The 284,193-nt window shown below is 26.1% G+C and overlaps 9 protein-coding genes across 26 annotated transcripts in view; 4 read left to right on the top strand and 5 right to left on the bottom strand.

Moving 5' to 3' along the window:
• Nucleotides 1–74,879, top strand: part of LOC112600982 (cAMP-specific 3',5'-cyclic phosphodiesterase-like) — a 79,310-nt gene extending 4,431 nt beyond the window's left edge. Inside the window, exons 2-14 of the mRNA XM_025348356.1 lie at nucleotides 36,781–36,882; nucleotides 42,241–42,305; nucleotides 68,192–68,304; nucleotides 70,921–71,014; nucleotides 71,204–71,478; nucleotides 72,633–72,731; nucleotides 72,896–73,060; nucleotides 73,210–73,309; nucleotides 73,383–73,537; nucleotides 73,636–73,758; nucleotides 73,912–74,094; nucleotides 74,182–74,296; nucleotides 74,467–74,879. Of these exons, the coding sequence (XP_025204141.1) occupies nucleotides 68,209–68,304; nucleotides 70,921–71,014; nucleotides 71,204–71,478; nucleotides 72,633–72,731; nucleotides 72,896–73,060; nucleotides 73,210–73,309; nucleotides 73,383–73,537; nucleotides 73,636–73,758; nucleotides 73,912–74,094; nucleotides 74,182–74,296; nucleotides 74,467–74,621 (1,560 nt within the window). The 5' untranslated portion in view covers nucleotides 36,781–36,882; nucleotides 42,241–42,305; nucleotides 68,192–68,208 and the 3' untranslated portion in view covers nucleotides 74,622–74,879. The remainder of the gene's footprint in view (nucleotides 1–36,780; nucleotides 36,883–42,240; nucleotides 42,306–68,191; nucleotides 68,305–70,920; nucleotides 71,015–71,203; nucleotides 71,479–72,632; nucleotides 72,732–72,895; nucleotides 73,061–73,209; nucleotides 73,310–73,382; nucleotides 73,538–73,635; nucleotides 73,759–73,911; nucleotides 74,095–74,181; nucleotides 74,297–74,466) is intronic.
• Nucleotides 74,880–77,017: 2,138 nt separating this feature from the next.
• On the bottom strand, nucleotides 77,018–83,315 carry LOC112600948 (macrophage migration inhibitory factor-like). The gene is made up of 3 exons (XM_025348308.1): nucleotides 83,037–83,315; nucleotides 80,759–80,946; nucleotides 77,018–77,208 (listed from the first exon to the last, which is right to left on the bottom strand). The coding sequence occupies exons 1-3, from the start codon at nucleotides 83,139–83,141 to the stop codon at nucleotides 77,106–77,108; spliced, it is 396 nt and encodes a 131-aa protein (XP_025204093.1). The 5' UTR covers nucleotides 83,142–83,315; the 3' UTR covers nucleotides 77,018–77,105.
• Nucleotides 83,316–107,039: 23,724 nt separating this feature from the next.
• LOC112600881 lies at nucleotides 107,040–152,456 on the top strand. Its single transcript, XM_025348200.1, has 12 exons — nucleotides 107,040–107,422; nucleotides 108,700–108,824; nucleotides 130,902–131,043; nucleotides 135,086–135,188; nucleotides 135,284–135,493; nucleotides 139,624–140,083; nucleotides 144,652–144,897; nucleotides 147,201–147,321; nucleotides 147,888–148,067; nucleotides 148,420–148,525; nucleotides 149,880–150,670; nucleotides 151,622–152,456. The coding sequence occupies exons 2-12, from the start codon at nucleotides 108,746–108,748 to the stop codon at nucleotides 151,848–151,850; spliced, it is 2,667 nt and encodes an 888-aa protein (XP_025203985.1). The 5' UTR covers nucleotides 107,040–107,422; nucleotides 108,700–108,745; the 3' UTR covers nucleotides 151,851–152,456.
• A 3,101-nt stretch (nucleotides 152,457–155,557) lies between these two features.
• Nucleotides 155,558–163,990, bottom strand: LOC112600933 (probable cyclin-dependent serine/threonine-protein kinase DDB_G0292550). Of its 4 annotated transcripts, XM_025348287.1 has the most exons (10): nucleotides 163,903–163,990; nucleotides 163,317–163,600; nucleotides 162,856–162,934; nucleotides 161,299–161,488; nucleotides 158,021–158,183; nucleotides 157,666–157,927; nucleotides 157,353–157,471; nucleotides 157,145–157,276; nucleotides 156,482–156,613; nucleotides 155,631–155,855 (listed from the first exon to the last, which is right to left on the bottom strand). In XM_025348287.1, the coding sequence occupies exons 2-10, from the start codon at nucleotides 163,533–163,535 to the stop codon at nucleotides 155,631–155,633; spliced, it is 1,521 nt and encodes a 506-aa protein (XP_025204072.1). In that variant the 5' UTR covers nucleotides 163,536–163,600; nucleotides 163,903–163,990. The 4 variants fall into 4 exon arrangements, with proteins under 4 accessions (XP_025204073.1, XP_025204074.1, XP_025204072.1 ...); XM_025348288.1 differs by having other exon boundaries at nucleotides 155,558–155,855; nucleotides 163,317–163,969; XM_025348289.1 differs by having other exon boundaries at nucleotides 155,558–155,855; nucleotides 161,299–161,443; nucleotides 163,317–163,969.
• A 4,049-nt stretch (nucleotides 163,991–168,039) lies between these two features.
• LOC112600878 (probable glutamine-dependent NAD(+) synthetase) lies at nucleotides 168,040–171,446 on the bottom strand. The gene is made up of 3 exons (XM_025348197.1): nucleotides 171,177–171,446; nucleotides 170,083–170,339; nucleotides 168,040–169,999 (listed from the first exon to the last, which is right to left on the bottom strand). Exons 2-3 carry the CDS (start codon nucleotides 170,329–170,331, stop codon nucleotides 168,092–168,094), a joined length of 2,157 nt encoding a protein of 718 aa, XP_025203982.1. The 5' UTR covers nucleotides 170,332–170,339; nucleotides 171,177–171,446; the 3' UTR covers nucleotides 168,040–168,091.
• A 775-nt stretch (nucleotides 171,447–172,221) lies between these two features.
• On the bottom strand, nucleotides 172,222–175,838 carry LOC112600879 (NADH-ubiquinone oxidoreductase 49 kDa subunit). The gene is made up of 11 exons (XM_025348198.1): nucleotides 175,653–175,838; nucleotides 175,361–175,586; nucleotides 175,101–175,302; nucleotides 174,854–175,041; nucleotides 174,631–174,794; nucleotides 174,450–174,569; nucleotides 173,546–173,675; nucleotides 173,387–173,483; nucleotides 173,185–173,325; nucleotides 173,031–173,090; nucleotides 172,222–172,411 (listed from the first exon to the last, which is right to left on the bottom strand). Exons 1-10 carry the CDS (start codon nucleotides 175,733–175,735, stop codon nucleotides 173,053–173,055), a joined length of 1,389 nt encoding a protein of 462 aa, XP_025203983.1. The 5' UTR covers nucleotides 175,736–175,838; the 3' UTR covers nucleotides 172,222–172,411; nucleotides 173,031–173,052.
• Nucleotides 175,839–176,006: 168 nt separating this feature from the next.
• On the top strand, nucleotides 176,007–176,809 carry LOC112600880 (39S ribosomal protein L27, mitochondrial). The gene is made up of 3 exons (XM_025348199.1): nucleotides 176,007–176,190; nucleotides 176,298–176,467; nucleotides 176,528–176,809. The coding sequence occupies exons 1-3, from the start codon at nucleotides 176,133–176,135 to the stop codon at nucleotides 176,729–176,731; spliced, it is 432 nt and encodes a 143-aa protein (XP_025203984.1). The 5' UTR covers nucleotides 176,007–176,132; the 3' UTR covers nucleotides 176,732–176,809.
• An 11,172-nt stretch (nucleotides 176,810–187,981) lies between these two features.
• LOC112600904 (peripheral plasma membrane protein CASK) lies at nucleotides 187,982–270,062 on the bottom strand. Of its 11 annotated transcripts, none has more exons than XM_025348240.1 (24): nucleotides 269,046–270,062; nucleotides 263,370–263,482; nucleotides 263,201–263,306; nucleotides 261,759–261,836; nucleotides 261,507–261,682; nucleotides 261,326–261,400; nucleotides 257,426–257,601; nucleotides 257,231–257,353; nucleotides 256,953–257,154; nucleotides 256,746–256,864; nucleotides 256,370–256,552; nucleotides 197,112–197,312; nucleotides 196,179–196,343; nucleotides 194,426–194,500; nucleotides 194,074–194,103; nucleotides 193,296–193,394; nucleotides 193,080–193,218; nucleotides 192,909–192,950; nucleotides 192,544–192,660; nucleotides 192,360–192,470; nucleotides 192,135–192,242; nucleotides 190,947–191,125; nucleotides 190,004–190,192; nucleotides 187,982–188,402 (listed from the first exon to the last, which is right to left on the bottom strand). In XM_025348240.1, exons 1-23 carry the CDS (start codon nucleotides 269,102–269,104, stop codon nucleotides 190,013–190,015), a joined length of 2,856 nt encoding a protein of 951 aa, XP_025204025.1. In that variant the 5' UTR covers nucleotides 269,105–270,062; the 3' UTR covers nucleotides 187,982–188,402; nucleotides 190,004–190,012. The 11 variants fall into 11 exon arrangements, with proteins under 11 accessions (XP_025204025.1, XP_025204027.1, XP_025204026.1 ...); XM_025348242.1 differs by having other exon boundaries at nucleotides 194,432–194,500; nucleotides 269,046–270,052; XM_025348241.1 differs by having other exon boundaries at nucleotides 190,947–191,122; nucleotides 269,046–270,051.
• A 1,486-nt stretch (nucleotides 270,063–271,548) lies between these two features.
• On the top strand, nucleotides 271,549–283,950 carry LOC112600903 (copper-transporting ATPase 1). 5 transcript variants are annotated; one of them, XM_025348236.1, is made up of 23 exons: nucleotides 271,549–271,785; nucleotides 272,137–272,220; nucleotides 277,254–277,389; nucleotides 277,625–277,846; nucleotides 277,914–278,085; nucleotides 278,152–278,445; nucleotides 278,506–278,669; nucleotides 278,823–279,052; nucleotides 279,125–279,314; nucleotides 279,862–280,101; nucleotides 280,157–280,297; nucleotides 280,941–281,049; nucleotides 281,108–281,361; nucleotides 281,426–281,623; nucleotides 281,692–281,851; nucleotides 281,929–282,097; nucleotides 282,164–282,311; nucleotides 282,400–282,520; nucleotides 282,591–282,937; nucleotides 283,023–283,172; nucleotides 283,242–283,312; nucleotides 283,384–283,533; nucleotides 283,668–283,788. In XM_025348236.1, the coding sequence occupies exons 2-23, from the start codon at nucleotides 272,159–272,161 to the stop codon at nucleotides 283,786–283,788; spliced, it is 3,849 nt and encodes a 1,282-aa protein (XP_025204021.1). In that variant the 5' UTR covers nucleotides 271,549–271,785; nucleotides 272,137–272,158. The 5 variants fall into 5 exon arrangements, with proteins under 5 accessions (XP_025204021.1, XP_025204019.1, XP_025204020.1 ...); XM_025348234.1 differs by having other exon boundaries at nucleotides 271,550–271,687; nucleotides 283,668–283,950; XM_025348235.1 differs by lacking the exon at nucleotides 271,549–271,785 and adding an exon at nucleotides 271,799–271,932.
• The last annotated feature ends 243 nt before the right edge of the window (nucleotides 283,951–284,193 follow it).

Raw genomic sequence — 284,193 nt, 5'->3', positions numbered from 1 at the left:
AAAAAAAAAAAATAAATAAATAATATTAATAATAATAATAAATAAAAAGGATAACTTATTATATTAGTTTTTTGGACCTTTTTAGGCTAATGAACACTTGGGTTTTACGATATTTTCTTCGTTATAATTAAGCTCAGCACAAACCATTATAATGCATTGCATTATATGACGAAGACATTTAATAAAAATTGTACAACAATCATATCCCAACACGATTTGATATTCATTCAAATATCAATAACTTAACTAAAAATAATAACTTTTAAATAATGGCCATAAAGGCGCGTGAAACTGAATATTCTAAAGAAGATCCTATAAATAACATAGATTAATGTTGCGTACCCTAATTTGACAAATGACTGCCGATAAATCCTTTGAAAATGGGCGGTACTTATCGTTGGACCAAAATTAATCAAAACTCGTTTTTCGTCGTACTACGCAAATCTATTATATTATACATAAGTACACTCATCCACGGACTCTAAAAACTAAAACATAAATATAAAAATAATGCTCAGATTTAAATTAAGGAGAAAGCATTAATTTTTTTCTCGTCGGCTAATTCATGATTATCTTTATTGTTATTCACTTAATACTCATCAATGATAGCGTTATTATGACGTTTTTCCATGAGGTGATTGATGAAATTATAGTCTTGTTTAGGCTTTTATAAAATCATTACCGGTCAGATTTTACACTTCACTGTTTCTCGAGGTGATATTTGTAATGATCAGTCCCCTTAGCATAAGTTTAGTATGGAAATATTTATCATATCATACACCACAGACGTTTTTTGAATTTATTGAACTTATGCATAACATGTATAAATGTTTTATAAGTTTGAGAAATCCGATTGTAAATTTTTACGGATAAAAATGAAAACAAAATCATTTAAATATATTATATAACAAGTTTAAGCATGATAGTTCATGTAGTCATGTTTATAAATAATATCTTTTTAAACAAATTAAATATTTATGTAATTAATAACTATTATATATTTTGCATAATTTGCATAATATTACTTTTAATAATTTTTTAATATAGTTTTCGACAAGTTAACTGCAAAGTGGATATTTCCTTCCTATTATTAGTATATATCTATGCGTATTTTGATCGAAAAATGGAATAAAATATTTGTATTATTACTTGAATTATGTGCATCGTTACAAATCCCCGCGGAAAATAAAATAAAAATAAGCTCTCGGGGATATCTGACTTGATGACTGTCTCCATTTCAGTAGTTATAGCCCCGTGGTTTTAGATATGATATGCTAATTTTATGTTGTATTTTTCTGAAATATTATGCATGGATGAATTGATGAATATAGACGTCACTACTACCGAGGTGTTTTTTTATTGAGATCCAGTCACACAAGAAATTAATTCACAATATAGATGAATTGTAATTATAATTACTTTTACCGTGATAAAAATAATCGATATTGCTATCCAAACCAGACCCTCTTGAAAAACATTTATAAAGGTTTACATAGCTCTGAAGCGAGTTACAGTCGTATCTAGTATATATTTTTATAACTACGTATAAAAAAGTTCAATCGGTGGAGATAATAATTAATTTTCGTTCGTCGTATTAAACAATAATGTAATATAGTATCTATTCTATATATTATACGGGTTAGAACATCCGATACGACGAGGGATTGGGTAGCGGTAAAATTGCAACAGTGTAATGATAATCGTATAATATTCCTACGTAGTAATTCCATAATGAAAAAATTAATAGGATCTGCCTACACCTAATACACGGATAATCCCTTGCCTGAAGCATAGACATATAAATATATATTATGTATATTGTTTATGGCCAGAATGAAAAGTAATAAATAGTAGATACCCAAGTGGTAAGTTATGATTATTGTATGGTTACTATCGGTTTAGTTAAAAATTTTACTACTAACATTGAAAATATATTTTGTTGTTGACACAGTTTAAAATATATTATAAACTTAGGTTGTTGATGTTAATTATTATTCATAGGCAGGTAATCATTAGGGAACGGACTTAGATGCAAAATACATTTTTTAGTGGTTATTGGCATAGAGAAATGCTTTCCAAGTGCCTAATTTGTTTCATACATCAGATAATTTAAAAATGAAACTTTTATTTTGTATTTTTTGATATTTTTAGACCATTTTATCATTTTTAGGTTATTTGTTATGTATATTTGTTGCTTAGAATTATAAAAGTTTTAAAAATATAACTTAAATATAACATTTTTTAAATGTTTTGTTTTGTCTCGTAAATTAGTTATTTTTACGAAAACCGGCTGATACTTATACATAGATCTAATTGAAGGCCCGTGATTGTATCTTTAGTGTGAAACAGTCTTAATCTTAAATAAGCTTGTTAACGGCAAATAAATAATACCTTACATATTTTTTTATTTTTTTTTTCATCAAATAAACTTTTATAATGATGTGTTTTCTAAAAGTTTTAAGTTATAACAATATTAAACCTACACGAAACTGTTCAAAATTGTGTTTTTATTGAATTTAAAATTTTTTTAAAAGTTTTTTGGCCATTTTTTTTCGTATTTTTTTTAGGACATTTTTCTTATTTTGTATGGTATTAAAGTCCGTTCCCTAGTAATCACATTACAATAACCACTGTTATTATAGATATATCTTTTAACAAAAGTCATGCTTACTGGGCCATTATTTTCAATATTGAAATGTATGTGCAAAACGTATTACTATTATTGTTCTGATAAATAAATAAATACTAAAATATTAAATAATATTATCTATGCGCGTACACCGCCGATTACTGTCTTACTAATAATACCGTAGGTATATATCATGTGGTTATCAATGTTTATGGCCGAGACAAACGCCGACTACCGTATTACGTGTGTATGCATTATAATATATTATAATAGGGTCAGGTCATCAGGTATATTATTTATTGTTATTATAATATACGCGTACCTACAGTTAAAAAGGTCGGTGCTTGGGCTATATAATTATTATGACGGTAATATGCTAGTTATGTGCGATAATAATAATATGATGGTTATCGAAACGTGAAGGTAATATCAAATTATATTCATGATGTATGCGTTCACGGTGACGATGGTCTTTCGCGTATATTTTCAAAATCAATACGGTTGTGTGTTATTAATTAATAATAATTATTATTTTTCGTCGTTATATTATTAATCTGCATAGTCGAGGGTGGTGCGTGTGACGTTATTTTCATGGTATATGATTTACTCGTATGTGTTCGTATATAGCATTTGGTATAATATGTATATATTTTAATAGTATGTTTATACGTCACCTAGCTTATTTATTGATTTTTCGGTCCGAGTCGGTTGAATTATGAGTCAAAGTATAACTCTCTCACTCAGTCTTACACACTATCCCTCACCATCTCTGTTTTTCTTGCTACAAATATTATTATATCGAATTTTGTTTCTATTTTCGACATCGCTAATAACGACGCGAACAATGAATAATTGGAGTACAATGCCGGTATCCCCGGGAAACCGGGCTCGATCGGTGAGTCCCTATGAAGACTTCCATTAACTGCCGCCCCCATACAACAGGTCCCGATTCTATTCAACGGTTTAAACCCCCGTGCGTCATAAACCGTATGAGTATCACGATAATATGTATATATGAATTTATGCAGCATTTCGATTATTTTATTTTGATATTTATAATATATACTATGTATATATATTTACACGTGTATTTCATACGTGTTTAAATATGTTTACATCTTATGAGGAATTGTAAAGAACGGTTGTATACAAATGTAAACACTACCTGTAGTGGGATTTAGACTGTTTTCTTATTTTACACTGTTATATTTTATTTTATATCGTGTAAATAATAATATAAGCTGTTATTGATGCGATTGAACCGTTGGATTTTCGATACGACAAATACGAAATTGATTGTGACGATCGACTGTAATACACGAACAACTATTTAAATACCTAATATAAGTAAATACATTTTGCGTGATCATTTTCAAACTATAAATTAAAAAAAATATCAATATAAAAATAAGATAAATAAATTTGAATATTGAAATTATTGTTTAAATAAAATTTAATAATTTAATTAAACAAATTGTTTTATATAAACATTACAAGCCAATTATCTGGTAAATACACTTATTCGTCAAGTGAAGAAATGATTTAGTAACTATTTTATGTAAATCGTAAAAACGTGAAACCACGTATATTAACATCGAAAAACGGTTCAATTTTATAATTAGTCAAAAAAATAATCGAGAAAATTATTCCCTTCGATGACATTGAAACACAATAAATACAATACTATGATGATTACAGTAGTTTTGAACAATTATAATACATGCGTAATAGGATATACTATATTATAACAATATTAATTAAATAGGTAAAATTTAAATAGATATCCATCACGATGAGAATTCAATGAATTAAAATCATATTAGGTATATTTTTTTACGTCTGATTTGATGTGTAATTACAGGTTATTCACAATACGTATTAAATATATTGGTATAATATAATATAATGTGTACATTAATTTATTAAATCGATCGTCTTATGTAGTATATTATATTATTTTCTATATCATAGATAGAAGAAAAACAATATAATAATAATTAATTATAGAAAAAATCGTTTTATAAATTGTTTTCTTGACCATTGATTGCTATTCACTGTTATTATTTATTATTGACAAAACGCTATTCTTACAGTTCCACCAACATACACGTATACACATATGCATCGTATAATACGCAACTCCCCATGGTGGAAGTAACGTTACCTACACCTTAAAAACGGTTCTCTAATTTTTAATATGTATGTGGGTATTATGCGTAAATATAATAATAATAATAATAATAAATGAAAAATATCGTAACAAAAACTCTTCTTTGGTCGTAATTTCGAGGACGTGACACATGTCGTTTTATCATGTTTCTTCCTTCAATTTTTTATACGAGATCACCTACATGTCAAAAACACAGTTCCTAAAATTCGGCATAATGTATTGAGTATATTGAAACGTGATTTAAAATCTATAATTTTTTTTATTATAATATTATAAACATTTAAGAAAGTATGTGACATTTACAAATAAAAACAATTTTAATTAAAATAACCACTGATTGAAAATCAAGTATCTAAAAACAATTTTTTACTACGTATGTGTAATTTTTAATAAAATTAACTAATATTAAAAGTTATTAAGATGTTTTCAAAAATATTATTTTTTGTAAATAATTGTTTTGAAATTTATATCACTTAAAATCCTCTCGAAGTTAAGTATTTTGAAATACGATCATTTTCATGATAAAATATATCGTATATATTTATGAATTCACGTTTAGATAAGGATTATACACTTGGAAACTATTGAACTAATTGGCCCCAAATTATGCAAACATATGCCTTAAAATTGGTGTAGTATTTATTGCTTCGTTTTCCAACCCCTGTAGATTGCTTTAAGGTGACTCACGCATGAATAGACTCATGCTCACGAAAATAGAATGTTATTTTATTTGTTTATTAGATTGCCATTGTTTTATATCTATATTCTATATATGTGTGGCTTAAAGACTTCACAAATACTAAAAAGATTTTGACTGCAATTTTAAAAATATTACAGGTATATAAATATATCAGGAAATTTTAAAGTATAGTTAAAACCTAGTTCAAACTTATACTAAGTATTGTGTATAATCCAAAACGGGTAGGTTATAACTATCTCAGTCATAAAGCAAGTTACATTAAAACCAAGGTACGTCGATAAACGACGTATTTTATATTTATTAATTTCTTCTCAGGGGTATTCAAGTTAAACGTGTAGTAAAATGTAAATTAATAATAAATACAAGCGATTTTTACTATATTACTTAACATGTTGCGTCTATTTGGTTAAAAAAAATTACATTTTTAACTACAAAAACCATAACGCCAATGATTTTATTTTGTTGTACTCGTAATATCATTAATTATGAACATTGTATATCTTGTTTATAATTTCTTCGAGCAACTCAATATATAAAAATTGTCTGTATATTGTAATATATACGCATATTTTACAAATATAATTGAGAAGTAATTTATTGGATTCTCTAGTAGTTTTTGAGGAAATTACGCTTTTCTAACTAATAAAATTTATTTATTTTTTTCATAGTTACATTTTTAATAAACTCAATTTACATAGATAGTTTTCGTAATCATTTAACTGAATAATAATAAATATTAAATGAAAAACACACACACACACACATATATATATATATATATATATATATAATTTTATTGTTGCGCCAAATTGAATTGAACAAATGATCAAAACAAATCATGTTCCCTACGACACCGACTTACACGACAAGTTTATCGATTATTTATTTTTAACTGTACATTATGGTACCTAGTAATAAAATATATCATACTAATATTGTACACTCACGATAACGTGTAGGTTATTAGATATTAACTGCAAGTATTTTATTTTATTTTTCACCTTCCTACTTTTAGGAAATTTTTTTCTGTTTAATGACGACACTTTATATAATTATATCGTTTGAACGTGTTTAGATGATTAGGTATATGGAAATTTCGGATAGATCCTACACCCGTGTAAGCTTGTGAAAATTGTGCAATAATAAAATAATTGTTTCATCTTCCGTTTACTAGTACAATTTATTTTTACAATATATTCAGTAATGATATCTTTCAAAAAATTGTAATTTATTTTATGTTATCATATCATAATATACTACACTCAACGTGTACATATTATATATCAGTAATTACAACAATAGCCTATTATACGAGTATGTAATATATTACTTGTATACAATATGTTTTATCGTATATAAATATAAATATATGGCATTCATACATACACATTCTATGTATATCATCTACCCTTAGGGTTCTAATTAGACTTCATTTTTATAATGGCTGCACGAATGTGGTCTACTGCGACTTTTTTTTCATAAATTCTATTTTTTTTTCGTCGAAAGATTCGTGTAATATGAAGAAAAATATCAAAACCATCGACGATAATACAATCCATGTCACGTTCAAATTATAATAGAATATAAACATGTATACATGATTATTTTGAATAAGTTAAATGTTCATTGGAATAATATTTAATGGAGTTTTTCATCCAGATAGTCTCTGACACAATGAATGTTCTATATTAATCTAAATAATAATCGGCATGATCAAGTAAAATCATAAAAAAGGTTAAAATTATAATTATTACGTTCTAAAAAAAAAAAAAAAGAAATATTTATTTATTTTATCCCATTTCCGGACTATATTTTAAACCGTTATTTAATCGGTTAATTTTCAAATGATATATAATATTATATTTTGCATTATATTTATATTCTAAAAAAACCATTATTTAAATAAGGGATGAGTAACTATATATACGAATATCATAGTATTTTGTTTTGATCAAAAGTTTCGCTAATATTTATTTCTTCAGTTTTTTTTTCAAATATTAATCGTTCATTCAATTTTTATCTATAAAATTAAAAACGTTATGACATACGGCCACTCTATATAAAGACTAATCGCTATCCATTTACTTTATTTGAGTTATTATTTTATTACTCACTTCGGGATATATTTTAGAGTATTTTAGATCACTCTTTTAAGTTTCAACGATTGAGCATTTTGTTTGTTCCGATAAAAACTTGATTGCGATTTTACGAGGTTACTTAAACTTAAATGTAATAAGAATTATATTAATAATAATAATAATAATAATAATAATAATAATACGAATTTACAAAAAAAAAAAAAAATAAAAAATGTAACCACGTAATCGTTCTAAACATTAATAGTATAGTAGTTACTTGTTACTTGATGATACGAGTTTACATAAATAATAATAAAACGTCTTTTTTTCGTAATAATTTACTGATTTAATGTTATAAATCTACTACAAGAAACTCTTACAAATAGTATTTCATACTTTTTAAAAATTATTTATAAAATCTATATATATATATATATTATAATTATATTAACTATAAGATATTAAATTAAAATTTAATATTCATACCTCGTAATTTTTTCGTAATATCAGTTAATTTAATTTTTATTTTCATTCTTAAATACTTAAGTATAAATCTTATTAACAATTTAAATTTGCAGTCATAAAAATGTTAATTTATGCAGCACTAATATTCAAGTCATCAAAGTGAAATAAAGATAAATTAAAAGAAATAACAATATATAAATAACAAATTATTTTGGTTACCAATAATTATATCATGTGTATAATTCTACATATTATTATGTAAAACATGCAAAAGTTTAATCCTAAATATAAATATACTTAATATACTTGTCATACATATAATTATGGTTTTAAGTAAACTAAACAAATGTATTATAATATATAATAAAGACATATTTTTTTTTTTTTTATTAATTTAAAGACTTCAACAACAATGGTTATTAGCCTACCTTAATTAGTTAATTAGTTACAATAAAAAGTTTATATATCAGTTAAATTTTAAATATGTACAGTTACAAATAATATATTACAATTTATTAAATAATTCATTTTTGCGAAAGAAGTTACATATGTTCTTTGTATTGTCTTCGTTGAGGGCTTGTTAGATTGTAGTAGGGTTGTTGAGTGTCTTACGAGATATTGAGAAATTTGGGCATTCGATCATGATGTGGAGTATTGATAAGTTTTTAGTATTGACATAATATTATTATCTTTTTTATATAATTTAATTACTGAAATAAATAAAAAATATATATTTCTTGATTAATTATATAAGTACATACATTGAACAAGTATACTAATATATTATAATATTTTTGAACATAATTACAACGCATTATTGTAAGTTATAAATTAAATATTATATTAAATAACAATTAAATATTTATAATAGTAAAAACTAGCCCCACACTCATTTGACTATAAGGTTTATTGTGCATATTTTACAATATTATGTTATATTGCACATAACTACTATTTTTTCTTAAACACTGCAGCATACATAATAAACTTTAAAAAAAAACCATACGTTTGAAAGGAAAGCATAAAAACATAAACTACGTTTATATCTTTATTTCATTTTTTTTTTTTTTTTTTTTTGATTGTTTTAGGATATTATCGTTACTACACATATCATTTTATTTAGTCATATAAACAAATGAAACTACAGTATACTCTAAAAATAAAACGTCCAACTAAAAATCGTACTGTATAATAAGTATCTACACTACTTATATTGTGCTTACTGTCCATGCTGTGAGATGTCTAAAATTTTCGTTCTGCTTTTAAATTATCTACAAAAACTATAAAATTCAACATATTATGATGTATAAACATAAATTTAAAATGTAGTTTTAACGATAGCTTAAATGGTTTTTTGGTTAGGTTATTTGACTAAAAATTAACTGCATTAAAGTTTTGAAAATCATTTTTTTTTTTTTTAATCATCCAAGTAGTGTATTTCTTGCTCAATTTTCTTTTATTTTTTTGTAAATGATATCGTTGAAATATAATTAATTTGCTACTGACAATCCATCTACCAATAATAACCTATCTGTTCGTATAATATTATGAAAGTAACATAAAAAAGATCTATATTAAAAACTACATTTTGTGTTAAAGTATTTATCCATTGATGTTTCAACTTAACATTTGCTAAACCTAAAGCTAGTTTTTCAATGCTGATACCTATATTTATTTAAACTGTATTAAATCATTGTTTAATTATTTATAAACTCAAATCTGAAACATGAATGATTGCATTTTATTTAACTCTTCATTAAAATCTATTAATAATTTTACAAATGTAACTTATTGTAACTATTTCAGTTACGTGGTTTATATGTTTAAAAAATGATGTATTCATTTAAAGTATATAGCTCTGTGTTAGATAACTGTATATTGCTTATTTGTAAATTTTATGTTGAAGAAGGTTATTGTGTTATGACTTTATGAATTTCAAAGACAAAACCGACTACTCTATATTCTTATGTTAGTAATTGATAGCTTTACGTACTATTATTGAACTTTAAATTGCCTAAAAATATAAAAATTTAAATTACTAGAAAAACATTTAATATTATATTTGTAATAATTTTTTTATGTAATAGCAAAATATTCATAAAGTGATTTATACCTATTTCTTTTTATCAATAGTTAAAAGCATTTTTAAATTTATAATTGTAATATTCAACATATCTATCTAAAGTAATACGACTTGAATTTATATTTTCAACAAAAACCTAATTACTTATTCTTTAAAGTTTTTTTTTTTTTTTTTTTTTTTTTAATCCGTTAAACAAATAGCTGATCTGATTTGATCTGTGTTCAATGACATATAAAATAATGATAGCAATTATTTTTAAACTAGATAATAAAAAAATCCATTATTAAACAGAAAAAATAAACTAATATTATAAAATATAAAATATAAACATGCTAACAAAATGGAAATGTTCAGAATATTCAATCTCGGGTAATAGTTTTTATATATAAAACGAGAATTAATATACCTTACTCGTGGAAAAGTAGGTACTCATAATTTCAATAATTAAAAATATTTAGACGTAATCATTAAGTCTTCGGGGAAAATAATAATTTATGAAGTGATTAATGTTAAACTTTTAGGACTTAATATAGTAGTGGACACACAGAGGTATAGTATATGGCTCCATTAGGTATATTGTTATCTAGCTTTGTGCAAATTATAATCAAATTTCATTCATATGTAATTAAAAGTAATATTTTATAGTTTTGAGCAGTGAATATATGATCATTAATAGCTATAGGAGTTAGTGCAACAGATGTATAATATAATATTACGACTATAAAGTACAATAACACATACATTGTTTTTGTTGATAAATTTTAATGTCTCTGACAATATTAATCGCATAGTATTATAACCAATGCTATATGTTGAATGTCCATTTATTAGCATAATGTTTATAGTGCTTTTAAAAAAAAACAAAAAAAATATATATCAAGTAAAAAAATCACAATATTTTTTATTATTCATTAAAGATGTATATAATAATGGTCTATAGAAGAATGAAATAGAAATATAATACAATATTATTTTTAATTGGCTTATTTTAATTATTACTCAAACTTAATTTTCGTTTAATAAAAACAAATCAATTTTCCTTTTAACATAAAATATTTAATTTGTGAATAAGCTATAAGATACTTACTGTCAATAATTTCACAGTTTTTAATACTACACATTTTTATTAATTCTAAAATTTATTTCAAAACAAAATATATTTAATTCACTCTCGAAAAATAATTAATTTTACTCTCCAAATATTTTATTTATTTTGAGTTAATTACTACTCTGTGGTTTATTATATAAAACATTTACCTAGTATATCTCTGTACAAGAAATGTTGATATTCGATATCAGAGAATGATTTACTATTATTTACTGTCTTGATTTATTCTATACACATTTCACACTTTATTTTACTTACCGAGTATCAACCCAACATTTTCGTATTTCTCATAAATATCCATCACATTTGGCTTTAGTAAAAAAAAAAATATCTATAAACGAATGAGGACAATATTTTTAGAGTATAACCTTTGAGCTATTGAAATAAAAATATGAGCAAGTGCTGCTTTTTTCAAGTTTATCTTCTCTGTCTCGTAAGTAAATAATTATAGATAATAATAATAATAGTATAAGGAATACAGATATTGTAAAAATTAGATGTCAAACAGTTATAATGATTTTTCACGTAAATTATGTTTACCTAAAATGATAATATTTGTTGTCTACTATAGTATCAGACTAAATTTTTTAAATGCATTATTCCACGAACATGTGAGTCTTGCAAAGGTAATGCGAGTAATTTTACTCATGCTATATTATACTGTTTAGGTAATAAATATAATAAACTCGTAGGCGTTACGCACACTCTTCTAACAACAAAGTGACAAATAAATAATATAATCGTTTCGTATCTTTTCTAAAATAATATTATGTTAGTTGACATTTCACCTACAAATTATGACATACCTTATCTACTCACATAACTCCCCAAATCGTCAATTATGTTGTTCTGTATATATTTAAAGCGAGTTGATCGATAAATGTTATATAGTTTGTATTGTAATACGTACACGTCACAATGTGACTAAATATAATTCAAAACCATATACGAAAACACGAAAGATAAACGTTCAGGTATTATCTGCCTACCTGCAGAAATAATAATGGAATTAATCACATTTCCGGCAACAATATATATATTATATGCGATATGTTATAATACGTATTATGTTACCAGTGGTCTCGATCATCTGAAGATGATTAGCTGTGCATCACAATAATAATCTTTCTTAGATTATCAGCTACGCTACTGTTTATGCGTGCTTATATTATTTTATGTGCCTATATGCATGGTTGTTTAATTATATATTATTGTTATTATCATCACTAACATAAAATGAAGATGATCATGATCATCATCGTCATTATAATCTCAGTGACCGCTATAATGTTGCAACCTCGGAATAATAAGAATCCGGGTCAATGGCAAGTCAGTCCGACGCACTTATAATATAATGCACTATATAGTTTACCAATATAAATATCATACATATGCATTCTATGGGTACAAAGACTACATTATATTATTATATGGAATTTTGTCTGAGTAAGACGTGCTTAAGCGTATTGTCAATCGATTTCTTTCACTCTCAATTAAACTTCACATATATCATATTATATTGCACATTATTGATATGTTTGTTACACCATACTAAGAGAAAACGCGTGCTGCTCGTATTTCTCGCCCACAAATAGTTATTAATCGTCTTTTACTCCGTAGCATTTGACACCAGATGATAAATGGAGGGGTCGTCTGTACGATATTTGTTTTAATTCTAAAACTATCAATATACATCGTTATTACAGCTCTGTAGTGGGATGTAGGCAATTACTTTCATGATATAATATTATAATATTCAATCGATATGACGTAATGATATGAAAAATTAATGTTGATAACGATATAATTTAATCAACTGCAGAGATAAACAATACTATCAATTAATAATAATCCACTCACAAAATTATAAAACTAAAAGTACTGATTCGATTTCGTTTATTGAATACAATAGTATTACTTCGTACTTCAAATACTAACTGTTTAAGTTCAAACTAATACTTTCCTGCTTATAGTCAAGTTAAAGTGTGCATACAATTATAAACTGCATCGTGTAAATAATATTTGATGCACATTATATAACTACAATATATTTATTATTTATATACCTTATATATTAATTTAAATCTCAATGGCATTCATAATTTTTTAAACTAAAATTAAATTTAACATGTAATATTATATAATTATTGTATCAAAAAAAAAAAAAAAACTATCTGATTTTCGTATATAGTTTTGTTAACACTCAGTTTTTTATTATATATTTATGTCAGTTATTTATTTAAGACTGAAGTGTAATAATATGATATTTAAAGGTTATTGAACACTTGAGCATTAATATACAAAAATAAAATAAAACCTCTTGGTATAATTGTTTTACTTTTTTCTGATATTTTATTTTTTAACCACCTACTGTAGGATAATTTAAAAAACAACCATTGCACAGTCTGCTGTAATCAATATCTAATCTATGGAGTTATGTAAAACTTCTTGTGGTGTTTTGACTAGTAAAAAGTATTATGACTTAGTGAAAATGAGAGGAAAACCCAGTATAATAAAATAGTGAAACAATAGAGATTCAAGGAAAAGTACAATACTTTTTTGAATTTATAACAAAATTATATACATTCAAATTGAATTCCGTTAAATTATCGGATAAACAGTGTCTTGTGTGAATAAATTATATTAATAAATTTAATGTTTTATTAAGCAAATTGTCGTTTCAAATTTGTTCTAAGTGACAGTACATTTTGAAAGCGAGTTTTCAAAAAAGGTCAGTATGGTTAAAGATATTAAAAGGTCGATCAGTAAATATGACTATGATGTATTGAGAACGATGATAGCCATTGTATATTTATTTTTATAGTTTATACGTAGGTACATAATATAGCAGTTCATATTAAAGGTATACATTTTAATACTATTTTTATATACTTTATCGTTTATATAAGTATTTTGTGATGCTATGTTACAAAATATTATTATTATTAGACCTCAAATAAATTATATTTAAAATCTAATAATATGGAATAAGGTCATGGATTTTTTTCTCAGATAAAGTCAAAAATATTTTTTTTTTATCGTATAAAATATTACTCAAGTTTCTATACCATTTAAAAGTTACCTTGCGTATCTACGTATAGTTGAATATTTTTTTCCCTATGAACTCCTTTACAAAGGACATACGCAATTATTGCTCCACCACAAACTTTGATAATTTATCGTTATAATATAAAAGCAATAGCTGTTTTTTGTTTACGTTTCCTACATTACGCAAATTGTTCACATACTAGCACATTTAATATTACTATTTCACAATAACGCCATATTATAAAGGGCATAATTTATTTAATCATGACCAGTGAAGATTTTTCGGAATATTTCGCTACGTAAAAATTTAAATTCGGACAAGTAGCTATTATGAGTTAAAATATTCAAAGCTTTGATGAGCAGAGTAATGAGGTACGGGGATACCCCGAAAAATGTTGATCTCCTACTTCACTTACCCAAACTTCAAATACTTAAAACAAACATAACTTATAAACTATTTATCCGAATTTTGATTTGCATGTATCGTAATACTTTGAAAAATATTTTATTTCACTGAAATAATTTCAGAAAAGAAAATTAAAAATGTATAGCTGTTATTCGAAAAAGTAAAAATCTTAAACAATTAAAATGATAAAATATAATTTTCTGAAAATAATATTATTTTTATTCGAATTTTGTAGAAAAAAAATATTTCCAAAAATATTAATAATATTTGAAACAATGAGTGTTGTTTGATAAAAGAATCACGCAGTTTATAAATATATACATTTTGTTCCAACTAATGGCGTACATACAATAATAATATTTATCATAATATTGTAAACAAACAACTAAAACGTAGCAATATTATATTTGTTGTTTATATTTTACAAACTTATATTATATTATTATTGATTTTTACTTAACCATAATGCGTAACAAAAACATACTATATCATATATGTTGGGGAATGATGTCAAAAAAAAAAAATAAATAAATAAATAAATAAAAATAAAATAATTATAAAAAATAATGTATTTATTAGAAAATTATATAAACTTTTAATGTTCATCGAATAGATATAGAAGTACAGGTAGCTTATGTGTTCGTAATGGAATTTTTGGACACGGGCGCTGCCAGTATACTATAACAAAAACAAGTTTTATATTATACATTCATATTTTATTTTGTACATTGATAATTAATCGAACACGACGTAAACGTCGATCCAGTCTCGTATAGTATAAAAACATTAATTCAGTAGACTCCGTAATTATGATTTTTTTATAGCATTATTATAACAAAATAATATTGAGTAAAGTGATTACGCAGATTTCTTAGTTTATTTACAAAATATAACTATAAATTTAAAACTCAACAATTTATTTTTAATTTTCTTATCAAAAATTAACCGTAAAAAACATAATATTTAAAATCAATCGTAAAATAAAAAAATAAAATAAAACATTCATGCCTCGGACGGACTTAGATAATTTTTCAAAAATAAAATTTTATGATATAATAGTCTTACATGCCTTTGGTTTTAACATTTTGAAGAAAATTATTGTAATAATTATTTGTTTATTGTAATTTTATTTTCAATACAGTTTTTAATTGGTATACGTACATTTGCAAATTAAACGTCCATTTTGTAGTTTGTTTAAATTTTATAATAAATTAGACAAATTTGATTTTAATTATGATAAAATCTCTAAATAATAAATATTTACCACTAAATAGTAATAATAAATAATCTTATATTATAACCATTTGTGTATATTGTACTATTAAATAAATAAAAAAAAATTATTTTTAGATATTACTTATTAATAATAATTGACAGGAATATTAACTTAAGATTAAAAAATTTTTAATAACAACTTCATATTTTATACATTAGTTATGAATACAGAAGCTAAAAAGCCTGAGCTTTAATGATGAAGTTAAACGGTGATTCAAAACAAACGATATAGCATAATCAAACCATACCAGATCAAACTGCATACCAAATTAATTTAAATGGGAAATACCAGAAAAAACTAAAAAAAAACACGCATACAAATGTAGGAAGAAGAAGTGGGTTTTTTTAAAAATAAATTCAGAACTGATGAACTAAACAAAGCTATACAATTAATTAAAAGTAAAAAATCACTGATTAAGGCAACATATGTACAGAATAAATCAAAAAATTCGGACCTAAAATTAAACGATAGATCTTGAATCTTTTTGATAAAGTAAAAAATGTATATTAGCTACCCAAAATATGGAAGGAATAATAGCTCATTTAAAACCAGAATAGAACCAATATACCCTAAAAACTTCTAACCAGTATCTTTATTGTGTCACCTATATACATTATTTAAAATAGTGGTTTTAAACCGCATAAAAGGTTATATTGACCAAAATCTAATACAAACTTAAAAGCAGGTAGATTTAAGGAAAAGGAAATTACATAGAAGCCAAATACTGAATATAATTCAGTTCATTAAAAACAGTTTTGAAAAAAGTAAGGTCACTCTACTGGAGTAGCACTGAAAGATTCAATTGGGGCATACGATACAGTTAGTCACCGAATTCCATTAAAGAAGATTTGTAACTTAACTAAAGACACTAGGTTTACACTATTAATACAACTCCAGCACAGAAGATTTTACGTGACGCTATAAAACAAGAGAAGCAGATGAAGATCGCAGAAAAATGACTACTACTTTTAAGTGTTCTGACTTCAATTCATTTTAACATGTACATAAACAAACAACCGATCATTTTAGATACCAAACATTTAATTTAACCGATTTATAATAAACTACTTAATATTATGATTAAAAATAACGATAAAATCTAGAGAGAATTCCCTAAAATGTACAAATAAATTTGAAAAAAACTCACTGATAGAAAGATTAAAATTATAAGAGGAAGAAACAAAACAAAACTTCGAGGAGAAATTAACCCCGAATAGTCTAGTCTGGAGAACTTTAAACCGCCAACGCATAGGAGTTGGGCGCACAAGAGTATATCTCAGAAATGAGTAACAATTGGCGAGAAAGAAGACACCAACTAAAAATTTGGAGAGGTTCAAACAATGGTACATCTTTTAGCATGCAACAACTGTTAAACTAAATACATGATATAAGACTTGTAATCTACAAACAACGAGACCATAAAAATAATAGAATAGGTACCTATACTGGAGTTATGTAATATAAAACACTAATATATATGTATATATTATATATATACATTTTTATATTCATTACCTTTGCTGTATCATATTATTTATATTATTTCTAAGTGTATTTTAATTTTAATTTTGTTGATTTTATATGTGTTTGATTTTTTTATACATTTTATAATTTAATTTTTAACTGACATTCCCGTCTTGCAAAAAAAATGTACAAAAATATATAGGTTATAGGTTATATATAATTTAATTAGTATGTATATTGTAGTATAAAGTGTAAGCATTTGAGACTTAATTTTCCTTTAAAAATGTTCACACTGCTGTGCAGTTGATGTTTTATTTCAGTCTTTTTTTTTTTTCATAACTTTTCATTACTATAAAAGTTTGCCAAATTATGGACGCGAATATTGTTGTTATAACTCTCAAACCTCCAGCAACAATGAGTATAACACGCATAATATTTAAATGTCTTTATAAATATAATGCTACAGTGGTGAGATGAACAATATTGACAAAGAAAATAAAACGTATACAACATTATATTTGAGGGGCGAGTAGAGATTAGGTCATAGAAAGATGGCGGGAGATAATGATGACAAAGAAGAGAACAAAAAAATGATTAATAAAAATATACTTTACAGCAGTAAGTTATTATTGTGTTTATGTATTTGACGTTTCTCAAGAACGTATATACAATAATAACTTTTATTGCTGTTCATGTAGCGTAGCTGATGATAAATTATAATATCAATATTAATAATTTCGTAAAATAATAAAAATAAAATCATTAACTAAACGAATAATCAAACAATGAAATGTATTTTTTATGTATATTATTGATAATTTTCGGACTTTTTATAATTATATAACTATCTAATTTATTTTTTATTTTATACTTTTTTTAATTGAAAATGGAAGTGTCCAACAATAATTTCATCGGTTTTTTTTAATAAAATGAGCATAAGGCACAAACTTTTTGTATTTTATTGAAAACCGATTCTGCACTATGTACAAATTATTCACAGTTTAGTCACGTATATTTCAATACAACTACATAATACTATGTATAAAAATAATAAAATGTTACGTTTAATGTGCATATAGTAATTTTGTACAAAGTTAAATAGCCATCAGCGTGTGTGTCATTTTCAGCTTCGTCTCATCATAATTTTTAAACGTATATTTTGGACTAATTTATTATCCATTTATACACCATGATAATAAGGTATATTTTACGAAATATATCATATTATTATCATTGTTGTGGAATTTTTGTTATTTATGTAAATAATGTAAATAATTAAACAATATAAAATACATGAAAAATACACAAGAATGTTTGATGCAAGGTATTAAATAGTTTCGTTTATACATAGTTTTTTCTTTTTTCAAATTATAAAATTAAACGAAGAATTCTTATAGCGAATGGTTTTAACGGTATTTAATTGAAGACTTAAACAGTTAATGTAAGATTAAATTTAAATATTATATCTGAATGACATAGACAACATTTGTACATAGACAATAAACGAATTATTTTCTTGAATCTATTGTCTAAAGTGAAATACCAGAAATACTCAGCTGTAATCAAAGTTCGACTGTAAAATAAATTAAAATGTCGATATGAATATATAATTCAAAATAAATATGCATAGTGCTTAACTAAATAGCAGTTTATTTATATTATCTGTCATAATATTAAATAGTAATTGCTATTTTTTTTAAGTAACTTTTTTTTAGTTATATCATTTAGCACAACTATAATTATATGGCCTAAATTATTTAATATTTAGTAGGTATCTAAAAAGAATACATGAATTATTAAATACTCTAAGTAATATGCTACAATTTAAATTTATTAGTTAAATACATCATATTTTTTTGAAAATCAAAGAATTATCTAAACGATATTATTATAAATCAATAAATATAACATAATTTAATATGTTTAATTTATAAGTTTAAAACTTTTCATATCCAAAATATATTTTTAAGTTTTGAAGATAGAACAACATTTTTTTGAAGAATTGTATATTTCTATTTCTATTTCTATTGCATATGATCTATGAGTATTATGATATATTTAGTTTCAATATTAACATATTATAAAAAAATCTATAGTCAATTATTTACTCTTACGCAACCAAATTGCTACTAAAAAATTTATAATCCAGGTAGTAATAGATAAAAGTAATTGTAATCATTAGTAGAACATCTGCATACTTATTATTTATTAATATATAAACATGTATATTATCTATACATAATATTTTACATAATACATAAACTACTCATATACCTATTATCAAAAGGTGATTTCAAATGCACAACGAATTATGATATTTAAAAAAATATAAAAAATTGTTGAATACTTATTTGTACATAAGTCGTTTAGTTTTAATGTTTTCGGCGAATAATTTAATATTAATTTTTAAACAACAATATATATTAAATTCACAATCATATTACATTTTTATTTCAAAAACATAGTGTAGATTGTTTTTATGAAGTTTGTTTGATATATATGTATATTCTACATAACGTATCTGTAATGACTAATTTAATTTGTTAACACCAATAATCTGAAATATTTTTGAAATAATGATTTCAAATGTCAAGACTCTAAATTCATTATTTTTATTGCGAGATAAATAATATTATCGTAATAATATTATATATAATGCTATGTTTAAAATCTTAATGGTGTCTTATCTCCATAAAATAATTTCTTGACTTTTTATCCTGATTGGAAAACTTTTAATATTATTGCACAATCCACTAATGAACCACCGAAAACTTCTCTTTCAATCATATTTTGCAAACTAATTGTTTCAACAAAAATATTGTAGTAATAAATGTATAAAAAGAGTACTAAAAACATATATAATTAAACGTTTTAAGATAATGTGAAAAATTCCCCCGATAAATGCGTAATACAGGACGTTAAGATTTAATTAAATTGTTTTATAAGTTTTCTTCTCGTGCCTTTAATTGGTATAAATAAAAGTATGTTGCCTATTATTTTTCTGAACTAATATATAATGAATAACAATAACTACTTTCTATAAATTGTATTTATTTATTTATTTTTATTTTTTAAATATATTTATATTATAAAATACATTTATATCTTTACTTTGTCCGTTAGCATTTAAGGAAATTTAAACTCTTGTATATAAATTAAAAGCTTTTCGTCGACCATAATATTCCCATTATATTACATTGTTGCTATATAATTATTGAATAAACAAATAATTAAAGTCTTATGCACACACATATAATATTCATAAACGTTTATAGTATTATTATTCCACAAACATCATATATATTGTCCGTGACAGACCTGGTAACATATACGAATTTCGTCAGCGTCAACGTCAACGACAACAATCACATGCCTCTGGTGCAAAATGTAGAGTTCCACGACATACAGGCTTATATTATAACTATATAATATTATAGTATACATGAAAAGATCAATGATATTACTACAGAATACACTGATTTTAAAGTTTAACATTTGTCATTTTCAAAACAATTGGAAATTTAGCTCTAAATTAATCGCTCATAAAAAAGTCACATGTTTTTAACTCTAAACTTTTTTTTTAAATCCCAAAACACAAACTTACAAAAACGTTTCAAATTTAAAGTGTTCAAATTAAAAACAATATATGTATAAATATATATTTTTAAACAAACAATAATTTGTAAATATTTTCGATTTTGATTATTTTGTAAACATTTAACTTAGAATGGATAAAAAAAAAAAAAAAAATGATTACTGTATTTTCTTTATCATATGGTAATATATAATATGTATATTTTTTTTTTAATGGCTCAACAACAATACTGTTGTCGTGGGAAAGGATCCATTGATCTCAAGTAAAATGTATTATGTTTTTTATTTTATCATAAAAATTTAAAATAATTTTAATATAGTAAACTACTCAGGGTACAGTCAATTTTGTATGATGTTCGTATGTTTTTAGAGAAAAAAATATACATATTTACAGCAAGTGTTAAATTAATCAAATTACTATAAATGTTTTTTTTTTTCTTTTCAATGTTTCACAATTTCTATAAATTCTAAATTCATTGTATTAAAATACATAATATTTGTAATTTGCGACCAATCTATGATAACAAACACTTTAATTTTTATGGTTATATATATATATGTATATGTATGTTAAAGTGAATGTCTGAAATTGGTGAACGCAACATCCACCAAAAAATTTAGTGTGCGTTAGTATTTTGTAAGATCTACCGGTGAATGTTGAAAGTCACAATCACTATCTAATGAATATGGACGTGAAGATAAATGAAAAATACCAGCGTCCAATAATACGAGTATGTTATATATTTAAATATAAACAGAGTCAATTATTGTCAATTATAAATATTTTCATATGGTACTTTAATGTTGTATTTTACAACACGACAAGTTGTCATAGCATTTCAAGAGAAAAAGTAATCCGGTGCTTTTGTAACTACACTTTTTGATGTACGTTTAGTTTTGCAGTAATACCTCAGGAAACCTTGTCAGCCACTGATTGTATTTTTTTACACGCATTTCCATCTTTCATGGCCCGATTCAACATGAAAATCTCATAAACTGGTATACACCTTGTCATTTTTTACGTACCTAATAGTTAATTTTAGACTTATTTCCCTCCAATAAAACAATGTGTTTGTTACAAGACATTATTTCTATGATTTAATACTATTTTTATAAAGTAAATCTTTCTATTTGGTTTCTTTACTTTTGAACTTTAACACTTCACCCACGCGTTATAATATTTTTCTTTATTTAAAATACAGGAACTTCCCTCTCATTTTTTTATTTATTATTTCGTTATATTTATTATAAAATACTTCTTTTATATTTTTTACCAAACTGATATTTTTATGAAGTTAAAAATATTATGTGGTACGAATATTGAACGTGTAATACATATTGACAAAACATATTTGCATCATGGAATAAAAAAAATCAGAACATTATCGTCTATATATATATATAAATTGTTGAAATTCTCCAAAATATAATGGTAAATGTTATCATTGATCAGTTATTGTCAACATTTACCAGTGAATGTTAATATGTTGTTATTTAAAAAAAAAAGAAATCTAAACATACTCGTATACCGAAAATGCCAATGGATATCAATATTTACTAATTGTAGTAATTTACATCATATATATATATATATTTGTATATGAAGTTAATTTTTTTTACTCGGATTATAACTCATGAGTATCACATTATAGTTATATACCAAGCCATATAATGTATTAATTTGTTGATAATGTGATTATTGTGAGCTCAAACTAAGTACTAATATTGCAATATAATTTTACTTATGTTTTTCCTCACAACTCCTCTCCTTCTGCTTACAACTATTAATGGGAGTATACTGCAAACAGTAAATTCATTACTGATGGATTAGAATTTATGATACAAATAATCAAAAGCAATATATTTTAAAACAGATATTTTATATAAATTAAATTATTATATTTTAATTAAAATACGTTCTATAATGTACCTAATATTTACAACTGCATAATTATTAATGCAATATAATAAAATTTATCAAATTTAATTGTATTAATTGTTTTCGCGACGTAATAGTTTTATATTATCACACTCCGATGACGACATTTCCGATATAGTAAATTCTAAAGATGGACACTAAGAAATGTTCGTATTTTCAAACAATATATATATATATATATATATATATAACAATAATATCTGCAATATTACTCGTCATAATAATTATCTTCTTATTAATATAATACTGTGTCTTTTTTATTATTATTATTATTTCTAATTGAGTCTTTAATAATTATTGTATAATTAATACTCTATACATGATATATATATATATAAATAATATATTTATACTATAGATCTGACATAAAGCGTCGCATTATCATATTATACAATAGAACATGAAAAAATTTGGTACATTTTAATTTGTTATTTAATAATTACGAGTCACGTGGTGTGCTATGATAAATAATGCACGCAGTATTCAATATTGCGTTGTATTATGTATATATAACATATTTAACCCTTCCTCTCCAATCAATTTTTCTTGTACCTATTAATTTGCAATAATATTAAATTAGTAATAAACATCAATTTGTTTGTTCAGAGCAATTACTAAGCAATAAAGATAGAACAAAAGCTAATAAACCAAACGTAATTTATTGCCCGAATACGAAAAACAAATATAATATGATACATCTTATAAACTCAATTGGCACGCGTCACATATTTTGTTTGTTACGGAAAAAAAGGAAATGCTTAAATTTTGTTGACCGTTGTTATGATTGTAAATAATAATTTTTGTCAGACATTCTTATAATAGGATCATTAAATTGTATTTAGCTCTTACAATTATTATTGTCACACAATAATATTATTATTATGCGCATTTTAAATGTTCATTTAAGTTATTATCTATAATATTTTATTCACAGTTATTTTCTTTAAAGGCTTGTACGTAAATTACATCCAATCCGTATAGTGAAAATGTTCAGAACCATTATAGAATATTTAAATATTGTGACAACTACGCTGATATCTGAAATATTAACGTATTTTCCGTAAAGAATAAAATAAAAAGTTTAGCATGCTATCATAATTGTACAATTGGGTACATATTATTATGACTTAATAGCATATAAGCTTAAAAAAATGAATAAATACCAGCCATTAATAACGTCCTTAATAAATTTACATCGTGTGTTGTTATCTATGGCACTAAATCCATATTGTACAATGTGCATTTATAAATATCACTGCCTATTATAAGTCTATAACACGTTAATTTTTACGTAGATTATATTGAATTTAATTGTATTTGTTTTTTGGTTAAAGAATTATTACATCACCAATAATATTAAAAAAATCGTATGCTATTATGCGTTACATTATTATACGTAACACTGTCTGTCGCCCTATTCTTAGTCCGTCAACATTTCTACGACCGTCCTCGTAAAAAAAAAAAAAAAAATAATAATAATTTTATCCAACGACTGTGATGTTTATACACTTCGCATGAGAAAAATATATGAGGTAATAAGAGCGCATTATGTTATAGGTAGTGCGTTATCACAGAACTGCCTATATTTTTTTATAATAATAATAACGATTATGATATATTATAATATCATCTTTACAGAAACTTCAAAAATAAAAATAAATTGGATTTTCTTATTATTTATTGTTATCAAGTAAATTTTCCGTACGAAAACATTTTTACAGTCAATAGACACTACCGTGTACGTTCAATGATACGCTATGACGTAGCATGGATATTACAATGTACGCATTCGTTCATAAAATACTTTAAATTATAATATGTCGTAAAAACAAAATTTTTAGTGTACAATTTTTAGGTCATTGTCCAGTTACTGCAGGATATAGAGATATTCGCCGACGGGATGTTTCCCGCTGTTGGACATAAGTTTACTGAAAAATAAATCATAAGAAAATATCTGATCACAGAATATCCACTTATTATGATAATAATAAAAATAACCTTGTACACAATAACAGTGTGACGTTCGGATAACATTGAATTTAGTTTCAAATATTGAATTGAGTCCTGCAAATTCTTAGTTATCGGAGTCGAGCCCGACCAATATTATTAGATTATTCATGTCGAGTCCCTTTATTTAATTGTAATAATAAGTATAAATAGTCAATCAATTAGAAAATATTAAAAATATTTATAAATAAACGTATTTTTTATTTAGAGAATAAATTTGAATCGACAGTTATAGAAAATACTAAAAAAAATTGAAAATTTGTCATAACTATAAATATTTCAAAAAAAGATAAAATTTGTTAAAAATTATATCATAAGATAGGTATTGAAAATAATAATTTGGAAATTTCAAGTACATACTTATTTTATTATTTTAAGAAATATTAAAAATCGTTTGAGGAAAAATAATTATTTTACGAGCGAATATTTAAACATAATATACACTCCATTTTTCACTCGTAATAATTTAAAAATTAAGTAAGTATTAACTAATTGTGTGTCACCGACTATATTATTATAAGTAGTTATATCATTGTATCTATACGTACTCAATACAAAGATATTAAAATTATAAGCTGGACTCAATTCAAACACATTAAAGTAGCGTGGACTCAATTCAATTATCATCGTGACGTTCATGTTTTGTACAGATTGACACGATCGTTAAATTTGAATATAATTATGTCCTTTGAATACAAAAACGATTTGCATCACGCGTTCAACTGCAGCATGATACACCTAATATAAGTGAACGTGATTTTCAGTCTGTGGCTACACAGTATACACAATTTAAATTGCTGCACCACGAACTGCACGTCATGCAGCTTTGTGTAATAAGCGCAGTCGGCTCGTACCCGTAAATGGGTAATGGTTTCGAAGAGACTAAATAATTGTATTTGATATCATTATTTTAAACAATATTACATATACAATATGTGTATGTAATGTTTTGTACGATGATATAATATAAAGTTTGATGGAAGTTCTAATAATAGTACAAATAAAACGATTAATTTAGTATATATATAATACATAAGTATTTCGAAAACCCCAAAATTTTCATAAATCGCTATTTCCTCTACTCGTTTTATAGTAAAAACTCAATTTACACCATTTATTTAGTGTCAGGCAAAAATAACTCTCATCTTTGTTTTTTTTTTTACTGAAATATACTTTTCTTCAAAAAATAATAGTCCATTGAGTAGTGCGCACACTGCTTTTTAAATATAGCACATTTCACGAGGCATTAAATTTGTCTAGCATTTATTTAGTTTTGTTAACATTTCTTAAACAATCCCGTTTACTTTTAAATAGTTATTTTTTTTTATTTAATTAAAATAAACATATACACATGTATAGGTAATATATGTGTAATATATATTTTATATTAATATACTATATGTAATGTACAACATTATAGTTTCTCTGTAATCTTGGCATATCAAAACATATATTTTCGTATTTTTCTTTTTAGATCTCGATCAAAGCGATTGTTTTAAACTTGTGTATTTTTTTTTTTTATGTAAAATAACGTTTTTAGCAGTAAAAGCGGGTTCTTGTGTTATTAAATGACAATCTTTATTAGAGGTAGATGATTTTCAAAATTTTTCGGTAGTTTATTTTTTTACCTAATTTTAGTATTAGTAATGTCACTACCATTTTATCATAAACCAAAATCCAAATCACTTCGTGTCAATGTTTGAATGATTTACTCACTGATTTCCACTTAAATCTATATTTTATTGAATTTATTATTTATGTACAGCTAAATGTCTAATGCTAAAATTTTCTTATTTGTATTTACATCTTGAATTCAGCGATACCGTTTATCGTAAGACAAGAAATTCATACTATATTATTAAATATTCAAATTCCTTATAGTATGCACATATAACAATAATGTACCAACATGAATAATTTAAGAGAAATCGTGATTTAGTTATAAAGTATGTACACCTATAACTAAAACTTACAGAACGAAGTACTTACTTGTCTACAAAAATAACTATATCATAATGAATAAATAAAATATAGGTTTATTAATAAAAAAATTTTAAAAAAATTGCGTCATTTGATGCGAGAATTGGGTGAATCTGGCTATCTATATGTAATATAGTGTTAAAGTAATTTTTGCTTTTTGTGTTATTTTCTTTCGATACATGTAATTTATTATTTTGTAAACTTGTAATCAATTTAGAATTGGTGAATAGAATTAACATATTTTTTATTCAACTTAAAAATGAATAGTTACCATTTATTATTAACCAAATATAAGCATGTTTATTTAAGTTAAATAATTACATGTATTTGCTTAAGACTTAAATGATTCATTTTTGTTTAATTCATAATTTATTGTTTTTATTTGAACATGATTGTGAGTTGATTTATTTTATACAATGAAACTTGGTAAATAGTATTAAATTTCATAGAAGATTTGCATAGTATATTTAAATGTAAGAACTCATAGCTGTTAACTTGAGCCTCATAAAACTCAGTATTGCTGATAGAAGTAGGAGTTTAACTACAAAAAAAAAAAAAAAAATACGATTATGCAATATAAAATCAAAATCTAGGTTTAGGAGGTAGTTATAAATATGTTTACTATTTTTTTTAGAACCAATGATATTTATAATATAAATGCTATAAAATATTCTTATTTTTTTTCAACTCCATAAAATATTTTTTGAAACGTGTAACACAAAAAGCGTACTACATCATCATTTTTATTTTATTTATATAAACAAATGTATAATATAAGCATATAATTATATAGCTATACTGGAAATATTTGAATATTATTATATAAATAATGTATATCTTAATTCTTTCTGATTTAATTTTATCTTTTCATTAAAAAAAAAAAAAAATTAAAATAATACCCAATATGGAAATTTAACATTTTTCAAATGTTTTGGTTCAAATAATATAGAAAGTTTCACATACAAATAGCTATAATATTAATCACTCAAATATTAAATTATCATGGAAATAATAAAAAAAATTATATTATATTATACTATAGTTTAAGTTATGTATAAATTCACGTTTTTTATTCTTAAAATATTCTGGACTCTGTGATTGCAAAATGTATTTCTGTATTTCACTTCCGTCCTCTCATCCAGCAATATCTTTATGAAATTTGAATTTTAAACCCATGAAATGTACGCACTTTTTTTAAGTGATCAAACTTTCTGCTTTTTTTTCATTCAGTTAAGTACTGTATTCTTAGAATCGTAATTCTAAATTCATCTCACCTGCTGTCTGAAAACTAATACTATTATATTAATTGTTTAGTCAAAAACAAATATTCACTTCAGTATTTTTTGTCCTGATATTATACTTTAGAAAATAATCAAATATTGTGAATTGCAGATTCATAGACGATATGTAATCTTTACGATTACGTAGACATTTGTGATACTATAACGAATTATTATTATTTTATTATAATTGTTGTTTCGTTTTATATTGCACTCTGTTTAATCGGTTTAGGATGGTTAAAAATCTTAGATAAGTATTATGTTAGGTCAAGATTTATCAGTATTTAATTAAATAGCATATTTTAATATAATGTGCGTATTGTGTACTTAAACTTAATCACTTACTACATTTTTCATCTTTTTCTGTGTTAGTTATAAAATATACAATTATTCTAGCCATTTAAATATAAATACGTGTAATTATTCAAAAAATGCTATCGTTTGATTTTATGAACGGATATAATTATAGATGTAAAATATGCGAGTGTTGTATAAGATATATCGGTAGTTAACTATATTTGGCATATAATGATTCATTATTATTTTATATTATATAATTTTTATCTCAGATTACAGTTAATGAAAAAAAAATAAAAAATAAAATACACTATACTGAGTTTGGAAAATTTCATTCAATTTAAGTGAATATTTGAATATTTTTTAATGTATAATATAATTTATACAACATTAACTTAGAAATTTGGTTATTTTTTAGTAAACGATATTAAAAGACATAAAAATACTAAAAGAATATATTTATTTTGGTTGAAAACTATTTAAAATGGAAACAGTTTTTTAAACAAAGAAAGGGTATGAATTTTAATTCACGGTTTTGAAATTATAAAGTATTTAAAAAATAAAGTTGAAAGTTTGATCAGTTAAAAAAAAATTGTTTTTAAGTTGATGAACTTAATATTTTAATTTTTGATATAAGGTTATATTAGGTTTTGGTTTAATTCGTCATATTTATAATTATATTATCTCATATTATACTTAAATTAAATATTACTACAGTTATTATTATTATAACATAATATAGTCTATTTATTTTCACGAAATAGTAGCCATATAAATTCAAACTCATAAACTATCCAATTTTACATTTATCGTGTTGTAAAATTGAAAACAGAATAATTTTTTTAATTATATATATTTACAATAAAAACAATAATAAAATCATTTAATTTATAAATCCTTTAAGTGTCTACTTTTTTTTTATAATTAATTTTCTTTAATTAATATTTAATATTTTCCAATTCAGTAGTAATACGAACTGCCCTGTCGAGGTATTATAAAATTGAATGAATACCTTTCTATGCATAAATAAAAAATATCGTATCGAGTAGTAAAATAATTTATACAAGAATAATTACCTTGTATTTTCTCTTAAAAAAAATATTGATGATAACATTTATTTTGTAACATCAATACAAATAATAATGTCATATCAAAACAATATTACAATATTTTGATTTTCAAGTATATTGTACCAATATTTTCAATTATATTTTTTATTCACGATTCTTCTATATTAAACGATAAATAGCTTATATTTAGAAAACATGCTATCGTCGATGCTAGTTTATTAAATAATTATATATTAAATATAATACCAAATCATTATTTAATATATATATTTTCATTTAAATTAACCCTGCATGATATAATTTATATATTAGAAATATTTTTAATGATACGAATAATAACATTTTTAAACTTGTCAATTTGTAACACAAAATTCCAACTGTCATGGAATTAAAATCATAGCCAAGAAAAATAAATGTAGAATATAAGTCGTTAATTTATTTAAGCTGGCAGATGTGTTAGATTCGTGTTCACTTTTTATTTCGTAAACAAAATGGTCTCTTTATAGCTTATAAATTAATGTCAAATGTATATATTCTGCTCAGAAGCTCAGTAAGCAATTTATTTATTCCTTTTATGGATTTGTATAAACGTCTACAGTATATTATGTTGACCATTAATAATGTATTAGACTTCTTAAATAATTATAAATTATATTTTTACATAGTGAGACCATTCAACTGTAAAATAGAACTAAATAGATTCACTTCATTATCAGAAAAAGTATAGATACTCAAAATCAATACATTTCTCGCTTCTTAAAGAAATAAAAAATGAAGGATTTTTTGACTAGTTATTAATTATTTATTAGTTTTATTATTAATATTCCCTTTAATTCAAAAATATATTATATAACTCTTTAATAAGTTCTTAGTGAAAATGTTTAATGTTTTTAAAATATTATTTGTTTTGTCATCACGTTAATATAAAGATACCTAATATAAAATATATGGTAATATTGTAAATTTTTTCTCATTACAAAATAATTAAAATAATATGTTTTTATTATAAAGCTGATTGGGAATAAGAAAAAATATAATAATTGATCACTAAATGTTAATCACAAAGCTTAATAATTGATTTTCTTTGTATTATCTGATTTTCGATGTAGGTGAATCAATACAACTTTTAGTAATTTTCAAGTAAATTATAAAATGTTGATAAAAAAAAAAAAAAATGAATGAAAAGGTTATTATTTTAATTTATAAATTTTAACTAACATCAACTACTGACAAGGTAACCCACATTTATTACAAATAGAACCGAAAGGTAAAAAACGTACCTATACATACATTTTTTTTTTCGTAAAAAAACATTAATAACACTTTTTTCGTGGATGATTTAATTTATTTGAAATTACTGACATTTATTTCAATTCTCTGCCATGTTTTCTTTTTTTAAATATGCTTGCGCTTACGTAATTAGACTTTAGTGGTAGTATACACCACCGCCGGGTGTTTGCAGCTTTTAACAAACATTTTTACATTGTGTATAATAATTTAGTGTTCAGATATAGGAAAGAGCGGTCATATTAATGCAAAGTAATGTATTATATTCAACGACTAGACTAAAAATGAAATTTTTGATTTTGCTTTAAAGCGTTATCGCTTACTATAGTAGATACAATTAGTTGTATAAATAAAATATTAATTTTATAAACATATATACTACATAATATGTATTATTTATATATTATGAGATGTATTTAGCACCATATTATGGAGTGTATTACAAGGATTATATATATAAGTATTCACCAAATATTTTCTCCAAATTAATTATTTTATACTCGCTTCATAGTGTTTTCAGAGATTATTTGGATATAAGAATTCTCTAGACGGTAATTGTGATGTATAGTGATTTAACTTGAACACATCAGAGTTTTTTTTTTTTTTTTTAACTTCCCTTAGATAGTATAGTACCTACAAGTCAATAGTTTTGAGCTACATAATCATCATAATTATACATATATATTATATATCATAATTAGTGTGTTATAAAATAAAATATAAATAAAAGTATTATTTTCTTGTAATACTGTATCAGTATTCATATGATTTTGTAAACAATTAGCCCACCATTTAAAAAAGATTGAGCCACCCTGCACCTTGCACGTCTTATCTACCAGATTCTAAAATATATTTTTTTCTTTCAAAAAAATGTGTACAAAAATATAACAGAAGTATAAATAAATAAATATATCAAGAATAAAATCTCACTATTATATTTATTCGTTAAAATATATGATAATAATACTCAATTTATTACTATTCATATCATGCACAATAATTTATTTTCCTTTACGTGAAATAAAATAACCATGCTTCTAACGCTTATTAATCTGAAATCCAAATATAATACTTAAATAAACATTTTTCTGTATTTTTTTAAGTAAATTATTCATACACAATGATTACTTTTTTAGTAATAACTAAGACATCGGTCAACATTCTATTTTAATTTATACAATATTATATGAATGCTGAAAATGTTATTGTTTATAGCTCGATTTACTTTGAAGTACAAACGAAATATTATATTTTGCATCTCGAAACTTAGATAATGTAAATATATCTTACTTAGTTATAATACGTATATAAATATTATCACGTGAAAGTATAATAGTGTAGAACTACACAAATCATTATTAGTAGATTTATTTACTGATTGTATCAATGGAGCTAATTATATGATATTACTTGTGAGTTGTATTTGTGTTTGTATAGACTATACTAGCTGTGAAATATAAATAAACTAATGGCGCGTATAAGCTACTTGATTTGTTTTCCCCCAACTCGAGTTACACAATATTTTGAATGCCATTTGTGCGAATGCCAGTCGAATACTATACATAATGTAGTATAATGTATATTATTATATTGTATATGCAGTTATATATATATATATATATATATATGAATATTTTATAGCATATGCATGTATACAAGGAACAGGAAGAAAACTGCTGCGCAACCGGATGTATAATATGTACCTATCTCATCATGGAATGTCGTATTATATTCTTTTTTACATATATATATATATATATATATATATTATACGAGAAACCTACGTGACGACACATTATAATGTTAGAATATTATTTTATCGTTTTCGTATGTGATCTGTCGAACGTGAGCAGTCTCCTTTTACACTTACACTTTAGTATTATACATTTATACATGATATAATAAACATTTTCAAAATTGCAATGATGTATTTCCAGTAAGAGATTAGAAACTGTTTGAACCATTTTTAATCTCATCGCATTATTTGTCCACATACTAATAATAATAGATCTACGGCTGAACATTAAATAAAACGTTGGTACTTATGACCGGTAGTCTATTAAATAAATTATGCATATTATAATATATAATATTACAACAATTATATTTTCTTATGCGATCTATAATATAGAACCCACTTTACCACGCCTTGTCTTATCGTTTTTACACATGTCGATGTTTATACGTCGTGTATACTCGTATATGTCTCTGACGTATGTGACTCAGAAGTATTCTTCTTCAAATGTTCGTATCCCATCATGACGTGTATAATAATAATATTTTCAAATAAATAATAATAATATTTTCTATTATATGCTTGAAAAAAATACATTTATCTGTTACTATGTTAAGTTCTATTTTACCTTGCGAAATCGTCATTTTGGGAACTATGACTTATCTAAAATTTGAAATTTTGAACACCAACCTAATGGAATTGTTTAATATTTTATAAAATAAATCGTATTTTAACTGTGCAGTAATAACATGAGTTTTGTATGATAATAAATATATAATAGTTAGAAATTCATAATATTTTATTCACTTCTGTTTTGTTTACTGGCAACACGTTTCAAAGACTTACAAACGATTGTCCTGAAAGTGCCTATTTATTCAACTATTGTGAAAATTTTTATATTAAACGTATACCTAGTTAAGACATTAAAATTTTTTACGTTTTTATAGTATATACATAATATAATATGTACTCTGCATACGCTAAATTAATACAATTTCAAATTTGATACATAAAATTAATCATGAATGTTATATAATATTATGTATAAAATAACTTTTTAAGCGTTATCTTTTATACTACATTTTGTCCAAAAATTTTCCAGTTTTAGTAGACGCTTAAAAAACGATCATGTCTTGATAATGTTTTGTTTACCTATTTTATAGTGAGACGATTTTATTTAAACTATTCTATAGTATAATTTAGATTCAATGATCTTTATTATAATAACGTATTATAATAAAGAACTTACTTATTATTAATAAGTATTAGGTGTAATCAAAAATTCCAATAAAACGTAAATATAATTTAAGTTGCATCAATTGGATACTCAGGTATACAATTTCCTTAATTATATGTACATTTTACGGGTGAAGTGTACATAATATGTCTGTAGTTTGCGCTAATATTTACTTGTAATTCTATACTTCTGTAGCTCTCAAAACGTCATGAAATCCATCAAACTTTTAATCTGAATTTCTATATATTTTACAGGACTGCGCATGCACCTCAAACGCGCTATCGTAATAATACAGGTTAAACACAAAAACCTCAATTTCCAAAGACTTATTGTATTCTCTCACCGGAGAGATTGGAAGTCAAATAGAAACATTTTGAATTTATTACTATAAGCGAAATTATATTCTATTGTATTACTATAATATATTAAAATATGATATGTTGAGATTGAGACGAACTGAATTCCCAAATGAATTTATAAAACATATATAAGTGTATTATAATATGTATAATAATATTTCATCTTATACCTATTTAAATTACGAACATCTGATGAATATTGTATATGATATACACAAAACTACGTGAATCGTTTTTGCACACATAAACTTCCTCGAAAGTCTAACAACTTATACCGCAGAAGTAAACAACTCCAAACTTATAATAAGCTATAATATGTGTATTATGTAAATAATAAGTCTACTAATGTCCAATTATTAAATTTATCAAGTTACTTTTGTTTACCAATGCGTAGTTATTGCGTCTGAGCTACCAACGAATTTATCATATTTTCTCACACTAATATTTACAATATTGATTACATATAGAATGAATCTATTATTAAACGTTTTCTTCCTGATTAATTCCATAAAAATAACATAATTATATAAATGGTAGTTTCATTTTAAATAATTGCAAATTTTTATATGCATATATATATATTATATATATATATATATATACATATTATTTTTTTCATCGACAACCCTGCAATATTAATCATGACAGTTTTTATGTTATTACTTGACTTAAAAACATTATGATATACTTCAAATATTTTATACCAAATTCACTCGAATGAAAATTATAAGTATTATTATTTATTAGCATTTCAACTCTAACAAATAATACGCGAATAAATATACACAAATAAATATAGTAAAATTTGAAAGTTGACACAACCTCGAATGACTCATCTTTTTAAAAATGTATAAATCTGCTCTATTTGAATGGTTTATAAATAAATAAATGGTGAAGTTATACATTTACATAGAATATTAGAACTTATTATTTTATAGTGCAATATTTCAAATTAATTAAAAACAATACCAAAAGAATTAGGTATGTCAAAAATATTTATTTTTAACAAAATAATTTATAAACTTCCACTTAATTCAAATCTTATTACAATACACATACAATTAATTATGGACCTTATATTATTAATCATGGGTACATTATTATTGTTTATATAGTGATATAATTTGAATACTAATTTAAAATTTGATTTGAGTGATTGATGAAAATGAAAGAATTATCGAGCTATATTCTATACAGTTAGTTGAGACTGGCTTCAATTTTTCTATTACTTCGCTACGCTTACTTTCTATCACTTATTTAAGTCTAAAAAAACTTCCATGAAAGTAATTTTGAAATTCGTACAAGAACGACAGAAATTAAAAATAAACACTTCTAAATATATAGTTTTTGATTTTAATTTATGTGGTAAGCAATGGTGTGGTTTATAAGAAATTTAATAGTAATAATTAAGCAATCTTTTTATCAATTACCATTTTATAGATTACGTAAAATTATAAAAATATATTATAGCGTTGTATACCAACATTTTTCTCTTTTCGAAGAATCATAACTTTTAAAAAAATTATTATTATGTAACATGTATTAATATTCAAAACTTTCATTATATTTTCTTACAACCAGGCAAAGCCTAAAAGCATTTTCTAGTCTAATACTCCTGGGAGATCTTTAACTTGACTACCCTCTATTTTTCTTTTCTAACATTTTACCTGCGTCCACTCATTTATTTTCTTTTTTACTGATAATAGGACTATAAAAAAAATAATAGATTTTTATGGGAAATAATATGAGATTTCTTATATTTTTGTATCCAGCATTAAATCTTATATTCCGAGTTATATATCACATGGTATAAATTATGTATGTCTACGATTTGTAATTTAATTATCGGTTTTATTTTTACTTTGCCGAATAAGTAACATATAACATTTTGTTTATATATTCTACGAATATAATACAAAATAATAAATGCTTAATATATATTTGAATTTTTGTGTATACAAAATAATATACATTATATATATATATAATGCATAATTATGCACTATTAGTATTGAGATATGTGAAAAAATAAATTTTCAATGAGCAAACGTTAAGTTTAAATTAATGTAGTTATATAACTATTAACACAAAACTTGTTAGAATTCGGTTGGTTGGATTAGTTGAATCAAATTGGTCGAGTACTTTGGGTAAAATTATCCTTATTAATTAATATGTGTGGCCGCCTCGTTGTCGAAATTTAAAGTTTATACCATTTGGTATTCCAAAAAAATAAGATGGATTAATAATTAACATGGATTTATGTGTATTTATGTATATATAAAAAATAAAGATCTATTTACATAATATAATATATTATACTTAAAATTATTATATTATAAGAAAGTGTGTAAGCTTATAGATCTTTAATAAGAAATAACTAAGTCTAAAATATCTTTCCAGTACATTAGTTGTATAAATGTACTTAAATAAATATGGTGAACATTTTATGTCTTCTTATTTTTAAAGAATAACATAACGATATTATTAAGTTACTTAGGGGTTATTTATCCACTTATGTTATGTTATGTTATTTATTTATTTATTTATATTTTTTTTTTATAATTTTAGCCATGGTGAAGATCTCATCGTTACACCGTTTGCACAAATACTAGCGAGTCTACGAAGCGTCCGCAATAACTTCTTAAGTCTCACCAATGTACCATCACAAAAGTAAGTATTAGAGACATTTTGTATTTTTATTCTTTTACTTATATAAAATGTTTAGACTTAAATAGTGTATGATAAAATAAAAACGTCTCCCAATTTACGGCTTGATTTTCTTTTGAACACATACTCATTTTTTTTTCGTTTTTAAATACAATACTCTATCTTCTACAATCTAAAATAATAAGTGTAATAAAATAATTTAAATTTACAGCATTTCTTCCGTTAGACCACACTGTTATTTACACACATAAATATTTATAATAGAACTAAATCATTTGGTTTATGACGCTTACGGTTTTTGACGTCTAATTTTGTATCCGACAGCTGTAGAACTTCAGTGTTAATATTATGACCATGTATAATAATTTATAACTATTGATCATGGCTAGTGGTAGATTTTCATATGATTTCAATAAACCACTTAATTATTAGTATTAAATTAATGGATTTATTCCGTTGAAACAAACATTTGTTTGTGATTGTCCGAAATAATTTATCCTGGATAACTTGAATTTTTGTTCAGATTTAAAAACTTAGCATATCTCCATGTTATACGAGTAGTTGTATCATATATAATTTCATATATGTATGTACGCGACATGGATTTGTCCCTAAGAAATCGAGTGATCAGTGGTCACACATCCGAGAGCTTGAGATGCCGGCCGATGCTTAATCTCAGAATACGTTTGTAACGAGGCTACTAAGCATTACAAAGCCACATTTTGTTTTATTTTTTAAATTTATTATTGTATACTTTTTTTTTAAATAAATAGTATAACATTAAAAAATGTAATCAATAACTTTTTCTATAAATTCGAATTTTTTAATTTTAAACTGCCGCTATTTTAACAACATTTTAAATTATAATTTAATAATGATTTTATAATATGTTATATGTTATAAACCTATATTATGATTGTCAATTGTCATTAATAACTGGGCTATTACAATGTTATTGTTATGATAGAAAAATAAAAAAATGTTTGATATTAATCAAATCGTGAGTCGGATTGGTTTAACTTAAAAAAACCCATGACATAATTCATTTTAAACCTTTTTTTGGAGTTATATTAAGGATGCAACTAGTACATAGCCAACGAATAAAATTAGATATTTTGAGAAATACTGCAGTAGCACAAAAGGTTGTATGACGTATTAAAAGAAAATGCTGAGGAAAAATTTTAAACATATACGTCCTCGTCGCATATATAAGAAAAATCGGAGTGGTAAAGAGAATGAAAGAGAAAGAAAGTGTGTGTGTGTGTGTGTGAGAGAGAGAGAGAGAGAGAGATAGAGTGAGTGAGTGAGTGAGTGGAGGGAGAGTGATTGAGAAAGAAATACTTGTGTATATCTTTTTTTTCCCTATTATATTGAATGACGTTTGATCGTTCTTTATTTATATTTTTTTCAAACATATTTCCTTTATATTTTATAACATAATACATAACGACGATTTATATAGAGAATTTTTACGCGATCGTGCACGACCCCCGTTATCGTAGTTTTTGCTGGAAAATGGATTGATGGATTTTAGTTTTCACCGTCCAATAAAAACATAAATAAACAAGATAGATATAAATTTTGTTAAACTATATTCATATCTATGTATTATTATTATTATTTTTGTTGTTACACCATATATACAATATATATGTTCCAAAAATTACGTCATGTGCTTATTATTTTACTCTATAGTCCGTCGTGCACAATTGCCCTGTATATACACACCGATTGTATCATCATTAGAACGATATAATATGATGATTATAATCCATGTTGATAACACTCCGTATAATAATAAATAAATTGTTATGACTTATAATATAATAATGTTACGTTGTCTTAAATGCAATTTGAATTCAATTCTCATTAATTAGATGTTTTGAAGTTGAAATATTTATATATATATATATACTTTATAGCACTCTGTTGCAGAAAAAAATAGTGTAGCAACGATGAAAATATGAAAATACATGATAATTGTATGTAAATTAAATACTGCAGGCAACTACTGAAAACAATTATCCTAAATTGTGGCAAAATTCAAACTGACTTTAATAAATTATTATTAGCTACCAAACGTTGAAACATTCACATTAAAATTTACTGTTTTTTTTTTACTATTTTAGCAGTGGAAAGTGGTATAAAAGTATGTACACTAAAAAAATACGTCCCAAGTGAACATAAAGTTGTTGAAAATAAAACTATCTCGCTGCTTAGAAAGATATTTTATTTCCATTAACTATTTAATTGTTATACAGAATGTGGCAAAATACGCAGTGCAGTTTTGAAAGTCTATTAAAAAAAAAAAAAAGACACAACTTATAGAAATGAGTTTTATTTAATTTTTTTTAGTACATCATGCCATTTCATCATTAAAACTCGAGTAGTATGTGCCGTAGCCCTGTAACCCCTTAACTCCTAGGTTTTAGTGTAGAACTAGTTTGTTCAAATAAACGTACCCAACTTGCAATTAAATTATTCTGAGATGGGGTATCATGACGCAAAAGGTTAAAGTGCATTTGGAAAGCTCGTTGAGTTGCAACGAAAGCACGACCATTTTCAAAAAACATACGGATGGCGAAGCCCCATTTTTCACCAAGCCAAACCATGGTAATAACTGATAATAGCATGGTCCGCCCATAGAGTAAAAACCATCATAATCGCTAGAGCCCGGATTTATATGCTCTAAAAATCTCAGAAATATGCATTTATGCTCTTATTTTATAGAAATATACCCTATAAAATAAAAATATGCAAAAAAAATTGATTAAAAAAATTCTTTAATTTCATCAGATATAAAATAAATAAAATTGAATGAAAGTTACGCGCACTCGGATCACAACAAACGCGACTAATATATGATTCACTAAATCTACTCAATAAAAGATTACTACTACTAGTTCCGATAGGTCTCTGATAAGATAAAAAAAAAGACTTCGTCAAATTACTTGGACTATAAATATAATTATAAATACATTTTTTTAATAAAAAAATAAGTAAAATATTACATATTATACATTTAAAAACTGTATATATACAATAAAATATCTTAAAACACAGAAATACGCAGTAAATAAAATAGTTGACAAAATATTCAAAAATATGCAAAATAAAACTTTATACTTAGGATCTATTGACTATAAATCAAACTTGAAGTTTACCTAGCTCTTTTTTGGACTGTTCAAAAAAAAACATACAAATGTATATAAATCCGGGCTCTAATAATCACACTGATTATCACAGGAAAAGTACCAATCTTTCAAAACTGCATTGTTTGATTAGCCGCATCCTGTATAAATGGATTCAGTTTTGTTACTCTCTAGTCTCTATCATTATACGCACGATACAGAAAAACAATTGAATTGATGATTGTATTTGGTAATTGTTGGTTTTAATTTGTTAATTAATTGTTTTTCGTTTAAACAACGATAGTCGAGTATTACTGCTATCATAAAATGATCCAATAAATTCAATTTATTCAATTATTTTAAAATAAAAAGATATTTTTCATGGTTTGTATACATTTTACATAGGTAATGACTTTAATAGATAATTTCCAAAGCTAACATTATGTAGAAATAAGCTCAACAGCAGTTAATATTATGGACTTTTAATTGGCATTGATGCATGGAAGCCATTATTTAAATATATTTAAATCTGTTTTACTTCATATTCTACAGTTATTTCTTACTCTTTTTAATTTTAATCTCCGCCAATTACAATTTATGCACAACCATAATATTTGTCTTAATATTTTTAAATTTTTAATTAATGTGTTTTTCAAGTATAATACCTAATTGTTATCTTTGTTATATAAATTTAATACAACATACAAAATGTGAAATATATACTCGTAGAAACAAAAACTTAACTTAAAAAATAGTTCACTGTTTTTTTCAGTCATCTACTACTTTATTATCATAAACATTCATTTTAAACATTCATGATAATATACTATTTTTTATTCATTAATTATACTTATTTATTTTGAATGCTTTCTATTTATACTAAAATAAGCAAGAGAGTTTTAATTAATGAACTATTTTCTACTAAATTTCGTGTAAAAATAAATGTAGTTTGCCTATCTATAAAAATATGTAAAATGATTAGGTACTTTATCTCTTCCCAGGAAATTTAGTTATACATGACCAGTTGCTGGGAAAACTGGATCCCTTTATGGCTTTATGCATACCTTCGTAATTACCAGACGAAACTATTATAATATATGTAATAATATTAAATATATATGACGCGTTAACCCAAATCTTATATTTATAAACTATAATAATATAATACTTTATAATATATGGCTACTCTATGCGTATAGGTACAGTCAAGTAATTCGTATATAGATGGGTACAAAGGTTATTAACATAATTACAACATTAACTTCTGTGGAATATTTAATGAATTACATTTCTTCGTGACATTTATTTTTCAGTCTTAACGATGTACATAAATCGTGTAATCCAATCTGAAATTAAAAAAAAAATTATAAAATGTGACTTTTTTTATTCTTATAATCAGTTATTATTCCTATTGCGTTTTTTCTTTTTAAATCATTGTTTATCAACTTCTTGAAAACACTTTTTTTATCAATATTTTCAATGGAATGTTCGATAATTTTGACGTCTTTATTCTTCAATTTAATATTATGATATAGTTATAGTAGTTTTGTGAAATGAGCACATCAGTGAACGACAAACTGATATAAATATTATTAGCATAATACACGGAGATAACGAAAGAGAATGAGAGAGCAAATAAAAAAAATATAGAGTCCAATTATTATATTATTGTTTGAGTACACATGATTGAAAGTACCATTCTTGATCTGTGTTTGTTTTTAATTTTAAACCACAATAAATAATATTAACAAACTTAGTGATTAAATAAAACAAATCCGAGTATGCATAAAAATGTATATATCTGATACATGGTCAAAGAAAAACTAAAAGATTTTTTATTTAATTTTTGCGTGTTTAAGAACAATTATTATTTATTACAATTACGCTAAAATACTTATTTTGTAAAGCACATAAAAGGTGTACTCGTATATGAAGAATTTAGAAGCTTGTCAAGTTTTCTAGAGCCACCCTCTATATTAATATTCAGTCAAACTCAAACGTAAGTGTAGTTTATCCAATAATATTGGTTTTTACGCCATTCAAAAGTTATTGTTATAGGCAATTTAAAAAAATAATATTATATGATATATATATATTTTTAAACAATGTACATAATGTCAAATACATGCGTCGTGATTATAAGCAAATAAAAATGTCTATAAAATAATATTATAAAATTGATTTAATTGAAATATTTATTTTTATTTTTATTTTTTTTTTTTTTTGACAGGTCACGAAGATCATCCGGTGCTGCTGGCAACAGTACCCCACAAAGCCGAGTTGTCAATCCCGGAGGTAAAATTATTTTTGTACATTAACTACGCTATTTTAATACAAAAAATGTAGTATTATCGTTTTAATTTTAATTTTCAATTTTAAAGCCCCCAGTAGTACGCAGGTGTGCGTAAATGTCAAACATAACAAAAAACTAAAAAAAAAAAAAGTCGTTTTGAATATATTAATAATGTTTTACATTATATTATTATATATAGGTACTTTGCCATAAACCTAACCTTTGGCTTATCGATTCGTATGCAGGAGGAATGAGTGACAGTCGCGTAAATTACTGTTACTATTGTTATCATTCTGTTTATTAATTATTATTAGTATTATGAACTTATCATAATATATAATATACTCATAATTTGATTACATACAATGTTATTATAATAATATACGCCAAAGAGGATTATCAAACAATTCATTAGTTATTACATGTATATGCGTTTACAACATATCACAGTATAATGGATGCTGCTATTTTACGTATAATATAACGTTATCACATATATAATAAACAAGGGTTGTCAAAATCATGTCTTTTTCTAAATTAGGTACTTAACTATCTGTATATTATTAATAAATAAATGTGTGCATGTATGTATATCTACAAACGATTTTATCACACTCCTTGATCTACGTTGTCATGTATATAATATGTAATCCAATTACGAAATTTCGTAAAAAATATATTTTCCTGTTTTATTCTCTATACACAATCATAATTCTCAATTTTAAGAAATATTTATTAAAACAGACAATATTTACTGAACTATTTAAGTAAATATGACGATTTTAATTTGAAAATATAATATTTCAAAACAGTTGAAAATTGCAAACAAAAATGGGGCTACTAACGCACACATGTGTAAAGTATATCATTTTTCATAATACGAGTATATGATTCATAATTGATATTCATACGAAGCTATGATAACTATAGGCCTATAAAAACTATACATTTTCGTGGAAATTTTGTATCACGTTGTAAGTATGTTGTAACGTTGCGCTAAGAATAACGATTTTCAAAATTTCTCATACACATGGATATTTTAGTTCTCGAAAAACGGATATTTTTTTTCTACTTGTATTATAGATTTACCGTTACATTTTACAAAAAATAAGATAGTTATTATAATAGTAAATATGTACATAACTATAGATCTCTTTTTATTTTTTGTCAAAACCACAATTACCGCGTTAAAAATATATGTAGTTCACATTTAACGGAGCTTAAAACGGGATAAATACATTGAAATTGTTTAATTTTTCGTGGATATAACACCGTGCAGGATCAGCTAGTATTGTATATATTTTAAAATACAATTTCGTTTATACTATACAGACAATTCAGTATTCGAATATTCAATTAAAATTTGAAACATATATGTACGTGAAAACGGATTAGTCAACATAAATTATATTATTTTTATCATGTACTAAGCAAAAAAAAAAAAAAAATAATAACACTACTTAGATACACAATAAACAATTATGTTGTGTGCTTTTAAAATAATAAAATAAAAATGTATTTCATGTCGTATTATTATTTATTATTATTTCTCCAAATCGATATCGAATTATATTTCTTTGGTTGAGCGATTTATTACCAATGATATTTAATTTGAATTGGCTAGCAGGTTTCGTTTTGTAATAACATAATAAATTTCTTTCAGGTTTTTTATGTTTGTTTTATATTTATTATTTTATTTTTAGCTTATATATTCTATATTTACGAGTACACTGCTATATTATTCCATTCATTTTACGAATGAATATTAAAAAATAGTTTACTTGAAAATTCATCTCTAGTTAATTAACATTTTATAGTAGTAATACTGAGCAAGTGATAGTATTTTATAATATTGAAAAATAATATGATTTTTAATCGTAGTAATTTTCTTTGTTTACCTATACATTTATTTAATTTGTTTTTTAGCTTATTGATAAAATTAATAAATAAAATGTTTGTACATTATTCAAAATGCAATAACGTGCAATGGAATCAAATTATTTTTGTCACTGGTGAATTAAAATTGTATGTTTTCTGCATAACTTACTCTTTTAAAAAAATACCGAAGGAATATGAATTTATTTTTATCATAAAATCACTTATATTTTTTTATAGATAGGTATAATGTGTAATTATTAATTGTATTTGTATAAAATATGGTGCTACGTACAAAAAAATATCAAAAAAATTGTCACATGGTTAGCTACTAAGTATACTCGTGAACAACAAACTCGTTAATATAATATATTATATTATTGTGTTGGTTTAATTAAGATTTATATTGCCAACGGGTACGTGCAATGTACTTTTAATAATTGTATTTCATATTCGTTAGCCCAATATTATTATGTTAGCTTGATTGAAAACTCAAATAAAATAATATTATATATTGTGCCACTCGTAAAACGGATTCGTTTTAATTCCTTTGAAGTTTATCTACACAATTTATTTTATATTTCGTTATAATATATTTAAATATGTTTACCTTACTAAAATTTCTGAATAGTACCTATATAGTCAAGTTTTCAATTTGACTGAAATTTTGACTGTGATAAAATCATGATCGATTGATACGCTTTTTTTTTGAAATTCCAATAATACATAAGCTTTTGAAAATTAAATTATATTATTTTTTTTATATAGTTTATTGAAGTATATCAAATAAAGTATTATATTATTGTATTATACTAAACGGGCACAGCACTCTTGCAGTATTTGTCGTAAAATAAATATTTTTCAAAAAAAATTTGTTTCGTTTGATAAAATATCTTTTATATACATCTATGTTATTATCGCATAACGTTGTTATATACCTACATATTTTTCTTCAATACTCAAAATAGGTGTTCCAGGTGATTAAAGTATATTGAGTATATATCATTTAATTTATATCACATGTCAGTATAGATCTGACATCCGATCGATTTTATGAATTATGTAAGAAATTTTAAATTAAACGTATACCTAATTTTTATTTATCAACTCTAATGTGCATATATTTAAACTTTTATTATGCACAGGGATAACAGTAATATTATACTAATGTAATATTCAGTTAATTATTTCTTTCTATACTCATTATAATTTCACGAACTACTTTTTTCACATATTTATACATTATACTTGTAATATATATATAAACTATATATAAATGTATACCGCATTTGGATACATTCTTGAAACGTCACATGCAAATCCCATGATTGTGAATCGTAAACATGACGTACAGGTTGACTACTTATTTAATATCTATTATTGTTATTATTAAGCAAATAATTAGATAATATATCTATAAGTACATGATGGAAAAATAAAATTTCATGCGATTTCAATAGGCAATACAATATAGTTTACCAATTAATAATGTACACTACACCTGATCAAAATATTATTATATTGTTATTATTTATTTTTTCCAATTTTTTTATGTATAAACCAATAAAAAAGCAAGTAAATTTTTTTTCATTCCTGAATTGGGTGAAATGTTTATGCCAAGTGGGTTTTTTATTATTTGTTGACCTCAGAAGATATTTTTAAAATATTTTTAAAATTTTTAAATATTAATTAATATTGATTAATAATGATATGAATAAAAAAATTAAACAGCTTTAACGTCATATCTACAAATGTATTCAATATAATAATCTTTAAAACACTCACAGTAAAATATATTATATTATAATAAGAATATAACAATTAACAACTAGATAACATGTGTGGGCTTCAAGAAATTCTTTAAATAAGAAACTAATAAGAAATTAACAATTATAATATTATTATAACATTAATTTTGTATGGAAATGAAAATTCTGGATAAAAATATCAGCAATAAATATATACAAGTATACATAATTATTAAAAAAACGACGCTGATTTTAACCTTCTGAATAGTTAATTTGTACTAAAATATTTTATTAATTTATAAATCGTACAATAATAATGACATAACATCATTTATATTGTTAAAATTTAACATAAAAATGTTATTTTAAGGGTTATTAAGACGAATATCATATGCACACGTTACACATGCTTCCTAAGCATATAATAATATATTATTTTCTTATAACTATTATTTTGTTGATTTATTTTTTATTCTTATTTATCATATACTTCATCACTGTTAGTATTGAGAACTTACAACCATTTTAAATATGGGACAATAATAATTTTCCGTTAAATAAAACAAAATATATTCAGTATTGGATGGACGGTTTCTGTGTTTGAGAACTCAGCAACGCACACTTAGAGGGTTTACAAGTGAGCGTAAAATAAAATAAAATACAATTTTGTGAGAGACGTAGATACAATTCGTTATAAAGATATAATACTATATTGCAATGCGCTATCGATTTTGTTCAAAAAATATGCACAATGAGCGTACTTTGTAGTGACATGATTGAAATCGTTCGCAAATATATATATATATATATATTTATATATATAACTATAACACGACTTGAATTCAAGAGGATGTTCTCGACAACTATTAAATGGGTATTATAATGTACCTTTTTAATATGTTAAATTATACAAAATACCTACACTTCGATGTTATTAATTTTCCGCGTATACACAAAAACGCAGCGTGAACATTGAAAAAATTATCTAAAACGATGATTAATATATCAATCATAATACTATAAACATACATAATATAATACTATATGTGAACTAATTTCATGTCGATAGCGGCCGAGCGGTGTTTACAACACCACATACGCACATTATTTGACGTTTACATTGTGTTTTGTTTATTATATATAATATATACACGTAATAAGTTTAATACGTCATTACCGTGTTTAATATTATAGCAATGTATCAATAAATAAATATAAAATCGCTACTATATAAGTAGCAATGTGTAAGATCGCTTTTATTGAAAATAATATTAACTTTTTTGGTGCTAATCAATACAAGTTAAACAAACTTAATGAATTTTTTTTTAACATAATATATTATATATACTTATATAATAATTAACCTTTCTTGAAAATACATACTTTTTTAGACAGAAAGACTGCCTGAACAATCTCATTTAGAACTTAATTAAAAAATCACCTCTTAGAATGATAATATAATCTATAAAAATATTTCATCTAGTTTAAGGGAAATCACAATATACCTGTTTTTATAAATCTCTATAAGTATTATCATTTGAACAAATGCCAACTTAAAATGTATGAAATATTAAAGAGCACTTTATCGTGCTCTCTCACTCTTTCTATACCATATACCTACATGATAATTCAATAGTAAATTCATATTGTATAAGATTTTTATCTCGAAATTACTTAATTTTATAATCTAAAAAATTGATTTTTAATTGTTTAAATTATACAAGATATTAATTAGAATTTATAATATTATAACCCTTAAATTATAAGCTCAATACTATATTTATAATTTTTATAATTAAATAGCAACATTATTATGTTATTGCTTATTAAGAACAAGCGCTTTATTAAAATGAACCTTAACACTATTATTCTTTTCTTTGTAATGCTTTGTATTATAGCATTCAAACAATGCATTAAACTAATAATAAAAACATATACAATTAAATTTCAATAAACTGGATTATATTATAATATTATATATACAGTAAAAATTCTCTATAAAAGACCCTCTATAAGACAGACGGAATCTTCCATATAATGGAAAATGTCAATAACCTGGTTTAAATAATATGTAAAATTGACTTTTCTAAAGTAGAACCTACACAAAACGGAAACGGAAAATAGTTTTGACCCAAATAGTAAAAATACCATTTGACAAATTCAAAATAAAATAATTTCATAATGAATAACATTTATATAAGCATATATAATTAGTAATGAGATAATATAAAATTTATAATTATTTGTTATATCGTTAAATATTATCGCATCACGATTTTCAAATTGATTTATTAACCTTTTAATTAGTAAAATGTAGACGTATTATAATATAGGAAAGATAGATACTCGTACGTATGCACCCATAAAAAGTGTGTATATGTAAACTGTTCGGACGTCTTATATCAAATCATTTAGTAAACATACAGTGCTCGCGTCTGTTTTTATTTTATTTTTTATTGTTTTTATTTGCTTATATGCAACGTACAACTCTGAATTTGTCCAGTTAAATGTTAAATTAATCAAGTTGAATAAAAATACAAAGGGACTTATAAATTAATTTAAATGTGAAAAAACTTAACTATCTACAACGTAATAAAAAAAATATATATATCGAAAATATTACCAATAAACAGCAAAAATTCTGGAAAGAGTAAAAGAGTGAAAACTCTTTCACTTAAATAAATTGATCAAAAGTTGTATTAGTAATTTATTAGCGTTCGGACCAAAAATGTACAAATTTCTGGAACAATCTTATAAACATAAATTATGGAATTTACTGAAAACGAACGTAAAATATTTCAAGGCTTTAAATGGTTTGTTGGAAAAAATTTAAAAAAAAAGCGTGATATTATTATTTAGAAACAAATCAGTGGCGAGGAAAATGACATTAATTAAGAAACTATGGAGGAGTGGAAATAAAAATCTCGTGACTCATTCCTGGACATAAAGTAAAATAAGTGTACAATTTATATGAAATAGGTCTTATTTTTAGAAGTGTTTTTACTAATTTGTTAGTACTAAAGAGTGAATCATGTGCAGGAGAAAAAAAGCAAGACATCACTCTTTAGTACTTATGTGTGGTAATATTGCTCAGAAAATTAGTACGCGCTTAGTCATTGACAAATCTTAAAAGCCTGAATGACACGTTGAAAACGAACCGATAATTGCGTTAAAATAACGCACATTTACAATCTCAGAATATAAAAGACCTGATAATCTCATCTAATACTGCATGTCACCCAAAAATTGAACTATCTAATATGAAAATACTCATGCTGCCTCCGATTACAACATTAATCAGTTAACTATTGGATCAAGAGTTGATTTACACTTTCAAGTCTTACCAGGGTTTGCATTTGAAAAAACATTTGTTATACGTTATTTACAATTTAAACATTATTCAATTTTTGCGTTTATCGTTATTCAGAATTAACATTTTTTAAATATTTTATAAATTATAATTATTAAATAATTAGAAATAATAGAAATTAATTATTTAAATTAATGATATACTATATATACGTATATAAAACGTTTTACGTTATGTTTTTTTTTTTTTTTTTTTAGATGATATATCATATATTTTATTAATCGTTACACTTTATTTTGTGTTATTTAGTTATTTATGTTTATCGCTTTCCGTTATAATTACATTTACAAATTTCAATTATTTTTTGTCAAATATAATATTATCATAACATTTGCAAGCCCTGAATCGTAGTATTGCAATTTTTTCTAGAATTTGTATTACGCAATATGGATAATAATTGCTCTTCAGCCTATCAGTTTGTTAAATCAATAAGTATCTTGGATGCAGTCAATTGGATATCGTTGGTTTGCGGTAGTATAAAACCTGAATGTGTGCAAAATTGCTTTCGTAAAGCCGGATTTCTTTAAAATGAAATAACCAATATAGATTTACTATTTAATGCTTTGAATGAAATGAATATTGAGTACCTTACAGACGATATAGATATGAAAGATTGTATTACACTTGATAAATGTGTTAAAGAAGCGTTAAACTTATGATTCGGTAACTTTTTTAAAAAAAGAGGTATTTAAAAACATAGAAAACAATGATAATGACACCAACGAGATCAGAAATAAGCTAAAAATAAAAGATTTTAAAGCCGTTATCTTATATTTGGAAGAATTATAAAAAAATGTTGCCACAATTTCAAATTCAAAGCTATTAAAACTAACAACAAAGACGCAAGAATGTGTTGAACATGTTAACATTAGTCACATAAAGCAGTTAAATATAACAAACTTTTTTTTTTTTTAATTATGAAAATGTTAATACGAGTATATAATAAGTTTTTTTTATTCTTAATTTTAATTTTTAAATATTGTACACAAAACATCTAAAAATAGATTCATACATTATAATCTTCAAGTATAAATGTAAGATAGGTATTTCTTAAAATATCATTTTTTATTATATGTACTTTTAAATTCTTGAAACTTCATTTTTTTTCCTATTTCTATATCATGGCGGAAAACGATAAAACGAAATAATTTTTGGCCCCAAGGAATTCCGTTATAGAGAGTTTTTACTGTGGAAATATAAATATTTTTTAATTGATAAGGTTCAAAATTTGGATAATCAGAAGATCATATTTCTTTCTTTCTTTTCCCAAAAAGAAAAACGACAAATAAAATAAACTATGTACAACATTATTCACAAAATCAATTATTCGAATAACAATAAGTAAATTTGATGTTTTTATTTGAGAACTTTAAATTGTTTTTTTAAAACCACTTTTATTTATTCAGTCCACATTGTACCCTAAAATTATCCTGATCAGAACTTAAACTCTTATTTTTGTCTTACGCCGATACAAAATTAATGAAGCATATGAAATATATGATAATTTTCATTGTTTGAGATGAAGGCTTAGACTTTGAATCTTTGTAATTCTTTTCTTTTAAAAAACTTAAATAAATTGAATTATTAACATTCTAAAGTCTATTCCCATTCTAAGTCGAAATCCTAGTTGCATATCAACTTGCAAACCATGCGTCATACAAAAATGATTAATATAATTTAAGTATAAATATACACAAACTTGAGCATTAAAACAATAATTATTTTTATACGCACGTTATGTGAATTTGTTTGTGTCCGTTTTACATATATACGAATAGATTTTAATTGACACGGCGCCCGTTGAATTGCGCATGACATTTACTATTGTTTTTTACGTGTTCGTACACGCGCGAAAACCGAATTAAATTCTGTTTGTTAATTTGTCTTGAGTATACAAGATGAAAAATACATTTAAACCTAATAGCATATTCAAAATTTCTACAGAATATTAATTTTTTTTTTAAACGCATGTTTTAAAATGTTTACTTTTTTGTTGACAGTACCAGATCTTACAAAAAAAAATGTAATTAACTTTTCTTATCACTTTTTAGTTTATTAATTTAGTGTGTTTATGTAGTAATCATTAAACTATAGAATTTCAGATATTCGATATCAAATTCACTGCTCAGACATTCAATTTTCGAGTAATAATTTTGCTAGTTTCTTCAAAATTTCATTAAACAGTATATTACATAAGACTAATGACTTTAATAGTCAAAAATATTAAGGTTAATTAAAAATTAACATTTAATTTATTTACTAATAAAATAAAATATTGTATTCATCGATTCTTTTCAATATTTAACATATTTCCTAATTGTACACCGAAATAATAAATTTAATAATGCCTTATTAGTTTAATGTACCGTATTAATTTATTTTACCCAATTTAATATCAGAATTAACTTTATTACAATACAATTATATATATTAATTTATTACTTATTTTTTTCTCGAAAATTAAATACACATTATTGGTTTTAGAATAACCATACTTTATTTCAAACCTGACGTTTTTATAGCACCATTTTTATTTACCATTTTTATTTATCATAATTTATATTTTAATTTCACAAATCGAATGTTTATTATTTTCATACAAATAAATTTAAAAATATAATTTTTTTTTCACTTTTTATTTGAAACTGTATATGCAAAAATGAAGCTATTTAATAAAGTCTCATTAAAAAATAAAATATCTTTCACAGGATTTACCTTTTCAATATCAAAGTTAACTAAAAAAAGTTTATATATTTAATGGACATTTGATTATGGTAGTCCGTTTTTGCATTAATTTTTTGAGTTCTGGGCAATCAAAACAAACATTTTAAAAAGCTTGAATTAAAATGAACCTTCAAAACTCATTTTAATGCTACGAACGTTCATTATAATAACCCCTAAAATAATATGGCGTATTGACCTTAACTTTACTAGACAATGTTTAACAAAATATGTATATGACATATTGTTTTTTTCTTTTTTCATGTCAACGAGTTCGATGTTACTTAAAAAGTTATTAAAATCCTTTGTGAGGTATAATAATATAGTTGCTAAACATTGTATCTTATCATCCTTGAATATCCATACTAAAAGTATAAGTTCGGAGCCAATTATTTTTTAAACAAAAGGCCCTTCCATTTTTTGGAGAGTTATATCAACAATAGGAGAATTCACAGTTATATTATACTTCAACTAACGAAAATAACACATTCTCATATATCTATATAAAAAACCATTTGTATCTTTACGGTGTGCCTTGTGAAAAAAAAATACAAACGTCTTCAATTTTATATTAAGTAGATAGTGAATTTTATTTCTATTCACGTCTCGAAATTCGTTTCAAATATAATAAAAGAGAAAAAGTATGTTCCAATTCTAATTATAATAAATTATTCAAATTACAATCTTAATCATTACGTTATAATTTATTCATAATATATAATATTGCTCTTAATTTAATATAGTTTAATATTTAAATACATGAAAATAGGGTAAAATATCAAATATTTTTCTTCAATTGCATATTACTTTTGTTATATTATTTTCGATATACCTAACATGTTTTAGTGTTTTACACATAATCTTAATGAATCAAAAATAATATGAAAAACATATTTAATTTTTTGACGTTAATAAAGATTTAGATTAGCTGATAAATTAAAACGTGTCATACTACTAATTAATTTGTAACTTTAACTCTATAAAAAAATATAACTTCAAATAGTTAATTCAAATATGTACAAAATATATAAGTAGGTACTTATATAAAAATTCAAACGTTTCGTAATTTATTAATAAAAGTAGAACGCATAAAAAAAACAATATTCATAGATACACGCATTAAAATTCAATGGAATATATTTTAACTCATTTCAGAGATTTATTTTGAATTTACCTGTAATATGTTTTTTATATATGTGTTAAAATACATTTGATAAAATTGATATTTGCAAATAACTACGAAACCTTAAATTAACATTTGATATTAATCAATAATAATTAATCTTTTGACTATTCGACCGCACGGTTTCAATGCACACCAACTATTGAATACTTTAATAAATCTTCGTATTATAGATTAACGCTAGATAGTAATATAGTTTATGTGCTGATGACTTGGAAAGCTTGTCACATTACTTTGAAAAGACTTTCTAAACGCCAATTGTTGACAATTGCTTGATTATTGAATTATACTGAAAGCTCATTATTGAGGTTTCCACCAAAGTTTCAAAGTGAATTTATTAAATAATGTGCCGTGGCGGTGGCAGTATAGTTAAAAAGGTCTGTCAAGTTTTGGGACCTGGTCAAAAATTTCATTTAATAAAGGTCACGCACTATGTTATACAATAATATTTTCTGCAAAACCACAATACGAGTATAATACGAATTTAATTAAAATATTCATTATTACGGTTTTTCTTACCAACAAAATAATGTACCGCGTGGCTATATAGTAGGTTAACCTACTTATACTTACATATTTTTATAATAACTGTCGAAATTGATCCATGTATTCAGTGAATGTGCGCTCAAATGTCTGAACAACATCTTTTGCTGACGATTCAAAAAGTCATATGACACTAGTTCCGCGTGACCGTATTGTTTTAACAAATTGATTGATAAGTGGTAATGCAATGTGTTTTGTTTTTCCGAAACAATAAAACAAAATTATTGAAATGTCCCAAAAAATATATGCATCATAATATAAATTACATACAATGTTACGTGTCTGTAAGTAGGTATACCATTATTGTATTGTGATAAATAAATATAACAAGCACACCCAAAGTTTTCAACAGAGACGTAATCCGGATTTTACCCTTGAGCTGATTCATCGCGGAGAACGTAATGTTGTTTACGCATTTTCTGCTTTCGAGCATAGTGTCGTGTACATAATATACCTAACTTATAAGTATATACATATAGCATACATAAAGTTTTATGAAAACGTATGTTTCGTCAAATAATAATTTTCAATCGCACAAATGGAACGCATCGAACTTGATCTTATACAAGAGCGTTATATTTGAAACTTTTTATTTATTTATTTATTTATTTTATTTTTTATCGTAATGGCCAAAAAGTTGATATCTGTAATATAGGTATATATAATTTTAATGTCATATGCTCAAAACTTAGTGAGCGCGTGACAAGAACTATATGACAAATAACTAAGTTATTTTTATGTATATATATATATATATATAATAGGTATTAATTTTAATTTATTTATTTTTTTAGTAATAAAAGTTCAGTTGAATAAACTATCATTATTTTGGCTAAGAGCTTGTATACAAATTGTATGAACTAGAATATTTTGTCTAAAATTATTATATACCATGGGAAATGCGTTGTGCTGTTTCATTTATACATTAAAGTTCATTAGACAAAACGTTTTTATTCAAAGTAAGATAGGTACTTATTCCGTTATTACTTGAATTGTAGAAATTCGTTAAATAAATATTTTTGGAAGCTGCTTCCTTGAAATTTTACAATATTAAATTTATAAATAGTTCATATTATTTTCATTATTTTAAATATACAATTTTTAACTCAAATTTATAATATTTTTTTTTGTTTGTTTTTTTCGAAAAACATTATTTAAAATATTTTTATAATATTAATTTAACCTACAAGTTTCAAGCCAAAAAAAAAAAACTAATTTTGGTCAATAATTAAATCGTTTGTGCTGTTTTTTTGTAATAGAGCCGAGTTGCGTAAAAGTTAGAGCAGACAATCGATTTTCAATGAACTTCACATAATTACCGTATAGGTAATATTGTAAATTTAGCTAGTAAATTCAATATACGATAACTTAGTTTAGGTTTTTTCTGCAGCATGGAACTAGATAAATAAATAACTATTATACATAATAATATAACTATAATTTTATAAATATATGTATAACGATCTACATAGTATTCAATTATTTGTAATTTTCGACAGAGAATTAGCATTTAGATATGTACAACAAAAAAATAATAATGGAAGTTAAAGTGTAATAAATAGTGGAAAAATATAAACATAGTTAATGGCTATAATTTTAATTTTAATGATAATATTCAAATTGAGCATGCATAAAATGAATGAGTAAATCGTATTTTAAATTAAACGAAAATAATAAAAACAATTTCAGTGTCTTAAATAATGACTATGAAAAAGATAATGTAAATATAATTTTAACTCGACAAAAAAGGAAGCAATAAATTTAAGTATAAATCTTAGGACGATCCGTGTAAAAAGTCATGTGAGATTTTACACCAAGAATTACGAGAAAGGGATATTATTAAAATAGTTCAATTACTGTAAACATCATGCGAATAAGAAAAAATATTCACACGATTAAATATAATTTTAAAGCTTTTTTACAAATTTAGAAGAACTTTATTTGGTTTTAACAAATTTTTTCTTTTTTTTTAACCTAACCTAACCTTTTTTTAACAGTTTTTTTTTTTTTTTTTAAATTTAATTCAATTATTTTGACTGATCACCAAAATGTTAACGACCTAACTTGATTACTCGATTCACTAACTGAACACACAACTCGATTTTGTCGCAAAAGAATTACATACAAAATATTTTATCTAAATAATAATTTTCATACATAATTTGGAAAAACCAATTTATAAATATTAACAAAATCTAAATGATGAAACATTTCTTAAAATTAATCGAAGTAATTTATAATTTTATAAATATCTTAAAGTAGAACTCGTTAGAGTATACGTATAATATACTAAGAGGTAAGGTTTTTTTTAACACACGCAGTAAATTTGTGTTGTATACCGAATTTTAACTATACTATTATATTTTCCACATTTGTAATTTTATAATAATAATCATTTAGATTATTCTTTATAATTACATATCCATTCGACAACGAAAAACTTAGCAGAACATACACGTATGAATTTTTCTTCGTATTCCGTCGACTGATCTCGTCTTCCTCCCCATCGTCTTCTGTGACGTCGACGGTGATGGCTGATGATGGTGTGGCGACGGCGGTAGAGGCGGAAGCTGAGGTGGATCAATAAACCGGAAGCTGCTGTATAAACTCCGCCGCCGTAGTGGCGACTGCCACCTCCACCACCACACCAACAGTGACAATTATTGTTTGTCCCGGTGGTCTCTTAGACTGGATTTTCGATGGACCACGCGCGTGATTAAATGGGTGGATTCGCTTAGCCATATTATATTATTATAATATATATAACGACTTCAAATTTAATCTAGTACTACCAAGCTAAGTGCATAATAAACCTTAAATTGATAAGCCCCTTTGGCTTTTGTGGGTACACCGAGACGTCTAATCTAATACATTTGCCTATAAATAACTATATCAATACAATTAATATATTTATGTACCGCTAGGTATATGTTTATATGTTTGATGCGTGTGCAGACGTTAAACTACAGTGTGTGTGTGTGTGTGTATGTGTGTAAAAGTTTGTTAAAAGTTTTAATATATAATATCGTGGTTCGATATTCGGGACGGTATGCAAAAGGGTTTGAAATTGTTGTTTTTGTGATTCTGAAAAATGTTTACAAATTTGCTTGAGGTTTTTATTGAAAAAGTTTACGTTTTTTTGAATTCCGTAAAACCAGTTAAATGTTTTCTTAACGTTTTCAATGTATACGATTATTTTGTTGTATATTATCAAATATTTAAAATTAGAGTTAGGGTAAGATGAATAAAATAGCAAAAGATTTCACTCCGTAAAATGTATAACTACATAATAAAAACATATGTAATTATATAAATTTTAATATTTTTCTATTCACATACATCAATAGATATTTCATAAAAAAATACTCTGTTTAAAAATACCCACGACATTAAAAATAAAGTACTATATTTTAAAAAGTAAATTCCTTACATAAAGTATGATAATGATAAATATTCTACTATCTACTAAAAAAGTGTTTTCAAAAATTACTCTTAAAAACACAAAAATGGAATGAATTAATAGATGAATATTATCAAATAATATATAATCAGTTATGTTGTCATTTAGTTAAAAGAATATTTAATTTTCTATTTTCGATGGGAAGACTGAAAAAAATCATAATTTTTGAAACAACAGATTTTAAGTATATATTTTATACATTTATATTGATAATATACGTATTAAAATATAAGGCGTATTATTATTGATCGGAAAAATAAAAAACGGTTGGCGGGTTTCATTTGCTTTAACTCCCATCTAGAAATCAAAATATCTTTTAGATTATCAAATACATATTGCAGCAGTATTAGGGCCGGCGAGCGGCAAACATAATATTATGTTTATTCAAAGGATTCTTGGCTAAACAATTATTTTTACAATAGCCAAGCTTAATGTAAACGTCTTTCGTCTACGTATAATATATATATAGGTACCTCTTTTTGTTTATTTTATGAATGTTGATCGACTTTGGGGTTACGGTAAAATAAACGAAGAATGTTTAGCATTATATAGGTACATAATCCTGTTATAGCGGAACAGCATAATACAAAGCAAAATTTGATTTTACATGCTGACGATTTAAGTTTGGTGCAAGCATCGTGCGAGATTTCGTTTAAACCAATAAATTTGCTGCAGGTGGTATAATATTATATAAGATGTATATGACGTATAATGTAAATGACTTTCGTAGTATGCGGCATAGATCAAAGGTACGAATACATTATTGTTATTACGTTTATATATAAAAATAAGCAATTTATGCAATAACTAATCGATAAGACATATTTTTAACCACACAGTATACTACAGGGTGGTTAATGGATGGATATTATCATCATGAATAAATAATTTACTATATGAGGTATATCGATAAAACCTATTGAAAGTTATTTATTTTTTTTTTTTTGTTAACGTCATATATGACGACAAAAATGTGACGAATATGCAGAATGTCTACAATATAATCCATAGAGATAATTCCTATTTTCTTTTCAATATCGAATTTATTCAAATTCTGTTTTCGAATCCTTAAGTATACTCTTAGATAATATTTTAAAATAAAAATTGTCCTTTTTTTCTTTTAAGTTATTAATTAACAACGAAGTTCTAAACTCTAGACATTGTTAATTCCCAGCCAAGTGTCACCAATGGATGATTTCTTAATTCAAAATATTCATGTTACTATTATAATATAACAAATGCTTATTGTGCCACGTTGTAAAGATTGTGTATTTCAATTTGTAAAATAAAAAAATTATATATACAGTAGAACTTCTATTAACCGTCACTCTCTGTTATCCGTCATCGGTCATCGCCGAAAAAAAAAATAATTAGGCGATTAGACGATTGTGATAAACTCGTCGTGGTGCCCAACACAGTAACTATAAAGTGTATAAAAATAGTTTGTAATATGTACATATCCAATATGAACGATAAACATGATAAACGAACTATAAATTTATGTGTGTATGTATTGTAATTTAATCAGTGACCGACGTACAGCCTACGTGTAAGTGTGTACCGTGTGTATTAGTGTTTTCGTAGTTTATGTATGAGATGTTTATAATTTATATGTGTTATAATAATTTATTTATATGTTATATTTTTTTTATATGTATTATTTTTAAAGTACACACACGTAAAATTATAATAAATGTGTGTATATGTATGTACACGTTTTTTTTTTGCAAAATTTCCGTTAACCGTCTATTCGATTAACCGTCATAGCCCCGGTCCCGACAGTGACGGTTAATCGAAGTTCTACTGTATATCAATTAAATTACTTTTTTAAATAATGAATCCTAATCGAAATAAAAACGAATGGTGTCTGAGTAATTTAAAATTGTGAACTTAGGTCCACAATAATAATTAATAAGTATGTAGGTATGAAGATACTAGAGAATTTTAATATTTGTATAATTAATACTCATAAATTAACATTTTATATTGTATTAACATTTTCTTAGTACTTTTAAAAATTATCACATGCGTTTTAAATAATAATTAAAAACTATTATCCTCGATGTGTAAATTTTAAAAACTTAAAAACTACGCATACACATTCCCATTAAGATACCTACCTAAAATATTTAAAAAAATATATTTGCTTAACTATTCACAGTTAATTTTTTGATTAATTATTTGAAAAAAAAATTAATATTATTGCAGGAAAATCTTTGAAATGTAGCATAAATATGTGAATAATTTAAAAATTAAAATATACATGAAAATTAAAATTTTAAAAACCAGAATTTGAATAAAATGTATTATTAAATGGAAAAAAAAATGGTGATGAAGATGCTTAATGAATCATCCTATTTAATTTAAAGTTGGTTGTTCACCTACGGTCGTCCATAATCGTACAATGTATTATTATTGTCCATTCGATCAAACATTAATTCAATATCGGTTTTCTCGTATTGCCCATGAAGATTTCATCGTTCTGTAATCGAGTAGGTGCGTAGGACACAAAAAATGAAACGATATAATATAATGTATACAGTATACAAATATTCACTGTACAGAGTATCCCAATATCAAATTATTATTGTATTGCATAATAATAATTAAACGTTTCGAACATTTATCATTAAAATAATAAACTACTGTATGTTTATTTAATATTATTAATTTTCTAGCTTTGCCACTAGTTTTAGCCGTTATAAATGAAGTTAAACGAAAACAATAATCGTTAGATACTGTTAATTATATTATTATATTTTACAAAAACACTATTGTCAAAATATGTTGCCCTTTTCCCTTTAATATAATATAATATATAATGTACCTGATGACCAGTCATATCGATTGTAATAACATTAATGATTTTATATGTCATCATTTGTTTATTATTTACTTTATCACAAAGAAAAATGTTTTGTTTTTTTTTTCACCTATATAGTCTATAAGCTTATAAATATAATAGGTACTAGTATGCAAATAAGAAAATCGTTTAGATGTTATGTTGATTTGATCTGCTTACTTCAAACAATAAATATTATAGCGTTTGTGACGTACAGTTATGCTGTCGAAAATACAGACCGTAATTTTCATCATTTTCATTACCTATCTAGTTTATCTTCCCCTCAAAATCAAAAGTAGTTTTTAGGTTTAGAAAGTAAAAAATTGATAAATCATGTATTGTAGAAAACGATAATTGTTATTTTAGTGGATATTATATAGTATGATAATAATTATTACATTGTATTTGTATATTATACCTACAAAAAATATCGTATTAGTGTTACACGCTATTATTCCGATGGTGCGATTTCCATCACGTGTTATTTTCAAAAATTTTAATTTAACCGTCGACCTACCTTTTAAAAGTATCTTTAGTTTTACTTTTGAGTTTTGGCCTAGTTTGTATAAAGGTATCGTATTTTCTAAGAACTTATAAAAGTTTTAAAGAAAAAAAAATTTAAAAAGTTATAATCAATTGTGTAAATTATTAATGAGAAAAACTTGTATTCAATCGTCAGTATAAATTGTTGACCAAAAATGAATATCTAGCAAGACAACGATTATTATCAATACAGTAATAAAATAAGTATAATTATAATAGCCATTAAAAAAACAAAAAAAAAAAAAACTGTATATGTTAAAAACATTTTCTTTTCTTAGTAGTACAACATCTAGGGATAATCGTTATGTGTAAACGTATCTTTAAATATTCTAATGAATATTGTTCATAATTAAATTTAGTAAGTCAGTAGATTGTGTTGCTTAGGTGCAGCTGTATTCTATAATATCGTGTATATATATCGTAACGACTAGAGGCCAGTTGTAGACAACTAATCACACTGAAATATATTGCACAACACTTTATCGCCACGTCGTCGGGCACTATTCGTAATATATCGCACTCGAGAACTCGTGGATACTTTCGATGGCGAGCGGACCAGCGCGCCGCGGCGACGGCCGTGTAATAAGTCGTGTTGTACTTTTAGTGGGTAGGTGCAAAACAAGACTAATGGGAAGCGGAAGAGAATCCGTCGCCGTGTGTTACCCGTACACCGTTGCAGTGAATACGGTGTATATTATATCGTTGTGTATATCATGAGCGAACGGGTCGGATCGATTGCGATCAAGTGAACGAATGAAAAATCGCACTATCGTTATTACGGCAGAACGAATAGGCGCCTGTCAGTCAGTCACCGGTGTTTAGACATTTCGCAACCCGCAACAGCAGTCGCGAAGTTTATTTAAAAGTGCGGTACGGGTTTCTCGTGTATACGTTTATGTTTTGTATAACTACGTGCATGTGTTGTTCGCTCACTGAAGTATTTAAAATCGACTCGCCACCGATAACGGTTTCGATACCTAATCGATATAAAAACTTGCGTTAGGTTTTCTTTTCGAGAACGCAATATCAATCGCTGCCAAAGCCGTGTAAACCGCTTTGGAGACTGGCAATTAGTGTATTTTTATCGTGTTATTTCTGCACCAGCGATTTTTCACCGTTACGATACGTGCGGCTATAGTGATTTCAGTGCAACATTTATGCGTCCAACTCAACGACGTAAATATTCATTATGTTACCATCACCTGCTGCAATATGTACACATATGCTCGTCAACTCATTAGGTACACGTTTTTTAGAAGTACTCTCGTTTGTCGTTTATTCGGTGTCTAGTCAGGAGTTATTTGTTTCCACCAAAACAAAAATCTACTTTTCTGCCAACTATCGTTTTCGATAAAACGAAAAAGGTTTGATGTTCGTCCCCATAAAATATAATTCTTTTTAAATTATATTTTAAAAACTATTCAGTTATCAAAATTATGTAAGAGATGCCTTCTCGTGACCATCTCAATTCTCGTTGGCCAACAACAATTATTTCATTGTTTTTATCGGTTAACAGTTTTAGTTTTATAATTTGTTATTGCATTTTTCTTATTTTTAGAACTATTTGAATAAAATAATTATATTGAATGAAATTTATTATTTCAATAAATATATACATACATATTAGATTGTACATTTGACATTAAAATCTTTAAAAATATAATAATATTAGAATGTGATTTGTTAAACTGTTTATTGTAATACTCGTGAAATGATTCATGTTTATTTAATATTCTGCTTTGACCAATTCAATTATTTTCAAAAATATAATTTTCTGAATAACATAAAACCAAAATTATGACTAGTGTTTCTTAAATGTGAAATAATAATTTTGGAAGAAAATTGAAACCAAGACTTTTTTTTATTTTTGCGAAAACAATGCTAATATCTAGGTGTAATAATATGTTCTTGATTAAAAAAACTATTGATTTTTATGTTATAATAATGTATCATGAACTAAATAACTAAATAAACCCGTCTATGTTTCTCATTGATCATTAGAATACATACAAGTGCTAGTAAATGACAAATATTTGTACAATTATAAATTTCGTATATATTTTTGTAAAACTATCGTGTTGTGATTGACATTCGATTCGTAGTTGCAACTTATGGGTGTTTAACAATGTGAAAAGGATCAGTTTCGATTATAAATGATAGGGATACGTTATAGTTTTACGCTCGTTGAACCGACATTGACAATGATATATTATATATATTTCTAAACACTGATGACGCGTTTAGAAAGATCGTAAAAAAAGATTATGTTTGAAATGCACTGTTTGGATTCGTGTAATTGAATAAATGTGTTGATTTTAAATTATTAACGTGGTTCGAATATTACACAGCACAGTCATATGAAATATTTTGGTCGATGAATTATTTATTATGAAAAAGAGAAAAAAAGCATGCTTATATCAGTTTCAAAATGTAAAATGTAATTAATACTATAAAAAAATAAAAACGGAAACATGGAGTTGTTTCAAGTAACATCATTCGTTGACTCTAGAGTGTATCGAAATGAAAATAATTGTTTTCGAAATCGTTATTTTTATTTTTGTTTTTAGGGCGTGACAAGTGCCACGCGTATACGTATTTTATCATGATATTAATCAAATTGCGTCTCAAACCTGTAACATGTCATATGTTTTATGTACATAATTATTATTTCTACCACAGCCAGCGAGTACATAAACCAAAATTACAAGAAATGTTAACCACTGTATTCACGATAAAAACTTTACTGTAAAGCAATATTATATCAAAGTGTTAAAATATCATTTATTAAGGTCATAAAATTATAATACACATTATAAATGTGTTAAAGGTATGATACGTTTTATGTGTTTGAGATGTGATACTTGACCTCAGAAACGCCGCCGCCGTGTATAGTGTCACAGTATACTACCAGCTTAAACTATCGACTTTTATACCAATGTGGTGGTGAGGGACGGGGGTACCTTTACACTGCCTATACATCTATAATCTGCGTAAACTTACCAAGTATTAGCTCTGAAACGGAACAAATAATAATTGTACTGTGACGTGTCATGACCAATGACTTTTAACAATATTTACCCCATTATAGCCCTCATAAGGTTCTATGATGTATTATTATTTATATACAGTATAATATACAATCTGTTGATCTGCAGAACAGTGGGTACTCTACTCGTTTTAACTATAAATGTAGAAAACAGTTTTTGAGGTGAAAACATAATTTTATTCAATAGTTGAATCTATTGACATACACGTTGTTATTTATACAATTTAACGCGTTTGTCTTGTTTATTTTAAGTTTAATTTTTATGTTGTTATTTAGAATTATGTTATTATCTTTGAAATCGATTAAAGCGTTGTTTTTAATTAAGAAATTATTACCTAGTATAATTGCACTAGATAGGTTTTTTACAACGTGGGTGTCTATTTTGAAGTAATTATTGTTAATTTTTATTTGTATATTGCTTATGCCTACTACACATAGTGGTTTGTTGTCCGGTCCTGAAAGGTTTATTGTACTAGGTGTAATAATATAGTTATCGGGTAATAATTCTTGTCTGATGCAACATATATTTGCCCCCGTGTCAATTGTTATTGGTAAGGTAATGTTATTAAATTTAGCTTCGATACAAAGATCGTCGAAAGTTGAATTAATTTTGTTAATTTTTTGATTATATGATGTTGTAAGTAAAGGTGAACAATTTTCAGCTGTATTTGACCTCCAATTTAGTGTTTTTGACTTATTGACGTATAAGTTACAGTTATTAGCCGTATGTCCAGTTTTATTACAAATTTGGCAAGTATTTACATCAGACTTATTTTTAAAAAAACATTTTTCTTCTAAATGGTTTGTTTTGGAGCAAATTGAGCATTGTTTCTTTTGAGTAGTAGAGTTTTTTTGTTTATATGGTAAATGATTTATTTTTGACATGTTGTTTGTCGAATTTATTGGGAAATATGATTGGTTAAAGGGAATTGGGCCTGTATTCCAATATTGTTTGTTATTTGTATTATTATACAGCATATTATACATTTGAGGCATTTGCGTATGCCACTGTTGGTTATTGAAATTGTTTTGATTTTGGCTATCATTATTTTCGTAGGGATTTCTGTCTACAATATTACCTTGATAATTTGTATTTGTTTCCTTGTTTAAAAATTGACTAAATATAGTCTTTATGTCTTTAATCTCATCGCGCAATTTTTCGATCTCATTTTCTTTTGTGTTTTTATTTGAGTTTATTTGTTGAAGTTTGGACTTTATTATTTCTGTTTCTAGGTCAAATTGAGATTTAGGTGTTTCACCTGTTATCATAAATTCAATCATTTCGTACTTGCGTACGTTGTTTTTTAATTCTGTTAAGTTAGCATTATCCATTATTCCTATGTATCTCGCTATGGAGGGGTTTAAGCCTTTCATTATATTGTGTACCATTTCTTCCTGGGACATTCTGGCAACAACACGCGTCTGCATATAGATTCTGACCTTCATATACTACGGTGGTTATCGGCACTGCTTCCGTTTTAACATTGTCGGCATGCGTCATTTGAGCTGCTGGCCCAAATTCTAACTGAATTTTTCCAAGCTCTACCATTCATGTTTCCCACCATCCGTAATATCATAAAAGTATGGGCGGAGTCTATAAAAATACTGAACAAATCTGAGTTCTTTAGACTCTGACCAACTCATATGATGGCAAGCATCATATTTTTAAGAACGAGTCGATACTTTCCAGATCGACCAGAATAATTGTTTGGTCCTGAAATGTCTTTTGTTTATCACATATATTGTATATTATTGTGTTTGCTGAAGTTGTGTATTGGTTCAGGGATAAATCATGATATTCTATTTGTGTTTCAAAGTTTTCTGACTGGATTCCCTTTAATATTGTATAAAGTTTATTTTTTTATTTATATTATTTTTAAATCAGATAAACCAGAATTAACATAATTGTGTCAGATACTTAAATTGATTAAAGTTTTTATTGCTTATTTATCCAACCGCGTGAAATGTTAGTTTAAATTATATTAGATTTACAATTTATCCAGATTATCTGTTTTAAATTAGAATTGGTAATAGTACTCAATCAATTAATTAAATTTTACTACAAATATTATAACTACCTTGTTAATTAAGGTTTAATTATTCGATCTAAGTGGAGAAAATAAAAATATCTCTACACCAAATTTTTGTTTGTTTGTTAGACATTTAATAATAATTTGATTTACAAAATATTTTAATTTTCTTAAATTGTTTTTAGTATAATCTTTTTAAGATTTAGTGATTTAGTTTTATCGGTAAAATAAAATTCTCCCGTTAATATTTTATAACACCTTTTATTTTAATATGATTTTAATATATATAAATTTTTAATATATTACTGTTTGATGGAAAATAAAATTCTCCTGAAAATAATAATCGATAACTATAATCCGTCTTTTATTTAAATAACTTTAAATATATATATATGAATTTTAGTAGTATTTATTTACTTTTTAGTATAATCCTTAGCATTTAATCAATTTTATTTTACTGACGTTAGAAAATAAAATTTCTTGAATATTTTTATAATCCGATTTTTAGTATAAATCTTTAAGATTTAATAATTTTAGTTTTATAAAATCAAAAATTCTCTCAATTTTAGTAATCCCGATTTTTAGCTAGTATAAACTTTGATTAAACTTAGTTTTTATGGTGAATAAAAATTCTCTGAATATTTTTATAATCCTGATTTTTAGTATAACTTTAAATTTAATACACTTTAGTTTAGCGGTAAAATAAAATCTTCTGAATACTATAACCTGCTGATTTTTATATAAATCTTTTAAGAGATTTAATAATCTTAGTTTATAAGAAAATATAAATTTTAATTATTTTTAATCCCGATTTTTGTGGTAAATCTTAAGATTTAATACTCTGAGTTTTTAGTGCAACAAAAATTCTCTTGAATATTTTTATAATCCCGATTTTTTTAGTAAAAATCTTTTAAGATTTAATAATTTTAGTTTTTTTTTTTTTTTTTGTTATTTTAAAATGTATAATTTTTTGTATCTATCTCTTATAAATGTAAGTATATAATATGATGTATAGATTAACTGTCTAATCTCTATAGTGTACTTGATCAATTCTCAGTTTATTTGAAAAAATAAACAAATGAACTGAACTTATGTTGGGCGCCACTTTGTAATAACACAAAAATAAGAGAAATTAAAATAAAAAGTAAAATATTCAAAATTATTATAAAAGGGTCTATGTTATGAGTATGACGTGGCTGGACTGACGCAAGGGACACAAGCCTTGTATGTAAGTCCGGTACTAATAAATATTGAATGTACTTGTTCTTGCGTTATTACCTACCTCCTGTTCTTCGGAGGGTTCTCGAGATCGTGTTTCGAGAATATGACCAAATACACCGTATGTAAATTAAATAGTAAAATATTTCGTACTGACAATAAGTATGTAGGGCATGCACCTTACCTGGTTCGCCGCGGTGTATACCTGTAGTACGATCCTCAGAGAAAGATGTAAGATAATACAAGTTGCGATATGATTTAAGGAAAACTTAAATTTAAATAAGAAAAACAACACTGATTTTATCTTAGAAAAAAAAAGAAGTCCAGCTGTCACTCGCAGTCTTGAGTTGTGGGGTGTATGATGGGTCTTGGGAAGAGCTCCTGCTCGTTTTTCTGGTGCGCCTGCACTGAGATTTTGTCGGTGCTCATGCACTCGATAGTTTGGCTGGTGCTCATGCACTCGATGGTTTGGCTAGTGCTCATGCACTCGCTAGAGAAGACGACGTGATCAAGACAGCCAGGGTCCCCGATGACAGAGAGCCTCATTGGACCATCCCTTGTCTTTGGCGGCACACGAAAATAGGTCAAACGCTTTGTGCCATATGGTCGCAATAGCGTTTGGGTTCCCACGTGGCCAAACAATGTAGATCGTCTCTCTCGTCAGTGATCAATAGGGATTATAAGTTTTTATTGAAGGCTATCTGCGTGCGACAACTTGACCGTTACTTTATTTAACGAAATGATAAAATATACAATAAATTATGATGTGTGAGCATATCATAACACGTGGTATACGCTTTAGATACTCCAAAATGTATTAACAATTAAAAAATTGTAGTTTCTAGGAAATATTGATGGTATAACCTCGTTTAAAACATTGGGTTGACTATGATATTGAAACACTTCAACCAGTGTTCATATTAAATATGGTTATTATTTCTATACTGTAGGTACGTTTTTTTTTTTTTTTTTGTGTACGCCAAAATACTAAGATCCATATGCAAGGCCAAAAGTATTGTTTATTCCCAAATATACTTACATTAATAAATCAACAATTAAAGTACCGCAATAACATTTTTATTTTGAGAACAATCATGTTCTATTTTTAAAATAATAAGTACTGTTAGAGAGTTTTTAATAATTTTTAAAAAACATTTGATATATCATATTTTTAGTCGCTGATATATAATATAATTTTTACAAAATAAATACAATTTTTTTTTCTATAACATGTACTCTATGATCAATTAATTAAAAGCCAGCTTTCTGATGATTTTAAAATGACGATTCTTTTATTATTATTTTTCAGATGATGCATATCTCAAGATGTCCATTGAGACTATCGAGGAACTGGATTGGTGTTTGGATCAATTGGAAACTATTCAAACACATAGATCAGTTTCAGACATGGCATCATCAAAGGTATATACAATCTTACATTACTGCTTTTAAAATCAAAAGTTAAATGTATAAGCATTTTATTATTATATATTATTTCCTATTTTTCTTTTAAATAAATTATAAAGTAAAGTTATAGTCGCAGATGATGTAATGTTATGTCACATTATATACTTGAAAATATTTATGTCATTTTTTTCTCATTGACCATATACAGTATACACAATAGACGTTAGGAAAATAAAATAGTATGTTTCATGCATACATGTAACATGTAGTTTAATACGTTAGTAAGAAATAATAATAATCTACTAATTATTAAATAATAATGATACTATAACAAGTATATAAAATGTATAATATTATAGTTCTCTTTATAAAAAATAATGTTATCTAGGTTTATATAAAATATATACCTAGATAATAATATATGTTAGAAATTACCAGAAAAAATGATGATCAAATAATATGTCGCTCTAATTTTCAACTTTTTTGTGATTTTTGATTAAATTATCTCTAAATGTTTTAATATTATAATAAGATTATATATTTTATCTCCACATCTTTATGTTTTTAATTAATTTTGATTATTGTTGTAGTTAATTATTACTCGCTAACTATAATAAACATATGTCCATGCAGATTTAATTATTTTCAATAAGTATACATTATACAATCATATTTAAGAACACTTTTGTCGAGTATATCGTATATCATATAAAAATTGTATTATTAATTTTAACTAGTTCCCTGTATGTATTATAAAATGGATGTAATGCATATTATAAATGGTATTTTGTTAAGTAATTTTTGTCTTCTCGTGGGTTTTACAAGACTAGATTAGCGCTCATACATACATGCATACATACATATTATATAATATAAGCATTAAGCATTAAGCATTAAGCTCTGTCAGGATCTAAAACCAATTTTCTGGAAACGGTAGTGGTTAAATTATATGCTATTTTATAGTAACTTGGTTGGTGATGTACATTTTGCTATTATACAATTGCGTTTCGATCATTGAAGACATTTTGCAAAATACAAACGTGACGTTACAAACGTAAACGGTTTCTTAATGATCTTTTTGTAAGATTAATATAGGACAGTTCCAATCAAGTCTCACAATATAATATATATATCATAATAAAGATACGTATATAATATAGAAAAGTTTTTTTCTCGATATATGTAAACCTATTATTTTTCATACTCATTTAATGGGGTACAAACTATTTAATTACCTATGCCGAGTACATTTTATCATATTAAAATATTATAGTGGGTGAGCTAAGTGGAGTCATTTCTAGTGTTCGAAACGTTATATAATAATCAAATTATATAATAAGCAACCTTATATTGAAATTAATATATATCAAACAAAATATAAAATTGGTTTATACAAAATTGAGAAAATTATGCAGTAGCGAACGGTTTTCGACGACTACGGTTTGCATTAAAAATGCGAGCTAGTACTTGAAATTAATGCACAAACTGTCTGGGAATAAAATACAAAAATAGAATTATATTTTTATATTTTATTTGTATCATTATCATTATTTTCCGGTGTACTAACCCCCGCGACCCCACAGCATAAACATGGCCAATTTATATTCACATAGTCTGAGGCCACCCTGTTTGCAAACGCGAAGATAGCTAGACATTTCTCAAGTGGAAAATATCCAAGAAATCGATTTCGGTTTTTTTCTACGTAAATTAAATTTCCCATAACTCCACAGCATCAGCTTATTTTATAAATAGGTATACACTATACATACCCAGTTATATTTTAATACAAAGGAAAAATATTATTGTAAAGAATTGGAAGGACATTGTAGAAAAAATATCCGATGTGCATTTTTTATATTATCCAGAGTATAATATAGTAAATGATTAACTGAAACTTACTTTAATGCGTACTGAGTATATAGTACACAATGTAAAGAAATATTTTGGTTGCCTTAATCTCTTACCTAAATCTGCTCTATCAATTCAAATTCACTCATAAAGTTACAATATATATTATAACAAAATAAAACAATAGATGTATGATTTAATTATATTATATTACGTTTATTTTATTCGATCTGCAAAAAGTTAAATTATTAATTTATGAATTTATTAAGTAAAAATAATGTACACGTTGTGCTCAAGTGAGTTATTTACTTAGGATAGAAAATTTACATTTTGTAGAGTAATAAATATTAACTGATATTTAATATCATTAATAAATATAGAAAAAACCTAGGTAATACTATTAATAAAAATACAGAAAAAAGTATATAGGCCTATAATTTTTAATAAATATAAATTTAAAAAAAGTTTGAATTCGTTGAATTTTAATTAAAAATATACAACTATAAAAAACATTTTATTTGTTTTGATATAATATATTAAAACGCATTATGTTTTAGTTATTTTTTTAAAACTAAGTACCTACTTAAAATTCATTTAAACCTATAATGGTTCAATATTTATGAGGTATGCTTTTAAAAGGTTAATTTATAAAATATTATATAAAAATATATATTTATTGACGATTGGCATTTTGAAATTTCTCAAACACGAGATGATTAAATTTAATTTTAACTAAAAATATAAAGCTGTTTAATTAAATCAAATATTGTAATTATGTTATAGTTCAAAAGGATGCTTAACAAAGAGCTTAGTCACTTCTCCGAATCTAGTAAATCTGGAAATCAAATATCTGAATACATTTGTTCTACGTTTCTTGGTAAGTAATTTTAATGATAATAGTATAAATATAAATATAATTATAAATATCAATATATCATGACGACCCTGCAGTTCTCCCTTAAAAAAAAAAAAAAAAGATTATTTTTCGACAAAAATTTCTGGAATTTAAGAACTGTACGTGCAGATGAGACTTAATATAAATATGTCTTTGTCGCATATATTTCAGACAAACAACAGGAGCTGGATATACCGTCGCTGCATACCGATGAAAACCAACAAGATGAGGGACGACAAACCACTAATAAAGCGACGTTATCCTCCGGTGCGTCTACCAGTTCACAATCTGGCGCACAGTCCAAGAAAAAAGAAATTAAATCCAAAGTGACGCCGATGTCGCATATATCAGGCGTTAAAAGGGCCTTATCGCACACAAACAGTTTCGCAGGCGAACGATTACCCAAATTTGGCGTGGATACGCTCAAGGAAGAAGAATTGGGACACGTGAGTCAAAAATACGATATAATATTATAATATAATGATACATACAGTAATCGACTGAGTCCGTGCAGTTGTGTGTTATGATGCAAAGACGGGTACGAACATGAGATGACTTGTCACGGGGGTGGTAATTTTTTTTACTAAAAAAGTAAAATAAACATCAATATTATTCTTAAACGTTTCTTTTAATTTTATATAGAAAATATTATTTCGACTTAACCAAATTTAACGTCTTAAATAATAAATTATTATTAATTAAACAATTTATAGAATATAATATTTATAATTTATATTTTAAATATCCAAACGTTAAATGAATATAATAAATATGTCGTAAAAAACACAGATGGGGAGAAAAATGTAATACAATTTAAGATGTTTTTAGACAAATTTCTACGGTACATTTCTAAAATGATTATACAACGGTCTGTTGTTAACAGGGTTGGAATGTGTCTTAAACAAACTATTTTAAACACGTGATTAAAATGTTTTGAATAAATGGTCTGCTTAAAATATTTTTTACATCAACGTTTCAAACGTTTTTTTAAACATATTTTTTAAAAAAAAAAAACATAAAACTGTACTTAGATTACAATTTATACAATTAATATGTTAGTTAACAATTCACAAGCAATATCTCTAATATACTTTAAAGTGCACCAATAGATTTAACTTGAAACAAAAGATTTTAATAAATTATATTTATTTTTTAAACATAAAAAAACATTTAAAAATCTATTTAAAATAAAATAATAATTTTTTGAGCAAATAAATCGTTTGTTTTGTATTGTTAAATATAAAACTTGTTTTTTTCAATCCTGGTTATTAGATGCTACAATCGGTTTATGATGGTCAAATAGTAAAATATACCTACTACATGCCATAATAATATAATTATTGTAATTGTATTAAACTCGATTCAACGTTGTATTAGTATCGATCGTTTTATTATATAATGTTGTTTTCGGTGAAACAATTAGTTAGCTTCCGCCACTAATAAGATACATTTATCAATATGACCACCTTACCGTGTACGCTTACTATTATACCAATAAATACATCTATATTCTCGTTGAATATTGGTATATACAATGTATAAACCATTGTAAATACAATGTATCGATAATTACGACAACCCTTTGTGGTCTCTCTTTCAGAATTTGGCTGAAATAGACAAATGGGGTATCGATATATTCCGGATAGCCGACCTGACCAACAACCGGCCGCTGACGGCTATAGCTTATACCGTGTTCCAGGTAACCACAACAACAGCAACACTAATAATAATGACAGTAAAGGTGGCAAGGAGGAGACTACAGCTGGGATACTTGCAACACAGTTGTAGTCTCATCGCTCGTTCGCCACGTTGTTAACTGAATGGTTCGGACTAATGGCGGCTATTTATTTTTATCTTTCTCAGAACCGAGAGCTATTGAAAACGTTCATGATTCCGGCAAAAACATTCGTTGCGTTCATGATGACTCTAGAGGATCATTACGCCAAAGACAATCCTTTCCACAACAGCACTCATGCGGCGGATGTCGTTCAGTCCACCAACGTTTTGCTGAACTCCCCGGCATTGGAGGTGAGCAGAATCGCAAAAACCTCTCACACCTATAAGTTCATATTAAATTATATCATTAAGGCGAAATTAGAACTTGATACGTCGCATGATGGTGCTATGAAACTATTAAATTGTACAATAAATGATCATTTGTTTTTTTTTTTTTTCAGAGTGTTTTTACTCCACTGGAAATCACCGCTGCCCTTTTCGCGGCCGCCATACACGATGTAGACCATCCCGGACTGACCAATCAGTTTCTCATCAACTCAAGTAAATAGCACTTGAAAAATGTAATACATAATACATTATAATGACATTTTTCGTTTTTGTTTTTTTTACATAGGTTCTGAATTAGCTCTGATGTATAATGACGAGTCCGTGCTGGAAAACCATCATTTAGCAGTTGCTTTCAAACTTTTACAAAATGACGGATGTGATATATTCCAGAATATCAATAAAAAACAAAGGCAGACTTTGAGAAAAATGGTTATCGATATGGTAAGACTGTCTAGTTATTGTTTCTCATAGTACGGGTATAATAATAATTGTTATCTTTATTAATGACATTTTTCGAACTATTTTTTATACGCATAAAGGTACTTTCCACTGACATGTCAAAACATATGAGTTTGTTGGCTGACCTAAAAACTATGGTGGAAACAAAAAAAGTTGCTGGTTCTGGCGTATTGCTGTTGGACAATTACACCGATAGAATACAAGTAAACCATACCACTGCATTGACGCTTACGATACAAAACATAATAATACTATAAAATAATTTATATTTATATAAATATTAATGTTAAAATGCAGTACACAGTCGAGATATCAAAACATATTACAATATATGTATGTATACGTTTTTTGAACAGGTCTTGCAAAACTTGGTACATTGCGCAGACTTAAGTAACCCCACCAAACCGTTGGAACTATATAAACGATGGGTCGATCTGTTGATGGAAGAATTTTTCCAGCAGGGTGACAAAGAGCGAGAACAAAACCTAGACATCAGTCCTATGTGCGACAGGCACAGTGCTACGATCGAAAAATCACAGGTATAATAGCAACTGAACGTACACGAAACTTTAACAACGATGATGTCGACCGTACCATTAAACTATTGTTTCGTTTTTTGCACGCAGGTCGGATTTATTGATTACATCGTACACCCTCTGTGGGAAACGTGGGCTGACTTAGTGCATCCCGATGCCCAAGAAATACTCGATACCCTCGAAGAAAACAGAGACTGGTACCAGAGTGAGTATATAATTAAATATTATTGTTTCATATAAATGTGTTTGCGGTATGTTTCCCTCTTAATGATACACGTCGTCGTTGTCTTCGTTTTCATTGTCACGACAATTGTGGGAAACGTTCGTATATGGTAATAAAGTATGTAAATTATTCTAAGGTTTTACGTGCTACAGGTATGATTCCGCCCAGTCCACCTGCTGAAGAATCCGAAGACCGCGAGAGTGGTGACGATGATGAATCGAAGCCCTCTGCTAGTGATCAGGACCCGAACATCAGGTTCCACGTGACGCTTGAGGAAGGTGATGAAGATTCGGTGGCCGCGATGTGACGCAAACTAGTCGGCTGGTGTCGCAAATTGGGCGAAAAAGTCAACTCCTGGTGGAGGACCAAACAATGAGCAAAACAATTAGCGACTCACCTGGTCCTCGTCTTGGAAAAAAAAATCAAAAAATCACAGCGCCCCTTATCCCCAAGAATTACACGGTGTGTCCGTGTATCTGTGTGTATGCGTGTGCGTGTATGGAATCTATCTAAACCGCTTTTTTCTGTCTATGTAAAAAAAAAAAAAAACCAAGTTTAAAAAAAAGATAATGATTAATGATAATAATAAATGAAAATGAAAAAAAAATTAATTAACTGCAAATTCCTTAAATCTCATTTACATATAGTTATAATAAAATATATAAAACGCGAATAAAAAAAAAAACTTTATTATTATTAATAATTTGATGTAATTTTGTTGTTATACATTTAGGTACGTATTATTAATTATTAATTAATTTTAGCTTGTGTTGTTCGGAGAGAGAATTTGCTCGTTTGTTTGTTTGTTTTTATTATTATTGAATACCGTTTTCGTAGTTGTTCTTCGTTTGATTTTTCAAATAATTATCGTTCTTGTTTAGTCATTATTTTAATATTTATTGATGTTATAGCTGTTTAATAAAAAAAAAAAAAAATTATGTTATCCATAAGAATATAAACAATTAACTATTATCATAATTAATAGTTATATTATTAATCTAATATCTTTCGGACATATAATTTTAAGTAATATAAACAAATGTATATCCCTGAAAATGAACCTAACCTGATTAAAATATCGTATGATTAATTAATAACATGGATTTTCTGATCATAATATAAGCAATGGAATTTTGGCTTTGATAATTTTTTTTATACATATATATGTATTTTTTTTTTTTACCTGTATTATTCAAGTTACTATAAAAAATATATATATATACAACACTCTAATTTAGATTTTTACCATTTCCAAGCATATTTCGATCATATTTAAATGTATAGTTTGGTGTACTACTATTAGTACTTAAAAAAATCTGAAATCAAAAATCTATAATCAAATTGTAACTTAGAAAATGGGATTTCATTCAATTTTAAGAATTTTCTTGTATAAACTATGAATCATTGGTAAAATATCTTATGTTTATAATTGTACCAAGTCTAAATAAAAATCTATAACATGACTTAAAACTATTTTTTCATCATCATAATTTTTACATATTTTAACATTTTTGTTTACTATTGTCTGTATTAAACGACATGCGCTAAAATGTCTCTAACTTTCGATCAAGACTGTGATTTTCTTTTGCCTACTTACCATAATCTATATACGTTACTTTTCCGGTTGGGTTCATACATTTTCCGTTGTATTCTAATAGATTCAAAAATGTTTATTATATTTGCATATTCCATTTGTCAATTCACTTGCATTTCTCATCCGATAGTATTTTATTTATTATTTACTATTTAGGTATACTTGCAAATGTAATGTTACCTTTCTTTGTATTTATAAATGTGTATAATATACATATATATATATATATATATGTGTGTGTGTACATTTAATGAATATAATAATTATTAGTATATATTCATTTTATAATTTAAACGACTAGTCAATTTTTCGCCAAATATTTGTACAAATTTTAATACCCTCCCTGCCCCTTCATCACCATTTTTAAGTTAATTTAATATTCTTTTTTCTAAAAACCACATTTGTCTATTGACTGTCTATTTTATATAAGCTTGGTAATTCAGGGTCCCCGATTTTTGTCCAAATTCCTATTTACATTTTTTTTTTTTATAATATATATATACATATATACATATATATATATATTTAATATATAATTAATAATAAATACTAAACGTGTAAATAATATACGTCTCTTCCTATTTTATGTGTAAAATAAATACAATAGATACATATATATTATCATAATATATGTACAATATATAATATATATGTATATATATATATATTCCATTTAAATTACGGAGAATATCTTTCGCGAGCCTTAGTTATTGTCATATTATTAAAATATCATATTTTGCATCTGTTGATAACACACATCCTAATTACATAATATTATATAACAATACACTACGGCCGTTTAGTGTGTACCACTTTGTTTGTTTCTAAAGGATCTAACGAGCGGTGCTTAATTAATAATTTGAATTTAAGAACAATTTTATTTATCTGTGTTGTATTCAAAGTTAAATGCACATCAAGTATATATATATTTATATATTATATGAGCATACATCATACGTGTCTGTATGTGTTTATAAAAATATATATATTTACATAAATATTATTATTATTATTATTATTATTATTATTATTATTATTATTATAATGTCTATAGGTCTGTAATTTTGTACCAAATAGATCGAATAAAATATGAAAAACTCGGTACAATATATTGGTGTTAATAATTTATATTGGTGTTTATATTATATATAATAATAAATACTAAAACTGCAGGCGAAAGCCACGGGCGTTTGCATTTTAATCCGACGGAAACTTGCCGATTTCGGACCAAATACGTTTCAAAGTTTTTCCGTTGTTGCCAATCAACGCCATATCATGTTCATAGTAAAAAATCATGATTCTACAGAAACAAAAAAATAAATGAACATAATTAGTGAAATCAAATCGTCTCTATACCATCCATTCAACAGAAACTTTATGAAAGTTATAATAATCATATAAGCAATAATTAATAGCAAGAGTCTGTGCAATTTACATAATAATACATTTTTTTCAATATCAAAGTGTAGCTATTTTTTTTTTATGGAGTTGTAATTATGGTAATATGATAAGTACTCAGCTGTATGTATGAGCATCAACATCATTAAATAATGTTGACATTTTTGCATCCTAAAACATGTTTCAGCGAATGTTATAAATAACAAGCAGTTGTAGCAAAACTGTTTACAAAACATTAATGCGTTAAATAATACAATGTTCCCGGTATAATCGTGCGTAGATAATATTCTACTCAAACAGTTATAAAAACTGTGATAACTATCTCTTGTGGACAACTTTTAAAAACGCTTGTCCATCAATGTTTTATAATGTCATGTGCGCAAATATCGTTGGACGAATCACATTTTTAAATATATATGTCATAATAGACATTGCTTACATCACATAGTGTTACCACTGACCGTATTATTTAGTAAACGAACGTTAGTGGTATAATGGATCGGCAAACACGATCAATTAATATAGGTAATGGTTTTGATAAATCACTTACAGCGGAGGTGTGAAGGTGAGAACTATAATCGTGCATTATGACGTGTTATATTATAACAGATAGTCGGACGTTGTGACAAGTGCTTAAGTTAATAATATACATAGTTAGAGGTACCAACGCGTCAGAGAATATTGAAAAATCATTACGAGAGCGAATAGCGATAAATCGAAATAAGAAATAAAACTTATACATATAGTTGTGTTAACTCTTAATCATTTATGTAATGATATAGTATTCAGTAAATAGTGTAACAGTAATATTATATGACATTACAATTATCACTGTTATCAGTACTATCATTATATTAAGTTAAATATTTACCATCATACTCGTTAAATATTTATTTAATATGCACTTAATGATTTGATAATTTCAAATACATATTTTGAAACCTATTTATTTTATAATACGCAACAATATTGTGTTGTACATGGATCGTATAGATCTTATATTATTGGCTTTATGGGCGTCATCTATAAGGTATTGGAAATAACCCTAAACAAACATATTTTATATTCGAGTCAAAGGTTTCATTGTACTGAGAACGCTCACCACAAAATATTTAAAACACGATTAAATATTAACATAATACTATTATGTATGTAAAACTCAATTTTATCTATGTGTCGGTTAAGTATAAATGTACTATAATTAACAAATTTTACAATACTTATATTTATCATAAGTCCCATATTACCCTAATTTAATAACTGTGACTAATCAATACATCTTGGTACCGATTTTCAACCACAATATTTAAGGAATATATGCCCGAAAATTGAAATTATATTCGTAAGTGTATTGCTAACGAAAAAAAAAAATTTATATGTATACTGATTACTGACGTGTCGTGATCTCACAATGATGTTGTTTAGCAATACAGTACTTATGGAACAAACTGTATAATGTACGTAGATACTATAATAATAAAACTTTTTTTATGTTCCTATAATTTTGTATAAGTCCTAATAAATCATTTTTAATTTATTTTTCGATAGCATTTTGATAATATAATATTATAATATTATCGTATACTATTAAAATAAGACGATATGCACTTCAAATTTTACGATCAAAATTCGAATAATTATTTCTTCATAGACGATAAAAAAAAAAAAAAAAATAATGAGAGAACTAATAATAATTTACAAAGCTCTATTAAATCTAATATAATCTACTATTCTGTTTAGAAAATCATAGTAAAAATAATTTTACCGAAAATCGAAAAACCTTACAACTTTACAAACACTTATAATATTATTCTGCTTCCTACCTTATTGATACGTAATTTTGAAAATATTCTTATCCAGCATTCCATCAATATTATTTTAACACTATGTGCCGTAAGTGAATATAAAATACGTAATTGTGACTGATTGACAGATTCACGCACGCTGCTATATATTATTATATTATAGTATATAATTAAACTCAAGTTATATAACTTATAATACCACTATTTCCTTCTGGATCATGAATCTGTTTTGAATTAACAGGATTGTATATAAGCTGAATAATTATGTTTCTTATCAAGTGCAGATTCTTTCTTAAATACTGCAGTTCAGTTATTTAAATAATACTATAATTTATTCAATCTATATGTTTGTCGATACCATAACGTCTGCGTTTGAAAACGAATACTACTAAGCTGGATTAATTTTTTTACACTGTACTAGTGTCAGTTACTTACAAAATATTAAACAACTTATAAAACAACTTGAAAATTTAAAATGTCACATAGCCATTAGTTAAAATCGTCTATACTAATTCATATAAAAGTTCAATGTAAATGCAATTAAAGTAAATCATTGAAATCACGCATGTTTCCCACTTATAAATACACAAACTAGTCTCTTCGAAGACTTTAAACGTTATCTAAAGAAATTGTGAAATTATAAATGTATGTGATCGTTTTAGATTAGGTACCTAATACCTTATATTTATTCAATAATATTGCTCTTATTTGTTTACTATATCTTGTAATTATTTAATATGATATATAGCTATACATTTTTTCTGATATAAAGTACGTAATGATATTTAAATACCTCTTTCATTAAGTTAGTACTTGATTTTGGTTGCGTTATATAAAATCTTACGCTAGTTAATCTAATTAAAAAATGTGAGCGTTTACGGAAACGATTTTCAAAAACGATAGCTTCTAAGTTAGAAATTTGAGATCAATTCTTTGAGAACATTTTAAAATATTATGTTTTATACAGTTTACAGGAAATAAGTTTATATTTGAACTTTTATTAGTTTCTAAGCTAATAAAAGGCAAAATTATCGTCCTATATTTTCAGAGAAAATTAAATTTAAAATCCCAGTTTTCAGCATCAAAACTTCACCTCCCTTGTTCTCTAAATAAAATTATGTACTTTTTTAATTCAAAAGGTCGTATTTTAAATTAGTGAGTCCGTGACCTATAAATAAAATGTATTTTTATTTTTATACATTACTTAAATTAAATATTATATTTTTAATTCTTAATATTGTATATACATTACCACTGCATTTAGAGCCTTATAAATGTCAGTTATAAATTAATAACAAATAATTTTATATTTTAATACCCTATAAAAAATAACTGCTCTCAACGTGCATATCGATCAGTTGACAACGTATTTGTTGAAAATATTACTAATAGATAATAATAATCTTAAAGTCATAATAGTTTATTCCTAAAAACTTTGTTAATCAAAGTATTTATTTTTTAATTGCGACCCAAAAATAAGACGTGTACATTATTATTAATTTTCTAAATAAAATTGGTGAAAGGAGATATGTTATTTAATCCAGTGGATTGCCGAGTATATTATATTATATATCTAGATCAGACACTCGTTATATTACTATAGATTATATTTTTATCACCTTCGTTTCATATGCAGGCGTAAGTTACCTGGACTTGTGAACGCCAAGCGCGTTTTGCAGATATTCACTGATTGTCGCCACGTATTGTTCGATTACCTCTTCGTCGATTGGCATGTCTGGCCGCAGCGACCCTCTGGTCAATTTCATCACGATACAAGGATCACTTGATCCGGAAAAATCAAACTCCTGTCCAGATCGAAGTTGACCCATGATAACCTGCAGTACAAAACCAATACAAAATAATATTACATTATTTAATGCGATAAAAAAGTTTTATTTTTAAAATCGCAAAACTTTAGCGACAAAAATATAGTTCCTTAAGTCAATAAAAATCACTATACATAAAAAGAACATTTTTCATTAATTGAATGTTCATGTTTGGTGCTCTACTGGCACCAAATGAAACTAATGGTACTATGGAAAAAAAAAACACTGATTTGTTTTATACATTTAATACATGGTTTCAAACTGCAATCCACTTTTTAAGCAATTTTTGTTTTAATTTTTTTTTCTATACTAAGTTCATAATATATTAACTTAACCAATCTTTCTACATTTAATTTCCAACTCTTCTATGTATACTAATAGCCACAAGTCTTAAGTTTTTAACGCTTATCAATCATTTTTATAATGTCACTTATTAAGTTATTATACAGTCTATTTAAAATGTATATACCTATGATAATATATTATCTACTCATGAAATAATATATTATAATGTATAATATTATACAATATAAACAGGGCGAGATTTCTCGTACGTTTCCTAATCACGCGTTGCATACATAATAAATACATTAATAATATATTGTTAGGTATATACTATTGTTATACCTACCTATCGGCTGCGTTGCTTCGAATACAGATCGGTAGATTACGTAAAACAAAAAAAAAAAAAAATTAATAATCAATCGAATTCATTGACAATATAATATAGTAGAAAATAATTATTGTTTTCGGTGACAATAACTATAATATATGGACATGACGGTGAAAGTTGACGATGGTAGAAGGGACAGGTTGTAGGAGAGAATAATAATATTATATTATGCGCCAAAAACGTTTATAAAAGTATACAAATTACTTCTTCAATAATATAATTATCATTTTCTTATGACTGTCACATAACCACGATAGCCAATCAAAAATTATAATATATATACCTATATAAAAGAAAATGGTACACAGTTCATTAGTCCAATGAAAATTTGATCATTTAAAATAACTTATTATAAGTAATCGTAATATATAAGTATTAGGTAATAGGTATGTATTTTGCATCTCTTAAAAAAAATATCATGCATTTTTAATAATAGCCTTCATAAGTATTTTTTTTTAATTATAAAATTTATACCTTATCAACACTACACTATATACGGAAAGGTGAAGTTGTCACCTTCTTTATATCAAACTAATAGCCTTGATTTGGTTAATTTCTGGTATAATGTTTGAAATTATAATTTTTAATTTCAGAGTATCATTTTAAATGTTTCAAACACATTCAAATTTTTAAAAAACAATTAAATAACTTGTATACAATAAAATACATAAACAATACAATTAATATTATACAAATTTAAATTTTTTAATAACAGATTAATCAAAAAAATTAATACCGCGAACAGTCTGCGAATACAAGCGAACAACGTAAAAACTAGATAAATCTTAGCAATATATATATATATATATATATGACATAAATACAATTATATTTTCTACAAAGTTATTAATATTGTAGAAAATAAAATTAACCAATATAATATATAGCTGAATATGTTTAAGTAACTATATAATTATTTTATCAGTGATATGCTAAAGAAATCATTTTCATTTTTAATTGGCTATTAATATATAATAATAAATAATTTTTTGATTAATTTATGTAAATATTACTTGTCAAGTTAAAATTGTAATTTTTGGTTTTAATAGTTTTATACTGAAAACATGATTTTAAATAAAAAATAGTATAATATTATATAATAATAGTAATAATACCATAAATTGTGTTATATTTCTTGACAAAATAATATTATTTATAAATTATAGTATTTAAAAGTACTCGTTATGTTAACTACTTATTAATTAAAAATTGAGTGAATTTTTTTTTTTAAATTCTGGTAATCCAATATTTTTTTTAAATTAAATTTAAACTTTCAGAGTTAAGTTTATTATTTATGAACTATTAACTTAAACTAATAACGATGTTATGTTCAATCAATTGAATTATTACCTCGAATTATTTTTTAGTTATCAATAACTTACCCAAATATTTGATTAATAATTTGTGCATAATTGTAAATATTCACCTTCTTAGGCCGGTTGAACAGCGTGCATAGGAAGTCAGAAGTACCAGAAAGAAAACCATCGGGCAATTGACTAGCTGCCAAATTTGTGTCAATGGTGTAACTCATACTATTTTTCTATATTATTACGCTTTATTCACAAAAACGCCGACTAAATATATAATGTGACTCGTATAATATTATAGGTTATATTATTAGTATGTGTATAATAATTGCGTTATGGTACGATAAGGTATATAATGCACTTACGACAAAACGATCACTAATTTATAATATAATAATATTTTAATGAACACTATGATTGTATAACCGGTGCGCGTGGACCAACAATAATGCTCTTGACCCCAAAAATAACATTCACGCAGTGTTTTTTTTTTTACTTTTTACATACCTATTACGATTATATAAAAGTAGTTTTTATGGACATTCTTTTAATACTTCATAAAATTGTTGAAATCATTCATGCATAATATAAGTGTTATATTGATAAATATACATCATGACAAATATATAAGTTTGGAAATCAACCCCCGCACCACCATCATGGAAAAATTAAAATAATCTGCTCTTTTCACTATACTTCTAAAAAAAAAATACAAACAATTTTAAAACATAATATATTCGTTTATAACCAACCTATATTCTATCTATAACTTGCAAAAATAAAAGGAACTACTTTTATTAATTATTAATAAGTTTTAATATCTAATATATTAACTTGGATGCAAATAAAATATTGATAAGCACTTGACGTCAATTTTATCTGTTCGAAAATAAATCATCTGACATGATTGTAACATATACTTAGATACTACACTATACTCAAAACTAAAACACGATGGTGAAGTAAAAACCCCACATGAAACGATAAAATATAGATTTTAATTACAATATCATAAATATGACTTGGACGTCTAATTATTTTAATTAATAAATACAATATATGTATATTATAAAATTAGACGTTTTCAAACTCGTTATTATACTACAAAAAATGAGAACACTTTTTCACAAGCTGCTGGAGTCCAATATGTCCTGCAGTTAATATTATCTTCTCAAAATAAGCTATTTCATTTTTTTTTTTTTTTTAATTAGTTATACTACATATATATATTTAGATTTTTAACTGATGTTTGCAGTTCAATTCTTAAGTGAACAACAAATTTTAATGAGTTCTACACAGGTGATTTTATTTTTTTTATATATTTTTTATTTTTTTTTTTTTTTTTTTTAATAACAAGAACACTGTACGATGACTTACAATTTTTCAGTACAACGTAGAACGTAGATTTTTTTGAAATTTATCTCCTTAAAATACAAAACTAATTTTTTTTTAAAAATGTCGTTTCTTTATCATGATAATGTTATGATTCAAAAGTATTTATATTTAACATCTATAATTAATAACTAATCAACTGTGAGTGTCCACAGATAGGGGGGGGGGAACGAGACACTCGTCCCTCTCTAGAATTTTAAATTTGTTACCTAATTATAATAATTTAATGTAATAATCACAAAACATAATAATTTTCTAAACATAAAATCTATAACAATATTAATTAATAGTAATAATAACAAAACATAATAATGTACTCTTTTTTTATTTTTTAAATTCATTTTTACCCCCTCCCCTCTAGAAAAATATCTGGAGATCCCCATGTAGTCAATACTGGTTGGTTTGGCCAACACTGTATAAGGCGAGGTAAAATAACCCACGTTTCCTTTGACTCATACTATACATATTTATACTCTAACACAATTTAGTGTTTAAGAGAATTAAATTAATTCAATTTTTTATCAAAATAAACCTATATTAGTACAACTGCACAGACTATCCTAGTAATCGGACACAATTTCTAAAAACATATTTAAATTAATCGTAATTCGTAAAGTTTACTTCAAAGCAACTTTTCCACCTTTTTTTTTTAATTGAATCCTTTGAATTTAGATTTTTAAATTTTAAACATCAAGAGTTTTAATAATATGATTTAAAAAAATTAATAGCTTAAAAATTTAAAAGTTATATTCAAGTAAATTATATCAAAATATCAAATATATACTCAAAAATGTTATCTAATAAATATATTAAATTTCATAACTGCATTTAAAAGATTGATACTTTTGACTAAACAGTCTAAACATATAATAATAATTAATTAATATTTGTATAGTACTGTAGTGCGGTATTAACATATGCGAGCACTCCGCTCTTTATTTAACACACGATAATATTAACTAATGGTTATTTATTGTGCACACATTTGTATGATCCACACTTACACATATAGAAAAAACAACCTATATTATTGAACTATTTTACATACAATATTGAATACTCTTAATATCAAAGGTCAGTCTATCATGAAAAAAAAAAATGTGTTACATAATGCATATCGTCTAAAACACTTTTATTAAATTAAAACCGACACATGACATTTCACGAAGCCCATGTGATAGCCTTTTACCGTGATCATAACATACTCTTGCGGAATTTTATGATATTAGCGAAACTCACTTCGTACACGTTGCGATGGCAGCGACGGTAATAAGATATTATGTAGTCTTCACACGATTTGTTTTCTAGAGCCTACCTATATTAGTGACTTACACACTAAAATATATTATATTTTTATTATAATTTTAATAGCTATCTATAGTACCTATTGGACATTGAATATATTATTTTCGTTGTTAAGTTTTTACTCTGCAGACATAAAGTCGATTTAGGTTCAGTATTCCAACATTTCGTAATAGTACGGAACGCAATGGTATGCATTTTGTACAATATGTATCAAGGTACCTATATCAGGCCATGAAAGAGCAGGACACTCTGTGAATACAAATTGCTTGCCGTTTGTTATACAATAAGTGTTTATAAAAATAAAATAATTACTTACTACAACCACGTACGGGTATAAATGTTTATCAATATTTAACCGAACTCGCTTTCCAAGGCGTTTTGTATAGGCAAATTAAGTGTATATTTCTGTGTTTGGGGTATTGACATTGATTTTCCAAACACTGCTATACGGCGTAAGTATATCATGGGTAATTCTCTCGGATAATAAACCTCATGTACCATTTCGTAATAATATGATCACCAGAACTAACAAAACTCGAATATTATAATACGAATAAGATATTATTTTGCATAAACAATAGGGTGAGATCATATTTACAAGTATATAAAAAACGAGATTAACTATTTTAGCTCAACTTTAAAAAAGCCTCTACAATTTTTAATGATCTCTATATTTTGAATAATATTTTAGAGATAATTTATGCCAAATACCTATTTTATGTGATAAATTTCACTTCTGTAGAGATTCATGGTACTTCTGGTATTCTTGGATTACTGCACACATTTGATAGGAGCTAATGTGTACTAAATTGCAAACTTAACTTGCGCATTTTGATAATACGAGTATGTTCTCACTTCTCATCATACACAATTCTTTATCCTTTAATGTTATAAAACTTTAGTAACATACAATTGTTATACTTCTGTGTCCTTAACAGAGTGATTATTAGAACGTGAAATTCATCTAGTTGGAACGATGAAAATAAACCAAAAAGATTTACCGTTAGAAGTAGTGAAGGCTAAAATAAAAAAGGCAAAATTAATGAAAAATAAAATAAAAATGGTTTGGTATTCATGAAGTAGAAAGATAAACAAAATGTAAACAGCTTAAATACATGTCATAATTTAAATATTGTAAAGCTGAAAAAAAAATAAAAACAGAAAAATTTAAAAGCAGAAGTCATATTTTACTACCTATAATAATGATAAAGGGGACATAGATTAATACAATCAATTATCAAGTTATTCTACACTAGTTAAAAAATCAATCTGCCTTCATATTAAAGTTGCATATAAAATATTACTATAGGGACATCGATTGTAAATACTGATATGATTTGGAAAATTCATAACTCCAATAATATTTCAATAGAAGAGTTCAAAGTGACATTAACTAAAAACTTCTTAATTTAATTACTAACCCACAAATCATACAGTAAAAACACCAACTGGAAACTTCAAAAGTAATTGATCAAAGAAACAGAAAACTTAGGAAATGTGTTAATTACTATGTAAAAGCAAGAAAAGGAGGTTGTTTATTCAAAGAGGTTAAAAACTTTGTGTCATAGGTTTTTACATTTTGTTTTGAGTGTGAAGAAAACCCATTTATTTGTATGGAATTTTTTTTAATACCTACTCCACATAAATTTTAATTGGTTTTAACTTTAAAATATTTTGTAAGAACATTTTTTTTATTTATACACAATATATTTTATATACCTATGTAATCCATGTATTTATTTATTTTATATTAATAGAGCAGCATAGCTACTCCTAATCTCCAGCAATAAGAGGGGATTCTTGCTCCCCCCCCCCCTAGAATTTTAAATTGTTTACCTATAATTGTAATAATTTAATGTAATAATTCCGAAACATAATGATGTTCTATAAATAAAACGTATAATAAATAATAATAATACCTAATTGTAATAATGACAAAACATAATAATGTACTATAAATAAAATTTATAGAAAAATGTTCATTTATTTTTTAAATTAATTCCCCACCCCCTAGAAAAATGTCTGGAGACGCCTATGCAGAGAAGTACACATGGTTATTTATTTTGATAACTATAAACTAAAAACCATAAATATATTTTTTAAGTAATACTGTCAATAAATAGATTTGTTATTTTTTATTTGGTATTTAATATTTTTTATGAATAGTAAAATAATAAATGTATTAAATAATTATACTAATTAAGTAAATATTTAACAGGTATATTAAAATATTAAAATGTATTAAAGCGATAAAGTTGAGTGAAAATAATTTAATTTAAATGAAACAAATCTGATACGTTTAATAGATATGTTTCTGTAATTTATGTTCTAAACTTTTAAATAAAAAAACTAAATTCATAATTGGCTTACTAATTTTATTTTCCATTTAAAATAAACGTTGATCAAGTGGTGATCACTCGTGACCCAGTAATAAGAACGATGGGTAGGGCCGGTGATCTTCATGGCATCGTATAAATAATTGAGCAGAGATCACTGGCACTACTCGTGGCAGCTAGCGTGTGTTACGATGCTGTGACATTATCATTTATTATACTCTCATAGGCATCAACATGATTTGTATCCGTTCGTCGTTTTATGACCAGCCGTGCGTCCTGTTTCACATTGTTACGATTATTACAAATTTTGATTGTGGTTAGATAACTATCAACGTTGCAGTACGATATTTGAACATGCTTGTTCGTCACCGAAATCACGTGCCTTCAGCAATGCGAACCTAGGTTATCGTGTAATTGAGCCGCACCAAATACACCCGTTGAAAAAACACTTTATTGTTATTCTATAGATGTATAAAGTTATACACCGTTGTCGCCTCAGCCATCGATAGATCTATAAATATTTATCTCTAGAAATATGGACAAAGGTTCATCGTGATTCTTAATTTTAAAAATTATTTGTTATATCATTTTTGACATATTTAATATTTATATATTAATAATCACTTGATTATTATGTAGCGCTTATCATATTTTTTTTCTTTGTATCAACTTAATTAGATTAGAACTCAGTATTGTCTCCAACTCGAGCTCACATGACAATGGAGACCAATTATTTTATTGGTCCATACCTATATACCTTGTATACATGATACATACGTATGTTATATATTTAAAATGAGAGTTATAGTCAACCATTCATTTGCAGGATTACCTACGTCAACGCCGAACATGTACTCTCCTCGAACACTCGATTTTGAACTTATATACGAATCAATACACTTCAATGTATTCTTTACATGTCGATTTTTAGCGTATAATTTTATTAGCTAGTAATCTTTACGGCTTTTTTATATTAGATTTCAGTACGTATTATTCGATAAGTTATCGGAAAGAACTTTGAAGACTAATTATTATGTACATGTGTGCGTGATATATCATATATTATTTTAGACTAACTGAGTAATAAGTTATGTATACCTATTTTTACCACAACACGTATTATTATACCCTTTATGCCCAACACAAAATATATTTAATCTTGATTTTTCTGACCTCTAATAAAATCCTATCCCCTACTTTATGAGTCACGACCCACGGATCACGCATCACTACATTACGACGTTCACTATACGAAAGACGAACTGGAAAGAGATCGCAAAAAATAACTGTCGAGATATAGTCAGTTTGAAATACAAACAATAATACAATGATTTTTCAGAATAGCACAAAATATGTTAATAATACAGTAGACAAAAAATAATATTGAATTGGCGACAACGTATAATGCTTGTTTACTGTAGGGTCACATTTAAAAATACATAACGATTTCAATTTAATTGTTTTTCGTTGACTATTATTTCGATATTTAATTGGATGTATATCTGTAAGAAATCTACCGATTGCACCGCATGACAACTCCGCTAAATTTTTTTACATATTGATTCCATTAATTATCGACTCCACCAAACTTTTTTTACTTATTGATTCCGTTGGCTATCAATCCACTGAATATTTGTAAATTATTTACTTTAATAACAGCAAAATGTAAAATGCTTACATTTACACTTATTTTAATATCGATAGCCGGAGAAATTGATATTAAAACGGCGGAATCGATAAAACCCCGTAATTATAACACTGTAGTAGGTTTTCAAAAAATTTTAGAACAGTTGCTAGTGTTTTGCTTAAAATTTTATAAAGCAAAACAAAATGGGGTTTTATCGATTCCACCGCTTTAATATCGATTCCGCCGGCTATCGATATTATAGTTATTTTAGATATTAAATTTTGTTTATATGTTTCTCATTTTTAGAGACAAAAATAGATGCAATAAAAACAATATCATGATTATTCTAAAAAAATTTAAAAAATAAAAAATATTCAGATCTGTATTTAACTATTTTAAATATATTTTAATTTAACAATTTTTCGTAGCAAATTTTATTCAAAAATTATAGTTATTAATTAAGTATAATACACTCAAATAATCTAATGAAAATAAAATAAATAATTTGTAAAATTTTTAAATTTTAAATAAACAAAATACCATGAAATTAATTTTATTTTTTACAATTTATAAAATAAATTAATTTATATTTTTTTTAAAGTTTCTGTTCGAAAATTTGCATCATGGAAATAATTTAAAGTTTGTATAGAATCATAATTATTCATAATACATAATATTTGCTTTATTTTCACCATAATACCGTATAATACGATGAGTAGGAATTTTTTTAAGTTATAAATTATAAGCTATAGTTAATAATATACTTTTTTAATATGAATTACATTTATTCTGAAGAATATGATAAAGCATCATATAAAATATCTTAAATATAATTAATTTTTATTATATTGAGTTAATGAATATTTTATTATGTACAAAATTTATCAGAAAATTTAAAATTAAATTAAAATTATAATTGGAAAGAATGATGAATAATTTTTAACATTGATAATTAGGTTAATTTAATTCAATATTTTGGAAATGTCGTTTTTCTTCTAAACTCAGCACTACTTTATTACTTACTAGAGTACCTTTTTTATACAGATACTATATATTATTTGCGTATTTATTACGGATAATTTATTTGATTTAAATTCAATTGGTAAAACGTTTTAAAGTAAAAAATGTAAAATTTAAATTATTCATCATAATGTAAAAGGTTCTTCTCATTATTAATTCATTAAGCTAATACAAATCTTTAAACATATAAGTAAATTAAAAAAAGAGCGGTTTTTTCGTATATCCTACAATATCGCTCATAATATTAATTAATTAATTCGAATTCGCTCTAATGAGATTATTTACACATGTATAACAACAGCGTTTCAAATTTATTTTCTACATCACCGTTATATTATAAAGTAAACTCGCGTATTCGTATTGTATTATTGTATTATATGAACATCATATTTCCTCCTAAAATTGTTTTCATGCTCTCGATCTATCTTACTTCCGTGTGTTTGGTAACAATCCACTATATATAGGAAGTAGACACACATGTTTATTTAAGAACCATTCTTTTCTAAGAATTTATAGTAAATTGTAATTTTTTTATTTTAAAACTTTTTTTTAGTATATATTGTACATGATATATCAGTATCATATACCTGTACATTTTCATTTTTTCTATAAAATTCTTTTAATATTAAAATACATGAGATATTTTAAATGAATAAACGACCCATTCGTTTCTACGAAATTATAAATTGTAACTTTTCTATTTTAAAATATTAATTTTTTTTATATATTATATTTCATATTTTATAACATATCGATATCAATATGTTTTCATTTTTGTATAAATTTCATTTAATACTACAATACATGAGATATATTAAACAGTTTTCATGCGTTCCATTAACCTTAAACATATAATATATTTAAGTATATGCTTTGATATTAATGCGATGGTAATGGTAACGATGCATTTTGTAATTAAATACTCATAGAGCATCTTAATCTAATATTAAAATGTATTTTATAAAAATACGACACTTTCAAACTTCAAATGTCATTTTCCACTATGTATCATGTCATGAGTAGATTCAGTGACTTTCATTTTTATTTTGCTGTATTACGAGATGAATCGTATTATAAACAGTGGGATTTAAATACGTATGTACTATGTATACGTCTTAAAAAACATTATAATATTGACCTTGATCAAATCGTGTACCATGTCTTACAAGTTTATATGTTGAAATTTAAAACGGTGTTTTTAATTCTTAATAACTATGGTACTTTCAATTTTATCTAGTTTACCTGTTAAACAGGTTTAAACAATATTAACTAAGGAACCAATAGTAATAAACCTAAAAATAAAAAGTATATCGGCAAAAATGAGGTTATATAAATAAAAATAATTGATTAACTACAAAGAAATGCATGCAATATATATTCATATTAGTTGTAAACAAAATACGATTTTTTTTTTTTTTTTTTAATTACAATTTTCTTATCTAAATCATTGTTTTGAACGTGTAATTTTAAGTCATTAAAATAACATTTATATATGTATTATAATTTATAAGGTATAAAGAATAATAGTCATTAAAAATGGTTTTATTAAAACATTAAATATATATAATATTGGATCTAGTATATACTTAGACAAATTTTACAAACTATAAAATATTAATTACATTATTATTTATAATAATATCTTGCCTTGGGTCCAGCATGTAATATCTATCACAGAGCAGTGTTGATGTTCGGCAAAAGCTTAATCTATGCTATGCCGTTTCCTAAACGATAAAAACGACGAAATATTAACGAAACTGAGAATGCTAGAAACCAAACTTGATTGTCAGCTGCCAACAGATACAACAAAATTGATCTGAGTGACGAGAGTCAAAATATTTAACAGTTTTAAAGATTACCCGTTAACAGGTGACTGGTGAAATGGAAATTCATGTAATCGATTTTTCTTCGTCAATGGTACAACTGTTTGTATGTTTAACGAATCGATGAGTCATAAAATCATCTTGGCGGCAGCTCGCTTCGCTGCGGACAAATTGAAACACCGAAATTCCTCACCACCAATAACTAAAAACGTGCTACGAAAAAGATTGTCTCTTTTAGGCCCTCTACAAACCCCGTTCTATTCTTACAAGCTCCTAAATTTCTCTTTAATCTATCTGCAGTCTCATCACCTCCGCAGCCTGTTACCACTATAAATTTGCACCCTATTGACGCTGCGCCTTTGGAATATGTTAACAGTGTGCTTTGTAGCCAGTTTCTGCTTCTAAGTCTCGACCAGTTGCCATATCTTAACCACTGTACCACTCCGACTAGTGACAAACCAAATTAAAAATTTGGCTACGTGCAGGACTACTTCGATCACTTGTATTATGACAATGAAAGCTGACCTCAAATTAACTGGAAATAGTAAAGTTGTAATAGTTGATTAGATATCTAACTAGTTAAGTTGTCGAGTTAATTAATAAATTAAGTAATTAGTAAAGCTAAAAAATTTGGTAAAGGATTTACATTTTAATTTAGTTCTAATTTTTGAACTAGTTAATACCCACCTTTACATGTAATATAATAAAGAAATGTATATTTATAATATCACAAGCACCAACAAAATAGAAGTTTTTATAAGATATAATATGTAATATACGCTGTAAATATTTATAACTATAATTATCATTGAAAAACATATAAGATACTTATAAAATTTGCTACAAATCTAATTTTTTACATGTGAATCATTTTTTTTTCTGGCTTTTAAAAATCCCTTATTACCGACGAAAAAGACTCTCATCTCCAATGGAAGACTTTTTATGGAATGTACATTGTAGAGAGATTTACGCATAGTTATAATACCTATTAATAATAATATTAATATATTATACGAGTATGTGTGTAGATGTAACGTGCTTGAATTGTATACAAACGCGTGAGAAAATCAAAAATTAAACGAATCATTGTTGCGATCAAAATATTACATATTATAAATTATATTATTGTTATTCTTTACTTATATATTATTATTATTGTATTATACCTATTATACTAACATTTATTCAGAACGCCGGCTATAAGCAATTTTTCTTTGAATATTCAGCTATACGCATTCATTCATATTAAAATCCGAAATTATGAAAAATATAATTTTTATAATGATTTATAATATATTTATACACATGGACACGTACCTATATGTTATTTGTATAGTATTGTTGTTTAGTTATAAACACTAATAATATAGACTACATGATTCTATATAAGTAATATGATCTAAATATTTTTTTTTTTTAACTACACAAAAGATATTATTATTACATTTGTTTTCATTATTTATTTATTTAATCGCTTTAACATATTATAATTCTATTTTTACAACTTATGTTTGATAAATAAATTTTAAAATCCAAAAAATAAATCAATGTCATGAATGTAAGAGTACAAGATTAAGTTGAGAATAAAGGAAGCAGTTAAACATTTTCAGAGAGGCAAGATTTTTATTTTCTATATTTCGATTTATCCCGATTTTATAGTGGAACCTCTTCTTTATTTAAGTATAGCCTTAAGTAACATTTTTTTGAATTTTTATTTAATACAAATTTTAATGAATGGTGACGCTTGTTACGTATCAATCAGCTGTAGTTCTTAGAGTTATTTTGAATAATGAATTTAATATATTGTATAGATTTTTATTTGAGTTTGTAATTCGGTGATCCACATTGGACATTCATATGAAAGCATATTGTACGTATGAAGTAATGAGCAATTCGACATAAATTCGCAGTATTGATCTATAGAGGGTATTGTTTTTGAGTCTAAAATTAGTCATTTTTAACAAATTTTAATTAATTAATAATTGATTATAGACAAATAGAACAATGGATAACAAATTTAAAATATTTCTATTATTGTGTTATATCATAATATATTTACTTACTGTTTTTATAATACATTTTCTTATACATTTATTTGTATTAACTAATAACTTAAGATTTGATACACAAACTTCTTCTTACAATCATCGTAAAACATTCAAAGTTTTTAAAAACTCAAGTAGTACGACTATGTTTGGTCTTAGAAGAATATAGGTTATTTGTAATAATTAGCAATATAACGCAATTGTCAGATATTATAATATAAAAATTTTACAAAAAAATATTTAATAAAAAAAAACTGGTTGTTTTTTAATTAGGTATTTTTTTCTTTCATGTTTATATTGATAATAATTTAATGATGTAATGATAATTTCTAGTTTTCTTAGACTATAAAATTGTATGGACCAGATTATTTAATAAACTGCAATGTATGTTTATACCCGATCATTAAATTACAAACTCAACCGCAAATTTCATACCAATATGCGTAACGCCCATTGTGAATTTAACAAACTTAAATTAGTATGACACAAAATGGATTCCTTAAGTTAGAAAAATATTAACATTTTTTTATTACAGATGATCTATTTTTAAACGTATATCATACTTCAAATTGTTTTTTAAATTTTGAGGGAATATTTTGTATTTAAATTTGTTTTTCCATTAATAATTAAAAGTACTGATAAGTGTTAAAAAAAACTTAAATTAATATTATTGAGAGCATTTATAATATAATTACGTTTGGAAATCATTCAAGGGATAACGATTTAATAACAATATTATGTTAAGTATTGAAGCACGCACCCGATCTGAAATTCATAATTGTGAAGACGATCGTTGCATAAATATATATATATATATATATATATGCGTTCTGATATGTCCTCTGATTCACAAGTGTATAAACGATTTGTTTAAAGTATCAAACATCTAAAATAAATAAATTACTTTCGACTGATTCTATATTTGTATTTTAAACTTTACTCATTTTAACCCTGTATCTTTATTTTTGATAATTAAAGAGTTACGTTTTAGTGAATAGTTACGTTAACAGTATATCTATCTGCATATTATGAATAACAATTATTGTAGTTTATTTTAAGATTTAAAAATGTATTTAAGTAGTGAAAATTGTTTCAAATGTATGCATAATAACATCTTAAAACAATTTCGACGTAAAATATATAATATGTATTAGGGGTAAATTCCAAAATTAAACTTCTAAAATATAATATGTTAATTATAACATTAGAACTATAAAGCAATAAGTTTAACTTTTTACCATCCTAGAAACTATTGTTTGAAAAACTATATAAACTTAAATTATAAACATCAACTTAGATTTATCAAACTTCAACAGTTTTAAATATGCATAGACTTAACACCTATATTATTCAAAGTTTTGGTTAATAACAAATCCATGACTATCTTGTCAAGTTTTTGTACAATGTGGCCATAAAATAAATATATTTTTTTTTAAATAGTTAAACGTACAACCATAAATCAATTTATTTATCAATCTCTTCAAATACATATTGTTTCTATTACTTAATTGGTAACTTGCTCATAACAGCTTATCACAAATTGTTACCATGGTCATTTTTTACATACAAAGTAATTAAATTTAGTACTTATTATATTGAGAAAATTGTATATTTAAATTTAAATTTAATTTTGATTTCTACTAATTAGACACTGTATTATATTTAAATTATCATAACCTTAGCCTTATATTTTATTAAATTATTAACATGATTTATTTTTAAAGATATTAAGGTACCATGAATACATCAACGTTTTCAAATATCTTATCTACTTAATAATTAACAGAAAACAGGTAGGCATTTACAAAAAAATAAATTAGTGTTGCCTCAGAAAACTCCTTAAATAGTATGAAATAAAACTAAGAATCTAAAAATATCTTAAAAACTCCAACAATTAGAATTTTAATAAAATCATTATTAAATGAAAAATTAGAGGTGAGCATGTTCGGAGAATCACTTTGTTTAACTGTATACATTCACGTATCGATGTTAATGTTAATACATATACCGAATACAAATGTACATAATATATTGTAAGCTATATAAATTAGTACATATTATTTTAATTAGAATGTATGCTGAACTATTATTATATACTTTCATGTGTTGGTATCAATATGATAACAATATATATATATATATATATCAATATTTTTTGAACAACTATAAATTCAATTGACGGATGTACTTTTGAAATATAATCGTGTAAACGAACAATACTTTTTAAACAGTCTACTTTATTGTTATTATTATTATTATTATTATTATTATTATTATTATTCGCCACTTGTCGTTTTGTTCGTAATCGTTGTAACAATATTTATTTTTTTTTTTTTGTGTCCATTGGTTTATTAATGTTAATAACGCCAAAAACTGTCATACCTACTATATAGGAATATAAAAATTCGATGATCGACGATAATTTATAATCTTTATTTTCTAATATTTTGATTAGTAATTTTTTCGTCTGCCAGTATAGGTACTATTATACATACTTTGCAAACAGTTAATGATAAACACGCGTGTAACGATTACAAAACGATTTGGACGTAATTTTACCCGCGGTGTAATCCTAAGTAGGGGAAAAAAAGTGCACGATACGCGTTTCCGGTGTTAGGTAACTCGCGAAATATTTATTTCTCGAAGCCAAACGACTCGTTCAGAAAATAGATAATATCATTACGTTACGACAACACACAGGTACGTCATTTCTTTGACAAATAAAACGTTATTATATTATATTATTATAGCTACCTATCTAACATCTACGCATCTTACCCGTGCATTGAATTGCGTACATTTATTAAAAATTGTGTTTAATTAAAAAAATCCTTCAAAACAATTGCAACCGTTCACAGTAAGCGATGCGTACCCGGGTCGTCCATCACCAATCACAATCATAATATCGAACCCAATAATCATTATAACCAACGAGCATTTCCACAATAATATTATTGTTTACCTATTTATCGTGTTATATTAACTTTCCGACGATAATATATGATAATAATAATAACATTGATAATTCATTCACGAACCGGATGAAGTGTATACACAATATATGGACCATCAAGACAATGCTGCACAGTATTTATATATAATTATTTTATAATTATTATTATAATAAATAATTATGTACTCGTCGCGGCGGTGTGGTCGCGTTGACATCATCACACCACACAAAACGTAAACGTAAACGGGTCAGAACCGTAATATAATAATACTATATTAATTTTTCCAATTCACATTATTTTATTGTATGTCAACAAATTGCGTTGCCAAATTATATTTAAATTACTCCACTCTACCAGTATAAATCGCGAACCGTGTAGTATAAAAATATTGTTGTATCACTGTATAAATTGTAAGTGAAGTTACGTGTACCATGGTACCATCTAATAATTTTATCTTTTTAGTTATCTGCTTAAATAAAATTTCTTTCTGAAAATTATAACCAGATAATTGTTGTTATCAATTATTTAAAACTATGTACAAAATATGTATAAAATTATTTAAGCTAATATTAGAAAATTAATAATTATACACAATACTGCAAATACCATTAAACGTCCAAATAATTATAAGATTTTTTTTATTATCATATGATTTGTATACATACACAAATTACAGAAATATACTATACATTATAGATAAATCCATTTGTTCAATAGTATAATATATCGTTGTAGGCATCTTACATTAGTCACTTAATAGGACCAATACCAAATGTATATTATAAATTTATTTATTTAAAAGATTTCCGAATTAATAGATTTAAAACGATTTTTACTCATTTAGTCAGTCAGTATTCCGTAAATATGTTTTTAGCTTGTTATTTATATTTGAAAAATTGTGTAGGTAGTTACACCACGATTTTCCATCATGAGTCGCAACTCAAAGTGTTGTACCTAAACAATTTTGACCCGCTTTTTATATCACGTGGTTTTAAATTGTATTTATTATAATTTATATTTATTACACTTATGGCGCTAGAGCGTTTGAATAGTTTCAATCAGATCTAAATCTTGTGCGTGCTAAACCCCACTTAAAAGTATAATACACTAATTATACGCTAAAAATTATTTGTAGATTCATAAATTTTCAGTGTATAAAGCATGTTTGTTTTATACAACGAAGAGTCCTATAAGATGATAAATATAGTAGAAATTTAAAAGGGCAATGGTCACACAACATCGTAAGATTTAAGATAAAAATTAAAAACGCTGTGTGTTGTCATTTGCACGAACCACAATTCCTGTAAAAATAAAACCACGAGTTTATTGATATTAAAAAAATTGACGCATCGATCAACACATCTTGTCTGTCAGTCCAAAAATAAGTGATATCTGAAAGTTAAAAGCAAAATAGAGAGTAATACAAAAAACCAAGCCGTTGTTTATGAATAAAAAATTACCACATTATTATTATCTAGCATAATATGTTTGTGAACAATTTTTCAGATCAATAGCCTGATGACAATATATTTTAAGTACATGTTCAATATTTAAGTCAGCTTTATGTTAATTTCAATTCGTAATTTATTTGTATTTAAGCAATTTAATAATTAAATTTAATCTTATGGTTCAACTTTTATTTAATTTAATAATGCAATATAGGTACCAAAAAATTTTATTAACGTTTACACAACAAAATATAATACGTGTGATAAAATGTGTCTATTTTTATAGGCATATGTATAATTTTATTTGAATAAACGCAAGTAGCCCATTAGCGATAGATACCTTATTTTAATTCAATCGCATGGTTTGAGTTTAACTATAGGTAACATGAACAACTTTACTTTAATGGACTTTTGAGGTTACCTGGTTGCAGATAATAATATTATGGTTAGAAAAGAAGTCTCAAATGAAATTCAATGATCTTATAACTGTGTGTGAAATCGCACTTAGGTGTGTAATGAGTAATGACTAATGTGTATACATAAAATATACAAACGTAAATTAAATGCAATATATTTTAATTTAATTTGTTTTCTTTTTAGATTCAATAAACGGGCGAGGAATACATTTATTTTACAATTATGTAGTTTCATTATAATGTGCATGATCACTATTTGTGGCAAGAGGAGAGCTTAAAAATATTAATGCAATTTTAATATAGAGTTCAAGACATCTTTACAATAGTATATGCGATAATAATTAATTATCAATGCTTTCAAATGTATAATAATTAAAATTATTATTTGCCATTTCACAAGATCCGGTCCACCTGTTGAACTCAAAAGAAGAAGCGATTAAAAATTAAATAAATTTTAAAATTATTACTAAAAAAAAATTATTAAATAATTATTTTTATTTATTAATAAACTGCAACAGAGTGATGTTTTAACAATAATTATTGAAATTATTCTATCGTATAGTAGGTATGCGTTTGACCGTATACATGAGCCAATTGACTCATAAACACAGTAATTACTAAAACCTTAAATTTAAGCAAACATAGTATTGTGTAAATGTATACAATAAATTATGCTAACAACGATCTACAAAGCCAATAATACTATATATGGTTATATTTACATAGATGTGCCTACACACTCATTATAATTAACTCAATTAACTCTAAAATTATTGTGTAGCTATATTTTATATGGATGACCATATTGGTGTGTGTGTGTGATTTAACATTAAACAAATAGCATTTATGCAACAGTAGATAGAAACTATTAATCGAATGATTAAGTCAATTCCTCTCTCATCCAATCTTGGCATTAACATATTACAATAACAATATTATCATTACATGTATTAATCGCTGATGTCGGTTTACATAATACATAATTTAAGTAATATCATGTAAGTTCATATTTTCATAAATATACCATTAATATATTCTATCATTTTAGAAAATGTTATTGGTGATTTCAATAATTATTCATAATTTTTTTTTTTAATGAATATACTTGGAACATTTTTAGTATAAAAAGTTCTAAACCCTAAAAATAATAATATTATGTCAACGCGCGTTAGCAATTAATGATTGTGTTCGGCTTAATACTTCGTGCTAAAAACTTTATCGTCATATTTTACACTGTAATATTATTATAAATTAACGATAATGGTAAGTAGTTATCAAACCATGTACATGAACCACAAGCGTTGAAATGCCATTTTAATGGCGGTCGAGTGCATTTACGACAAAATACCACAATATTATAATTTAGAATTTTGAGTATAATACTAGGGTAGCGGGGAACTTTGTCCTCTGATCACTTAGCTCACCAATCATTCTTCAATTTTTTTCAGCAAGTACAGAGAGAAAACATATAACTGTTTTTTATAAAAACTGAATAAAAATTACATTACAATATAAAATATTTATAATAATAGAATTCGTTGTATTATCTTATTAAATGCAATATTTTCTATTCAAATGTATACTCAATCCTGAATTAAACCATACAACGTATAAATGTACAGTTGATCATGTGCAAATAATAAATATGGTTTCTTTAAATGTAATAAACAATCCAACTTTCTTATCGTTTTGTAAAATTGACAAAATTTTGGATTTTCAAATTATATAAAGCTTCAAGTAGCCTTAACTTTAAGCTGACATCGTGAATAAAATACCTTCACTCGAGATTATGTCAGTATTTAAAGCATTATAAGATGTAACTGTTAATGAATTATTATATTATTATAATTATTATTGTTCTATTATATACGAGTATTTTATATCTTGTCTAAAATGTTTATTAATTTATTATCATCCGAAAATAAATTTTTCAATTATTCTGGGTGCTTCATTTTTAGAAATGAACACCTTCATTTTCATTCAGAATCATCTGTTTGTTCTTTATCCAATTCATTGTTTCTTTGATTTCTTGTCGTTACACTGAGTATCTTCATTTTTTTTTTTACTGTTTACTTGATTTTTTAATTTTTTTATGCTCTTCATACGATATTTGAAGCTTTTTTTATATATCTTAAAGTTACAAACTAATTCAAAACTCTAATATTAGTGACATGTAATTATTTGACGAGACTATTTTTCAAAACTGTTTTCTATACTTATCTATTAGAGAAATTATAATATAATATTTAAAAAATATATATACCTATATATATTTTCATATTCGGTTTGATAGTGATCAGTGTTATAGCTTGTAGAATACATTTTAATTGGTAACATCACTTTCGATTTAGGTTTAAATGATGGAGCTATAACGACGGGCATTGGTGACCTTTTTTAAGCGGCCAATGTGACCTGTAGCTGCTCTACGGGGTTCAAAATAATAATATGTTAAATGAGATGTTATAATATATTTTCTAATACACGCTTTGAACAATAACGTCGCACGTTCCAATATATTATGTGAGTATTAGATGTCTATAGTAGTGAATTAACATTTTTCTTACAACATTCGTAGGTACTTACTTTTCTCTGATTGTTATAAAGTTAAGAAATATTTACGGAAAGAAGAAATTAAACGCATAACGTGTATATATGTACATATATGTGTATAATCATACGACTGTGGCATATGTCAAAATTTTAAATCGGGAAAGTCTCAATAACAATAAACATGATTGTCCTTCAGCTCATGTGCGCAATGCAACTATCTATAATATAATATATAAATAAATTATGTACGCATACACGGATATAACATAATATTCAAAGTGATAATACAAAACTGGAAATATTATTGAAATCTCGTCTCAATAAATAGTTGTAATATTTTTCAAACGATATTAATAATTTTTTACTGGATTATTGTAAGACAAAGCGTTATAAATTTCACTTTATCCAAATATTAAATTCCTATACCTATCTATTAAATGTTCTTTTAAAAGCGTCGTTTTCTCTTAGCAGCATACTATCCCGCGCAAGGTCATCAAACTAATAATAGTAAACACATTAATAGGTATAGGCACTACATACTTATCCACGAAACTCTAGTGCCAGATTATCGTTTTGGTTAAACAAATATTGACGAATAGGTGTAGTCCAAGTAGAAAGCTTACCACGCCAGAAAGTTTCGTGAAAGGGAAGGTTATTAGTTTATTACCAATAGGTACTCCAGACACATGTGTACAGTACATATAATAATATTATTACCTAGATATTATAATAATATATTGGTTACTTATAAGTTATAAATTTAAATGCAGTAAACTATTATGGTATACAATGGTTGATGGTGTCAGATTTTTAGTGAACCTATATTATTATGACATGATATAATCAATCTCTATAAAATATAATATTGCTATAGTCGAGACGAGTGCATCATTCGCATAAACTAAATCACTCTATATATAATACGTCTAATTCAAATTATAATGAGTATCATTTATGTTTAAACAAGGTATCAATTATTATAATTTTTATATAATTTTTATACTACCTATATATGCACTCTGCGTGGCAAAATAGATTATAATATTGTATAGCTAAGTGCTATAATAATAAAAAAAATAACAATAATCACATTAAATAGTATACTGAAACTTATTTAATCAAATTATGTCGGCTGTGTGACTGCATAATAATAATTATTATCTAAATATATTAAGTATAGTTTTATTTTTTATTATTGTTATTATCTTATGCTCCCTAATACAATCATTTTTCGGAGTCTTTTATCTCGATCAACAGTCTTGTTTTTTCTTCTAAACAATGTTAAACGTGCACATTAAATTACAATTTATCAATAAGTTATGTGTAATTTTAAAGATAATAGATAGTTTTTTTCTTAGTAATCTATTATAAGACATTATGACATATTATGAATAATAACTTTATATGGGGGATACTTGAGTCATATTTCTAAAGAACAAAAAAAAACGTTTTCTCTTAAATATTTTTTTTCTAAACACATTCACATTCTCTAGGTGAAAATTGAATGTTACATATTTTATTTGTTTGAATGCTACATGCATTAACTGTTAAACATGTGCACAGAAATAATTACCTATTTTATAATTGCATTAAGGTACATTTCTATGTAGATTATATTATGTGTCACACTATCAATTGAAGGGTCCAGTGCAATAAACTTATTACCACTTTTGAAAAATATTCAGTAAAAAAAAAAAATTGCTTACAACCATTAATATTTGTCATATATAATAAATTAAAATTGAAATACGTAAAATTCCCCTTTATATCTTGATATTATAAATTTAAATTACAGTTATTACAGCACAGACCATATTATGACCATAAAAATCTAAATGTACGGTTTGAATTTTTTTCTTGCTCTTATAATTGTTGATAAAAAAAAAAATAATTTTAATAATAAACATTTGTAATAAATTATATACTTATTTTGAAAACATGTAGCATTCTTCTTTACATCTTGGTTATATGTATGTATTCGAATTATTTTTAAATTATTTCACAGCTTATAATATATTTATTGGTTTATATATAAAAACGCCAGTAAGCTCAAGTACAGTATATTGTAGATAAGAATACAATCGATAAACCATCGATCTAGCCATTTGATAGACATATTAATATTATTTAGTTAAAAATTTTATGTTTATTATTGGTTTTAATGTCTAAAATAAAACATGATTCATTTAAAATTATTTCTGAATAATAGTATACATATATTACTAAAAACATACAACGTACTTACCAAATAAAATGTATTATACTAGGTAAAAAGAAAAATAATGATAAACCTACCTCGGCTAATGACATAGTGAACGATAAATTTGATTAAAAATAATAATAATTTTATATCAATAGATAGTTTTATTTCATTCAATATTAATAAAGGTAACTATTATAATAGTATTTGTAAGAGTTATTGTGTTATTATTAAGTTTTATTTGATTATTATCACTCAGTTTTATATACATTTAAAAAAAATATTATAAACCTATCTTGACTTAAACAAAGTTAACAATATAATTAAAAATATAAAATAGTAACAAGTACATAATATATAAATATTATAAGTCATTTTCATAAAGACATTAAAAAAAATATTGTAAAACTTACTTTAGCTTATAAAGTTATGACATAGGTAGTTAACAATATATTTGAAAAAACATAATAATAACAACTACATAAATAATATTAGTCAATTACTTTATAAATAATAATTATTATAAAACATTTTGAAATAACCCACCTTTATAAAAACATTAAAAAAAAAAAAAAAAAAACAAGTGTTTTATAAGTTATTATTCAGAATCTGATGTATTTTAATTTAAAATTTTGTAAACTTGAAGATTATTATAAAACGATTTGTGTTCATTTGTGACATAAACCTGACTTCTAATTTCTGTACATCATTATAATACCTTGTTTTATTTTATTAGTCCATTTTACAATAAATATAGAATACTTTGATTCAACAGTAATTTTTGGCCAACTTTTTCAAGTGTATATAGTTTTTTAACAGTTTAATTTCATACAAGTATAAAGGTACCCTCAGTTTTTTATTCAACCAATCTATATGACATTATTGAAAACTTTCCCTTATTTTTGTTAGTAACATTTTTTTTTTTTTTTTTTTTTTTTTTTTTTAAAGGCATAAGGTAATCGTAAATGTTATAAATAATTTCTTGTGTAACTCGAATAACATTATAATGTTTACAAGTTTTTACCAGGTTTTATAAACCGTTGGTAAGTATACTCTTTCTATTTTCCGTCTCACTTGTTCAATATGCTCAAAACATCTGTTACATGTCAAAAAGCTATGCCCTGGTTCGGGATATTGATGTACAATAAGTTTTATATTTGATTTTTGTTGTGTTGATCAAAGCTGATAAGTATGCAAATAATAATTTATTACCAACCAATTTAATATATTTCGGTGTAAAAACCATGTATGTCAATGAAATGTGCAACACATTTTTCTTATTTTAAAACCACAATTAAACAATTTTTTCAAAAATTTGAGATTACCAGGTTGTTGAACTGGACCATTAAATTAAATTTTTTATTACTATAAATACTATTTTGAATTCTATTATAATGAATTTTAAAATGTTTCACAAATATTTAATAAATAATATATTTAATAACATCTTGTAATTTCTTAAGTTAGCAGATAAATCGCGTTAACTTGTCGAATAGTAAAATAAACTATTAATTCAATCATCTTGAAACTACAGACTTGATGACGAATTTATCATGCCTTATTTTTTGTTCCAAAAAGTGCTTAACTCACGTACGTAGTACATTGACACACAGACACAAGTTTGGCTAAAGATTCAAACTAATTCACATGTATCATATTTTATTTTATTTAAGTATTGCGTAATCAGACATCATTAAAATATTTTCAGGACATTTAGTATTAATAAAATTATACGTGTTTAATTTTTCGTAAGATTAAATACGTCTACCACTAATCAAGATTGATTTACACCGCGAATTACTTCAAACCCAGTCATCCGCATCGTCCAAATACCTGCGGTTTGATCAAAACGCTCTTTTTCTGCATTCGAGAGTATTAGAAGATCTTCAATTAGTTGGAATTTAAAGGAAATGCAATTACCTTCCACTTATCGAGAATATATCTTTTCTAAAAAAATCAAGTTACCAACGTTTAATAAAAAAAAACCTAAGAAGTAAGGTATTCTTAATATTTTAGTAGATATACACTAATTTTTACCGCTGTTTATCATTATAGTTTAGTGGGTACTGTGTACTATTATTATTTTGTTACGTGTGTATTTCAAAAAGCGTTTAATACAGTAATATTATGTATGGAACTAATAATATACAAATACTATTACATATTTTGTGTTATTATTGTTTTCATAATAAATAATAATACTAGTGATTTTATTTCGCTTGAGATTCTTGTATAATGCCATTATCAACAGTGTTTTCTACCAAATGTAGAGAAAAGAACATTTTATCATCCGCATCACTTAACTTATCTGTTAAGTCTTTTAATAATATGAGTACAGCTTTACTTTCTTCGCCAAAACGTGAAGTATTGACTCAGAAAGTTCTTAATCACTAAAATTCCAAAAATGTATATCCGTACCACAGATTATCTTGGTATTTCCTCTAAAACGTAGATCGCAACAAAAATATCACATGGTTATATAGGTAAACTTTTGCAGCAGAATTCACACTCGCGTCGGATAGCATAGCCGTTTTGTACGCTGTGTAGTACGTTTAAAAAAAAAAATCATTATTGGAAGAAAAAATATAACAAAAAACTGCAAACCAGTCGCGTGCATGTCTGCCTCAATATACGCTTTCTACTACGAACTCGTAATGTATATATATATATAGATATAGATAGATAGATACATTACGCTGCAGTATACTTGGTATACCAACTACAAATTCACGTATCTATGTATACACATACACACACACACACATATATATATATATATATTATTCGGCTTCCAGAGGAAAGTAGGTGAAAGAAGAGACGCGTACCTGAGCCAGCCACTATATTATATTATACGTATTATGTTCAATGTGCGTTATCGGTGGGGAAACTATGGTGGGAGGACAGCCGCCGCCGAGTACCGGTCCCGGACGAAGGCCGGGGGCATTACCGCGGTCTCGAGCGCGGGTTTCTGCTCTCCAGCGGTATTACACCGCAACCAGTGTCCAAACCGACGCTGTCAGGTGCGCGCCACTCGATACTCGATTTGCAACGCACACGCGCCAGCGTATTAAAATAAAAAAATAATAATAATAATAATAACGATATATACAGTACGTCGTTGGTTTAAAAAAATTATATATATTTATATTATTCGCAGTCGGAAATTACGTTATAAGACATATTATCGCTGTCGTGATAAATACATATCGTAACTATCGTCATCAAATACTGTCACCGGTGCCGTTTTCGATAGTGTCGCGTTTTCGCATGTCTTATAAAAGCGCCGATAAACAGTCGTTTTCGTAAAATAATATTAATACTCTATTCGCCGTTATCGTGCGCGCCATGGGACGATTTTCGGCAGTGAACACCGCACTCATCTGTTGCAGGTAAATACGATCGCGAGCGTTCAAGTTTCTCGAATATTTCATGTTGCGAGAGTAGGTATAGTAGATATTACCATTCGAGTTTTTTGGCCCGCTAAGACGGCGTATCAGAAATGACGATCGCTGCCGTTGAGGTTGTATAATACACATCGGTAAAATACGATAAAATGCAATAAAATATATTACATCGTATTATGACTACAAAATATAATGCAGTATAGCACGTACATGTGTGACTAAACGCATGTTCGGGGTTCGTCCGAATGTATAATAATAGTTGAAAAAAAATATAATAATAATGTTTGACGTTGTAACCGGCTGGCTGGCCTGGAGAAAGTGTCGCTTTCACTGTGACCTTCAGCAGCCCTTAAGCTCTGCGCGCAACAGAAAAGCGCAAACGTTACCGGACCTGTTGACGAATATTTTTATTTATAACGTCATCGATTTCGTCATCTCTATCGTACGTCAATATTGAACCATCGCCTGTCAGATTGCTCTGTTTTATTGAATAGTTTTTATCGCTAGACAAACGAAAGTGGGTGCACCACGTTATGGTTAATCCCTCACGCAAAAAAAAGGGAAACTATCTGGATCTAATGACCCCAAATGTATGATTTTAAGCTGTGATGATAGATCTAGACCACGCGATTACCGTTCAAAATCCTGACCACATGATTTTCGATATAGATGTCGATACAGCTTTCAAAACTTTGTCTGGTACAGTCGTCTTAAATTTAAAAAGGGATCGTTTCGCATTAAATCTTACGTGAAACTTATGTGTTATTCAATGCATTAAACGTGTGGGCACAAAAGTAAAATTAATAATAGTGTGAATTCATACCTATAGAATTAATCACGAATTAGAGACGATAAATAATGGTATGGCAAGCAGTGTATCGCGTGGAAAACACTTTCAACCTGTACTTTCGTTTTTGAGCATTCGAAAACTCGTTACAACTGTATCGCGGTTAAATCGTACGGGGGTCGTAAAATGAATTATAATATGGAATATATTAAATATTATATTATTGTTTATATTTCGTATATATCAATTATTATGTAGTTGTGATGTGCGGGGGCTTATGGTATTCAAATACGCGTACCTACCTGCGACCCACTCGTTAATTGTTATTACAATACAGGTAATAGTATAATATCTAATATCTATACGTATAGTGTAATGTATACCGCATCGTTAAAGTATCTACCAATGAACATAAATATAATATTCTTATCCCATGGTTGTACGTTTCTAATAGGTAATACGTTTTTCTTTCTAGAAATCGGTACATTTAAACGAGTCGACAAACTTTACATAGCGTGTACATGAACATGGACATTGGAGTGTTGAAAAAATTGACCAGATCCGGTTTTATATTACTTCATATTACCGTGTTGCTGATCGGTAAGTCACATAAACTATGTTATTACTTATTATCATTTCACGTATTTTATTTTGTCGGCTGCTTCACATTGTTACGATGAAAAAAAAAAATCTTCCGCGATTAATATGGTTATAATAACTATCGTAAACACGTACATAATAAATTATTTTATTATTTTCTCGAAACAATATTATATAATTTGTGTATAATATATTATACACTTCATATTAATAATATTCGTCAATTAGTGTGTATTTAGTACCTATGTTATGAGTACGTTAAATGTCGTGTATTTACAAATTGATATATGGCTGTATTTCGCCAATTTACGTTGATTTATTTCGCACGTGACTATATTGTTATTATATGCGTAAATTAGGTAGGTACACACAATATTAAATATATCTACACTCATCGACCAATACCACCTAATGCCTGTATATTACTCACCAAGCTCGGTTGTTTTAAATAAAATATTATATTCTCGTGCGGCTCATACGTGATAGTGTATGGTAAGCTGTGAAAGAAAGTAGTCTAGCAAAATTCAATGTCGTATATAATCTCGTTTTATTCACACACACGAGTAAACTTATAACGTCTTAAAGTATAATATATGCAAACGGGTGTGAAATGACGTGTCTATTGATATTATACATAGGTACTAAATTTTACGGTATGGTGGCACGCACCTTGTTTTGCTATAGAAACTTAACCCATGTAATGGAAAACAAACAAAGTGATACTGGCACGTTCGTCGTATATTGTAGCAACGATTTCCGCCCCCCGCACGATCACCTGAACATAATATCGTTATAGTGGCATACCTAAATAATATTATATACAATAGATACGCCGTTGATTTATTGTATATAATATTTCTTAGATATTCAGCGCCGTCGAAACTTTTTTTTTTTGTCCCAAACATACACAATGTCATACACGCGTATATCGAAACTTATCATATTACTATTAATTCTTTACGAAGTGTTAACTGCGCGTTTTGTTTTGCTGCAATCGGTGAAATAAAAACACAGTTTTCATATTTCTACGCGAACAACAGAATTTAATTTTAATTTAAGAAACAAAAAGTACATCTGCAATATTGTTATCGTCTATGTCATAATCACTATAAATTGAAGCCTACGAGCATTTCAAGAAAGCTCTCTACTGGGCGTTTTAAAAACCATGAATTACGAATTTTATAACAATATAATAATTAATTAAAAAAACGTCTTCTCTTAACGAACGTACTTCACTCCGTCGTCAATGTCTGAATTCTAATAACAATGATGACAGACATTTTTTAACTTAACAATATACAATTTAGAAAACAAATAATCTACTTTCAATGACATGATTCAATATTGTTTACTAATTACTATGATTTTACATACTAATATGATAAATTTTCACAACTTTTATTGTTCAGTGTGCACGGATTAAAACAGTTTTTAGTTACATAACATTTTTTTTAGTCTTGAGAATTTTAAAAAGTGATAATTAATATGAATTTAAAATGCATAATTTTATTTTAACATGAACACATATAAAGCCTAAGAGAATACGTTATAGAAACAAATCGGATAGTAAATATATACAAAATATATATTATATATTATGCGTTATATTGTTTCCATTTGTTACATTTTCACTTTTTTTAAAATTGTATTTAATTTCAATTACTACCAAATTACTTTCTGACATCTATGAACCATTTAAACTTAACAATATAGCCTCTAAAAAAGGCTATACCTCGTTTAAATTCAAAACGTGCTAACTAAATAGCTATAATTGCTTGTGTTATTAAAATCGTTTTCTGAAAAAATAAATAAATAAATAATAAATTAAACGTTTTCATTCAATTTTAATATTTAAAAGGAGTTTTAAATATAAACGCGTACAAATAAAATATACAGAATTGGAAGAATTTAAAAGATTCAATATCTATATCCACTATGTTTATATAAATAATCAATTTTAGAAAAATTAATAACCGATTAAAATGTTATCATAGCGATATATTTGTAAAGCTATAAGGTATTATATAATAATATTGACTTTTGTACTTCCGTATAGAAAATTTTAATCCCAAACATTATTTAGGATTCAGTTAGTGTAGTTTCATAAGACTTAAGCTTTAATATATAGCTATACACTACTTTTATCAAGGCGGCGACTACAAAAATATATTGTATAAATAGGTAACTGATTTATATTCACAGCGATGATTAACATCGTACCTAATACAAATACGCACAACACAAATGATGAGGTTATACAACATTTACGTTTACAATTACATGAATGAGATACTTAAATGAAAAGAAAACACCACAGCTTTGTGTTCGTGTTTAATCTCACAGTTCAAATCATAGATAGTTAAATCGATTACCGTCTCCAAAATACGACAACTGTTTAATAACTTATTTATCATATCGTTATCATCTTCGTCGTATACAAAGATGTAATAGCTTCTTCTGTTACACCGGGGCGTAGTAGTTCGTACACACGCTAATATCATAATATCATAAATAATTATGTCCCGGGGCCGAACGTGCACGTAAAATAGTAATATATACGATTAGGTAGCTGAAATCGAGGAGAAAAATAAAATATCGTTATGACTAGCTTCTCGAAAAACTGGTTCAAGGTCCGGTGTATTGTTCCATCAGTTCTCCCACGCGCATATATTAGAAAATTGTACGTATAAATGGCCATTCATAATGATTAATTAAAATATTATATTATGGCGTTTCGAGCGCCGTCAAAGAGTCACGAGTGTCGTAGCGCAGTCACGACACCCGGCAGATGAACGAAAATAAAAACAAAAAAAAGATACGTTTCAGCGATTATAAAAGTACGACAAAATAGTTACACGCATAATTTAAAAATTATTCCCTCGACAGAGTGGTGTATTGTCTACTGCAATGGAGTTATACCTACCACAGAAAGATTTTTCTCACAGAGTTCTAAAATAGAGTTTCAGTCGTCCGAAAAAAAAAAATTTGATGGACACACTCCAATATTATAGTTTAATATTAAAATATTCCCTATATTATTTATTTCACTCGTTATCATCCCAATAACAATAGCCGCTATCGGAAAGATTACAATCATAATATTGAATGTGTTTTTTGATTCTCACCAGAATGGAATAGTTTTAATTACTGTCTGGTAAACGCCCTTTGATTCAGCGTATTTTTTTTTTAACGTTCCGTCGTTTGTAAGTAGGTAATGCAAGAACAATAATAATGAACAAGACTATGTATATATAATATAACGACGCGAGGACATTCGAATTAGGTATGGTTTGTAAATGATAACCATTTGCTGACATTGACTTTCGTTCACTAGAACAAAAAAAAAAAAAAAATTACAATTATTTCAGTATCAACATTTTTCCGGGTATAATTTCGTTGAGTATACTGTATATCAACGATTTATACCTGTTTACGAATACACGTTTAATGTGAAAAACCAACAGTAAACACATAATATGATTTTATATTATTATTATTACTATTGTACGGATAATTTGCGACGAATGATATAAATAATAATGAAAACGAACAAGAATATTGAATAATTGATATTATCTCTAATTTTAGTTCATAATCGACTATGTATGTTATATCTGCCACGTAATTATATAATTTGATACTATTAAAATAATTTAAACAAAATTATCATAAAATTACACAAATTTTTGATTATAAAAAAATCGTATTTACGTTTTACGTACAATGAAAGACAATCGAAACATCACAATCAAAATGTCGACAGTCAAACATCAAAAAATACGAAATATCGATCAACCAAAGTTTATTATTATCACAATAAATATTGAATAATTAAAACGTAAATTGACTTATTTTTTGTCGTAAAAATAATCAAATATAAAAATATTTAAAATTAAAAGTATTTGTAATAACAAATTATTATTCATTTATTTTTAACGCCATTATTACATATTATTAAAGTTATAAATTATTTACTTCTGATTTATGAATTATTATTTTATTCTATTTTATGTTTACACATTTTGAAATTATTTAATTAAAAATATATATTTTTGCTATCAGAAAACAAAATTTTAAATTTATAATGTTTTATTTTTTTTTATTGAAAAATAATAATTATCTACAATTTGATTTATAGAAATTAAAACAACGGTCAATGTTTTAAAAATCAATATTTCGTACTTTTTTGATAATTCGACTATCGAAATTTGTTTAACATCATTTTCGTAACACACTATATAACTATATGATTTTGTATAGAAAAAAACTTAGATATTTTTGTAGAAAAATTGGGGCGAACCATGTATTTTAAATACTGCACTAGCTGTTGATATGGTTTACTATATTGTACTATACTACTATGATGTTTCTACAGGATTTTCACACGGCCGAAATAAAAACAAAAAATACAGAAATTGTTTTCACTAAAATAGAACATTATTTTCAATAGAAAAATATTTCTTTCTTATTTAACTATTTTTAATTACTCTAACTTTTTATGTTTTGTTTATGGTTATTATTATTTTTATTAACATTTATTATTAGTTATATTTTATGTATCTTATTGTATTCAAAAGGTATCGTCCGTTAACTGGAAAATAAATAAATAGGTTCGAAACGTTATTACAGAATAATGTAATATCGGGAAAGGATTTCATCCGGAGATTATTTTTAAATACCGAAAGATCTATACGGACGAAGTTTCGTAAAAATCGAACGACAACAGAACTCCAAATGATTACACTAAATAAATATTGTTTGTATTTTTCTGCTCCGGAAAAATCGCATTAAGTTATAAAAAAAATTAAATAAATCAAAAAAAAAAAATGAATCCAACATACATTATTTCTCAGACAACGTGTTGGTTAAGTATTATGAAAATGGCCGTAAACTGTTTTGGACGTTACATGAACTCTTGGCCCAAATTGACGTCTAGTCAAGCTACCGTTTATATGTTCCGGTAAATGCATCTTCCTTAAGTCGTGATGTCGTTACTCGTATTTAGTAATTATCACTATTATTATCGTGACCCAGTCGTGCGACTCAGTTCGACTTCTTCAGCAGTGTCTGCACAAATTAAGGACTCTGTAAGGTTATGTTGCAGTACAGGCTAAAATAGCTTAATTATACTGAGAACTCTGGTTCGATGCATAATAACCAGGTATTTCCATATTTTTTTTAATTTTATAGGAGGCATAAAAAAACTGGACAGTTAAATTTCTGATTCAGGTGAAATCAGATTTAAGCCACACATTTCAAAAACAAATGGAGATTCCCGGTTGTTGCTGCATCGGACCCTATTACTACTTGTATTTCTTTAAACATATTAACAGCTCACAGTTTGCTTATAGAATTTATTTTTACAGTTAGAGAAACTATAGAAACTCCGTCTGTGATCTTAAAAATGTGTCACATACTATTATGCAATTATACAATATATGAAACAAAAATCCATAAAATCCTGTATATCCTGTGTATGGAAAGGACTCTTAATCTACACTTGCGTCCAGGTTTTTAATATTCACCGATGTACCGTGACAAATAGGACGTACAGTATCGCATAAACTGTTAGTATAATATATTTATCTTTACCGTTTATAATAATATAATATTACATATTGAGTGCTTTACTGAATCCGACGTTGTCGCAATGATAATTTTATCGTCTTTTGCATTTCCGGTATCGAGTAACCAGTGACGAGTGTAATATTATAATACCATATGTCTATATGTACCGTTACGATATTTCAAACTTGTGTGGAGTGGTGGTGCAGTGAAGACGATCCTCTTTCGTTGCGGCCTCCACAGAGAATCTATGCCGCCTGTAACTCAGTAGATTTATATGATATTTTATTCACGTTTTTAGTTTCTTTTTTTTATGCCCAATAGAATATTGGCTATATATATATATATAATACTCGACGCCGACTTGTCTGACTATATGTAGATAATACAAGTAGTAAGCTGTAACAGCAATAGCAGTCAGCACCGTAATAGCATGTCAATTATTATTATCCACACTAATTGGAACCTACAAGAAATACTGTATCTATAACATACAATCAATAATATAATGATTATTGTATATTACACACGTATAGATGAGAAGACGTATCTCGAAATGGCGTCATTATATATATTGTTATCTCTTGAAAACAGATGAGAATGGTGTACTGAGTATAGATGTAGAAAAGAGATCAACTAAAGAAGTGTAGGTATGTGGTATACTTACTGTGCTGCAATAACCCGTGTGATGTAAGTGTAGTGTGTAGGGCATGAAAACGCGTGACGATCGAATCGCTTTATAATAAATTTTATACTTATAAAATATATATTATTTTATATATTTTTTTTTTTTTTGACAAACTTTTTTTTCAATCAGTACTAACATTTTTTACTGTTATTCGTAAAACAGTAAACATTTTTGGCAATTTTAACATATTATTTATAAATCAAGATTTAATAAAATAATTGTTATTTATTAATGCGTATTTACTAAGGATAATAATCTTTAAAAGTGTTTTTACGAAATTTTAAAATAAATATAATATAATTATTATAATTGGACCTTATTATTTATAAGCTATAAGACTTTAATAATTACTCTATTTTAATATTAATTACAAATATTTTCAAATCATCATAGCTCCGTAACTTTTAATACCCATTATCATTGACTTTGTCCGTTGTATACAATGCTAAATAACTCAGACTACCGATTAAAATATCTATTTAGAATATTTAAATACGAAAATTTATCAACAATTTAAAAAAAGAGGCGATTATCATTTGAAAAAATAAGACACAATCACCAAAACCTAGATAAATAATATAAACATTTAAATTATACATATTTAAAAAAATATGGTTATCTAACCTTAAGTATAATGTTTATAATTTCTGCATATTTGAATTTGAAAAAATCCAGTATTAAATTAAAAAATAGGGTGAAGATGCTTAATCGTAAATAACTCTGTATAATGCGTTTGTGTACACTGTACACGTTGTTGTAGGAATCCGATATCCATAACCCATCACGTAATTGAACCGCATTAACATGTTTGCAAACTAAAGTATTAGATCATTGTACTGTATGTATTTTTTCCTTTCTACAGAAAAAGCCGTTGTAAAACCATAATACGTACCTATAATATAATACAATACTTATGTATTACTTATTTAATTATCGTCTTATTTATCATTTTTTGTATTATTATTGAAATCCACTTAATTTTCTTGTAGTTATCACATTTAAAAAAAATTAATGTGTATAAAATTTTGTAAATACAAAATGAATTTTATTACAAATATTATCATATCGACCTTCTGCACTACATTAAATTATATCTATGTGTGTAGCACGTACATAAAATTTGAGTGTATTCCGTACCATGGACGATTATCGTTGTTAAACAAATGACCGCACACAGGATGTTTTCGGATGATGTTATGTTCATTATTATTTTACCAAAATTACATACTATTGATATTTTATGAGAGAGTGGTATTTTAAAGAAATATAAATATTATTTATTCATTTCTTTTTCGGAGAGAAGGAATTTGACCCCCTCCCTCCACGTTGTGATACTGCTCAGTTTTATCATAGAGTAATCGTTTAACAGAACAACACGCTGGAGAGAACAACATAAAATTTAAATTATTATTATTATTATTATTATTATTCAGGCATTACTTAAAAAGAGTTTACCTACTTTTGAAATAAAAAGGAGACATGTTCTACAAAACATATTTATGGTTTAGGCTGAAGTTAAAGATTTGATTTTGGATAAGCATGCTATTATATTTTATTAAACGCCGTGTTTTTATTATTTGGAAACATTTAATTCACATAATATACTTACAACGAATAAGTCTTTACACGAGTGAAATACAATACGATAGACAATAATATATTGTTGTAAAACATGTTTATAGTCCGATGGCATGCAATTTTCAGCACATTTAATATAGAAACGGTGACGTTTTTATCGCACCAGGTACAATATACGCGTCGGTGATTTATCTAATTTATTATAGTTTTTCTAATTTTATAACATCAAAAACAGACGCTATACATTGTCAGTTAGTTATTTCAACGGTATGATACGAAATAATGAAATAATAATAATATTAAATGTATATTATAAGTTATGATCTATAAACAGTGTTTTGTGGCTTTATTAAAATTTGTATGAATATAATATACATATTATTATGTCTATATAAAGTTATACTAGTTGTTTTTATTTTAAATAAAAACTAAAAAATTCATTTTACAAAAATATACGTATCTATACTAAAAAAGGAATGTTTATTAAACCATTTTCCATCAAAACTTTTATCCATATTATAAAACGTAATGTGTGTTGTTTAAAAAAAAATCACAAAAATGTTTCTCATTATACCTATTCTAATTTTTATTTGGAATTTGTAATTATCATAAGATTGTACTTTTTTCCAACCGATTTTAAAACTTCAAGTTTAAACTCAGTAGACACAGAACAGCAATGCTAAATAATATTATATTCTTTCTGAATGAATCTTACTTATTAGCTACATTCAATTCTAACCATAAATATTATTATATTATATTTCAAATAACATGTATCATGATTCACGGTGTCGACTGATTATAAAGTATTCACACGTACAAGATGTATAGGTACCTACTATTCCTTGAAAGTCAGAAAGGTGTTAGATGAATAGATAATATAATTATATTATTGATATTTAATGAAAGCTTCAAAATAACAATATGTAACTTATAACCCAAATCAATGAAATGTAACGTTAATAGACAACGTGTCTACTGAAAATCACGGCTTTTCTATAAAACGTGTTTCTGGACGTATCCAATTTACACAATTTAAAACCGTAAAGGCACATAATATTATTATATCATTCCGTTTTAGTATTGAGCAGTAACAAGTTTTATAGACGATTTCAAAATCGTCAGTGATATAAATTGTTTTCTTCTAAAAAATTCAATACACAAAACGTGCCCTAATATAAAATGTTTCATTTTATATCATCTAAGCTACTATACACATGTTTAACACTTCATAACGATGTTTAAGTAAAATTTCACCATATATTATAACCATAATATAAAATTTACATATAGTAACTCTAAGTTAGAGTTTTTAACCTTGTTTAAAGAAATATGATAATATAATGAAACAACGCATAGTAGCTAAATTAAAAGAATCTTTAAAACCGGTATTTTTAAATAATTATTTCTATATACGTTTTATCATTGACATAAGATACAATATGTGCGATGTTATAACATGTCTTCGGGTGAGTATATCCCCTATGACCAGGGTAATGGTATAATAGCGTCTATCTATATGATACATATAATTGTCTACTTATAATAAATAATGCACATTAACGCGGTGCATTAGTTAAAAATTAATGAGCGTTATATAAACGCTTGCATAGATGTATATCACATATGCACGCAGATATACGTATAAGTTCATTGCATGACGACATTATAACATATTTTCCGATCGATTTAGGAAACGAATTAAGGAACTTTCGTTAATAGCGTGGACAGTATAATATAGATATTTGTGTTATGCAACCGATAAAAATCGAATCTATTACGGTTTTTCACGTCAACAAAGTTGTTCGGTACTCGCCTATTATACGTCCTACATAGCATGTTCGTCTACTATACTACCTATAAATTCGTAAAAAATTTACACAGCTATAATGTCACGTGCCGAAAATGTTCATATCTTAGCAGACAATAACTAGTCAATATTTACGAATTATCTACAATTTTCGTATCACTTATACATTACATCTCTTCAAATGGAATTATCGTAAATTACGTGCACTAGTACTATAGATCCTAATAAAGAAATATGGTGGAAGGGTATGCTTTGACAACCCTTTTTTTTTTCTAATCACACTGGCTTGATATATAATTGAAAAATGCGTCGATGGTCAATGTATAAAAATTAAAATATTTTCTATAAAAACCATAATGCGTATAATATAATATTTAAGAATGTATAATGTATATTAAATATTTATAAATTTACTTTATTAATATCCTTGAAAAAATGTATTCCCAACTTTCGGCTTACAAATTATAATTCATTAAAATATTACGTAATTATAACAAAACCTTTCAACCTCCTCACCATACATATATTAAGTACATATATTTATTATAATGAAGAAAACGTGGCCTGATGATGGCAAAAAATTGGCTTGTATAAATTTTATTGGGACCCTTTTTAATTAACGTCAATGTCCAGCGCTATTTGATTTATTAGAGGCGAATAGTGTCACGTGTTAAACATAAAGCCTTACTCTTACCCTTTATATTATTCTCTAAATAAATTATCATTGTCTAATTAACATAGTCAGTGCTTTTAAATTAATATATAATTAAAATTTTACAATAGTAAACGTTTATCATTTTGCATTCATATTCGTACCTTTTGAATATCATCAACCACAAATAGTAATATTTCGGTATTATTTAGTCTATAAAATTTGTTAAACATAACTATTAATAATACAGACGTTCGATCATAATAAAGTATAAAATTAACAATTAATTACAAAAAAAAGTTTAACACAGATTTTGATTGGAAAAACTTTTATTTAAATTAAAAACTAACATAAAATACTTTAATTAATCCTTATCACAGTCGTTGTTTGAACACGTACAACTGTCAAACATATGTATATACAATTACCATACTCACGGTACAAAATTAATTTCACCCAGCTCATCATAACGGCAGTGTTTTATTAAAAAAATATATTACCTAATCTCAGTACATTTTCTTTTACTGACCTTACCAATAAGTTATTATATATTAACTTATTTTCCAAAAATGTATATTCCTACTAAATTTCATATATAACTTTATATATATTATAAAATAATTTACTGTAACAACCGTCTATTTAATAGTATACGACACTATTTAATATAAAGTACCGATATAATATCATATCATTATTTAAGTATAATTTTTCCAGAAGTTTTCCAAATAGTTTTCGTAGTTATAAATACTCACTGAGAAGTCATTATTAGTTATTATGAGAAAAATTAGTGACCTTAAAGTGTTGTGTTGAGCTTATAAATAATAAATGAAATATAAATTTAAAATTAATAGAATATTAGTCACCTTAATGTCATCGATAAAATTATATTATCCGTATCATATTATATATAAAACTGTGGGTAGTAATATATCTACTTGCTGTTATATGGATATATATGATGTACTTCAACAACTTTACTGACATATTTACTAATGTATTATAAAATCATATTCGTAGCCTTTGTATCATAACATTTTCATTTTTATACATCTACTATTATATTGTAGATACAGTAATGAGCAATGAATAGTCGTATACGCTAAAAGAACTGAGAAATATTCCGTGAGGTAGTGAAGAAATTAACGTGGAGATAATATAGTATAATATAATATATTATAGTGATCGGCATGATAATTATAATAATCATTATTATTATTAATATTTTGACTTGCCTTCGACATGTGCGTGCAGCGAATCTATCTGAGAGGATAGGACACATTATACATACCTACTACAATAATAATCATAATATTACAGCAGTTTATATTTTTATTTTTTATTTTTCATAAAAATCGTTTTAACCTTGTCAGTTGTCTGTACATAATATACGTGCGTAAAACCTATGACTGACTGTTGAAGTTGTACGAACTCGCGAAATGATATTATTATAAAACATAAAAAAAAGGAAAAAGAAAAAAAAACAATTTTATATTATTTAATGCTACCATTTATAAAAGCGTTTTTACGATTTCATTTTTTAATATTTAAATATTTAATTTTTTGAATTTCAGCAGCTATATGCGTGCAATCGTCAACAATTTTTAGGTTAAGTTTGGTTATCTATTAAGAATATCTGAAATTAATATAACAATGAATAGTATATTATAAGTAAAACAAAAGATAGTATTTCGAATACTAATTTTAAATCACTAACACGTTAATTTCGATTTCGTATACAATTAATAATTTTTTTTTTATTATTTGATAAAATTAATAAAATTAATGTACTGAAAAGACATTATAAATAATAAATATTACTAAATATTATGTAAAATTGAATTTCTCATTATCACCTTCGTTTCCTAATTACGTTAACCGATCACTGCTCAAATACTTCATTAATGTTACCGATCATGTTCTGTATACTTACCTACATATCTACTAACTCCGAGTACATGTTATGGTTAATTGAATATTACAGTGTAAATTATAAATTATTTTACAGATCGAATCGAATGTTGCAAATTAACTTAATAACGTGCGTATTAAAAATACAGTATAAAAAATATCAAAACAAATCACAATTTTAACTCTGAAACTGGCATAATATGATACGTTGTCTTAAAACTTAAAACCAATAAACTGATACGTCTTTTCAATATTCCGTGGTTTTTTTTCGCACAGCTTTTTAATTTTATTGCACGAAAATAATATTACATATATATTATATTATATTATCATATTAAGGTCACCGATGATCAAGTAACTGGCGAACGAGTTTCACGTCAGATTGGAAACGCCTAGAAACGCATATCGTCAACAATACTCTTAGCTCGCGTAATGCACAAATTGGACCTGCTATTGAATTAGGTCGGTAGGACAATTCACTAGACTTCACCAAATATTTAATTTATTTGCATTGCCAACTAAGAGTATAATATCAAGTCAGCCCAAACGGCAGCAGTGACAAATTGCTTTCTAATTTGCTCAATCGTGATGTATTTTTTATTCTTTATCCTTTTATTATTCTCCTCCGTCAAATTCGTTATATAGGATGCACGATATTTAGATATATTGTTATTGTAATTATCTTGAAAAATTATATATTGTCTTTAGTTTATTTAATAAATATACAAGGTGATCAATAATCGTAATTTAATTGCAACAGAATTGTTTGCCAAATAAAAAAAAAAAAAAATTAAAATCAAAATGTAATAAAACACTAATTGGTTTCTAAGTTTTTTTTACACTTTTTTAAAAATAGTTGAGGGGTAAACTTTTAAAAATCAAATTAGAATGCCCCCTGCTTACGTAATAATCGTGTAATACTATAATGGTATTTGTTTATATATTTTGGTACTTAAAAACATATTTTAATATAAAACCTTTACCTGTTAACAATTTAAAGTACTTAAAAATTGTATAGCACTCTCGCAAACTATAATATACATCATAATATAATTCTATATGTATATATATATATTATATATAAAGATAATACTGATAATAATTATGATGATAACAATAACAATTTATCAAAATATAAAACGAAATCTAGATCATGAACGTTATGTAGAATTGCTCTGTTTTCTATCATAGTCGTATATATGTACATTGTACCTATTGTATTATAAAACTATATAAATATAAAAATGACGATTTAATGATGATACCTATTCTGTTATTATATCAAATATTCCATATTATATCTCAAACAATATCCAAAGTGGTCAACGAAAATTAATAAATATACTACAATAAAAACCAAACATAAATAGTGTTTTCCAAATTGTATGTGACAGTATAGTATCTATTTACCATTTACATTATGGGTTTTGAATTATGGTATTTTACTTACAATAATAGATAGGTAATTTAAAATGATAATAAACTGCAATTATTGAACATAATAATATTTCTTGATTATGATAGTTAACCGATTGGTTAGTTACTTCAGATACAATTATAATTTCTTATTAATTTATCTGATCTTAAAAACATTTTGGTTATATGATTATTTAAAAACCGATGATGTCAACAGATTCCTAAAACTATAGCCTATCCTTTATAATCTATATTAATCACGACTCATTTTACAAATAATAGTTTGGCTTCGGCCGTATAATATTGCATTTGCATATTATTAACTTTAAACCAACACATAATTAATCATTACATTATTATGTGATAAATTGAATTATATTTTACCTGGGAGATTACACGTTACGACAGGACCACGTTTGCTGTAGGATCGACAGAAACATTGAAATGAAAAGTTTCAAATGTATTCAAAAGGCACACGTTAGTGCGAGACAGTACCCGACACCCGTGTGACATATGTGATAAATTATTCATCACAAACAGCAATCTGATCTCCCGACGGACTCATTCAGATAAAAACCATTGTCGTGCAATTTCTGCGTAAAATAGCCAATTGACAATACACCGGAGAACGCACATCGGTGAGAAACCATAAATATGTAACATACGTCAATACGTGACAAGTCGTTTGCACAAAATAGTCATTTCAAAATGTACCGACGGATACACATATTAAACAGCGATTAAGTAGAGTAATACTAATCTGTAATACTTTGTTGTTTAATTTAAACACCTATTATGCATAATTTGATATATACGTTGTACAATTCAAAACTATTTTCAAGTAAAAGCATTTAAAAACCCATCATTGCATACATTATTATATAAAGCCGTTTCTACTATGATAATTTGAGATGCGACGTCAATCAGTGTTTTGGATTTGCAGTCTATTTACATTACGCGAATAATCAAATTAATATTTATTTCTTCAGAAATAGGTTGTTTAGATTGTAAGTATTTATATACGAGGACAACATGTATGATGTCTATGTATGAAATAAAATGCATTTGCCAATTATTACTTTTATATTTTTTTTTTTTTTTTTGATAGTAGTTACATAATTATAATATACAGATGAAGATTCTTGAATACACTTGAATACATACCTCTCAATATAAAATAATCGGCGGTATTCATTTAAAATTAATAATTATTATAAATTACAATACAAAACGTACTTAATCGGTAACGATTTAACATTATATTATATACGGTTAACTCGAGCACCGTGTCCACATTGACCTGAAAACTCGTCTTGCTTTCACGGCTTCCAATTATTGTATATTATGCCTTTTGTAATAAAAAAAGTATATAATTTAATATAATTTATTAAAATACATTTTATTATATTCCTTGCATTTCATGATAATCGCATAACTCAAATCATATTATCCTAAATAGGTCAAAAATTAACAATTGGAAATGTGATAATTTTAAATATAAAATATATTAATTGAACTAAATCGTATTTTATAACATAGATAAACACGGTATAGCATCATAAGAATCATAATTGAAACCAAAAATATTTTCTTCGATTTATTTATAAAACAACAACCATTAGAAATTTTACCAAATTATTTTTTATAGAAACGTCTTTTTTAATTTTAAAGAATATTAATCACTTGTATAGATCGTATTTCATTTGTGATAAATACTTTCAAAAACTGATATGCATATGTTCAGAGATAGCGTTTATAAATATTAAACTTTTTGAGATCGTTAAAATTTTTTGATTGAAGATACCTAAAATATATATTTTAATACATCAAATAAAATATTTTACTTAATTTATGTGAATCTAAGCAATTGACTTGATAAATCCCCTATTTTAATAGATTATACCTGATAATTATTTTGCAACATTTAATTACTTCTTTCCAAAACTAAATAACTACAACTAAGACATATTGATAATAATAAAAAATAATAACCACTTCATAATTAAATTTGTATTCACTAAATTTTTATCATATATCAAAAATGTTATTATTATATTTGTTCATTCATTATAATATTCATAATTCCATATAATACGTATTATATAATCACTTAAATTATTAAACTCTATAATTTTGCTAAAAATTAAATAGACTTAAAACTATACTATAGTTATAGTATCATTATTAAATATATGATTATCTAAATTAAAAATTAAACTGAAAAGTCCTTGACCAAATTGTTATTTGAATTAGTTTTCAACCATATAAACACTTTCTTGTATGTGATAATAAATATTAAACTGTAGTTGATTATTATTTTTTATTTCATCCACACATTCTCTGTTTACAAAATAATACTTGTTTATTTTTGGTCTATTAAATTATGTGTTAAATAAAATACATTTAGCATTACATTGAGAAATGTCTAGATAAAAATGTTTAAATTAACTGAAACATTTTGAATTATAAAATTAAAAAAAAAAAAAAAAGTTAATTTGTATATGACAAATTTATATCATTATGTATAAAATATCTACAACAAATACTAGTTTCATCGCACAATTATTCACACATTGTATTAAAATAACATTGTGACTAAAAAAAATATATTAAGCTAAAGATAAATTGTTATCAACATGTTTGTAAATCGTTTATTTTTAATACTTTTAAAATACTCAAGATGGCAGATTTTTTAAAAATAAAAATAATTAATCATTGAAAAATTTGATTTTTAAAGAACACTAAATAAATTAAACTATACTTGGTAGTTATTTTTTTAAATAAGTAGGTGTATATATAATATATTAAAAATATGAGCAGACATTTTTTTTTAAATTTAATTAGCATTGATTTTTAAACAACTTCAGTCTTTATGTGTATAATTATTTCGTATATACGTATTATATAAAGTAATATATTTGTTATAAGCATTATAAAGACAGTTTTGCATCCAAAACTGAATAAATAAAATCTTATCCTTTAGATAATACAATATAATATTATTTTCTGTAAGTATATGTTATTTACATGTTATTACACATAATCATTATTGTATATAGTAAATGTGCGTCGGTCAACTTTCTCTGTCACTATTGTCCAAAAAAATGTCTTGATAGTTGGACTGAGTTTTTAATTAACAGAATTAAAAAAAAAAAGTGTTTATTATTATTATTGTTCTAAATGGTTAAAACGAGTAGGTGTAATATTTTTAGTTACCAGAACATTCATTGAGATAAATAATATGCAATGTGATAAATTAAAAAACACCACTGTAAACATAACTAAAAATAAATTAATTACGGCTTGGCACTTTCTAATCAACGAGATACCTAAATATTAATGTTAATGAATGCGTAAGATATTATTTATCTTTGGCCAGTGCGGCCGATGGCGGTCGCCAGTGATTGCAAGTTCAAGTCCCAATTACTAAGGATATGATATATAATAATATACATAATGCATTTTCAACTTTTAGTTAACGATATGAACTTAATATATTATTTAACATTTAGTTATATAAACCTATACAATTTAATATTATGTGCAGCATCACATATATACTGAACGATTTAATAGAATCTTGTTTATGTCTGTTTAATAGTATTGCATTATACGCAGTGAAAAGGCAGAATATAAATAAAAATATGTACTTATATACAATACGTGTATACATAATTAAAACGGTATCGGTTTTATCTCATCAGTGTTAATACATATTAAATATATCATATATGTATTTTCAATCAAGTTTATTGACGATAACATATTAATAAGGATAGGTATAAATATTGGATTTATTGAAATTTCGTAGCTTATACCCATTCTTTAATATATGAAAATAATACTTATTATATATCTAATAGTAATAGGTACATATATTTGTGTTTTATTTTTTTCCACTTGCACGTTTCATCATTCGCTTAAATCAACTAGTCTATTCGTATGACATTAAAAGAACGTAATAATTTTAATACCATATTGTTTTATTTTTACAAAAACAACAATTAGTTACTTACTATACAGGTTTTTTCCGTCGATTTCGTAAACCATAGGTAAATATACAGAAATTACATCAAACCACAAATGTATTATATTATATTATATGATATTGTGATTAATCTATTTTTCAAATGGAGTAAACAAAGAAAAATAAGTAAAATAACCGCATTATACGGTATACAGAGTTCAAAAAATCATAAATTGAAAGCGAGAGTGTAATTTAAAATTTTCAGTCAATTGATGATGTTAACGATTATAATTCAAAGATCAAAATGGACAGCTACATGTAAGGTGGCTATATTGTCATACATTGTATTATACAATTCAAAAAGGAGATCAAAAGTCAGTACGATAGAAAAATTAGAAAATGAAACTATTTGTTCTTTGTTATTCTGTTTATGGCGAATTGAGATTGATTTCATTTCAGCATTACACTTGACAAATTCAAAGACAATAATATGCTTTCGATCTATATTTACCGCAATGTGACGTCTTGCAGTTGGTTACCCGCGGTGTCTCAAACTCGGTCAATCCAACATCGTGAGATTGAAAATACACATCCCATATCATAAATTATACCACGCTCCTAGGGACAAATTTATTTTAATTTATAAAAAACGAAACACTAGTAAAACGGTAATAAAAAGTACCTAATATAGGTAATATGTTACTCAAAGTCCATTATGCACCAATTTCGAAAGCACTAGTTGAGCTAGCAATATGGACTTAACATTTTTATCATTTTAAACGCAATTTTATAGTAATTAGAACACAAATATTCGCATATATTTATAATTTATATAATATTTTAAAATTTCGAAATCAAAACACAAATGGTAAGATTGCTTTGATTGTCGCTAAATAAAATCTCGAACTTAACTTTGATATTCGGACTTATAAAAATTACAAAATATTTACAACAAGTTTAAAATTATTATTTAATCAATAGACATTTTAGACTTAAATGAATACTACATAATATATCATTTTAAGAATTTGTATGCGCATATAATTAATAAAATATAGTAGTTTGAAATGTATGTCATTATTAAAATAATAATAGAACATGAAATATAACGTAATTAGAAATAACTGCCATAATATTTACTTTCCACGTTGACCTTAACATAAATCAATAAACATACTTTTAAATTATTTGTTTTACGGCTACCATCAGAGCAATCGAATAAAGTTATATAGGTTTTACAATATTACGTGTAGTTTTTCTTCGTTGGAAAACATTTTACAAGGCTGTTAAAGTAAATATATACTGAATATTATTATCAAACACGTTTATTTTGATAACACTTTTTTAATATTTTTGAATTGTTTATCATTAGTTTATAATTAAAAATAATAACAACAAATTAATTTCTGGTAATAAGCTAAGTTAAATGAGGCAAACATTCAAGGCCTAATTATTATTAAAAATGTACATCCATTCCGATTTTTATACTTAAAATTATCTTTTAAATTTGAAAAGTAAAAATATGCTAATAGGCTACGATCATTATATATTATTCTCATACAATCACATACAAATTAGGGAAATGTACAAACAGAACACTATTATATATACTTATATTGTATTCCATAATTTTTATAAATATTCAGAAAGTAATAATTATAGAGTTCAGGTTTATAAATTATAATTTGAAGTAAGTAATCTTTACCCATAGATAGGAAACATTTTATGTAAAATTGAAGGTTTTTATATAAAAAGCACTTAGTAAACTTGTTTTCTTTTTTTTTTTTTTTTAATCGTGATTATGATTAAAGTCATGTGAATTAGATGTGCTTAAATAAATAATTGACAAATTTTTATTAGATTAGTCGTATACAATTTTCTATTGTATAATTTTTTTTTTTTTTGTATGTTTGGTATCTAAAAAAGTTTCAAAAATCATATCATTTATAAATATAACTATCTTATATTACAATACGCTATCTTTTTATTTAATTAACAATGATGAATAGCAATCAATGCTAAATGTGAAAACTGGATAACAGTGATAGCATTTTTAAAAGGATTCAGCTATTATTTAATAATATTCTACACGATAAATTAAAACCTGTGACAAATTCTGTCTTTTTTTTTTTCAATTGGCATATTTATTTAAAATGCACCTTATTTAATCAAAATTATAATATACTAATCGTGGATTTAATATATATGATTAAATGATAAATTACAATTAATTAAATATATTTTTTTCTAATCTTAAAAATTAAAATAAAACTTAATTTAATTTTAATTGCATATTATGTCATCATCACGTTATATTATCGTTTAATTTAATTTTTATAACCATTAACTTATTGATTTCTTGCGAAATTTGGTAAACTTTAAAACATACGCGACAAGACTTGTCCAATAAAAATTTCTTCACAAAAATATAATTTAAATATTAATGAGAATAAATTTACTTCTCGTTCGAATGTTCGCAGTCACGATCATATTTTATGCTTTCATATAGGAAAACATTTTATTAATATTTTATCGGTGATTTATCTTTAATTAACATTTATTCGTGGATAAATAATATCTGAAGAATATTTTGACTGATAATTAATCCAAATTCTCCATTTGATCACACACCGAATTTTTGACAAGTATCCTCGCCTTCACTTGAGTGATTTGAGGACGACCACGGTTTTGTTCCATGACTTCACACGGACCGTGATCGTCAAGTATGTCTAGCAACATTTCAATTGTCATGATCAAAAATAATTCACGTCGATGGCGTTTCTTAAAAACTTCGTAGTAATACTGCAGAACAATCTATTCGTAAATATTACATTTTTCAACCATTCTATTACAGAAAACCACAGTGTAAGAGAACTAAAAGGTACAAAAACTTTTTTTTTGAAAATTCAATTTTATATATGATATAATATATTATATTATATATTATATATATAATATTATGCATGCACATTATATGTTTGATTATCAATGTTCTATAATTAATTTTCATAAACAATCATTTAAATTCATTATTATTTAAAAAGTTATTCAGAATTAATAGATTTTAAATCAATACACGATTTTCAAATTTTTTATTTAATAATGATCTAAGTAGCGTCGTTTAATACTTAATTGTTAAAACCAAAAAATTATATTTATATTATTATAAAATCAATTTTCCATTCAATAATAATAAAATTATTTTTATTTTAATATCACGTCATTTATTGGTTTAGACAATTTACTCATAACCTATGTTGTAAGAAAATTAAGAGGTAGGCGACTTAATTAATTATATTTAGTATTTCTACACTTTACTATTGGCGTATAGTATAAAATATGTAAAATCATTATCTATTTAAAAGAAAAACCAATGTTCATTATTTATTATTTAGAGGTTAGTTACAGTAAAAACATAAATTTCAGAAAAAAAAAATGTCTAAGTTTAAAAAATATATTAACAACCAAAAAGTTCCATACTCTATAAAATATTTTTATTTTACGTTCAAATTTTTTATATCAAAGTTTGATCTTTTTATACAAACATTTGCTTAAAATAAATAACAAATTTCATGACTTGACGTAGAACAGATTAATGAATTAATTAATTTTTAAACTTGAAAATCAGAAACAACCATTTGTTATGAAAAAAGATAATATTACAGTTTGAAATTTAAAGTCACTCTGCCGAACGAAAAGTCTAAAAATATGTGCACAACATATTATCATGAGGTTAAGAATACCTAAATGTTGCACTCACATCATAATATACAAATCACGATTGGTGTACGAGGACGTTCGTTCGTCAAAGTTTCGGTGACCTATAAAAACGCGTACGGCGTATAACAATACATTTAAAGTAATTCCTATTCCGCGGTCAAATATTATATTATAATTCGATATACTCGATGAGAGTATAATATCATATACATCGCGCCCGTGATATATTGACCGTGAAAAACATAATCCGGACCAAGACATGTATATCTAAGTATAAAGAGGTAGTAATATACATACACTCGTATGTATATGACATGTATAATATAATATAAATTATTACTATTATTATTGTTACTTTTCGGTTACTGACAATCGTGGGTGTTGCTGGTGGTGGTCTTGGTAAAACGGAGAGGGGAAACGTGGCTTATAAATCGTTAAACCATCGAGCCGTATACTATAATAGTATAATGCGCATTATAATAATATACTATACAGGCAACCTATAGGCGTTCAATGTATTATACTGACCGTCTGGTCATCGTTTGTGTAATATCGATTTCACGGATGCGCGCAACCCGCTGCAGTCGATGACGCGCGGACGATATAATACGTTCAATGAATCGTGCTTGACGATAATATTATAAACGACGGCGGAGAGAATATTTATTATATTATGATGATATACAAATCGCGTGTGATCGAAACGTTAGCGATGGGCGACTTGTCAGACTTGATGATTAATTCGTTTTTGTCATTTTTTTTTGTTACAGTAAACGGGCAGGCGAAGAACGCTGGTACGAGATGGGCGAACGCCGAGCTGGAAGCGGCCGACGAGGCATCGGACGTACAGATCTACAAATCCGTTGTGCAGTCAATGGAAGAATGGAAACAGCGGAAGAACTCGTCGAAAAGGTGCTAAAAAAAACTCCTCTTGCTAGCTGAGAGTATTCTAATAATATTATATGCGTTCGCTGTCCGGATCACCGAAACTCGGTCAAATTAACTCTTGTTTAATTTCAAAAACCGAGAAAGTCGTAAATTAATAGTAATGATAATAATAATAGTTTACGAATGAGCTGATATTGATGTACTAAAACGATGCGTGATAAAACTTGGCTGCAGGTGCCTCTACCTATATAATTCTGCTGCAGTTGTGAATTATTATGACGAGAACGTTATTAAATACGACAGTTGTAACGGTCATAATATTATATACACTACTCATATTATATTATTACATTGTATCGTATATATATATTATTTTCTAGTACATGGTGTATCATCTATATTGTTCTGATTGGATGCCGAACTGAGTTAAAAACATTAAATACTCGATTTAAAGGGGATACCGTGTCCTGAAAATGTAATAGCTTAACGCAGCTTATAACTGTAAATCGTTTATGACGCTTAGATTTCAGTACCATATAATATAACCCACTGAAAATAATTTTATAATCTATACGGTTTCGTAGAATTACCGATCATAAGGTCTGGAAAACAAATCGAATCCTTTGTAGTGTACAAAATACCATAAATGTAATATTTGATAATTTGTGATAATATTTTCTATAATTCATTTGATGTTATTAATTAGAACAATGTTTGAATGTTATTTAAATCTAACATCTGTGGTTTAGTTTTTGTCTGAATGCTTCTACTATAGATATAGTAATAATAAGTTGAAAATTTAATATAATAATAAAGCGTGAAATATATACGTAAGTGGAAATAAAAGTATGTACCGGAACAAACAACTTTATGCAGAAACTATAATTGTTAAAAATATATAGGTACACATGTATATTTTGAATAAGTGTTTATAAATAATTGAATGGAAAAGTATAGAAGTAATTTTTTTTTAAAACATATAGATAATGATATAAAAAAAAATAATTATTTGAAAACCTAGCAAGTCTGATTATAGGTACTTACATATTGTGTCGTCATATTCTATAATATTGATCGAACCCGAACATTTAAAATCATAATTAATAAAATAAATAAATATATTATATTACACATATTAGGTACTATATAGGTACTTCAATATATATTAATTAAATGATACGTGACTACTGACTAGGTAGGTTTTAGAATAAGATCCATAAGAATCGCACGCATATAGATACGCCCATCGCCGTCAGTCGAAACACATTAATTGAAAACGTATTCAGACAGAGGTCCGACCTCCTAATAATAGAATTCACCGTTGGGGCTGGGAATGCGTCTACGAGTATATGGTGTAAATACGAAAGAACGTGCATACACCTGCATCTCCATAGTCTCGACATTGTGAGATATGTCAAAAATACTGTACTCGGAATCATAAATGTACCGTTACGGCGTTAAATCAATCTATCATCATACGATGATGGGCGTGAACAGACGTTTTATTATTTTAAGAGGGTGTATTTTACGTTTGTTGCAATGAGACTCCGATTCTAAACCCAAAGATTTAAGAAGTTCTAAACGCACGTGAATTAAATTTATATTATTTTATTTAAAACCCTTTGTCGACCGACGGTACTTCTGAGTGAGTACCACAGGACAAATAAATATATATTAAATAATATAATTCGGTTATCTTTATTGTGACCCGTTGGTACGCACAAGTACCTCTTTAGCTACAAGAAAAAAATAAAACTATGGTCCAAATTTAGAAATATACCGTGTAAATAGTTGTCAAAGTAAACAATGTACACTAACATTCTTAGAATTAAACATGCGAACATTAGACTGGTTTTTAAATACGTACAAAAGCTATTTTTTAGCATTCTTATCCGCTAGAATTGTTTGTAATTATGTCTAGATTATAAATATTGTAATTGTTTATATCTCAATATATTAAAAGAATGGAAAATATCTGATTATATGCAATGGACTCAAAAGTACCGTCGGGCCGTTCTGATTAGCTATTTCACGTTAGTCATTGGTTGTCCTGTCGACAATATCATGTATATCTAGATTCTATCATTTTTAGAATTAAAAATAAAATAGTAATCATATGTATAAGGTTTTAAATATTTGTTATTATATTAAATGCATATACATATTTTGGGAAATTTGTATTATTTAGAACCCAACATAATATTACAATTTTAAAAATTATCTTTGCAAAAATAATTTTTTGATTTGTATAGATTGTATGTAAAAAAATAAAGTGCTAAATGACCAACGGTACATTTTAGTACAAGGGTCAAAACGTTAAACTGACCAACGGTACTTTTAAGTACCAAGTACTTAACTCAAATTTGGGCTAAAAAATTTTTTTTTAAAGGTGCACTTATTTATCAATAGGTCAATTATTATATTTGTATGCAAAAAAAAATGGAAAAATAATTGTAATTCTAAGTTTGGTCAACAAAGGGTTAAAACTATTGCTTATAAAATTTATTTTTTTGAATAAATACTAAACAAACGCTTTTGGTGCAATGAAAAATCAAGTAAAAATTTTAATGGTGATTTTGGAATAATTCAAAAATCGATAATATGTGTCATGCTCGTCATATAACGGTACACACATCTTAAACAGGTTAGGTTATCCTAAATAATGTTATGATAATTAACAATCTTTAGACAGTTTAAACAGATAATTTGTAATCCTTCAACCAATTTCGGGATTTTGTACTTAAAAAGAATAATAACCTTTTACATGTTTGATTAGTATAAGAGGTGAAATAAAAAACTATAATTAAAAATTTAAACTATTTCTATTGTTTTACTTCCCAAAATAAGTTTTTATTGCAAAATTTTACCTAATAATTTTTTGTTTATTAAAATTATTATTAATTTTTAGTTTTATAACACAAATATATAATATTATTATGAGTGATGTGGAGTTTTTTTTTTTTTGCGATTGTTTAGTTTGATAAAAATATGATAATTATACAATGTTACTTTAAACTTTAGTAAATTACAATAATAATCCAAAAAGGAATATTATTATTAAATTCTTTAATTTAAAATTTTTTGTTGTACATTATTTATATTTTATATTTATTTAGTGTTGACATTTATTGTTATGTTCAATCATTTAAAACTATAAACATGTTATTCAATAATAAGTAATAACTAATGAGTACCGTCAAAGATATACTAATAGACATATTTAATTATCAAATAAACCTTCACATAATCGATTTGGTTCAAATTATATTAAATCGCATAAACTTTCTAAACATTATTTTTTTATATATATATTTATCAAATATTTTTTAATTAGGCAGAAAAATAATTCAAATAAAATAAACGGTTTATTAATAAATATATTATTCTAAGTTGAACGTTATATGATGTTACAAAAAATGACACCGTTTTGCATGCTTTGTTTGCTTAATAATTGTAAAATATTTACATATTTTAATAACGTAATTGAGCTCGTCAACTAATTTAATTAAGTAAATAAATAAATAAATTAACAAATATTATAAATTAATTAATGAAATTTAAATACAATGCAATTGTAATTTAACCACCGCCTAATAACCATGCATTTTATTCTCCAAAATTAAATTAAAAAAATAGTGGCAAAAAAACAAGGAAATCAAAAAGTACATTATTTCCTACTTATTTTTAATATAATTATATAATTTTAAGTGTGAGACTTAGAAACGTAAATTTACTTTACAAACAACATTTATTATATAACTCTCACATCCTGAAATCATCTAATATTTTTCAAACTAAATATGCATAATTTATATAATACACCCGTGTACTTACATAATATAAATACGACTTATTAGTATTCAAGAACAAGCATCTTAATCTACAAATTAAAATTTATATTTAATCAGAATTCAAAGTAAAAAAAATGTTTCAATATATAGTTATCATATTAAATCTATTCACCCTTATTTACTAAAAGTTTCAATTTAAATATTTTATAAATTGGTTAATCAAACTAACACAAATAAGTAGATATTATTTTAATTTTAATCGTTTTTATTGACAGACAAAAAAGAGCAGAAACTAATGCCTGCTATCCGGAAGTAGGTTGCTTCGACACTTCCGGCCCTTATGGTTACATCGGAATGGTACCAAATCGTCCAGACGAGGTATTATTATGTTAATGTAGTATTGAAGTATTACTCGATTTTTTGGAAATTTGTAAATAATATACTGATCAATTTTCGTTACGTATTTTTTTCAGGTTAACACGAGATTTTTATTATATAGCTCGAGGAGAAGCCGACGGGACACACCGCTATTAGACGTGGCGTTTACAAATATGACATCCATATGGCATTGGGCTGGCAAAGCTTTCAACGTATCTGCGCCCACTAAAGTCATAGTGCACGGATTTGGGAGCTCCTGTTCCAACGTGTGGGTATACGAAATGAGATCGGCGTTAATGGATGTGGTGAGTACAGAGTACATAATAGACCATCATTGACGGTGGACAGTTTTTCTAGTATTTACTATTTACAACAATAAATATATATATGTTTTCGTTCAATAATATAATACTCGTTAAACTTACCTTAGAAATTTATTTGATATTTTGAATGAATCGATTTGTGTACATGCAGTCTATACAATCGGTGTAATATTTTTGTAGGAATACGTCACGCGTGAGTGTATTGATGTTATATATATAGTATAGCGTGTTATATTTGGCTTACATATTTTTATAACGGAAAATAACTTTTATTTTATAAATACTAGATGCCTAGATATAATACAGATTGGATAGTTGTTTTATTCATTTTTTTTAATAGTACACCCATTGACGGGATGAAATCGCGTGAAAGGAAACGATGGTTCAATTCGATATATTATTGCGCCTTTTATTATAGAAATAAGAAAGATTACACTATTCGTTATTCGAAAATAAAACGAATACCAATATTGTTACTTGATTTCTTGTAAAAATTAATTTATAGAAACTAAATTGAACGAAGTGAAATTAAATATAATATCAAAAATATTGATTACAAACGGAAAATGTACATTTTTAATACGCAACCTATAAACAGCAATATAATATTTATTAGTATGTATAAAATACATTATATGAACGAACTAAATATCGTTAGAGTTCTTAAAAAAAAATGAATTTCGTTCATACTAACGCTCAAAAAATAGTTGATAATTTATTGGCATGTAAAAAGGAGTGACGTTCACATTTCATTAGCAAAATATAAACACAAACGCCGTGAACGTGTTCTTTCCAAACACTCCACGCGCGTATATGGTATATATTATATAGGTGTGAAAGTAATTAACAAACGACATAGAGTGGATTTGTGAATGTAACTCGATTTTTTCTAAAGACGTCGTGTGAAATATATATTGATATGATGAATAATAATTTTAGAATAAAATCTAATCGTCGAATCATCCATAGCTTCATCGTGTTTTGTATAGTTGTATAAAGGATGATTCGTCAAACATGCTCATCTATATTTTATCTTTTATTATAATTTATTCACGTTCTATTTTTTAGAAATTTTCAAATATTCTTGAAAACCATATTTTTAAATGACAGATTTATTTTATTACTTGAGGAATATCATATCTTCTGCAGTAGTTATTCAAACTTCTAATTTAAAATTAAACAAGTTTTTTTACTGGAACTGATATTAGTTAGAAGATAATTTTTCTGAGAAAGTTGGCATAAAAAATTTGAACAAGTAGTATTTGAGTTATTTTAACTTTGTGTACTCAATATAATAGATCTAACATTACATCTATTTTTTATTTCAGTAAGACAATTTTTAAGAACTATTGTTCTTGGTATAAAAATTTTAGTACATGAAAAACTACATCTTCTTTGAATTCGAAATTAGGTTGGTACATCAATATTTTTTAATCAAAAATCTCAAGAATTTAAAACTATATTTTTAGGTATACTTAAAAATGAAAATAAAATCAAATATGTGTGACTGAATTATTCAGAAAGAAATGGTTAACATATTTGGTGAATCATACGTATATTATTAAATGTAGACTCATACGTGAAATACTAGATATTATATGATTACTTTCATATATAGTTTTTTCGAGATATTAGGTGCATCTTGAACATATTATAAACAAGAGTACGTTCATCGCCAGATTAATATTACGAATTAGTAGTTGCGCAGTGCGAACACAAATCTAAAACGGTCATAGTTCCAACACTACGATGGCGCGCCGCTATCAAAAATCGCATAAGCACTGTACGTTTCCAAAAAAAAAAATCACACGTGTGTACTATGCAAAAACGACCATAGATCGTTGATCAATCGAATATCGTAAAATGTATAAATGTTGAAGTACAATTATCAATTTTTACTTTCTTCTCCGTAAATATAAATATTGATTAAAATATTTTTTAGTGAGAATTTTTTTATTTTTATAATTACTTAAAGAAACAAAAAAAAAAAAAAATAAAAGAGGTGATAAAAGAATTTGACAAAATATTTACAAGCTCAGAGTACAGTTTTTAAAAGACCATCATTCACTATGACCATTTAAATAATGAATTACGTTAACTATTTTCCAAGACACTATTTTCAATTGACGTAAATTATATTGAATATAATTATTAATTATATCGTTAAAATTTAAAATTTAAAAAAATAACGATACTAATAATGCACTTAATGGAGATAAATAAGAAATAAATTAAATAAATAAATAATGTAATAACGGCCATAAATAAAATGCTTTACCGACATTGAAATGAGAGTAATGACTAACTATCGAACACAATAACGTTCACCGTTCGATGTACCATGCAAATAGTAATAACAATAATTACGACATTCAATGGTCGTCGCATCGCGTATTCAATATTGGTAAAGGAAAAAAACCGTTCGAAATTATATTATTATCATTTATCTCTATAATAATAATAATTATATTATTATTATAATTTATCATCGTCGTTGTCATTTCGATTGCGGTCTGAGCACGTGAGCAATGATTACTGAAGCGTTGCATTCGCATGATGACAACGATAGTAATTATTATGTTCGATAATAATAATTTTATGACCGAATCGGTACACGAACGTGAATCATCGGTCTTAATCGCTTAAATCGGGATAATCTTCACAGACGAAAAACATTACTACGACGAATGCGGTTTTTTTGTTCGTAGACGTCCCAATTAAGCCCTTGCGCCGATGACCCCGCGACACTATAACACATAATGATGTATTATAATTATATGTACCAACACTGCACTTGGCGTCATTGACCCAGTGGCGAGACTGTACGCTAGGAGAAGCTACTTCCGCGTGTTTCTGTTTACGTCGCGATATTTTATTATTATTATTGGAAAACGGACGACATCAATAGTACTGTGTTCGTGTGTGCGAGCTCGTAAACCGGTAGGTATATTATGGAGGCCATCGAGATTTACAAATTATTATTATTATTACTATTATGTCCACAAAAAATCTTTGAACCTGAAGTGGAATAAAATTAAAATACAAGTAAAATTCTAAGTTATACGCGCCAAAAACATAACGCTATAACAGGAAAACAGTATATTGAGCGTCTACTAAATTCCTCATAAGTATCAGAGATACAAATTCAACTCTTAACTAAATATACCTACAACCTACTAAATCTATTTAATTTGAATCTGCGATAATCTGAATAGAATTATGATAATTCGTAAGGCTAAGAAACCACATGGAATTGGAACAAAAATAAAAATAAATCTTTTTTTTTACAGTGATCATAATAATTATACTATGATTATTCAATAATACACCTACTTGTACCTATTATTTTAAATTTTGACTATCGATAAGCATTTAATAACCACCTTAGAGTACAATTGCAATATCACCTTTTTCTATGTGATATTAGGACTTAATGCATATATTTGTATATAACGATTCGTAAACATTCGGCACTATCAAAATTTAAAATTTCCAAAGTTAAGAGCCATCGCGTTAATGTTTTTTTGTCAAAAGTATAAATTTTGGAAGTGAGGAGAACATTAAAATGACGTTAATTCATATATTTTAAAACAATACTTACTGCCATCACTTCTTTACTATTTTTACTTAAGCATAGTGTTATAAAATGTATTTTCTATTTACTTATTATAAGGAATTTTTTTACGTCTATATAGTGACATAACTTTGAATAATGTATTTCAAAAAAGTTACAATACTAAACATACTTTTGGAAAGATGTTTTTAAAAATATCGCTAACGTAAAGAAAAATTCATTGTTCGCATGCCATTTTGAAATATATTTTTCTATCTTTAAATTATAATTTATATCTAGTATAAGTTAAAAATCATATTATATTTTTAGCTAAATTGCAATAGTCTTTATTAATTTGTGTTTTTTTTTTTTTTTTTTTTTATTGTTAGTCTACCCAGTTACTGTGATTTTTCACAGGCAAAATTCGTAAATTTAAAATATTACAGTAATTTTTCAATAGTTTTTTTAGAGGGGCTAAAAAATTAAATAGCTATAAGGTATGATAGAAGATTACCACAAATGGTTTCTAACCTTATATACTATTGCGTTTATGCTACAGGTCGATTGTAACGTCATCTGCGTAGACTGGGAAGCCGGGGCAATCATACCCAACTACGTTCGAGCCGCGGCCAATACCCGGCTGGTCGGCAAACAGGTGGCCATGCTGATCGCCGGTCTGGCGTCCAAAGCGAACCTTCCAGTGGAAAACGTGCACCTAATTGGTTTTAGCCTGGGTGCACATGCGGCTGGTTATGCCGGTGCCGAACTGAAGAATCTGAGTAGGATCACAGGCCTGGATCCTGCCGGACCGCTGTTCGAAAACCAGGACCCCAAGACCCGACTGGACTCGACAGATGCCAAGTTTGTAGACGTGATCCACTCCAATGGCGAGAACCTCATACTAGGAGGCTTGGGAGCTTGGCAGCCCATGGGCCACGTGGACTACTATCCGAACGGCGGCCGCATGCAGAAAGGCTGCTCCAACTTGTTCGTGGGTGCCGTCACCGACATAATTTGGTGTGAGTAATACCCATAAATTATTTTTGTAACATAATTTCCGTAGGATATCCGACTAGACAGTCATCTAGCGCATAAAAATCACGAGAATGACTAGTACGATTTAATCATCGAGCGGGTATATTATAATTTATAGCTATACACTTTTTATTATTAGGAAAAAACTATTATGACAAAATCATGTTTTTTACTATTATTATGCAACTTCTTTTAATTATTATCAAATCTAAAGAGAAAATATATACTAGATAATATTATCTTCTCTTAAAATTGAAATTCGCATGACAAATTATTTTAGATTTATTTTGCTTTAAAATTCAAATATCAGAAAACATTTGACATCTTGTTTGATACTGGATTTAATAATAAATTATTTTCTTCAGTTTTAGTCTAAACTCTATTGTGATGATAAATAATTCGTATTTATGGGTATCAGGCCTCAATGTTTTCATTGACTCTTATTTTTCTGATAGACAATCCGACAACACACCTTTATATGTATATGCATACCTCACTATCTGTCTTCAGACACTCAGCAATTAAGTTTTCAATACAAACATGTTTTAAAATTAATTTTATTTTTAGACAACTGAAAACCAATTTTTTTATCATTGTACTGTTCGGGCGTAGAATTTTATGAATACAATATACTCGTTCTGTATTACAAAAACATAACATTTATATATTATATATATTTTTATACGTGTTATGTAATTTACCATTAAAATTTAGTAAATAAAACAATTGATTTATATTACAGTGTGCGATTTATATATGCAGATAATAATTTACATTCATATTGCATATAGTCTCACAAAATTTTGATTACATCATAATTCATAACTTTATAAATAATATGTCTTGTAAGAATCACAGTCATTTAGTTATACTACTATTTAATGCAGTGTATACAATAATGCGTTAGTGCACGAGTGCACGTGTACAAACCAATATTATTGAAACAATATATAGATATATTCTTAAACGGGTTGCATTCCAGAAAACGAAACATCTTAAAAAAACACTCATACGATTAAACATTTTGGATCGTATTGGGGTTGACTGTTAACCGGTTCATCTTATTGGTATACCTGCCTTTTATATTTTATAATAAAATAATAATATATACATATACACCATGCAGTTAACAGCTACAGGTAGGGCTCTATGTTCGAATCTCGCAAAATATCGTGAAAATAATATATGAGCACAACCACCAGTCACCGCCAAATATTATTCGAATGTATTTTAAATTGGTTAATTTAAGATTCACTAGTTTTCGTATTAAGCAAAAACATTTATAATAATTATAATTATGTTTAACACTAGTGTAGGTTAAACAAGTATCGACGAGACTAATTCGATAATCATTTTTATTATAACGTGCCATAGATTTTTTTTTTATCGTCATTATTATTATTTTGCCATTGGTAAAAAAAAAAATTACACTTAATAAAAAAAACTCCAGAAGTTTATTATGCACAACAATTCTATATAGTTGTATGGGTTTTTATTAATATCTAATTATATCGTAAATGTTCTACAGTTGAGAATTTGTAAAAATTATTTTATCTACGACATAAAACCCATTGACCCGTATAATAATATAAAATATGTTAGGTAGGTACAAAACAAGCTGGCCGACTGAAACCTCGTTTTACGCGTTTTTTATGTAGACTTAATATGTTTTACTTGACAGTTTATTATAATAATTCTTAATGTATACTTAGGAACGTATATCTAGCTCGATGCACCATCACCACACGCAATGAAATATATGTGGATTGGTTTTTTCGCGTTTACCGTTACCATACTATGCTTACGCGTGTTTTAAATCCTTTCAATTTTTGTAAATATCATAAATATACTACCTATCTTTCTAGTCACTGAACAAAATCATAGCGTCTCGACTCCGTCGCACCTATATACATACATATCTAACTACAGCTGTGAAAGTTTTTTTTTAGTCAAATCCAAAAACCGATTGTATGTAAATATGCAATATTCAATGGGAGTTGTTCATAAGCACAGTTACGAGCTCACAACCGTTATATTTTCAATTTTGTACTCGTCCCAAATACTAATAAGTAATATCTTAAAATTTGACACAGATTACGTATAATCGTCTGCATCGAGCACGAATCATCAAATCGTCACGATTCTAAAAAAAAAAAAAAATCGTTAATGCCTATATGCAATGCAATATTACTATTCACTACCATTATTATACTATCATATTATTATTGTATATACACGAACACCAAATTTCATCATCAGACTCTAGTGTAATATACATATAACCAAACTGTGCAATGTTTATTTGACAAAATTTCTCTACGACAGTATTTAAATTATATTGCTCGGATTCGTTAAATACACCCATAACGAATCAGACTAAATTAATGGGTGCGTTCTGTGCCGACTATACCGCCAACAAACTCTTTCATTTTAATATCGTGTTAGATTTCAGTTATTATTTTTAGTCTTACGCCCAAATGTCACAACAAATACAACATGACCCTTAGCCAACATTATTCAGTTGCGTGTTTACTGACCACCAAATCTATAATCAATTATACGAGTATTTATTTCAGGCCATTGGTGAAATTTCTTAGATAATTTTCAGTAATGCTCAAATTCACCAGCTCGAAATTATAGATATAATCGCTTTTTTAGTTGTGAACGACTAATGATCCAATATCTATAAATTATATATTGTTATATAAAAATAACGTGACGTTAGTTAAATAAATAAAACAACAACAAAATAGTTGTGAACTCAAAAATATTGAATTATACAATACAACTTTTAATATGGTTATTGATTCCTAGGGAACTCGATGACATATAGTTATGTAAATGTTTGGTTATAAATATTTTATGACTATTATTTTATAATTATTATGTTGCATATAAATTTTAATATCACATTCGAAGTATTACATAAGAATAACATAATTGTTATGTATACGAAAAAATAATACTTACATATTACGTTTATGCTAAGCTTTATAACTGGTGTATAAAAACTATATATGACACATATTAAGTCCAAAATAGGACCATGATAAACATTTTTTTTCAAAAAGGTTACGGTGATTTAGCCACTATATTATAATAAAGTTTAGATTTTAATAAAATAATATAGATACACTTCATAATTTCCTATAAACACCAAGCGTACACTTTTGATTACTCGCTTATTTTTAACTAAATTTGTGCTGGACTAACTATTATCTTCTATCACTATCAAAAAAATATCTCAAATTACAATATCCCCATTAAAATATTCCATGATAAAATATCCCGCATAAATATTAATTAAAAAATGTAACCTTTATTATAAAATGTTATAATTATAAATATAATTACCATACTCTATCTAAAATAATGTATGTTGATCGTTATTTAGAAAACGGTAAAACATATCGCGTACTAACCATTTATAATTTATACTTGATACATTTTATAATATGAATTTTTGAATTGCTCATTTTTTTCGAAAAATTTTAAAATAGTTAGTCCTACGTTATAATATTATACGAATTAGTTTTTAAATGGAAATTATTTACATGGAATTTTATTGCTCAACAACTAATTTTAAATGATTAAAAATATTATTTAGCTTAAAAAAATTATGTTATATTTTATTTTATTTTTTGTATAATATTTTTGGATTATTATTATGATTGCAATTATTTATCATAGAATGAAAAGTCTAGCAATCGAGGAATATTTTGGTTTTGGAAATTTTATCGGAAATTTTATAGCTGGAATATTTTGACATATAATACGCTTAGGAATTTAAATTTTAAAGCCATCAGCGCCGATATTTGATGTTGAAATCGTTGATATCAGTGACCCATAATTAAATACTTCAGTTCTATACTTATATATAAGTAGAGTATAATGAAAGTATGAAATATATTCAGTAGTATATACTTACCCAATGGCTAAAATTCAATTTTAATTTTGCGTATATTTTTACATTTATTATAGTTTGTTAAAATTCATAATTTTGTCGTTTTCTTATGTTGTTTGTATTGCATGTTTGAAAACAAAATAAAGATAAATAAAATAACATGTTAATCACAAACAGTTTAATAATATGGTCTAAAAAATACTGTTTGAACTACAAAATTCCTTTTACATGCCAATAATTTGATAATTTTAATAATATAATTGATTTCACATGGCAAACTTTGGTGAAATGACACATTTCATACATGACCAAAAAAAAATACACCACCTTAAAATGTAAATAAAAACCTGTATAAGAAAAATACATTGTTATTCTAATATTAATATTGCCTAAAGAGTAAAGTGATTCAGGAATATAACCATTGTTAATATATAAATCTACATGTATAGTTTTTGTCTACAATTTTTACACTGTGCAGCTTAAATTAACAGGCGTACGTCAATGTTATAAAATTATCAATTTCTCAACATCACCTGCCTGCCAGTCTTATTAACAATGCCCAATCAATTTCATCATCACCGACCACATAACATAATAACTTGTTGTTTCGACAGTATATTTTATAATATAATATTCGTTGGATTTCAGCTGCGCCTGAAGTATACGGCAGAAGCCTGTGCAATCACCGAAGGGCGTATAAGTTCTTCACAGATAGCGTTTCGCCCAGCTGCGCGTTCCCGGCCGTACCTTGCGAATCGTATGAGAAGTTTTTGGAAGGTGAATGCTTCCCGTGCAAAGATAAATCCAAGTGCGGCAATATGGGATACCATTCGGACAAGTCTCCGGGTCGCGGGAAAATGTATCTGCTGACCAGGGATGAGGAACCATTTTGTGGTAAATATTATCATATTATATTATTATACATCGTTGTATAACATTTACGATAAGTACATATCTATATTATAAAGTTCGTTATCGAGAAATGCACGCGCATGCCGATCTCACCATCATCAGTTGTGGAATCCGTGGCCGTCCGTTAAATTGGTAAAGGTGGACGCATTTATTAGTTAAAAATGTATGTGGAAGTAAAAGTAAATAATCTTTTTTAGCTTTTTGATGTTTAGCTAGTTAATAATTTTCTTATATACTTGAAAACTTAACTACTTTAATTGACTGTTTATATACATTTATATTTTTCAGTTGATTTAAAAATAATCCACCAAGTTAATATTAAAAAAAAATGTCTATATTAATTATTACTATATACAGTATACACTATACACAGTATTCAATAACAATTATCTATTGCTATGATTTATACTATATTTTTATACCGATCCAAATTCCACATACTAATTAAAAAAGTAGATTTTTATTTTAAATTAAGTAAAGGTGGTATTTTTTTTCCATATTAATTCTAAAGTTAGTGAGTTAAATTTATGATTTTTTTAACTATTAATATTTACTTACACGCCTTTGCAAATCGGACAACCACTATGATATACTTTACCAATATAATACAACCACGGTCATTACGTTTATCCATGTAGCAACAACAATAACGCTGAAATTCCTTGTCAATTACAATACCATGGTAAAATAACTACTTGTAAAAGATCCACAGCCAAATATAGTCGAATCGTGTATATATAAAGTCAAGTATAGGTCGTTGTGTTATGAGACGTGTGATTGATTAATATAAATTATAATATTATAATAACAAACGATTGATACATCGATATAGAAATATTTAATCGTGTTATTGTGTACCAGTAAAAAATATGATCTATATACGTATCAAAATAATAAACATAGTATGACTAAATAAATCGTGTTACGACGTGATACGATCCAAGCTAAACATCAGTACTATCGACAATCGGCGCACCGCGTGTTGGTTTTGCATGTTACATCTAATATAATAATTTTTGACACCCACCCGTGACGAATATTCGTTAAATGGGTTTTTTGTTTGCAACAAAATAGACGAATTTTATACGGAGATGAGAGAATAAGAGATTATAAAACTTATATAATAATATAATATATAATACAATATTATTATCCTCTTTGGATTATTATTTTATGAGTTTAATGTGTTAAACAAAGGATTAATATGTCAATTATGTCATATTATTATATTAAAAATTGTTTGTTTTAATTCACAGTTTCTATACCTATAAATAGGTATATATTTTGAATATAAAATGCATACAATGGAAAACATAATAATATGGACGTATTTTATGCACAGATTTCAAGACTGTTTCAAAACCCGAACTAAAAGTTTAATTTTGATATTTTTGTGATAATTGATAATTTCAGTTTAATGGTAAAATGTACTAAGTAGGTACACATAATCAGTTCAATTTCAATATAAAAGTTATGTCTTCTTATTTTGTATATTTGTATACGAAACGGTTATCTTCGTTTGATTATTGACCTTAAATACTCACAATCTATAAAAATATCTCATTAAAACTGTACAAAACTACGTATTTTTTATAATAATTTTGTTGTACTTACAGAAAAAGCTTAAAAAAAAACTTCAAACACTGCTTGATATTAAAATAATACATTTGATTATATTAACCAAATTAATTATTTTATTTTCATCGCGAAAAAAAACTATTACTTACAACTTCTCATTGTATAAAATATATACTTTTTTTTTTATATATAGTTAAGTATAGGTAAATAGAGGAAGTGATAAAACATTTACGGTATGCTTAAATTAATGTTGAAAATATATAATATTATGTTGAATTATAATATCATGTGTTAAGTCTACACTAATGTAAACAATTTTTATATTTTTTCGTGCTTTAATTAGTATAAATTATTTGATTCGGTTAATTTATTAGAACTTCTGTTAGTTGTATAAACAATTCTGATACAACGATTAATTATACATACATTTATAAACATATTAAAAACAAGTTTCTGAAAGATTTTTTAAAATGCGATCTAAGTCGTTCCTATCTAGTCTATAGTGTAATGGAAAAATCACAAATCGTGTCACTCGCTTTCAAGTACAGGAAACACGAAAAATACGATTTTTTAAACTAGTATTGTAAATTTGACTTAAATTTTTTGATTTTTTAAGAACGCTGGCATATTATAATAAACTATCATGAATTAAATTATTAAATTATTCAACAAAAAACTTTTTTTTTTATTTCCTCACAATTATTTAGCACACCAATACATAGTCAAAATCTACAACTCTCCTAGTGCGTTGCCTGTGGTCAGCTATGGAAAAATACAAATCGTTCTCTTTGGTCAACTTGATATAAACGAAACATTTACCATCACGAAGTAAGTACCAACGTCCAATAAATAAATATTGTACATACCTATAATAATATGCGTTTTTTTCTATATGCATACGATAATAATCAATAAATAAGTATCTAAACAGAAAAAAAATCGATAGCGTGTTTGATTTTACGATTTACTACCTATGAATCTCACATATTTTCATATTTTTATAAGTCACAAGCATAAAATAGCTTATAAATCAAATACTATGGGCTTAGTTATGTGTACATTTGCTTTTATACTGGATTGTATCTAATATTATCTCCACCATATTCAAAATTACACGGTGTATGCACATTCCTAGAATGGGCCAGTAATTTATAACAACTGATTACTGGTAGTGATTCTGGATATGTTCACTAGTATAATATGATCTAAGGTCTTACCTTACCCCGCCTTCTTAGTAGCATCTGTTTCTGAGAACCTATTAAAAAAAAAAAAAAAGAATGGATCAAACACAATGCTATATTAAAATATACTTGCAAAAATACTTTCAATGTTTCCAATATTTTTATACCTTGGATAATCAGTAACAGCATTTTCGTGTATTGTAATTATCGTAGCAAAGACGATGCAGCGCTGTCGGTGGGTGAAACGATGAAAAAGATCATCGTGCCACATCCCGCGCTACAGGGCTTTAGTCGAGTTCAAATCACGTACACCGCCTACAAAGGATGGCTGTCAAATGGGCTTTCCAAATGGAGCATTGATAAGTTCATACTTACCGACAGTTACGGCAATAGGTAATAAACAACAACATCACATCTGTTTAAAGAAAATAGTGATATGATATTAAAAATGAATGATATAAAATGTAATTTTGAAAAACAACTCAAATTCTGACTAATAAGTACGTAAATTCACAAAAAAATATTGTATTAACAACCAATTTATAACTGTCCTAAGACAATTACTTTCAAGGTGGTGTACTAGCAAACTTGCTTTGACTATAATAAAGTGTCTTAAGGTTATTTGTTAGTTTTAAATTCAAAATATTCAACATTAATCAATATCTGATTTGTTTTTCTCTGAATTCTTTAATATAATATAATTTATGATCTCCCTTGGTTTAACGTTGTTTTAAATTATCTACAGCCAATCCGTTTGCCAGAGGGGCCTGGTTATGCAGTCGGAAGTGCCCGTCGTGTTGCCTCTATATCCGGGCGATTGCAACCTACCTGAACTGATGCTACAGATTAACGTAAGGAAACAAAGACAAGTATTATTAATATAGTTTTATGATCGTAAGACTTTTCAAACGATCATTATCATTTGTCTCCCATCACTATTATTGGTAGACATTATCGTTTAGCAAGAACTCTACAATGTTGAATAGATAATACGAGTATATTATCATTAATATTTTTAAGACTACGTAATAGTGTTTGACACAACATAATATGATTTCCTGTACTTACCTACTATAATTGCTGTAGGGTTCGGTTGTTTTTTTTTTCAAATTATCGAAACAAGTTTAAGATAATATTATGAATTATTTAATATTTCCTTAAAGATTAATAACACGTAACAAACTAACAACGTGAATTATTTCAAATTTAAATTAACATAAATTTATTCTAAATGATCAAATGTTTCGTTTAGAAACAAAAAAAATAATATTAGTATATTATTACTAACAAAAATAAATGTCTTTTTTGTACAAGAGTATATTATTAAAAAGATAACATTTTTTTTTTTTTCATGCAAAACTTAGATTTAAAGTGTTTAAAACATAAAAATGCACCAGGTCCAGTAATAATGAAACATAACTTTATCAAAATATAAAATGTATCCACAATCAAAATTTTCGGAAACGTCATAATTTATAATGCACTTTTTACAACACCGTGGTAATATAAAGAATTATTATTATACCTTGTAACATTTGTTATACATTCGCGAACTTAAAACAATGCAGACGCATCACGTTTTAATCTTGTCACCGATAATAAACAAACCGATCGCGTTAATGTTCATCACACAAAATTTAACAAAAGTTTTTTAGAAAATTAAATTCGAAAGTTGTGAATGTGTAATTTTAAAATGTTGACCAGTTACTTACTAATTTTCAATGATACATTCATTTACAAAACTAATATATATTGACTATATTATATAGTCATATTGCCAGTCTTAAATCTGAGAAACGAAAGAAAAACACGGATTTTTCAAAAATATCCATCGTCGCAGTATTTTTGAGAACGAATAAGAAATAATCAAGCTCTAATTTACATTAACGGTTAATAACGAGACGCAATTTATAGCGAACCATCTTACAAAAAAAAAAAAAACTATCCAGTTAATTTCGGCACTAAGTGACCGTTAACATTTAAAAGAAAAAAAACAGTACTCAGAAAACTATGCTAGATAAAGATTAAGGTTATATTTTTTTCATATTAATATTTAATATAATTTTCGGACTACCGTTTTTGTCGATAAATCGTAACGGTTAGGTCGAGTGCCAAATTCAACCGAACGAATAATTTATAAATTATATATACATACCTAATGATTATACGAGTACGTTATCATAACAAGACTGACAATCGTTTCAGGGCGGCGACATCAGCGACAAGACGGACTTGATACACGGCGGCCAATCGGAAGAGTACGGCCAACAGCACATCAACGACACGTCCACCATGCACCTGTCAGTTGGCGGCACCGGAGGCGACATAGACCTGACTGCTCCCGGTGACCTGGCCGCCGCCGCGGCCGGATCAGCCGGGCTGAGCGCCACGCTGGGCGTAGGCATCAAGGAGTACATGAACGTGCCATGGATGCCATTGGTGGACATCGAGGCGGGACCGGCCGGTAACAGCCTGGACCCGTCGTCGGACAGGCGTGAACAGTCGGGCCGCGGGTTCTCGGCCACCGGGACCGCAGGTGGCCGGGCGGGAAACAAGACGACCACCGACAGCGGCGACGCCGTTGGCGGTGCACCGACAGTTCGTCCCGCCGCAGAATCGGAAGATCAGTTCCCGTACGACGAGGCGGTGCAGGCGACCGGCGGCAGAGTGGGCGCCGGAAACGAAACGGCCGGAGAGATCCGCGAACCCGTGCTGCGGCCAAAGAGCCGGTTCCGCATGTACCGGATGCCAGACGGTAGCTCAGCCGCCGCCATTGCCAGTGGTGCCGGTAACGGAACGTCGTCATCGTTACCGACGCACCAAAACGGTAACGCGTCGTCCTCGGCCACGGCCGAACGGTCGTTCATCGTCCACCTGTTGCCGCAAAGACTGATGAACATGATAGAACAAGCCGAGAGGTACGCCCGGATGGCGTTCTCGCCGTTCATGTGGCCGACTAAAGAACGTGCGCAACGGGCGCTCAAGCAATTCCCAAGGTCAGTATAATAAATATAAATTAACGATATTAATAATGGATAAGTTACAAGAAAGTTCACTCTGCAAAGGTGCTGGATTCTCATTTACTAAACGCATTTTAAAACAACGTGACTTGCTTAGAGTTTCATTTTTTAGTGTGCAAGAATAATTTCGTGACCTTTTTGTTTTTTTTTTTTTTTTTTTGGTACCTATTTTTCAAACACAACAAGCATATGATAAACTTTGTGATATTTTAAGGTATTATGTTGTTCAACTTTTATAATTCAACAAATTTTAAACAAAATATTGCAACAAATATTTTTTTTCTCCGTTTATTTTGAATTTTTTTCTAAAACAATATATTATCATACTAGTTGTTTTTGCATGAATTTTCCCGTGGAAAATTAAATGCCCATAGATATACTTACCTCTTCTAATGTAAACTATGCCGATTTTTAACACAGTCATTCGGGTTGTTTTGAACAAATATAAAATATAAGTCTAAAATGATATCTAATTATAACAAGTATTTTATTTTCTGTTACTTTCAAAAATTGATAGTTTTTCGTGAAGTAACTACTTCTTTTGACATTCATGTGCTGACAAATAAAAAGTAAGTGATCAAAAGTAGTTTATGAAAATTGATTGAAAATTATGAATTTGCACATGGGTCATCCGTTTTAGGTCTTTGATTTTATATCACGATATTAAATTTATTAATTATTAAAAAAAATTCAATAATCATGAGCCAAAAAAATATTTCCGTGTGAATTCTAAAGTGTACATCCTCAGAAATAAGATTACCTACCTATATACTTATTTTTAGTACCATGATTGGGATAGATTTTCTTGAGGATCACTTATACACACATCCGCACACAAACATTGTCTTATATTAAGATTACGATTAATAATTCTTACAGTAACAATAATTACTATCTGACCTTAATATCATTATTGAATGTTTTCAGGTTTTTGTTCAACGATAACAAAACGTCCGAACAAGTTGTCAACGTTCAACACGATGAAAGCCCCAAAAGGTACATTCCGCTGACGTTCGGAAGCGATCGTCTAGACGAGCAAACGCAACAGTCAGGTGGACGAGCGATGCTAATAGAAGCAAGAATTGTGCCGGCAATGACCGATGACAGCCCGATCGTCGAAGAAGACTTAGACTTATCCAAAGAAGACATTAGATAAAATCCCGCTAAAATTTAGTCCATAGTTTAAAATAGTTATAATTTTTCATGTACTATGTGTGTGCGTATGATAAGTAGTATAACGATATGCACGCCAAAACAAGTATTAATTTGTGTATACAAACGTATACATAATATTGCATTAAACGTGTGTGCTTATTTATTTATCATGTATGATGTAAATATTAGCTTAGAGATTCCGATTTCGTCTAAAAGCTCAACTATATTGTGGAATAAAACAAAAATACGTAACGAATCGTATAATTTTAGTTCCTAAAAATTGTTGAAAATTCAAAATTCAAAAAATTAAATCATAGAGTGTCCATTTATAATTTTTTTATTGTACCTACTGTAAATACCATGTGTGCGAATCAATATTTCAGTAGTACCTACTCACTCATTGACGGCTATAATATTATAATGTAAAGGTTACAATTGTTTGTATATAATATTATAAGCCTTACGGGTTCACATCGAAATCGATAACCCTAATGAAATATTTATTTATATCATTTAGTTATTAATTATTTATATTTTAAGAAATTTAAATTATAATGAGAATTTTCGACGATTACTTTGTATGGTAAACTATTTTCCAAACACAGTTAAACGTCCAAATTATTTAAATGTTAAAATAAGTATTTAAAATATATGTTTATGTGTTTAATAAAATATAATACATACAATAATATAATAAATCGAATTGTTTTTGATATTTTATTATTACGTTCTTCATCACTTTATATTATTGGTATTACGTTCTTCAAACACTTTATATTATTGGTATTAATAACAAAAGCAAGTTCCTATTCCAAATCACCTAACGACTATGGTTTTATAATGTTAATAATTTTACAAGGCTGTGCACACAGATTATAAGTAAGCACCTGCCAACTAGACCTAGTCACATATTTAGCCTACCTACAGCTCTATAACTTATGAAACAATTTTTTCGGCATTTATAGAAAAAAATAGTAAACATTTAAATTTAAGGTGTTCATAAATAGATCGAAAGAAGCCAGAAGATTTTGAACATTTTATTTTGTGTAGAAAATACTAGTATAAACATTTTTTTTTAAATATAAAGTACATACGATAATTATCTATAAAATAGATAAAAAAAAATAATAATAAAATAATATAAATATAGAAAATAATTTTAAATATAATTTTGGAATTATCAAATATATATAATAACGTGAAAATCAATCTGAAGTTGACGAAAAATATAAATTTGATTTTACAATTTTTTTTCGATTTTATTAGATTAACCTAATTGGTTGAAAGTTATAACTTAAATTGAAAACTCTAAATCTTTATGTTACATCTGTGATAATGTTAGTAAAAACTCGGGAAATTACAAGTGCATTTTCAATCCCTACATAAACTAGAACAATAACAAATAAATTTATATATGTATGGATAATACTCATACCAGTAAATATTATCTGGACATATTTCGGTAGCAGTCTAATACTTACATAAAAACAAAAAATATTTGTGGTCATCAAAACTTTTGCCAGATTAATAATTATTTTTTAGAAATATGAAAAAAAATCTGAGTTCAATCCATGACAAAATAAATCTATGTAGAAACAAAATTTTTTATACGATAAGAATATTGTAGCCCTTTTCTGATAAGCTATGAACTCTAGTTTTGAGAAATTATCCAAGATTACTAGATAGAAATATAATTTTTTCACACGCTCAATTACTTATATATATATATATATATATATATATATTTATAATTACATTAATAAAACCAAACTTAGGCTAATAGATGGGGAGGCAAAACCCTAAGGGGCAGAAAAGTAAGCAGCAAAAATTGTTTGCTTCATGGTGACATTGAACCTTAACCCGGCTCTGGGTACAGATAGACAGTTACTATAAACAGTGTATAATAAACATAGTAATATAAATAATTACGCATAAAACAGAAACACATAGGTACTATAAAATATAAATGATTACAAATTGATATACCAGCAAAATTATAATAAAAATAGAATATAATATTTGATATTAAATGAGTTAATATATTATAGAAGTATTAGTACTAGCTTTGGTTTTATAATATTATACTAGAAACGGTGAAATTCGCTGTAAGTACCCTAGGTCAGAGACAGCGCTTGAGAAAAACCACAGTTAAAAAAGTCTAGTAAGCGAAACCAGTGATAACGACGTTTGTGACATTAATACTTTTGAATTGGTGGCTCTACACTTTAGTGGTGTCGTTTTAAACATGTGAATGCACAAATAAGTCTACGAAAGTATAAGAGCCAAATTCGAGTGTCTAGTTGTCAATCATCACAGGTGTAATATACCTTGTCCCATCGTTTTCCCGGTGCTTTTGTGTATGTAAAATAAAAATACATTCCGAAAATGGCAATTGAGTATCTAGCTATCAGTTATCACCCGGTGCAAGTCGACACCCGGCTGGGCAATCCGTCATAGGAATATAGGATGTTTATTTTGAATAAACATAAATTATCAATTATCCATTTAAAATTTTAAATATGCATACATTTTATCATTTTTTGTTAGTTATGAATAAAACAACTCGAATAAATCGTTATTTAAAATACTAAAAGTATACTGTTTTTTGAATACAACTAGTACAACAATTAAGAAGACTATTGACAAAACTTCTTTAAAATTCCCCATAAATTATTATAGGACACGTGTTATTGATTTATTTTCTACTTATAATTTATAAATATACTCAATACATGTGTACCAAAAAAACAAACTGTTTCAAACAACAATTTAAATGTCTATTTTATTTTAATACAATAGGTATTTAATATATTTTTGTTACAACGTATTCAGTTTCACAAGCGTTAAATGTGCTTATTAGTTATATAACAATACATTTCACATTTTCACATTATAAAAGTATGAATAAGTTTATATATAATACCATATTGTATAAAAAAATTTATTATCCTGTATAATAATTAATTTGGTAGGTAGTTGATTAGAATACCCATTTTATTAAAATGTAAACAGGTAGATTCCATAAAAAAAAAAATTCTGTTAGAAAAATGGTATAAAAAAAAATAAAATAAAAACCGCGATCTTATATAATATGACTAGGAATGAAGTAACAATAATAGAGCATACGACTTACATACAATTCTATTAATTAGAAAAATCTTTATCCAAAAGAAAGTTTAAAACACCATTTTGTGTATAATTATTAAAAACTTTTCAATTAATACGTAATACATATTAACATATTTACATACTATTAAAAACCACATAAATTTGTTCTACTACTAACTATATAAAGTAATATTGAAGTTAAACACAAATATTGTAGTTCATAAATCATTCGGATACATCCACATTTTAATTTAACTAAAATTACATGTATTAAGTTAATAATACATGTATTATATTGTATATTTTTTTTCATTTGCCTTTGTACAATTATTGTATATGTGCGTTTGTGAAATTAAAAAAAAAAAAAATTTGTTAAAATATTTAATTGAATATTGTTATATTATAATTAGTTTTAATTATATATAGAGTTATATTATATTTAGTCATGAAAAAAATTAAAAGTATTTCGTAAAAATTATATTAATTCAAATAAATAATCCGGTATATAAAAAATTTAGATATAATATGTTATATACGTATAAATGACGTAAGAAACACACTGAATAATATACAAAATGTTTTTTTCAGAACTATCACAAATTTATTTATTATAAATTACAATAATAATATCAACCGTACGGTCTAGGTAGGGAAAATAAATACAAATAAGACGCTAAATGTCGGTTTTTGAGTTGTAATAATGTACCGCGGAAGACGGAAGGGACCATTGCGATGCTCTCAACTCGATCAGATGCAGAAGGGTTTTTTTCACGGACGACGAACAGTCACGTGTCAGCATCACATCCCGAATGGATACGTACAATTGTTTCAATGTATCCGGAACCTCTTGTTCCAGGTCTCGTCCAATACTGTCCACGATGTTAAACAGGCATTCGATCTGAATCGAACAACATTTTATATTATTTGATATCCTGATATAAATACTGTATACATACAAAAAAGCTAAATTATTGTAAAGCTATTATTTTCAAAATGTTTACTCAACCATTTAGTTTTTTAATTACTTTAATAACAATTGTTTAAGGAATCTACCATGAGAACTCTTAACTAATCCCAGTAAATTAAAAAATTATACTTTTAGCTGAAATCGTATTTATACATATTTATAAATTATAACTATTAACTATAGTTAAAACAAATTACTTCATTTTAGTTTAATCACTGTAATATTTAATTATTTTTTTTTAATTTATGTAAACATATATATACTTATTGACTTAATAATTAATTAACATTATCATTTCTAAACCACTATGACTTATAATGTCAATCATTAAGTATTAATTTCTTTGATTAATATGTTATAATATTGTTAAGTACTAAAACTATTGTAATAATACAATTTTTACATTATAAAGTATATTTTTATTTTGCCCTTTTTAAGATATAGTACAACTTCCTTTTTATCATTAATATCTATTATATTATTATTTGTTTAAGACGGTGTTAACAGTTATTTGGTTAATTACGTTTTTAAACTCTTATCATGTAGTTTTTTATTACTTCTTCAATCGTATTCTCTTTGCTGGGCATTAAGCAGTGTTCGCAAATTTTAAACAATAGCATTAGCAGAGTTTGTTTACGAGAATATGCTTCTTTCTCCATCCTGTTTGACAGCACTTTATTCTGTTTCATCTGAAATTATAAAGCAAATTAGCTATTGTATAAGTTATAAACAATAAGTCAAAGTACAGCATGCATATTACATATATGTTTATGTACATTAATTTAATAATATTTCCACTCAAATAATGGTTATTTTCATTCGTAAATAAATACAGTGGAATAATTATAAAGTGATGATTGTTATAAAAGATATTTTGCTTTTTGGATAAATATTGTTTTTTTAAAACTAACAAACAAAAATAATAACATCAATTTAACTACTCTTTCATATCAGTATACGAGTATCACGCCAGCAATACAGATATTAACACGCCATATTTATCATATAAATAATAATCATTATGTTCAGCTAGTCTAAGTTAAACACAGTAAGACATATCATATAAGTTATAGTACATTTACATACTATAATAATATATACATTAACATTTCGCTATTTTGATGATATGTAAATAGCATGAAAACGCAATAAATAAAAGTTAATTTTTTTATCAGTCGATAATAATATTCTTAAACTTTAAACTTTAAAGTTTTACTCACTCCTTTGTACATTTGGAGTACAAATGTCGCATATGAAAAAAATCTGGGCGGTTGTAAGAGTTTCTCTCGTTTTACGAACCACAATTGAATGGTATTGATGATCATATTCACGTAAGTATCTCTTGTATCTCTCTATTACAATGTTAAATTCTTAAAATTAATAAAAATTGTTAATACTTGTCAAGACGACGTTATAAAAAAAAATCACCTCAATTATGTAAAGAGATAAATTAACTGAAGGCTTCATGGTATCTTGATTATTAACCACGTGTTCAATTATTTTCAATGCCAAAAGCATTAAATCTTTTGTTGGTGAGTTTTTCGTATCTACAATAGGAAATACAACTAATGATATCTGTGTACGTTTAATATCTAAACTTGAATATTATAAGTCAAACAGATTCTCAAAATACTATACAGAATAGTAATAATTATTATTTAAAATTTCAAAATGTAAATAACATCATAAGATTAAGTTGGTGCATTTTACATTATTAAGGTTTAAGTGTTTAACTACATACCTTTAACTATACGTTTAGCCATATCGTTTATGTCTTCAGGAAAACAATTTAAGTCTTTGATATAAAATTCGTTAGATTGACATTTCCCCGAAGTACGTGTTTCTTCTGAAGTATTTTGATAGTATTTACTATCTGGACCGTTATAAGTTTTTGATCTTCTGAGACTGAAGTCATTTTTTGGATCTGTCACACATTTATTTAATTGATCGTTCACAATAGATTTTGACTTTTGTTTAGACTCTTTAAATTGCACTTTTGGGCCCTAAAATCGTTCTTAAATTATTAACTGACATCGTTCTTGTGATTAATAATCAAAATGTCCACAGCAGTAGCCATTAAATTTATTAAGAATTACCTGAGTGTCTTTTTGTTGTACACAATATTTCATTTGTTGAAAATTATTCTTATATACAAAATTATTCTTATAATCGTAACTTTTCTTTTGACTATTTGGTTTAATATCATTTGTATAAAATGTCCTCGATCTTGATAATACACTAGAATTATTTCGAGTTCCTCTGAAAATATTATCACAATATTACTATCTAAAGTTTTTAATAAACTTTTTGAGCAATTATAAAAATAATATTAACAATCTATTACATACTCGTTGAATATTAAATTGTTTCTAGTAAGTATTAAATAAGTATGCTTATACCTCTTATAAGATGTATACCTACGAAGGATTTTATTAGGTCAATGACGTCAAATGCCAATTTCAATTAATGAACACAGTAGTACATATATAATGGTACAGAGTTGGTCAATAGAAATAATAAATCTCTTTTGATCAATTAAATGATTAGAAAAGTGTTTATCGAAAAATAATATTAATACATTTATAAGTGTTTTTATAATGTACAAAAAGACGAGTAATAATACTTATTGTGTAGATGATGGACATATATATATAACCGATATTTCAGATAATATTGTATTTATTAATATAATTTGAAAAAGTATAAACATCTTAAAATATAGGAGTATAAAAGTATCAGAAATTATCATTTATCAACTTTTTCAGATAAACTGAAACGAAAATAAAACTTTGTTGAGTAAATAAATTATAAATTACAATTCTTGAAAGCATAATAGTCTTATGAATTTTAAATATATTACGACTTAATTATCGTTAGTTGCTTATTATATTTATACATAGGTACATACATATATATATATACGTCGTATCCACATAGCAAAACCACTCATTTCATGAATTGGATATCCACATAGTGAAATTCGCCCAAATCATGAATTTCGTCACAAATGCATTATATTACGGACATCCATTTCATAAAATGAACAATACCTATATTATGCACTTTGTGTAATTATTATAAAACAATTTTTTTTTAGTTACCAATGAATTATATTATATTCTATTATATTTTAATTAATTTTTCATAAAAAAAAAAAATAATAATAATAATAATAAATATAATATAATATTATCATAACATACGTGTATAATTTTATATAATTTTTTATAAATGGCAGTGTTACCTATAAATAGGACTAGAATTTTAATGACATAGAAAACCTAAACAATTATCTAAAAAAACCTAAAAAATAACTCAATAAGAAAAAATTACCTCATAAAATGCTCAAAAAAAGTAATTATATTACCAATAAATTAATAAATAAATAATAATTTACGTATATTTTGAAGTATACAAATAAATTCATCTTCTGGTATAGAGTGACCAACGTCATTTGTTCTGAAATTAATATATTTTTAAATAAAATAATATCGTAAAGCTAAAATTTAAATTTAAGCTAAACTTAAATTTAATAATAAATTGATGAAGATAAAACGTAATGGAACACTATTATTGGATATTGCTCGGTTAGTCCAACAAGTATATTTTATATTGTACAAACGATTGGTATTTTGAAATAATAAATATTTTTAGAAAATATGTTTATAGTTTTATTTTAATGTTGTATATTTATAATATGTTTGTGCAATAATTTATAACGATCATTTAAAAACTCGATTTAAAAAATTTTAAAAATATCACCCAGATTTCAATAAAGTATAAAAAAATCCCGTAAAATTGAAAAAATGAACTAAATAAGATTAATAAAAGTACAAAAATGCAAAAAAATATTAAATAAAAACTATATATTGAACTCGCAAATAACCAAATCACATTTTGTGCTTGAAAAGCTATATCCTGTAAAGTGTAAATACTAAAAAAAAAAATGCAAAATCCCATACTATCTTTGTAAACTTTACCAATAAAGTTATAACTATAAAATAATATCCTCATTATTTATTTTTTTCACGACAATTGATTATGACATAAATTATTACATTTACATAGCATATTATTTTTAAAACATGCACTCTGACTTGATAGGCAAGGAGTTTTTGCCTTACACGAACAAGATAAAAATCCTTGCCCTCTTGAAATTTTTTTAATAATTTCAGGCACTGAAAATTTAACATTTTTATGAACTTGATCATTAGTGACAAATTGAATTGTTGATTTTTTCAAACATTTACTACTGAACCATCCTTAAAGTAAACCATATTTTGTTCCAATCTTATGCAATCCTCTTTGTTTCGTAATCGCACAAACTATGTTTGGTGGATCTATAAGTCCCCTACCTACTTTCAGTACTCCGAATACAACGCATTGATTTATTTCAAAATCGTCTGCACTTTTTTTTATTTCCCAATTAAAAATAATTTCAAATAAAGATCTAAAATAACATTTTTACCGTATTCTATATCTTATCTTGATCATTTTCTCTGAAGCTATAATTTTACTTTCGTTTCCACGTTAATGTTGAATTTATATTTTATTACTTGAATCGCATAATTGGCAAATAATTTTATTGTTTGCAGCAATCCCCAATAATAACAATTTCACTTCAACTTTACAAATGCTCCAGACAATTGAGCGTTTTTCAATTTCCTTTATCTGAGAATTATGTTCAAGATCTTCTACTTTTGTTAAATTCTTCAACAGATCAAATGGTAAATTTGATATAATTAGCCAAATTTTTGGGTCAATTTCCAAACAAAGCTTTATAAAACTACGTCCAAGTATTCAATGAAATTAACTATTTTTTTTGTAATTAAATAATATTTAATCCAATGTTCCATTTCTTGGCTTTGTTATCAGCCATTCATGCTCAAAACATCTTGCCTGATTAGACCTCTCAATACTTCTCTGACTTTGAGGGTATCTAGAGCATATGTCATAATCAATCATCATGCAAAAAAAAATAATACGGATATTATTTTATAATAATATTTCACAGGTAACACTTTTGTTTATAAAATACATATAATATATAATTATATATAATAATATTATATTTTTTTTATGAAAAATAAATTAAAATATAATATAATATAATTTATTGATAAATAAAAAAAAAAATGTTTTATATTAATTACACAAAGAATACAAAATAGGTATTATCCATTTCATAAAATGGATATCCACATAATGTATTTTCGTCAAAATTTACAATCTGGATGTCCAGTTCATGAAATGAGTGGTTTCACTATGTGTATGTTACATATTATATATATATATATATATATAGATATAGATATTAGCTACTGTAAACAATAATATGTATCTGGTGATTAAATTTATAACATAAAAAACTCACTCTTGTTTCGCACCATTCGAAATAGATTGAGGAGCTGTATTAGAACGTTCTAAGGAAAACTCTTTGGCGTGCACGTTCAGCTTACTGCAGTCTTCAGATATGACTGATGCATCTTGAACAGTTTTTGATTTCTGCGGTCCGTTGGCTACATATACATTATCACTGTTATTATTTATGTCACCTCGAACACCTACGTCATGCCAAATTCACGCTTTTAATAAAACTAATTTTATGCTGAACACCCAAACACATTCAATAGATAAGCAGCGGATATTAAGATTCTAAATACCAATTATATAAATAGATAAACTATAATATATAATACGAGTAAGAATTAAATATATTATTTTGTTAAAACAGATAATAGGCTATTTTTCATCTTAATGTTTAAAAATAAATCAATTGAGTTTCAATATAATAACAATGAAAGATATTTTTTTTTTAAATAAAAACACAATATTATATTTAATTTTTTAGTGTAGGTACTAGGTACAGTTAGATTAAAAATATACTTTCTCTATGTTATCGATTCGTTTTTGGTTAATAATTATTCGTAATAAACATGATTTTTTTTTTGTCTAAAATTTACTTACACATATATATTTAAAATTGTGATAAAACACGCGTGCCTAATGAATTATATTTCCATAAACTATAAGTAAAGTTTTAAACAATGTCACAGTTTTAATAAATACTATATCTCATTAATTTATTTCAATAATAATAATGCCATGCACGAATTTATGTAAAATGCAATTATTGTATTATCGGTATACAACTCGTGTTGCTAAATTACCCACTTACAGAGATATTTTTGATAATCATGAATCATTAAATGTATCTTAAAGTTAAAATAGCTTTCAGAAAATGTATACAACTAATTTACAAACTATATATACAACTGTACAGATTTCTAACAAAGTTCTCATAACATAATTGGTTATATCCTATTTCAATTTAAAAAATACACGCATCTTGACTGAATAATTTGTGAAATGTTATTTATAAATGTATCAGCTGTTCTGCACAATTTTTTCAAAAATTTTTAATACTTAAATATTTATATAGAAATTAATTATTGACAATATTTAAACTAAGCGTTTAAGCTTTAAAATAATCACTCTGTATAATATAGTTTCATTGTTATATAGTTTAAACGCGAGTGTATTAATTAAATTAATACCAACTTACCTACCTACTATATAGGCTGCGCATGTAAAATAAAAAGTGTATTTGGCGTATGTGATTTAAAAAGAACAAAAAATGTATGGTATCGTTCTTAACGCAGTACGTCATATTAAAGTAAACACAACAATAGAAACCGTTCCAATTAAATGAATCAATTTGTTAGCCATAACAATAATAATACGCGTCATATATGGTAGAACAAACTAAAAATTTAATATCACATGGCACAAATTAAAACTTCAAAACTTATAAATTAATTCGTTCAAATTGTTCACTATTTGTATTCTACAATGACACAGTACGCATGGTATGACAAACACAATTTATTATATTTTTAAATATTATATTATACTATACGTCTATACATACTCGGCGGACGATAGATTGCAAGCGTGGGATGTTTCTTTTGTCCTACAACACTGCTATTACTCCTATTCAGATAGCCTCCCTAACCAACACAAAAGACAAGAATTAAAATAATAAAATCAATTAGTCACCTAAACATTAACAATATTATGCAACTGATTAGTATAAACATTACAGTACTGTGTTTAATTCCTATTTATAAATATTTAAATATTATTAATACATAATAATAAACTGTACACGAGATTAATATGTATAATGTATTTACATTTTAATTAGTATTATATTAATGTGAAATTGAGAAGTAGATACAAATTATATCAATAAATAATAAGAAAACATAGAGATCGTTAGCGATTACTATGTTCTCAAATCAAGTAAAGTTTTTTCAAAAGTTTTTAGTATCGTTCGCTCGGAACATAATATTATTATAATGACGTGTAAGTCAAGTACATTATACGCACTGCAGGTACTTCTTGCGTGTTACTGTGACGTGTAGCGGACAAATTTTGTGGGCTACAGGTGACGAAAAAGCTCCTCTGGCGGTTCAACTCGTTTTCCAATTGTTTTTTAGTTTTCGGATTCGACGGATTACTTGCTGTAACTCGTTTGTTCTTCCGAAAACTATTATTATTTCCGCCGCCGCTACTGTTGTTGTTACCCTGGCTGTTATTGGTATTCATAATTCTTATCTTTTACGCCTTCGTCCGACAACTACTTTTATGCAATAATTTACTACTTCTCGTACCTGAATAGCATAAGGTTTGGAAAGTAAAAAAATCGTGTTATTAATGTTCAACTTCAATTATAGTCGCGCGCGATTAGTATTGAAAAAGTTTTCGCCGGTAATATTTATCACGCATAGGAGTAAGGATTGGCAGTCGTCGTGTAGAAAACGACAGTTTTAATATTATAAAAAAAAAAAATCTGAAAAAACATTGAAATCACCCAAACATGCGAGAAATCAACTTTCGTTAAACATTATGATATATCGTATAAATAATATGAAACTAATGTAAAATAATGAAGTATAATATTTTAATTACGTACGGTTTACAAAAAGTAGCCGCCGGGCGACGAGGACGGACCGCGAAAAGCCGAGCACCGAGTGACTGCGAGGAGCTAGTACAACTACCAGTCGTCGACATCGTCGTAGTCGTATAATATTAATATATGCCAGTATAGTGTATACCTATTATATTATGTATTATGTACATGTATGTATATATATATATATATATATATATATGTGTGTGTGTGTGTATTTATACTATATACTTTTATATATATATATACGTTTGTATTATATACATGAATACATGATGTATATTAAATATACATACACTCATTCAGTGAAGTAAATACAGAGTGTCTGAGGTACAAAGACGAACGACACTGTTCAACTAGGCACTTCACATAAATTATTTTACGATTAAAAATCAATTAACGATTTTTTCAATTTGTACTGATATTTTTTTTGAAATTAATTTCGGACGAGAAACAATCGAAATAAAAAAAAAAAACAAACGACAAAGGTTGCTGTAAGAGTGTCAATCACATCAATCATGTTTACCATGGAATTATGCGTATTGTGAGCACACTGTACGTTAAGTTGTGGCAATACCGCTGTACACCCGCTGTGTGTAACAAGAGTAAAACGTAAAAACATCACTTAACTCCTGTGCAGAGCACATGTCTATAAATAACTGCACGCGTCGGTCGATTCATTCTGTATGCATTTTTTTTGTTTGAAACAATTTTATTTTACTCGGCTCCGGCGCACACGCCATATCGACATAACGTTTCGAAAATAAGACGACGAGTCAAATGCGTATTATTATGATTTATTTAATTCGGAAGCGAAAGGAAGACGTTTTAAGCTGCCATCGGACAGGCCACGGGTGTTTGCCTGAACATGTTTTAAAATATCTTATTCCATATGAACAACCACGGGACTTAGAAAATCGCGGTGACAAATCTGTATTTAGCGTTTAGTGTGACTTTAAAGGGAAAGAAACGAAAATATAAATTAAAATGTTATCGGAAATGGTACGTCTTAATTTTAATCTGTGAACCACATTTAAAAAAAATTATTATGGTTTCACTGTTACTATTGCGTACAGAAAAACTATTAAATCCTAATGCTTACCGACAAACAAACATTTTTGAAGAAATGCCAGCTAATGCATTTTTTCGACTAAACTCATCTCAGAACTATTATCATTTATATACCTACATTCAATTTATCGTTACTTTGAAAATACAGTACTAAAATGTGTCACTGTCTTGTATAGTTGTATATTGTATCAAAGTGAGATGAGCAATTACGAAACGAATATCCCCAATCGTCAGATGGTTCAGTTTGAATAAAATATCATATTAAAATGAGTGCTAAAAATTGTTTAACATTAAATGTTAAAAATTAATTTTAAGTTTTTTGTTTAATAATTAATAGTACAGTACTGTTGGTAGGTATCAATAGTAACTAAATAAAATACTCTGATTTACAACAGTAGGTATCTTGTTAACGGTTACGTATGCTCAATTTTAAGTGACCGTCTTGATGATTATAATATTATTCGTTATAAGAAAAAAATCAATCACACATCTTAGGTGTTTGTACCTAACCTTCATTAATTATGATTAAATAATTTTGAATAAAAAAAAAGTCCATGTATGTAATTTTCGAACCACATACTAGATTTGATATAATATATATGATACGTTATTGAAAATATGCTAAAAATTACAATAAGTAACAATTTTTAATCTAAAAAGTCGAAAACTTTGAAAAAATCAAATAAAACTCTTGAATTGAACACCGGTAACTATACTTAGATTTTTAGATATTTGGGTTGAAAAATAATATGGGCCTATCAAAATACAGATTTTCCAGGTCAAAATTCGAATCCAGTTTGCGCTTATGTCAACCACAAGTAGGTACATAAATTGCCATTCCGTGCTATGTGTCCAATACACACATAACCACCTAAGTGTCTGCGGTACATTATCTCTTGATCATTACATGGACGATATAATTGTGGTTACTCGTAGATCTTCCACGTCCTATATGTATATGTTTGCGTGGTTCCTCGTTATTTTCCACGTCTGGTTAATGGGTTTTTTGTTTGTATGTGAAACGTAAGTATTGGGCATTTGGGTAACTTTGATTTAATTGCACCGCAACAGCAACCATTAACCACCCACAGCATGCCAATAGTAACCAGTAACCGTGGCATTATTATCGTCATCCCGGAATCGAACATAGATACTCATTAATACGTGAATAGAATACTTTATACCTCTTTTTAAGTATATGCGCGCACGGAGGAGTTGATGTTAGGTTTAGTTGAAGTTTATAAATATTATGGAATAGTAGGTAATGCAGAAAGATCTATTTTCAACATATAATAAAGTTAAAGCCGGTAAAATACGAAAATAGGAACACACCATTGGCACTATCTGTCCAGTAAAATAAAATTTTAAAAATGATTGTTGAACGAAATATAAATAAAAATAAAATATATTTGAGAGTGTTAGTTTTACAATTAAACTAGTATTTATGGTCGAATTTCGACCTATGGAAGACAGATATACTAAATTCAGTTTACTCATGACTAAATTAAAAATAATTTATGAACTTAAAAAAGCTTTCGGGTAGGTATTCACCTACAGGAAATTTTTTAGCATCCACCGCTCACCAATACATCCACTTTTATTACCTACCTATATAAAAAATAAAATCAACACTGAAAAATTAAAAAAAAAAACGTTCAAATTCCATTTTAAGATATAAGTTAAGACCACAGATTGGGATTCATTAAAAAATAAAAAAACCTTGAATTTCGACTTAAAACTAAGACTTTTGTAGGTTCAAGTTACTTTAAGTACCTAACAACGTTTTTAAATCAATTATTTTACTTTTTATTTTAGATGAATCTCGTGGCATTTTGATAAGAGATAACACATTTTTAATAAGAGCATGGGAAACAGTTTACAGAACACTTTCTGAAAAATATTTCTTGAAATATGAATGCAGAATTTTAATATGTAATATGTTTTATAAAATTTATGAATATATATTTTACATTTTACAAATTAAAATACCTGTAATGTATCCAAGTGCTTTATTTTTAAATATATTTTAATAATAGCATACCTACTTGTATACAACATAGTGATAACATTATTCTAGCTCTTATTACTTAAAAATACTTTTTAAATTTTAAAGATTTGATAAAACATTTTTTTGATTTGTATACAATTTGAATACATATTTTAATTATGATGTAAAATAAAAATTTGGAAAAATTAACTGATTGATCTCAAGCACATAATTATGATAATAACAATAACAAGTTCACAATTATTAGTACCATCCATATATAATCGATACATTTTGGTAGAAATAATAGACTATTCTCAACCTCAAAGACGCCACACCAATATTATATTATGTTCATCTAACAAAATTATAATCAAACAAATTAGTGCTGTTAGGTTTTGTATAGTAAACTTTAATAATTGAGTGAATTGGCCTATTATCAAACATAAAAGTAAGAACAATACCTGTTTTTACGAATTTTTAATTTTTAAGCAAAGCAAGTTATGGCTTTATAAGCATGAAAAATATTACAACTTAAAAAAATGTTATATTTGCTTAAAAATTAAAATATTGTAAAAAAAAACCTATGTTGAAACACAAATCATATTTTTACCACAGTTTTATAATAGGCAATTCATTCTGTAACTATTAAAGGTTACTTTACGAAATTGGAATCACTGAACACATTTGCTTAGTCATATATTTGTAAGACACGAGCATGTAACTTAAATTCATTAACTTTTAGACTGATATATTGAAACTTGGTCACATAACAATGTAAAGAAATTTTAATTTTATCACTAATCACTATTTCATGAGTTTGACTAAAAAGTGACAAAATAAAAGTAAGTATTTTAGTATTTTCAATATTTTAACTATTAAAATTTGCAACTGAATATAATAAAATAAGTATAATTATAATAGTAATAAAAATAATACAATACGTCAACTACATAAAATACTAAAAATAAGTGTTATTAATTTATTATGTTTTTTCAAGTAATTTAACAATAGCATGAATAAAAACTACTTTTGATTTACCTAAATAAAAGGTAATACATATAAATAATAAATATAATTAGTCTTCTGATTGTGTTAAAATATAACTAGAAAAATAATCAAACAATAATTTTATTAAACATTTACTGCATATTTTTCACTTCTGTTTGATTCTAAGGATAAATGGTACCTAGGAATTTCATTTTTTTTTTCATTAAATTCTTCAACTTTATGATCAATGCACCGGAACTGCCATGGCCACATAACATTGTATAGAAATGGACGATGGTCAAAGCGGTTGTCATCTGGACTATATGCTTCAGCATGATAACTAGGAGTCAAGATAGTCATTTTGTGTCTGTTTATAGCATAACATCTAAAAAAATGTTTTACTTTTTCTGCAATTTGTTCAGCCGTGTATTTATCACCCCACAATAACAACAACTTACAAAACATACTATATGGGCCACAATAGTTTTGCTTTCTCAATTTTCCATAGACACAGAGCTCGTCATAAGTCATACCCATATCCACTTCATCTGACTGTGCAATGCGTCCTGCTATCAAGGGCTCTAGTTCTGCTGTTGGAGTGGCATTTATGATATCATCAATTGATGACAATGAATACTTAGTTCTAAAATATCTAAGAAACAATCTGAGATCAGATTTTGAAATGCCACCTATTGGATTGACATCAGCACTTGAACAATCATATTTTGTCATATATCCTCTTAGAGCTTCATCAACATTAGCTGAACCTAAGACCAATAGTCCTCCTTGTCTACCACGGACCCAGAGCATTAATTGAGCAAATAAGTATGTCAGAACCATTCTTAATCGAGCCTGTACATTTTGTAGAGCAAGAGATTCACGCGGAGATCCACCATATACAGCAAATTGTGGTGTTTTACCAGTTAGACCAACAAAAACAGAAATTACAGATGACACAACCTTATCAAATACAACACTCAAATGATAACTAGATATTTGAGAAGATAATTCTTCTGCTCGTTTTTTTGTTTCAGAAGACGAATTCTCAGTGGCCATATAACAAGTTGTAAACAATTGGTTACATAATTCTTTTGCATTTGGAGGAAAATAATTTTGTTGACCGACTATTGTACGTACTTCATTCAAAACTTGTGTGTCACCATCTATACATGCCTGATATATTAAATTGCACATTGAAAATACTATGCATGCTGTACTTGAAGAATCAATACCACCACTCAATGGCAAAAAGTATCCACCTTGCTTAGAGCGTCTTAAATAATCCCAAAGCCAACATGCTGGTCCTAAGGTAATCTCTTCTTCAGGAGATAATCCTTTAAAGTCTGTCAAAATAGGATCTGGTATTTTTCGTGTTTCTCTTGATAAACTAAAGTCTTGTACATGAATCCTATGGTATGACTCTGAACTAAAGTTGGATCTAGACCGTATAGCATTTCTGTAGCTGCGAATATCTTCTAAGTCAATAGTTGCACATGTGACTTCTACTTCTTTTAGATTAAATTGAGTACCAACTTTTATTAATGAACCATTCATCACAATATTTGAACAACCATTGAAGTAAACACGTTGGCCATCACATCCTCTGAGATTACTATACATATAACATCCACCATTTTTAAAAGTGGCAGATTTAATTAGATCTAAGACAATCAATGATTTACGTAATTCCATATATGAGCCAGAACTATTAACAATTATTTCAACACCATCCATACATAATGGGATATGTGTACTGTTTGGGGTCCATAATTCTTCACATATTTCATACCCAATGCATGTATCAGAGGTGGCAATAACAGCATCTCCAAAGGGTACAACTGTTTGGCCTGTATGTTTTTGCACAATTCGAGGTAGATAAAAATCTTCAACTGTGCGTAATTTTCTCCAAGGAGCAAACCAGCGAGATTCTCTATAATTGCCAGAATCACACATATGTAACTTAGGTCTAATCAATAAGATACGCTTGTTAAGAAATACAACTCGGCAATTATAGGTGGAGTTCTTATGCATCACTGGCATTCCAACATCAATCTAAATATGTGTTCATTTAATATTATTAATGTATTTAAAAAACAATAGTAATATAGTATTATTAAATAATTTCTATAACAAACCAAAATATCTGATGCAGATTGATGTACCATTATTTCAATCAGAACTTGCCAAGAGTGTAAAAGTGTATCACTCTCAAGGAAGTGATCTTCACAACTATAGCCACATATTTCAAGCTCAGGGCCACTCCGATAAGTTGCATTTAACTGTTTAGCAATTTCAATGCTTTCCAATATACGACGTTTATTACCGTCGAAATCTAATGACCACTGATTCAAGCAGCTTACAGCTATAGTAGCTAAGCGACCCATTTTTATAACTGAAACATAATTTAATGACATAATTAAGTAGGTACATGAAAAGTAAAAGAAAATATTTTCAATGTATCAAATTTGACATTAGAGAATTAAGTTCTAAAAAGAAAGAAGTACAAAGTTAAATTCAATATATTTTTTAAATAAGTCTATGAGAAATTGTAGAAAGCTTTAAATTACACCTTACAAGTCTAACTATCAACTACTTGATTTGTGTATATTAAAAAAATTCTAATAAATTAACATTTATACTTGTGTAAAAGTTGCCTAGGTATAACAAACAAATAAAATCCACAATAATATAATTGATGCTAACTTAGTTATGCGGGCTAAATAATATTATATATGAGGTTCAGCATTCACACACTTTTATATATCAATATATGTACAAATAGTATCAGCTATTATGTTTAACGAAATTATGTAGATCACCCAATCAGTATTTATAATCAACACAATAATATGGCTGAGTGGGTAGACAACAATTAAAAATGAGGCATCAACACTTGATTTTTTCAATCTCACCTCAACAGTTTATCTTTTGTACATGTATTAATTATATAATACTTATTTGACAAATCTACTTGCATTAAATTACTACACTGTTTGTTATTTTTTGTTTTTGTTTATTATGTGTATTTGCTTTAATACACATATTAATATATTATTATGTACAACAGCAATACTAATAGTATTTAATAATAATAACGTTCATATCAATACTTAATAATTTAACATTATTCAATATCTGTTGAAAAATTTGTTTAATTTCTGTTTTAATTATTATTGTAAATGATAGGTACGTCAAATTAAAATATATTTTTTATATTATAGATACTCACAGTAAGTAATGTAGGTATTGAAATTCTATTTTAAGCAGCAAACTGAAAATATTATTACTCGAATTTCACACTGTTCAGTGCTCGCTACAGTGCTTGATCAATAAATAATGAATACCTCCTAATGGTCATCGTTTATCGATCAATCAGTTTCCGTTACAAAATGTATGGAGCCTGCTAACCAGTCCTTGTTTCCTTAGTTACACAATACGATATTAGTCTACTACGCTCCACAGGTCAATGAATAAAATGATAGGAATGCGATATCAGAATTGATAACAGATTATTTTTTTTTTTCATCAATTTAACTATAAATATATAGCATAAATTCTTAAAACGTAATTTACTAATATTACGTAGCACTGTGGTAGTATCTACTTAAGATTGTTGATTGTTTTACGATATAATTATTTAAAACGGAGTACCAAAAACTGTTGGCAATATTGCTGTTCTGTACTCATAATAAAATATCATTCGCCGTTTTTATGACTATGATAAATGATTTGATATGCAAATAAAATCTGGATTTTTTAGAGGAAAGACAAAAGTAGGTACACACTTTATGATACAATTATTAAGTGGTCATAAAGATGCCGTCTTTTAGAATGACTCAACAGCTAGGTTAAAATTGTATTTTATGTGTAACATAGACCAACTTTAAAAAAAAAAAAAAATGTATCTTTTACAAGTATAATGCGACACAGCAATATTTCTTGATAGTATGTTAACCACATTTACCTATATTTTCTTTAATTTTCACCATGTTTATTTTCACAGTGCATAATTTTATTTCTTATAAATAAATTATAGTTATAACTTAAAATAAATTGGCATTACAAAATGTAAATAAATCAATCACTCCCGTAATGAATTTATCTTGGATGCTGTTGTTCTTAACTTTGAATAATAACTTCATGTTGTGTTTCAAAGATGTAAAGTAATAGATTTAAAAAAGGTTTTATGTTTGTTAAATAACACAAATTATTTTACATATTATATATTATTGCTGTTTGTATTAATATTTTTTGAAAAAAGCACTATTAACGAGATTGAACCTAAACCACTAGGGATTTTTATTTTAATTAAAAATAAATATATACAGTTAATCAACTAGTAGACTTGCACTATTGCAGTATACTTAGATAAAAGTAATATAATTTTAATGTTTTTACAGCTTTATTTCTAGAAAAACATTCAACTTCATGATTTAATATACAGGAACAAGACTGTACTTGAGTCTGAAAAAAATAAAAGTTTTAAATACAACAATATAATATGTAATATCAAAGCATGAACAATAATTGATCGCCTTTAACTTAATTATCAATATAAACTTGAGGGTTTTAAAAATAAAATGTTATTAGTTAGTATATTAAAAAAAATATTTATTTAATGCTGTCAGCTACTGATAATATTTGCTAATAACAAATAAACGGATTGGAATATAATACATTACTATGATTCATTAAATAGTTACAAGTATTTATTAAATTCCATAAATTATAATATGTACACAACGAGTAAAGAACGTTATTAAGTATTTATATAATTCAATATTGTAATCTTCTATCTTGTTTAGCTAAGATAACTATAACACATCAAATATTTTTAAACATTGTTTGTTAAAATAAAAACTAGTGTACACAGAAAATAATCAATTATTGCAAATAATATATCATAACAGATAAATTTAGTTATACATGAATGTCCATATAATACAAAAGATAAATCTTGTAAATACAATAACTTTAGAATCAATAAATTGTGTGCACACTAAGAATAATTTATTTTAAATCATTGAATAACAAATGACATTATATTAAGTTACTTAGATTTAAAATGAGAACAAATACTTACCAATTAACACCCGTACAAAAACTTAACGATCAATTTCACCAAAGACTACGTCAAGTGTTCCTAAAAATACAAATATTGAATTTAAATAACATACACTATTCAATACATAAAAAAAATAAATAGTTAAAAGTAGTTAAAATAAGTTAGTAATTACCAATAATAGCAACAATATCAGCAAGGAAGTGTTTTTTTCCTATTTTATCTAATGCAGCAAGATGTGCAAATCCAGGTGCTTTAATCTTACATCTATATGGTTTAGAAGTACCATCAGAGACTAAATAGACACCAAATTCACCTATAAAAGATAATTAATAATTAAGAACTATAGAAAAAAACAGAAATGTGTTTTATGTTACCCTTGGGAGCTTCAATTGCAGTATATGTAGCACCTGGAGGTACTTGATAACCTTGGGTAAACAGTTTGAAATGATGAATTAAAGCTTCCATAGAGTTCTAAAAATAACAATAAATTAAAATAGTTTTAACGTTAAGTAAATTGAATATTGATTTATTACTTTCATTTCTGATCTAGATGGTGTTGATACTTTCATATCATCAGTTTTAATTTCTCCCGCTGGCATTTGATTCAAACACTGTTCAATAATTCTAAGTGATTGCCTCATTTCTGCAACTCGACATAAATATCTGAAAATACAAACAAATACATTAAAATATATAAAATACATAGCATAACATGAAATACAATAAGTATATCTAATAATAAAAATAAATTTATATTACCATGAATAATTAAGTTCTTTATTATAACAGACGCAATAGATAATTCAATAAGTGTATAACACAGAATAATTTTTTTGATTAATTTAAAGAAATTGTATTTATGTTAATTATGAAAATTAAAAGCAAGTGGATGACTTCAAGAAATGTCAAACCAAATGAATTGATATTTTCACCAAAACATTACATTTATAATGAATTGAGGATGAAATAAGTTTATTTTTGAACACTTTTATAAAATATAATTATAGTGCCAATCACTAAATTTTTATATTTTTTTAATAATTTAATATTTTTCTTAATTTGATGACACTTATTTTAGTTCCAAAAATGCCAATCTATATACATTAAATTTTTTATCCTGAGTTGTATATAAACTTTTATAGACAATATTAAATAATACACTGAAATTATTTATGCAAATGAAGATTATGTAATTAGAAATGTAAAAAATTAAAATTTTTTAATTAAGTTCATTACCTATATGATGTAATATTTAAGGTTTACAGTTATGCATACATTTTATGTTAAGTTTACATAAATTTATTATAAACTATTGCAATCATATTTTATACACTTGTGTCCTGTGGCGGATGAGAACAAAATTAACTTAGTTTTTTATCTTTTCAAAAGACAAAGAAAATGATAAATATTAAATTCTTAACCTTTCTCATAACTAACCTGTCATAACAATCACCACGAGTACCAATGGGTATATCAAAATCAACGAGGTGATATGCATCATATGGCTGTGTTTGACGTAAATCCCATTTGATACCAGAACCACGTAACATAACACCACTAAAAAATAACATTATTTAATATTCACTAACATTTAAATTAACCAGCATGAAACACTAACCTAAAACCTAAATTTAAAGCATCTTCAGCGCTCACAACACCAATATCACGTGTCCTAGCAATCCAAATACCATTATTTGTAAGCATATCTTCGGTTTCATCAATACGTTCTCCAAACTTTGATATGAACTGATAAATATCATCCATTAATCCAAGTGGCATATCCTAAATAAATACATTTTGATGTTAATATATTTATAATGTTATGTATGATGTTTACATACCTGAGACACGCCTCCAGGACGAATATATGCAGCATGCATTCTAGCTCCAGATACTCTTTCATAGAATTCCATCATTTTTTCTCGTTCTTCAAACAACCAAAAGAATGGTGTCATAGCACCAATATCTAACGCATGTGTACCAACAGCCATAATATGATTCAACAGACGAGTAATTTCCGCAAACAATGCTTAGAAAAAATTCATTATTAATATAAAAGAATTTAAAAAAGGTTATTTATATTTTTACTTCTGATATATTTTGCCCTCAATGGTACATCGATGTTCAACAATTTTTCGACAGCCAACGAATAACACTGTTCATTACACATCATAGATACATAATCAAGACGATCAAAATATGGCAATGCTTGAGTATATGTCTTATATTCAATTAATTTTTCAGTACCACGGTGTAATAATCCAATATGAGGATCAGCTCGTATAACGACCTACAATTTGACAACCATATAATAAAATTATGATTTCTTTGTTATTTATGAGTTTTACCTCTCCTGCCAGTTCCAATACTAATCTAAGTACACCATGGGCAGCTGGATGTTGTGGTCCAAAATTGATAGTCATGTTTTTCACTTCTCGTTCAATAGGCTGAGGATTAGAATTCCATGCTTCCACTTTCCAATCACCTGCTTCTTCAGGTACATACATTACAGGTCGTTCGAATCTTTTCATTTCTTCGACACCAGGGTACCATTTTGATGCACATCTAACGTGTCTATAAGTAATAGTAGTAAGCATTATGTAGTATAAATAATATAATGTTGATCCAATATTTACTTACTGATAAATTCGGTCATTTGCGGCCAAATATTTTGATAGATGGCCTAAGTTATTTCTTTTCACTAAATTCAAAACTGAAACCATTTTTAGTATGAAAATTCCTATAAGAAAAAAATACCAAAATGGGAAACTTAGGAGAAAAGTTCCCTAGACCAGACCCTATCTCTATCGAAATTTTTTAGTAAGCGATTTAATCATTCCCTATCACTTATTTCTGTAGGTCTTCCATGGAAGAATAAACTATATTACCAGATTTTTCAAAATATTTGATATCATAAACCGGATTTATATTATTATATCAGTAAGAATGATTACTGATTAGGTTATTACTTATTGCAATAAAATTGAAGTTTATTAGAATAATAGAAATATTAGAAATAATAGTATCAAATTTAGTTTTTATATTATTTGTTATTGTTATTTTGTCACTTAAATTTTTGAGTATAAATTCTTAGTTGTTCATATTTCTCTATCGGTTTTCATGATGTTAAGTAACTTGTCATTTCCCAGTCTTATTTCAACAGTAGGAACATTATTATGTAAGTAATGGAAATTATAGTACCTATATTGTAATAAGTTAAATTAAAAATTCACTAAATTCATTTATAAATTTTAGTTAACTGTGTGGTTAAATTATTTTTTTTAGTTCGTAACAGTGTTCGACATGCGTCCAAAAAATCTGGTACAAGTACAGCTAATGTCGGTGGTCGAGTTCGTCCTAAACATAGAGGCATCAGGTACAATGATGGCCGTGAAGTACAAGCTGGTACCATGTTAGTGTTGCAGAAGGAACTGAGATTTCATCCAGGTCTTCATGTAAATGGCTACTAGTTAATTTAATTTTTGAAATACTGTATTAATAATTTATATGTAAAGGTTGGTTTTGGGCGTAACGGCACATTATTTGCTTTGGAACAAGGAAAAGTGGTTGTTTCATGCGAAAAGCTGGATCCAAATTGGAATCACACTTGGATTCAAAGATTTTATAACCATCGCAAAGGACAAACAATTTACAAAAAATTCTTTAATATTATACCAACGCCACAACATAATCGATTTAAACTTGTTGAATCTATTTAGGCTGTTGTTAAAATTAAGATCTTAGCCTATAAAATTTATTACTGTAATTAAATTGTAGACATTTTTTAAATAAATAAACATTAATTATTTAATACTTGTTTATTTTAATTTCAATTGAATTTAATCAAACTACATTATTCAAATTATAATATAATTCTCAAAATAAAAAGTATTTCAATTAAAAATATTAATGAAAACATGAGATATGTTTTAATTTTTGCTATAGTTAATATATATTTTAGTAAATACTTAAAGAAACCTTATGTAATAATGAGTAAAATCCTCTATATTTTTTAATAATTTAAATAATATAAATATTTTTATTTGTTAAATGCATACAAACATGCGTTAAATTATGATGTTGGAATAGTTAACACAAAAAATAGTTAAGTAAAAATTGGGTTCTATAGGTACCTAACATAATATACTAACATGACAATATAGTAGGTATGGTCATATCTTAAATTGGTTGCAATTTACCTATTTTAACCATTTTTTATTTAATTTGGTTTTCTGTAGTATGATTATTAATTTTTAATAAGTAATAACAAATGAGATTTTATATTTTTATAACTCAATTCATTTTATCATACACAATTTACTTAATTGTTATGTTTAATTTATCCTATACTTTGCACAAACTATGTACCAAAATATTCTTATCTACTTTTTATACTTGAAGTAATTTGAAGGCATATTGCAAATAATGATTTTACATTAAACCAGAAAATGATACAAACTAAGAGAAAACGATCTTTAAATACTAAAAAGGTAGGTATTGTCCATGTTTTATGCTAAATTGTGCCACATAATTAATGCCACATATATGTGACAACCAATTAATAACTGTATAATTTGATACTATTTTAGATTGGTACTTATCTTAAGTACCTACATAAACATTTATGCATTATTAAATAAAAATAGTTTTACGATGGAATAATTAATATTAAAAATAATTTAATTTCAAAAATATAGTTTTTTCTTACTTAAAAATAATTTAACTTTTTGGGAATGAAATAGTTTTTAAAATACTAATATAAAATTCAAGAATGTGGTATATTAACACACGACAAGTGTACTTAACTAATGATTCACAAGATGGCCAAACTGTGTTGAGTGTGATGAGTATTAATTATTTTAATGATAAAACGGTGAGCAATATCAAACAAGATGATTGTTAATTTATATACTAAAATATCGTATTACCACTTTAACGTCTTTAACCCTAAATATCGTTAACACCATTGCAATCAATTTAATTGCATTGAAAATTTTAATGTATGAGATATCACATTTAATAATCCCAGACGTTTAGGTCATTCGTCAATCTGTTTATCGTGAATGCGAAGACGTTTCCAAATTAATCAAAGCAATAGTGGCTTAACGTTCGAACCCACCGTTAAAATCTAAAAGCCTTATAATCCGTACAACGTACAACCCGAAGAATGGTCTCGGACGTCTACTTGGATAAAATATCAATTAAAAGGATGCTATACACCTAAACTAACCTAGGTAAACTGTAGACATAAATTTAGAGTGCTTAGCCTACAAAAACTTCTGAAACCCTCCCAAATATATCCTAACTTAATCTCATAAGTAAAATAAATTATGTTAATACATGTTAATTGATATTTCTAGTTCCCCATTCTCCCATAGGTCTTTAACCATAATTACGCTTATAAGGTCGACACTGTACTCTCACATATTTGTGTGACGTGTGATATTATAATATATAGGTACTTATGGAGTCCCGAGTGCATCCCGTTTATAGTTTTTACTTTTTTCATCTGAACGTGTTCTCAGTCCATAGCTATGCCTAACTATTTTATACACACCGCCAAAATATATTCATATTTTTGGAAATATCTATTATAATAAATTTAAATTGACACTAAAATAGCAATCTGATTGGTCACAAAACAACAAGAAAACAAAAAGGAAGATACATGCAAGAAAATTTCATGCATCGAAGACAATATAAATCAATTTTAAAATAATAAAATATTAAAACTAGATTATCTCAAAAGAAAGATATTTAAATACCAGTCTATATATTTAAAAAAAAAAAAAATAACTCCTACAAAAGATAATAAAAAAGGATACCGCTTGTATCACTGTAAAAATATATCAATAATATATCAATCTTGCAATATATTAATATATAATATTATACAAAAGTATCAATTTATAACTTATAGGTTAAAACAAAAATGGTTTAAAAAATATAAACATTTAATAAAACAATAGTCATAAGTCATAACTCATTATCATTTACGTTTATTTTTATGGTATACTTTGGAGATAAGCTCTAAACGTGAAATTTCTTCTTGTATGTATTTATTTTTTTGGGTAAGTATAAAGAAGTACGTATTTTTAAATTGTTTTTATTAGTTTGCATTTTGTCAATACTATACCAATTACTATCGCTGATCTATTAACATTTTGTATTGCAAATGTCGATAATCGATATGAACGATGAACCTATAATATGGATATAACCAGTCCATCATAGTTCATACATCGTAAAAATACGCTCTATTCAAATGTTTGTATATTTATTATTTTCAAGTTATGATCATTTTTTACTTATTGAGCTTTTTAACTTTAAAATCGTGAATTTAAATTATATTATCTTATTTTTTTTCAAGTAAAAATGTAAAAAGGTTACTAATGTAGGAGCTTACATTTAATGATGATTCAGGTAAAAAGGTAATTCGTGTAAAAGTTTACATTTGGCCAAAAATATGACCTTTTTTTTCTTGACATGAATTCGAGTGATATCTTATTCCGGATGCACTAAGAACATTAAAAAAGTGTCATTTTGGAACGCACTTGGGCAATTCCCATACCTACGTATTGCCCTTAGTTTAGGTAGTAGATACACATTGTTTAAGTCATAAAAGCTTACAAGTATTAGGTATAAATAGTTATAAAAATATTTAGACACCCATATAAGTAAAAATATCTATTTACATTTAAATTTATCCAGTTATCCATCATCTATATTATATACCTACTACTATATCATAATTTATAATATTAAGTAGGTAGGTATTACTTATCATATAATTATAGAGAGACAATTTAAGAACTGAAAGCCCAAAATGTTTAATTTAAAAAAAAATTTAAAACAAAATGTGTTAACTTTTAATTTAATAGATTAATAATATTATTAGTACATATACTTATACTTAATGTTAAATTCGGTATTTTGTCATGTTAAATAATTATTAGTGATGAGCTGAACCCTGATTTTTTAAATCGAACCGAACTTGAACCCAACTTTAAATTAATTTTTTGAACCCGAACCGAACCGAACTTTCATATTTTTACCAAACCGAACCGAACTTAAATCATTATAAGTCGAACTCGAACTCAACATGTTTTATCATGGATATATTCTATCTACAAATTACATTAACCATAATAACTATTATATTTTAAGTTTTCATATTACTGATAACATATTTTAACTTTTAAGTCTATGTAATTGTATTTACAATAAATTGAAATGATTTCTTATTTTTTTTCTTTTACATAAGTACCCATCTAATAAAAAATAATAAATTATTAATAAGAAAAAAATATAATTTAAAATAGAAATAGTTAGGTATATTTATCATTTATTTTAAAAGTATGTAAACAAATTATAAAATCACAAACTAAACATGTTGTTACAACGATAAACATCGATAACGATTATATACGTTACGTGGAAAAACATTTATAGATAGAGACACAGCGGTACAGAAATATTACCATGGGTGTACCCAAAATAAATTTTTTTCAGCTACTATAAAATCAAAAACAGCATTATTATAAATGTAGGAACGCGGCCTCTATTGTTGATAGAAAGCATATCAATGTTTTGGCTGGCGAGCGGTGGATCTGTAACGGACCAGTGGAAAAATAACATATTGTTATAAATTATAATATATAACGTGTAAAAATAACTTTTAAAGAATTATACAAATATTTGGTCTTTGAATGAGTTTGAACTATCATGGCCAGAAAGTCTGGTTCGACAAATATTTTCAAGTTCGATTTTCGAACAGTAAAAGATGCTTGATAGTTCGGTTCGAATTTTTTTCGTACTGAGTTCGAATTTTGAACTAAACCGAACATTAGGGGTTTGGTTCGAGATTCGAACAGTTTGACCCATCACTAATAATTATTTATATGCATGTAAATATTTTTAATTAACAATAATACTTTATTTGATAATAATTTAGAATTTTAAAATTAAGAAAAATATTCCTTTGTTTTTTTTTTTTTTTTTTTTGTATGTATTAATACTGTTGAATTACATAATAATATTAGTTTTAGACAGATAATTCTCGTAAACATTAGTTCGGCGGCTCTCGGCGTCATCGTTATAATTTAATAGGTATTTCCTATTTTTTTTTTTTCGTAAGTTCTTCTTTGATATTTTTAATACTGATTGAATATCTAATTTAATTAATTGAACGTCAAACATAACTAATAGCTCAATTGAACTTTCACTTAATCATAAAATAAATAAATAATAATAATAGTCGACTATAATGAAACAATATGAATTTCCTATTATAAGATTTTAATAATAATAATAAAAAAAAAAAAAATACTAGCTGTACGCTTTTGATAAATATTAATTTTTATGCCTGTATCTATTTTAATAAAAACATAAAAACTATAAGATTATAATTTTAGGTAGAAACAACTTATTGAAATTTGTAGCCACGATCAATATTTTCCACACAAATGCGTAATTTATGTTATTCTGCTTGGATAGGTAAGTGGTAGGTATATTGGTACACATTGCTAATTAATCGTTAATTTTATTAAATTTTTAAATATTAAGTTTATATCAATAAATTACTAAAATTATAAATCAATAAATAAAAATAATGATGTTTTTTTATAGGTACGCCAACGAAATATTTTTTTCCTGGCTTTTAATGATAATTTTCAACAACTGGTCAAAATAAATCATGTTCACAAAATATTTGTTTATGCTTATTATAATTTTTATATAGATATATATATTATATATTTATTAATTATGTCATTATGCCTGTAAAAATGTACTCATACTATAGCTATTTTAACTGATGTCTGATAGTCACATTTAAAATAATTATCCTATAATAGGATACAGGATATCGACATACCGATCTTTATGTAATAATTTTATAATTTGTTTATAAGAACTGGTTAAAATTTCCATTAATTTGTAAAAAACGTAGTGTTTTTCAGTGGCTAAATATAATAGTTATTCATACGTATTATAGGTATGTTATAATATAGATATTTGCTAACAAGTAACAACCCAGATTTGTTGATTAAAAAAATAAAATAAAAACCGTGTAATTAAAAAAACGCCTCACCCGAAAATTGGGATATTGTGTATTCTATAGGATATATCATTAAGTCTTCAACATATCCAAAATTAAAAAAAGGTGACGCTGTGACACTTGGGAAGGACTGAGCGTTATTTGATACAAGTAACAAATGAGAAAAAAAATCACAAAATCATTTAAAAGTTTCACCAAAAAAGTGGAGAAACGGAATAAAACGTGCTCTTCCCTCACCTCCCTCGTTTTAAAAAACTTTTCAAAAAAACGCAGGGTAGGTCCTACATGAAAAAATCCTGTTATTTTATAAAATATATATCATAGAGTGATTCATCTAATATACTCACCTCTTCTTTTTTTTTTACTTTAAAAATTAATTTAATCAAATTAAAACTTTTGAATTTTTAAAATATTTTTATACTATAGAGTGTCATGTACTTATGTAGCAATACAAATATTTATTTTTTTAAATGTGAACTATCACTTTTGTTGTAAATTATTTAGCAGATGATTTTTTTAAACAATTTATTGTACCTATATATCTACTCATAAATAAAGATTCGAACGAATTCTTTTAAAATTTTTAAATATTATGTGCTAATACCTACTATAATGCTCAATTGGATCATGATAAAGGGTGTAAATTTATGAGAGTTTTTATGATATGAAAATATTATAATAATTACCTAATAAGTAATATTATATTAACATTTTATAATTTGTAAAAATTTTCCGGAGAGTAAAGAGGTGCTAAATTTAATATCTTATATACTTATAATTATTTATTTAAAAAAAAAACCCGGTCAAGAGAACTCGCGTGGCATAACGTAGAGTTGTCTAAGGTGTAAGCAATCACAAAAACTATAGGTACTATGTTGGCATATTCGCATGTCACAGAGAACACGGATAAAATGTTATTACCTTTTGATAATTTAAGGTAATTCACTATTAAATTAAAACTATAGCATAACAAAAATTATTTTAATAAAATAGAATTTGCTACCTATGTTGAACTGTTGAAATACTTCGGCTGAGACAACATACATATAAACTACGTACGTATATGTGCGCATCACGTCAAGTATGCAGTTTTGATTTTAAAATTTTTTCAAATCCATCTCAATGCATTTGTACAATTATGTTTGCATTCGATATGATATAATGAATTTTTTATTTACATAAAAATTGGAAATGAATAATATTGAGTAAAAATATAGGTAGATATTTTATAAACATATAGGTACAGCAGAAAAATATACTAAGTTATTTTGTCTACAAAAAGCATATGATTTTACAATTGTATCTCAATATATTTTCTATAATTTTTTAAACTGTTCGTTTAGTTTTTAATTCTAGCGGCGTTGGAAGCGAGATTACTAGGATTTTCAGTCTATCAAGCAAGGTAAGTTTCATGGTTTAGCAATCAAACAAGACACCAGTCTTGGTGGTTGCTCCTGTATTGGTCTTAGATCAGAAAGAGTGTTATTAGGAATTTAATTGAAATATCTCCATCGACTGGGAAAGGGAAAACGGACGTAGATATCACTTTAATCAAAACATAATTACATTTTTTTGAGGGCTTTGATAAATGGCTAATAGTTTTGTCTTCCATCACATCATTGATATGCGACTCGACTGGAATTATCGACAAAGGATGGTTCTCTGATTTACGAATAGTCCTTTTCCGCCAAAAGAACAAAAGAAACCAGTGGTTTTAATTTTCAAGCAATATATGTTGTGGTATGTATAAAATATTGAAATACGTATGTGATATGCAATTTTATAATATTATTTAAGAACTCTTATAATTTAAGTGTGCCTATATTCAACTAATGTATTATTATCATCTACTTGTATTATAATTTATAATGATAAGAATATTTTCATATGATAACAATATGTTTCATAACGTTTCCAAATAATAATTGGCGGAAACGTCTTTTCGCAAAAATAAATTTTGACGGGAATGGGAATCGTACTCTTTTTGTTTTTGGCGGAAACGGGTAAGTTTATTTAGGCGGAAATGGGAACTCCCAAAAATTCACCAACAAATAAGTCGTCGGTTAGGTAAATGTGAACTGGTAGAGAAGCTGGAGAAAACGATTTTGAAGCCAGATGTGAATACCCGTCAACGAGTTATTTATATAATTTCTAGTCAAACTTTGAAAGTCCAACAACATAAGTATATAAATTGAACGGAATCATAATATCGGAACTTACCTCGATCTCTGTAACTACGACGTCGATTAATAGCTTTACCGATGCTGAAAATGGGTGGACAAGTTTTTAACTGATGATTATAATAATTGACACGGAGCATGTTTCGACTACGAAAGATTATGACATAGAATTAATAAACTCTAAATCCAAAGTATTTATAAAAAAGGTAGGTGTGGGGTAAAATAGTTTTGCGGCTAATCATTAAAATCTTTCAACAGTATCGCACAAGCTGTATATTGTTTTTTTCCTATTTAACCAACAACAGAGAAAGTTCTGTGTAAAAAATACTACTCTTTTGCTGTTATATTGTGTAATATTTATAATTTTAGTTAATTTTTTTTTTTTTTTTTTGGTAGGTAGGTATTTATTAAAATCATTAATATTTTAATCAATAATAATAGGAAAAATAACGGAAAGTAGTATGATAATAAGACATAAAAAATTAATTAAGCATCTCTACGTATTTTAAGGTACTATAGGTACTTACACAATAATAAAACATTCCCCGAATGTAGATCCGTATTCGTAAGCCGGAATTTAAGCTTTTATCAAAACCGAATTACCTATCCCCAATAATCTAGGTTGTGCATTAGTGTTGTGAATAAAATATAATCAAAAAAATAACTTGATAATATTCTTTTAATTTAGTATTTAAGTTGTATCAATTAAATATTATAATTCAGGAAAATTTAAGAAAAACCACGAGAGTTTCTTATAGTTTTATCAATGTTAAGCGTTAAGAAAACATAACCTAGGTTAACTATATTTATTTATATCAATATCATAAAATAATTAAAGAATAAATATAACTTGTTCGTGCAATGTTGAAAAGTAAATACCCTATACCTACCTATGAAATATGTGAATAATATTCAAATCGTGTATTTGATGGATACAAAATCTAATTTATAGTCCTAAGGGTCCAATAAGAGATATCAGATTACGTAAATACAATACGACGTAGATAGACACTAATCTACAAAAATCACTATAGTAATTATTGGAATTCGATATTATATCGAATCCCATTTTTTGTGTAATACTATTGAAAAGTATTTAATAAATAATATACAAAATGTATTTGGTAAATTTTTAAAACTTCACACCTCAAAAGTCAAAACCAGGTGACATTTTTTTTTTTAAAAACCTAAGTATAATATAACATAATTATATCCCTATCCACTATGCGGTTGACATAATATAAAAAAATAGCGTTCAGTGCTACTTATCCTACAGGGTTTAAAGAACTTTCTAAGATTTTAAGCTTTCCTAATATCTTTATAAGAACTATCTCTGGATTTTTTGTTAATTGGAGTAGTTTTGATATTTGTATAGATAAATATAGTGAAATTATTTGAATAAAAAAAATACTTCAGTTTACATTAATTAATAATTTTACAGGTAGGTGGGAAATCATATTAACGGTTAGGTTGATAAAAAAAAAAAAGGTATTTCACTTTAGTGTTCACGTTAACTTCGTAATTACAAGACAGGCAGTGTGTTAAGTTTCAAGTTTCCTAATACTGAGACTTATCCCTGGTAAATATTAAGTCTAAACTTATTGAATTTCTGAATAAACCATATTTGTTATAGTAAGTAAAAATAAATAGTAGGACTCCAGTTGCTTCATTCATTGTTGATTTTAAATTTGAAAGAGGAAACCTAGTTTCCTCTCGCGGTTGTAATTGGCTACTAATTATTTTATTATTGAGAAGTTACAGTAAGATAAAATACGACACATTGATATCAAAGTGGCTTTTTGCCAGTATTTTACAAGTATGGTTTGTTTAAATCTATCTTGGTAATTTAGTATGATATAAGTGAGTGATTATAACAGATATCACACATTTATTGGTCATAAATTATTATTTAAAAATATGACTATTATTTCTTAACAAAAAAAATATAAATTTTGTATACTATAGATTTTAAACAACATAAAAATGTGGTTGTGAATGAAACTTGTAATTGGTATTTTTTTCTTAATCTTCATAATACACACCAAAAAACACAAAACAAATTTTTCAAAATATGTGTTTATGCACGGAAAATGACAAAATATCCGCGGTGAAATTATAATTAATATAAAACAAGTCCCAACATAGTTTATTTATTACCTAATTATAATAGATAAAATTATTTTACTTAAAAGTATCTTTATTTATATTTTCTTGAAATTTTATGCAAGATTTTTACTTAAGCTTCATATACTGCATACAAATACCAAACGTGACCTTAAGTTATAAAACTTTGAAATATGTATTAACATATTGTTTGGTTATTTAGCATAAAGTACTATCGGCTAGTAAAAATATTCAAATGTATACTACCCTAGTCATCAGTTAGTTATACTAATTTCTAAATTGAATTAAATTTTCGATCCATACTTGAAATGGCCAATGGTCGTACTACAGTTATATGATGGAATCACTGTGTGTATTTATCAAATCGTCATGATCACATATTTTAATAATATTATGTAGGTATTTTGTTTGAAAATATTGATAACAATGCCTAATAAATATTATCACTGATCAGTTTATAATTTATCAGTATAATATTTTGTATCAATAAATATACAAACAACAGAATGTAGTAGGTATAATATTTTTATAAAACAAAAAAAATAACATTCCAAATATCATACAATTTGATATGTTGAATAACTTTTACCGATGCAGAAATAATTACTTTGTTCCCTGTAGGTATATAAATATTTTTAATATAATTTACATATCATATTATGTCAAATTAAGTTAATTTTCATATAAATACTGTTTTTAAAAATTTTAATACAAATAAATTTTTTTTTGCAAAATAAGTTAAAATAACTTACGCTAAGTAGACTACATAATATAATATATATGTATTAGAACTAAATTATTACTTCTTTTGTAATTAATTTTATAATAGTAATTTATCCATTAAATGTGTATTATGAATTTATTCTTAAATCTTTTTAATTTCTGCAATCGAACTATACAACACGAGTTAGATACTATTTTATAAAACATTGGCCTCTGAATGTTTAAAGTATTTAATAAATCAATTCAAATTTATTCAACGTTACTTACTTGTAATAAAAGCTAATCACTAGTTACTTATAAATTCTTTTATAGTCGAATGCATTTGTATGATAGATCACGGAGCTCATTTTTCCGAAAACATAAATAATATACCTGATATATATATATTACAGTTTATAGTTTAAATACAGTAATAAGTGCATATTACACGATTATACCAATTACATGTACACATGAATAGATACTGTACGCTCGTACACTCTAACAAAAACAGCGCTTTGACAGTTGAGACAGTGCGTACATCATCGCTGTGTTTAAATGGAAAATGGTAAATAGTATGTCGATATAATACGTAGTGTCGAATTCGACCTGTTAAATAAACGGAAATGGAATAGGAATAATTCAGACAAAAATAAAATTAGCCAAGGTATCCTGTACATTGTTATTTAAGTCAAAAAAGCTTCAATAGAAGCTACAACGAGTCACTAACAAAATGAGTAACTATGTATAATCCATATTTAATTATAAAGAAAATGCCCTCACGAGCAATACAATTATAACAACAAAATAGCGACTAAATAAGTCAACAAGTATAATATTATTAATAATATTTTGATTTTTTTGGGATCAACTTAATAGGTACCAAAATAAATTAATTTATGTAGTTTATAGTAAGGTTTAAAATAATAAATGTTAATGAGTTGTCAAAATATTGCTATAGTAATAATAAATGATTATTAGGGAATGTTGGTGTTAGGCATGTGTATTAGTTGCGTTAACATAATAATATTATTGGACCCAAAACATAGACCTAACAATTTGGAGAAAATAAATTAACGTAATAAACACTCGCCTTCCGTTTCTAATAAAAACAATATTAATATAAATTAATGAGATCTGTGATTAGTTACCACTTAACGCTAATATTACAAAAGAAAAACAAATTAATTTAATAAACCAAATTAGGTACAGAAATTTGCAGATCTATGTGTTAAGTGTGAGTCAGATATTTTTCAATGTACAAAATATTGAACCGATTTCATGTTGGTGGCACTCAAGATCATATGTTAGTTTATTATTGGTAGCCTGAAAAATATGTAAAGGATAAGACTTATAGCTTGTTTGTATTTTAAAACATTAAACATTATTTTACCAGTGACGTAACAATGGCATAATGCCACTTGGGACCGAACAATAACACATTTAGAGATCACATACGACCACAAAAAAAATAAAAAAATATACATCAAAAACGTTAAAATATAAATTTTTGAAGTTCGCGTTTTATTGTTGTTAATGATTTTTAAGAGGTTATAAATTTATATTTCCAATAAACTTCAGTTTTGTGTATAAAAAAAAGGTTGTTTATCATGGATATATAAACTTTTAATACATGTATTCAGTACTCATGTTCAAAGGAACTCAATGACATTATATCTTTTCGAATTCATGCGTAATGTGTAAAATACAGAATATCTATAAAATAAATCAATTATTTTATGTTTTTTTGATTTATATTAAAACAAGTTATGAATAATTTAAACATAAGTATAATCGAGTTACTACTGCTGTCCAATTTTACTAAAAAGGGATATTTTTTTTTTCAATAAGAAGACGTGTACTAAGTTGGTAAGTGACAAAGGGTTAGGATGAATAGGAAGGGTCTACACCGTACTCTAAACGTCCTAAAAGTTTGTTATTAGTGTTGTAGACATAATAATAAATTTAATATTTAGATAAAATAACGAAATATTGGCCGATTTAAGTTATTCAAACAATTGAGATATTCAACCATGAAAATAAGCAGCAAAATGTTTGCCTAAGAAATACGGAATGCACTATATATAATAACACTATATGGTACATATTTTTGTTGTATTTAAAATTTAAAATTAAATTATTTTTTAAATGATGAGAAAAAAAAAGATAAATTAAAAATGTTATAAGAATAAAAAAATGATTTGAATGTATTATTTTCTAAGTTGTAAATTATTATTTTAATTAAGTTTTTGTTTTTTTTTTTTTGTAAGTTTATTTTAGAAATAATTATTTGATAAAATTACATAAGAAACAATTAAAACTTAAAACCATATTACATATTGATTAATTAATTGTATTTATGAATTAGTACACAAGCTTTAACAAACATTTAAATGAAAATCCTATACAATTGCTTTATGCCTTCGATATCACCTATACAGCGCATAATTTCTCATATTATCGTTGGAAGAACCAGCGATGCAGTAGCGATGGGCTATGTTTCAACGGAGATAAATTGTTTTTGGTGTCTACGTACTATAATATTCTGTTCAGGCGAAGGAGTATTACAATAACTTAACATACCGCCATATAAATGGGACAACTTTTTGCGCCGGGCACACTAAATTGTTTTGCCACTGGTATTTTAATGTCTGTCTATATTACACTACTGTAGTACTTTATACGATTTTAACAAATAGCCAGAGTTTTCGGTAATGTTACAACTTGTATACATTTGGTACCTAAATACAATATAACAATATAAGGCGCGAATATATTTTTTCATTAATAGAAATAATAATAAAGAAACTGCTAAGACAATTTAAGGATATTACGTTCTGAAAAACCGTATAAAGTATATATTTTTTGATTTTAAAGTAGTTTAAAAAAAATATATATATATATAACGATTCGACGTGCATACTTACACTTAAATTCTAATATACCCACGCTACAGGCATCCATTGCGGTGTTGTGTGCACTCGTTCCATTACCCTTTCCAATTCGTCTATGGTTTCTTCGATGTCTTCGTTAACTATAGTGATGTCGAACAAATGTTCATATGCCCGCTGTAGCAGTTCAGATTCGTTGGCGAGTTTTTCCAAACTTCCGTCGAACTGAAACAGGTATTTAGGTAATTATTATACATTGCAATACGTGGATATGCGACAAAATATTAGGCATGGGTTCTCGAACTCTCAAATTTTAGAGAATTAAAACAGTTTGAAATTCGCTGAAAATTAATACTCGAATAATTCAAAAAGTTTAATAAAATTAAGGTCGGTATTGATATATTATTATAAAATAAATATAGTTTATATTTTACAAAATATAAAATAACCGCGTTCTAGAATACCTACTATTGTTCATTCCTTTATTTCCCATAGGTACAAGCCTTGTCGGTTTAAATTTAAAATGAATCATTAAATTATATTTTAAGTTCTAAAGTTCAAAATGTTCCAAAAAAAGTTAGAGTACGTGGAAATTGAAGTTCAACACATCCTAAAATAATATACACAAGCCATATCGACTCGATCGATGTTGATAGTAATGTTATGTACATGACTATAATAAATTCTCAGAGCCATGTGTCAAGAAGGTAAGAGGAACGAGAAAGGTTAGTTTGGTAAAATTATGAGGGCGTTCCCTTATTTATAGGTGAGCACTTTTATCAATAATTTATGTCAGAGAATTTTTTCGAATCAATTCTGTTTCACGACCTTCCTTATTATTGTCGGCAGGTAAATCTAACCAAACAGACAGTCCAATCGATGGGCGGGGCGCGCGTACATAATAATTTTACTTGGACGCCATTATTGTCGTAGCTCAACGAGTAGTAAATGGCTCATATAAATTTCTCTCTGTACTTACGTCGGTAAGCGATCGGTGTGGAGGAGCTGCGATGAACACGACTAGCGGCGCGAATTCGGCAGTCCGTAATATTTTCAGCGCCTGCGGCTCGACGTCCAGTATGGCGATTTTTCCTTCGTGGTGGATCTTTCTTATTGTGTCCAGCTTCGTTCCATACATGGCGTCGTCGTGGGTGCCTACTTAACAGTTCATGTCATCCACTCGTAGGAAAAGTATAATATTATCGATGAACAAAATAACTCCGGACAATAGTTTGCGCGAGAATCTAAGAGAACGCATATATAATGTACGATTACACTATATACTACGACGTAGGTTATATTTTAAGTAAAATACGTAGTATAACAGATATATCTAAAGAATTGGATAATACAATAATACTCGTTTAAGTTATTAAAATTTCCGAATAGATCACTATAACACGTATTCATATCATATATTTTTAATCATTGTCCAGGAGTTAATACGTGCATTTATAATATTTAATATCATACAATAAGTAGGGCCCGGATATAAATACACTAAAAATTATCAAAAAATACTGTAAAAAATAACGAAAGATGCTTTTTTAACACAATAATGTCCAAAATTGTTTTTGCAAACAATTATGCAAATGATGATAAAACAATGGTTTAACTTTTGATATTTTTAAAAAAAAATTTATCTTACTCAGCTAACAACAACAAAAAAAAAAAAAAAAAAAACACTAAACGTTGACACCCACAATAAATTAACAATAAACTAGAGATAAATGCGATTGCAATGTATCTTCAACAGACCAATTAGTAATTTGTTAGAGTCTCGGTTAAACATCATGTCTAATAATTATTAAAAAAAACTCTAAGATATAATTATGTATATAATTATTATCATTTGGTACGGATGTAAAATATTTAAAAATTATTATTGCAAATATTATGAAAACAATATTTTTAATACACAATTTTGAGTTTCCTATTTTACACTAAAATCTTGTATAACGTATTAATAGAATATACACTAAAAAATAATAAAATCACTAGAAAATATTAAAAATAATGCAAAATATAAGTTCCACATTTGAAGTATCTGTTTCATGAAACGAATTATGTAGGTGTTTAAACTAATTTTCTTTTCTTTAGAATCCAAAAATTAATGCACTTTGAAATTCGGGCCCTAATAATAAGTATATATACATGTTTGACTTACCATATTCCAAGTACTCGTGTGCATTTATGTCGGTCATCATTTCGTCATAAGTAACGAAATAGTAGGCTACACCGTTTTCTTCGCCGGGTTTCAACGGTCTTGTCGTATCTAAATCGTAATGAATTATTAAACATATTAAATAGCGTGAATTTATAATATGGGCGATTTATGTTTTTTCTATTTGCACCCTCTCCTCCCTTCCTGTGATTAATTCCAGTAACTTACGAGCCATTGGATAAGCATATTTGTCTGGATGTTTTTGAATAATTGTGTTTTTAATATGTCTTCGCCCAACACCATGCGCGCCCAAAAGAACTAACGTTTTGCGTTGGAAAACTAAAATACAGAAATAGGTAATTCTAAAGTGTTAATACATCATCCAAACATGAATCTTGAACAATAAACTCACATGGTAATTTGACAACTTCCTCGTAGGTGGCCAAGTCAATGTGATCAAACACTGCGTTGTGTTTTGCGAGATATTTTTCTTTTAATTTTTTCTTACGACCGAATATTGAGCAATTAACTACAACAAAAATCAAATAACTTTTAAAAGATTTCTATATCATATCTAATTTTCTTCTTCTAAGTTAAATAATCAACAATTGTTATTCAAAAAATGAGTAGATAGGTACATTTAAAAATATCTATTATAATATAGGTAATTATGCGTTAATAATAATAACCATTACAAGAAATAATAATCAGTTCTAAAATATGACGAACATTATAACATATTATCTAAAAAGCAATTACAACAAGCAAAAACCTTACCGGTGGTACCATCACACCCTTCGTGCGACGAGCAACTGGATTCTTTTGATACGGCAAAGTTATAAAATAGAAACACACAAGCAACACATATTTTAGGAACGCACAAAAAAAACCAAGTCATACGAAAAACCATAAAATCCATAAATAACAACTTGTATTGTAATCATTTACCTTGTTCGTGTTTGGAATTTTCTAGAGCTTTACAGGTAATACGCCATTCTTGAAGTTCTGGCGACGGTATTAGGCCAGCTGAACCGGCTGAATTGTCTTTTCGGGCTTGCCACCAATGGTGGTCATCTTTACTGATTATCTAGAAAAAAAATGTCAAATAAAAATAATGTAATTTTATCGGTCCATTGTTTAGCGTTATATTAATGACTTATATACCTGCAATATATCACCGATATTAAACGTAATGCCAGCCTGTGCACATGGTATTAAGTCGTCTTGAAGTGGGTCATAACTGAACTGAGCACGGACGAATATCTATGGAACACACATCGATACGGAAAGGGTAGTTGGATAAATGAATAAATAATAGTATATTATTAATTAAGTAAAAAAGTAGACTTTTATCTAAATATATAACTATAATAATAGATAATAGAAAAATACATATTTTAAATAGTAATTAAAACATTTATAATTATTTTAAAATACAGCAATAATTTTAATTTGCTTTATATTAAATAGACAGATGCTCTTAAATATATATATATATATTTATATGTATCATACTAATACTGTATTGTAAACTGAATCTGTGATCATATAAATTTGTATAAATAAATATTCAATAATTAATGAAAGCAATTACTTAACATCTTAATATACATATTATATGCGTGATTTAAATTAAAGCCCGCCAAGAAGTAACTAATTCAGCTGCTATACATTTCTATATCAAGAGTATTAATTATTGAAAGCTACGATGGGGTAAAAAAAAAAAAAAAAAAACAATATTAAAAACTAAGTGATCAAGTATAAGAAAATCAGATATCAGTATGTACGACTGTTATAAGATTAAAGTTCAATTTTTAAATAAATAAAACTACATAATATATTGAAAACTAATTCAACGAAACTAATAAAAAGTATAAGCAATATTTAATTACATTACTTTCTCATAAATGTTAATGAGATGATCAAATTCTTAGGTACTTACAATCACAGGTAATGGCTTTATCCTGAACAACTACGCATGGTCAATGGTTAAAAAAAAAAACACACATAATAACATAAAAATACACGGAAAAAGGTTAGTTTTAATAAGCTGTACAAACTGTAAACACAGTACGTTTGGTATTTCTATTTCAGACGTAGGCCAAATTTTAAAAGAAAAATTTTTTAATAAATATTTAATAAATAATAATAATAATAATGTATTATATGCAGTAAAAAAAAAAATATATATATATATAAATCGATTGAATGTCTTTCGTACATAGATGACATTAATCGATGGATGGATGATTTTTTAATTTGGCCAACACCGGATAGAGTACACTTGGGCTTACTTGTACCTCGCACGGTGGTGGTGCACTTCTGTAGGACGGCACTATCTTAAAAGTGACAGATCCTCTGGCTTCTCTCTAAATAAATAAAACGAAATAACAACGCTTAAATACAATATATTACAATGTAGCAAGAACAATATTAATACTATCAGTATAGAAGAATTCGGAGTGGTGGTGGGGTCTGGCGGGTACATTGTGGGTTTTTGTTTGTTTGTTGATTCAATGAAAACTTTATGAGAAAAAAATAAATATATTGGGCTTTTAGCTAATACCTGCGTAGCGGATATAATATGTCGTCGGTGGGAAGGTTATTCATTCAGCGTTTTAAATGCGTTGTAGTTTAAGTACGCCGCACCACGATGAAAGGTCACACCCCCTTCCACCACATCAGAGTAAACAAACAACGGTCTTAATACCTACAATGAGTTGCTTTTCACGATCTATAGGTACACTTTTATAATTAATTGAATATTACGACACCTTTCCTGTTGTACGTACGCTCACCGAAAATTCGGTTAATTTTTTCCTATAATAGGTGTATGCAAGTCGCACATTAAATTGTCTTGTTACATAATACCCACCCGAAACAATGTGGTTTGGATCTCAGTGAATAATAATCCTCGAAAATAATATAATTAGGTATACATTATTATCGCGTTGTGGGAAATTTTTTCACAAGGAGAGAGGCAATATCTCGAAAGCAAAATTCTAAGTCACGCAGGTTTGCACATTATATTATATATATATATTGAATTGAATGAATGCAATAATTCGTAAATGTCGATATCCACCGGAATTTTAGGTGAACATTTTCTCAAAAAATAAAAGTATACCGACATTTACTGATGAATACTGACAATGACTGGTCTATTATAACATTGATCATTATGTTTTAGCGAATGTCAACAATTAATATCTGTAGGCTATATGTTCCGATTGTTTTTATACAGACATGTTTTGTCAACGTATAATACTCATAAAAATACCAGTTTAATGTTAAATGTAAAAGAAGTATTTTATGATAAATAAAATACGAAAAGACAATTCCTGTTTTTTGAAAAAAAAAAAAAAAAAAAATACGAGTGAAAAGTTAAAATTCAAAGGCAAAAAAACCAAACAGAGAGCTGTAGGTTAACGTACTTTGTTGAAACGTTTTGACGTCATAGGAATAATTTATTGCAAAAAACTCATTGTACCAATGGAAGAAAATGAGTCTAAAATCGTGTATTACGAGAAAAATGATAAGGAGAAATACATTTTATGAGATACTCATGTCAAATTAGTCCAAAGAGAGGATGGCCACGCATGATTGAATTACAAAAGAAATACAATCAATGGGAAACAACAGGTTTCCTGAGGTGTAATTAAAAAGCTAAATACATCAAAAAAGTGTGATTGGAAAAGCGCCGGATTACTTTTAAACTCGACAATACCACGATAGCTTGTCGTGTTGTAAAAAATAACGTTAAGTATATAAAAATATTTATAATTTACAATAATTGACCCTGATTGTATTTTAATATACAAAATATTAATATTACTGGTATTTATAATTTATCGTCACTTCAGTATTAACCGGATAGTGATTATGAATGTCAACATTCACTGGTGGATGTAGCGATCTGTATGAAATGCTAACAAACACCAATATTTTTGGTGGATGTGATACTCAACGCGGTACAATCGATATTCATTGATTGCAGACATTAATCTCAACATAAACATTAAGGAAAGACTGAAGAATTTTACTGACCAAAAGTTTTTGAAGCGCTCCCACAGACTGGTTAGCCACAGATATACCGTTAATTTCTCGGATTTCGTCTCCAACGTGCAGAGTGGCTTGACGATGGATCATGCCGCCGTGCATTATCCGTGCTACCACACATTTACCATCTTCGTTCATTTTTAACGTTATACCCTAAACACAGAATTTAATTTTTTTTTTCAAATATTCAATAATATTTATTCGTACAATATATACAATATAATTAATCACCAACTGGTCTTACAAAAAAAACATATTTAAGAATTATTTATTATCATTGTTATACACTATCAAATAATTACGTAATATTGTAGTATATTATATAGCAGGTATAACATATCTGTGGTTAATTGGTACAAAAAAGGTAAAATTTGGAAGAATTTGAGATTATTTGACTAATGCCACTGACAATTGATTATGTTTCTTGTGTTAAATTGGACAATATCGTTGATGCAGTATAACTGACTTAATACATAAATAGGCTACTTTAACGATATATTACTTAATATATCACGACTCTATTTCGACATTGATAATTTTAAAATTAATCAACAAAGTTTAAAAATATAAGTCGTTAAAATTATGTACAATTGAATAGTATCATTAGGTTTTTTTAAAAAAGTTAAGTTGTTTAAATATTAAAAAAAAAAAAAAATGTTTATTCTATATTTTAGCTTTGGGCCAATGCGAAAATACAATTAATATATTTTTTGGTTTTGAAAAGTACAAATGTTTCATTGAATTAAAAACGGAAAACAAATTTAATCATTGAAATACCAAAACTCGAATGTAAAACACATAATTGATATGTATATATTCATTGGTGTATTCACAATTTAATTCCTTAACAATGTTATTTTTTTACATAGGCTCTTTAAGCAACAAGCCACAGATATGTAATGCAGCAAATGAATGGCATACCATTGGTTCGTCGGTGTTTTTTTGAAACTGTACTAGTCTGACCCGCGTTACGTTCTCGGGTTCGATGTCGTCATCCAGACCGTTTTCACTATCGTCGATTCCGTTGCCGTTCAGATACGGCAACACCAACGGCGGTGTCACGCGAACAGCTTCTTCGCCGAATATCTCATGAGCCGCTACGTCATGTGTTTGCATCAACGACTGTAACATAATAATTATAAAACATATATTATTGCGTTTCACATTATTATTTACTAAAGTTTAGTTAATATTTTTGTGAAGTCGTGTGTATTTTGGAGTTGGATAAATCTATCGCTTAAAATAATTTAATAAAATAAAAACTATTTAATAACTAATAACGATAAATCTCAATGTGTTTACATTACTCTACAAACACAACACAATGTACAAGACACATAACTAGGGAATTAAGGTTCACTTAATTGGACCTATGCCACGTTAACAACTTTATATTTAATTGAGTTTAAAACTATACAAATTCTTGAGAACGATTTCTAAAATTATTGTCTTGCTCGGACATTTATAGAATATAACAACTCATATATAATCAATGCCCGAAGGAGTGTTTTAAAACAACCCCCGTCAACTTCTTCCCTTGAGACTTTCTTTGAATTATACTGTGCATTATAAATTACATCTTGACTAAGTATGAATTATTATTTGGAATTCTATATGTCAAGGATTTAGTTACATTATCATAAATAATAATATAGGTACATATACTTAGATAAGTTTTCTATTAAATTACGAAAATTATATAATAAAGTTTTTCTCTTATCTAACTATTATTTGGCAATTAATAATTATAACTACGATGGAAATGTAATAAAATTAAGTTATGATGTTATAAACATTTTGATATGTTATTGCTATAATAGGTGCGCGATTCCTTAAAATATAATATTTTAGTAGTTTTTATTTAATAGTTATATAAATTTAGATATACAATATGCTTGTGTAAAAAAAAAAAAAAAATATTAATACACATTTTTAGATTAATCAAATTTGTACATGCATATTGTATATACAATCATACGCGTAGTATTTTAATCTTAATCTTAAGTTAAAGTAATATATGGCCTAAGTATATATAATAAAGAAACATAACACTCTTGTTTAATTATAAATTTCTCAGCTAATTTCCACTACTGCCACTTGAAAATATGAGAAGAGAAATAAACCTTAATCAGTATAATGGAAAAATGTTTTTGAATTACATAAATACATTTTTATTATTACTTTAATTAGCTATTCATGTAAAATTACTATAGCCAATGTTATATTTTAGTTATATCTTTTTATAACATAACATATTAAGCAAAAATTATGTTCATTATTTCAATGCATAATTTAAAAAAAAACGTTAAACATATTATTGTTATAATTTATCAGATTTCAATATAAACACAAAATTCTTGCATATGCATCAACTGATGATTGCGCAACAACGGCTGTGTATGACATCGAATGATTGTTTTTACTGAAATAGACATTTATAAAATGTAATTCAATGTTTAAGTAATTAGATTACACTTTAGTTTTAAAAATGAAAAATCATTATAGGATATAATTTTTTAAGAGAATAAATGAACAATTTTTGCTATTTCAAGAAAACGAGTAGTAGTCAAATTTAAAATATTTGTTTTTACATTATCCTCGACGGTTTTTAATAATAAGTATGACTATACAAGTTTTATGTTTTTATTAATTTGAATAAATGCTTATCTTGATAATTTTTTATACCATACTCGAACGATAATAGAAACATACAGTTATCTTTTTAGAACTATTATTGCGTCAACTGTTGATATAATACAGTACTGACTTGTGTCGTGGTGAACGGAGCGTAACTGTAACTTGTCTGTGCATTTTTAAGAATGCAAAAACAATTTTATACAAAAGAATTTTAGAGTGTAAGTTTACAGAAACTTTTTATTTCAAACATTTTTTCCAGTAACCTATCTCTAGGTTACTCTATCTTCCTGTTTCTAACACTCGTATTTTTCATGTACACTCGTACTTTTTCACGTTTTATAAAATATACTTTTTACTTGTTTCAGTTTTCATAAAAATCATATTTCACTATAATCATAAAATGTGGTATAAAAAAAAAGTAAAAAGATCCTATGTATAACGTCATGCAGTTATAATAAATTCGTTTTATTTTATTTTTTTTATTTTTAATGTATAACAACTTTAATCCTTCCGTCTGTATTGTAAATAAAATTAATTAAAATAATTTGAATTAAGTCTCAGATATTTTTGATGTAAAGTTTTTATAAAATGTAATGTCTATAATTGTTTGCATTTACTAATCATTAAAAATATTTATATATAATATTCTCATTCCATTACCACCGATAACTTTATAAGCGACAATCTGCAAACGATTTCTATATATACGAACATGAACTTTTCCAAATAATATATAAGTTAAAACACTCAAACATATTTTTCATCGATCGTTGAACGTCAAAAAAGTTTTACCAGTAACGAGACGGTATTCATTCAATATATATATATATGTGTAAAAAAAACTACAACCACGTAATAATATGATATTTTAATATTATAATGTTGTAAATCGTGGAAAATATAAATATAAAAATAAGTTAGCTATCGTCAATTTGTAGAAAATTTTTCCAACTGTGTAACATTTATAGATGATTTATCAAGTATGCTCAGTGAGCATTATTCATATTCTTATAATAATGGATCGATTAAAATTGTAATTTTTTTAATTTTTAGATATATTTTAAAACATATTGTTAAAGTTTTAATATTTTTGAACTAATTAAGAGGACGTTGTACTTACATGTGTTGTCTTCATCTTATTAATGCGTATTAAAATATACGTTCAGCAGTTCCAATTTTTCAGTATGTTAAGCTTAAATATTAGAGTTAATAAATTACCTGTTATCAAACTTAAAGGTGTTCTCTAATTGGTTCTTTACGGTATTTAAACTTTTAAGAGAGTTATGAGCTTGTAAAATATTAATATTTAAAAATGTTCATAATTTACTTAAAAACTGAAATACCGCGAAAAAACCACCGAGAAAACACAGATAATATATTTACCTTTAACCTTTTTTGATAATAAGTCATTGAACTCTGATATTAAAGCTAAACAAACAAAATTGAAACTGCTGAACGTTCATTTTTTAAATGGTATGCATTAGTAAGATGAAGAAAACACGTCATATGGATTAGACGTTTTTTAAGTAGTGTTTAGTGGTTATAAATAGTTTTGTTTTTTAAACGACCACCCCCTTCTCCTCTTTTTATTGAAATTATTTAGTAGATAGATTTTTTTTTTTTAATGTGATATATCTAACTCTAAATTTGAAGGAGCATTTTATCAATTATTAAAATTTTTATATTTAAGATATTAATCCTTAAAAAAAAAAAAAAAAGTTACAATAAAATGTAAAATATATATAATATTGGATCTAGCTAGAATTTATTATACTAGAACCATTTTTAAAACCAATATAGTGTCCATGGAGAGATCCACACCTTTTCAATACATTATGGAATTACCTTTATGCTTTAGAACATAAAATTAAATAACTCAAAAACTACTGGCCAAAAGATCAGATTTTAAATAACTGCATTATTAAAGTAAAAAAGGTGGGAGAATGCTTGGTGAATCATGGTATGATATTATTTAACTGCAACGGTCCACAAGAGATATATTTTGCTAGATTTCGTAGAACTTTTTTCTTTCGGACAACGAAGAAGAGAAATGTTGAAAGAATGACGACAACGGCTGCTACACCGAGAAAATATCATAAAGTTTGCTTCTACACCGCCTCAGTGACGGCGGCGATTCAATTAGATTTCCTTTGCACCGCCACCGTTATAATATGTATTATATATAGACCCAAAACACACCATAATATCATCAATCACATCACTTTGTTGCCGGTGAATATAATATATGTGTGTGTGGGTGTAGAGTGGCACTACCCGAAAGCGTTTTCGGTTCGACGTGGTGGAAAAAGCTGGTCGAAAAACGATTTTTTTCTTCTCGTAAGAACTGCGATCGACTAACTATACATGACGTGACACACGAGTCCGGGGATGGAATCTTAGATATTATATGTACTTGTTCATCATGTACCGTTGACATTTTATATTCTTATCAATAGTATCCTGTATCTATATAGATGATTTTTTTTTTAACACATGTCATCGTATCTCGAATTCGTTCGAGAGGGGGGGGGGAAATCAAATTGGACACTTTTCTACTTTTTTGGACACGTTTGAGGACATTGTATCATAAATAATATCGATTATTTTTTTTTTCTTGCGACGTTGATACCGATATAATAGTTTTGGAGTTATAAGAATAATAATATGATTGATTGGGTTTTGGCCCTGTACATGATATAGGTCGTATTACGTAAATGGTTATTATTTCATATTTGACGAAAACGTTTATCAACTTTCACTGAAGTATGCCGATAAAAATGGTTATCATTTCAAATATTTAATTGAAGTAAGTCTATATACTATAAACATATAATTGTTGTAACCCAATAAAAAAAATTTTAAAAAAATTAGTAATTTGTTATTAATAATATTTCAATAGTATATTATGGTTTTATAAGTTATCATTAACAATTATAAAATATATTATTATAACGTTGAAAATAGGAACTTTTTTAACTAATGCAACTACAGAATAATATCTAAAATGAAACTTATAAAGTGAACTTTAAAAATATACATATTGTGCGATTCTAATATAATGACACATGTTAAGCATCAACTTTTAAATTATCAAATTATAACATCGTTTTTAACTAAAAAAAAAAAAAATTACAATAACAAACATATTTTCTTTCTTATTTTATTACTAGTGTTCTGAGTGGCTAAATATGCACATATTATGTACACTTATTACGTTGGCATAGTAACCGGTGAACAATTTTGCCATTTTCGTCAATCATACTAAGTCACACGTCTTTTGGACATATTTATTGTGAAATTAATTTTTTGCGAGGTATATATATATATATATAAGCCCATTATTTTAACAAGGGTAGCTGTATGCGTTTTCCCTTCTACTTCGCTACACATTGCAGAGAACGATGTAAATTTGTTATTTTTTTAAAAAAAAACATTCTACAAATTTTAAATAGGTACTACCTACGCATAAAATATACTTTGTATGCCAGTCATGTCAATTCGTCCCGAATATTTTCATTCTTAAGTAACGGCGTTGATAATTTCATAAATTATAATTTTGCCTTACACTCCTTATTATAACAGTACCATTGACATTAATTAAATTACATATTTTAACATTAATTATTGTTTAAATAATTAATTTATATTTATTAAATTTCTACCGTAAAATAATCAGGCAGTAAGGTATTGACTGCTCGCATAGAGTGGTTTACTTATTTTTTGTTTTATACTTTTAAAAAAATTATCCATTTTTATTTTACAATAACTTTGCTTCTTTTTTTTTTTGGTTTAAAAGGAAAATGTATTTAAAAAAAAAAAAAGAAAAACTATATTCATAAATATTATAAAGCTATATTGACTGTTTATTCAAGAAAAATTTTAAAAAGGACACGCAAAAAAATATTGTGGTTTCTGAACTGTAAATAAAAATAATTTTTTTATATCCTCATATTATATAAATATAATTGATAAAATATATGATTATAAAAATTTGAATTAAGTTAATGTTAAGAGTTGGGTTAAAATTAAGTGAAATATTAATAGATTTAAAAATATTTTATAATTACAGAAATGATTTGAGAATAGTGTATCAAAATAAAATAATTTTATCAATAGAATTAAAATAAATATTTTACATTGAAAAGAAAACATTAATATGAGTATTTATTATGGAAAATAGTAGGGAAATATCAAACAAGTGATTTTAACTAAATAGAATACTTAAATTTAGGTACAGCGGGGTATGAGTTAAGTGGAAAATAATATTTATTATTGTCCTTATAGTTAATAGTTATTAAATGTCATATGATTTTTTTTTTGTTTTTATTTTTATTAAGCGAAATTCAATAGAAAAGTTTATATTAAAAATGTTAAGGACATTAAGACATATCTCAAAAAATGGAATTTGCTGTTTTATAGAATAATAGAACATTATAATAAAATACGAATTCACCATACTATTATGACCTACTTGAATAGCAAAAAACGTATAAAAGCAAACGTCATGTACTCAAGTAATAAAATAACAATATTAGCTATATATATTTTTTATGACGGAGGACTTAAGGTGTCCTCGTTTATTTTAACATAAAAATAAATAATAAAAAAGTAGCAGGTGAAAAATGTGTAGGTATATACTAAATAATAACATTAGTCACTAGGAAAATAAATTAAATGAAGACAATTTTTGTTTAAATTTCCATTTAATTGATTAAACCATTTAAATAATGATTTTAATAATTAAAACACTAATATTATGTTGACGGAGATACCTACACGCGTGTATACATTTTTAATTAAACGTAGCTTACATACCTATGCTTTAAATGTGTGTAGAGGATAAAAAAAATCGTATTTTACATTATTTTTGTAGGGTATAGTAGTACGAAAATAACTTGATCTACGTATATAATTTAAAAAAAATTTAGGGGGTGGGGTAGATACCTCATTAATGAAAAAGTTATTAAATAATAAAATGCCTCATAAAATATTTTATGCGAATAGTAATGGAAAAATAAGTCACGCAGATCTCACTAAATACGCATTTTATAATATAAACTGTAATATCTAAGTGCCTGTAAATATTATATTATGTATGTTTAATGATTAAACATAACTTATAAAAATATTATTATTTTTTACAACTTCAAAATACAAAAAATTCTAAATATACTTGCGTACTACTTTTAATAATATGTATTTCAGTAATGTATTTTTTTCCATTGAAAAAAATAATATGTATTATGGATGAATCAAATGTGATGTGTTCCTAAATACTTGATACACTATATAAATTATTTATGGCAAAATAAAAGGATATTCAAAATCAATTATTAATAATTAGCTTTTTATCATATATTTTATATCCTATTTAATTAATTATTTTAGAGATTAATATATGTATAAATGTCATGAAAAAAATATAACGATATGGTCTTTCTAATTGCTCAATACTATGGCAATATTTTTAAGTCAAGAAAATTAATTTATATAGGTTCTATTCTCTGAGCACCATGGTATGATATATAAAATATATTCAAGTACACGGCACTTTATATCAAATGTTTTATCATTTACAATATTGATGGCCATATTCAGTATACGTTTAAAGTAATGACAGGTACATGGGCGTGTAGTATAATAATTAACAATAGTCAAACGTAAAACGAATTTAAATTAAACATATTTTTCTCATTTAAAAATTATCAATTCAGTCATAACTATTGGGAAAAAAATATTTATCAACCATTATTTAAAGATACAAGAGGAATTTTATGATCTCACACACGTTTATATAATGTTAGAAAGTACAAATTGAGTGATTAAACTAACCGTTATATTTTAATGTATTTAAATTAAAAGTATCTTTAAAAATAAAAAAAAAAAAATAAGAAGTTAAAAGAATTATTATTAGATGAAAATATACGAGACAGCATGCTTGGTCATTCACATTATATAGTATAATTATAAGAAACCATATAAAATAAACTATAATATAGTTATACATTTTTAGTTTAAAGATAAGTAATTTTTTTTGATTTATTTTGCAATAAACAATAACACTAGTAATAATAACATTAACGATATTTTGTGTTAACTTTAATTTATGTGTATATTATAACATTTAAAAGAACTAGATCATTATGCAACATATTATGAGAGCGTATAATTAATACATATAGATAGTTATAACGATGTAAGCATAATATAATAGTCGAATTTCAACTGAAGAGTAATAGTAGCCCAATACACTGAACGAATAACTATACTTAACTAAGAAAGAGTCGATTAGAGGAAACGGGGGTGTGAGAAAAAATAGAAAATACTCGCGCAGAAATTGAATCTGTAACATATAAATTACGTGGAATTGGTCGTGCCTGTCAGTCTGACCAATGTTCATATAAGTGTATATGACACGTGTAGTGGTCATACAAAATCGAGGAAGGAATCCGAAGGGTGTAATGAATATATAGGCGTACGCAGAGCATCTCCAATATATACATACATATATATATATACATGAAGAGGAAATTAGTCCCTGAAACGTATTAAAGGCACGACTATTATACACAGACCGGTCGTACATAAATTGTAGTTAGTGACGTATATGTAGTTATACCGTCACCCTAAATACCGCCAAGACCGTACATATCCATTTCCGGTGTCAATAGGCGGATAGGTGTTGATGCAAGTAGACGTTTAACAGACATGATACCGTAATCTCACAAGCCACTTAGCATTTGATATGGAATGATTGTCTTGTATAAATAAGATGCATTGTTTTTTTCTTTAGTACAATTTTTTGATTTGCAACAACAAGGACAAGGGGTGAAATGTTTTACATATTATTTTTGAACTACCCGCTCACGGGCTGATATACTCCTATTTTTATTTATTTTTAATTTTCATTACCAGACATTTTAATATAAATATTACAAGCCGTTGAAGGAATTCATATCATATTCATTATTGTATTAATATTAAACAACAGCCCACGAAAATTTTAACTAATTAGACATTACACTATTTTTAATGATGAACTTAAAATGTTCAAAATAATTTAAAAAGCATGTTATTATTTAATAAAAAAATTAGTCTCAATAATTTTACATGAGTGATGATTTTAAACTCACAGTAAATATTAAAGCTACCGAACAGCGAAGAAGAACGAAGCAAGACAAGTCCCCAACTGTATTATATCTAACGTTTATTTTTCTAATGGTATGTCACATTTTTCATTTTGTACTTTGAAGCGGAATATCCTTCTGAACAATTTTCGTGAATAAATATTAAACGTTGAAAAAAATAATTTATTATTTATAAGCATTTAAAGTATAGATGAACGACAAGTATCCTTAGCAACAAAAATTTAACTTATATCTCAAGTTTTGATATGTATAATTATTAATTAATAATAAAATATTGCAATTTTCAGAAAAACATCCAGAGTATGAAATTAAAAGTGATACTAGTCATAAAAAAGAAAAGGTTACGCTAAAAAAATCACTATAAAATACATTTTTAATTTGATTTTAGTAAAAATTAATTTTATAAGCACTTACATATATTTTATCATTTAAAACCTAAAATTGATTAAAAAATTACTATTATATCTTAAGTAAATACTAAGATATAAATGTAAATCTTCAGTACCGCAGCGTGATTTTAATGTGAATCGATGTCGTTTTACATTACAATATTGTTGTTAATTTTATACAAGACCAAGAGTGTTTTTTCCGGTATCCAATATTATGTTAACATACTTATACACTTATACGACTGATCTGTTGAAATAAATTGTTTTAGAGAGTTTTACGAATTTAATTACAACTAACATTTATTAATGTCAAGTATAAAAGAGGTATGTGTATACTGTATATACTATATATACTGATTGTTTTTTTATGTATATATTTAATAATGCGTTTAAACGCGGTACACTTAATGGCATATTTTTTTTAAGTTTACAATATCGATAAAACGGATTACATTCTATATGTATTATATTAAAAAATTCCTTCAAAATGTAATTTTTTTCGTTTGTTATACATAACTCTTAATCGATATTCGTTACAGAGAAAGTATACGAAAGCAAAAATCAACTATATTATTCACTGTTATGCCTTTTATTTTTTATATACATATAATTCAATCAATAATGTCTAATACGACAAAAAAATTAATATATAAATAAATTATACGATTAAAATATTTTAAAATAAATAAATAAAATGTAATAAGAAAAATATAAAAGTACAACACGAATATTTAATAATGTTTTGAATTTTTTTATCAAAAACTGATGTTTATTATTTTTTTTCATCATACAATAATGTTATGCATATCAACAGACACTGATTTTCATAATAAAATATATTAAAATGACTTTGAATATTTTACAAGATCATCTGAACAATATGAAATAATTTTTAATGTTGTTTACATTTGAAAAGGAAAAAGTAGCAATCGAACTCAGGTTTTTATTGTCCCCTAGGGAAAAATCGATTTTATAACCGTCGACGGATACGTAAAACTTTTGTATTGTAGTTTATCGTGCTTTAGGGTTAATGCAAGTCGGCGAAAGGGAGCATTAGTTGGTGGCAGTAGTAGTAGCTGTGGTGTGGTGGTAGGAGAAGGTAAAGGATATAACTGTCTACTTTTTGCCAACAATCTGTAAATTATGGTTTAAATCGTATAACAGATAAACAGAAAAGGAGAAAATGACGGGCATTATAATCGATAGACGGTATTAAGTATTTGTTACACTGTTATCATTCCTGAGAAATCCATTAACATTTTAAAAGAATACAATTTTTTTAAACATCGTATAGTATTTATTATAATTAATAGTAATGGATAATGATAAAATTAAAACGCATTCAAAATATTATAAAACAAAAGTTTAAAAAATATTAAATTTAATATTTTTGTTTGGGTTACACTCATTATATTAAGTATTATTGTTTGTTTGGGATACTACAAAATGTTGTAGAAATTATTTTATGGTTAGGTAACGAATATATAATATGATACGAATATCGCATTGCATATACGTATTAAAGAACATGCCATCTATAAGTAACATTACCATCCAATTTCATGGTATAACAAATCTAGTGATCCGTACTAAGCTCAATGAATGTCTATTTATATATAGCAAGAATATAATGATGGGCTGCGATATAAACGTAATATACTTAGCCGAAACAGAAAGACAGAAAATGAGAGAGGATGCTCAATAATTTCCGACAACGCGGTTCATTGCATCGGTATAACTAAAGAAGTAAAAATTAAGACATTAACTCAACGGAAAAAATACGCTTCGGGAAATGTCTTGGAGTTCAATTTCCTTCAAAAACACACGGCTTACGTTAACGGATATATGTATGCGATTGAAAAATATTCTAAGAGCACCAAAGGCACTGTAGTACAGTTTCTTCTAAGTATAATGCATTAAAAATAAAAATATTTAACAAAAAATACAACAGATTTGCTTATTTAAAATAAAACACTATCAGCGTATTCAATTAAGGGATTCAAAAGTATTATCATTAAATTTTAAGTTTTAGCCAGTCCGTGGCAAATCGTTAAAAGCCAAAATTCCGGAAAGATACGGATAAGAAAGTGTGCAAGAAAAAGAAAGGAGCGAGGAAGAGAGAAAAATGAGAGCAGTTGTGGTGGCGGATATTTCAGACCATTAACTTTTCGAGTAATAATGTCAAGGTCTTTTTTGAGAAAATTTTACATTTCGACGCGGGACAGCAATAATCTTCAAACGCGCTATTGCCGCAACACGTCCCATGTTAATATACATTTTTCTTCAACCATACTGTTAACCCTAGTATTTTTGACAGCCAACATATAATATATATTCTTGCAGAGAGTACATGACAAATAAGTAGAATTGATGGAAAAGTTGAATTTTTCAAACATCAGTATTTCATTTAAATAATCAGTAGTATTATATTAATCGTTATAATATAATAAAATTATTTTTCAAAAGATAGTATTTACTATTATACATTCAATAGAAAAATATACAAAATTAAAATGTTTTTTTCATTTAATTATCTTCAAAATTTAATTAAAATATTTTATTTAAATGTTAATAAATAAAAGCACAGATCTCTAAAAAAAAAAAAAAAAACAATAAGAAACATAAAAACTCTCTCCATTAAAGTTTAAAAATTGCCTTATAAAACCTAGATACTTACGTATAAAAAAATAAGCTAAAGCTTGTCAATGAAATTTATTCAATTTGAACTATCAAATAATAAACTATCAAAATTAAATAAATTATAGATTATTATTGTATTATATATTATATAATTGTAGCACAGTAATGAATAAAAAGAAGTCATAAAAAATGTATTAAATTGTATATTAATACAATTAAAAGTACAATATATTATGTCAAAAAATAACTTTTATAACTTTTAACCATTAATTCAATGTATTTATAACTGTCAGAAACGAGAAAAATAAATGAACTAAAAAAAAAAAAAAGGATCTTATACACAAAGTATATTTTAATTTAAAGAATAAAGCCGCTATTTTTATTATGTTGGGGCTATAATTTGAAGGTTTTCATCTCGTTAACATAATATTTTGAATCAGAACTAAATTTTAAAATAAACCGTAAATGGATTACTAAATTTAATGTTTTGAAAATAAACTAAGTATGCAATTACACAAAGAAAATAATTGATATAGCAAAGATGAAATAGTTTCCTATTGTTTGTATATATTATATACCGTATAAATGTATGCATACTTTTCTAATAAAATGAAACAAGTAAAATTTCAAATGGAAATTAGTTTCTGAATGGTTCTAGCATTCTTCTAGCTCATTTCAAGGAGTTGGTGAAACAACGTATTATGTAATATATTTATATCGCATGTAAATGTGTGTGTATCCATTTGTGACCACATGTGTTGCTACTGCAATTTATTTGTTTATTGTTTAAACTAAAACTTTTGCTGTCGGATATTAAAAAAAGTCCAAACGGAAAGAAAAACTCGTCGTAGAATTTACTTTGGTACCTACCTACAATAATATATTAATATATGTATAATTCATATGAGTATATATATTACATATACACTGTAATGTCATATATTATATATTAAAGAGTACGGCGGAGGCGGAAACCGTTAAATTAATATATCGCATTCTTCTGCATCCTATCACATACACACGTACACTTTAAACTGAAAATAGAATATGAAAAAAATGTACAGCACACGTGTAATATATCAAATTATAAAACCGTAATAACAAAAATAAAAAATAAACTCACCTATGTTTCTGTCATTTGGGCATTTTCCTGCTGATCTATACACATACAAACCGTGCTACACGTAAACAGCACTCGTATAAGTCTACATAACACATGGCGTGTTTTACGGTTTCGAAGCGTATCATTATATTTTTTATCGAAATAACAATAATATAATTTATAATGTAGTGTTAAGTATTTGAGATCTTTATATAAGTGAACCAATAGCAGCAAAGTAATGCTGTGCGTTGTTCTGGGAAAGGCGAACACGATCAATTTATTCCTCGCGTCGTTGCAATTACTTTTCGACAGCGATATAGAACAATATAATACCACATACTTGTTGTACGCCCTGTATTATAGTATACTTTACATTTTTTATCATTTTTTTTTTTTTTGGTTATTTCTTATTTATACTTACATAATATCGTATGGTGAGTTCAGCGTAATAATGAAAAAGAGATTGTCGACGACGATATTATTATAGCACGGAATTTGCCAAAAATAACCAACAAGAGACAAATAACGGGATAGACCCAACAAAAAACCCAGCGGAAATATAAAAGTATAATAATTATTTCCTTTTGTTTATACGACTTGCAGACGGAAAAACATATTTCGAAATTACTCTATAGCGAGCGTAATACAAGCAGCTTTGGTATTTATTTCACTTGCGTCTCATAAATATACGTAGAAATATAGGTATGGGCACATTTACATAAAAAAAAAAACCACCGACTATAAAAATGCGTTTTAATTTAGAGTTATGACGAGCTGTGTTCATTATAGTGTATATGTATAATATTAACAGGGCAATTGACTATGCGCATGCTTATCTCTCTGATTTTTTTTAATAACGTAATTATTCCTATTGTCATTTTTGAAATATTTAAATATACTAAAAAAATATAATTTCAAATACTTCAGATTTTTAGTACCATATAAACAGTGTCCTATTGTAGCACAAACTTCTATTTTTTAAAAAAGAACGAAAAGTTTGGTTACCTACTTTAATAAAAATTTAAACTATTATGATAACCGACTTATTAAGCTTTACTAATGTAATATTCCGTGTGATGGAATATGATGTATTTTTATTTAAAAAATATATGAACAATCTATAAAAAAATATAATAAGTTAATGTGTTAACATAGGATTTTTAATTATTTTAGGTTTAATGAGCGTGAGTGGGGAAATCGTTCATCAACAGCATATTTTATTTAAGTTCTATAATAGTTATACACAGAATTAAGATAAATATAAGATTAATATTTTGTTCTAAGTAGTTATTCATATAATTATAACAAATTAAAAAAAAAAAAAAAATACTAATAGCTCAATTTAACTTCCCTAATACAATTGTTGAATATATTAATAAACAAACAATACCTATCTTTAATATTTTATTCAATGTTTTATCAAACATTTTTTATAAATATAAATTATTGGTTCAAACATTGATTTTAGTATACTAACATAAAAAAAAATCTGTTGAATCTTTTTTACTTAAAAGATTCAACAGAATTAAACTTCGTTTGGCAAACAAAGTGCATATACTTTTTAAATGGTACATATATCTAAAGTAATAGAAAATTAAGTCTTATTTAAAAATTCCAAAAATTTAATTCTAAATTATTGAAGTATAATTAAAGGAAAAAAACAATGAGCAATACATATATTACCATGTACCGACACACGTATAAAAAAATGTGGGTACCTATAATAGTGTAACAATGTGATGGTTTTTTGATGTGATGCATGGATATAACTATAATCACACAGTCACTTGTGCGATGTCGCCGTCAAGTTTGTATGGTTAAAAATGAGTTGATATACGTCTGAGTATATTATATAAAAATTTATGATCCGATAAAAATTTCGTCCAATTTTTGGGTTTGCCCAAGAGCAATAAATACTTGTTCACATTACGAGCGTCAAGTGACATCGGACCGTAAAAATGAGCGAAACGTATCTCCCTATATAATATAATACACTCTATTGCTGACGCTATATATAATCATATTCATTTTTTCTTTCTTTTTCGCCCATCTTCCCAAATTCGTATTATTATTTTTATAGTTGTCATTACTTATATTGTCTTTTGTGTCTTATACGTCTCGTTTTTTATTGAAACGAGTATGCAGCAGTGATGTGGCGATGGATCTAGAGCCGATTATGACACAGCGACAAGAATGGAGCGATTTTCGTTTTTTTTCAATTGCATTTATGTGTATACGCGTAGTATATGTATAGAACATAACCTATCACTCAAGTGCCATTTCCATGGTGACAGAATGCGTTCATATTGTGAATCGACAAACATGCCATCTGCTGCCGCTTTGTTGCCACCGTACATAAATATAAATATATATACTTATATAAATACACACGATTAGTGTTTTGTTGTCATTTCACCACTGCTCAATATACGCACCCAGTCGATAGCGTTATCCAAAGATTTACGTTATTCATTCGACGTAAACGTCAGTGAATAAAACATCTTAACTCTAAACATGCATTTTCATTATATGGCCAAGAAAAAAATATTTGTCTGTGCACTGATAATTGAAATATGATTTAAACATGACAGGATAATGTTTTTATAAAACTATACTCCATAATTAATCGATTCAAATTATCCAACTATGATATTATTATTATAGTAAATACAATTAAAAATAGTAAAAATGACTAGTTATTGCATAATCATATTATGAATTACTTTTTTATTTGTTTAAATTTATAAATTTATGAGATAAAATTCATCTATAGCTATACAATTATTAATTAATATATAAATAATAATGACTAAAAAACAACAAAAACAAATTGAAAACTTATGATTGGTCATTCAGAGTTAGTACGTGTTGTGTATAAATAAACTTGAATAAATATTTATAATTAACTATCCAACATAACAAATCTAAAAGCAATATCGTTATGAAATTAATGTATAGACACTAGTCATACTTCATATTTTAAATGATTTCTAAAACATAGAAAAATAAAACGATTTTTGATTATTTTAAATACAATAAAAAAGTTTTATGATTAATATTGTTTACTAAACGTTCTCAAAATTCTCGTTTTTTATTCTTTTCATTTTTTTAAATTTTAATTAAAAAAAATCTAAAATTAAAATGATGACATTTTCTTGTGATTTAAATATAAGGATTTTAGCTAATAATTTTTGGCTTTTAAATGATTTATACTTTAAACAATTAAATTCCAACTTTCAAACAACTATGTAACTTGTTATCAACCTCAGCATTTTAAAAATATACGTTATTACAATTTTATTAAAAATATCACGATTTTTTTTTGTCTTAAATGTTTGATTTGAAAAAAAAAATTAAATGTTCAAAGTAGATGTCATTTGAGGTTACATTCCAATCAACAAAAATGCTTTACAAAACTTTTAAAGAACTTTCACTATTGAAGTTTTTTAATAGGGATTACTAACAATAAATTTACAATATAGCAATTGCTTTATAATGAATTAACAATAACATTATCAATATCACTGGTATGAATACCTCAAATAATAATAATTATTAATTTTTATACATTTTATACTTAAATCAAATAAGTATTGTATTATGTATGCATTGTTATACAACAATATCTTACAAAAAGTTTAATGATATAACATTTAACATTTTATAATATAATGCGATCGAAACTATCTGAAAAAATATTTTATTCAATATTGCAATGGTAAAACTAAATGAATTGTGCCGTTCAGTTTTGAATTTTATTTTTTAAGTTTTAATTAATACAATGTGTATACAAATCCCTGAAGGAAATCTGTTAACTATTGAGTATCTATTTTTAATATATATTAGCATAATTTATCTATATCCAAACTATTTTTTATTATAATAGTAGCTTAATATAAATAATGAAATCGTTTATATTGTTTAAATATTAATTACGATTGATATCAAAGTTAGATATATTAAACTTCACATCGTCGCGTTCGTTCAGCAATAGCAGACCTATTCTGGAGAAAAACCTTCGAAGTATATGAGAAAGTTTACCACCAAACAATGAACGACGGTATCATCCAAAACCGTTGCGCAGATATTATAGTATTAGACAGGATTAAAAACCATGAACTCATATTAGACCCAATAATCCGTTAGGAAATAAATAACACCCTACAGGACACAGCAATGGAAAAGGAAAAGAGGGCGATCTACAAACCAAGTGTCCTCACACTGAGAAACCGCATCTTGTTTTTTGAGAAATTTTTTTAAGACCCATAGATTAAACATCTCTAACCTAGTGAAAATATATCCGTCTATTCTGAAAGATACATTTAAAATTATAAACTATCACTTATAATTGCAAGACACATATTCTCTGGCACATATTATGTAACAAATTGTATTATTATCTTTTTGTCAATCTTTCTATTTTATAAACAATCTGTATTTTTTTTAATATTCATAAATTCTATCCAGTACATATTTTATCTTTTTATAATAATTGTAAATACATTTATATAATAGCTTACTATAATTTCATAACAATCCTATGTACGTATATTAATATTGAATATATATACTAAGTCTTTTGGCAATCCACTAAATGAACAGTCCGCTAAATAAAGTTTTTATATGAATAACATCAATTTTTTTTAATTAAAAAATAACAAAAAAATTCCAAGATATTTCAAAATATTCCTATGGTGAATTGAAAATCAGAAACCATTGGGAAGAAAATATTTATCACACAAAACAATTTTAATATTACAAATGCAATTACTATTTTAAAAATGTTTTCTTTTTTAAAAATAATTTAATAAAACTAATATTATTTTTGGTAATAAGTACAAGGTAGAGGTACAAAATATTATTTTGAATACTTTTATATTTAGGTATTATCCCTACTCAAAAAAAAAAAAAAAAAACAATTGTTTGAATAAAGTTACAGCTATAATTATTTTTGATTTAGTTAAATGTAATGTACGATTATAAATATTTCTCACTCGAAACAAATCTTTGTTAATATGAAGTACCTTGCAAGTTCCTTATTATTTTATTTTTTTTTTTTGCCAAAATCGAACTTTATGTCAAAAAATATTCAAAAGCATTATAAATATTCAATTAGATTATGTATTATTAAAAAAAAAAAATCAATATTTTAGGAATAATATAATACTATTTTCAAGATTAAATAAGAATAAAAATAAATATATACAAACATAACAAAATTATAATACGCATTTTGAAATCTCTAGTTTTATTTTAAATCACTCAGGTTTCTTTTCAAACAAAATATAAAATTATAATGGCAGTACTTTTCATATTAAATAGTGGGTTATGGTAGACTAAGAAAAACATATTGGGCCAATAATTATAGGACCCCTTGTGTTTGAGATTTAAATATTAAATATACGATCCACAAATATAGTTTAAAGGTAAATTTAGCAATTACTAGGATGTTACGCTACAATTTAAAATGTCTTCATATCTTTTAAAATAATGTTTTATTTTTATATTGGATTTTTACCAAATAGTTTTTAACAACTTTGCAGGCAAACTACAATAATTTTATATTAAAAATAATTTTAAAGGAAAGAATATGCTGTGTGTTAATTTAAATTATTTAGGTATATAAGTAAAAAACATTGTTTTACAGTGAAAACATTTTATTAAACTATAACAAAACAAATTACTGAATTAACATTAAGGTATAAAGTTGTTAACATTTTAAAGACCTCCCATGTCGTACAATATTTATGTTTAAAGACATTATCTTCCAGTAGGTATATTTTTTTCTTATAGTACAACAGAAAAAAAAAATAAAATAATAATAATGATTTATTTAAGTGACTTTGATGTTGGCCCATAAAACAAATAAAAAATAAAATTAAAATACCCTTTTTTCATCGAAAATCAAAATTACGACGCTCATTAGCATCTTAAATGAATAAACAAATCAATCAATCTATAAGTTGCGAGTTATTTGGTTCGAAAAGATTAATCTTTTCATGCAATCAAAATAAGTTTGTCACGTCGATTATTTCTTGTTAGGAATGATTCTTTTTTTTTTTTAAACCTTTCGATAAAGCCTAAAAGCTTTTTTTTTTCGTGAAACTAGGGAGAAAAAATTCGATTTGAATATAACAATAAGGACATTATTTTGTTCATGCGCCATCACTCAAAACCCTTTTATAAAGCTATTTTTTTTTTTTTTGTAAGCTTATAGGGGAATGGGAGAAGGTTCGGAGAATAATGTTTAAACGAAAATAAATGAAGGGGCTAAATACTAAACTAGTGATGCGCATGCAAAAATGTAGTGAAATTGCCTGTATAAAACGCCGGTTTACAAAATCATAGTTTATCACGCAATAGCGGCTATTTTTTCTCGGATGAAAGGTTTATCAACAAGTATAATTTATATACATAAACACACACACAAATATAAATATATATATATATATACATATAAATAGGTGTATAAAATAATAATTTGGGTCATTAGAAAGGTGGAAATTGTTTGCGGGTCAAAAGGTGCACCTTTCATAATTCATATACGGTAAGCTTAATGTTTACCCAAGTCCTTAACCTACATGGAAAGAGGTTGATAAGAAAAGGCCGTCTAATGGGCAACGATTAAGTACAAAGGTTTCATATCCCTCACATAAACGGGTATACTAAAAGAGATGATGTCACAAAGGCCAAAATAAATACGATGTCATTTGTTTTCTACACTCCCTGTGCCTTTAGGTTGTTTATACGGACTTAAACGATATCAAGTGGAACAACTTCACCGTCTTCATATATTTGTCACCGACACGTATTGTTATGAAAATCACGAGCAAAAGTACAATGTTAAAGTTCAGGGCGTCTGTGGGAGAAACCAGATGGGTTAAACTTAATCGGTAACCAAACTCATTTATGAATCTAAAAGAAAATTACAGTGCGATCCGATGTAAGTAAGTTACGTAGAATGTATAATGATTAAAATATCTACTTTTAAGTAGATATGCATACAAGCTTCTGATATAGAACTTGAAAGTAATAACAAGCATTGTTATGAAATATTAATATTTTCAAATTACTCCAAAATATAATTTAATACTTTAGCTTCTGAAGTATATTAAGTGATCGGTTCGTGATGAATTTTTAATGGTTTATTCATTAACTGTACTTTAAAAAAATCATTTTTAAAACGAAATTAAATAATGATAGTTGAATTGAAAGATTTATTATATAAAAATAAACTAGCATTATCCATAACCATTTTTTCAGTTAATTATTTTTTACTTTTTTGTTTTTAAATACAATTTATAAAGACGATAAATGTGGGTTATACTATTAAATAAAATAAGAGAGGAAAAATCGTAGAAATGGTTTCCAAGCAATGAGTAACCGCTATCTTTATTTTTAAATGACTGATCTAAGTTTACAAATGGGTATATAGTATATACTGTTTATTATTAAATATTGCAGCGAGCTTTGGCCTCAAAAACCTTGGAAGAAATTTGTTTCGTGATTATTTAATTTTAGGACATAATTCAATTCTGTATGTACCTAGCGATATTGTAAAATTTAATTTGAAGTTTTGAACCCAACATGCAGTAATAATATGGGACGATTTGAAATAAAAATTGTTTATTTAAAACCATTATATATGGTTAGGTCAGTTTACATATATATTATGAAAAGTACAAAAAGCTTAGAACGGTTCTAAAGGCATGCGCTGATATAGAATAAACCGAAATTCAAAAGTAGTATACGGTAAACTGATCTAATACTTAATAGGTTTATATATATAAAAAAAAGAAAAAGATTTTTCAAAATTAATTTCCTCTTAGATCGAGTGAAATAGTGTTTTGAATACTTAACTGAATTAAAATTAAAATGTGAAAAAAAAAATGCTTATCGAAAAAGATTAATGAAAATTTTATACTTAATTACCTATAAGCATTTTATTCTAAGGGACGCTTAAATTGATTTAATTGTTATTTATGAAACTATATAGTAATATGATGACAGAATAGTGTAGTTGTGAAACACATCCAATTTAGATGAAAATAATATATACAAATAAAAATGACTGTATAAGTATTACAGACAGGTAGGTTGGTTATTGTAGATAACTCGGAAATACCTTTTGAATGTAATACAATACGTGTTGAAAATTTAACGAAGATATGTAGGTACGCGCATATTGTTTCATCAGTACTTCAACATTAATACATTTATATATATATATTTTAAAGCGATTTACATTTTCGTTTTACATATAAACAATTAAACAATTAAAACAGTGTTTCTGTTAGTAGTGGAAATTTTTATAACGTTCTGTAAATATGCATTATAACAATAATAATTGTTATTATTCCGCAGGCATAACAGGTTAAACGTTATTTTTATTTTTATTATTTTTTTTTAAGGCTCCATTAGGGTGACAATAAAAAAAAAAAAAATTATTTCTGAAAGTCCCACCCGCTTAAATTGTTTATCCATCTAATAACAACGTTCATAAAAAATTTCAAGAAAAAATTTCAATTTTTACTGGTTGCGCAACTTGTTTTAAAAATATAATAGATATTTCAGTGTATGAATAAAAAAAAAATATATTTAATAATTAAAAATAATATAAAAAAGTTATAGATCATCATAATATTGTATAAAAAATAATCATCACACAAAATGTCAATCATCGATTGTAGATTTATTTGGATTTGGATACTTCTGTCGGTGTTGTTCAACTACTTGCAAAAGATACTGCTTTTGTTCTTCTTGATTGGTGATTATCCCATTGAAAGTTTGAATCAACGAAATCCCACGTTCAGCTGCATCGTTAACTACTTTCAGATGTTGAACCCTTTTACAACCGTCAATGAAATCTTTGTGATTTTCCCAAGTATCTGGATTCTGATTTAAGAAATCTTGGGGGATGTCCAAGGCTGTAAATAATATTAGGCTATTTTTAGAAACAAAATCAGACAATTGTACTGTTTGAACTGCAGTCGTCTCAACTGTAATACGCCGTAAAGGAAAGTCAGCTCCTTTTTTCACTAATGATTTAACCATATTAACTTTCATCTCAGAAGAAACTTTGCTGTCAAAAAAGGCTAATCCAATAAGTGTCTCACTTAAGTACCATAATTGTCTTGAGAAGCTTTTGGCAGCCGCGTTGCCTATAACTATATTTGATTTTTTATAGTTATCGAGTTCCTTTAAAAGATTAAGATCGTTATAAGGAGCTAGTTCTCCACTAGACGCAGTATACCAGTACTTAATATAAACTTGTATGACAAAAACGTTGAAGGCTTCAAGTGCAGATAATTCTCTAGCAGTTAGTTTGAACTGCGATCGAAATAAGAACATTTTCAAGCTATAAATTAACTTTGCCATCCATCTAGCTCGATGTAAAGCGCCAGGTCTACGAATCTTAAAATCTTTAGCAGTTTCATCTCCTAGGAATATTAGGGAAAGTTGCAGCAATTCCTTGTAGTCATCTCTAGGCTGAAATGTCGCTAACTGGTCATTGATATACTTGACAAGAACATATTTTTGTGGATTTAATTTACTAGCCACTGCATCTTCAATTATTCCACTTTCGTACTTTTCTATGTCAATTTCGTTCCACTTTTCTGCAAATCGTTGAAATATTTTGATATTAGGACCACTTGAAGCTCCCATTAACGCATTAAACACACTCTCAATAATAAGTTCCAGTATGTGATGTCGACATGCTAAACTGAGGAGGTCTCTTTTAATTTTTTTTTCAAGAAGTACACACGCACCGGCCTTTACTCCACTGTTACTTGCTGTTGTATCAAAGGACATAAAATTAATGCGTTCAATTAAATTCCATTCTTCAAGTAACTCAAACACTGCAGTTGCTTGGGCTTCCCCCGTTCCATTTGGAATTTTCGGCACACCAAGTAATTTCATAATACCATCCCCTGATACTATAACTGCTAGGCGATCAACTTTATCTTTTGAAGTTAAATCTGGAAGTAATTTTCCGTCCCAATGGACTGTCAATGGAATAGTCGTAACAAATGAAGTTTTTATTTCATCAGCGATTTTTTCTCGATATTCTCGACGAGCTTGTCTTATTGACTCTCGATTAAGGGTAAAATTTTGTATATTATGCCCTAATGATTGTAATGTAGCTGATAAAACATACATTGCATTTCGATCACTTACTTTCGTTCTATCTAGAGCAGACGCTACTCTAGAAGTTACAATAGTTGAATTAAATAAAGTATTGACCTTCGTTGGACTATTATTTCTTTTTAACCTCTTGCTGGAGGGTACATACAACTCATCATTATCACTACTGCTGCATTGAGAATCATCGCAATCAATATTATTATGATTAACATTTAACATTTGTTCGTCTTTTTTTAAACGTTCAGTCTCTTTTTTTATTTTCAACTCATTTTGAAGCTGTCGCTGTTTGGTTCGCTCTTCTTTTTTTGAAAGTTTCGTATCAATTGGACCCATGCTTCCACGTCTTCCTTTCTCTCTCTGAGCAAGAAGAAACTCTTTGTCTTCTTTTATAGATATAAGAGTCAAAGCATCTTTATGAGCAATATCGAATAAATTGTCAAAGTTACTGACGAAAACAGATTCCGCTTCTAGTTGTTTTGATGTTCGTTGTGAAGCACTTTTTTTAATACTCTGCCACTTACAGTGTATTTTTTTTATTTTTTCAATAACGTGGCATTCTTTTTGCGTGGGAATTTTAGCTTTTTCCCAAAAAGCACTAATTTCTCTTGCTGTAATTGTAGCACTAGATTGAATAGATTTTTTTTCGTATTTGTGCAAATGAAAAAACCGGTGAAGCATTTGTTTATTAGACGGAAGTTTACTGCCGGTGATGGATTCAAGTGTCCCCCCCAATTAACCAAATTCCACGATCTTTACTAGTGCTAGCCATAGTATATTAATATCTAAAATATATTATATACAAATGTAATAATACTTACATAAATTAGTGAACAAAAAGACTCAAATAAAACTTGAACATACGAACTGGCTACTGACGTACTGCGTATTGACGGAACAACATACACGAGACGATACCAATAAAATATACGAGTAAGATTCACGACAAAATAATAATCATTACTATAAAAATGTTAACGTGTGAACCGGTGTACTACGAATGATGTGTAATCGGCGAGTAACCGTCGATAACGCGAGCGAAATTGCGATATCCATGCTATTAATAGCTTCGGAAAATAAAAGTGTTGCGCGACCTCTAAATATCAACCGAATGAAATATAACTTTCACAAAGTATATATTATATCAAAATAAACATTTAAGGTGGGTGGGAAAAAAGAAATATTAAAATTTTTTTTTTCTATGTATTCGATTGTCACCCTAGGCTCCATAAATAAACCGTATGTCATGTTTCGGAAACGGTTCACATCCGTGATGGTGGTTTGTTTATGTCTAAATTAAATCACAAGAAAAGTGAAATTCATACGAACGATCGGCGATGGCTATATCGTCAAAACAACCCCAGGGGACTTGAGAACAGATTCCTTGCACATTTATTAACCAATAAGCGTGCCAATTGCACCATTATATTCCGATACAGCGCATTAACTCATAAGTTACAAGTATCCCACAGGCGGGTCAAACGTAGATTACTCTCGACGAACTAAGATTGTAAATGTTGCTCAATAAATTACACATATATAGGCACATTACTGAATAGGAAATTACGCCCAGAGGACGGTCAAAAAGAGATTATTACATTTTTCGATAAATAATACGTCTAGATATATAAAAGTTTGTTTCAAAACATTTTTTATTTATTAAATTGTACATAACGTAAAGATGATAATAATATTCAGTAATTTATTTATAACCTTATAAATAGAATGGTTAAATGTCCGAAATTATTAGAAAAATTATGTGGAAAATCCCGTTTTTAATGACATAGCTTCTATTACCTTTCATTAGAGTTTAACAATTCAAAATTGTATATTTAATAGTCTTTTATTAAATTCCTACAACTAAGTTAAAAACTTAAACTTTTGTAATGATCTTAAGCGGTAATATTATATTACATTGAATATCAGTAATTAAATAATATTAATTTAATAAATTACATAATTTTATCATAACTTTAAAATAGGTATATCTATTCTATATTTTATAGAAATGTAATTTAATTAACATATATAATTATAAACTGTTAACTATCTGTACTTTTAACTAGCGGGGTGTTAATAATAATAATAATATTTTCAAATAGTTCACGGTGTACACGAATAACTGACTAAAAGTGTACAGAAAATCATTGATAGATGTCGATAATACTACTATTATAACAACTGTAGTGATAAACATTTGAATTTTTCACCGACAAATGTGTACAACAGTGTTTAAAAATATATTGATAAACTCAAGGTTATTTATAAATGGCCACAATATTTATTAATGTTCATTACTCGAGGTACTCATAATAACGAAGACGACGAAAGACAGGAAAGTTATTTCCATATGGTAAGTTTCCATGGACTTATTCACATTTTGAAAAGGACGGTCTACAGAGTGATCGTAATCTTCGTATTTTATATCAACAATTTAATATATAATATATGAATACAATTCGTTGGACGACGTAGTCGGTGGCGTCGTGAATTTGTCAACTGGACGGCAACGACGACGACGAAATAAACGGGTGACAAGTTGTTTGCATGGACGAGATGACAATGAGTGAGCGGGACAGCTATTACAATAATGGGTCCGACTAGCTGTTATTCTTATGGTTTATGACAAATTATGAAAACCACATAATCTCGCTTAAAGATATTGTATAAACACACACATATTACAAGCTTTCTATACCATTTCGGTAAAGGGTGAACCAATTTCGAGAATTTACGAACAGTGAGTAGTAATGAGCAGTACATAGGATGTAGGTATTTTGATATTTGCATGAAGCGTTCCGCAACTTTTAATAATAATTAAAAACACAAAGCGTAGAGGAATCTAGATCGCGGTAATATAATTTTTAAAATAATTAAAAATGAAAACTCGAATACTCCGATTAAATGTACCTGGATGTATTATATTCTGAATAGTTATAAAATTTATTTTTCTGAAGTTTTTCGAAAACCATGGCGAAGTTGGTTTTCCGGTTTATGAAGTGTAGCTTTAAAATGTATGTTTTAAAATACTAATGACCCTATCATAAAAAAAGGATATACCTACTTATTATACATAATATTGAGTGAATATAGATCAATTTTTATATTAATTATTTTTTTCTTTTAAAATACCTATCAAAAATTCTTATTTAAAACTTTTCTATTGCACTTGATACAATTTTTACCGCTTTTTCATATTTATTACATAGAAATTGATAAATCGAATATGCCGATATTGTGGAATTTATTTTACTATTTTTGATGATTTATCGTTTTTTCTAGAAAATAAATTAGAATCCTACTGAAATGTTTTGACAAATTACTCTAATATTAAATGCAACATAAATTTGCTACACTTATATTATCCGTTTATAATAAACATTTTTATTAAATTGATAGTGGGTTTAAGAGTTACAAAATTAGTTTATGATTTATAAACTTTGATTCGAACCATTAAGAACCAATGGTGTGTTTTGAAGCTTAACTGATTATGATAGATCTATGCTCTTTCGGCACGTTACGATATACATTTCATAAGTTTCATGTTATGCATTAGCTAATGGTTTAACGTCGAATTAAACGTTTTTTTCCTACTTTAAAATTTAAAAATCACGATTGTTTAATTTCAAACTAATTTTATGATTCAGCAAATAAAAATAAATTATTTTTTAAAGGAATAAAATTACAGTGTAACTGTTTTTGTTATGAATAAAAAAAGAATAACCAAACTAAAATTTGCACTAAATAGAAGTTTAACTATACCTAACTATAACTAAAACATTAAAAATATTTATATTTTATTGATAAAAAAAAAAAAAAAAATTAACTAAGGATATTCAAAGTAATATTATGATTGTAAATTGTGTTTTAATAATTAATAGCTTTTCTTTAAGACAATAATGATTTTTTCATTTATATTCAACATTAAACTGTATCTAATTGATTTTTGATTATAAAATAAAGTTATAACTATAAAAAAATAAAAATAAATATATACGTATTATAATTATATAATGCATTAGAAAATGATTAAGAACTGATCTATTTAAAAATGATTCTATAAAACAATCCTTCTTATTTAAACTTACACATAAATATCATATATATACAATACGTAATTCATGACGTATTTTAAAACCTGAGAAACAATAAGCTAATTTTATTTAGGAATCCTCGCAGGCAGTTTAGAATATTAGGTTATATATATATATAATAAAGCTATGTTTAGAAGCTAACGCGACAATATTTTTAAGGAATGTATAGCTCTACTTTTGAAAACTCATTAGCATTAAATATTATGTTACAATAATATACATAGAATAATTTATATTTTTTTTATATTAACAGAATTCAATAAACTGAAGTGTAAACATTTAAAAAATCTAATTTTTATTTATAGTTTATCAATTTCTATACTTCTACCTATTATTATTTTTTGTAGCTAAACCAAAAAAAAAACTATTGTCACTTTTATGATGAATAATTAATACAAGATCAATTAAACTGAAAAATAAATATTGAAAAACATATTGTTAATCCTAATATACGATTTAAAAAAATAAAATTTAACAAATAGATAATAGATATGTACAAATAAACACCAATAAATATACACACTAAGAAATAAACTAAAAAGTATATTTTAAAAGCAATATCAAAATGCGTCAAGTAAAATAATTTTCTCAGAGAATTTTTGATTTCGAAATTTTAAATATTGAAGACAAATAGAGAAATATTAATAATAAACATTAGTCAGGCCGAAAAAAATTAAAACAGAAAATATATTATGAATGAAGCTTCGTAGTTTAGGATAGTTTTAATCAAAACTGTCCTTTTCTCAAGAAATGTAGTCGAGAGAGGGTTTCGTTTCACTTTTCTTAATTTTTGCTTCAAGAAATTTGTATACGTATTTCAACAAAGTATACATGTATAATTTAAGTAGAACTCCGTTGGTAGTTTTAATTAAAAATATACTCGATAGTAAAGTGACGATAAAATTAAAATACTGCATTGCGAAAATCTAAATTAAGGATATTGGAAATTGATTGCCTCCGAAATACTAGAATGAATAGAGGTGAAAAAATTGGAACACAAAAAAAAATCGCATGTAGACTTCAACCATGAAAAATGATTAATTACGTGTTTAACATACAGAATGATATTCGTTAGTAATATATTGATTATTATAAGTATTGTTGAAAAATATGGGCATGGCGAGGATTAAGAATATTCTTTGAAATAATATAATTTTCTTATACAGTAATATTTCATATCTTAAATAAGAAACAATTTTGAGAAAGGGTACACAAATTGTGAAGTTTTTATATATTTTATATTTACTATATATTATTCATTTCAATTATTTAAATGCAAAGTAGTAATTTTCTTATTGTTTGGTAATTATTAATAACTTTTTCGTGCACGGTCTGTAATGTTTAAAAGCTTTAAAGTAAATATGAAGAGCCTGTTTTTTCGATGAAAATATGATGAGCTGAAACGTTTTACGAAACTTTATTTCAAGTTAAAAACTAAAACCAGAATGGAAACCGTCATCGATAATAACATTTCTGAAAATTGTTGATGCCTAACGTATATATAAATACAATAGCAAAGTTTCTACTCGGGCATAGGAAATTCGAGTTATCAGAGTATGAACTTTGATTCAATAGTTGGTATATTATATTCGTATATGAGGTAATTTATCACTTTGACGTGATTCAAATAATATCCTAAATGATAATAATTACTAAACATAAGCAGATAATATATAATATAAATATTCAATAATAGTACTGCGAGTTCAACAATATGGTTACAAGCCAATATAGTTAGGTAATTTCCATTTAATTAACATAAAAAAAATATAAAAGCATTCAATAAACTTTGAAAATACTAGATAGTTTTCTGAATTGAAAAAAATTTAGAATAATGTAAAATAATAATTATATATTCAAATAAAAATCCGTAATGTGATGAGAAAGACAATTTCGTTATTATTAAGCTACTATAATGTACGGAATGACAGTATTTTTATAATAAAATTGCAGTATAACAAAATATTTTGAAATTTATTTGCTTTTATATTAAAATAATTAATATCTCATTCCCCATTTCAAATGAATTATGAGTAAATGATATCAAAGCAATAATATAACATTTCCATAATCCATGCGTTTTCACTATAACATTAAAGTAATTATATACGTTCCTATATACTATATATTATACATTTTACATCTATATGATTTATTTTGTAATGAGTTTGCAAGCATAGCAACTATACGCAATAATATAATGAACTAAAATAAATAAATAGTTTTTGACATTTTTAATATAAAATCTAGAAACATAGCAATTAATTACTCGCACCATAAGTAATTAAATGAACTAGTTCATTGAGGAACTACGAAAGTACACAAAGATATGATAATTAACTTTTAAGAATAATACGTGGTTTATAGTTTTTACTAAGTACTCTATGCGTATATCAAATATGATCTCAGGTTTTTTTTTTGTATTAAGAAGTATAAATAAATTTGAAATAAATTAAAAAATCTTGCTGAACATCTATAATATACGCGTATTACGAGTTCAATAACAAGTGGATATTTGAAAAAAAATGCTGTCATTAAATTGCGTGAAACAAAGTTAGTAACTTAAGGTTCATATATATATATATATATATATATCAAGAAATTATATGCATTAAAATATTAATTATTATTTTATATAGGTACCCATTAATTGGGATTGAAGTGTTTACAAAGAATTATTTTGTCGATCTTTAAGAGTTAACGTATTCGTTATGTATCATTATTTGTTTAATATTATTCAAATATTAATTTATAAAATATTTGTTTCTAATTAACATTTAAACGTAATTTTAAGAGTATTTTAAATGTGTTATAATATTATTTAAAGTATATAAAAACAAAATACAGATTTATTAGAATAAGTACAGATATTATATTAAAAATTTATATCAAATAGTATAATATCTTTTTCGTAAATTAAAGTGATCGACTTTTTTGTGAGGTTAATTAATAAAAAGCTATAAATTTAAGTACCTTCATATCGGATTATCCATGAAAACTGTAGGTGCTTTCTATCAATCTGGCTCTTGATCATATTTCAATCTAGAGTGGTTTCTTTTAACCCTAAGACATTTCCCTCGAAATGCTTTTAGTTCCGACAGCATACCTGATATGTGTATACTGTATATTGTACATAGGTACCTAATCTAACAGTGTACTTTGAATGTTTATAGGAAAACATCATTTTTCAGCTCTTTTCCGTAATTCATTCACCAACGACAATATATACATGTTTAAATGACTGGCACTTATTTAATACAAAAGATATGAATACAATAGTTAAAACTATACAGATGCAGCGATATAATAAAAATAAAAACTAATAGAAGAGAATTTTTTCTACACAAATAAATTATATTTATTTTTTATTTGTAAATCATTTTGAACAAAACTTTTTTTGCATTACTATTTTTTTTTTTTTTTTTTTTAATTTGACAAGAAAACCTCTCCAAACTTTATAAAATATAGAACATATATTATAACATATTGCATTCTTCAATCATACTTTTAAAGAAATCCTCATAACAAACTCTTGTGATTGCTTCAGTTTGTGTTTTCTTTATTCTCAACAAATTCCTTTTGTAATAAAACAAAAGCCTATATATTTTACCTGTCACATTTTGTCTACCAGTGTTACATATATAGATGCTTTCTACCTACTTATAGTGCTATACTTAAAGCTTTATTTTATCTTCTACACACATGTATTAGATAAAATAATATAGGTAGGTAATAGTAAGAAAAAAAACAATATTAATTATGTACCTCATATGCTTCATTAAACACGACGAATGAAAACTGTTTTCAATTATTTGTGTTTATAATTATTATAAACGTATTAAATTAAAATTAGTGGTAGAATTTAAAATATTACGCATATATGAAAATAATAATTTTAAAACAGATACATAAATTATATAATATATATTATAAAAACAAAAATAATTAACTTCACTCATTTGGGAAAAAGTTAATCTTTTTTTGCGATCCCTTAGTCCTAACGCATAACAATAGCAACTTTGAACGGAGATTTTGTTTGTTGTACGGGGATTAAATTATACTTAATCATAAAAACATAATATTCAAATGGGTCAAAATCTAGTATGGATTAGTTAAGATACTGCGTGATGTATCAAACGTAAAATAGTAAAAACAAACAAAAGAACGACATTAAAAATATCAACAATTTTTGTAGTAAAATATGTTTTACTTTATTTGAACACTACACCTGTACAATAATAGTAAGTAGTCTATAACCAATTAGTTAACGAGCCGTTAAGAATGTATGTAAATCAGAGTAATATGAGATTGGCGCATGAAAAAATATTACTAGGGCTTATTCCAAATGAGAAAAATGTATTACTATAAAGATATGGCCATTAAATGTCGAATAAACAAAATAGTTTATATTTTTTTTTTACTAAAGCAATAGTTGAAGCTTAATTGAATGAATCCATATCAATATATCTTAAACAACAACATAATAAATAAAAATGGTATTTAAAAAAAAAATTACAGATCATATACGTGTACCTACTATCAGTTTCAATAAAATACCAATGATATAAAAGTACTTAGAATTTGTTTAACACTAATTAAAATACGACTAATGTACGAGTACTATAAAACATTGTGGAATTTATATTAACTATTATCTTTGTAAACCAGATATCAAATGATTTAACAGTATTGTGCTCATAAAGTAAATTGAGAAGTTTGAAACATTATAATAAAAATAAAACATTCATTTAATAATGGTAGCAGCAGCAACACACCCATCGCTGGAATGCGACCAAAAGGGCTTTATAGATATTAAAATAAAGGACAAATAATTAGTTCCTCTCAGTCTATCTCTTTCTTAAAACTATTGGCTAGTATATACACTGAAACGTATGTATTTAATACCATGTAATGCAACACGGTAACTTGGAACACAATTTCAGAACGATAAATTATCTATAATCGGGTGTATAAAAAATTGTATCTTTGAAAATTTAAATTAAATAAAAATACTTTATACTTTAAAATTAAACAATCTATTAAATAAGTAAATTATAAAAAGATATTGTTGAAATTAAAGTACTATTTATTATATATACAAACTACAAAGATATATTATATATATATATATATATATATATATATATATATTATCTTTTAAAATATTTTTTTGTACAAAATTTAAATTCGATTCTAATAACTGATGACGCGTATTATATTATTATTTACACAGCACATTTAACATTATGTACCTATTATTTTGTGACATGGTCAACATAGAGGATATATCCACGGAAAATCAATAAATTTAATAATATAATATGTAATTTTCAGGTAAAAATTAGTTTAAATTTAGTGTATAATACACAGCAATTTTATTAAATATATAAATAAACATAACTTTATAATAGAACCCCAAAAAACGAAAACATGAAAAATTATTTTTTGACATCGTAGTCTTACCGGTCAAATAAATCACACCATTTTTTTTTTTTTTTTTAAGGGAATGATAGTCATCCATCGTATACTACGTATAATAATAAGACACAACAGTGAAGCGTTTTGGGAATCGTAGATGCTCTATATTATTATTTCGTACCCTTTCCTTTATATCTGGTTTGTAAAATGTTCAACCTAAAGGTATTAGAACGAAATGATGGAGGTAATATCACAACCCAAAATAAGGCGAAGTTCATCAATTGTGCCGATTTCCTAAGACTACCTGAAATATGTATATCTTTTGTAGCAGTGGAATAATCGGAAACTAAAGTTATACAACTTTTGCACTGGTGTTTATTACAAATTAATTAGGTATACATCGATACCTCTAGGAAAATATTATAATGGAAATATTCACTATAATATTTTTAGATATTTGATTTTAATTATACAAATAATAAATACAAAAATACAAACATTCAAGCATACAATTTCTGAATTATTATAAACCTTTATCAGTTATACGTAAGTTGTAACTTAAGACATTTGCGTTTAAGTCATAAATCAATATAAAAAACCATAAAAACATACCGAAAATGACAGCTTGTTAAAACTCAAATACAATCAAACATATAGATTAACAGTACAAAATGAAAATTACATAATAAATAAGTTGTAATTTATATGTAAGACGTAAACCTACAATTTTTAGCGCAATCATAATTTTCTTTTCCTTACCAGTATTTTCAAGTAAAATTAGCGTGTACTCAAATAAGAAAGGTAAAAGAAAAAAAATAACTCCAAGGTCCTTTGTATATATAATTTATCATATTTAATTGATAGAAAATACAGCGAAACCATCCTTAACTTATACTCAGACCACATTATGAACTATGATTAATAATTAATTTATTTGGATAAATCGATCACAATTATTACAGTAGTAATTTTATATTTTTTAGCGTATGCAACAAGATTAAAACAAAAAAGTGAAATTTAATTAAAAGAGAATTTAATACAAATTAGGTGTTAATATCAAATATGATTTTAGTGATAACACACCTATTAAAGCATTTAAAGATCTTATGTGTTTTGAATTAAAACATAAACAATTTTAACAGAAAAAATCTTTGTTTTTAAGTTAAAAACTATTTAATTATTTAAATACAGTTTATATAATACCAATTCAATTATAATATGACTTGATAATACATAATACTTATACATATTATAAGATGCCAATATATAGTCGAATTAAATTATATTACCTATAATATTATATTAAGATAAACCGAATTTATTTATTTAGTACATATTATTAGGACATATTTATATAGTTTATCATATTTTACGACATAATAACTAAACTTATGTGAATATAAAATGGCTTTGAAATGTTAGTATGTATTAAAATTATGGCAACAAAGAGAATTAATATAAATAAACATCTATAAAGCCAAATATTTAAGTTCGTATACGTTATTAAGAGATTGTTTTTACTAATATTTCATTTAACATTTAATTTATAATCTCAAGGTCTGATATGGTTTTATCTTAATTAAACATACTATATTAAAAAATTAGATAATTTTAAGTATACATACTAATATTTATTCATTGAAAAATTAGTCCAATTACTTTATTTTATGTTTTCGTTAAAAATTATATTAACAAACTTAGAGACTATAGATAGTAACCACTACAAAATAATAATTGAAATAAAAATGAATTATACAAGTGTTTGTTCGTAAGTAATTCGTCCTTTAATAGTAAGAGCATTGTTGATCTCCCTTTAAAGTTAAAATGTAATATTATAATCAAATTTTAAACTACTTTAATAAATGAGAAATGAGAGTAAAAACGACATTTTATTTGATTAAAAGGTTTAACGGAATTTATGTCTATAAAATAACCAAATGTGCAAAAAAAAAAAATCAATAACTTGAATTATTTATTATACAATTATTAAAATTTATATTTAATCATTATTAAACATTTTTAATGAGACTTTAAAAAAATATAATGCTGAAAAATGTAATAGTTACCATAAAAAAGAAAAAAATAGCTATACATTTGAACAAAGCCATTAGATATTAAATGCAAATACAGGTTTGACAGTTTAAACATTTGCTGATTTGAATAAAGTACTTATTTATTAATTGTATACATATATATAAAAATAAAAATATGGGAGTAAATTAATCATAAACACCAACTAAGACTTAGATTCGTAATGTTCACATTTTATTTTAGATACATTCATATTGTTATGTTTAACACGGGACAAAACAATGTCGTTTCTAGATTACACAATCACAACTCCCAGCTGAATTTTGGTGCCATACTGCCATCTGACATAATAGGGCGGTTGAAGAAAAAACCTTTTTTTTTTTTTTTTTTTTTTCATTTGGCATAGACGACAGAAACAATTTCGATAGAAGTCAGTTTTACAGCAATACGAGACTAGTAGTACAGTTACAGAAAAATCGATCGAAATACAAAGAGGACAAAAACACGTGTACAAAATACAGAATATACATCAAAGGGTCAAAACGTTATACAACTAACACGCAGTGTACACTCTTTTACACATACTACGTATATAATACATTATACACTCATGATAATAATATATAAATGTACCTGTGATTGTGTGTATAATATATTTAATAATATATACACACATTCACATCCACATAAATACGTATGTATGTGTCCGTGTGTGTGTTATTATGCGTGTTTACGTACATACACACGAATTGACGTCAATTGACCCAGTTCGGTAACACAAAACGCTCAAAATTCTCGGTAATTGTGTTAAACGTACTCCGCGCGCGTTATTAATTCACCGATTTCTCATCTGTCTAAATATATACACACAACCAAAAACCATAGGTCGTCAGCGGTAATGGCAAAGCGGAACGCGGTAGTGGGTTAGGCACGACGGGCGGTTACCATTCCTGTTTTCAAATTTCACAGATTATATACACGATGAGTTATATACGGACGAGGACCGCATGTGTGGTGTTTGCTATGCAAAACGCCTATGGGGGAAAAGCCATACATGTATTTTGTATGTATGTGTGACCGACGACTCTGCCCGAGAATAGTAGTGAACATACAACGAGCGATTACGAATTATTTCGATGACAAATTTCTTTCGGGCAACCCCCATAAATAATACATTATGTGGGGGGGGGACACTCGACGCCAAACAGCGCATGTCCACATACACCACACACTCGGATTTTATTGGATATTAAAATGTAATGGCACACGATTATATTGCGTCGGCTAAAAGATAAACAAATTAATGGTTACCGGATTGTTTGAAATTAAATAATACACAAAAAATGGCAAAAACTATTTACAAACCTTTCGTCCGTCAAGAACGCAATCATCAATCGACACACATTCAAAATCTAATTAAATTGTTTCTATCATTATATATTATATTATAAAAAAACCAAGGACAAAATATTATGATTTATAGCGAAAAACATTCGCATTTTAACCAGAAATGTATTCCTTATTTTTTTATTCAAACAACCATATAGACAAATCAATACAACTGCTGTATACATTTGCTGTATATATTTGCGTTTAATGTGGTATCTCATAATGTAACTTTGTTATTTACGTCACAAACTATTACGGTATAATATTACGTTTAATGTCGAATCGAATTCCATTGCTAGAAATACGGTCGTCAACACTATGTGCCGCTAAAACGTATTATACATAATATATATATATCATACGTAGTATATATAAACACTACAGATAGCGTGAAACATGTTATTTTGTTTATTCGCCAATAAAATTAAGTTAAAGATAATAGTGATTCAGAAAATAGTAGGTAGATTTAAATTATAACACTTACAATGGTTATAATTGTTTCTGTTTTTTCATAAATACTTATAAAAATGCTGTAGGTAATAATTGTTTTTGAAATTAGTTCAAAATCTTGTCGATTATAATGCGATTTTGTTTAATATCATGATTTATGAGACCTACACAGTACACACCTAACACTAATGTTGAACAAAAATCAATACCAAGATATTATTATAGAGTTAAAGCATATTACTCACGTCTCACATAAATATAAACGTTCATATTATACACGTTATATAAACATTTAAATTTCAAACAAAAACACATTTCAATAAAAAAAAGTTTATCAACTACAACTGTACTGATATAAATATATTTTTTTTTTTAGGTATCTATGAATACAAAAATAAACTATAATATATATATGGTACACATGAAAAAATCTTAGATGTTCTACAAAACGAAATTTAAAATATTTATAAGCTGGACTAATACTACTACTCCTACGAGAAATAAAAATAATACTAAAATACATTTAATATTTTTAGATTAGGTTAGGTTTACTAAATTAAAAATATTAAAAAGTTTAACATAATACACATTAAACACTTATGCACACATGAATGTACAAAAAGAAGGCGATTTACTAAATATGCTCACTTTTTTTTTATTTTTATTTTTTTTATGAGAAAGGGGGAATAGAGTTTCTATTATGCTAACATAAAAAACCATACACGCTTATAATAAATTACTATGTGCATATACATACGAGAGTATCGTTAAAAATTTAATTAATAATAACTATTTTAAATTGTATTAAATGCTTTTTAAAAAGTAAACATATAAACATAAACGTGTTTGTAAATATAGAGGTAATTAAAGTTAAAATACATTTATTCTCTATACCTACTACTTTATAAATGATAGTTTATAATAAATGGAAAGTTATATGACCAACTAACAAACATCTATACGTACACATTATGTGTATTATATTAGTTATAAAAATCATAAATACAAATCAAATCAATAGAGAACTGAAAAACTATTCTAATAAAATTTTGCTAATTTAAATTTACATGTAAAAATAAGTTTAAAAAAATATCTAAAAATTTCATATTTTAGTTTCCAAAGTAAATTTTCCAAGTTTTAATTGAGTATAATGAAGTGTACTAGTTTATGTTTATATTTAATTTTCTGTCTAAGATAAAGGCTACGAAATTAAATATTCATTTGTGTACACAGTATTTGAGGGTTAAGACTTAAGAGTAATAAACGTGTGTTAACTTTAAAATGAGCATAGTTTTTGAAAATCTCTCTTAACATGAAAATATTTAAAATACTATGGCTGAAAAAATAATTCAAGCAATTGATTTTTATGTCCATCAGGAGAAAGCAGATAAAATGGGTTTAAAATAATTTAGTAATGGCAAAATTTACGGAAATGTTCAAATTTTTACGAATAACAGTATAACAAAGATAAATCGAGTATTTTTTTGAGATATATTCATAAACATCGAGTTGGCGAGTATGCTTCAGGATATTTCAACTTATTGTCAGTATTGTTTTAGTAAAAATACAATATTAAATTAAACAAAACTCGAAAGCGTCATGTTTTAAGGTAGGTAAATGTAGAGTTTACAAACTATTGTATAACATGACATTAATATAACAGCACTACGTTCATTCCTGAAATGTAAACGGTAGGTAGGCGCACTGTTCAAAACAGTAGGTACTGCAATAATGATAAAGCAATGCCAAATGTAATAAGAACAATGAACTCAGTCGAACTGTAATTTTCAGAGAATTCACGACAATGTCATGTACAGAACGCAGATTTACTGAAACTGATATTTCGATCATTAAATGTCTTATTTCTAATAAACAAACCAAAATGACAAATGGATAAAAATTAAGCACCAGAATTATAAACTATAAGTACCTACACTACAATATAAGTCATCGGCTAAATCTAGAAGATTAACGATTTTCTCGTTCACTCATTTAGTATTTATTTTAAGTAGATTTTCTTAAACCTAACCCACTGCAAGGGTTTAGTCTCGTAGTTCTAATTCAATAAATGAATAATTCATAATATATGGTGACCCGGTTACAGCTATTTCATCCGATCCATCGACGATTTACTTTATTAATAAACTATAATATCCTTATAGGTTGTATAATATAATATACATACCTATCTATAATTATAAATAAATAAATAGGCCATCTTTCAAGTTTAAAGAAAATATATTTTTAAGTTGTTTGTTTTTGTAGTTAGGTAGGTACTTTAAGCAAAATACAAATTATTTTTTTATAAACTTCAACAATTAATAGATATAGTTATTTCCATTTAACTTTGATAAGGTTGTATAGTATATTTACTTAGGCTTAAGCCCGTTTTAAAGATTATAATACGGTCCATATTAAACTTTGAGAGCAATACTATGAATCTAAATATAATAATAAAATACTTAATGATGCATTAATGCTATATATTGAATATAAGCGAAAACCTTGAATGATATTCAGATCACGTAAATCTGAAATAGGGCAATTTTTTTTTTTTTCGTCGACGGTGTAATTACATTTAAATAGTCCAAACGAGAAAGATTTTATTTTCTTGGCACGTTTAAAAAACCTTTTATCCATTTGATAAAAAAAAAATAATAATAATAAATAATAATAATAGTAATAATAATAAAAAATAATAAATATAAACATACCATAATATCAAACATAGAAAAATTCATCAAAAGTACAAATCATAAAAATAAAAAGCGCGAAACGAAAAACAACTGCATTATAGTAAAGAAGAATTTAAATAATTAATACTACAACCATAAAACACATTGATTAATTAACTAAGTCTGGTTGTCAACATAACTTTTGGTAAAATATTTAAAATTCTAAACACATATCGTATTTGTTTTCAAATACGAGTTGTTGAAAAATGAAGCAAATACGACAATAATAACGAAAAAGTTTTTAAACTTTTCATCCAATGTCGAAACATTATTTCATTAATAAATTTTTCCATTTATTTGCTATATTGTTTCCTACATTCCATTACATGGTTCTATAAATATAAACTACAAATAATATACTTCAATTAATTTATTTTGACTTAATTTTAAAGTTCTTTTTCATTTTTATTTATTATATTATGATATGACTTTTGTTTAGTTTGAAATCGATATATATTTTCCACGCCGACCATCAGTTTTCAATTACACCTTACTTCAACTGCGTTTTCTTTTATATCCCTTAGGCCGATACGGTTCAATTCATCATAGAAATGCGCTATTTCACGATAATATAGAAACTGTAGACTGCAGTATACACTATATTATAAACAAGAAAGTTTTAGTTTTTATCGTAAGACGGCACTCCAGATATGCAAAACTAATACACGAACGACATGCGTTGGAATAGGATAAAAAAGAAATCAATTTTCTTCATCGTGTAAAAAAAAAAAAGTTGATGAAGCAACCGTTATCCAGCAACGAGAAAGATTTTATTCTGTACGAAATGCAGCCCAAAGAAGTTTCCTATATAGGATATACAAATTTAGTTTAAAAAGTTTCATCACCCCGTAGTTCACCTCCTCAGTTAAAGGAAAGTTTTTCGTGACATCCATATCATTTTTAGCTCCTTTTAAGCAAAATCTAAATCATTATTATAATATGGTTAGTGATTAAAAGGCTATAACGAATTTTTTGAAACGAACACAAAGTTTATTATGGGGCAATATATATATATTACATGACACGCGTAGCCGTTTTTCCATTATTCTTATTTATTTTATTTTTAATAATAAAATACAAATTTTGAAAAGCTGTATGATTTATTAAAGCTCAGTGATTAACACTGAATTTTACTCGCAATCAGCCGTGTAACTCAAAATAAAAACGTCATCAACCTCGTTATAAAATAAATATTAGTAGGCGTAGGTATATTAATGAATTATAGAACTATTTATATATATATATATATATATTAAAATACATAATGCTCTCGTTGAAATACTATACCTACCACGGACGGTAGTGATATATTATATTTTCAGCGAAACAGGACTGGTAGAGGGTACCATTTTAATTGATATTGATTAGCGCGAAAAACGACGACCAGTATTATAATAATGCGTTATGTCATTGTGTATCGATGGCGATAATATATTATATCAAGAATATATTCAGCAGGAATATTCAAAGGACATAAATCTAGCACGTATATATTATTACCTTAGGAAGGACTAGGCATCAGTTGAATTTTTTTTTTCTCAGATGTATTTATTACACACGCCAAAGCACAAGACACGTCATAACGCGACACAATATTATAAAGTGATATTGTTTAAGACCCTCTCCTATCATTCGCTCATGCCCTTACCTACACCCTCTCACGCGCTTTTTCTCCCGAAATATTTATTTGTGTTACGTGCTTCGAAATTAAAATATAAATACGGAGATATGGTGTGAATAGCAATAACAATAACGATAATATTATTTACATTAGAGTGGGAGGAGTAATCGTGTCGATGATGGGATCGTGTAAACCAGCAGTGTGGTCTGACCATGTTTACCTACCTACCGGGGGTTAACACGAAAATAAAACGTAAGCGTTTGCCGGACGACAGAAACGAGATAAGGAAAATTACCCATAATATAGGATATACGACGTAAACAGTAAAACATAATATTTTAATATAATAATTAATGTAGTGCAGAGGTCATCTAGTTAAAAAGTATATTTATTTTATGTAAAAAAAAAAAGCAGATAAAAACGATTTTACTTCATTTTACGACAAAACCAAATCTGTGATTTTATATTGCGTATATTAGCATATTTAGGTACTTTTGGCTTTTCAAAACATTTTTAGTTTTATTTTTGAATTTCAAAGCATATATATATATTTTATATTTCAATATTAAAATAAATTCTGGCAAAACAATAAAAGATTCTTATAATATTTAGTTGTTTAAAATCCTCTTACACAGCAGCCACAACGGTCACGTGTCAATTTATCCGTTATTATTTTATTTAATAATTTAAAACAGCTAAGAAAACATTTTAATGCATATGTTAGAGCTTTAAGTACATACGAGCTATAAGCATATTTTTTGGTTGTATTAATTCTCAATACGTATTTACGTGAAATTCTCCACGTGTATCACGGCAGAGTCACAAGACGGGTAATGGATTTGAAAATAATAAAATAACCAATAGAAAATTTGTCACGATTTAATTGCCGCAATGTTCGGAGACCGTACGGGCGGTCGGTTTAAGGTCTTAGGGTCAGCAGCAAAATAATATAGTGCCAGCAAGTAACTGTAGGCGACCAAAATATTGGGCCCGGCACGGGTATTATCAAACGGGCAATATTTTATAACATTATATAATACTGACGTGGTAGGACCGGTGGTGGTAGGGGGCGGAGTTAAGTCCCCCGACGTTTCTTTGGTACAGCGAGGGCGGCAGGGGTGGCACGACGGTGTCCCAATAGGGGTGTCGGTGTACCGCGTTCGGCGGCGGCGTGGTCGTGCGGTGCCGGACCGACGGTGGCGGCGGTTCGAAATTGTGACTATAGCTGTGCTGGTAACGCTGCTGATGGTGGAGGTGGTGCGGTTGCTGTTGTTGGCCGTGGTGCAGGTGGTATTGGTGATGGTGCTGCAGGTGGTGGCTGCTGTTCTGATGATGATGGTCGTCGCTGTTATAGTAAGACGAAGCGGCCGCGGACCCGCTGCCAGTCGCCATGACGTCCACCGCGGACGCCGACAGCGGCGGCGGAACACGGCTGTACGGGCTGTGCACGGGGCACAGTGGACGCGGCCAGTGTTGGGGCGGCGTGCGTTGCCGTGTGGCGGCGGCGGCGGCAGCGACAGCCGTGGTCGCGGCGGCGGCGCGCCACGGCTCGTCGTCGATGTACTCGTCGAACTCCACGGTGGCGGCGCGCGCTCGACTGACGACGGCGACGGCGACGACTGCTACTACCGCCGCCGCCACAGGCTGCTGATGCTGATGCTGATGCTGCTGCTGCTGCTGCCGCCGCCCACTCTCTCGTCGACCGGCCCGCTACCACCGCAGCCGCGGACGTACACGCGCGCGCGGCGCAAACGCATCGGAAAAGTGTTGTATTTTTTTCCTCCGATCCGCTCCGGTCCGCTACTCCGTGCGAATCGTCCGCCACACGTCACCTCCGCTCCACCCGCCGACCAACCGATCTACTTCTTCTTCTTTTTCTCCGACAGCCCATCGTGCGATCACCTCCACCACCGAATCACATATTACTTGACGAGCGCGAATCAAGGTTATTTTGTAATTATATAAAAAGTATAATATTATTACGTAATAAATATCTAAGCGGCGAAGAGTAGTTAAATAATATTGCCGGGGTCTTAAGTCTCGATCTGAGTAAATAATAATAATAATAATAATACATAAGCGCGGAACCAAAAATTCGCATATCTATTTATAAATAAAAGTGTATTGCGTATAGTGACAATAATACACACCGAAGACCGAATAATTACTTGTTTTCAAAACAAACGTACGACGGAGCAGTTGAGGACAATAAATGAAAAAAAGACCCCGTCTCAAAACCGTTTAATAATAATAATAATAGCACATCCCGTCGCCGGCGGACGTTTACACATACAGAATGATTCACATAGCATATTCACCTTCCCAACATTTTTTCCTTTATTTTTGGTAACGAATTTGTTCAAATTCCGATTATTGGTACGTTTAAGAACATACAAGTCAAACGATAATATTTTCAATTATTTTAATTTGCTATACCATTTAAAGAGTTTTCTGTGGAGATACAAACGTTTATTTTTTTTTTTAATAAAAACTGCATTATTTTTACTACAAAATAGACGATTTTTTTCAAATATTTTTATGTGTATTAATTTTAAATTCAAACTTATTACTGAGCCATCAGAATTTATATTAATCAAGGAAAATATAATCCTTACAAAGACGGTTATAATCACAAAGATATCAAATATTTTTTTAAATCATTCGAAATTATTATCACGGATCTATCATGCTTAATACACACGACAAAAGAAATCTTAAGCTACTAATTTTGATTTTAAACATCAATGATTTCAAAAATAATAATTTAATCAACAATTTTTAGGAAAAAGGTTGATTTTTATTTGATTTGTGTGCTTACAAGACACTATTATTTTAATGGTATAAAAAATGCTCGTATTTGTTAATTTTTCATTTGTTATACTTCCAAAAATCAGAATTAGAATAAATTCATTATTAAAAGAAAAATATAAGGATAATATAAGGATGATTATGCTTAGTGAATACCCTGTATATGTACGGTGATGTGTATTGTGTGACTCGGAGTTGGAGACACGCACGCCACGTCCTCACATTTATAATGTCACGAGGGCGGGTTTTGCCGCAGTACTACGCGATTACCGCCGTCGCCACTATCCGATTAAAACATTATTATTATCATGATACTTGGATATCGACTGCGGCGTTTTCAAACAAAATCGTCTTTAATAACGAGGGTAAAATTATTTTATGGGAAATTCAACATCGAAAAATAGTTTAATAACTGTATGTTAATATTGATAGTAATGGTGATAATGTAAATTTTTATTTTATTTTTCGATTGCACGAAATAAAACTATTCAGATAAAAATAGTTGTATTGTTATGCGTAACACTTTGAAATTTAATTAGAATAATACTATACCAAAAGCTAAGTCATTTTGAATCAATATTTTATACAATTATTTAGACAATAGAAATAATAATCAATATCGTGTTTAGTATAAAATATACATAATTTATTAATTATTTATTTTCAAAATAAACTATAAAATTGAAAATGTATTGAAATAGTTTTCAATATGTCATGTTTGTGAACAAAAATTCAAAAGTAATATATATATATATATATATATAAAATGAAATATTATATAAATATATATTCAATATCTTTAAAAAATTATTTCATTTCTTTAAGATACTCAATTGGTTATGTTATAAGAGTTTACACTCGCGGAAATAATTCCTGGGAATGATTATGATCTCTTTAGGGCAGCATTTCTTACCATGTGGTACACAAAAAATCTCCCTTTATAAAAAAATAGGAACAAATTATTGTTAATATTAAATATTATTTGGTTAAATTAGAAAATCTAACACAAAATAAAAGGTAATTTTATTATTTTATATTTAACAAATTTCATTCCGTATTATTAATAATATACGTAAAAAAGTGACCGACAATTAAAGGACAATTATTTTAATAATAATATTGGATTTGCAAAAAAATTTCTATTTTACCTTTATTTTTTATTTGTTTTTTTCCGATTATAAAAAAATTACAAAAGAGATTCGATTCACTGACCAAAACCATCCTCAAAGTTAAAAACCTCAACATTTTTCGACTATTTCTAGTGTACACAGACACAAAAAAAATAAAACATCTTAGAAAAATCAATACTCTTATCATTTTGCTCAGAATTTACAAAATATTACTCAAATATTTTGTTGATTGTTTATTGTTATAGTAAAGTTAGGAACACCAACAAATTATTCATATGATATATACCTAGCACATAGTTTCCAGTTTATAGATAAGGGTCTATGGTGTTGACATACTAGGACATTTCCAATAATCTTTATCAAAATTTCGATATGCCTAAAAAATAAAGTTTATTATTATAAATTCATATTGTAATATTTGATAATTTATACTATACTTATTTTCAGTATCTTCCATCATACTATAATTATTTAATAGTGGGATTTTAAGTGTTTTAAATTGTTTAAAATGTTAAAAAAATAAGAACGTGGATAATTTATTTTATTGATAGTTATTTAGATTAAACAATTTTAATGGTTTATTAGTTAATTTGATAATATTAATGAAATAAAAAAAAAAAATCAGAGAATTATTATATTATAGGAGCCATCGATTTTACCAGTAAAGATTCATCATATAATACACACACACACACACACACATATATATTATATATTTCTCAACTGAAACTTAATTTTTTGTTTTTATCTTTTTAAACAGTACTTATAAGTACTTTATTAAATGAAAAATACAAAAATTTCGAATGTTTAAAAGAAATACACTATTATTTAGCCTTGTAAAGCGTAAATTATAATTCATTTTCACAATTTTTTAATATTCCCGTAAATTTAAGCGTGTTTCCGGGAATTGCTATCCTTGATAATAAATAATCGACAAAACAGCAAATAATCGGTTATCGGCGTAAATTTTAAGCGTATATAAGATAATTTATACTTAACACAACAAAATAACCAAATCAAAATAGAAAAATAATAATCGTTATGATTTACCATAAAATATTAGTTAACAATATATCATTTCAAATTAATATTATGGAAAATTGATTTTTGAAAAAAAATAACAAACCAACCTAAATAACAAAGGTATACAGACAAATTACTTACGGAATGTTCATTTTCCTATAGCGGATATTAAAATGGTTAGTGCTTACACTACTGCGGAAATTCATCAATGTTTTTTAGACAGTAAAATATACCATCCATTTAAGAAGTGAAAAATCTATAGAAAATATCTTTAAAAATCTCTTCGGCTAAATTATTCTTGACTAAAACAACCCTCGACCCTTACACACACGTGCCAAGTGTTCCCATGTAATTTTCAAAGAAGGAGAAAATAGCGGCACTTAACGCCAAAAATGCACCATTAACACGAGACAGCCCGTGGTTGGAATTTCAAAAGTAATGGGTCGCACGTGCGTTGTTGTAATCCCAAAAGAAAATCACAACTATATATAGCTTTCAAAAAAATAACAAATATAAAATATAAAGAATTATTTCAGTTAATCGATAATATTTTTAGAGAAACTTATGAACTAAACTACTATAATCATGATCATAAATTAAATCAGTACTTAATAAATGGTTAAGTTGGATATATTCTTATATAATAAAAATGTCTTAATTAATATCTAAAACTAACACATTAAATAAGTAGTTTATGTTAAAAAGTCACTTTTTAGTATAGTAAAGTTTATCTTTTATAAAATAAATTATTTAAGTGTATCTCGTAATTGAATATGTCAATGTAATAGAGGTGTTAAATTTGAGTTCAGCGACAATCTATTCTACACAAAAAAAATATTCCGAGCGAAAATGGTGTTTAAATAAATTTCATGGTATGTAACTAATAATTAATAAATATAATGATGTTAAAAAAAATTAGACTAAATTATTTTGATAATGTCATTATGTAAAGAAAATAATAATGTACACAATGGTAGAAAGTTTAAAATCTACAATCTTGATTATTAGTTTACAAAAATATAACTAAAACGAAAAAAAAAGTTTTTTAAACACTTTATTTATGCTGAAATTAAATACAATGTATGTATTAAATGAAAATACTTTATCAAAATATCTATGAATATTATACATTAACAATTAATATAATGAATAAGCACTATATAAGGCTGTACTATACGTTAGTATTTTGTTATCATTAAGAACTTAAGAGTCTTTATGCTTTATTCAAAATCTAGTAATAAATAAATGTATTAGTCACTATGTTTACAAGATAAAACTAGCAACAATTATAAATGACCTAAAGAAAATCTACATAATTATCTAACTATACTAGTATTTATTAAGTATTTAACAAGAACTTATTTCATATTTTTGAAATACATGCATATAAGTAAACATATATTTATTATGACAAGATGTGTTTGGAATGAAGAATTTTTAAGACAGAAGAAAGTAAAAATCCCATTAAAACGTCCATGTTTCTTTAACAAATATACAAGAAACTTTTTTCGTAATTTTATAAAAAATAACAAAATAAAAGCAAAATGCCTGTAATTGAAAAAAAATAAAAAATCACCTACCACTTATGTGACATTTAATCGTAACGAAATTCTATACACTCTCCTTCATTTGAAAATAAAAAGAATAGTGGAAACCACAATTTATTTAACTAAATGTTTACAATAAGAGACTTAAGAAATATATTTTCTAGAAATTTAAAATAAAAATTGTGTTAACCTAGTAACCCAAAAACGTATCATAAGAGAATTAAACACGATTAGAATAAATGTTTAGTTTGACTAGTACAGCCGTGTGGGTAATAAGTTAATTAATTTTCTTAAGTGTTAAAAGCACAGTTAATGGATAAAATTAACACTACGGTCAAATTATTCAACACTGCAGTAACTAATTTAATTGATACCTTATTACTTCAATTGTACCCTGGTAAAATTGAAAATGTCGATAGTAACAGTTTTGAATGGAAGTTTATTTGATTTTGATTAATAAATATATTATTTTTACTAATTAAAATTGTATAATACTATGTTTAATAAAAACGAGTAAATTATAGGTATGTTACGCACATCTTTATAATGTTTTTAAATATAAAATAATTAAGATATTGTTATTTATCATTTTAATGTCCAAATCATATAACTCTAAATGTCTATGAAAAATAATTGTCTAAATATATTTTTTGTATTTCATAGTTTCAGTATAAACTACTTATTAATAATCTTGTATTATATTTTCAAAACTTTAATACTTAATTAAAGGTTTTTATGAATTTTTAACTACAAATTAGTTACCAACTATTTGCAATTTTAAAGAATTTTATAAAACTTCTAACTTCAAAGAAATAAAAAAAAAATATTATAACTATATAATACTTTTAATATTTTTATACTGATAATAAGAATAATTTTCATGGGATATAGATAGCATTAAGTTGTCAAGAATTTTGACCAAGGAAATAAATCTGCATCAAAATGTATAGAAAAAAAAAGATGAAAAAATTGAATATTTCTCATGCCTATAAATAATTTGGTAAAAATTTTAATTATCTATAATCTTTCGAAATTATCACAAAAACAAAATCAATTTTATCAAAAATTAAATTTTTATTTTTATATTTTATCGTTTTTCCTTAATTTTTAGTTTGTTTTACCCAATTACAAAAATGAGTACAAAGAATCTTTAAGTTTTACCTCTTTAAAGTACAAACTAGACCCAACTTTATAGCTAAAACCACCCTTATTTTCGAAAATCAAAGCATTTTATCAACAACGTATCGTATAAATATACACAAAAAATAAAAAATAAAAATAAATACATCATGATAAAGTCATCGATATGAATCTAAAATATATATCAAGAGTGGCCTAAAATAAATACAAATAATTAACTTTATAAAAAAAAAACTTAAACCTACCTATACACCAATTAAGTTATTTTTAATGTAAACATTTTAATGATGTTAACTAATTTCTAAATTATTATTTATTAAATAAGAGAGTAATAGTATCATTTCGGTGATAAAACAATTCAAAACAAAAATAAGTTGTAAATATAGTTTCTTCAACAAGTAAATACAATTTTCACAACGCTTATTATATTATTTGAAATCAGCAACCACCTAGTTTTAGAGACATTCGTGAAGCTTTTTTTTTCTTTTTTAACGACAAAGACCATCATTAAACCTATATTGTGTTAAAAGCACCAATATATATAAACGGGCAAATAAACCTATATATATTTTTTTTACCCTTTTATTGAAACCAATTGATACGTTGCACGTATTAATTATCAACCCTCCAGAGAAAATGAATTCTAAAGTTACTGAAACAACATTTTGGCAGATCGCCGAAATACTTTAAATGTTTACTGATTTTTTTTTTTAGATTAGGCTCATTATAAAATTATTTCGTCAAGTCATAAATTTATTTTAAATTTTTAATATTAAATACATTTATTTATTATAATACGCACATTATATTTACATTATTATAAAAACTTTAACCGCGTACTAACGAATATTTCACTTAAAATAATATATTTAATGTGAAGTATAAAGTATTCTACAGTTGACGAAATACTGAATGTCTAAGTATATATAACTAATAAATAAAAATATTAACGTAGTATATATTTAAAAAATTGTACATTATACTAAAACATATTAATTACATTTCTACAATAAACAACTTAAGTAGACAATATTAAGTATATGATATGGACAAAAAAAAAAATAAGCTCTTAAATAAACAAGAATGTATTTGTCTTATCGCCTAAGGACAAGGTAGAACGTGTTTTCATAATTAGTATGATGTGCAGAAGCCAGAAACGAAAGCTTGTACGAAAGGTCACGCCACCCAGTCTGATAAATTTTACTAAACACGTAGAAAGGTTTTGCACTACTTTAAATCGTCAAAAATATTTAGTATGATTCTCTCTTTCGTTTTTCTAAAACATTATTAGGTTTCAGTCGTAATTACATTCAAAATTACAATAGTTTGATTTTAAAGTTATAATAATTTAATTTTTATTATATTCTATTTTTAATACATTAAAATTGATAGAAAAAACATATTTGAATCGATATAATATACGTGTATATATATATTATATTAATAAAGGAACAGTAAACAACTTATTATTAATAATTAGTTTAATTCTTAACATAAAAATACATATCATCTATACATCTGTATCTTATAAGAAAAAATCCGAAGTTTATTTACTAAATGCATATTTACACTTAAACCAATGATGGTAAAGTAATTTTCAATTTTATGCTAAAACTACTTCAGTTTTTTATTTTAATATTATTATTTATCGCGATCAACATACGTTAAAACGTATCTAGTCTACAAACTATTTGATAGGATCAGATTAGTCTACCCTAAAATTGACAACCCTGACATCCCAGAGTTAATCGAAAAACATAATAATATATTTGAAACATAAAATGGATATTTCTTAATACAATATAAAAAAAATCCAATAATTTCTGTTATTCTGAGAACATCGTTATACAAGATATTCTTGATCAAATTGATTCAAAGATTGATTTTAATATACATATATATATATATATATATATATATATATATATATACGTAAAAATTAATTAAAGATAAAAATGTAATAAATAATATAAATTATTAACCAATGTTTTTCATGGCAGGATTCCAATGATATCGAACCGTTTAAATTTTGATCATATACTTAAGTTTAGCATTATAATATAAATATGGTCGCAACTAATTTTGTAACCATTTTCTGTGTTACAGGAAAGTGGTTTATTGGAGTATTTTTCAATACTTTAATTTTAGAGCAAGTTATAAGAATGTATAATATAACAACTAAAAATGTCCATAACTCGTTTCAATATTAAAATATTGGAAAAATACTACTAACAAACTATAGAAAATTGTATAATAGGTAAATCACTCAAATATTAAAACTAACGAAGCTTGAATAAATTTTCTATATTATGCACTTGCTAGATCGGGAAAAACACATGTAAGCGAAGCACATTAATAGGTACTTCAATTATTTGAATTTAGAATATAAATTAATTAAAATACAAGTTAAATATTTATAAAATATTTTATAGTTACAAATATAAATTTAATGATGAACCAAATTTTAATCAATTGTAGTATATATTTGTAATCAGATAATAAGTATACAAATTCAATATTTCTCATACATAATATACCTACATCGTATTGTTAAACGTACATTAAGTTCTCATTTTATTTGTCGTTAACAAAAATTACGCATAAATAGAAAATACAACGAACAATTTCAAGTATCAATTCGATATTATTGAGAACCATAATTCTATGAAATACAAATTTAGATACTTGTAAAGAATATCTCATGCACTAGCCGTTTTCAAGTATCATTATAACCTACATTTATAATGTAATAGATAAAATATGAATACATAAAATATATTAAAACTATGTTTATAACATTTTACTAAACGGAAGATAAGTTATAAAAGCAGGTAAAACTTATTCAGTATATCATTCATTGTTAGAAGCATTTTTTTAAAATTTTAATTTCAAATCATAGAAAATAATATTGCACATTAATACTATGCAATAAGCATGGATTAAAATTGCATGTTTTACTAAAAGTTTTAGCTGTTTAAAAAGATTTATATCAAATTATCTAATTGGTATATTTGTTAATGAATCGTTTAAATAAATACAGCCTTTTATTGATTACTTTGCTAGAGAAGTTTGGAGCACAATGGAAAAGTATAAACATTTCATTTTGGCGCCTTCAAGAGAGACAAACTAAAACATCGATTTACCACACACAAAAAGGATCAGAACTTTAACATATAGATATAATAGATATATCCATATTATTTGGGCTTTTTGTCAACCTTATTTCTTTTCTACCAATGTCACTATAAATTTCCCTGTTACATATGTGGGTCGTTTTGTATTCTCTCTTAAATAATTTTACATGCCCTATAGTTTTTTTTTTCTTTTTTTTTTTTTTTTTACGAATGTAGGCAGGCATTTAAATAAATATTAGTATTTATAAATTATAATGCAGAATTAAATTTAAATATTGTATACATAGAGTTATTTATTACTTTAGAATTGATTTTTTTATCTGTGAAAATCAGAAATAATATAACTCCATTAAATTTTAATCAACATACACACAATATTTCCTCTTTAAATAATGATAAATTATTTCTTTCTATTTTGCAATTACATTTATTTACGGTAAATAATTTAATCATTCCAAAATAATATGATAATTATGGACTAGAACGGTAAAAAAAAATATACAAACTATATAATAAACATTTTACAAATTTTACAACTCTATATCACATTTAATTTTTCTGAACCTTTTCAAAAGGGTTTATTTTCTGCTATAGTTGTATTAAATCCGCCTCGAAAATATTTATCAGACGGGTATCGATCCGAATTTACTGCATAAAAGAGAGGTTTTTAGGCCAGTTTTCAATAGGTAGTAAAACACTATTCCCAACATCTGTTACATTCTCGATTGTATACGCATATTGTTTTACATTATAATATAAAGAAAATAGTATTCTTACTTAATGCTTATGGATAGAATTAAACGATTAGTTTTTATTCCTATTTTTCGATTAATTACATGAAGTGAATTCTCACTAAGTTTAGTATTTAATCAAGTATATTTTTTTTAACAAAATATATTTAATTGTTTAACAATTAAAACTAACCAATTAAAGTTCATAAAAAAAAATACAAACGTGCATAAATGAATGGGTACAAGTGAATACTTAACATATTTCAAATATAATTATTTATCGTTATATAATAATTCAGTATTTACAAAAACAATTACCAATGAGCAATAAATACTTAATTAAAAAATACATCAATATTAGTAAAGAACATGATTTAATAACTTATAAATATCATGAAAAATCATTCATTTTTTTTTTTAATGACTATCATAATGAAATCAATGAATATTAATAAATTATAAGACAAGAATTTCGCTATAAAATCCAAACGGCTTATTTTAAACGTCACAATAATAATGATGAATAAATAAAAATCTACAGTGAATAATAAATTTTATAATGAGTAGTTAGGTATTTATTAAAACGAAATTAACTAATAATTATACTAATTGTTATTAGTTAAATAGACAAATTAACTATAATATAATAAGTAACAGACTGATAAGCTTTTTAACATATATACATCGTGTACAAACTGTGATATCTCAAGGTGATACGGAAACTTGGCAATACAACCATTGTGTAGAAATCAATATAGTGCTCCGATTTTGGTCAAGCGTTAAATTGTCAACCCCCTCTAAATATAAAAATCCATTTGTTGAAAATAATAACAATATTCTTTTTAAATGATAAAAGCCAACAGTTTTATAAAAAACAATTTCATATAATATCTATTAATGTTCTCATATAAACTTAATATTAGTATATTAAAAAAAAAAAAAAATAGATATCATATTTATAGTTGTACACATGTCTTAAGTTTTATTAAAGTTAGGTTGAAATATTATAATTGTGAATTTAATTTAATAAGTTCATGAATTGTAAGCTTTTAATAATAATATTTTTTATAATTTTTAGGAACAATTAGAACTACTATTTATCTAGTTTATAAATTATCTATAAATTAAAAATTAAATAATTCTAGTTATTAATTAATACTTTTAGCGACAACTGATGGATACAATATAAATATGTTAAGAGCATAAAGAAGTGAAGTATAAATTTAAAGACAAAATAACAATATCAACTTCCTAACTATAAAACAAAAAAGATAAAAAATATGCAAAAAAACAACTAAGGTTGGCCTAATTTTGAAAGCTGCAAGTTTTCTCCTCGCCTATCGTTTAAAAGCAAGGATAGCCACAATAACTCTTTCGTGTCTGGAACAGCTATCTAAAAACTTTTTCTTTGGCACATCCGCGCATCTACGTTTATAATATACAAATATATTTAATAATAGAATACCCCATAGATACTTAGATTATATGCATTTAAAACGAGGTATAAAGAATTTATATTATTTCATATATTAGAATAGGTAGTCATAGAATAATTTTAATAAAAACGTTAGTAAAGAGAAATATTAAAACATAATATTATAATATTTATGAAGTATTAAACAATTCAATGACTCAAAATAAATCCCAAAAATACTATACGAGTACAAAATAAAAATATTTGATATTATGTTATTGTTCAAAATTAAAACTACCTATGTTTATTATTGTATAAATACTGCATATTTTATAATACTTAAATAATTTGTATAATAGATATTATCTAGTAAGATAAAAATAAATAAAATAAAAATAAGTATTCGAAATTAGCGAAAAAATTTAATATTTTTTGTAATAACATTTTATAACATCATATTATAAAATACAAATAATTGATTGGAAACCATTTATATTAATTATAAATTATAAATAATATTTAAATGTAAAAATTATATTTTGCATTATTGCTACAGAGTAGATTTCAAAATATTTAATCATACATTTGATTCCCCCCCCCCCCCCCAAAAAAAAAAAACCTAACAAAATGAGAGAAAAATGATTCATGCATTATAGATGTAAGAGATTAAGTCCTGGTAGATTTCCCATGATAATTGACGTCAGGTCCCCAGCGGTAACTTGTAATGTGTCACTGACGGTTAGAACTATATAGCCCCCCCCCTCGTGTTGGTACACACGTAATCGCAGTTTTCATTAAAACGCACAAACGGGAAAGGAGCAAGAGCAGTCAGCAGATATGACCGACAAACCTCATGAATGCCTGATTAGCTTCATCGTATGTTACATGTTTGTTTTATTAATTAGTTTTCAAAAAGGTCTACCGATATGGTGACCTAGAATGAAATTTCATAACGATAGCCTCTTACTTGTTTATTATTAGTAAATTTATCATATTAATTAGGACAAACTATTAGTACAAGGATTCGCTATTACTTACTGTAAACTTTAAATGAAAGACAACGAAGAAACTTCCAATAAACACCTTTAATATTTAAAGTTTAAGTTAAGATCAAGCCTAAATGATAAAATAAACATTACATTTCTCAGATAAAATTTTCAATAAGAAAATTTGTTGCATTTCACTTTAACTAATATGATAATGTAGCTTATTAGTTTTAATATTATTCATCTAATGTTAAAATTAGCCAATGTGAATCACGGATTGTTTAAATTTTAAATTACTTACGTTTTTATTACCTTTTATGTGTTAATTAATTAAACTACTCGTGCTACTCGTAGCATCAAATTACACACGTTTTCACAAAATAAATATACGATAAGCAAATAATAAGTTTTATGTTAAATAATGGTTGGTATGTTAAATATATCATATGATATATGGCATAAAATATGACTGTTAATGTGATTTTAAATATTATACACCACTGTTGTACCTCTATATAGTGTTTATCTCGATACAAGTCAACTGAGTCAAGCTCATTTTTTCAAGAGTTCCTTTGGTCAAAGACACACCTATAGAATTAACAGCGCCTAATTGTGAGTGCTATATAAATATCTTAAAGTGCAAATCATCAGTTACGCGCCTAGTGTTTTTTTACAATATATATAATAGTATAAACTGAGAGTATATACTGTATAGTTATCAATTCTCTTTCAGTATACTATATTTGGTAGGATATGAGTGGCCATAATCCACCCATGACGGATTAGATCACAGCCCTCTTGTATTGCTCCTCGCCATAGTCAGTATTAAACATTATTCTCGTTGTGCACTAAATAATAATTAATACCCTTCATTCTGATTGTTATATTTATTAACCATTATTAGTTATTATTTTAGTCACACTTTCGCCATAAGGTCGAGGTTCATATCTATTAGTGCGAGTAATTTCAACAAACTACTCAATAAAACTAATTCTAAAAAAATGCTTTATAAAAATAAATATATTGTATCAGTGGACACTATTATAATAGTATTTATGAAATTATTTAAAAAGCATTGGCTAATGTGTTATCATTACCAATCCAACATTATAACAAAATACACAGAGAATAATGTTAAAAGCTGAGTAAGGGCTCTAGCCACTCTAGGAAAAAACTAAAAACGTATCTACTAATTTAGTCTTTTAAGTTTAAAAAGGCTATATCAAACTAATAATGTCCTAATGGTGGCAGAATCTTAAGACAAAAAATTCAATTTCCTTATGAACCAATACAAATGAACTAAATAATGAACATAACATAGGTGGAAAAGACAACAACACATTATACGTTCGAAAAAGTAGAAAATAATCACATTGAAAAATTAAACAATAATTGATTCACTATACTTTTAGTCTGTAAGTCCTATGTAAAGGTTATCGTGACCGTTATCTCAATTATTCGATACCCAGTTGAATCGTTTTTGTCATTTTTCATGTCCGCAAGGGCGCGTATATGTGTATTGTGTTATGCAGTCTAGATGAAATTCCAGCCACGAATTTCGATCAATTACCAAACATTTTCACGTCGTCGTTCACAAGAACACGTCATTATATACATATTTAATAGTGTCGCGTAGTGGCAAAACGAATCTTAATTACATCCGGCTCGACGACAACCTCCACCCATTTCCCGAATATTGCGCGCCACCATAGTAAGATACATTAAGTGTAAGAATATTATTTACGGTGTCTTGTAAAAGTAGTCAACTTCACACGCCTCTGCAAGATCTTAAAATTTATTGTATTTACATAAGTATAGTACCTATAGTATATATATAGGTTATATGTTAGGAAATTCTGGAGAGAACTTTAGCAAAATAATTTTGTAACGCGTTGTTAATATGATTTTTTGCGTAATATTACATAATATTTTAATAACAAATATTAATGTGCATTATCGTCAATTCGATAACAAGCCAACGACACGTGCAAATTTTAGTTTAATGTAACTGAAATAATACGCCAATCCGATATTATACGTGGTGTATCATTTGGTTAACGGCGAAGCTAATCGGATTGTAGTTAGGATTTCAATGAACATCCGAGGATACATAAAATCATGCGATTATTGTAAGAGTGTATCCATCACACGAAGGTACGCACCCCAAAAAACCCAATAACAACGCACCTCGTTAAAATACATATATATTTGTACTTACTAAACTTTATATGTGTGAATATGTACACGCATATTCTGGTGTTCATATAATCACATCAATATAGATGTACATACCATTATACTTCCAATTGTAGTACTACATAGCTATCTACTTATATTTTATCGTGTATAAATATTAAATGCATATAACATAATATTATTAAAATTATTAAAAGCTAATTACAAATTAGGAAAAATGGTTCAGAATTGTAAGTTACCACATAAATCCAATTAAAGTTTCTGAGGTATTAAAGTATATATTCCAAAGCAAAAAGATATTATCCACTGACTATAATTAAAAAAATTATAATTTTTATGCTTCCGAGTTTTTATTAAATACAGATCTACATTCAAGGTAATATTAATTGCTCTAAATACCTAGAAATTTCACCAAATTGTTTTATTCGAGCATAAAGAAAGATTGATGGACGGGTATCTGACTTGATGACCGTGCCAATACCTATTGATAATATAGTACTAGACCCAATACTTTGTACATAAATTTCTAATAATAGAATCTCAAAATAGTGGAATAAATTATTAGTTAGATACATTAGTAATTACAAACCGTACAAACTCAATTTTGCTTATCTAATTAAAACAAGATTCATAATTTTACTATATACCTAATACGATTTGTTAGTGTATTTTTTTGTTTTAAGATTTTTAACATAGGTACTTTTAGTATTTACATGACTTTTCTTCGTCTTCTTTTTAAAATTTTTAATTTTATAATACTCATAATTTGCCTCAAAATTTAAGTACAAACAATATAGTAACGATAAAGATTTTAAAACTTTTTAAACCAAACTAGTTAGCTACCTATTTTGAATACGTAATAATCGTAGTACTCATAATGTGTATTTAATTTAAGAGTAAAACACCGTGAAAGTGTTAGACCTTTAACAACGCGTATCTTAAAAGAGTTTGAAAGTCTATAAGATAAAATAACATTTTATATTTTAAACTTATTCTTCCTTGTATTAAAACACTCACCCTTTTAATCTCCTTATTTTTAGTTGTTGCTCTAGGTACCTACATATTTATACCAGGTCAAAACTTCAGAATTTAATCATTTTAGCTCTAATTTGTAGAACTCCTAAGCTTTTTAACTCAAACATTTCTCAATTTCTCACATTTTAAAAGTTACTCAATCGTATGCATAAGCGATTAAAAAGTTGTCAGTTCTATAATTTCTGTTAAGATGTGGTTATCAAATATCTTGATATTTACGAAAAAGAAATAAAATAGGTTGTACTAAATCTTTGTTTCTTACTAACTATAAAATAATAATGTAATATAATACCTTATTTTCTTATTTAGGTACTTATGTTACACATTATATAACTCATTAAGCTTAACACTCATAAAATTTCTATTTAATGAAAACACTTTATTATGGAGCAATAAGATTTTTCTAACCATTATACCTATATATTTAACCTAACCTATATAAGTAGATGCATATCTAATATCTTAAATTAATTACTAAATGTAATAAGTACTTAACAATATGAACTAAACCAATTAATAAACTTGAAACAATTGTCACTACAGAATCTAAATGAATTTACTTATCAAGTTCTAGTTCAATTGTGGTCCCTAAATACACTCACCATAATGTAGAGGTTCCCAACTTTTCCTACTCGTGGCGCCCTTTTAGAACTGAAGTTTGCTCATGGCCTCTTAATAAATTGTATGATCTTTTTTTAAATAAAATAGATAAAATATCGTTGTTTATTTTAAGACTAGATAACTTAGTCGGCTGCGAGGCACAACCGCGACTCCCCTGACAACACACCGCGGCACACCAGGGAGCCGCGGTGCACAGTTTGGGAACCTCGCCATAGTATATACATTTCAAAGCATATGATGACCGATAAAAATTGCATCTTGCATATATAATATAAAATATAGATATTTTGTAGGCTAATTATGTAACATATTCCAATAATTATTTAATTGTAATTGTTAAATCATAATATTTTAAAATGAATTGTTGTATGATAATAACAAACACTTAATCCAAAAATTATTAAGAGCACAAATTGTATAACATATTTACAGTCACGACTAAAATATAGTTCAATTAAGTATAACATTAATAGTCAGCTATACTGTTTTATATTAAAAAGACAAATTATCAATTTATAAATTTATATTAGTAATATGCTATAGTTACTATTTTGTACATTTAATTACAACTAAGTGTAGAAACTCTAGTCTATTTATAAATCTCAAGAGAATCTTACCTTAAAAAATGGTCTAGTTAATAGATCTCTAAGCTGGACACCATCATAAGCTGTCTGAGAGTGATTCGGTAAAGTAGTTAGTATATCCAAGACATCATGAGCTAAACTAATTAAGTCTTCAGAAATAGGTGAAGATGGTTTTTTTTCCGAATCAGTTCTACTAGAATTTATGAAATGGTACAGCTAAAATACAAAAAAATAAATACAATTTTATTTTTATTTATTCGAATCATTAGTCATTACAGTTAACTAAAACTTTAGTATTTTAACTTTCCCATAAATTACAATTTTAAGATTGTAGTATAAATTGTACTTGGTTTAAATTTAGAATTATGAAAAATGTATAAAATATTGAATAAGTTATACAAATACTCACCTCCAATAGTTTACACAATTGATCATCATCTAGTAATGGTAAAACAGTTTGTGGATTATCAGGTAGTGCTTCCTGTATACATTGAATGTCATCCAATGAACTCAGAATAACACCAACAGCTTAATATCAAGGATAAAATAAATTTTAGACAATATTGAAAACTAACTACACAAACAGTTAAATGATTGTCTGTTAAAACATATTTACCTGAATTACTAATGTCATCATCACCAAAATCAGAAAACTGTTCAATGGCGTTAGAGTTTGAATCTAGAGAAGACTGATAAGTCCAGCGTGGTGATGACACTGCTGCCATTACAGCTCCACGTAAACGTCTACGACTATTATATACTTTTAATTGTTCCACAGTATCAACCAAATGAATTTTCGATGCATTCTTATCTCTTTCCTAAGATAATGTAAATAAATTATTATAATAATTAAAATTTTAATCTAAATATTGAATGAATTCACATAATACATACCCTTAGCCATCTGTGATTTAAAACTTCCTGAATAGTCAAACGTTTTTTAGGATCTAAACATAGCATTTTACATATAAGATCCTTAGCACCTTCACTTATATGTTCCCATTGAGGTCTATTAAACTTTAAAAATAAGTAAAAATTATAATTAATCATACTTTAGTCAAATTTATCAATAATAAATAAATAACATACATTCAACCTAGCATTACATATATTATGGTAAAGGCGATCACCAGTACCTAAGAATGGAGTAAGGCCAGATAATAATATATGTAATATAACTCCAGCTGACCATACATCCCCAGGTTTACCATATTGTTGTCGTTCCACTACTTCTGGAGCCATAAAATGAGGAGTTCCTATGCGTCCTTATAACATAATAATAATAATAATATTTTTAGTATAATTGTTTACATACTAAATATGAAATTAGGTGATAAATTAATAATTATTAAACTAAGACTAGATATTATTAAATAATAGATAGAAGATTTTTTTATTTTATCTTTCACTTGTGTAATATCATACTATGAATCCCATACTTCACACTACTATAAAAACAACTTACTGTTTGAGTTTGGGGTATAATGTAAAATGTTTAATGGGTTCTTATAATCATTTAACATTTTATAAGATATATATTATTTTAAATGAAATATTATTGTTACAATTATAGACAATTATAAATACATTAAAATTAATTAGTAGTTATTATTAAATACTATTAAACAAATATATCTACTACCATAACCCTTAAAATGTATCCACTTTTAAGTTGTTATAAATGTTATAATTATTTAATATTTAATTGAAATATATTATATTACACTTTTAAAATCAAGTTTTAAATTTACAATAGAGTAGGATTATCCTAAAAGCTAGTACAGATAAAAGTTTTTAAAATTAACAATAAGTATAAAATTGTAAACAATTGAAACACATCCATATAAACAAAATTAATTTTCATAATTTAAAAAATATTATTATTAGAAACTTTAAATTTTTAACAATTTATTTTAGTAAGTTCATTAATTATATTAAATTATAATATGGATTCCAAAACCAGTATTTTTTAAATGATAACTGTGTACTTTAAAAATAGGTTTAAATAATTTTTGTTTGAAAATGTTCAGATTTAAACTTAGTAAAATCTTATATTTTCTCATGAATATAGCTTTCATATTTATTTTTGTGTAAATAATCATTAAATAAATAAATTTATTATTTTTTATTTTTTAACATTATACATAGGGTACAGTTAAATAATGAAATAATCATAAATACCTATTCCTTGGTAAAAATACCTAGAAGAAAATTTAAAAATAAACAATAATTTTTAATCAAAATTTGATAGTAACAACTAATTGCAACGGCTAATTTGAATTTATTAGGATGAAAACTAAAATTATTTATAAACATTGTTTCAAAATTGTTAAAAGTATGATAGTTAATACTAATTTGTATGGTTAATTTATATATTATTTGAGATATTAAATAATATATATCAATGGAATATCATTTCAAATCTTATACTAAATGTATTCAATAAATAATATAAATTAACTGCTATAAAATTAAAAACTAATTTTTTATATGTTAAACATTTTCTGAATATATTTATATCAGAGAACTAACAATTATATACATATACATAATTTACATTCATTAAATACTTATTTAGTACTTAATATTAAAGTAACTAATGTAGTATTTAATAAACATAATGCTTAGGGTAAGAACTAATGCTAAGCTGTTAAACTTGGTAATTACACTCTTTAGGAAATTAAATAAATCATTATCAGAGTAGTAAGTGATCAGTATAAGAAAATATTAAGAAAAACCATAAATCTATATAAGCGTAAAAAGTAATATATTTTTTAGATATACTTAGTTCTAACATATTTTCTTTTCCTATTAATATATATCAGATAATATTACAAGTTGACTTATTTTTTTTTTTTTTTTTAATAAATAAAAACAATTTAATATAAATATGTATTAAATATTAACATATAACTGTTAGCTAAAAGTAAATATACATAAAATATAAACACAATATTAATTATAAAATATTACTATTTGTCAAGTTTTATAAAAATATACCAAACAAATTTAAAAGTTAACAAATACATCAACTAAAACTGTAATTGAAACTCATACAAACATCTTTTATTTAATTTTGCAATTATGTTATATGTTAACAGAGGTGCCAAAAGTTAGTTTTGCCTATGACATTTGTCATAGGCAAATAAATAGGTGGATTAGTATGATGTGAAGAAAAATAGTAAACTCAGTTTAACTGTCTATACATTTTACTACATTAAATTAAACATAAATAAAACATATCCAGATTGCTACTGGCTAAGTACTTGGTACTCATTCATCATTCATTACACTGTACTATAAACTAATAACTAATAATACATACTACACTGTACTATAAACTAATAACTAATAATACATACTACACAGTACACACTAGTACACTACTGTATTTAATATTTATATTTTATTCTAAAACATACAGTAATTAAATCGTATTATCAACTTTGGCATCAATATTTGGTGATTATGGCTCATAGGGTAATGAAATTTGTTTACATTTACAAAACATGAAATACTTAATTAAAAATATAATATGTTTAGATATTATTAAAATATAAAACCTTTAAATGTTATATATAAGCAATGGAATCCCTGCTCTCTCAAATGTGCTTGTTATGCAGAATTAAGGAATCACTGCTCTATATTGTTTTGAAGAAAAATATTTTCGTTAGTGAGTGGGAAGTGTATTAGTTAAAAATAAAATTGTCATAGGTGTTTCAAAATACATTTTAGTCCCTATTTTGATCTTATCAACCACATTCTTAAACTATATAAATATTATGAATCATTGTTTTTTAATACTTCAAAAACTAAAAAGAATAAGATAACATATTTTTTTTATTTAATTATATCATCAATCACAATACATTTAGTAGTTAACAAGTAATTTTTAAAATACTAATAAAACAAGAATATTTAGGTTATAATAAAAAACAAGAGAGATCTCATCTTTGGATAAATCAATTATGATCAAAGAATTAATATCTAAAATAATAAATTTTTATAAATTCTAAAAATATATATACTTAGCACCAAAAAGATTTCAAACCATGCTCTGTGTTAATTTTATTATAATTACTTATCATTTAAATTTGTATAAAATAACTAAAACTGTACAATTCTTATAAATAATTAACAAATAAATTTATTTAAAAGTAAAATCATTTTAATTTTCAAAAGGTAATATTGTAAGTTATAGTTTTTAAATGCCTACAAATTCTAATAATTAGTTCAACAGCTAACTAATTAATTTAAATTTAAATCATTTTGATACTAAACAATTTCTAACTTTTTTAAATCTAGTAAATTATCATTAAGTATAAAGATGTGTGCTAAAAACATAAAGGAGCTAAATTGCATATTATAATAATAAATTTCAGAAATAAACTTACATATTTTTTAAAATAAATTTAACTAAATAATATAAAAATGGTTTGCAAAGCCATGCAAAAAAAAAAATTGAATGTATACAATGAATAACTGAAAAACTATTTAAAATAATAACAAATAAAACTATCTTATTTTTATTTTCAAAGTATATATTTGAACTATTAAAGTAAAAGATATTTAAACATAAGCTGATTTAAATTTTTGATTGTGTCATTTTAAACGTTTGTTGTTCAATATAACCTGACAATTAAATATTGATTTACATTTTCAAATTGAAATAATTTAAAAAATGTAATGTTAATGTATATTACACATTTTCTAATTTGAATAGTATTGGTTCATAAATTATTAATAATGCAGTAAAACATGATATTATATATTACTTTAAATCATGAACAGTAATGTATTTTTTAAATATGTCCTAAAATGGTTATTTACTGATTATTATTATAACAAAATATTTTTTATTCCATAACAACAGAAAAAAAATAATAATTTTGAATTAAATTTTATTTTTAATATTAAATATAAAATAAAAAAATATAGTGTACCAACACCAACATCAAAACAATTTGTAACCCATTTAAGTGCTCTTACCCTGTCTGTCTGATTGTAAATAAACTTGGCCGTTAGCACTCAAATTAGGTCGGGACAAATCATCAAAACTTTTTGCTTAAAAAAAAAATAAAACAAAAAAAAAACAAAATAAAAACAAAAACAGAAATAAAAACAAAAACAATAACAATCAATTTTTAATGTGTTAAGAGGTTATGAATACCTCCATTAATAGAACTTCCATCATGCAACTGTATTGCTACACCAAATCCTCCAAGTTTAACTGGAGCTGAGTTTTCTTTAGTGGCTAATAAGACACAATGTGGCTTAATATCTCTATGAATAATGTCATTCCCATGACAATATCTGATTGCTTCCAGTATTTGTCTCATATAATGGCTATAAAATAATTAATATAAATAAAATTATTGTTAATATAAATTATAAATATTTAACTATCAAAACATAATATTACCTTGCTACTGCTTCACTATAAACAAAACCAGCTGTAGCTCTGCGGACAATTTCAAAACATATATCTGATCCATCCATACTGAAAATAAATAAAATTAAGATTTAAAATTCACTAATTTAACAACACATACAATGTTTATTTTACAAATAAAAGTCAAGAATTTCTGTTACATAAACATATTTAAGTTTAAAAGTTTTTACACTATTTAATTTATAGGTAATGAAACCGGATAATTTGTGGTGGGTTATAACTCATAAGGTGATGGTGGGAATGATGGTCATTATCATCACAACTTAGCGTTTAGTAAAAATGGATCGTTGGACAGGTGCCCAATGCAGGCTTAATAGTTAAAGCGTATAACCAAAATGATAAAGTTAAAATATTTCATGACCCTCTTGTTCTCCCAATTTAACAGATTGTGATTTTTTTTTATAGGGATACCTTAAATCAAGTGTTTGAGGACAATCTACTAAGAACTATCCAAGCCCTTAAACAATAAATTTTGGACAAGATTGAAACAATACCCATTAATATACTATGAGAAAACATAACTTCCAGTTACAGATTACAAGAATGCATACATTTCAATAAAGTTCATTTGGCAAGCGTAATTTATAAAACAAAAATTTATTTCTTTTTAATGAAGACCAAATAGTAACTCTTGTACTTAGTATTTATACAGTGAAATCTTGATTATTCGAAAGAAAATTTATAAATAACTCAAACATTATGTGTTCTGAATATAGATGGATAATGAAGGATAATTTTTATAATCATTTGTTTAATCGGCTTGTGTGTTACAATAATAAACCTAACCTAACCTAACCTATTTATGTTTATTATCATATTTTTCATTTGGGTTATTGTCACTACATTTGGTACGGTTAGTTTCGAATTTGCAATCAATAAGTTACATGAATACAGTGTAGTGAATGCAAAAATTCCTCATAATTTAAAAATAATTACAAATAATTTTAAAATAATAATAATAATACACACTATAATATTATATGTACTATAATATTATTGTATACTATACAATAATTAAAAAAAAATAATTATTTTTTATTAAAAACTATAATTAATACATTTTAAAAACTCTTTTAACTTTAAGTCATTTTTTTTTCCTAATTCTTGATAGCTCAAAAACTTAGTAAATCAAAAAAATTGCATTTCTCTTAAATTTTGACTTATTAAGATTCCACCGTAATTGTTAAAATAAAAAATAAATTCATTCTTTAAAGAATAATTAAATATTTAAATCATCCCACTTAACTGCCAGGTCCAGTATACATTTAAATAATCCTATTTGATATTAGAATTTAAAAATAAATAAATTTCTCTTCTAATTAAATAATTTTTAATTTAGATAGGTACTTTAAATAAATAAAACATACTGGTTCCACTGCCTAAACTAAAAAACAATGTATATTAAAACTTACTATTCAAAAACCATATACAGCATTCCTTCAGAGCTATATGTTTCCAATAGTTCCACAATATGAGGATGTTTTAGCATATGACATATTGTTGCTTCTCGTTTTAAATCTAAAATCAAAATTTATTTATTTATAATATAATTTATTTTATAATAAATTTAAGATTAAATACCTGAAGTGCTTAAACCGGGACTTGATGTAAAACTTGCTACATCAACAATTTTAACAGCAAATTGTTGTCCAGTTTGACGATGAACACATCTTTTAACCAAACTAAATGGTCCTCTAAATCATAATAAAAAAATAATAATTACTATAGTGATAGTTAGTTTTTTTTTTTTTAATAGACACAAATAATAAATTATTTGGTTAATTATTTACTAAATGATATTAATGTGATTTTTAAACAAAATGTTTAACATATTACAAGAATGGCTAACATGTAAACTTGGAACACATTATTGTTGGAATTTAAACTTTAATAATGTAGGCGAGAGGTTTAAAGATGGTTTTCTGTTTGCAGTTTTATTTCAGAAATACCAAGTGATGCCTAAAAAGTATGTACATATATTTAAAAAAAACTAATCAGTATGATGCATGTTTGAACAATATGAAAAGTATTAACTTGTGGCTGAAATTTATGGAAATTATTATTGAAGATAGAACTATTCACGAAATTGCTCATGGTCAATCACTTGCAGTTACAACACTTTTATACAAATTATACTTTAAGTTTGAAATGACAAAAGAATGTCAAATAATAAATAATATTAATATTGAGGATACTCAAAAATTAAATGACAACATCATGATCAATTTTTGTAAAAATGATGGTAGTTTTTTGTCACATCAAAAAGAATTGAAAGATAAAATAAAACCAAATGAAAACTATGAAAAATTTAATTACATTTCAAAGTTATATTTTAGTTCAGATGGTATTTCATACACTGCTATTGATGTTTTAAAATCAATGAATTGTATCAATACATGTAAAGGCAATGCTTTAAAGTTATTACAACATAATATGAATAGTTTTTATAAACTGTTTATGATGAGTTTAAATAATAGTAAATTTTTACCAAATAAATTTATAAAAAAATCTGATGAAGTGTTAAGTAGAAGTATGCTGCTTAATATTTTTAATAAAAAAAAAAGAAAATAACATAACAACTGATAATAAAAACTTTACAGCCACTAAACTAGATTATAAGAATGATATTCAAAATATTGACTTAGTATCTCAAAAAGATTTAAAAAACGAAAGCTCAATAATTAGTAATTTGAAAATAGAAGAATCTATAATCTCTCAAGGATTAGATGAATTTAAAAATACACATTTCGAGAAACAAGATATTTTTAATGAATATTTACAACACACTGGACCTTGGTCTTCTGAATATTTGAGTGTAGATTCATTTAAATATAAACAAAACATTTTATCAATGATTATCAAAGAAGTTTTAAATTTTGAATATGGTATAAGTGAAATTAAATTCATTAAAATAAAAAATACTAATGTAGCTGGAGTTATTGATGTAATACAAAACACAAAAGTGGTAAAACTAATAAAAGATAACTTACAAAATAAAGGAATATTAGGTTTTACTGCTGAAGATGCATTAAATATGTGCCTTAAAGTGTATAATGAAGAAATGAAGATTTCACTAAATAAAAGTAAACTATACCAAGTTATAGAACCCTCAGAAAACCAAGCAGAAAACTCAAATATTACATCAGAAAATAGTGAAAATAATTATTCAGATTATAATATAAATGGTAAATATTTTAAAGCTATGAAACTATTTTTTGTTTTTATAAGTACCTACCAATTTTAAATAAATGAGAAAAATCATAAAAAAAATTCATTGCCGGATTGCATGAAAAATTAATATTTATTTTATTAACCAATCATAAACCACTAAATTATGTTTAAGGAACCATTACTTCACTATTGATACATTAAATGTGAAGTGGTTGTTCATACAATTTGGAATTAATATTTTAAATATTTTTGCTGAATACTGTTTTTATATACTGTAATAATTTCTCATACACCATTGTATCTATATGTATTTTATAAAATAAAATTAGGTAATGACTAAAACAACTAAATTTTTGTAATTCATAAATTTGTATTGAATACTTGTATCTATTTTTCAAGTTACATGTGCATACAATATGGTGTGGGTTATCATTAAGTAGTACAAACACTAATAATAATATAGATACAACCAACTTTATTACCTACTCTTACAATGACAAGTCATACCCATGTGCAATGTAATAAAAATACTCTTTAACATAAGTAATAAATTAATAATTTAATAAATAAGTAATAAATTAATAAGAATTAGACATAAGTAATAAATTAATAATTTATAAATAATTAATATAAATATTTATCTTAAAATGTTCATAGAAGTTAAAAAAAGAACAAATAATGATTCAACAAACAGTATGTCAGTTATAATTACAAATAGATCAAACATTAGTGAAGAATCAATTTATACAACAAATAAAAAACCTATAAATAAACTTATTCAAACGCCAGAAACTATTCCAGAACCTGATTACAATAATCCTATTTTAAGTACAATGGCTAATTTAGGAAAAATAATTGATGAAAAACAAAAAAAAAATCATGATTTACAAATTGCAGATGAAATAAATTGTATAGGAGAATACATAAAACTAAATCAGGATATAAATGGTTGGATACTTTTACAATTTCCTGTTCAGCCTCTACAAATGGCTTTACTTGAATTTATGTTAACTGGTAAAATGCCATATTTTGGGAAAGAAATATGTGAGAAATCAAAGAAAAAGTCTAGTATAGTTCCCGATTATCAAGATAGTGAAAATATGTACACTGCTACAAATACTTATTTGACAAATTGTATTAAAATTATACAACATGTAGATGAAATTTACAGTGAAAAATTGTATGATTTTATACAATTTTATAAACAACAAAATAGTATTCAAATACAAATAAGCAATATAAATAATATAATAAAAGAGCCTAAAAAGGCTGCAGATAACTTAGTTGGATTAATTTTAAATGAAGAAAAAGTTAAGTCCCCAAGCATATTTTTTAAGCCTGTAAACATTGATAGTCGAGTTGATAATATTGATAATAATGAGGATGATAGTATAAAATCTGAAAATGATTATAAACAAATTAGTACATTACCTTCCACAACATCTGGTGATAAAACTGAAACAACTTATGAAATTGCAAATCAATTTCAAATACTGAGTATAGATTTGGGAAGGAATGAAGGTAATTTAACCAATTATACATTTACAGCATTATATTTATGTGATATTTGGAAAACCATGGAACATAATTATACACATAAAATAAAGAAATTATTAAATAATAAAGAAAACTTTTTTAAAGAAGTAAGAACTAGCAATGATTTAAGTATAAAGACAATGTTTCAGGTAATACAACTTCAGAATTCTTGCATATTGAATTTATTAAATAAATATGAAAACAAAACTCAAAATCTATTAAAAGACAACTATAAAAACTTAAAATACTATATTTTTGAACTGCAAACTAATTTGTGGGATGAAGTGGATAATGAGTTAGAACAAGTAACAGCATTTATTGAAAATACAATTTATGAACAATGGATACTTAAGAATAATACATTGATTAGTACTTATAATAAATTATTAGAGACTGAAATGAAGCGTGCAATAACTACCTTAAAGTTCTTAAATAGGTATTATGTTGATATTAATGAAACTAAAACTAATGAATTTGAATTTAATACTGTCATCATTAATAACAATGATGATATTGATACTTTTCAAATGCATTGCTTAGACATAATAAACAAATTTAAAATATATATATATAATAATTATGAAGCAGTAGAAAAAATAAATCAAGAGACTTGGACTGTAAGTGTACAAACGGAAACAAACAGACTTATAAATCAAGTGTATAGAATTAAAGCTAGTTCACTTAAAGATTCAGCATATCTTAAAGATTTAACAAGCATAGATCATTATTTAGAAAAATTACATGCTATATACAAATTTAAAATAAATGATATAAACAAATTATGTGAGTTATTAGAATGTGCAGGAAAAAATACTGAAGTTCATATTGAATACATTTCTGGACAATTTTTTGTAAATAAATTGAGTGTTTTTGAAATAATTTGCAAGCAAGTATTCCATTCAAAGAATATATTTAAAATAGAACAATTAAGATCTATTGTAAATAAACTTTTAGATTATGCTCCTACATTCAAAATAGAAATTGTTAATTTTATTGATATATTGAATAAACTTTGTAAAATAAATCATATAGGATTATATCCAAAACAATGGCCAAAAGATGATAAATTTTACAATGAGTTTTATAAAGAATTATTTGGCAGTAACATAACAACTATAGATTGGAGAGACTTTGTAGTACAATGTATGGACCTTCCTTATCCTACTATTGAACAACTATTGTTTTATCGAAAATTATTACAAGATTATGACATAGGAAATGAGACAATTACAATACAAAGTTATAAAGCCACACAACTATGGTTTGAAAATGAATCAAATCAATACAATAATGCTAAATGGTTATTGTATGATATGTATCAAGTCCAAGATGGACTTAATTATAGCACTATGCTTTTAGCATTTTGCAAAGATGAAAAACCATGGATTGGTTTAGGGAAATCATTTAGCCTAATTTTTGGCTGGAATCCATTTGATTTGAAAACCCAGCAAACAAAACAATTGATTCATAAATACGAAGAATCAGAAAATGATATAGACTATATGAATACTGTCAATAATGAAATAATTTATTCACCTGAAGTATCTCCGGTTTTATCCTACGAAGAATTCATTTTTGACCAAGACATTATGACATGGTTTTTATTAAAAAATTTTAAATTATATATAGATAGCAAAAATCAGATAGGAAATATTAATATTCCAAAAATTGTCAAATCAATATTTTTAAATTATCAAACTCAACAAATAATTCCCACAGTCATTGATATATTTAGAAATATTAGAATAGATGATTTGTATAGTACTGTACATAAATTCCAAGCCAAAAAATTGCCAGAAATTGCTAAAAAAATTGTTTTGAAATTTTATAATTTAAGTTCATTACTATAATACTTACTTGATAATAGGTCGCTCATCCTTTAAATATATTAAATGCTAAACTTAATATTATTCATAAATGATGAGCTATTATTGATTATGTTAAGTTTCTTAAATCATAGAATTTCAATACAGTACTGCACAAATCAGTAAAAATTATTCATTAAATATATTTTTTTAATTAACACACAAAATGACTAAAATCCTTGTTAAGATTGATTTTTTACAAATATCTAGAATATCTAAAAGGAATACATAAATTATGACATAAAATAGAAAGTGAAACAGTCTAATTAAAACCAAAGATTTAAAATGTATGAATCAATTGTTAACTAATAGTTAAAATGTAAAACAAATTGAATCTTGAAAATAGCATTTATTCCCTAGATTGTTGTAAAAAAATTTTAACACATTATATTCTGCTTATTATTATAAACATTGTATTTATTCTTTGATTATATTTTTATTTATTTACTCATTTATCTCCTCAATTTTAAGTCATGTATGGTACTGCAATTGGGTACCTACCTAATATATATGATATATTGAGTGAAACTGATGAATTTTGCTCCTCTAGATAGTTTAGGGAGAATTAATTTTTTTTTAAAGGTGATTTTAAGGGAAACTAGTTTAAAGTATGTGTGATATGTCACAATACAATGTCAAAAATACTATATATTTAAACATATATGTAGGCACCGAGTATACTCACTTTCCGATGGTCTCGAGCAGTTCGTAGACATCGTCGAAAAGCACTTCCTCGTCAGCCATGGTTGTGATCGCCTGACGGGCACTATACAATAGTGAACACAATATAAAGAACCTGCGTCTCTACTCGACACCGGTCATTACGACGATGAGACGAATACGCGGAGAAACGCTACGAGGAATGTCAAAATGAGTCGAGAGCGGTGAAGTCGAAGGGAGTAGGACGTGGCGCGACGCCGATACAATTATAATTAATCGCAACAATAATATTATAATATTGTCAACGATGTGTAATTTGACTCCACTGTCCGACTGGGGGACACAACAGAAGCGCGTGCAGACACGTTTCACACTCTCAACGTTCACTGAAAGCCGAGAAGGCAACCACGTCCTATCTGGACGACGCGGAAACGGCTTTCGGGAGTCGACCAGCGAAACGCGCGCACGCCGCCGCAACACTACCACTACCGGGCAGCAGCTACCGAACCGTCGAAACGGTAGGGGGTGACGAGTGGCGGCTGAGACGTGCCGTCAATCGTCACAGTTAAGTCGCTTACCGCCTATGCTGACGCGGTCGTCAGCTGCGGACTCGGATAGCTCGCTGATCGCCTGTGCTGCCCAGTGACCACTGGTCTGTCTGGTCTGCACCCGCCACCCAGACTCGGCTTGACCGTGCTCGTGGTGATGATGCAGCTGGAAACGCGTCCCCGCCCCGCTTTGGCTGAAGTTTGCCCCGTTAAGGTATTGCACGGGGCTTGGCGGATCTCGCGCCTAGGTTGCGCACCGACCGCGCCGACAACTTCATCCCGGTACTGACGCGCCGCCGTAGTTGATAACCTCACGTGATAAGTGCTAACGTTTTGTAAACATACACCGCGGTTAATAGATAATAGATATCTAAGTACAAAAGTTTTAACTGTTTAAAGTTTTTTGATTCATCGACCGACAAGTGACAACGTCGATCATAGTCATGACTATTATCGCTCAAATAATTTTTCGCTGATCCGCTTATGCAATTCTTTTTAATTACTGAAATTATTACATACTTGTATAAATATAATTAATTGTTATTGGTATAATAATTATTAATTAGAGGTTTATTAATTACATATTGAATGCTACTAATAACAGTGTTATTACAATATTAAAAATTTTAACAATAAGTAATAATTTTATTCCTATGTATATAACTAGAAGGCAATTTCAATTCGACACTTAATAATCCATTATGTAACAAATGATAATATAAAATTGAGAATAAAAATACTTATGATTCAATTATATAATAACTTAAAGTAACACGATGCATTTAGTTTATTAAACTATTAACCATTCTGCTTACCTACACTTAGCCCTCCTCAGCGATGGATTATGAAAAAGTTAGCAAAGTAAAACTATTTTTCTGGCTGTCAAATTTGTTTCATCCTGAGCATATTCAGTGATTTTTAACTCATAAATGCATGCCTACTTTTAAGTTTTATAAAATATCAAATACTCTTAAATTGATATTTACTTAACAGAATAACTCATACTTTTTACTTAATAAAAAAAATGTACATAATTTATATATTTTTTTTTTTTTTTATCTAATACAGCATTTTGTAAGCTCTGTTTAGCGGAGATCACTTCGTGGTTCCGCGGCTTAAGTAATTTTTTTTCAACATTTTCAAGAAAATTACGTTCAAATATCTAACTTAAGATTCGTAGCGACTAATGGGGAAAAAAATGTTTGTACAGCTTTCATCAATAAAGCCCAATATTCAGAATATTTGTATTAATAAAAAGCAATTTCATTTATCTCATTAAAGTATAATTAAAGTAATTTAGGTAATTATTATATACAATTATTATTATTTTTATTTTAACATATTTTTTGAATTAAATACCTTTTACATATTGTTATTATATGAAAAAATGATATTTTTTATTGCAAATAATCCTAAAAAAAGTAGGATTCCGCGATAAAAGTAAACATCAAAAAGGGTTCCACAGATAAAAAAAAGTTTAAAAAACGCTGATCTAATAAACAACTTTATTTTTAATTGTGTCAATTATGTCTTCAACTTCAAAATTGTTTAAGATAATTTTCTCTACAATATTTAGCAAGAATGTTTATAAATATTATTTGAATAAACAGCCCACTAGCCACTGTTCACTACCAGCTGGAAAAGTCATCCAGATATCCCACCTGCAAAATCTGCCACAAGAACTCACATTAATTTGAACAATAAAAATATTATTTTAAGTATAATAATTAAATATAAAAAATTTTAATTCGTGAAACAAAAAATAAATAGATTATGTGGACTCCGCGTTTCATTTATGTTTAAATAGATAAAATAAATAATAAATTGATATTTTAAATTTTATAGTTAAGTCAAAATCACAAAACGTCAATAACTGTAGTGTGACTGTAGATATTATCTTATCTATAATCTTACGTAAACATAACAATAACAACAGGAGGTGATAATAGTAATATTACTCCTCGTAAGATGAGTATTATACCTATATAGATAACTCGTAAATCATAATATTATTGAGGCATTGTACCTACATCGTGCATGATTAATTAATAATAGACAATATCGATTTTAAATAAATATTAACTATCGCAAAACAGATGAAATTATCTATTTTTCGCCTGTAAGTTATATAATTATGTGGTCAGCATGGCAGTTTAAATACTGAAACTCAGCAAGTCGTCGTAAAGCGGTTCTCGTCTCTGTTTACTGTTATCATCTGTGAGTGCGGCTTAAACGACATTGTATTTGGTATTTCTTATAAAAATTTTGACCAGACGATCAACCCGTTCAGATCATTGAACCATGTTCATGCTTTGTGTTTTTATTTAAATCGAATAACACTATTCAGATGCGTAAACTTAAATGGTATTTTTTGCACTGGATAGATACCGATATCTAGTTTTTTTTTAATGTTTTCTGTAGACTGCCCTGGTGATGCAGGTTATATTTCTACATTTAAATATTTACTGATAGATTTTGCATCCCTTAGAATCATTAATATAGTGTAAAAATACTTGGTCATTGGGTAAAATATATTTTTATTTTTTACTTTGCAAATTTTACTTTTAGTATTGACACTCAACCTGACACTATGCCGTCCGAAGACATTTTTGAACTCTACAGTCCACTAAAACAAGCCAATGAAAAAAAACCGTAAGTGATATGACAACATTTTTATAAGTTATAGTAAAAATCATAATTTTATATCAAGACTTGAATAATTAAATGGTATTTTCATTAATTATTCACAATGTATATAAAAAAAAATATAATTTATCAATTTATCAAACAGAAAAATATTTTTTTTTTAATAACTAACATAATAATTAATATAAACATCTAAAATATCAACTAATTCACTCATTTTTTTTTTTTTCATTAATTTTATTTAATTTTCTAAATTGAGTAAAAATGTTCTAAATATTCTATTATTTTAATAGAACAAAACAAATCATTATAGTTATTACATTTTCTTCTATGATATTCAATCCAATTCAATTAATTGGTATTACAATCTAAAGTCAGGCATAGATTTTAACTTAAGAATCTGGCATTCAAATAACTTAGATACTATAATTATACCATCTAACTGCATTCAAGTTTTTAAACTTATATTTTTAATTATTTAATATATATTATAACTTAATAGCTTTGTAAAAACTAATAATTGCAAAAATATTTGCTGAAAAAAAAATTTAACTAGCGATTATTTTATTATTTTTTTTATTTTAAATAAATATGGAATTGGCATAGAATTATATTTTATTTTAACATTTTGAATATGTTTAATGACTTATATTATTATGATTAAAAACTACCACTGTCCATCAAAATTTTATCTTAGAAATTTCAAATTTGTTATTCTGACTGTGTAGGTATTTAATAAGAAAAGTACAAGATATAAAATAATAAACTGCTGATGAATTATCAAACACAGTTAAGATTAGATTAAATTGAAATAGAAGCTAGTATCTTGTGGGTTGAGTATCTAATAAAAATGGAAATCAATGTAGTTGTTAATCTCAATATAATTTTTATAGCATTGTAATTTAAATGAAGATAAAATAAATTACCCTTTTGAGTAAAATAATATGATAAAATTATAGACTCAGATTTAATGAATTCTAACCATCATAAATATAAACAAAATAGTAGGAGGTTGATGTAATTTATTATTATTATTATTATTATTACTATTCAATAGAGTATTAAATTTAAAAGTTACCTACCTATAAAGAATTTCTGATTGATTATATTGAATAGTATCCTTTTTTTTTTTTTAAATTTTTTCTGTATGTTAATTTGATGTATTTACCAAAATAATGCAAAAAAATATATATAAATATATCCTTACCCTTTCAATCTCATGGTTTTTTTTTTGCTTATTAACAAATTAAATGTTTTATAAGTGTAATCATTTGTAAAAAAAAAAAAAATAATTAATTTTAAATATCATGAATTAGCATTTAGCTTATAGCCTCCACTCATCATAACATGCTTATAGAAAAAATATATTGCCTGAACAAATATTTTTTTTCCAATTCCCTACCTTAAATTTAATTCATATTTTATTATTGATTGAGCGAGTTAATGTCATGATGTTTAAATGATTAAGTATTATATGCTAGCATAATAAGTATAGCTATATTTAAACATAGGCATCTGAAAATTGTATGCGTGATCTAAAATATAGTCCCTCAACTGGGCTCTAGACAAGGTTATGGCTCAGTTATTGGATTCCTTGGTGATTATTAGTTTTTATTATCTATCTTGGAATGCTTCTGTTGTGTATTACATAATAATCATTATTGTTATTAACTATTATGTAATGGTAATATTTTTAGTTAATTATAATTTAGTACATCAATTGTATACCAAATTGCATGAATAAAATAATAAAACTTTTCTCATAGATACCACTTGACAACAATTTTTGAGGGATGTAGGGATTAATTATTAATCAGAATTCAACAGCCCCTATAATTAACTATTGATTGCCTCTTAATTTTTGTCTGACCTTTGACTTAAATAAAAAAACTAACTTTAAATAAATAATTAATAAGACCAACTTATATTACATAATATTTGACAATTGCAAGGAACAAAAATATATAAATTAAAAAGTATTATTGCAAAAGTTTTCTTTACCTATCAATAACGCATATTTGAAGTGTATTTATTTTTGGCTATAAAAATAAAATATTTGTTTTAATAATTATATTATAATACATAGCTGTATTACTTTTTACTTTACTTTTTGAACTTTTACATGACATAGAACAATGTTAACATTACTTCTTCTCAGGTATACCCATACCTATTGTTAAATCATATTATTATATTGTTGTATCATGTATTTATTGATTGAAACACTTGTGTAGAATCGATCACAGTATATGAAATACAACAGTTTATATGTAGTAAGAATAAAATTAAAATTAAAATAAAACAAATTACATTAATTGACTTAATTTGGTATTAATATTTGGAATAAAAATAATAACAAGATAAATATAGAATGCATGTTCAATCAAACAAGTGAATATTGGAGATTCATAATAAAATTACCTTAGGAATAACAAGCTTTGTATTGAATATATCGATATTTATTTAATTATTGCATTGGGATCCATTAGGTTATTGTATCCATATAATGTTTGGTGATTTTTTGTAAAGAAGTATTATTACTAATTCATAACAAAGTCTTTTTATTCTATGAAATAAGTAAATTATATTATTTAATATTTAATTTTATCAGTTATCATGTTCTAATATATACTTAAGATTAATAATAAATTATATTTAAAAAAAAAAAAAATGTATCTATAAAATATTGACTATTTTATGCTAAAAGAATAAAATAATTAATTTTATTATTATATTAATATTTTAAACACTTACAACAAAAACAAAAAAGATTTCAGTTTCTCCTTAATTAGATGATAATTAATTAAAGTGTTACAATGTTTTTTATTATAAAATATGTTTGTAAACATTAAAAATTAAGTAAAATCAATAATTTCAATTTAAAATGTATACAAAAACTAAATAAAATTAATATTTTTGAGTATTTCTTTTGAATACATATTATAGATAAATTCTCCTAAAATAATATTAATATATTTATTACCTATCACTTTTTGTATGTGTAATATTCTTTTTACATTTTTATTTTAATTTATTTATAAAATTGTATTATATTACATGTATGCATTTAATATAATATATATCTACATTTTAAAACTGATTCATAAATTGAAGCATATATTACATGTACAAATAATAAATTGAATACTTACTAGATAGTAAGAACTTGATACTTAATCTTGTATATAATGACGTTTGAAAAACTTTAAACTAGATACTATCAAATCAATTCAATTAATCTTAATATTTTGAGTACATACTCTTATAAGTTATAACATATATCTTATATTTATCTTAAACGTAAACAGTGCAAAGTTGTATCATTCAAGTATTTCAATATTTCATATTGTTAGTCAATTAATAAATATCCATTAGACATTATATTACATCAACAGGTTATTAAGTTATGAAAATTACCTATTCTACACATATAACTACTAATAATTACTTAAAATAGATAATTATGTCTACCTACCAATATAATATTTTTATCATTAAAAAATAAAGTCATGATTATTGTAATTTGAATAAAGAGGGGATTTAAAACGTGTAAGAATTTTAGTATCTACTGGTGAAAGTAGTTTATTCTAGTTTTTGTTCTTGCCACTTTCCAAGGTCTGTGTTATGCATTGAAGTAAAATGTAACAATTTGTGTGTATGTATACAATTTCTTCTTATCTTTACTAATTTACGCATATTTCTGACTTTATAAATAAATTTAAAATTTTTTATATTTTCATTGAAATTTCTTATACCAGATTTACTAAAACGAAGTATTAGTTATTGTGTTGATATAATATTGATTTTAACATTTTATTGATAAAAATCATTATATTACCTACTAATTTTATTATAATTTTAATTTTTGTATTAAAAAAATAGCTTTATTGTTTACCTAATTTTAATTGATATACCTAACCTGTTTAAAATTAACTCGCATCGTAAGTATTTTTACTTATAAACTGTAATGATCATCATAATCTAATCATAAATATAAAATAAGTATAATTTTATTTTATTCACAAGGTTCAATATACAAATCTCCTAAAATATTTGTGTACTATATTATAATTTATAGTAATTAAAAATTTAAAACATTATATGTATTTTACATGTATCATAATATATACAAATTAGACACTTTTATTAAATTGCCTCAATCAAATTAAACTCATATATTTCATATAATTTAAAAAGTGAAAATGAACGATTTAATAAACCTCTGTTTTCATAAATTTTTCATTTATTAATTATATTATAAACATATTTTTATGTATTGCACATTTTGTTTGTTTAGTCTAAAAAAATCAAAATATCTATATTTTATGAAATCAGTTTATCTTTTTTATGATAGAAATTGATATACAAAATCATATAATATTATCAACATTATTGTTATATTTATATAAAGTTTAGACTTTGTCATAATCAATTAGTGTTTACTATTTTGTATATTATAAATATTTATCATAATACCCTATACATTATATATTTTGCATATAATTTTTATAAAACTAGTAATTATAGAATATCATTGTTTTAATTTGATTTATTCTTTCTCCAAGATTAGTTTATGACACAGTCCTTAAATTTTAATTACCTATTTATCTCCAATAGTAAATTATTATTATAGTATGAAATTGTGTATATGTAATATCAAACAATTATTGATATATGAGAATCATGGATGTATTAATTTATTAATAATGTTTCAAAATAAGTTTTTATCTTCTTTTGGGCCACTTAGGTTATCTCTTATTATTATTCCATAGTCCAAGTTTCACCTCATTGATACATTTTCTATCAATATGAACAGTAATACTGATGTGTAATCCAACTCTTGATGTAGTTTACCATTTAATTCATAGTGTTCATAAATAAAAAAATGGCATATTCTTTATTGATTAATGATGATAATGGCTGGTAAGATAGTTTTAGAATATGTATTATAGATATATCAAAAATTAATTAATTATAAGTACAAATATTGAAAAATGTATACTTTATATATTTTATTGTATTTATATATTTTATTATAGTTTACCAGCTAATAACATATCAGATGAATTAAATGACTCAAAGACAATTGAAAGACACAAAACTATATTATTAACTGTGGTTTCACGAGCTGCTGAAGCAGCCAGTGTAATACTTGACCAAACTGGTATAATCCAGGTGAATAGAAATTATTTTTAAAATAATTAATGGTAAATGTCAAAATATTATGTTTAAGTATTATATATACATCTATGTATGTGGAATAAAACAAATTGTTATAAATATTTCAATTAATTTTAAAATATTAGATTTTATATCTTGGACATGGATATAATATTTGAAGAATCCAGAATATTATATTAAAGAAATGTTAACACTCTATATTATTATAATTCAATTTAATTACTTTTAGGTTGTAACAATTGGCCAAAATTATTTACGTGTTATTTATGACGTAAACCAAACAAATTGTTCAATATTTGTTGAAGTATTAAAAAAAATGGGCTTTCTAGTATCTTTTGAGCCAGAGACACAAACTGAAGTCACCATACAAGTAGAAGGCATGAAATGTAATTCATGTGTAAAAAAAATTGAAGGCAGTCTTCGAGAAAAAAATGGCATATTTAGTGTTCAAGTAATATTTATTCATTTGTTTTGCCATTTAAAATTTTTAATTACTGTGAATTTGTTTACCTATATAGGTGAATCTTGAACAAAAATGTGCTAACATTGTATACGATTCAAATGCAATATCAGTTTTTGAACTCCAATCATTAATAGCAGAATTGGGTTTCACGGTACCAATTCACCAAACTACAACTGTGATAAAAATTGATGGAATGTCTTGCAAGAATTGTGTGCGAAACATTGAAAGTAATTCACTAATTTAAAATTTATATTTGAAATATTTTCCACTTTATTGAATGAATAATTCATTAGATAAAATTGGTGCGTTAAATGGAGTTATATCAGTATCTGTTAGTTTGGAACAAAAAGATGCAACTATTGTTCATCGCCCTGGAGACATTAATGCTTCACAACTAGCATCAGCCATATCAAATTTGTCTACAAAATTTAAGGTTTCTTTAAATGATCAAAAAATTGAAGCACCTAGTAATGTTTTTAGTATGTTTGTTCCTGAGAATGAATTTAGTAAAACATACCTGAACATCAAAGGCATGACTTGTGCATCTTGTGTGATTGCTATTGAAAAACACTGTCTTAAAATTAAAGGTATTGTTTTATAGTGAAATTTATGTTTTTTTGTTTAGAAATTTGTCTTTCTTTTTATAGGTGTTAAGAGTGTGTTAGTTGCACTAATGGCTGCAAAAGCTGAAGTACAATATGATTCTACATTAGTACAGCCAGAAGATGTGGCTAATTCTATTACTGATTTAGGCTTTCCTTGTAATGTTTTAGCTGACACAAACTCACGTATTACTCAGACTGAATTTAGAGTAATTATTTGTTTATCTTAACTTAAATTAAAATTTGATCTTAAGCTATCAATAAAATATGCATTCAAATTAGAAAATATTTTATAGCGGAATTATTTTTTATAAAATAGTAAAATGTAATAATTTTTAAGTTTAATTTTTAAATTTTCTTAGATTGGTGGTATGACATGTTCATCTTGTGTGAACAAAATTGAATCAAATTTATTAAAACAGAAAGGAGTAAAAACAGCTATAGTTGCACTCACAACTCAAAAAGGGTTGATTACTTATGATTGTGATCTAATTAGTCCACGAGATATTGCTGACTATATAGTTAGCTTAGGATTTACTGCTGACCTGGTAAACAATAAAGATAGGGGGGATCACAGTTATTTAAATCATAGGTATACATTTTATATGACTAATATAGACTAATATTTTATTAATGAATTGTAATATTATGATTTTTTTTCTAGTGAAGAAATAAAAAAGTGGCGTAATTCATTTTTTGTATCATTGTTGTTTGGTGGTCCATGCATGATTGCTATGACTTATTTCATGATGGGTATGACATTTAACTTTATTGATCATTCTTCTATGTGCTGTGTAATTCCTGGACTTTCGCTTGAAAATTTGATAATGTTTCTATTATCTACTCCAGTTCAGGTATTTATCAAAATAAATATGTGCTAATGACAGTGGTGGCTCGTGGGGTTCATTGAAGACAGGGCATAAATATTTCTGTCTACGTATTATCATATGTTATTAAAATATAAAGTTTGTGCCACCGAAGATGGTCGAATGTACAATACAAAGACGATTAGACCGAAAAAATTTTATAAATCTTAATAAAAATAGAATCTGAGCACAATCAAATTGTGCCTGGCAACGCTGTATAATTTGTATTAAAAAGTAGGAGAAATCTAGTAACATTGATTGGGCCATCGGGGCACAATGAATTTGTGCCTGTTGCCCAATGCCCATATAATATTGTATGTACATATGTACGTCTGTATTTGATAACATTTTTTTAATAATATACCACTATATAATAATGGAAGAAACACTACCTACTCAATTTTAAATGTTTCAAAAATGTTTCTTCTTTTTTTTTCAATTTGAAGGTAGAGCATGTGCCCGTGAACCCCATAGCACGAGCCGCCACTGACTAATGATAATAAAATATTAAAATTATTTTTAAATGTAAAAACAGTTTATTGGAGGTTGGCATTTTCATGTACAAGCTTGGAAAGCTATACGCCATTATACCACCAATATGGATGTCCTTGTATCAGTAGCCACCACCATTTCTTATGTATACTCAGTCATTGTTGTACTTATTGCAATCACTGAAACACCAGCTAAACATACTAGTCCAATGACTTTCTTTGATACACCGCCTATGTTATTTGTGTTTATATCACTTGGTCGATGGATGGAGCATATTGCAAAGGTAATAATTTATTATTGAATATAAAAAGTAGAAGATTTAATCCTATATATTTTAGGGAAAAACATCCGAGGCCCTTTCTAAATTATTGTCTTTAAAAGCTACTGATGCACTGTTGGTGACTATTACAGATGATTTTAAAATATTAAGTGAAAAAGAAATAAATGTCGATCTAGTTAAACGAGGAGATATTCTAAAGGTATTGTATATTGAAATATTAAAATGGTTTAATCAAAGTGAATCCAAGGTGATTCTAAATGTATGTTATAGCCAGTGCATTATACAATTAAAAAATATTCGTAATAAAGAAAAATATTGAATACGAAAGTTTTTTTTACTTATTAATATCTAAAATGATAAGTAATTTTTATATTTTTACAATATTTTAGAAAAGGTTTTGAGGGTCAACTTTTGAAGTTTAAATGGAAAATTATACTTTTTTTTGTAATCATAATATGAACATTTTTTCTCAAAGCTTATTGATACATAAAAATAGAAATTTGGACTGGTAACTTATGAGTTAACTTATAACTTAAAATATAAAATATAATATATGAGCAAAGTAGTAGACTAACAATTTGTTGGATATTTCCATACTACTCCATTTCACTTTTCTAAATTCCGATTTTTAATGTGTTGAAAAACTTTGAAAAAAAATTCTTCACATTAATACTTTAAAAACTATAAAAATTACTAATTATTTAAAATATTTCTAAGTAAAAACACTTTTGTATTAAACATTTGTCTCTATTATGAGTATTTATATGATTAAATAGTTGCAATATAAATTTTAAATTACTTTGTATATATTTATAGTTTATTTTTAATTAATATTTAATTAGGTATTACCCAATACTAAAGTTCCAGTTGATGGAAAAGTTATTCATGGGTGTTCAGCTTGTGATGAATCTTTGATCACTGGAGAGTCTATGCCAGTGAACAAAAAGCCAAGTAAATAAAAATAAAAAATGATGTTATAACATACTAAAAAAAAATGTTTATTTCATAGGTAGCTTAATAATAGGAGGTTCATTAAATCAGACAGCTCCTCTACTTATGGTTGCAACACACACAGGAGAAGCAACCATGTTAGCTCAAATTGTACGACTAGTTGAGCAAGCTCAAACGTCTAAAGCTCCAATACAACAATTTGCTGATCGTATTGCTGGTTACTTTGTTCCTGCTGTAGTAGCAATATCTACTATTACACTTGTGTCGTGGCTTTTCATTGGTTGTTATTATACTAAATATCTACCTATTTCGGTAAAGTGAAATACTTTGTTGTGGTTTTTATTTTAGCCCATATTAATTCATATTTTTTATAAAGGACGATGAAAAATATGGTCCAGATGGATGGGAAAATGCTATTCAATACTCATTTAGATGTGCATTGAGTGTTCTTGCTATTGCTTGTCCATGTGCTCTTGGTTTGGCCACTCCAACAGCTGTTATGGTTGGAACTGGTATTGGTGCTCTTAATGGTATACTAATAAAAGGTGCAGACGCTTTAGAAAATGCTCATAAGGTAACTTTCAAAGTTTTGAACTTAGATATAAAATTGTTTTTCCATACTATTAATGATTACTGCTTTAGGTCAAATATGTTGTATTTGATAAGACTGGTACTATAACATATGGAAAACCTACAGTATCAAGAATTTGTCTATTTGTAGATGACGTAATCTGTTCACTCAGTCTTTTATTATCTGTAGTTGCTAACGCCGAAGTTAGTAGTGAGCATCCTTTAGCTTCTGGTAATTATTATGATTAATTATATTGTTAGTTTTATTATATTTGTTATAATACATAAAATGTTCATTCAATTCTTTAGCACTGGTAAAATTTGTAAAAGAAATGTTTAAATCTGAGATATCTGGAAAATGTGAACGTTTCCAATCTGTTGCTGGATGCGGTATTAAATGTGTTGTGTCTCATATTGATGATTTATCAAAAAATGGAGATAAATCAGATTTTATTATGAATTACCAAAACCATATAAGGTTGTAAATGCGTAGTATTAACTCAATTACTTTTTTATTAATCCCTTTTTGTATCATAATTTATAGAAGTGGAATGAATGAATCATCATTTGAATTTAACAACATAATTGTGGAACTGGTTATAGGAAAATCAACTACTGAAGTTCAATCAATACAATTACATAAATTGTTAGATATTAATGAAGAGAAAAAACCAAATGAAACCAAATATGAAGTAAAATTCATAAAAATATATTAAATATTTTTATTTACTTCTTGATCAAGAGGTAAATAGAAATAAATCAACACATTTTAAATTTCAGGTTTTGATTGGAAATCGTGAATGGATGTTTAGAAATGGTGTTAATTTATCAAAAGAAGTTAATTTTAAAATGATCAGTGAAGAAACTCTAGGCCATACAGCAATCTTGTGTGCCATTAATGGTATTATTTGTCATGACTTTTTTTAAAGATATAATTATAAACTTGATAGTAATTGATATAATTTCATTAGGTTTATTAGTAGCAGCAATCAGTGTATCAGATATGGTTAAACCTGAAGCTCATCTAGCTGTTTATACATTGATGAAGCGTGGCTATCAAGTGATGTTATTGACCGGAGATAATAGGAAAACAGCCAGTGCAGTAGCAAAACAAGTAGGAATACAAAAAGTGTTTGCTGAAGTACTGCCATCACATAAAGTAGCCAAAATTAGAGCTCTACAAGAGAAGGGAATACGAGTTGCAATGGTCGGTGATGGAGTTAATGACTCTCCAGCCCTAGCACAAGCAAATGTTGGTATTGCTATTTCTTCAGGTACAGACGTGGCTGTTGAAGCGGCAGATGTAGTCTTAATGAGAGTAAGTTTGTCATAAATATTATGTTATACCTAATTTTATTATTTATATAATTATATTTTATATTAAAATCTTTAATATTCCATAGAATGATCTTCTAGACGTTGTCAGTTGTTTTGACTTGTCCAATAAAACAGTTAGACGAATTCGACTTAACTTTTTATTTGCAAGTATGTATAATTTAATTGGTATTCCAATTGCTGCGGGTGTATTTAGTCCTTTAGGCATCACATTACAAGTAATTTAATTATATAATAATTAATTTCAAAAACATTCATGTATAACTAAATCTATGTTACCGTTTCAGCCATGGATGGCAGCAGCTGCAATGGCATTAAGTTCAGTGTCTGTTGTTGGATCTTCACTTTTACTTAAGATGTTTGTATTTACTATTTGAATAACAGAATCTTTGACAGATAATGTATTTTAATTATTTTAATTATTTACAGCTATAAAAAACCAACTTCAGCTACTTTAACTACCCCTGAATACTTGTCAAGATCTCAAACTGAACTTGATACAATTTCTTTACATAGAGGATTGGATGATATAGAACCATCAATTATGATAAGAGCATCAACATCTTCGACAATATCTAAGTACATATTTTATAACTCAATAAATGGCATTAAATGCATGATAAATAACTTATGCATCACTTTTCGAATTGAATTTTATATAAAATATACTTTTATTAAAAACAATTTTAAAAATCAAGTTGTTTTTGTTTTAGGCTACTTATGGGAAAAACAACTGTTTCTGAAGCTGAAAATCAATTATTAAACTCCTACGAAGACATAGAAGACCATAATATAGGAAATTATGTTGAAAGAACGAAGAGTATTAATGCTTGAGACTATAACCAATTGTGTTTGACATTTGTATTGTGTTAAATACATTTAAACATGACCAATAACATTTCTAGAATAAGTTAAGTCTTCCTTTTTCTTACATAGTTATACAATTTTAAATTAATTTTTATTAATTTTTTTTAATAATCATATTTTTGTATGCATTTAAAAAAAAAAAAATCAATTTATTATACTATATCATATTTTATTAAATATTTTTGTTACATTTTTTTTTTTTCATAATTATATATTTATAATTTTTATTTTTTAAAACAATTAGTTTATAATCTTATTATATACCATGTTATACGATTTTTATTTATGCTTATAAGACTTAAACATTGTTATATTTATTTTTAATATGTTATTTATTATTCAAATTAATGATTACCATTTACCACTGTTTTA

Source organism: Melanaphis sacchari, unplaced genomic scaffold, assembly GCF_002803265.2.
Source record: "Melanaphis sacchari strain LSU unplaced genomic scaffold, SCAv2.0 Contig73_pilon_pilon, whole genome shotgun sequence".
NCBI lineage: Eukaryota > Metazoa > Arthropoda > Insecta > Hemiptera > Aphididae > Melanaphis > Melanaphis sacchari.
This window is presented reverse-complemented; position numbering and strand designations above follow the sequence as displayed.

Coding starts and splice junctions, on each gene's coding strand:
- LOC112600948 (XM_025348308.1), bottom strand. CDS start 83,141: ATGAGTTACACCATTGACACAAATTTGGCAGCTAGTCAATTGCCCGAT. Junction 80,947..83,036: donor TGTTCAACCGGCCTAAGAAG/GTGAATATTTAC, acceptor TTTGTACTGCAG/GTTATCATGGGTCAACTTCG. Junction 77,209..80,758: donor CTTGGCGTTCACAAGTCCAG/GTAACTTACGCC, acceptor TTGTTTCTGTAG/AATCATGATTTTTTACTATG.
- LOC112600881 (XM_025348200.1), top strand. CDS start 108,746: ATGAACATGGACATTGGAGTGTTGAAAAAATTGACCAGATCCGGTTTT. Junction 147,322..147,887: donor GAAACATTTACCATCACGAA/GTAAGTACCAAC, acceptor TAATTATCGTAG/CAAAGACGATGCAGCGCTGT. Junction 150,671..151,621: donor GCGCTCAAGCAATTCCCAAG/GTCAGTATAATA, acceptor GAATGTTTTCAG/GTTTTTGTTCAACGATAACA.
- LOC112600933 (XM_025348287.1), bottom strand. CDS start 163,535: ATGAATACCAATAACAGCCAGGGTAACAACAACAGTAGCGGCGGCGGA. Junction 161,489..162,855: donor TGCAATCTATCGTCCGCCGA/GTATGTATAGAC, acceptor GGCATGACGTAG/GTGTTCGAGGTGACATAAAT. Junction 157,277..157,352: donor TATCTCTTTACATAATTGAG/GTGATTTTTTTT, acceptor ACATTGTAATAG/AGAGATACAAGAGATACTTA.
- LOC112600878 (XM_025348197.1), bottom strand. CDS start 170,331: ATGGGTCGCTTAGCTACTATAGCTGTAAGCTGCTTGAATCAGTGGTCA. Junction 170,000..170,082: donor AATCTGCATCAGATATTTTG/GTTTGTTATAGA, acceptor ACACATATTTAG/ATTGATGTTGGAATGCCAGT.
- LOC112600879 (XM_025348198.1), bottom strand. CDS start 175,735: ATGGTTTCAGTTTTGAATTTAGTGAAAAGAAATAACTTAGGCCATCTA. Junction 174,570..174,630: donor GCTTTAAATTTAGGTTTTAG/GTTAGTGTTTCA, acceptor GTTATTTTTTAG/TGGTGTTATGTTACGTGGTT. Junction 173,326..173,386: donor TGCAATTGAAGCTCCCAAGG/GTAACATAAAAC, acceptor TATCTTTTATAG/GTGAATTTGGTGTCTATTTA.
- LOC112600880 (XM_025348199.1), top strand. CDS start 176,133: ATGATGTTAAGTAACTTGTCATTTCCCAGTCTTATTTCAACAGTAGGA. Junction 176,191..176,297: donor AACAGTAGGAACATTATTAT/GTAAGTAATGGA, acceptor TATTTTTTTTAG/TTCGTAACAGTGTTCGACAT. Junction 176,468..176,527: donor GATTTCATCCAGGTCTTCAT/GTAAATGGCTAC, acceptor TTATATGTAAAG/GTTGGTTTTGGGCGTAACGG.
- LOC112600904 (XM_025348240.1), bottom strand. CDS start 269,104: ATGGCTGACGAGGAAGTGCTTTTCGACGATGTCTACGAACTGCTCGAG. Junction 261,401..261,506: donor TGGAAGTTCTATTAATGGAG/GTATTCATAACC, acceptor TTTTTTTTTAAG/CAAAAAGTTTTGATGATTTG. Junction 257,602..261,325: donor TTTACAATCAGACAGACAGG/GTAAGAGCACTT, acceptor TTATGTTATAAG/GACGCATAGGAACTCCTCAT.
- LOC112600903 (XM_025348234.1), top strand. CDS start 271,665: ATGAAATTATCTATTTTTCGCCT. Junction 281,050..281,107: donor GCCAGTGAACAAAAAGCCAA/GTAAATAAAAAT, acceptor TTTATTTCATAG/GTAGCTTAATAATAGGAGGT. Junction 282,098..282,163: donor AATTACCAAAACCATATAAG/GTTGTAAATGCG, acceptor CATAATTTATAG/AAGTGGAATGAATGAATCAT.